Consider the following 282,389-nt stretch of genomic DNA (forward strand, 5'->3'; position numbering starts at 1 on the left):
ATCCACACCTTCACCCTCTGCCATCTTGGCTCTGACAGTGCTGCCAGTTACCCCCGACTCAAGGCACTGTCGATTACACATATGTTACATCTTCCCCTTTACAATAAATTCCTTATACACAAATTACTAAACATAATCATGAAGTCTGACTGGCTGTTTTACAGTTCGACCAGACCTGGTTACATACATATTTTTACTGCTGTTTGTTTCAGTCTCAGTTCCACTTTTTACAGAGTTTGGAGACTCTACTGACGTTTTGACATTACAAGGTTCATATGTTGGACACACTACAGATGTCTTGACATTACAAGGTTCATCATCTAAGACATTTTTAAAAATTGGAGCATTGTTAGATTTTCTTAAATGTACCTTATTTCTTCTAAGCAATTGATTGTTTTCATCTCTAACCATGTATGACCTTGGAGAATCATGACTTGCAACTACCTGACCTGGTACCCACACCTTATCCCTCTGAATTAAACAGTTTTCACCAGGCTTAAACTTAGGTCTTTCATGAGCTGACTTATTATAGTAACTCCTAGATTTATCCTGTTTTTCCTTTAGTACTTTTTTTACATTCAACTGTACTTCCGGATTTAATAATTCTTTATGAATAGGCAACCTAGTTCTTACTCTTCGACTCATCAACATCTGAGCTGGTGTTATATCTAAACCAGCTACAGGAGAATTCCTGTACTCTAGAAGAGCTAACAACACATCACTGTTTTCTTCATTACATTTTTTTAACAATGACTTAGTAATTCCTACAGCTTTCTCAGCAAGTCCATTTGATTGCGGATACCTGGGACTGCTGGTTATAAAATTAAAATCCCATTGTTTTGCAAATTTTTTACACTCTAATGATCCAAAAGGCATATTATCACCAACTACAACTTGTGGAATCCCATGAGTTACAAATATAGACTTCAGTTTAGCTATTATTTCTGTCGATGTTTTAGACTTTAGTGGCCTAATTTCCAACCACTTAGAGTAATAATCCATAACTACTAGATAAGATCTACCTCCATACTCACAAATATCTACCCCTAACCTTTCAAATGGCAATTCTGGAATAGTATGCGAGATTAATGGTTCTTTACAATTTGACCTCTGATATTTTTCACATACTCTACAATTTTGGACTAAATTTTGAATATCTGTAGCTAGCCCTGGCCAATATACCACTTTTCTTGCTTTCAGTTTAGTTTTAGCAATGCCAAAATGACCTTCATGCAGTAACATTAGAACCTTTTCTCTTAAGTTTAATGGTACAACTACTTTATGTCCCAAAAACACTAATCCACCTTCTACATGAATATCACTACGTAACTTGTAGTACACTTTTACTTCATCTGGCACATATTTCTTTTCCACTGGCCAACCATTTGTATGGTACTCAATTATTTTACAAAGAACTGGATCTTTTTTGGTGTGTTCACAAAATTCTTGTTTTCGTGATTCACTGATTTGCAAATGGTTGGTTACACTATGGACAACTTCTGTTAAGAATGGATCACTCTGTACTTTGTCCTTTATGAACGACCTAGACAACAAGTCTGCAATGTGCATATTTACACCTGGAATATACACCACATTCAGACTATACTTCAACAATCTCACCTTCATCCTTTGTAACCTATTTGACATAACATTTGCTACATATTTCTGCATTATCGAGACTAATGGCTTATGATCTGTATGAATTTCAGTTTGCCTACCATAAATGTAATAATGAAACTTTTCTACTGCAAACACAATTGCTAACATTTCTTTTTCTATTTGAGCATATGACTTTTCAGTCTCTGTTAGACTACGAGAAGCATACGCTACTGGTCTACCTTCTTGCAACAAGCAACACCCTAGCCCTTCACTAGAGGCATCGCACTGAATGACAACTTTCCTTTTGTCATTAAACACGGCTAGCACTGGAGTTGTAGACACCTTGTCTTTTAACTTCCGTAATGCTTGACTATGATGAGGTAACCACTGCCAATGAACTTTATCTTTAAGAAGTTCTCGTAGTGGAGCTGTTACAGTAGACATACCTGATATAAACTTACTTAAATAATTCACCATACCTAGAATTCTTTGTAATTCTTTCCTACCTCGGGGTTCCTCAATGCTGATAATGGCTTTGACTTGTTCTTGATCTGCCTTTACACCTTCTTTGCAAAACACATGACCCACATACTTCACTTCACTGACCTTGTACTGTACTTTTGCTGGATTGAATTTTATATTCAACTTTCTAGCTCTTTCTAACACTTGTTGCAATATTATATCATGCTCAGTCTCACTTTTTGCAGCGATTAACAAATCATCAAAGTATACACTTACACCTGAAATATCACCAAAATTCTTTTCATTGATTTTCTGAAAAACCTCCGGTGCTATTGACAAACCAAATGCCAATCTAGTAAACCTGTAGCACCCAAAAGGAGTATTGAAGGTACACAATTTACTTGAATCTTCATCTAACTCTACATGGTAAAATCCATCTTTCAAGTCAAGTACTGAATAAAGTGACTTGTTACTTAGCCTTGCACTTAACTCTTCCACTGTTGGTATTAACACAAAGTTTCTTTTAATGGCCTTATTCAAATCCTGAGGATCTAAACACAACCTTAGTGAGCCATTTGGTTTTTCAATAATTACTAAATTACTGACCCATGCTTGAGGATTCTCCTCTTTAACTATTATACCTTGTTTTTCCAACACTTCTAAGCTTTGTTTTAATTTAGGCCTCAATGTATGAGGCACTCTTCGTGGAGGCTTAGCAACTGGTTTTACATTTTCATCTATTTCTATTCTTAATTTACCTGAGCATTTACCTACTCCTTCAAAAACATCTTTATTACTTTCAATGAACTCAATTTTGTCACTTGCGGACACTGGATTAACCTGCACCCTTTTCACTAGATTTAGGCTGACACATGCATTTACACCTAATATTGGCTTACATTGCCTGAACTCATCTTTAATTATTACAAACTCTAACTCCATTTCAGACAATTGTGACGAACAGCTTAACTTTGCCACACCTAATGGATGAATTTTTGCACCTCCAAAGCTTTCTATGACCACCCTTGTTGGCCTTAGCTTGTCCTTACTTTTAATTTCACTCAATACCCTTAGTGGCATCACATTAACTTCAGCACCAGTATCTAGTTTGAACTGAATCTCCTCATTCTCTACCACTATTTTTTCTAACCACTCCTTCCGACCATCTTCTTTATTGTGGGTACTTGCACTTCCACTTGCTGCAAATACAGCAGTAACACTTAACACCTCACCACCACTGTCTGACGTGTCATCTTGCAATTCCACATTTTTTACTTGTTTCACTTTACACCCAACTGCAAAATGATTATACCCATTACACTTTTTACAACGCTTACCAAATGCTGGGCATGATGCTTTTTTATGCTTATAACCACACCTCTTGCACTGATATACTTCCTCTTCATTTTTCTTATTCCTGTTCGTCTTATTCTGGTACGACTTATGAGGATTTACCATACCTCTTACTGGACGAGTTTCTTCTTCCTTATGGGCTTTCACGACCATCACAGCATTCATACCTGGATTCCTATTCTGAATCGTGGTTGCTTGTTGCTTGCTTCTTTCTGCTGAACGTCCCATTTCCACAGCTTTTTCGAGTGACAAGTCTCCCTCTCGTAACATTCTTTCTTGTAGGCTTCTGTCATGAACACCCAAAACTATACGATCTCGGACCACGCTATCTGCTTGGTCACCAAAATTACACGACTTTACCAGTTTTTTGAGATCAGTTACAAAATTATCGAAGAACTCTCCTTCACTTTGTACACGAGAGTTGAAAACATACCTCTCCACCACAGTATTTTTTCTCGGATTTGCGTAATTTTCATATGCTAGCAAAACGTGTTCATAATTACTCTTGGACTCTTCCGACAAATTAAAAGTACTCAACAAGTCAACAGCCTCCTCACCTATTACATTAAGTAATATGGCAACTTTTACGTCACTAGACTTCGTGTTATGCCCTGCTGCTTTCATATATATTTCGAAGTTCTGTCGAAAGCGACGCCAGTTTTCACTTAGATTACCCGAAAGCTGCAATTCCTTAGGAATCTTGGCCGATTCCATGACGGCGAACAAAATTCACACGTAGGCACTCAACTCACTCGTTCTTCCGCCTGTCTGAAGCCCGAGTTTTATTTTCGGTTCGCAACATTTCCACACGACTGCGCCATGTCTCGTGGTCTTCTATCTCTTAAAAAGACTTCCCTTAGTCAACAACATACTTTATTATCACAAGCTGTCTACAAGCAACCGAGCTGCTCTCTCCTCGATCCACACCTTCACCCTCTGCCATCTTGGCTCTGACAGTGCTGCCAGTTACCCCCGACTCAAGGCACTGTCGATTACACATATGTTACAAATCTTTCAAAGAATGACAATCAATTCAAAACTACGTTGTTATCCTTGCTCACCTATTTGTTAACATTCAACAACAACTCGTGTTTCTTCTCCAATGAACAGTGGAAGGGTTTGATATTTTGTAAATTATGTCTACATTATATCTTTGGTCCTACTAAAGACGCCAAATTCACAAAATTGTTCTTAACTTCCTTTAAGCAAAGTAATATTTGTAAGTAACCCAAATATTAAATTATACATTTGGTATTTGAGCAATAAATTAAATAAATCATCAACTTCAGCTTCACAATATTCGTTGCCATAAACTTTCTTATGAATATCTTCTTTAGAAGCTACATAAACACAATCATCCACATGAGAAGATTCAAATGTCAAAGTTTTATAAGATCCAGCTACATAATGTAACGACCAAGTATTATTTGTGGAACTCTGAACAAAAGGAGCTGATACTTCCTTACCACTTGAATGGATTAGTTCAACAGTAGACATACGATAATTAATTATAGCCTTGTACTTCCACAAAAATGGTGCTCCCAAGATCAAATCAGCGTGTAATTGTTTAATGTTCTCGCAGGGCTCCCACTAGTAACATTATTTACTGAAGAACATTCTTGATTTAAACTAATGTCATTGCAATTCATTCCATTTCAGAAATTTCCACTGTTCCTTGCTGAAATCTCTGAGTTGGTGTTAATGGAGTCACCTCGCAATTCTGTATTGGTCGGACTTTGAAATCTTCTATTCCTGTTGTATCTAGGTGCATCTGTATTATTGCCATTACTAGCGTTCCTTTGAGTGTTTGTTCTTCGATTGTTATTATCAAAGTACAAACTTCGATCGTTACCTTGTCGCCTATAGCTCTCTTGGTTAGCTCCAGATTGCCTATAGTTGGTTATGGGATTCCTAGCAGCTGGTTGGCCCATAAGTCTCTCTGAAGCTACTGTTTGGGTAGATGAATCGCTGCATGACCTATTTTCCATAGACACTTGCCTTACAAAATGCCTAGATTTTTCGAACCTATTCGAGTTGTACTCCCCACTTATATAATCACCAGGTAATGACAAAGATTTGATTTTATCACTAGAATATAAGTCTATTGTCCTGAGTTTTTGTGTTAATTGTTCAAGGTTGGAAATTTCGTGACAACCCACATTCTTAGAAACTGTTTCTGGCAATTGCTTCAGAATTACTCTTATTATCTCAGCTTGTTTAGGCTTTTCTACAAGGTTGCAATAAGATGAATATACCTTCAATGCGTACGCTTCTAATGATAAACCAGAAGATGTGTTGTTTTTACGAGAACGCAAAACTGTCAGTTGGCTTTCTAACAAATCATTCGAAGCAAATTGTTCAAGAAACTTGCACACAAAATCATCATATGATGAGAAATTCCGTCTTTCACTATTGAACCAATACGCTGCAGTATTGTAGAAACATTTGTGAATAACTTGCAGGCGATATTGAGAAGATACACCAATCAAATTTAACATTGTTGTCAGCTGGTCTATAAACTCCCTAGCTGATTGTTTCGAGACGTCACCTCCAAAACGTGGTAACTGGCTTAGCTCATTTACACGAATAACTTTTCCCGGGCATTCTCCAAATGGGTTTCTTGCAGAAATATTTGTATTACATTCTGCACGCGCAGGTTTACAAAACTGATTTGATTCAAAATTTGGAGACTGAGAATTCTTAGAAGCAATGTTAATTGGAAATGTCATTTCTGGGAATGTAATTTTGATTACAAAACATCGGACTCATTGAAGTTGTAGCATTTGTATTACCAGCCACAGTATATAATGGCTTCTCACATGAAGGTGTATGCTGAAAACACATTTGTGAAATTGGATTATTTAAATAAGCTTTCGTTGTACAACACTGAGTTTCATTATGAAAACTGGCATTCAGAGGACTTCCATAACCATAATGGCTATTAGAACAAGGTTCATTGTAATGCACTCTATTTGTATTTTCCGAAAGTGCGAAGTCCCTATTGGCCAACGGATGTGTAGTGAAATGAGCAGGTGATTCGTCACGTGATGGAGGATCCCACAAATAAGATGTATTGGAAAGCCTGTAGGTAAAATCAGTTCCTAAAGAAGCGTTCTGACCTGATTTACGTTTAGTAATTACAGGTACATCAATATCAGATGAATCATAACCGGAAGAACCAACACCACGTTTGTCACTTCGAGCACTATCCCGAAATTTAACATTTCGTGATCTTCGATTTGAATTTGCGTTATTTGTTTGACAAGCCACATGCTCAGTTTGTTTACTATTTCCATCCTCTTCGCTCAGTTCTCGTCTTCCATTCAAAGTTTCGTTAGCAACACTGTTGCTGATGGCATTGCCTTGCTCCAAAGAAATAACCCTATCTCTAAGGTCATTTACCAAGGTTTCAGAGCTACATGTAGCAGTCTGAACTACCTTCATTCTATCTAATTCCGCATTTAATGTTTCAAACCTAACCTCATGTTGAGTAAATTTCTCCATAATTTCCTCATTGCAGACTTCCAACCTTGCCAACTTTCCGTCATGACTCTTCATTTGTTCTTGAATAACTGAAACTTCGACATGCATTGTACTAATACCTTCATCCAATTTACACCTCAACTCACTGCTAACATTTTGACAAGTTTGGGCAACATCTTGTAACGAATGTTCAATATGATCAAGCCGGCCGTTAAACCTAACATTATGCTGCTGTAATTAATTTCGAATGGCTTGAAACTTCTCTTCCAGATTTTCATTATTTTGTTGCAATTCCCTTTGTAACATTTCATTATTTTGTTGCAATTCCCTTTGTAACATTTCATTATTTTGTTGCATATCCTTTTGCAACTCCTTTTGCAACATTTCATTATTTTGTTGCATATCCTTTTGCAACTCCTTTTGCAACATTTCATTATTTTGTTGCAATTCACAGCGAATGTTCTGTTGCAACTTTTCTTGAAGATTTTCATTATTTTGCTGCAAACTTTTCGTAACCGTAACTTGAAATGCAGCAATAATCTTGTCCAAGTTTGGATTCACTGTACTTGTATAAGATTTTAACAAAAAAGGATCAAAATCTGGTTTACAAGATTTACAAAAATAGCTTTCATTTGAAGAACTAAATATTACCCAGTGCATTACAGTCAAACCTCTGCACTCCAAATGTTCCCATTTATTGCAGCTATTGCACTTCACAAGACGAGAATCTGCTTCAATGTTACTGCAACAAATAATATTCTTCATTGGGTCAGCATTTTCTTCAATAGTTTCATTTTCCCTGAAACTATCGACGACATCGGATCTTAAGAAAACTCCCGTTCTTAAGTTGTAAGAATGTTGTTTCCGATCCATTATTTAAAGTAATCAGAAGATAACTTCCACACTATATATTCACGAATCCTGGCTGAAGGTCGCCATAATTGTTGCTGTTAGTTTGTATTAGCAACTAAAACAAATATATTATTTGTTTTAAGAAAGAAAAATACTGAAATCTACTTACGAATTGGTATATTACACTATATCCCATAATACATAATTAGAACAGTAACAGTGATAATGAAATGTCTTTCTTCTTATCAAAGATTTTTATCATTAATGCAACTTAATTGTGAATGTTATAAAAATATGACAGTCACACAGTCAATGCCCCTGAAACTTGCAAGTATGAATATATTAAACTTTCTACAAATGAAGTCCTGACAAATGCTTATTTAATGTGATTCACACGTCCATCTACTGATACAATTAAAAAGCCAACGATAGACTTGAACATCTTGGAAACAAATATAACTATAATTAACAAATTTGGCGAATTCAAAGAATTTTCTACATGATGCTACATTTCTTTCTTTTACCCTTCATTTATCCGTTCTAGTAAAAATATTATTGAATTTTTTTTAGACAAATTTTATATTGAGAGCATCTTGGATGGAAGATATTCTCTTGATTACAACTTTATTTTACAAATACCGTGCGTCCATTTCGATCTGCAGCCGAGAGATCGGGAGAAGCGTGGCGGGCGGCACTGACGGAGATGCCGACATTTGCGGCCTGAAATGCCCGCTTATTTTTATGGACATATGCAGACATTTATATAAATATTGCAAAACGAGCACTAACCTGTGTTATAAGAGTATGGTTTTAATTTTAGTAGCTTAGTGACTGTATGTGCCGATGATTTTGACACGCCCACCTCTTGTGAAACACGGCGTAGAGGTTTGTTTGGAGAACGTTCTAACGCTGCACCAATATCATCGAGTTTTGCTTCGGTTACAATCCGTCGTTTTTGCTTATGTGTTTTAAAATTTAACGATACAGTTTCTCGTAATTTAAGGACAAGATATCTAACCGTATCTCTGTGTGGAGTTGAAACGCATGGGAATTTCTGTACAAATTACCTACACACGTCTCGACACGAGTTTGTTTTCACGTAGGTACGTGTCATACATAAAAAAATCTTTGTTCTAACGTGAATCTTGCGGCTGGCATTCCAATCGTCTTACTGACACGTCACACATACACACTACAATAACACAAACAAGTAACTGCAAGTAACCAAGAATAACACTCTTGCGCACAGTACGAAATTAACACGCTCTTGGTTTACATTGCTCGCCACTATATTTACAACTCTGTCTTCATCTAGTCGCGAAGGAACAAAAAACTCGAGCTCGGATATTTCGGATTGCGAGGAAGCTCACGAAAACCATTCACTTTTATCGGTTTCGTCTGCAGTGTAATCCTGATACAGTGTTGCACATTCGAAACCTCCAAACGATTCCCATCGCCACAAAACTCTTTCAAGGATATAAACTTAAGCAGGATGTTATTGATCAAAACCATGATTAAAATGCTTTTTTATCTGTGGCTCTTAACATCGTTTCTATAGCGTATTTATTTGTGTATATAAGAGCAGAACTTGGATGAATTACAGAAGAACTTTTGCGTGTTATAACACAGGTTAGTGATCGTTTTGCAATATTTATATAAATGTCTGCATATGTCTATAAAAATAAGCGGGCATTACAGGCCGCAAATGTCGGCTTCTCCGTCAGCGCCGCCCGCCACGCTTCTCCCGATCTCTCGGCTGCAGATCGAAATGGACGCACGGTATTTAGTGCACAATTTGATATTCCATACTTATTATCCAAAATTACTCCAAGGGCGCATCGTTATGCACTTAGAACTATCTGCTCTTCAATTTCTCCCATTTCTTATTATAAAAATAATGGATATTTGAATTTTCTATTATCTTAATACTCACAAGTACAATCACACATTTTTACTGTAGCATTCTATCAATACAAGTTTAAGAAATTGTTGTTTTACCTGTTTTTAATTACTAATTAACTTATTTTGAAAACTTAATACTTACATTAGTGCAAGATGAAATTTGCACCCAGTGAGTATCTGTGGAAATGAGGCCCAGCAGTAAGGTTTTCACACTCTATGTATTTTGATAGTTTCAAAAAATATCCGCACACCATCGTATTAATAGCTGTTACCCCATATGAATATATACTGGTTCGTACATATAGCTGCGCAGACTACAGTTCTTGCCAAGTAGAGAGGCATTTACAATTTCAAGTTGAAGCCGTCAGGGTTTTTTCATGATCAAGACACGATGTTAGTAGAAATTTAAGATGTAAGATAATATATGATCTGTATTTAGGCACATGTCTCCTGCGTGTTCAGATATGACTATGTACAAGTAAACTTACGAACGAAGATTATATTATACTAGTATATTTCCAAAACGTCACATATTTCAGTTTTCCTTCAAAATCACTATTATTAAACATAAAGTGCTGCCCGGAAACTCTATTGATTTGAAATAGCAATTTGACATTATAAACCACAAGAATTAGAATTATTTTTCATGAGATAATATCTTATCCCATTATCTTTCTAGCAATATAAGTAGGGCTTGGAAGTTGAGGAAAAATCTTTTTTTTTCCCTAGAGTCCGAAGATGAGGCCAAACATAATATATGTTCATTTTGGGTCATTGTAGGCCAGAAGAAGGTGGATTTTATTTGTCCTTTTTTGCTTTTTTCGGCGTTTTTTGGCGTATTGGTCCTTTTTTTAGCCTTTTTTAAGTCTTAACGGCTTTTTTTTTGCAACTTCACCTTCTTTCCACTACGGTTTCACTGCCCATTCTCAATTCGAATCATCATCAGTTCATCACTTCTTAAACATCCTTTCTGTAGTAAAAAAATAATGAATAAATAAATAAATAAATAAATAAATATATTCAAACCATCCCTGAAACGAGAGAAAAACATTTTTGGACGACTGAAGCAAGTAAGGTACAAGTTCCTTTAACCGTAACTTGTCTGGAAGGTCGCGTTGTAAGTGGCAACTTTTTCTTGTTTTGAAGCTTTCTGTTTCTTCGCACTGTGTGTTCCATACCACCCGAATTTTGTATTTTTTTATTCATTAAATATGTAATTAAAACTGAAGTTATTAATTAATTTGGATCACATTTAAACGTCCTTTTTTCCGTTATTAGGAGGTCATTTTTTAAAAAATATTTTTAGGTGTTTTTATAGGTCTTTTTTTGGTAATTTATAGATCTTCAACTTCCGAGCCCAAAATATAAGTATTCTTGTAAAGAATCATGCTGATATTTAATTTATAAGTAATTTCTATAGTTTCCTGAACAGTTATTGTAGAGTATTACAAGGAACAAGACGAGGAAGGAAGCAAATTACAAGAAATAAAACGATAAGACATCATTGTGCATTTAACCTTCTGTCTTTATATCTTACAATTTTAGCATAAAAGGCAGTCAAAGCTAACATATGAAAGAATTTGTAACAAAATGCAATACATACCGCACTTGATTTAAATCTCATATTTTCATATCGTTGCAGGTACAAAAAAATGACTGCACCGTGTACAAGAAGATTTGGAAGACATGCGTTTTTCTCACTTCTGGTGCTAAAGTGGTTTTCGAATGCACATCTCTCTGAATTGGATGAAAATCATCTGAAGAGTGACGTTCTTCAACTCCATGCACATTCTCTGATCTACTCACTGTCATATGAAACAGCAGCAACTAAGTTTATGTGTATGACATACACGAGCACGAATACCGATATTGTTAACACAATTCTATGGAAAGTACACACTACCCACATACCAATTCTGAAACGAATAAGGCAAAGTAAAACTACACACCAGAAAATTACCAACCATGCTAACAAAAACTGGAAAGAGAACTACCTGATCGACAAATGTGTTGCTTATATATTATTTGTAGAAGACAAAGAATCACTGAAGGAAATTTTGGCTGAAGAAAAGACTTTATCTCGTTGGAATGGACGAGTGAATTTTGTTGTGATTTGCACAACAAATATCTCAATTAAAGAACAGTGTCAATTGTCACAGATTGCTTGGGAATTTAAAATTCTCAACGTAGCAATTCTGTCTGTGGGAAGTAGTTGCGATCTGGACAATATGGACAGAAAACATACGCAATCCAACTCCACTAGACTGATAATCTACAATCCTTTTCGTGCAACATATCAGTGTATGATCCACCACAACTCAACTTCTAGACTAAATAACATATTTGAGGACAAATGCTCTAACTACTATGGCTATCCCATTGTTACAACTCACTTTACAATGTTACCTTACCTCCACACAGAAACTATAAACGGATCCGGTGTGAAATATTTTGGCATGAGTGGAAAATCCTTTGAAGCTATGGCCAAACACATGAACTTTACTCCTTATCATAAAATTCACTACGACGAAGTTAGTTATGGAAAACTTCTTCCAAATGGGTCGTGGGATGGTATAACAGGGGACATTGTGAGTGGAAAAGTAGATATGAGTGTGAATGCATTGTTTCATACGAAAGTATGGGGTGAAGTTGTCGATTTCACATCCACACTTGGAGTGGAGGAATTTTCTTTCGTGGTTCCAGTAATTGAACCTCCCCCAATATGGACTGCGATATTTATAGCATTCAGGAAACTTACTTGGTTGGCTACTCTTGTAACATTCCTTGTTTGTTGTGCTTTCGTATGGTTGTATGAAGAAGCTACGAAACGAATTAGTCTAGAAGACAGTGCCTCTAACCCTTTGCTCTATGTGTATACATTGTTTGTTACACAGGGTGTTACTGAACCGAGATCCACACTCATGCGGTTCGTTTTATCTTTGATGTTAATATTTGTTTTAATCATGAACAATTCATATCAAGCATCTTTCTTTAAAATGTTCAGTGTTCAACCTAAACCTACACAGATGGATACAATCAAGGCAGTTGATGAATCCCTGATGCATTCGATGGTTATAGTAGCAGCAACAAAAGAATATCTAAATAACCCAAATAATCCACACCTCTACAACATATACAAAAGAACAACAGTGTGTGAATATTCAAATCTCGCATTGTGTTTTGATCTGATGGTAAAGAGGAAGAACCTAGTAACTTGTCAAAGCAGAACAGGAATAGAATATGAATTTCGGACATTAAAGTATACCTCCCTTCACATTGTAAGGGATCCTATTAGTGTTTTCAAGTATTCCTTTCCCGTCGGAAAGGAATTTCCTTGTCTCTACAAGATGGATGACCTTGTAGACCATCTGGTGGCAGCAGGTCTTACTACAAAGTGGTACCAGGATGCTGTTTTTGCTTACAAACCTGAAGACAGTAATGAACCATCTCCTCTGTCGTTGTATCATCTTCAGGGATCATTTTATCTGCTGGTGGGAGGTTTAATTTTATCTAGCCTTGCAATTTGTTGTGAATACTGTTGTAAATATTGTAAATATTGCTGAGCAGATACCGATTCAGATGTATCGGTTGAACGTTTTCTGCCAATTCCATTGTTTTTGAGTTGCTAGAAGCATGGCCAAAAGTAACATTTGCCAGTTTTCAAAGGTTCGTTCACTCTTACTTCTGATAGGTTGGAAGATCAGCACAAGTTCTGCATTCTGGGAAGCAGATGATTGACAAGATGAAAGGCTTGTAAAAGGGAAATCTGCACTCAAACTTCTCGAAGGCATGTACACATGTACCTGTTAAAGGCTGTGCGGAAATTAGGGAAATTCACTTTCAATTCCTGCTCGCATACACGTGGGGTAAGAAAGGTGGACGTTTTTAAAACCAGTATTACAATCATGCTGGGCTGTTTCTGGGCCAGATGATGACAGGAGTTATTCAGACGTATGAATATCGAGAATACGGACTTCGTTTTGTTATATCTACATCTGAGTGGGAGGGGGAGGGTTGTGGTTTAAATTTCTTCCCATATCTGCCGATACCGCAGTGAGTTGTTTATATTGCAACTGACAGAGAATATGGGAGAGCAGGACATAAAGAGAACCGGGCAATGAGCGTTATTTTAGCTATTCTCCCTTTTCCAACAATCCAAACGATAAGAATAAAGATTGTTTATATGAAATTGAAGAAGAGGCACACCCCTTCAATTTTTGGTGTAACTACAACACTTTTAAGGCTTGCAACAATTCAAATCTACTTTCTTTGCATTCTCAGGGTCGAGAGAGAAGTTCACACACACAAAAGTATATGAAATGTCACATGCTACATGAAAATAATTGGGAGTTTTTTTTAATGTCATTAGAGGAATGCGATGTGATGAGTTAGTATGACTCGGTAACTAGCCTTTGGTATCTTAAAATAAAATTATACAAGTATCGGTATCGGCATCGGTATCGGTGAGAATAGGTGAGAGTATCGGCATCGGTATCGTTTTAAAGCAGTATCAGGCGTAATAGTAAATATTTGGACTCATTTAAACAAAAATAGTAAGTTATTATGTAAGTGTATATCTCTTGGATACATGATTCTTTATCAAACTGTGTTTATTTTTTATTTTATTGTTCAACATTTGCATTTCGCCTTGTTTCACACGTGCATAGGTGTAAGTAGTTGCTGAAAATGTCTTTGGTTTTAGATTTCAGTTGCATATGTTCGTTATATTATTGCATGCCTCACATGCGATCATTCCAAATAGTCTTAAATTTACGAGGAAATTCATTATCTGCCTGAACAAATTTACCAAAATGTAAAAAAGTGTAAGTAACAACATGTTTCTAATTAGTGAAAAAAAGTTCTGAAATATGGAGTGCTTTACGAAAATCAAGTGTTTATCATACAGGTTTAAATCTCACAGAGGCAGAAGGAAGAGTAGTTGTAAACATGTGTTGAAACATTTAATGTAGTTTCAATTGTTGCTTTCTCAATTCACAATGTGGCCGAAGCGTACAAAAAAGTTTTATTAAGAGTTTGTGCAGGCATTGTCGATTATAGATGTACTGGAACTTAATAAGTGTTGTATGTTGAATATAAAGATTCATTGAGTAGAAAATATGTATCAAATTGAATGTTTTAAGCATTACATTTAAGGCTCACGCTCACTTAACTTCAGATACCTTGTATGTATCGTAACTTGTGATACGAGTCACAGTCTATGAAATCACGATGTCAAAGTGAGGGCACAAACGTGGAAGAAAGCCTTTGAAAGAAGAATAAGTGGGTTTTTTTATCTTTGAATAAAGAACAAAGGAAGAGACTAATGAACTAATGAATGGTGCAGAAAAGTGAACGTTACAAAGATCAATATAAACGTGACTATGGCGAAGAATGAGGCGTGTGAAATGTACAGAGAGAGAAATTAGGCAGTACTGGAAATAATTGGTGAAAGAAAAACAGTGCTAGAAATGATCAGGAAAAGGAAAAGAAATCGTCTGGGACGGCGGCCTAGAAGGAAGAGTTTACCAGAAGATGTGTGGAAAGGATTCTTCGCGCGTAAAGACCAAGACAGGAAAGCCTAGACAATGCAGTGAAAAACCTGGGCAATGAACAGGGGAGAATTAATGAATGGATAAAATAAAGTTGCACACACATATATAGGCTGTAAAGCTAGAATTGCGGAAGATTCGAAAAAAAAATATGGTCATTTTTGTAACTAAAATACTGACACGGGTTTCTGCTGTTTATGATTGGTTACTCGGGACTACCGTTGGTGACCAGCGCTAAAGTGCGCTGGTTATATTATCATTTCTCGGTGACAAAACCAGAGTAAAGTGATACAATGTTAGGGAGATGGGTGCCACAAGTGAAACCGGCCAACATGACAGAAAGAAGTGAAATGTGAGATGTGCATCCACTAATTCTTAGTGCAGCTCTTTCTAAGGAATATGCGACAGGAAACAGCAAGAGATTTTACAGGTGATCACTAGTGGTAGGATTTCGAAAGCACAATAAAATACCAGATAATGCTCTATAAAAATGCAATAATGCCCTAAAAACTACTAAAATGCTGTAAAATTTTAAAAATGCTCTTTCACAACAAATGGACTTGACCTTTTCCCGTCCTACACCATTCATGCATTGCAATGCACTACTAACAGATGCCCCATCAGATGCACCATGCAAACCATTATTTAAAGAACTACAAATAGTGCTAGTTACATGAAATTCTAACACTCATGAACATTTTCCAAAATACATACGCAGTAAATAGAAACTGCAACATCTACAATACAAGGGGAAATAACCACTTACATATAGAGGTGCACAATACTAAATTCTAACAAAATGAGGTAACATATAGTGGGATACGCTTATTTAACATGCTTCCAAATACATTCAAAGACAAAAATTCATTGCCAACATGCAAGTTACATCTAAAAAGGTTCCTAAAGTATCGTTGATTTTAAACAGTACATGAGTACATCGACACCGTTAGTGGCAGGAATAATAATAACATAAAATGAAAATGTCCTAGCATGAGCTATTTATTCTTTATTTCCTCTTTCTAACTTTGATTGTAGTTTCCTTCCATTTATCTAGATGTTAAGATAGGTGACTATTGATGCTCAATATGTATATGTCATTATAGATGAAGGAAACACTGATTATAGAAAAAAAAAACATGTCCAAATTGTGACATGTTATGTTATATACTACACAATATTTCTATACTATCATTATTGTTATTATTATATTCTATAATTCTGGTTTTATACATGTAAGCTACTTGTATATGTGTACAATATGACAATTTTAAACTTTTGTGAAATGTGATTGGATGCTAATAAATAAATAAATAAATCAGGCATACGTAGATTATCAAAGCAAAGTGACTGCCGATTGTCTCTTAACAAAGGCTTCAACATTGTTAAACATCCTTGAGAATACTTTGAAGTAAACTCTCAATAGCATGCAATTCCCCTGCTAGTTCTCCAGTACAAGGTTTTCTTCAGAAAAAAGAACATTGAAAAGATAGTCAAAATCAGTCTTAAAAGTTACTTTCTCATTTTAAGACAACTTTGAAGAGTATGCTGTAAATTCTAGAGTGTAAAATAAATGACATGTAACAGTGTTTCTAATCGAATATTTCAGTCACAGAACATACTGAAATATGTTTTGTTAATGAAAGGACAAGCTATTCGCAACTTGTAGTCACTCACCAGTCTTTTGTCAACCGCCATGTATGAAATTTATTTCTGTGTTGGGAATTGCGTATGGTTTGTCTGTTTAGCTGTAGCAGCAAAATATCATTATTACAGGTATTCTTGTGAAAGTAGTTCATGATCTATCTATCTTCTAATATATAAAAACGGATTTATGTGTGTTTGTTCCAGCATAACTCTCGAATGCCTGGATCGATTTCAACCAAACTTGGAACACGTATCACTTGCAATCTCGAAAGAAATACTGTGGGGGTAAGACACCCCTGGAATTTCAATTCGTCCAGTGTGTGCGGATTATTTTTGTATACCTTAGTCTTCAATACCTCCCACAGAAAGAAATCACACGTCGAAAGGTCCAGTGATCTCGGAGGCCACAGGCCCTTTGATACTGTCCTCCCCCCCCCCCCACCGAACACTTCACGCACTTCACTCAAACTCTGGTTTGGTGTATGCGCTGTTGCACCATCTTGTTGGGAAAAGGCGTAATCTTGTTCTTCCTCACTTACCTGCTCTACAAATTGATAAAACAGTTGTTGCAGATAACGATCTGAGCACATAATGTCAGTAAAGAAGAATGGACCGACTATCCTGCGTTCCGACACAGCACACCAAACACCTATCTTCTGATCATGAAGGGGGATTTCAAATGTTGATCTGGGGTTAATATCGGTCCAATTCTGGCTATTACCATAGCCAGAAAGGTGGAACCATGCTTCATCAGACATGAAATACAGCAAAGAATCAATTTCACCAGATGCAAGGATTTCCTGTAGCCATGGACAGTACTTAACATTCTTCTTTGTAGCTAATCAGCGGTGAAAACTTGAAGCGAGGGTGGGGGAACACAAAACAAACCTCAGGCTGGGATACTTTGAAAGATCCAAATTAGCGACCCACGCCTGGGAAAACAGCTACAGAATAAAATGGGATAAAACACAGATAATAAACAGGGAAGAAAATGGCTACAGCAGAAAATTAAAGGAAGCATCGCATCTGACAACAACAACAGAACCGATCAGCCAACCCAGCCTAGAGATCAGACCAATATGGACATCATTAGTCAGAAACTTTTTCAAAAAACAATAGATGGCAGCACTACTACCCACAGAACACAACATAAAAACTAAAAAATGGTGAACAAATTGTACAAAAATACAAACTACAAAAATCATAAACAAAAACGGGACTAGGGTACACAATTCCGGTTAGTTCATTGAACTTCCCGGCCTAATTATTGCCTATTTTTGTGAAAGCAGGAAAAGGTTTATTATCCATTTTGCCTTGACTCATCTCATTCAACAGGTCGCTAGGTGCCGTGGCTTGCCGCGAGTTGATAGCTTCCTGGAGATGAGGCCTTGCTCGAAAAGGAAAAGGTTTATTATCCATTTTGGTTTATAAGCAGTTCGATCAGTGATCGGTTAGTTCGTATGAACTTTCCAGCCTGATCATTACCAGTGCGTAGTTAGAGATCGGTTAGTTAATTGAAATCTCCAGTTATTGCCTATTTTTGTGGGAGTAGAAAAAGTTTTATTATCCATTTTGCCTTGACTCTTGGTGTCTGGATGTTCGTGTGGACCTGGGAAGGGAGGAAGTGTTGACCTCAGAAATGTCGTTTGGATGGATTTGTGCTCACTCGGGTAAGTTGTGAATTTCTAGTGATGCCTAGCGTATTTATATTTTTATATTTGATAGTGAGTAATACGCACTTCCTTATTATGTTGTGACGTCAAAGTCACCGTTGCTTGTCTAAATGGGAGGCCGCACCAGGGGCAGCAAAGGTACAGATAAAGAAGCTTCCCTGTGAGAGAACTTTCTAAAGTCTAGATAATCTTCCATTCATATTGGGGGTTAGGCGTAGAGCTGACAACTCTGCACTGTAAAAATATTAGGGTCGTTCAAGGTTGACCGGGATTTTCGTACGTAAAATATAGCCGGATCATGATGAAACTTGCGGGTGACGTAATGTATTCCTTCGCGAGTAACTAGCGCCCGGCATGACGTATTTCGCGCATACGCAGCAGTTGCAGCAAATATGGCGGCAAAAAGTGTGGCTGTGGCTGTGGAGCAGCGGTGTGTAATCAAATTTCTCGTGAAGGAGAAAGTGAAACCAGCTGACATTTCCAGACGATTGCAAGCACAGTATGGTGAACAAACGATGTCGCGGACAAGAGTGTACGAATGGTGTGAGCAGTTTCGCGAAGGACGGGAGCTGGTGACAAATGAAGCGCATGGACACATTCGCCCGACTGCAGTCACACCAGTGAATATCGCACGTGTTGAGCAAATGATTCTTGAGAACCGGCGAGTAACAGTGCGGGATATTGCTGCCGAGGTGAATATCAGTGTCGGGAGTGTTGAGACAATCATTCACGACCATTTACGCTTCCGCAAAATCTGTGCAAGGTGGGTTCCCCGCCAGCTGACATTCGATCAGAAGTGGACACGCAGGACGGTCTGTGAACAGCTTCTGAATCGGTTTCTAGCAGAAGGTGATGAATTGTTGCAATCCATCATCACGTGTGATGAAACATGGTTGCACAATTCAACCCCAGAGACCAAAAGACGTAGCATGGAGTGGCGGCATAAAGGTTCCCCGCCCCCCAAGAAAAGCAAAACGCAGCCGTCCGCTGGAAAGATCATGGCAAGTGTCTTCTGGGACATGAAGGGCGTTATCCATGTAGATTTTCTGGACAAAGGGAGCACGATTAATGCCCAGTATTACTCCACATTGTTGAGTGGTGCTGTACGAAAGTCCATTCGCAAGAAAAGACCTGGGATGTTGTCTGGAAATGTCATTCTTCTAAATGACAATGCCCGCCCTCACACGGCCAATGTGACAACAACAACTCTGGCCGACATGCGCTCGGAAGTTCTGCCCCATCCCCCCTACAGTCCGGATTTAGCCCCCAGTGATTATCATTTGTTTGCACCCCTTAAAGACCATCTGGGAGGGAAGAAATTCACGACAGACGAAGCACTGCGGAGCGATGTCCTCCAGTGGCTACGACAACAACCAAGTTCTTTCTACGGCAAAGGAATTCGGGAGCTGCCAGAACGATGGCAACGGTGCCTCAGCGCGCACGGAGAATACTTTGAAAAATTGACATAGTTTGGTGTTTCTTCTGCTACCTATTTCCTCTGCAGAAATAAAAGTCCCGGTCAACCTTGAACGACCCTTGTACATGTCAAGAAACAGCAATATGAGGCCATGGATGTTCCCAAGGTAAAATATTCCGGAGGTAAAATAGTCCCCCATTCAGATCTCCGGGCGGGGACTACTTTGGGAGGTCCCTGGACTAAGGATAAGGTCTACATTAGTAATATGGATATTAAATTAGGCACCTGGAATGTTCTGAGCCTTTACAGGCCTGGGGCATTTCAGTGTACAGTTAATGAGATAATTAAGTATAAATTAGATGTAGTAGCTGTCCAGGAAGTTAGGTGGCCAGCAGAAGGGAATTGTAAAATTAAAAATTATACTTTTTTTCTATGGTGGTACTGAAAATCGTAATTTTGGAACAGGATTTTTCATAAATAATAGAATTATCTTGGATAGGATATCATGTGCAGTTTTACAGGGTAGGTTGCGTAAAATTATATTAATAAACATACATGCACCAACGGAAGATAAAGATGATAATACTAAAGATGATTTTTATGCAGAGTTAGAACAGGTCTTTGATAAATTTTCTCAGTATGATTTGAAAATTCTGTTAGGTGACTGTAATGCACAGATTGGCAAAGAAGAGACATTTAAACCCACGATTGGTAAAGAAAGTCTTCATGAATTAGGTAATGATAATGGTATAAGATTGATTACTTTTGCAACCTCAAAGAATTTAATTGTGAAAAGTACCATTTTTAAACATAAAGATATCCATAAATATACCTGGTCTTCTCATTGATAAGAGAAGGCATACTAATATAATTGACGTTCGTACACATAGAGGTGCTGACTGTGCCAAAGACCATTATTTAGTAATTGCTAAATTAAGAGAAAGACTCGCAGTGATAAATCATAAGCAACAAAATCTAAAAGTTATAAAATTTAATACGGAAACTTTGCTGATGAATTAATTAAGAAAGATTACCAAATTAAACTGTCAAATAGATTTGATGTTTTGCAGGATTTAAATGATGATGAAAATATAAATGATACAGACGTAAATAAGAATTGGGAGCACATACGTAATGCATTAGAATCAGCAGCTAAAGAAAGTATAGGATACCATAAACCGAGAACAAGTAAGCCATTGTTTGATAATGAATGTCATAATCTAATAGAAATAAGAAATCAGGCTAGACTTAGGTGGTTAAATAACTCTGATGATACAAATCTAAGCAATTATAATAGAATAAAGCGAGAAGTTAACCACACGTTTAGAAGTAAAAAAAATAGATTACTTGGAAAGCAAAATTAACGTAATTGAAACAAACAGCAAAAACAAAAATATCAGAGATTTATATAAAGGTGTAAATGAGTTTAGAAAGGGGTGGCAACCTAAAGTAAACTTGATAAAAGATAAAGATGGTGATTTGCTAGCTGACCCAAGCGATATTCTAAATAGATGGAAGAACTACTTTAATGACCTTTTAAATGTTCATGTAGGAGATAAATCAGAAGTAAATGAAGTACACACAGCAGAACCTTTAGTTCCAGAACCTAACTTGACTGAAGTTAAAGATGCTATTAAAAGGCTAAAGAATAACAAAGCACCTGGCATTGATTTATTACTAGCTGAGTTAATTAAATATGGTGGAAATTCATTAATATGTCAAATTCATAAATTAATTTGTTTAATATGGAATAAAGAAGAAATCCCTCAAGAGTGGAAAGAATCCATAATTGTTCCAATGTTTAGAAAAGGTGATAAAATGAACTGCAATAATTACCGTGGAATTTCTCTACTCTCTACAACATATAAAATATTATCTAACATTCTTTAAGCAAGACTAACCCCATATGCTAATGAAATTATAGGTGATTATCAATGTGGATTTTAACGTAACAGATCAACTACAGATCAAATTTTTCACATCAGACAGGCACTTGAGAAAAAGTGGGAATACGAGTATAATAAAAATGTCCATCAGATGTTCATTGATTTGGTCAAAAGAGATAAATTATATAATATATTAGTCGAGTTTGGAATACCCAACAAGCTTCATAGTATGATTATAGTATGCACCAGTGAAACAGAAAGTAAAATTCGTGTGAGTATTAAGGTGTCTGACAAATTTACATTTCATGATGGGTTAAAACAAGGAGATGCATTATCTTCATTGCTCTTTAATTTTGCCTTAGAATATGCTGTTAGGAAGGTGTAAAAGAAACTAAAGAAGGACTAAAATTAAATGGTGTGACTCAGTTGTTAGCATATGCAGATGATGTAGACTTACTGGGGGATGATGTGAATACAATTAAGAATAATGCTAAAATATTTTTCAAAACTGCTAAAGAGATAGGTTTGGAAGTTAACAAAGAGAAAACTAAATATATGCTTACAGGCCGAAACCAAATGTTAGGTAATAATCAAAATCTAATTATTGATAACAACTCGTTTGAACCAGTTTCCAAATTCAAATACTTAGGAGTAATATTAACAAATGAAAATTATATTAAAGAAAAAATGAAAAGTAGGCTTAATTTAGGAAATGCATGTTACTTCTCTCTTCATAAACTTTTGTCTTCTCGTTTAATATCTAAGAAACTAAAAGTTAAAATATACAAAACAGTAATTTTGCCTGTAGTATTATATGGGTGTGAAACTTGGTCTCTTACATTGAAAGAGGAACATAAATTGAGAGTATTTGAAAATAAGATCCCTAGGAAAATATTTGGACCTAAAAGGGATGAAGAGGCAGGTGAATGGAGAGAGTTACATAATTTTGAACTACCTAATTTGTATTCATGTCCAGATATTATTTGAATAATTAAATCAAGAAGACTTAGGTGGGCCGGCCATGTGGCACGAATGGGAGAGAAAAGAGGAGTTTACAGGATTCTTGTTGGAAAACCTGATGGTAAGAGACCTGTAGGAAGGTCAAGACGAAGATGGCTAGAGAGTTAGTTAGTTAGTTTTAATATTGTCCCAGTATGCCATAGAATGTGTGTATGAATGAACGATAGAGTGAAAGAGGGCATGATGTACTGTTTATTTATCTGTGTTTTAATATATGTGTATATTCTGAACCACCGTAGTACTATGTCACGTCATTTCAGGTGCTTGAAAACAAATCCTCCTAGGTTTATTCTTGGTAACTCCGACTGTAGGCACTTATTCTGACCGTTTTATAATTCAGATAATGGTTTAATTAGAGTGACAGGTGTGTCACGGTAAGCGATTCTGTGTTATTTTGTTGTTTAATTTTGCATTGAAATAGTAGTCTCACAAATTTCTGTACCTTGCTTCAGCATTTCATAATTTTCAAATATTCATATCAAATTCCATATTCCAGTGTTTGAAAAATAAAGAGGTAACAGGCACTTTTTGCACAGTAAGGCTAATCGGGACTGGACTTACAGTTTAAAGTGGGATTCGAACTACTATGTGCGTGCACTAGGTTTCGAACCCGGGACACAATGATTACAAGGCGCTACGTCATCGAGAAGGCCCTCACACAGTGGTTCGGATCCCACTTTAAACTGTAGGTGAAGTCCCGATTACCCTATCTACGCACAAAGTAGACTCAAATCAACAATTCAAGGATATTATTTGGAAGTTTCTGACTAATTTCATATTTACCCATGCGAGGCTTATTACAATTTTATTGAAATTAGTTTTAATTTTTGATTTTAAATGCACTGAAGAAATGATCATTCTAATGTATATTATTTATTTATTTATTTACTTAAAGTTTCAGATACAGTACTGAAATATCATTTTATACTGAAACTGTAGCAACAAGAAATAAATAAAAACAACAACAACAAAACAAGACATAACAAGATGGCAGATGGAAAAAAAGAAATTGTTACACGTACATTCTTAGCCATTGTCGGAAACTGTGTTCTGACAAGAAAATATCAATATTTACAGGTAGATTATTACATAAGTGGGGGAGCCTATAGTATAGAGACCACTGTAGGGGAGAGCCTTGTAGCGGGAATGTGAAAGAGCTTTACGTTGCGGGTTGGCCATGCTGGTACTCGTAGATGAAATTGGTTGACTAGGAGTTCGGTTTTAATTTTGCTATTAATGATTTTATGCAAAAAGATCATGTCTGCTAGTTTGCGAAGAATGTGGGTTACTGGATATTCAAAATAGACATAATATCTGTTTTATGGAGGTGTCTGAGAAAAGATATTCTATGGTGAGGAAAAAGCTGAGGACAGAATCAATCCTGGATAGATAAGTCTTAGAAGCCATAGACCAGATGGGAGAGCAGTTCATGCATGTTATCTATAATTTATCATTCAAGTTGAGTAACGTGAACCTACAAATAATTATTTAAACGAATAGCCCAGCCAGTATGATGACAGCAAATATCACATTACTCAACTTTGATGTCGCATTTCTTGCCTCAGTTTCGTTAGAGACTTATACCAGAAAAATTCGTAATTATTTTAAACAATGTTGATAATAACTTGGGTCTTCTTCTCTTTGCATAATTAAGTTGTATATTCATAGCGTTTCTCTGTGCACACAATGCATCTTTCTACCCGCGGAGATATCAATAACCCCTTTGATATGGTTGCATGTGGCTGATTATTCCATCTGTTTGATGTTCTTTTGTTTACCGTGGTAACGGAGTTGAACTGAGGCCTAGCTTCAAAGAAAATCCTACGTCTTATTATTTTTAACTTCTGGATGATCGAGAAATTGGCTAGATCAAATTGGCGTCTTTGTTTCATCTCTCCTAGACACCGTAGTCATCACGGTTAACTAAAATTACAGCACATGTCGTAAAGGACGAAGATTACCAGGTATGAGGGACTAATTTTTATATGGTAAGAGCATTAGTATCCCCAGAGCCGGTCCTACGGAGTGTAACTCGGACACTCGTCCAAGGGCCCGAGTTTCAAGGAGGCTTATTACGAGTATAGAAGACCCTGGTGCTTCGAATTAAGCAACTAATATAGTTTTTCTGTATTCATGGAAGGTTATATTAAAAATTTATAGGTAGGTGTTGTTTGATATTGAAAGGATCCTGCTTTGTAATTAAATACATGAATGAACGTCGTATCAGTGGCGTATCAAAAATGTAAAGAAACAGTATTTTAGAAACATTTATTAGCTTCCCATAATTCTTGATTTTAAGCTTCAAGATGTTTTGCTTATTTTGTTGCTCTTAAGTAATAATGCCAAGCTCTAAAGGAATTGTTTATTATTTGTAATAATATTATATTATGATTACATAGGACACCTGCACTTGAGACTAAGGATCAAAAATCTATAACACAATTAAGCCTTGTTTCCATTATAACCAAAAACTCAATATGCTGACCAAGGCAGAATTCTGCCTTGGTCAGCATATTGAGTTCAAGAGAATCTATGATTTTTTCAGCCCCATGATTTTTTTTTTGTATATAGTCCATGTAGGCTATATTGTATGTCCCAGACCTCGCACCCACCTGGGACCGGTCCAGAGATTTGCCCAGAATATTCAATCTTGAACTGTAAAGACGAATTTAGAGGCGTAAATCCTCTCTGAGCGTATATGGAAAATTTTAAGAAAGAAGACAAACTTCTGAAGAAGTAGCAAAATTATCCCTGAGATTGCAATACTGTCATAAAAATATCTAACGCCATAATATAGATTTATTAGTGCTTATACTGGTACACAAATACATTATACATTGAGTCATACTTTGTTTGCAGAAAGTATATATTTCAGTTGTCATTCATTTCCCTGTTTCCATAGTGGTATACAACTGTTAAATTGAAGTAATTGTTAACAATGAAATATTTTCCTTTCCTACCACATAAAAACGAACTGATTTACGTGTTAAACTAGTATTTGAGGTCCAAAGCGATTTACATTTATGCCACTCATATAAACTGGTCAATAGAGCATTTTATTGCATAATTATGTCCATTCCCAGGCACTCTATCAGAATCAATACTGAACAATGGGAGTCCTGGTTATTCCCGCCCAGTCAATCCTACCGTGTCGTCTTATCGGTTCAATCGCGCCGTGAGAGATGTCAGGATTTACTTAACTGGGTTTCCTGATTAAAATTGAGAAGTTACATCCAATCCAGAACCAAACCGGCTGTGCACACGTGTGTTTATGAGATTGTACTTGTTTCTAAGGGATTTGCACATGATATCTTACTTTGGCAAATGAATAGTTCAGATCCTGTAAGACGACAAGAAAGTAGTGTTGACGAGAGACGGTTAGGAATATGTAAATGAAACAACGCATGGGAAGTCGTCCCTTATTGAAGGCCGACTGGACAGGAACAAGAGTTGGAACAAAGATGGTTGGATAATTTGAGTAAGCAATTTCTTTATGCACGAGAGCTGTTCAATAAAGAATGATCATTATTATTTCTTTTACAACATACCTTTACACGTCCTCAAAATTTTGATGATTCATCTCAAAATAGTGTCCATTGGATGCGATGCCCTTGTCCCAACGTTCTTGCCATTCTTCAAAGACACGCTAGATACTGTTTATTGATAGGTCCTTCAGAATCGCTTCCGCAGCCTTCATTACTGCTTCTGATGTAAAATGTTCTCAAGATGGAGTTTCTTCAAATTGGGGAAAAGAAGAAGTCACATATGGGGCTAAGTCTGGCCTATAGGGAGGATGAAAAACACGCTTGACACCGTTTTTCGTGAGATCTTCAATATTTGGTATGTGCATCCGTGCATTATCATGGTGCAGCATACAGCCTGTTGCACCTAGATGTGGCCTCTGTGTGTGTTTGATATGGGCTTACAACATTTCAGTTCACCTTTACAGTATTGTCCAGTTAGAGTTGTGTGTGAAGGTGCGGCATTGTAATAACCCATACCTAGAATATCAAAAATCTTTGCCAACAGAAGAAGCCAATTTTGCTTTCTTTGGTGTTTGTGGTGCCGAAATGTTTATACAGTTTGCCCTCAGAAAAAAATGACGTATCCAAGTTTCATATGCAGCGATTACCTTTGAAAGAAACCCCTCGTCTTCCTGTAACACCATCTTCAACTGCGAGCAAAACCTGCACGCGAACGTTGTGTTGTTTGAGTATGAACGGTCTTGGAACACACCGTGCACAAAAATGTCTCATGTGTAATTTTTCTGTTACCAACGTGTGGATGACGCCCAATGAAATTTTCATTATTTCTGATAGTGTTCTTAACTTTAATCAATGATCTTCTCTCACAATGACCAAAGCGGAGTTGATGTTTCCTCCCATAAGAGGACTGATCCGAGCTCACGTTCCACCATTATTTGAAATTTTCTGTCTCCGCGTTATAAACATTTAACATCACCTTCGAGATGTGATATAGGGAAGAACATGCTCTTAGTAGGCCTCCTGTAGCATTGCATAGGCCTTAGCTGACGATTTGTTCAGCCGAAAGACACATTAAGCTAACAATATAACAAAAATTGAACATTAGATAAATCATTTTTAAAAAATAATGATCATTCTTTATTGAACAGGCCACGTAAATTATTTGACCTGTTCGAGAATATGTGTTACAATGCAAATATTGTGTCTACAATCTACAAGTAGGGACGTCGGAAGCTTCGTCTCTTACGGAAATCGTACCTGCATGCACTTCATATCGACGTGGGTAGTACCAATACAGGAACTAACCTACTATCTGATCAAAAATTATAGATATTCGAGTTTGGACTAATTGAAAATTACACGTACATAAAAACGAGTTACATCAAAATTTAGCTTATTCAATTCTGCGATAATGTTTGGTAACCATTCTTTTCCAAGTAAGCCTTCGATTTTTTGTGGTCGTGAAAACACGAGAAGTGCCGGTTTTTTGTTTGTTTTTCAAACAACTGCTTTCTTTGAAATTCTATAAATAATGTTCTATAACGTTGTGGTCCAATCCTGATGAAATTTAGATTCGGTGCAGGTAGAAAGGTTTAATATACTGTTCTCAATTTTTAGTTTTTTCTGACAGGCCAAATAATGCTCTTATCAGTTTGGTGAAACAACTTTTTCATTTTCACTTTTGCATTTATCCTACAAATACTATTGAAGCTTTTTACAGCTGTTTTTAAAACTCGTTACATTATCATTGTCAAGTCACATTACGAGATCCATTTTAGGCTGATTTATATTCAAAGGAGTGTTGATTGAAGGTGGCAACACAGCACTGGTGACAGCCCGCAGTTTCCACGGTTCAACGGACGTCACAGTATCGACAGCACGAGTGGTGTTGCCACATTTAACGAACATCTTTACTACGTTGATTAAAAATCTGTAAAATCAGTTTCGCATTGTGAATTGACAATGATAATGGGTTTTAAAAACAGCTGCAACGACCTTCAAAACAGGACCAAGATCGTATTTGTAGGACTACCAAATACGAAGAAAACCAATCAAGTAAACGCTCACAATTGCCACGGCCTGATTGAACCGATAAGAAACCGCGGTGTGATTGGCTCGGCATGAATAACACGACACCGAAATGAAACAAACCGACTGGCTAACAAGGGTATTTACTTCCATTTATAGTACCATCATTGTCTTGACCAAAACAGAATGTTAAGGATTCCATTGTACCAGTTACATTCTACTTGCTTCCTGTAACAAGCAATGAACTGGGAATGACATTTTATTCTGACATTTCAGCTAATTCGACAGACAAAACACGGCAGATAACATGAATTCTCTTGCATTTCCTGAATTTTACGATTCTAATAAGACCAGCCAAGGATGCAAATGTGACCTTATGCGACGTTGCGTCCGTCTGTCTGGTAACTGAGAAACTATAGAATCTATAGGCCTACCAGATAACAGCTCGAAACAACAAAAATCAAGATGAATAAATGCTCTCGGGCTATAGACAGGTTTATTCCTGAATTAACCTGGTCGATAGCCCGAGAGAATTTATTCACCATTCGTCGCCAGGAAAGCTTCAAGACTCACAACAAAAATCAACTCGATCAACTGTGAGAGGTATCAATCGATCATTCCATGTCTCGGAACATTCTACAAACGAAGTCCTAGTAAATTTCGATTTAACGTTACAAACTATTTTGATGAACACGTCCATCTACTGGAACAAGCAAAGTCAGCAATCGAATAATTTCTATGATTCAACATCTCGGAAACAATTAGAAGTATAAATAGGAAATTTGGCGAATTGAAAGAACTGTGAATTTTATACATGACCCATCTTCTTCTCCCCTTCATTTGTTTCTTCTAGTAAAAAAATATTATTGTATTAGCGCATCCAGAAAGTATGTTTCTCTGGGATCACTGTGAGCGATATCCGGGATGTACGATGGATGATCAAACACCTCCCAACCGAACCTGTTCAGAAGGGCTGCATATGCGGCTTCGCATTGTCGTGCAGAAGATCACCCCGGCAGTGAACTTACCGCGTCGCTTATTCTGAATGGCTCGTCGCAATGTTCCCAGTGTTTCACAGTAACGGCGAGCGTTCACAGTCTCACCTCTGGGCAGAAACTCGATGAGCAGAATGCCTTGTCTGTCCCAGAACACCATGCCCATCATTTTTCGCGCCGCCACAGTCTGTTTGAACTTCGTCCTGCATGGAGATCCGCTGTGACGCTAATGCATGGACTGCTGCTTGCTTTCTGGGGTGCTGTATCCCTGTGATGATCCGGTTGAGAAAATCGTCGTCATCATGGTAACGCTGCAGAAATGTCACCGCCGTGCCAATGCGTTTTCCTTTGCGTTCGGGCGTCAGTTGTTTCGGCACCCACCGGGCACACAATTTCCGGAACAAGAGGCGTTTGGTAACAATGTCGTGCAACAACGACCGAGAAATCTGTGGGAAATGGCTGCTGAGTTCCGTGATCGTGACGCGACTATCCTCCAATATGCGCTGCTGCACCTGCTCCACAAGCTCGTCCATAACGGCCGATGGCCGCCCACTGCGCTAGTCGTCATGAACATTTTGCCGGCCTTTAGTAAATATCCTGCACCAACGACGCACCACCTGCATGCTCATGACGTCTGGCCCATACACCTGGCACAGCTGACGATGATTTTCGATCGTTTGTATGTTTTGTGCGTTCGAGAACTTGATCACCGAACGAACCTCGCACGCTGCAGGAGATGGAATAAGAGCCGCCATGTTTCATCGCTGCCGCTGACGCTACTGAGGACTTTCGGGAGGCGTCTTCTAGGACATTCACTAGCCAGAGCATGTGCCTCTCACGCATGCGCGAAACCGGTTTCAATACACATGGCCTGCCACCTGTGGGCGAGTGGGAAACTTACTTTCTGGATGCGCCTAATAATTTGTTTGATAAATTTCAAACTGAGAGCCTCTTGAATAGAAGAAATACTCGTGATTACAATTTTGACAATTTGTGCAATCACTTCGGTCTTCGAGCTATCTGCTCTGCAATTTCTGCCATTTCTTACAATAGAAATAATAGATACCTTAAATTTCTTTTGACACATTACGCACCAGTTATTTTTACTGTATCATTCCATCAATACACGTTCTACAAACTTGTTTTTAACTGATTTTAATTAATAATTAACTTATTTTTCAAGATTTAATACGAATTGGTGCAATTTCCAGATTTTATTGTGAAAGATGAAATTTAAACCGAGTGAGAATCGGTGAAATGATTAAACCTTTTGACAGGCATAAGAGGACAAGCAGTAAGGATTTCACACTCTATGTATTTGGAAATTTAAAAAAAATATATCCGCACAACATTATAGTTGTTAATCCGTAAAAATATATACTGTTTCGTACAACAGTTGCTGCAAAGTACAAAGAAATTTACAATTACAAGTTGAGGGCACTCAATTTTTTTCATGGTTAACATGTGATGTTACTAGAAATTTAAGAATTAAGATAATATGTGATCTATATTTAGGTATACGTCTTCAGATGTAATCCTGCACGAAAATTTTTGCGAACAAAGATTATGTTTTCAAAAGGTCACTTGTTTTGTTTTCCCCACAAAATCACTATCATTAAACACATAAAATGCTAACCAGGAACTCTATTGATTGGAAACTACAAATTGAAATGCTAAACGACAAGAGTGAGAATTATTTTCCATGAGATGATTTCTTATTCCTTTATCTCTCTAGCAATATAATTGCGCACATATCCTTGTGGCATTACATCATGCAGTTTTCGTATAATAGGCGCTCAAAGTTAACATTTGAAAGCATTGTAACACAAAGTAATACATACCAAGTACATTTAAAACTTGTATTTTTATATCGTTGCAGGTACAGAAACTATGACTGCACTGTACAGAGGAATATTTGGAAGACTTGCAATTTTCTTGCTTTTAGTGCTAAAGTGGTTTTCGAATGGGCATCTCTATGGATTGGACGAGAATCACCTGAAGAGTGACGTGCTTCAACTTCATGCACATTCTTTAATCTACACATTGTCAAATCAAACAGCAACAACTAAGTTTATGTGTGTGACACGCATGAATACAAATGCCTATATTGTTAACAACATTCTTTCGAAAGTACACACTACACAAATACAAATTCTACATCGAATGCAGAGTAAAACTACATACCAGAAAATGGGGTATCATGAGAACAAATATCGGAAAGAGAACTACCTGATCGACAAATGTGTTGCTTATATATTATTGGTAGAAGACAAAGAATCAATAAAGGATATTTTGGTTGAAGAAAAGACTTTATCTCGTTGGAATGGGCGAGTGAAGTTTGTTGTGATTTGCACATCAAATATCTCAATTGAAGAACAGCGTCAAATGGCACGGATTGCTTGGGAATTTAAAATTCTCAACGTAGCAATTCTGTCTGTGGGAAGTAGTTGCGATCTGGACAATATGGACAGAAAACATCCGCAATCCAACTCCACTAGACTGATAATCTACAATCCTTTTCGTGCAACATATCAGTGTATGGTCCACCACAACTCAACTTCTAGAGTCAGTGATATATTTAAGGACATATGCTCCAACTATTATGGCTATCCAATTGTCACAACTCACTTTACAATGTTACCTTACCTCCACACAGAAACTATAAACGGATCCGGTGTGAAATATTTTGGCATGAGTGGAAAATCCTTTGAAACTATGGCCAAACACATGAACTTTACTCCTTATCATAGAATTCACTACGACGAAGTTAGCTATGGAAAACTTCTTCCAAATGGGTCGTGGGATGGTATAACAGGGGACGTTGTGAGTGGAAAAGTAGATATGAGTGTGAATGCATTGTTTCATACGAAGGTATGGGATGAAGTTGTCGATTTCACATCCACACTTGGAGTGGAGGAATTTTCTTTCGTGGTTCCAGTAATTGAACCTCCCCCAATATGGACTGCAATATTTATAGCATTCAGGAAGCTTACTTGGTTGGCTACTCTTGTGACATTCCTTGTTTGCTGTACTTTTGTATGGTTGTATGAAGAAGCTACGAAACGAATTAGTCTAGAAGACAGTGCCTCTAACCCTTTGCTCTATGTGTATACATTGTTTGTTACACAGGGTGTTACTGAACCGAGATCCACACTCATGCGGTTCGTTTTATCTTTGATGTTAATATTTGTTTTAATCATGAACAATTCATATCAAGCATCTTTCTTTAAAATGTTCAGTGTTCAACCTAAACCTACCCAGATGGATACAATCAAGGCAGTTGATGAATCCCTGATGCATTCGGTGGTTATAGTAGCAGCAACAAAAGAATATCTAAATAACCCAAATAATCCACACCTCTACAACATATACAAAAGAACAACAGTGTGTGAATATTCCAATATTCCTCTGTGTTTTGATTTACTCGTAAAGCGGAAGAACCTAGTAACATGTACAAGCAGAACAGGAATAGAATATGAATTTCGGACATTAAGGTATACCTCCCTTCACATCGTAAGGGATCCTATTAGTGTTTTCAAATATTCGTTTCCAGTAGCAAAGGAATTTCCTTGTCTCTACAAGATGGATGACCTTGTAGACCATCTCGTGGCAGCAGGTCTTACTAGAAAGTGGTATCAGGATGCTGTTTTTGCTTACAAACCTGAAGAGAGTAATGAACCATCTCCTCTGTCGTTGTATCATCTTCAAGGATCATTTTATCTACTGGTGGGAGGTTTGATTTTATCTAGCCTTGCAATTTGTTGTGAATACTGTTGTAAATATTGTAAATATTGCTGAGCAGATACCGATTCAGATGTATCGGTTGAACGTTTTCTGCCAATTCCATTGTTTTTGAGTTGCTAGAAGCATAGCCAAAAGTAACATTTGCCAGTTTTCAAAGGTTCGTTCACTCTTACTTGTGATAGGTAGGAAGTCCAGCACAAATTCTGCATTCTGAGAAGCAGATGATTGACAAGATGAAAGGCTTGGGAAAGGGAAATCTGCGCTCAAACTTCTCGAAGGCATGTACACATGTACCTGTTAAAGGCTGTGCGGAAATTAGGGAAATGTCACTTTCAATTCCTGCTCGCACACTCGTGGGGTAAGAAAGGTGGACGTTTTTAAATCCAGCATTACAATCATGCTGGACAGTTTCCGGGCTAGATGATGACAGGAGTTATTCAGACGTATGAAAATCGTGAATATGGACCTCATTTTGTTTTATCTACATCCGAGTGTGGGGGGAGGGAGGGTTGTGGTTTCAGTTTCTTCCCATATCTATTAGTCTATCTATCATATGATGGTATCGACCGATACCGCAGTGAGTTAGTTGTATATATTGCAACTGACAGAGAATATGGGATAGAAGGACATGAAGAGAACCGGGCAATGAGCGTTATTTTAGCTTTTCTCCCTTTCCCAACAATCCAAACGATAAGAATGAATAGTGTTTATATGAAATTGAAGAAGAGGCACAATACTTCAATTTTTTGGTGTAACTACAACAGTTTTAAGTCTTGCAACAATTCAAAATCTTCTATCTTTGCATCCTCTGTGTCTACAGAGAAGTTCACACACGCAAATAAAATACGAAATGTCACATGATACATGAGAATAATTGGGAGATATTAATGTTATTAAAGGAGTGCGATGTGATGAGTTAGTCTGACTCGGTAACTAGCCTTTGGTACTTTAAAATAAAATTATACAAGTATCGGTATCGGTATCGGCATCGGTATCGGTGAGAATTGGTGAGAGTATCGGCATCTGTATCATTTCAAAGTAGTATCAGGCGTAATTGTAAATATTTTCGACTCTTTTAAACAAAAATAGTAAGTTATTGTGGATTCTTTTGGATAAATGATTCTTTATCAAACTGTGTTTATTCTTCATTTTATTATTCAACATTTGCATTTTTTCGTGTTTCACACGTGAATGGGTGTAATCAGTAGCTGGTTGGAAAATGTGTTCGTTGTAGTTCTTGAATATGTTCGTTATATTTTTTCATGCCTCACATGCGATCATTCCAATTAATCTTAAATTTCCGAAGAAATTCATTATCTGCCTGAATTAATTTACCAAAATGTAAAAAAGTGTAAGTAGCAAAATATTTGTAATTAGTGAAGAAATGTGCTGAAATATGGAGTGCTTTACGAAATTCAAGTGTTTATCGTACAGGTTTAAATCTCACAAAGGCAGATGGAAGAGTAGTTGTAAACATGTGTCTAACATTTAAAGTAGTTTCAATTGTTGCTTTCTCAAATCACAATGTGGCTGAGGCGATAAAAAAGTTTATTAAGAGTTGGTGCAGGCATTGTTGTTTATCTATGTACTGGAACTTAATAAGTGTTGTATGTTGAATGTAAAGATTCATTGAGTAGAAAATATGTTACAAATTGAATGTTCTAAGCATTACATTTAAGGTTTAAACTTCAGATACTTTGGATGTATCGTAAGCTGTGACATGAGTCACAATCAATGAAATCACGATGTCAAAGTGAGGGCATCAACGTCCAAGGAAACCTTTCAAAGAAGAATAACTGTTTTCTACCTTTGAACAAAGGAAGAGACTAAATGCCGAAGGAAGCCTTTTAAAGAAGAATAAGTGTTTCTTTTACCTTTGAATGAAGAACAACAGAAGAGAGTAAACGCTGAAGCAAGCCTTTCAAAGAAGAATAAGTGTTTTTGAAATCTTTGAATAAAGAACAAGGGAAGAGACTAATGAAGAATTTCTTGTGAATGGGGCAGAAAAGTAGACGTTACAAAGATCTCTAGAAACGTGGCTATGGCGAAGAATGGAGCGTTTGAAATGTACAGAGAGAGAGAGTTAGAAATGAAACAGTACTTGAAATAATTGGTGAAAGAAAAACAATGATAGAAATGATCAGGAAAAGGAAAATAAATCTGCTGGGACGGAGGCCTAGAAGGAACAGTTTACCAGAAGTTATGTGGAGAGGATTCTACGCTGAAACGAAGTGTAAAGTCCAAGACAGGAAAGCCTAGACAATGCAGTGAAAAACCTGTGCAATGAACAGGGAAGAATTAATGAATGGATAAAATATAGTTGCACACACACATATATAGGCTGTAAAGATAGAATTGCGTGAAGATTCGAAAAAAATATGGTCATTTTTGTAACTAAAATACTGACACGGGTTTCTGCTGTTTATGATTGGTTACTCGGGACTACTGTTGGTGACCAGCGCTAGAGTGCGCTGGTAATATTATAATTTTTCGGTGTCTAAACCAGAGTAAAGTGATACAATATTAGGGAGATGAGTGCTGCAAGGGAAACCGGCCAACAAGACAGCAAATAGTAAAGTGTGAGATGTGCATCCATTAATTCTTAGTGCTGCTCTTTCTAAGGAATATGCAACAGGAAACAGCAATATATTTTAACGGTGATCACTAGGGGTAGGATTTTAAAAGCACAATAAAATACCAGATAATGCTTTATAAAAATGCAATAATGTCCTAAAAACTACAAAAGTACTCATAAAATTTTAAAAATGCTCCTTCACAACAAACGGACTTGACCTTTTCCCGTCCTACACCATTCATGCATTGCAATGCACTACTAACAAATGCCCCAACAGATGCAACATGTAAATCATTATTTAAAGAACTACAAGAACTACCTACACGAAATACTAACACTCATGAACATTTTCCAAAATACATACGCAGTAAATAGGAACTACCACATCTACAATACAAGGGGAAATAGCGGGGTGTAAGGGGTACCTTCCACGTAGGCGCCCAAAAGTCAACCTCACTTCCACGTAGTGCACCCCGGACTAAAGACTAACGAGGCTCTGGCGACTGGCACTATGGCCAGTATAATTTTGTGTGTGTTGTCCTGTTTTTTTGTCCTTGTGTGTGCTGAGTGCCCGTTTGCAGCCTCAGCTTTTAACAGAAGTCAGAACATTTTAAGATTTTTAGTTATGCAACGTTAGAGTTGTTCTTTGTAATGATAAGGGGCTGGCCCCCGTATAATGTGACGGGAGCAAAATAGCCTAAGTGCTGACGCTCCCAAAATTTTTAATTCAAATCAAATCAAAACAAGGGGAAATAACCACTTACGTACAGAGCTGCAAAAAGGGGGAACATAGATACGCTTACTTAACATGCTGCCAAATACATTGAAAGACATAAATTCGTTACCAGTATACAAGTTACATCTAAAAAGATTCTTAAAGGAACATAGTTTTAAACAGTACAAGAGTACATCGACACCGTAAGTGGAAGGAATAATAATAATAATGAAAATGTTTTAGCATCAGGTATTTATTTTTTATTTTCCTTTTTTACTTTGATTGTAGTTTCATTCCATATATATAGATGTTAAGATAGGTGACTATTGATGCTCAATATGTATATGTCATAATAGATGGAGCAAGCACTGACTATTGAAAGTTAAACTTTGCCAAATTGTCACAAAGTAAATAACAGTGAGCATGTATTAATTCCATCTCTTGTATTTTATCTTTTTATGTTATATACTACACAATATTAACTATTATTATTGTTATTATTATATATTTTACCTGTAGTATTATACATGTAAGCTGCTTGTACGTGCACAATATGACAATTCCAAACTTTTGTATAATGTGATTGGATGCTAATAAATAAATAAATAAATTAGGCATACGCAGGTTGTCAAAGCAAAGTGACTGCCGATTGTCTCTTGACAAAGGCTTGAACATTGTTAAACATCCTTATACTTACTATAATACTAGAAGAGAATACTTGAAGTAAACTCTCAACATCATGCAATTCCTCTTCTAGTTCTTCAATACAAAGTTTTCTGCAGAAAAAAATGGAAAAGATAGTCAAAATCAGTTTTAAAGCTACTTTCTCATGTTAAGACAACTTTGAAGAGTATGCTGTAAAGTCTAGAGCGTAAAATAAATGACAGTAGTAATGGCAGCATTATATTCCTACGCGTCAGCAAAAATTTGATGCGGCTGGTGTTATGTTACATCCGGTCGTAGCGGGCCACGAGTGGTTTTATTGTTGAGTCAGCAGAACGTGTCTGATCACCTTGAAGACATCGGAAGCGGTGGGGGGAGGGGGTCAATGGATTTGTCACGTTGTTTCTTGATGTATGCTAACCTAACACGTGTGTGTGTGTGTGTCTTTGGAGGAAATGCGCGCGCAACCATTGCGTATGATTCAAAGACATGAAGAAATGATTTAAAGATGGCGCCGAAGGTGTTGTACCCCGAAAGTTTAGCGGCTAAGGTTATTGCTCTGTAAAACAAGAGGCGTCGAGGGTTCGATTCCTGGTAGAGTCAATATTGATTGATTGATAGATTGAGTTAGTTTTTTAAGTCCGTTTTATGCACGGCAAAACTAATCAGGAGTGGACCTACAGTTGAAAAGTGGTGATTCGGACCACTATGTGCCTCCACCGAGTATCGAACCTGGGACCCCTTGATTACAAGGTGACGATGTCAATATTGAATGGTCTCGATTAGCCTGTGTGTAAATAAAGGCAACAAAATGGTTGAGTTCGAAAATCGAGTTGGGTTAGTGGTTAATGTTGTCACCTGGCAATGAAGAGGTCGCGGGTTCGATTCTCTAGGTAGTTAAATTAGGCCAATTGTTTAATCCCGCCATTATAGGTTCCGATTAGTCCATCTGTGCATAAATAGTGTTTGAATAAAATCAATATGGCGGCTTTGGGGTAGTGGTTATTGTTGTCGCCTGGTAATGAAGAGGTCGCGGGTTCGATTCTCTAGGTAGTTAAATGAGGCCAATTGTTTTGTCCCGCCATTATAGGTCCCGATTAGTCCATCTGTGCATAAATAGTATTTGAATAAAATCAATATGGCGGCCGCGTTTTGTGTTTAGCGGCGGCGGCGGCGGCGACCGGGGCGCGGCGCGGGGCGGGGCGGCGCGGCGCGGGTGTTTTTTATTCCGCGAGATGTTTCAACCAAGTGGTTGAGGGTTCGATTCCCAATGTTGGTGAAAATTGGATATTCAATTGTATTTGTTTAAAAGTTCCGATTAGCTTTTTTGTGCAGAAAGAGAAAATGAACTAATTGGAAATAGGATGTTTATGCTGTAATGAAAAGGTCCCGGGTTCGATTCACAATGTCAAATTGGCTGATAATGATGTTGTTTTTTTTTTTTTTAAAAAAAAAAAAGAAGTGTGTTGAGTCCCCATTAGTATTTAGGCAGGAACAGATATTAAAAATCAAAACAAAATGCCTTTTGATTACAACGCAAAGACTTTACCGCTAATGTATAAAGATAAATTAGAATCTGTTGTTTTGCCGTGTGGGGGCCCCAGTACCGATTAGCTTAAATGCATAAAGAGTAGGTAAAATAAGCAAGATGGCCGTCACTATTGTTTTGTGATCAAAGAGGAGTCACAGGTTCGATTCAATCAAAGGAGGCAAGATTCTATGTTTCAATTCCATGTAAAAGTCTAAAGTTATGTTTCGATTAACCTCAATGCATAAAGGGGAATTAAACAAAATCAAGCAAAATGGCGACAGATGTGATAAAAGAAAAATTGAATTAGTTTTTTATAGTGACAAGAAAAAATAGCGAATCATTGTTAGAAATAGAATGAAAATAAAGATACTTGCCTTTGCGTGTCCAGCGCTGTGCAGAAAAGCTCTCATGCTTTATCTCCGACAAGTCCACAATACACATTTTTTTATTGTATAGTTAATTATTAATGTTGTTATTAACACAGATTCTTACCAGTGTGAAGAAAAGCTCTCATGCTTTATCTCCGACAAATTCACAATACACACTTTTTCATTATATAGTTAATTATTAATGTTGTTATTAACACCGAGTTTTACCAGTGTGAAGAAAAGCTCTCATGCTTTATCTTCGACAAGTCCACAATACACACTTTTTCATTATATAGTTAATTATTAATGTTGTTATTAACGATTGTTACCAGTAAAAATATAAACCATGAGGATTTTTAAAAGGGTGATAAGTGAAAAAAGCCAAGACATATATTTTATCCCTGTTTATTACCAATATTTACAAAATTCAAAAGAGCCGCACACACACACACACACACACATACATATGTAAAATGTTTATATTGTGTCACCAGTTTATCAGCATGTTATTTAACAAGTTTTTATTCTTCAAGTTTGTTCACTCACCCACATAAGGAATTGTGTCACTATCATATCCATTTTCTGCTGCAACCACTGAATTAAAATGTTTCACTATTTTTTCCACAAGCATGTTCTCGCAAAAAACAAACACTTCTTTGGAAAGTCTTTTTCCGTCGATGTTTTGTATAGACAAAGGCTCAGGTTTTGTACATCCATGTAGATGGGAAAGCACAAACTTCTCCTTATTACATGCATGGACAGGGGAAATATCTGTGCAACCGAAACATTGTTCGCGAAGGTCGAGAATGCAAGATTCCACACAGTTTCCAAAATATGATTTCAGATACGGCGACACTGTTTCACACATAACTTTCGCATGCTCGATGCATACAAATATCTTCATAAAGTTCCGCCACGAACTTTCTGCGATGAACACTATCTCCAGGGAACCGTAAGCTGGTTTCTTCCTTATAATGATCTGACGGCGATTGTACAGTGTGGTTATCAGCAATTCATGTTGCTCACTTAGTGGGTAGGAAACACGAGGCTGCTCACCTGGAATAGCGATGTAATTGTCGATTACTGGAAACAATTCCTGAAGAGCGTGCCACTCCTGCAACTGTAGTTCAACACCGGCCGCCCCGCTTCTGTGTAGCCTGACCACAGGTTGGAAATCCAGATGAGAGGAAAGTCCGATTGAGATAACTTTTGTTTTCGAAGCATTCAAATAGTAGACGTGATCAAATAATATCGACTGGCGTATAAGACTAGTTACTTGTTTTTGTTCTTCATGTAAATGCTGATCGCTCTCTTTCTGAAGAACCCCCTTGAAATTAGTGTACGGTTGAAATCTTTTTTTCAGCGGCATCGAAATAGAGGATTCCATGACTAAGAACTGCGAGATACTGCATGTCGCAGCGTGCAGGTATACATTTGAAGAAATGCGTGGGTGTGTTTTTGAGACGCATGCGCGCGTAGCAAACCAAGCATGTGCTGGACAAAAAAGGTGGAGGGGGCGGGGCATTACAAAGATCAATGGTGAGAGAAAAATCAGCAGAATATCATAAACGTCATATTGAGGAAATATTGGATAGCAAATATTAATTAATTTAATTAAAGTATCAACCGCATTGTCGATCTGAAATTAGGTTTATAGACAGAGGGCAAAATGGAAAATATCGACGATGTTCTAGTATTGGATTGTTTCTGTATTTCCATCGGTATAATCCTCCACCACATTTGAAGCATACTGTTTTATCCTCTTTTTGAATGTAAAATAATCCTGCTTCGGACAGAGCTTCTACAAACGGGAATTCTTTTGATTGCCAGTTTCTGAAAGAGGACAATCTAGCATTGAAAGATCCCATCTCTGGATATTGCGTCATTGTTCTGTAAAGACACAAAACAAGATAAATATTATAAGTAAGCTGTTGTAAACTGTAACGCTACAAAATTATTAATATACTATTAGGACTATATGTAACTTGTATAAAATTTCAAACAGTATTTACTGTCAATATTTTCTAGTATACGTACCGAGTATTATAAATTTAATTTACGAGTCAGCAAATAAGTTGTTATAATATTGTCGTTTTTTATCGGTACTGGGAATAAAATTTGAAATTTATGCATGGGTTTACCAGAGGCTCTATGGAATAAATACAGAAAACAGTAATGCCCACAGTACACAGACCCGTAACTTTGTATCTGATGAGTGTTGTACGTATAGAATTTAGAGTTATTTTCCAAAAATCGCAAATGGTTATGCACATGTGGAGGTTTTCCGTAACTATCAAAAAATTCCCCCCGGGAGTTACTGTCTATGTAAATTGCTACCCAGTGCTTCCCGGGGCTATCTTTGGGATCTGTATTTACAATCAACGCTGCTGGTAGTTCCACATGTACAGGTAATTCATTAGCTGCGAAAACCCCAACATGATGATTGTCAAAGGCTCTATTTGATATTAACCCGTGAAGCAAATTTAAAGTTGACAGCATTGCTGGACACTAAATAGTAATATTGTGCAACTCACCTTTTTATACTTCAAAGTAGACGGTACACGTCACAGTAGATTCCAGAACCAATTTGATCTGGGCCACCAAGCTGTTTATCGTTGTTGAAACAATGGAGAGCTATCTAACACAACGCTGATGCTCGGAATATGTAGGCGGGGTTTACAAACGCGCATGCGTACAATGCTATCTGGCATTTGTTGTGCTGTTGTAAAATGAATTTTGTACTATAAGAAAATTGTCTGTATGTGTGTGTGTGTGTGTGTGTATATATATATATATATATATATATATATATATATATATATATACAGACACACACGCATATTTATTTATTGATGAAGTGTATATATATATATAATACAATACAATATAATATATATATATATATGTAATTTGAAGATACAACATATCAGTAAAATCTAAGAACTAGAAAAATATTCATAATATTCGACTTTTATATTATATGTAATTTAAAACATTCTTCACAGTTTGAGAAATGGAGTGCTTGTGGAAACACCCGTTCTCTGCAATATTGGCTGGTCCATCAGGATGTGGAAAGACATATTTTGTGAAGCATTTTCTCCAGTGTTTACCCCAAATGGTAAATGTAAAATTCAACAATATTTTGGTGTGCTACGGGGAATGGCAATCTGCATACAATGATTTCCCTGGTTTTGTACAATTTCGGGAAGGAATGCCTAATATTGACCAATTTGTGCCAAATTCTGGACCTCATCTTATTATTATCGATGATCAGATGAGGGAATGCGATCAAAGAGTCACAGATTTATTTACAAAAGGGTGTCATCATCGTGATATTAGTCTTTTCTTTATCACTCAAAATCTATTCCATCAGGGAAAAGGGAATAGGGATATATCTTTAAATAGTCATTATATTGTATGCTTCAAAAATCCAAGAGACAGAGCCCAAATTAATTATTTATCTAGACAAGTATACCCGGAGAATCCAAATTTTATAAAAGATGCATATTACAATGCCACCGCTGAACCCCATGGATATTTGCTGTTTGATCTGAAGCAGAACACTCCGGAAGAAGTACGTTTTCGGTCGCGGATATTTCCCGACGATGATATCAATTATGTATATATTCCTACAAAAAAAGCAAGCATAATCACTAGTCGTTTATTCTGTCATCATGGCTCCAAGAGTGAAACACGCTAAAGTGCTCCAAGTTTTGTCGGATGCTAAACCAGCTCTTCGCACAGCGATATTACAAGCTGCTGATTCTTCCTTAGTTAATTCAATCTGTGAGTGTTGTTACAATGTTCTAAAAGGGAATGTTCCTCTTTCAACACCTCAGAAAACAAGATTGAGCCGGTACAAGAAGGTGATACGTAATCTCTCTGCCAAAGGACACTCTACAAAGCAGAAGAAACAGATACTAGTGCAACACGGAGGATTTTTACCTGCGTTATTAGCCCCTTTAATAGGAGGTGTGTTATCAAGTTTATTTAAGTGAAAAAAAAAAATCTGAACATGGAGCATGCCAAAAAAATGGTTATAATACCTCAAGAATTTATGGATAACATGAGACATCCTGTTATGTCTGCACCGTCTACATCCTTATCGCAATTGGATCAGGATATGCAAGTAATTTTGAATCTCAAAGGTCTTTCGGATGATGAAAAATGGAATCGTTACAGTATTGTGCTCCAAAAATTTCTGTCTATTACTCGAAAACAAAGAGAACCTGTGTCGCTACCGATTACAGAATCTACTGAGAAGTTGACTGATATGAAAGAAGAAATTCTAGCTGCTACACCTAGCATGTATCGTAGAAAAGCCGAACTGTTGTATGAACGTCTTTTACATAATAGTAATATTGATTGGGATAAATATGGGGCAGTTTTTATTAACAATAATAAAATTGAAGGCTCAAATATTGTCGATCTAGTATCGGATATAATTCGACCACGAAAAACAAGCAATCCTGTTGGGTGGCAACTATTCAATAGAGCTCTGGCGTTATCTAATATTCCTCAAGAATATATAGGTAACCCCCGGAGACAGGAGTTTATTCAACAGATTGTTTTTGGCAACCCCGGACGCCATGTTCCGCTGTCCGGAGCTAACCAAGAAGAGGCACAAGAATTAACAGAAGCAGAAGAAGAAGAAGAAGAAAAGGAACCAATTTCTTTTGTATCATCATTTCCAGGGCACAAACGTAAACGTACTGTTCCAGTTTGGTCAAGATACAAACCATGAGCGAAAAAATATTGGAGAATATCTGGTACAATCCATCTCATCCAGCATCCTATTCTACAGCTTCAACACTATGGAAAGCTGTAAAAAAATCCATACCATTGTCAACAATCAAACATTGGTTGACAAAGCAAACTGCATACACTTTGCATAGACCTGTAAAGCGTCGATTTCCGAGAAACTTTTATTTTGTGCATAATATCGATGACCAATGGCAGGCTGACTTGAATGACATGCAGAGTTTGCGGAATCACAACAAAGGGTACAGATATATACTCACAGTTATCGATATTTTTAGCAGGCATGCTTGGGCTGTCCCTGTAAAAAATAAAACTGGTGTATGTATAAAAAAGGCTTTCCAGCAAATTTTCAAACAAAGCAAAAGAAAACCTTTGAAATTACAAACTGACAAAGGCCGTGAGTTTACCAACAGTATTGTGCAGGAATATCTCAAAAAACAAAATGTAATTTATTTTACAACAAAGAATCCTGATATTAAAGCTAGTATTGTTGAAAGATTCAACAGAACTTTAAAGGAACGCATGTGGAAGTATTTTACTAAGCAAAGAACCAGCTGTTATGTTAATGTACTCCCAAAGCTTTTGAAAGCTTATAATCATAAAATTCACTCGAGTATTAAAATGGCACCAGCAGATGTTACTCCTGAGAAGGTTTTGAAAGTATGGCACAATATGTATGACAAAAAACTCAAATCTGATTCATCTCCACTATTGTCATTGAAGATGCCTTTCAAAATAGGAGATACAGTGAGAATAACAAAAACCAAAAAACGCTTTGACAAAGGTTACATGGAAAATTGGACAAGAGAAATATTTGTGGTGGAACGTATTTTGAAAAGAAATCCTCAAGTGTATGAATTAAAAGATCTACAAGGACATAAAATCGATGGAACATTTTATACGGAAGAGTTGCAATTGGTCCGCTTACCGGATATGCATGAAATTGATAAAATCCTTGCGACCAAAGGTAAAGGAGCCAGTAAAAAAATGTTAGTTCATTGGAAAGGTTACTCCAGATTATTTGACAGTTGGATTAGCGCATCGTTTTTGGAGTCAAAAAAGAGAGAGAGAGGCATACATTTTTGTAGGTATTCTCATCAGTGGTACAAATAACCTTCATAACACATCATGAGAAAAGCAAACGCTTTCTACCTTACTTTGCCTAGTAACAGTTCCATGAAATATTTCCCAAGTAATACTCTAACTAATTACACCACAAAGCTTCAGAACCGTGTGGAGTTGGACACCAACAAATGGGAGATGGCATTGGTAGAAGTGCATTATCCTTATTCAATACTAAACATTACAAGATTTAACAACTATATTCAATATAAATCTATGGATGATGTCAAATGGAACGAACTTCGAATATCCGAAGGCTATTACGCATCTATAAACAGCATTGTTGCAGAAATCAATAAATATTCTGAAACATTAAATTTTAGTCTCCGAAATCATCCTGCGTACAAACATGTGACTGTTGATATATCTACCAAGCAGAGAAACATAAATGTACGATTGTCACCTCAACTGGCACGGATATTAGGTTTTAAACCGACCGATGATCTATCAGAAGTAAAAATTGGACGCTCGCCTCCAAATGTTGTGAGAGAAATTCCTTCCCAGATGTATATTTACACAGATATTGCGGAATCACATATGGTGGGAGATGCTGTCGCCCCTCTATTACGTATTATAAACATTAATCATATGGAAGATACTTTTGGAAGTGATGGTGTGCAAAATTTCGATTCACCACATTACATCCCAGTGCAGAAACATAATTTCGAACAAATAGAAATTGACTTAAGGGATAGCACTGGTGCACACATCCCATTCTCCTTCGGACTAGTGTGTTTGAAACTTCATTTTAGACGTTGTGGTGAAAAGCTCTGATTATGAATGACCCATATTTTCAATACTACCATCAACAAGCTGGATCTGGTGTAGGTAACATATATTACGGTGCTGCCTATCAAAAAGGACATGGCATTGGAAGTTTTCTTGGAGGACTTTTTCGGTCAGCTTTGCCTCTTATCAAAAAAGGAGCGAAAGCTGTAGGGAAAGAAATGTTAAAAACAGGGGTAAATGTGTTAGGTGATGTTGTAGACAAAACACCCCTAAAACAGTCACTACAATCCAGAATTTCGGATGCCAGATCAAATCTTAAAAGAAAAGCTGAAACAAAGCTCAAGGAAATGATTGGTTCAGGTTATCAGGGGCATAAACATTTCAAAAGGAATCACTCTGCTTCGGGACAGCGAACTGGAAGGATCGCTCAGAGAAAGAAGAGATCCAGTGCCAATACAAACACCAAGAAAACAACCAAACGCAACCGTAAGAAAATTCAAATAACATCAGATATTTTTGATTAGATATGGCGCTAATTAGGGAGAAATCATGTGAGTGTTTTAAAAGTGAATTGGATATTTTCTCGGTAAAACCTACTCAGACAAGCATCTTAGAACACCACACCATCGGATACAAACCTGTTAGTTCTCTGGCAGATAATGCCCCCACCGAGTTTGTAATACCTGGACATGGTGATGATTATATGGATTTAGCACACACAATGTTGAATATAGATGCCAGAATTGTAAAAGCGAATGGTCAGTTATTGCTACCCACAGATAAAACAATTGGACCTGTCAATGATTTTCTCAATGCAATGTTCAGCGAAGTACAAATCTACTTAAATAACAAACTCATCTCGTTTCCATCTCACATGCACCCATACAGGTCTTATTTTGAAAAAGCACTGAACTATGACATATCTGCAAAATCATCTCATCTCCAAAGTGCATTGTGGTACAAGGATACAGCAGGCGCTTTTGATAACGTTTCGGAAGACAACAAAGGCTTTACAAAACGTAACCAACTAACAAAACAGAGTAAAACATTTGATATGTTTGGTTACTTGCATTCTGATATTTTCAATCAAGAGAAATTTTTGATCAATGGGGTGGAAATGCGAATAAAACTGATTCCTTCGAAAAACACTTTCTGCTTGATGGGATTAGATGACAGTGAAGGCAAAGTGGAAATTCTGGATGCTACACTATATGTGAGAAAAGTATCGGTCAGTTCATCCATCAAACTTAGTCACAATCGCATATTGCAAAAACATACAGCAAAATACCCTCTAACAAGAGTACAACTTAAAGCTGTAACTATTCCAAAAGATATTGTTTCAAAAACAATTGACAATGTGATACTTGGACGTCTTCCGAAACGATTAGTTGTGGGGTTTGTTACCAACGATGCATTCAACGGCACACTGTCTACAAACCCATTCAATTTTCAACATTTCAATTACAACTTCTTTACTTTATATGTTGATGGAGTCCAAATTCCCGGCAAACCACTTCAACCAGACTTTGAAAACAACAAGTACATAACAGCATATCACACATTATTCTCTGGAACAGGGATACACTATATGGATGAAGGAAACAATATATCGCGTGAGGAATACCCCCAGGGATACGCATTACTTGTTTTCGATATAACACCAGACGCAGCTGCAAGTGCCATATCCCACTGCAGTCTTCAACGGCAAGGGGCTGTTAGCTTGGAAGTCCACTTCAAATCGGCTTTGGAATCTACTGTGACTTGTGTTATCTACTCTGAATTTGACGCTCTCATGGAAATTAATAATCAAAGAGATATTCATCTGGATTAATTGTATAACAAGGTGAGTTGCACAATATTACTATTTAGTGTCCAGCAATGCTGTCGACTTTAAATTTGCTTCACGGGTTAATATCAAATAGAGCCTTTGACAATCATCATGTTGGGGTTTTCGCAGCTAATGAATTACCTGTACATGTGGAACTACCAGCAGCGTTGATTGTAAATACAGATCCCAAAGATAGCCCCGGGAAGCACTGGGTAGCAATTTACATAGACAGTAACTCCCGGGGGGAATTTTTTGATAGTTACGGAAAACCTCCACATGTGCATAACCATTTGCGATTTTTGGAAAATAACTCTAAATTCTATACGTACAACACTCATCAGATACAAAGTTACGGGTCTGTGTACTGTGGGCATTACTGTTTTCTGTATTTATTCCATAGAGCCTCTGGTAAACCCATGCATAAATTTCAAATTTTATTCCCAGTACCGATAAAAAACGACAATATTATAACAACTTATTTGCTGACTCGTAAATTAAATTTATAATACTCGGTACGTATACTAGAAAATATTGACAGTAAATACTGTTTGAAATTTTATACAAGTTACATATAGTCCTAATAGTATATTAATAATTTTGTAGCGTTACAGTTTACAACAGCTTACTTATAATATTTATCTTGTTTTGTGTCTTTACAGAACAATGACGCAATATCCAGAGATGGGATCTTTCAATGCTAGATTGTCCTCTTTCAGAAACTGGCAATCAAAAGAATTCCCGTTTGTAGAAGCTCTGTCCGAAGCAGGATTATTTTACATTCAAAAAGAGGATAAAACAGTATGCTTCAAATGTGGTGGAGGATTATACCGATGGAAATACAGAAACAATCCAATACTAGAACATCGTCGATATTTTCCATTTTGCCCTCTGTCTATAAACCTAATTTCAGATCGACAATGCGGTTGATACTTTAATTAAATTAATTAATATTTGCTATCCAATATTTCCTCAATATGACGTTTATGATATTCTGCTGATTTTTCTCTCACCATTGATCTTTGTAATGCCCCGCCCCCTCCACCTTTTTTGTCCAGCACATGCTTGGTTTGCTACGCGCGCATGCGTCTCAAAAACACACCCACGCATTTCTTCAAATGTATACCTGCACGCTGCGACATGCAGTATCTCGCAGTTCTTAGTCATGGAATCCTCTATTTCGATGCCGCTGAAAAAAAGATTTCAACCGTACACTAATTTCAAGGGGGTTCTTCAGAAAGAGAGCGATCAGCATTTACATGAAGAACAAAAACAAGTAACTAGTCTTATACGCCAGTCGATATTATTTGATCACGTCTACTATTTGAATGCTTCGAAAACAAAAGTTATCTCAATCGGACTTTCCTCTCATCTGGATTTCCAACCTGTGGTCAGGCTACACAGAAGCGGGGCGGCCGGTGTTGAACTACAGTTGCAGGAGTGGCACGCTCTTCAGGAATTGTTTCCAGTAATCGACAATTACATCGCTATTCCAGGTGAGCAGCCTCGTGTTTCCTACCCACTAAGTGAGCAACATGAATTGCTGATAACCACACTGTACAATCGCCGTCAGATCATTATAAGGAAGAAACCAGCTTACGGTTCCCTGGAGATAGTGTTCATCGCAGAAAGTTCGTGGCGGAACTTTATGAAGATATTTGTATGCATCGAGCATGCGAAAGTTATGTGTGAAACAGTGTCGCCGTATCTGAAATCATATTTTGGAAACTGTGTGGAATCTTGCATTCTCGACCTTCGCGAACAATGTTTCGGTTGCACAGATATTTCCCCTGTCCATGCATGTAATAAGGAGAAGTTTGTGCTTTCCCATCTACATGGATGTACAAAACCTGAGCCTTTGTCTATACAAAACATCGACGGAAAAAGACTTTCCAAAGAAGTGTTTGTTTTTTGCGAGAACATGCTTGTGGAAAAAATAGTGAAACATTTTAATTCAGTGGTTGCAGCAGAAAATGGATATGATAGTGACACAATTCCTTATGTGGGTGAGTGAACAAACTTGAAGAATAAAAACTTGTTAAATAACATGCTGATAAACTGGTGACACAATATAAACATTTTACATATGTATGTGTGTGTGTGTGTGTGTGTGCGGCTCTTTTGAATTTTGTAAATATTGGTAATAAACAGGGATAAAATATATGTCTTGGCTTTTTTCACTTATCACCCTTTTAAAAATCCTCATGGTTTATATTTTTACTGGTAACAATCGTTAATAACAACATTAATAATTAACTATATAATGAAAAAGTGTGTATTGTGGACTTGTCGAAGATAAAGCATGAGAGCTTTTCTTCACACTGGTAAAACTCGGTGTTAATAACAACATTAATAATTAACTATATAATGAAAAAGTGTGTATTGTGAATTTGTCGGAGATAAAGCATGAGAGCTTTTCTTCACACTGGTAAGAATCTGTGTTAATAACAACATTAATAATTAACTATACAATAAAAAAATGTGTATTGTGGACTTGTCGGAGATAAAGCATGAGAGCTTTTCTGCACAGCGCTGGACACGCAAAGGCAAGTATCTTTATTTTCATTCTATTTCTAACAATGATTCGCTATTTTTTCTTGTCACTATAAAAAACTAATTCAATTTTTCTTTTATCACATCTGTCGCCATTTTGCTTGATTTTGTTTAATTCCTCTTTATGCATTGAGGTTAATCGAAACATAACTTTAGACTTTTACATGGAATTGAAACATAGAATCTTGCCTCCTTTGATTGAATCGAACCTGTGACTCCTCTTTGATCACAAAACAATAGTGACGGCCATCTTGCTTATTTTACCTACTCTTTATGCATTTAAGCTAATCGGTACTGGGGGCCCCACACGGCAAAACAACAGATTCTAATTTATCTTTATACATTAGCGGTAAAGTCTTTGCGTTGTAATCAAAAGGCATTTTGTTTTGATTTTTAATATCTGTTCCTGCCTAAATACTAATGGGGACTCAACACACTTCTTTTTTTTTTTTAAAAAAAAAAAAAAACAACATCATTATCAGCCAATTTGACATTGTGAATCGAACCCGGGACCTTTTCATTACAGCATAAACATCCTATTTCCAATTAGTTCATTTTCTCTTTCTGCACAAAAAAGCTAATCGGAACTTTTAAACAAATACAATTGAATATCCAATTTTCACCAACATTGGGAATCGAACCCTCAACCACTTGGTTGAAACATCTCGCGGAATAAAAAACACCCGCGCCGCGCCGCCCCGCCCCGCGCCGCGCCCCGGTCGCCGCCGCCGCCGCCGCTAAACACAAAACGCGGCCGCCATATTGATTTTATTCAAATACTATTTATGCACAGATGGACTAATCGGGACCTATAATGGCGGGACAAAACAATTGGCCTCATTTAACTACCTAGAGAATCGAACCCGCGACCTCTTCATTACCAGGCGACAACAATAACCACTACCCCAAAGCCGCCATATTGATTTTATTCAAACACTATTTATGCACAGATGGACTAATCGGAACCTATAATGGCGGGATTAAACAATTGGCCTAATTTAACTACCTAGAGAATCGAACCCGCGACCTCTTCATTGCCAGGTGACAACATTAACCACTAACCCAACTCGATTTTCGAACTCAACCATTTTGTTGCCTTTATTTACACACAGGCTAATCGAGACCATTCAATATTGACATCGTCACCTTGTAATCAAGGGGTCCCAGGTTCGATACTCGGTGGAGGCACATAGTGGTCCGAATCACCACTTTTCAACTGTAGGTCCACTCCTGATTAGTTTTGCCGTGCATAAAACGGACTTAAAAAACTAACTCAATCTATCAATCAATCAATATTGACTCTACCAGGAATCGAACCCTCGACGCCTCTTGTTTTACAGAGCAATAACCTTAGCCGCTAAACTTTCGGGGTACAACACCTTCGGCGCCATCTTTAAATCATTTCTTCATGTCTTTGAATCATACGCAATGGTTGCGCGCGCATTTCCTCCAAAGACACACACACACACACGTGTTAGGTTAGCATACATCAAGAAACAACGTGACAAATCCATTGACCCCCTCCCCCCACCGCTTCCGATGTCTTCAAGGTGATCAGACACGTTCTGCTGACTCAACAATAAAACCACTCGTGGCCCGCTACGACCGGATGTAACATAACACCAGCCGCATCAAATTTTTGCTGACGCGTAGGAATATAATGCTGCCATTACTACTATGACATATAACAGTGTTTCTATTCGAATATTTCAGTCACCGAACATACTGAAATGCTATTCGCAACTTGTAGTCACTTACCAGTTCTTTGTCATCCGCCATGGATGAAATTTATTTCTGTGTTGGGAATTGCGTATGGTTTGTCTGTTTAGCTATAGGAGAACAAAAACATTCTTACAGATATTCTTGTGAAGGTGGTTACCAGTAAACAATGTTATGTGGAGACTAAATTCTGTGAAAGGTGGAAAACTAAGTAAGAATGTTTTGTGAAAATGTATTTCCACTTGCAGTTACCTTGAAAACAATTATTCCATTTTAATGAGAAAATGCTGTGTAATTTTTGTATTTTACACAAATAACTGTTCAGCTTTCGGAAAATTCTCGTCTGTTTTCATCTGGGCCTATTTCAGGAATGGGCCTAATGCTGCAGCATCAATAGCACCCGCCTTAATCCGGCCCTGGACGCATTCATCAGCAATTTAAGCTAAGAGAGTACTGTTATTGTAAATGCGTAAGTACAATATTTTGAAGTTTTAACAGTAATAGCTACTTGAAGTATTTAAAAATAAGGCTATTTATATTTTTTCTTATTTATAGTGGAAAACATGGTCAAGATTTTTATAGGGAGTGGAAAGCAAGGGACCAGGATAGGGTGAAGATAAGTACCGTTTTGACTGGGACGGCCACGTTGATAATTAAAAAAAAAAAATCTCAATATGTCCTCTTTTATAAAAATCTACACCTTGGCTTGAAAACCAAATCAAAATTTGAGACATTTCTTGCTTAACAAAATGTCGATAAAATGTTTAAACTAAATGTGTTTTCTAGTTCAGAGGACGAAACAAAGCTGTTCGATCAATGGCAATTTGTAAGAGAAATTGCTGCACAACTCCAAAAAGACTGGAAAGAAAATAAAGGATAAATGGGTACAGATCTTAACTGAACCACATAAAGTATTACGTTCTTCTGAAGGCGGTGAAAATTATGTTACATCCAACCCTGTTGAGTGTAGGACTAACATCAAATGCAAGCCTTGCTGAACTTATATTATTTTTTTTATTATATATTTTGACCCCAAAATACCTGAAGGAAATCTGTTTAACCTCTCCTGAAAATCGCTAATCATAAAATTATTATTATTATTTTTAGTTAAAGAATGAATCACATAACTGAAACACTGTAAACAAACAAATAAGATGTGATCTGTCGTTATCATAAAAATAAGACCAGGATGGAAATAGGGATGGCAGAGTGAAAAGTAGGGAGGCATCAGAAATTCACCTTACCCGGGGGAAAATATTATCTTTAGACGCCCCTGCATAGCATATTCCATGGTGTATATCACAGATAGAACCTGCCTTAATTTTCCTAACATCTCTGCGTTACAAGCGCACATGTAATAGCTGTCGAGTGCGATGTAAACAATTTAAATTTTTAAGCCGAGACGAAAAACTTTTTCTACGAAATATTTACAGGTACAAATCAATCTTCCTGCATAAATACATACTTTATAGCGCATACAGTACACGTATGGATGAATAAATTAGGCTTACTTCAATAAATTAGTTGTATCAATTGTAAACACCAAGCCTATGGACAGGAATATATTAATATATGGGCGAAATGTGTAGTTTCAGTTTGTTTATTTGACATATCAAATTATATGGCCATTTCTTCTCATAAATTACATCTCTTGCTCTTTAAATTTAAATGAAAACCGTGAACTCGACGTGCCTTTCGTGCTGTATATAATTACGTATTATCTAATGCTTTCTACACTCATCGCGTCGCAATCGCAAATACTAACCCGAATGTTACAGGAAATGCTTCCATGCAGAGGCGTCTCCTGAACGCCTGCGGTGCATGCTGCGCATGCGTCAAATGTGAAAAAAGGACAGCTTGCTCTGCGACGACATTAATGAGCATTTCTACATGCTAATTTCTTCATATAGGAGAAGTATTTATTTTACACGAGAGCGCTCAACTAAGATTATATTACATTTCTTGGATCTGAAGTGACGCATGCGTCAATTGTGGTAAAAGAAATATTACTTTCATTCACTTCAGATCCAAGAAATGTAATATAAGCTTAGTTGAGCGCTCTCGTGTAAAATAAATACTTCTCCTATATGAAGAAATTAGAATGTAGAAATTCTCATGAATGTCGTCGCAGAGCAAGCTGTCTTTTCCCCCACAATTGAAGCATACGCAGCATGCACCACATGCGTTCAGGAGACGCCTCTGCTTCCATGTATATCAGTGTGCAAATTAATCTTACATTCGTGTCAATTAATGGTCCGGTCCTTAAAGATTTCCCTGCTGAAAAGTATGCAGTCTTGTGGATTAGAAGACACCATTCTGAAACTGACCAACCTCGTCGAGCCGAGACAACAGCAGGCTGTTCCCACTTAAGTTTTCAAGGCATAGTGCTGAAGTTTTACATGTATTGAAGTGTTCACAGGAAACTTGTATACCCTGTCCCACCTAACTCTGGAGCAGGCGAACGAAGACAAGCCTCTGCGCAAATAGTAACTCGAGACGGCTCCACCAATGAACACGTGAGAGGGAATGGGACTGCATGGGAGGGGAAGCGACTGCAGTTACCAGCCTTCGCAGCGGCGTGGGCTACTTCGCTCTGCCCATAAGATTTCCTCCCCTTCTCTGACGATATGAGCGGCCTTGCTCCAGAGTTAGCTGGGACATGGAATAGCTAGGAAATATAAATTAGGTAAAGTTTTCGGTGTTCGAAAGCTCTTTTTGTCTATGAGTTTGGGTTTCTTAGAATGCAAATACTGTATAGTGTTTATGAATTACGTGTAAATTAGTGCTGCAGCGAGAGGATTTCGCTCGAGCGCCAAATAGTTCGCACGGACGACGCTAGATAGCGTGCGTGGATCCTCAAATATAGATCACGAGGTGAAAGACTCAGTGAAATGGAAACTTAAGTAAACGTACTCAATATCTCCATGTTTAAATGTAGTTTACTCTATCTTACCAATGCACAGTGATATATGAAATTGATAGATGATTATGGGCTGTAACTACCAGGGTGGATTTTTACACATATATTTCTACGATTATTGTCACATTGAAATGATATTTGATTCTATACACTCGAGCGTGTGAGACTCGAACAAATATGATCGAGTCCAAGTGGTCCCATGCAGTACTCTAGTGTAAATATTATCATAAGATTTAATGACCTAGATTAGAACCAATGTTTGAAGTTACTCAGAATCGCAAGGCAAAGTTTATTTTACTGATTGGTAAATGAAACCTCCCAAAATGAAACCTCAAATACGCCACTGAATTGACACCCCCCGCCGCCTCATTCCGTAGCATTTATGCTAGCAAATATATTAAAGGTTAATGCTTCAGTCCAGAGCGTGTTTTAGACACAGTGCTTGACTCGTACATGAACCTTACGATCTGCTCAGTGACCCTGCAGTCTTATCAGCCTTTGACTCTTTTTATCTTTGGTTGGGATTAGTACGGTGCACATTCCAACACTATGAAGCCGTGCTTCGGGATCTTCTGTGTGGTGGTTCTAATTGCGAGTGTAGACTACGTACTTCCTTCAACAATTACAGGCGATTCGCCTATTGTGACGACTATCCAGGGCAGCTTAAAGGGGAAAGTTCTGACTTCACTGAGAGGAAGACCTTTCTTCGCTTACCAGGGAATTCCGTATGCAAGACCTCCCCTTGCACACTTGAGATTCAAGGTAGGAATAAATTTACTGTACTTACACATCAGCGTCGAGGCACTTTCTGACCTACACAAGAAACTTAAGAGGTTGATAAGAAGTTCATTAGACTAAACTACCGCAGTAGCAATGGATTTTCACATCAATAACCTAATTTAAAATACAGGGTGTCCATAAATTATTCACCCCATAACAGATCAAAATATTGGTTATTGGGGGTTATATGACCACATTGAAGTAAAATTGCTAATAATTAAGAGATTTATTGAAATAAGTTTCATATTGCAAAATGAAGATCAGTCTTTGAACTGTATCTGGTAGTACAAATGAGTAAAAATATATTTCTGTGCAGGAACAAAAAATGCAAAAACAAAAGTCTGCAAAAACCCCTGATATGAGCACACTGGGGGGGAATATGGGTAGTTATGCTTGATTGATACATTTAAGAACATATAGACGTAACAGTTAACAGGATTGCACTGAATGGATGCATATCATAAACATAGGCGTGAGCACGGGGGGAAGGGGCAAGGGGGCAGTTGCCCCTCCTAATAATCTCACTTAGAAATGTGTAGAGGAATCTTATTACCGTTATTAAACAATCTTATTATCATTTAAAAAAATAACGTTTTTTCAAAGCGTTGAAAGTTCCCAGCAACTACGACCGGTATATTTCCTATGTAATTGGACTCTCTCCCTTCGTGCTCCACCAAATTACTTCTTATAATGTCTCACGCATTTTATTCGTTGTATTACACCTATGTGGTCGCAGAATAACTTAGTCACACATTGGAAGCGAATAAGTTATATCCAGTTGTTTTGAGTCTGCTGTAAGAAATAGGGCCTGCGCTAGTCATTTTGCCGCTATTTTTCAACCCCCCCCCCCTCCCCGTCATTACGCAGCTACGGGAAATTAAAAATCAATATATTCCTAAGTAAAACATCAAACTATAAAATAAATAATGAGACTTGTTACGCTATTTCAATACTATTAAGCACAATAGGATATCTCGCTTCACCACAGTAAATCTTAAAGAAATGCGACACTAATTTTATATTATTATTATACTGTATTTTATGAAAGCTCTCTCTCTCTCTCTCTCTCTCTCTCTCTCTCTCTCTCTCTTAAACGTATCTTAAATGTAACAAGTATTAGGAAAGATATGAAGGCTTCACTTCATACGTTTACCGTTGTAGGTCTGTGATATATGATTCGATTTTTAAAAGAATTACATGTAATATTCCCAGATCTCCCGCGTGGGTGATCTGAGGTCTGAGTTCTTTCCTGCGTTGTTCCCGCATAAAGCGGTTCTGGGGCTTACCCAGCCTAAAAATAATAGGTACTTGGGAGCAACCCTGGGAGGTAAAGGCGGCCGGAGAGTGGTGCTGATCACATCACCTCCAAAATGGCCGAGATCGAGAATGTGTGTGGCCCTACCCCAACATCCTCTAAATGTGCCTTCATGACATAGTGCTACATGCACAGGGAACTTTACCTTTTGATGTAATATTCTTATTCGTATAATGCTATCTTGTATAAAATGGAAACAAGCGTATTTCAGACATGATTGACCGAAGATAGTCTTTATATTAGCCTTAATTTCCAAAAAGAAACTTTGTTCGCCACTTGTACGGTTACCGGCAAAGTTAATAAATTCGATGTTCTACACTGACATTAGGTGCAATTCATTATAGCCGAAAACACATTTAGTTCATCTTTTAATTTAGTAGCCTTCATGTATTAACATTCCGGCAAGTTTGCAACACTTTTCAGACAAAAGATCAGAGGGCATGTCTTTATGCTTACTAATATAAAATAAATTGAAAATTCACTATGATGTTTAAGCTGCTCAAATCTTCCTCTTATAGCTAAATTAATCGTCTAGGACCTGGTAATGAAAATGAACTTTGTACCGTTTTTGTGGATCTTCAACAGTTTCATCATACTGAAACTGCTTCTTCTTTCGATTTCGGAACTGTACAGTGTTGCCTATCTTTGGATCATCTAAGATCTAAATTCGATGCCAACTCTTTCTCATCAACCGGGACTCACAGGTCGCCTCCCCCCGACGTCTCCACGAGTGGAGGGAGGGAGGCTCTGCCAGGCTCGCAAGTGGTGTCTAAGAAACTGAAATTTTTCGTCACTCCTGCTTTTTTCAAAGCGCTGATATGTTTGCAAGAAATCATTTAACAGCAACTAATACATCCTGTGCCGGATCTACAAATGTTGCCACTCCCCCCCGCAAAATATTACCAAAGGTCCTCTCAACCTTTTTACCTTTACACACACACACGCTGTATATATATGTTGTTGCTGAGAGGTGTCAACTGTCATCATTTCACATTGCTAACGAGATTACTTAGATTACAAAGCTAACCGCCTATGAACAAATCGAATGTGGCGGTTTTAAGAGTTCACTGGATTTTTTTTCACGGTTAGTCTTTTAAATTACATATCAACTTTTCTAGAATGAAGTATGTGTAATTTGTATAAGCAAGCGTAAAAGAGGGCTTCTTAAAGTACTCGATGTTAGCAAACAATATGATTATATACTCGGTGCACAACCCTCCAAGTAACTCTGCCGGCGGCCATGCTTATGGGACCCATGAGGTGTAATATCCTTCAAGGTGGGTACCGGACAGAAAAAGGTTGAGAACCACTGGCTTAGGGGGAACCACATTGGTGTGTTCCAAGTAGACGCCCGCCATATTGGTGGCAGCCATATTGAATGCAACTCATTTTTTTAAAAATGGAAAGGGGTTGATGTGGTATATATTTGACACTGTTTTCTCACACCTGGAAAATGATACACTTGTTACAATCATGCAGTCGTAACTTCTACCTGATTAAAGATAGTTTGAAGAAACCTTCACCACTGCTTTTCTCGTGAAATCTAGCCTCATTTATTACACCCGGGCTGGGTGTCTAAGATCGGAATTTTTCTGGCTTTGTCCCCGCATAAAGCGGCTCTAGGGCCCACCCAGCCTTAAATCAAATGGTACCAAGTGGAATAAACGAGGCCGCAGCGTGGTGCTGATCACATCACCTCCAAGATGGCCGACATCGAAAATATGTGGGGTCCTACCCCCCATACCCTAAATGTGCCTTCATGGCACAGGGAACTTTACCTTTACCTGTATATATTGTATTCGTTTCTGTACCCCTGAGTAACTGAGTTTATTTTTACATATGCATATACGAACCCTCTACTATGTCAATTGTCAGAGACCCCCTAAATGCTTACTTGTCTCCGGGGACCCCCGCACTGCGGGGTTTTGCGGGTTGTAGATCTTTTACTGAATACATCGTAGAATAATGTTTTGAAGACATTTGCTCATTACATAACTTGGAGTAAAAAGTCATACCAGATAACTAGTGAGCAAAGGAATGTAAATCCACACAACTGGTTTGCAATACACTGAGCCTCACGTGCGACCATTTGCACAGTTTTATTGTCGCCAATTATTTGAAGGAGCTCATCATGTTTCACCGGAGTTAATGCATGGAATCTGCTTTCCCCCCTTGTGGCACTTATGTTTTTAAAGCAAGACTACTGATACGTTCCTTCAAAAGGATGGATTGTCATATATTAACTCGCAATTTATATATAATATAATATAACTTTCAAGTTTTCAATAAGCTTATTTTTTTCTTCTCTTCAAATTTTGCCGCCTTGAAAATTTGCCGCTCTGGGCGGTGGCACGGTTCGCCCCCCCCCCCTTCCACCGGCCCTGGTAAGAAATAATGTTCATATATAAATTAGTCTGAACCACAGAGAAAAAAATAGGTAAACGTGGAGGAGAACAAAGAACATTTGTGTCACGGAAGCTGGAAATTCTAAGAGAGTGATTTTCGGCGAGTCAGGACACATACTATATACGACCCTGTTTAGTACCCATAAATACAATGAAACAGTGAGATGGAATGAGGTTTCTCTGTCTCCGACTGAACTTTCTTCAAATATTTTGCCTCCCTAAATCAGAGGATCTGCGCACTCCTATGCAATAACATATTTCTTTACTGTGGCCCTTATTATTTTTATTCTGTCAGCATGTGAACAATTCTGAGTCGACAATACGTGTGCAAAGTTTTCATTGATTCCATATTGTTCGTAATTATCGCGAACCTGTCTGACCCTGGAATTGGCATCCCTCAATTGAAATTATAAAAAAAAGGGGGAAAAAATCTTATTATTTTTGTAGTCCATAAGTATGTGCCAGTTGGCAACTGAGTAAAAAATTCGAAAAAATAAGTGGAAAATGATTGATTGATTTGCTTTATTTTACTTCGCTTCTTGTGCCCCTTTTGGCTAATTTGCGAAGATGAGGATGAGTGATGATGTGATGAAGCTGATGAACGGACACTCACAAACATCCAAGTCCTAGCCGGAATTCGAACCCGGGACCACTGGCTTCGTAGCACGCTGTGCTAACCACTCCGCCACAGGGCCGGCTATTGGAAAATGGATGAATCATGTCCAAACTATATGTTTTGATATTGTTTCACTTAATTCAAGGAAAATCTCGTTCAAAATTCAATAAACTATTTTTAATTTGAGAGATCACACAATTTAATGTGTATGGTTTACATTTCACCCTAATGTTAGAAGATTATTATTGAACGTGTAAAAGTTAATATCAAAAATAGTATGAGTATTCATGTCATCATGAGATGTAAAAGTACAAAGAAAAACAATCCGGTAAATTGAATAAAAGATATAGTAATAATAATCATTATAATACAATAATAATAATAATAAACGGACAATAAAAATAATGGTAGTTTTTATTGGTTTAAAATAATGACTTTTTATATTTAAAATAATTAGTAGATATAAAATATAAGTCCACTATTATTTCGTTCAATATCCGATGGAGGCACAAAGTGGTTCGGATCCCACTTTAAGCTGTAGGTCAAGTCCCGATTAATTAATATCTGGAACCATATTTGATGTATACACGCCAAACTTCTGGAATTTGATCATATGCGTTATATCAAGAGTTTTTTGCAATTTCATTGAATTTGTAATTATGCGTTTCAAGTTTGCACGTTTCCATAAAACGCCAATTTTTGAAGCATGTAGTAAAATTATGCATTTGATTTTTTCTACAGAGGTACAAAAATAATCAAACTTCAAGTACAAAAAATCTTAAAATTATATGCACAGTCGATTATGAACTGTATGGTGTTAAGTTCCCCGTTCGTGAAAATTGGAAGAAAAACTACACTTTTCAGTGATTTTTTTATTATAGTAAGATAACAAAGTTAAGATTAAATTTCAGATAACGCTTATTAAAAAGTAGAGACTTGAAGCTTTCCAATAACGTATTTGAATTTTTTCCTCCCACGGAGTACAATTTTACAAGCGCTAATATAAACGAGGGCTCAATATTTTTGTCACGGATAGTAGTCTCGGTTGACCTTTCTGTGCCTAAAGTGGACTTAAAACTTCAAACTTGAAAACTTATCTTCTGCATTTCACTTTCATTTATCCTCTCCCCCTTCCCTCCTCTCTCTGTGTCTGTGTACGCACGAGATCGCGTGTCTCGCTTCTTTTTCTATACTTATCTGCTTCTCATCTTTCCTTTTCTCCGCATCTCTCTCTGTTTGACTCGTTAATTTTACGAGGTATTCCTTTTCCTCAATATCTTCTTCTTCTTCTTTCATCTCTCTTTTTTACTGTTTCCCTTAAAACACTTCTTTCTTATGATGACTTCATGCACAGAAAGGCTAATCGGGAACGGACCTACAGTTTAAAGTGAGTCACTATGTGCCTCCACCGGGTATCGAACACGGGACTTCTTGATTTGTTGGTGATCACGTTACCAACCATTCGATTCTGATCCCCTTGGAAAATTTTCTGCTGGCACCCATTTGCACACTCCTCTCGGTTCACGCACCCAAACAATTTTAATATGAAACAAAACACCAATTTGAAAAGCGGCGAGATTGCAAATAAAAATACTTATTATATGAGTTTCGATTCTGAAAGTCATCTTAGAAACCTTTGAGAGTTCAAAGTTTATATTTAACAGGATATGGAGAGCATTATTTTTTTGTTTTCCCTAACAAGTCCTTAATCATGCTGCTGATGCATAACCGACGAATAAAAACATTTTTGTAGAGTTACGATAACTTATCCAACAAGGATGTTGTTAAATGCAGCAACATGAGTGTTCAAAATGGGTATTTGGCAAACTTCCTATTCGTTCAGTGACCTCTTCGTACTTCTGTAACAAGAAGCTAAGATTGACTAGCAGCTACTGAAAGTGTTAAGGCATCAGGCAGTTCTATCTACGTAGAACTATATTTTGGAAAGTGTCTAAACCAAGTGTGTCACATAAGATTACTATGATGATGTTGATAAAGGGACGCGCCTCCGTGTAGTGCTAGCGTAGTTTCCTTGAATTCAAGGGGTCCCGGGTTCGATAAACCTACAGTTTAAAATGGGATCCGAATAACAATGTGCCTACACCGGAAGATTTAATAATTCAGCATTCGATAACCTGTCAAAATCACTCAAAACAAAGAAAACCGATCTACAATATCAATATTATTGTCGATTTGCAAAACATTTAGTAAAAACTTTCTACCTCGCTCAGCTGATAATAATGGACAAGGAGAATAACAACATTTGCATACACCAAATAAAGAAGCAAATCATACTACCACACTCAGAAAATCAATTGTAATCTATCTACCAGTTGTTTATTTTTAATGACCGACTGGCCGAAACAAAATAAAGCAAAGCTTTATAATTTCTTTTCCTTCCACCGTATCCATATTATTACTGCAGTCGTTGCACGCTTTGTAGCTAACTTCCTTTCCTTGCTTCACTCTGTCTACAATGCAAGACTCAGGATTCGCTTTCAGTTGCCCCCACTCCGCCACCCCCTCTTTCTTTACCCTGTCTTGTTCGCAACAAGGTGGGTGAGATGGCGAGGATACCATTGAAATTTCCCTCTTATAAAAGAAAGATTCCTCAATTTGCCATGGTGTAACACGTTCTCGAATGGAATGGGATTTCAGCACTACCATTTCAGCGCATGAAGGGATCCGGTTTTCTCTACTCAGACAGCGTCAGCTGGTGACACAAATCAAGTTATGTTCAAGAGCGCAGTGTAGCTAGCCAGAGACAGAGGTCTGATGAAGCGCAGGTGAAGTGGCGTGGGAACATTCTATGTTTTGAAGGAGATGATATTCAATGAATAAATATAATAAAAATATTTGCGTTGCAGATGCTTCTTTGGGTGTGCACGTGCGAATAGGCAGAAGCCGCTACTGGTTATAAGCTTCATCTCTACATGGAGATACATTGTTGCTGCGATGGAGTTTAGCAAAGTAAGAACAAGTTTCAATATGTTGCCTCAATTTTTTGTGCCTTGTGGTTCTCTCTTCACTTTTTATTTGTTAATTATTATTATTTGTTGTGCCTTTTGGATTCGATTGTTTTGACAGAGATAAGAGAATCGAACCCAGAACCTTCAGCATGTGAAACTGATACGTTATCACCGCGCCACCAGGACACATGAAAAACAGACTAGGGATGGCCATTTAAAAAAAATGTTTTTCTATTTTGAAACGAAATCTTTCGATTTTTCGTTTTTCTCTCTTCGAAAAAAAATCGTTTCTTCGTTTCGATTTTTTTTAGTTTTCCCCCTTTTCAGAAATTCTGGTTTTCGATAAATTTTCAGTTTTTCATTTCCAGCCTTTTTGTTTGTAGAAAAGTATTTCATTTATGTATATTTTTTTTTCTGTTTTACAAGTTTCTCCTCTTTTGTCTCGATTTTTTAATTATCCTTAATTTAACCTTTTCACACAAGGTTATTTGACTCCATGAACTTGTTTTCAAAATGTTAGTACACTGCCCTCCAGAAATTAAGCAACAACAAGAAAATGTGAGGTAAAAGAGAAAACAGTTGGAGAAAAGAGAAGAAGAGTGGTGGGCATGCTGAAAGAAAGCAACGAATGCGTTAGGGAAAACAGGTGAGTCATAAAGTGCAATCATCGTGCCCTCCCACGGATTTCTGGCGTACCAGGTATTTAAGTCGAAGACGTGCGTGCAAGGAAGAGGTATGTGTCTCTATCTGGAGAGTGCAGAGGTGAGTCAAGTGCGCGGAAAGAGTCGAATATGGCAACCAGGCACCATTTGGCTGATGAATTACGGTGGCGTGCCATCGGTAGACTAGAAGCAGGGCAGCGTCAGTTCGAAGTGGCCAGGTGGCTCAATGTCGATCGTTCAGTTGTCAGCAGGTTATGGAACAAGTTCCAGAGAACGCAAAATGCATCGCGGAGTTTCAGTGGAGGTCGACCGCGTGTGACATCGGTCAGGGATGACCGATATATCCGTTTGACAAGTCGGCGTAACAGGTCCGCAACAGCTACCCAAGTGCGTGCAGCGGCTATTGCTGCCACAGGACGGCCCATGTCAACGAGTACAGTACGCAGACTGCTACACGAGGGTGGGTTGTATGCCAGGAGACTAGTGTTGTGTATACCACTCACCCAGCGTCAGAAGACAGCCCGCTTACGTTGGGCACGAGAACATGTGAACTGGACACTGGACCAGTGGCGGTCTGTTCTCTTCACTGATGAGTCCAGGTTCTCACTGGACAGTGATTCGCAACGCCGATTGGTCTGGAGAGAGGCAGGAACTCGTTACCATCCCTCGAATGTTGTTGAAAGGGACAGATATGGTGGTGGAGGCGTGCTTGTATGGGGTGGCATTTCTATTGGTGGACGTATTGACCTCTATATCCTCCCACGTGGCACCATGACAGTTCAGCGCTATAGGGATGGGGTCCTTGCACGTTATGTGGAACCCTTCGCACGAGAACGAGGTCCAGGCTTCATTCTGCAGGACGATAATGCCCGTCCCCATAGGGCAGGACTAGTCGATCGGTTCTTGGACGAACACCATATTCAACGCATGGTGTGGCCATCCCATTCCCCGGACCTTAACCCCATTCAACACATGTGGGATGCTCTGGAGAGACGTCTCGCTGGCCTTGTGCCCCCTCCACAAACACTCCAAGACCTTCAACTGTCTCTCTCCCAACAATGGACCCTCATACCCAATGAGTTGGTGGACAACCTTATTGGCAGCATGCGGCGGCGTTGTGAGGCGTGCATTGCTGCGCGCGGTGATCATATCCCTTATTAGTGTCAGACAACGGTCACTTTCCGTCTCCAACGTTTACCACCTGTGATGCTCCATGCGTACATTTCATTTCTTTTGACCATGAGTGTACCTTGTTTTGTGTTTCTTCTGTTCTGTAAGGCGTGGGACACTTGTTTCCTTCGTTACAAATAAAATATGTACACCCTCCGGCCTTGTGTTTGATTCTATTGGATGATCGCCATTTGTTGCTTAATTTATGGAGAGCAGTGTATTAAAATGCGGTTCCTTTTGACAAAACCATTAATTTCTTCCTTTTCCATGCACTTGTTTTTCAGAAAGGGAATTACGTTGTTAGTACAAGAGCACATTTAAATGTCTGGTCATTTTGTTTAGCTAACCGGCATCCATCTTTACACTTCAGCTTGTTCAAACAAACATGCTTCTTTCTCTCTCTTTTTTGTGTGTACTGAATTGAACTGCGTACCGGAACAGAGCACACCAGCCCCCCCCCCCCCCCCTTGAACTATGGATTATCCAAATGTGAACCTATATAAACCTACGAAAATAACATTGATCCTTTTTTCCTTGAGATTTTACAAGAATTTCGATTTCTAGCATAAATTTAATGGGTTTGTTGTGGAGAGAGACAGACTCCAGAAGTATGCAGTCTGCAATATTGAATTTTAGTTTTATTGTTGTTGATTCGAGGCTACCAGAAGTACCTATTCATTCCCTGTCCCGACTATTTGCGATCTGTAATCTTGTTGGCAAGTCTCGTTTTTTGGTTTGCTTGTTTGTTTGTTCACTCACATTTAGAATTTTTTTTTCACTTTAATAACACTGATAAACAATGAAATACTCCTTTAAATAAAACTAAGTGATCTTTATGTATTCAGATGTGCTGATAACGAATATCGCACCCGTTTTCCTGTATCACCTAAAGTTTTTGCAGAACACCCACATTTTATAGTTTTATGGTTTCAGGTCTGCACACCCTGCTCCGCATACGGCTTAACGTTTGGTTCCTAGCAAATGGATAAGAACCTTTTAGCGACCTTGTGTGTTTATGACTGGCACTTAATATTTCGTGGAGGAAACATCTGGCAGTAGAGTAATTTCCTGTTTCTCTGTTAAAATTTGTTCTTTTGTGGGTTAGTCGAGTCTTAACTTCCTTTCCGATAACTTCGCGAGTAGCCGTATTTTATGTTTGTGTATGTTCGAGAAATTGTGAATGTAATATTGTGTATAGTGAAGTGAAGTGTAAGTTGTATTTTAACAAAACGATTAGAGCATTCATAATTGTTTTTTCAAAGAAATATATTATAACTCAATTAATGAGTTCGCCATGTCACGCAAATGTGTGAATAACCCGAACTTGTTTTGTTCTGTTTGCGGGGAATATACTCCGAAGTCACAGAGAAATACTATCACTCCTATAGTGGAAAAAAAGCATACGAGTTGTATTTTGGAAGTAAAGTAGATGAGGGAGAAAGCATGGCACCAGGTAAAATTTGTTGTAATTGTTCGCGAACTTTACGTGGTTTGTTTAATGGCACTCACAAATCAATGCCCTTCGGAAACCCTGTAATATGGACAGAACAGAAAGATCATACTACGGATTGTTACTTCTGTTTAACACACATAGTGGGATATAGTTCTAAATCAAAACATTCTATATTTTATCCTGATGTTCCTTCAGCCAAGAAACCTATGAGTCATGATTTTATACCAATTCCTAAGCCTCCTAAAGAATGGACAGTGGATGAAACAGTACCAAGCAGTGCTTCTCCAGATGACGAACCTGGACCCTCATATTCAAACACCGATCCAAATTTTCCTGATCCAAATATACCTCACTTTATTTCCCAATCCGAACTAAATGATCTAGTCAGAGACCTCAACCTTTCTAAAGTTCAAGCGGAATTATTAGGTTCTCGTCTCCGAGGGTGGAATTTATTACAAGATGGTGTTAAGTTGTCATATCGGAAACGCCAACAATCACTGACACATTTTTTTTCTGTTAGTAATGAGTCAACGTACTGCAATGATGTAGAAGGCCTTCTGCAAGAACTTGGAAGGAGTCACAACCCAAACGAGTGGAGACTTTTTAGATTCATCTAAGAATAGTTTAAAAGTAGTATTGTTGCATAATGGGAATATATACCCATCAGTACCCCTTGCCTAATCTTCCACCATGAAGGAAACGTATGAAAATATGGATACCATATTAAAAGTGATAAATTATGAAAAATATGGTTAGCAGATATGCGGAGACCTCAAAATTATTGGTATACTGTTAGGCATGCAGTCTGGGTTTACAAAATTTTGTTGCTTTTTTTTTCGAATGGGACAGCCGGGCAAAAGATAAACATTACAACATTGTGGATTGGCCCATACGGAAAAAACTTAATTCCTGGAGAGAAGAGTGTTAGGAATCACCCTCTACTTGAGAAAGACAAGATTTTGTTACCACCGTTGCATATAAAGTTAGGGCTGATGAAAAATTTTGTTAAGGCTTTGGATAAACACGGTGAGGGTTTTGGGTACTTGAGAAAAACATTTCCTAAACTCAGTGATAGTAAGTTAAAAGAAGGCATATTTATTGGGCCGCAAATCCGTGAGATCATTCATGATGACAACTTTTTGGAATTGCTAACAGAAAAAGAGAAATGCGCATGGTTAGCTTTCAGACAAGTATGCTGTAATTTTCTTGGAAATGTGAAATCTGACAACTACAAGGAACTTGTTAAGAACTTGTTGAAGTGTTATCAGCGCATGGGGTGCAATATGTCCTTGAAAATTCACTTTTTAAATTCGCATTTTGACTTTTTCCCCCCTAACTTGGGTGCGGTTAGTGACGAATGCGGCGAGAGATTTCACCAGGATATTTCTGTGATGGAGAAACGATATGCTGGAAAATCGGTACAGAACATATTAGCAGACTACTGTTGGAACCTCAAGGAAGAGGTTTCTGGTGGCAGTTACAAACGGCAGAGTTCAAGAGAGAAGTTTTGAAAATGTGAGTAAAAATGTGTTTTTTTTTCCTTTTTTTGCATGAAATTTCTTAATTGAACAGTCAAAATCGGTTCTATATATATATATATTTATTTTTTTTATTTTCATAGTTATTCACTTCAATATTAAAATCTTATTTCATGAGCAAACAAACAAAAATAATTTCAAATTTCGATGTATTATTACAAAGGGAATTAATTTTTTTTAAAAAAATAAAATATGAAAATCCAGGGAAAACGATAGGTGATACAGCATTTCTACTTTCAGATTTGGATTCAGCGGGGTCGAATTATAAATAATCACCTATTTTCGTTCAAAGGAGCGAAAAAAAGTTTGAATTTGTTCATCAGTGTAATCATTGCTAATACGTATTATTTAATTTATAAATATATAATTTTCCAAATATGTAGAATTACCTTGGCTGTTGTGCTATAAGAATGAAAATTAGAGGAAATTTGAAAACATTGTTAATTTATGAACACAGTACTATTCGAATCCTTCTGAGACTTGAATGCAAATAAGCACCAAGCTGTTTGCTGTATGACGGCCTTCGTCTGTTGCTATTTGTCGGGAGAGGAGGTCTACCGCGGAGTTTATTTTTCTCCCGTTACTTTAAACCAATTGGACCTCGCCGATGGCGCAGTGGTAGCGGTGTCGCTTTGTACCGGGTTCGATTCCCGGTGGAGGCACATAGTGGTTCTGATCCCACTTTAAACTGTAGGTCCAGTCCCAATCAGCCTTACTGTGCATAAAAAGTGGACTTAAACACCAACTCAAGCAATCAATCTATCATGTACAAAGACAAAGCTTATATGGAAGTAAACAACAACTCAACAAGTTTACATAGTGTATCTTATGGATGTTCAATGTGAGCACCTTTCGTGACACGACACATATCCATGTGGGCCCAATTCTTCCCAGACACGGGTCAGCATGTCTGGAGTGATAGATTGAACAGCTGCAAAAATACTGTTTCTCAAGTCTGTCAGGTAGCGGTGGTATACGTGCACTTTATCTTTCACATAGCCACACAAGAAGAAGTCGGAACGTGAGAGGTCAGACCGAAACCCCACAAATCAACAAATTCAATTACACAAAAGGACTTCTACAGGGAAGTCGCTATCTTGTAATACACCTACGAGTAACTGATGGGAAACAAATGATAAGCGCTCATGATAGAGAGCTTTCACAACCGTTCTTGTACATGTACGATGTAGACATTCACTTTCGTTTGTTGCAATGTACCAACTACTTGAAACCACAATAATCATTTTGGGACATCTTGTATCCCCATCCCTATGACAATGTGACTACAAAAGCTCCGCCAATGTAGAAATATTTTCAAATTTTCGTCGTCTTGTTAACCTGACTTTAGTATTTTGAAAATACTATTTTCCTTGTTTGTTGACCTGACCTGTCCAGGAATCTTCCTTTTCTTTTATTACACACAAATTATTGCATATTGCCGGTATTTAGAAGTACACACGTAGTACACACATTTCAAACTGTTTATTCGGCTAAGTCACCATTGAGCACAAATCGTATCGAAAGAACAATTCCGAAAGAGCATACATCTTATCCGACTGAAACATCATCTAAAGAGTGCAGCCAAATGGCTGTATATTACAATTTACTTCACGATATTCCGTCATGTGGCAGCGAAATGCAGTATTTACCTGAAAATGGAAGGTTCTGAAAACTCGACCTCAGAAAGGAAAACTTTGAAACTGAACTTTTCTTTCTTTTTTCGTTTTGCGAAAAAAATTCGATTTCCGTTTGGCGAAATTTTTTTCATACTTTCATTTTTCGATTTTGATTTCTTCGAAAAAAAAAAGTGGCCATCCCTAATCTTTACCTCTTGAGGTACGCTTGGAAAGCTTCCAATGAAGCGCTTTTTTCTCGGAAATAGTGGCTAGTGCGCGCTATAGTACCTGGCAAATCAATAACTAATAGATGCCTTACCACTACACCAAGTCTTGTCCCCAACTCAGCTTCCCAAGCCGTATCCTCTTCTGGTAAGAATAAGTTTCAATATCTCTTTTCCTGTTCATGTATTCTATTAAATTTGCTTATCTCTGATGACGCTAGATCTAATCGGGACTGGACCTACATATTATAGTAGGATAGGAAGCACTGTGTGTCTCCACCGGGGATCCCCTTATTACAAGGCGACACCATCGGGAGGATGCAGTGGCGCCAACAGTGCAAAAGGCTTAACCTGGCACGGCTCCCGCCAAAACCTTCTCTGTCGTCTGCAGGGCGTTGTTGCCACTGATTTCGGCGAAAGCGAGCAAACGTGGCGACAGGCCGGGCTGCGAGCAAGATGTCTCTGCTACCAGAACATTCACGTCCTTGACAACGTGGCAACAAAGGACACGAGAAGGCAGTGGCGAACCCTGGTAGGCAGAGGACAAAGCACGTGCTGTCTCCAAGGCTTCTGCCAATGGTTGGAAACACTCACGTGACGCCCGGGAAAGTTTGCTAGCAGGAGAAAATCTATGGTTTGGCGCGAACTGTGCCAGGTTAAACCTTTTACACTGTATATGAGCCTGTGGGGCTCGAGCCCATCTAACAATTTGCCTGTTATTCTATTTCAAGCGCTTAAAAGAAATATTTCGTCATAAAACAAAGAAATTTCACAACTTTATTACTGAGTGATATCAAAATACTTCATAAAACTTTATTACATTTACAATGTGGTACTTTTCGGTGTTCTACATTATTTACACTATCCGTAGTCGTATTAATTGGAAAGTAGGGGAGGAAAGCTATCACATTAACCAGAATCAGGATCGATAGGTTCTTAAAGCACGGTTCTTAAAGATCCAGAAATTCTCATGGATTCTATTGAGTTCCGTAACAGGACTGGAGACTCTCTTCTCGCTCAATTTAAATTCGGTCCAAGTTGCGTATTGTTTCATTGAAAAAAAAAGGTTCCTGGACCGTAATTAAATTGATCCGGATAAAAGGTTCCTGACCTGAATTGAAATACTTTGCAGATAAAAAGGTTCTATACGATCCAGAATCCATTTACGCTTGCTGATTTTCTTTCCTGGACCGGAATTGAATTTATTTAAAATTCCTGGACCTCTAACAACCCTAACTAAAAGTGATGAACAACGACAGATTTGTTATTATTTTCCGGGATTAGGCGTTCGAAAAACAGTTATCTGCGAAATAGGCGCTTACATCTAAAATAGGCAAAAACAGTCACTACAAAAGTAATGTTCTCACAAATGGTCTGCAACCGTTTTTAAACGTACAAGTCTAGATTGTTCGAGCAAATCCTCAGCCTACTTATTTCGCATATCATTTCATAAAATCATGAAACAAATTTCCCCCTTTAGTCCAACAAATGTTTCTCAAAAGTTGGCATCACTGCAGACACGAATTGATCGTAGCAAAACATATATTTTTTAAATATTCAGGACAGTAGGTAAATAAAATTACGGTTTTGTGATTAAAAGTTTATGCATTTTCTTTCGACTTGTGCGCTGTCCAAATATTGCTCATTATTGAAAATTCTCTTTCGGTTGGTGCGTGCAACGTACTCATGGAAAAAAGAATTTACTTGGTATATTACTTCAGTACATAACTGAGAAATTTTATACAATTCCACTTTAATTATTCTATTGTCATCTGGACAATCTCTCAGCACGCATATTTCGGATTCATACTTTCAAGGAAAGATAAACACAACAACCGTACAATTGAACTGTTCTAACATTTCACAATTTTGTTATGTTCGTGATCGTGATTGCTACGCAGTACACCGTTTACCAGCTTACTGGTTTCAGGCAGTTAAATATGGCAGCACTACGTTTGTGATTTTCTAAAATATCCTCATTTTCTTATAAACACATTCCATAGATAACCAGCATACTGACGTCTACGTTTCTGCTTAAAAAATTAAGAACTTAAATATGGCAACCCTGAATTTCTGTCATTTTGAACTTTCCCATTTCGTAATGTTCGCGGTAGCATAAATAACTATTAAATACCGATTGTTACTTCCTAACTTTAAATGTGAAAAACTTATATGACAAATCCCTTTATCCAGGGCGGATTTACCACTAGACTATTCTAGGCTTTATTCTATAGCGACTGCACAAAAATGAGACGTTGAAAAGTTTATGCATTTTCTTTCGACTTGTGCGCTGTCCAAATATTGCTCATTATTGAAAATTCTCTTGGAAGTGACGATAACCATCGATTATTAAAATTCATTATTATTGTTGTAATAGCAAAAGAAAACAACATGTCAAGCCCGTTTACTTGCCTATTTCATGAAAGAAGGTAGAAGAAAGGAGTTTCTAGCGTTTTTAAATAACTTCTTACATCATAACCTGTCATAACCTATTTCCAGTACTCTATTTTAACCAGAGTGCAAGTCTGTATGGCAGACTGCAAAGGAAGCCGCGCGAGGTCATGCAACAGTGCTCTAATATAAACAATTGTTCCTCGAAGAAACTAATGTAAACATTTTGAATGCCAACAATCGAACGTCAAGTGGAGCGATATTGTCGGTTGAAATAAGTTGAAGCAAAGTATGAAGTGAATTCCGTCGGTGATTACTTGAAAGTTATTCTTGAAAATAATTTAAGAGCACCTTTACAAAATCTTGACATTGTTCTTAGAATTTTCGTATTATACCATCAAAAGCCAGTGGAGAACGGTCCTTTTGTGTTCTGAAAAGGAAACTGCCCTCATAAATTCGAATAGTAGTCGTTCTAGTGTGGCATCCTTCACAACGAATGCTGATGTCCTGCAAGAAATAGAGTTTGAAGCTCTCATTCATCAGTTTGCTGCCATGAAAGACAGAAGAAGACAGTTTTAGACGAGTGTTCTCTTGTTAAATCTAAGTGTATTGTTTTATCGAAGTTCAATGAATTATTTTTAATTTAGATGTGTCTATATTTTAAAGTTTACAACAGAGTGTAATTAGTCAAAGTGAAGTACCATGATAACAAAACTGTTAATACTAATACTAATAATAATAATAATAATATTGATGTCAGCAGGGTCCATAACAAAGGATAGCCTCCGGGCCCAAACATTATAAATCCCTCCCCGGGTTTCGCCGCCACTGCTATTGCTGATGAGTTTTAACGTTATACGTATATTAACATTTTCCACCTCTAATGAAAATATCTGGGATTCAATTTTCAATGGTGGCACATTTTATTTTCAAAAATATCCAGTAACGGTTAGCCTTCTTGTGCTAAATTTAATTCTGTATTCTTTACTACTCTGGAAAGTGTCGTATGTGTGACGCTTATTGCGTTAATAGTCTGTATGGTTTATAAAACCTTGGAAGTTGTCAAGATGTTGTTAAAAACAGATTGTGTTTTGTCTTGTATAAATGGAGTTCATTATAGTTTGTTGAATGGAATTTTGTGATCAATTAAATATTGTTGAATTATGAGTGCTTATCATTGACAATATATTCGACACCTTGTGTAAGATCTGCATGTGTTCCAAATACACAACAGAAGTATTAAATGGCGACGAGAAAAATATTTAAGGGCGTAGTACAGATTTAGGTGAGTTTTGTCTATGATTAATTGGATTTAATCGTTGCTGTAGGCATCATGTCGTATGTGCCAGGATTTGACAAATATGATCCAGATGAAGGAACCATTAACTCTTATTTAGAAAGATATGATAATTATTGCCGAGTTTTTAACATATCTGAGGAAAGCAAAGTTCCTAGATTGATATCTGTAATTGGCCCCAAACCTTATGAAGTGTTACGCGAGTTGTTCTCTCCAATATTACCAGAGAAGAAATCGTTCAAGGAAATTTCTGATAGGCTCATTTCTTATTACAATCCAAGTAGTAATTATATAGTGCAACGCCTAAAACTAAGAAAATGTACACAATTGGATGTGGAGAAGGTTGAAGATTTTACAAGAAGGCTCCGAAAGATAGGTGAAGCATGTGGATATGGTGAGTTTTTACCTATTGCATTGTTTGACACGTTCGTGAGCGGTTTAAAGTCTGACGTTATTAGGAAGAAAATAATAGCAGAAAATATCATGGAATTCCAGAAAGCTTTTGAGTTAGCTAAACAAATGGAGAAACTCGAGTGTGATATGAAGGATTATTACCGTGAGGTGAACTTACAAGGCACAATGAATATTAAGTGCAAAGGCAATGGCAGAAGATTTCATGAAGCGAATAAGGTTTCACGTAAAAATGAGATTGATTCCAAATTTAGCAATCAGCAAAGTAATCTTTATGGTCAAGGTAATAATTCAAAATCATATAAATCAAAGTCCAAAGTGCAAGGGCATTATGAAGGAAGTTTTTGTTCGTTTTGTGGGAAGCAAGGCCATAATTATTTGAAATGTTATAAAAGGATTAACATTGAACGTAGAAAGTCCACAAATTATGAACTCAATAACAAATTTGTTGCTCATACAACTGAGTTAGAATCCGCACCTAACTCTGAAGCTAGTCCAACAAACACAGCTGCAAATCAAGATTTATTTATTGCCACTATTTTTACGCATTCTAATGATACTCAAATCAACTTTAATAGTAAAGTTGATAAAGAAGAAATCGTGGATCATGCATCCAAACTTCAATCATCACAACATGTGGTCAACGATTCGGAAAATGATATAAAAATGTGTACAAGGGAACTAGATTCCAACATTAACCAGCGTACGTATTTAATAGATATTAATGTACATGGTCATGAAGCCAAGTTTGAGATTGACACTGGATCCTATGCATCTGTAGCTAGTAAAGAATTTTATCAAAAGTTTCTGCATAATGTACAAATGTCTGAACCTAACTGTACATTGAAAGGTGCTGATAATAATGTGATACCTTTACTGGGAAAAGTTAATGTGAATGTTGCGTGGATAAATCAGTTCTATTGTCTAGATTTGTACATAATTAACTGTCATTTAGAATATCCGCTTTTAGGAAGAAGTTGGATTCAAATTATGATACCCAAGTTACATTGTGAGTTGACTGAAATTTGTGCAAGGGGAACTTGTTCTCCGCTGTCTGATATTATTGCACACAATATCACAGGAAATAATGCAATGAACTCTGATGTTCGTAATGTCAAGCATATATTAAATAAATGTGACAATTGTATAAAAACAAATAATGTACAAGGGATCGTTGATATTATAAAGGAAGAATTTCATTCTACATTTGATGGCGATTTAAGCTTGCCTATAAAAGATTTTAGAGCTGATATTCCATTAAAACCTGACGCAACTCCAATTTTTAAGAGATTTTACAATGTACCTTATGGAATTAAAGATAAAGTAAAATCAGAATTGGATAAATTGGTAGAAAATGGCATTTATGAAAAAGTCAATACTAGTGAATGGGCCAGTCCGATGGTTGTCATTAAAAAGAAAAATGGAGATTTACGCATTTGTTGTGATCTAAAAAGTACATTGAACAAATATGTAGAAAATGCTTCTTATCCCCTACCACTGTTAGAGGATATTTTCCAGAAAGTTAGAGGAAATGCCGTATTTGTTAGTTTGGATTTACAAAAAGCTTATTGGCAAATAGCTTTGAGTGAAAAAGCAAAAAGGTTGCTTGTAATGAACACACCATGGGGATTATTACAACACACAAGATTACCGTTTGGAGTTAAAATTTCGTCTCAAATATTTCAGAGAGTAATTGAACAGATATTGCAAGGTCTGCATTATGTAATTCCATATCAAGACGATATTCTAATTTGTGGATCTGGACTGAATGAAACGGTTAGCAGATGTATTGAGGTCATGCACAGGTTATCACAATATAACGTGAAGGTTAATTTGGAAAAGTGCAAGTTCTTTAAATCATCCATTCAATACTTAGGATATGAATTCTCTGCGGAAGGAATTAAACCTTGCCAGTGCAAGATTGAAGCATTGCTTAATTGTCCACGTCCGCATGACGTGAAGGAATTGAAGTCGTTTTTGGGAGGCATTAATTTTTTTCGAAGGTGCATTCCAAATATGGCTATACTGATTCCAGCCTTGTACAATTTATTAAAGAAGAATGTGCATTGGAATTGGAATGATGACTGTGAAAGTCAGTACAAAAAGGTTAAAGAAGCACTGAAGTCATCCGAAACTTTAACTCCATTTGATCCTAGCAAGGATACAGTAATCATATGTGACGCTTCGAGCTATGGACTAGGAGCTCAGATATGCCATAGAATTAATGGGGAATTGAAAACAATAGAATGTGCATCTACTACTCTTTCGCAACATGAAATGGCTTATCCTCATCATGAAAAGGAAGCTCTTTCAATTATATTTGCCGTGAAGAGATTTAGAAAATATATTTATGGAAAGCAATTTCAAATATGGACTGATTCACTGCCCGCCAGACAACTACTTCAATATGGAAAGACTATACCCATTATGGTTTCATCCAGGATTCAACGTTGGTGTTTGTTCTTGGCTAATTATGAATATGAAATTGTGTACAAGAAGAATGTTGAAGTAGCGGATCTGTTGTCGAGGTTGCCATTGCAAGGGGAAACAGTTGATATCGACGGGATTCAGTTTGTAAATGCAATCAAACTCACGGATCGTCTGAAAGATGTCTTCCGAACTTTGCAAGAACAAGATGTGATGTTGAAACAGGTCAAAAGGTACGTTATGGAAGGTTGGTCAGAATCTAAGATTAAGGATCCAAATATAGATGCAAGTGAATTCGAAGCGCTGAGAAGAAGAAGAAATGAACTACAATGTGAAGAAGATATATTGCTGTGGAGTTCTAGAGTTATTGTACCTAATTCAATGAGGCAGCAAGTTTTGGAGACAGCTCATGAGAATCACAATGGCATAGTAAAAATGAAGTTACTATTGCGTGAAAGATATTGGTGGCCTGGCATAGACAAATGTATTGAGGATCACGTAAAATCGTGTAACGTTTGTAATGCTGTAAAACCCGACACCAAAAAGAAAGAATACTATAATTGGAAGGAAGTAACTAAGCCGTGGGAGAGAGCACACATGGATTTCTTCTATTTTCAAGGAAAAGTGTTGCTTCTCGTTGTTGACGCATTTACTAAATGGCCAGAATGTGAGGTTGTATCTTCTACATCATTCAGGGATGTAAAAGGATTTATGTCGAGACTAAGTTCAAGGTATAACCAGACATACACCTTAGTTACGGATAATGGTCCTCCCTTCCAATCTGCAGAATTCAAGAAATATTGTGAAGATCAAGGGATTGCTTTAATGCATTCACCAGCTTATCATCCGGCTAGTAATGGACAAGCTGAGAGACACGTACAAATTATAAAAAGTGCTCTGAGATGTAAATTGTACGAAACTAGAAGAGATGACAAGCATTTTGATTTAAATAATGCTTTGCTAGATGTGCTACGTAGTATCCGAATGGCTCCAAACACCGTTAATTTGAAAACTCCTGCTGAAATGATGTATGCATTTGAGCAGAGACCGAAAGATGATATAGATCGAGTACAGAATATTCCTGATAAAAACAAACGTGAGGATACCAGAGGAGGTATCAAAGTTTGGGTGAAACTTGCCAACCGAGATTCCTGTGGTGCATCCTATGTGCAAGGTGAAGTTGTCCGGAGAGCAGGGACATATACTTGGTATATTATAGTTGGTAAAGATGTTAAGTTAGTGCATGGGAACCAAATAAAATGGAGAAATGTGATAGAAAATGAAAGAGGATATCATAATACTAGTGATGAAAATGGCGATAAGAATAATGACGCATCTTCAGAAGTCCACGAAGGAAGATATTTAGATGCGAATGATACGTTTAAGGATTACGAGAGAGGAGACAATCATGAAGTGGTGGAAGAAGCTGCAAGAGGTAACATAGATTTAGATAGACGTGAAGCAGCAGAGTCAAGAGTGTTAAGGAGAAGTCAGAGGCAAAGAAAACCACCTAACAGATTGGATTTGAGTGATTATGGTTAAAACAAGTAAAGACATTAAAACCAAAATTTTGCTAATGCAAAATTTCATCGACGCGGGGGAATGTCGTATGTGTGACGCTTATTGCGTTAATAGTCTGTATGGTTTATAAAACCTTGGAAGTTGTCAAGATGTTGTTAAAAACAGATTGTGTTTTGTCTTGTATAAATGGAGTTCATTATAGTTTGTTGAATGGAATTTTGTGATCAATTAAATATTGTTGAATTATGAGTGCTTATCATTGACAATATATTCGACACCTTGTGTAAGATCTGCATGTGTTCCAAATACACAACAGAAAGGTTATTATTTAAAGACTATTTTATGTTTCTGGAACTTTCTTGTTCGTTGGGTGGATATAACATCATCATCGCTTTGCATAATACTTAGTCCATGACTAAAGCTAGGAAGTTAATGACCTAAAAATGTAGAAAATGACTTACAGAATTATAGTCCGATTACTTTCAAAACATCTCCAGCTTGCTGTGCGAGTCCAGCAAGCGAGCCTACCAATTGTGTAGATCGTGAGCGGGAGAGTTAGTGGTAGGTGCTGGGTTGAGATTACGTCAGCGGCTCGCTTCTTGATTGGAGCCTTCGAACCTTTTGACTCGCTCCCAAGCTGCAAATGTAGAACACCCAGAGATGTTACGAAAGTAATCTCACTCTACCTCAACATTTTTAAAAGATACCTACAAATGTTAAAAAATGGCATAAGAGTTTTCTCTCTGAAAATTTAAACTTGATTTTTCATAAATTACAAGAGAGTAATTGAATAATTCGATAAAACCCGTTGTTTGGTGGTTTAAACCACTGAAGCAAAGGGATAAAAGCAATTAAGTGCTAATGTGGTTTTTTTTGTTTTTACTTCAAAGGTTACATTAAATACACCACAAGGTTTTTCTGTATGTCATTCACCTCCTTTCAGAGTATAGACTCTGTGGTATAGACCTTCCACCAGAGGCATCTCGTGAACGCATGCGGTGCATGCTGCGCATGCGTTAATTGTGGGAAAAAGGACAGCTTGCTCTGCGACGACATTCATGAGCATTTCTACATTCCAATTTCTTCATATAGGAGAAGTATTTATTTTACACGAGAGCGCTGAACTAAGCTTATATTACATTTCTTGGATCTGAAGTGACGGATGCATCAATTGTGGGAATATAATGATTACTTTCTTTCACATCAGATCTAAGAAATGTAATATAAGCTTAGTTCAGTGCTCTCGTGCAAAATAAATACTTCTCCTATATGAAGAAATTAGAATGTAGAAATTCTCATGAATGTCGTCGCAGAGCAAGCTGTCCTTTTCCCCACAATTGACGGATGCGTTCACGAGACGCCTCTGCCTTCCACGATACAGTAGTTCGCCAGCATATGGAAATACAGTTGTGTTTTGCGTAGGCTACATCAGATTATATATTTTTATATTGTGGCTAATTTTACTTTGAAACCATATATTGAAGCGATAATATCGGGTGTCCCACATAAAAGTGGTACGACTCACTGACTGCTTTTCATACTAATTGAATTGTTTTTCATATGTAAATACTGCAGAGTTTCAAGACATGTGTCATCATATAATTACATTTTCACATCTTATGTTAGGTTAGGTACACTTACTGTGTAAAACTGTCTGGTTTATAACAAATGCTGAAAGTGCCATCCACCAGCATCCAGGCATCGCTGCGCTTGCAGTACAATGTTCTGAGAAACACGTCGTAATTCTTCAGGGGAGATGTTATTTATCTCGTTTGTGATGTTCTCTTTCAGTTGGTCTATCGTATGAGGGTTATTAGAGTACACTTTTCCTTTCAGAGCTCCCCATAAATAAAAATCACAAGATGTTAAATCCGGCGATCGCGGAGGCCAAAGGTTTTTGCTGACAAGCCTGTTTTCGGGAAACACTTCACTTATACGGGTCATACTCTGGTTGGAGGTGTGGGCAGTGGCACCATCTTGTTGAAAGACGCCGTGTCTTTTTTCATTTTCTGTTAACTGTGCATAGAACGACTCAAATATCTGCAGATATCTTTCGCTGTTGATAGTCTCTTCAAAGAAAATTGGTCCGATAATGCGTGTTCCCGACACTGCACACCAAACGCCTATCTTCTCTGGGTGAAGAGGTTCCTCATGCACGACGTGTGGGTTATCCTGTGACCAAAATCTACAATTCTGTGAGTTGATGTAACCAGAAAGATGAAACCAAGCTTCATCTGTCATGAAGAAGAGCATAGGATCCAAGTAACCATCAGCAATCGAAGATAACATCCAGTTGCAATAAGCAACTCGTTTAGCTTTGTCTGGTTCTTTCAATTCATGCACTACGGTCACACGAAATGGTCGGAAATGGAGCTCTTTTAGTACACGAATTCTGTCCATTACCACCGGGGTCTTCACTGTGGGACGCTTCTTCTTCAAAACATTACTAACGGATCCTGTAGTCCTCCATTTGTTATACATCTTTTGAATTGCATTGGTTGTGGGAGGCTTCATACCGACGTATTTCGCCCCAAACATTTCTTTAGTCTCTTTAATGGACCCTGTCTTTATGTAAAATTCAACAATATCTATCCGGTGTTCAATTGCAAACTGCACCATTTCTCCTCAAACTTTTGCACAACAATCTCCGCAAACAATCACTTTTAACTGTCGAACGCAACTCAACAATTACGTGTGACTTCAAGTAATGCGATATTTCAATGTAGGCAACTACATTAATCTGATTCCACCCATTTATTTGTGAACGCCAGAATGAATGTTAGGCGTACCACTTTTAAGTGGGACACCCAGTAGAAGCCAGAAAGGGAACCTCAAAGTATTTTAGGTTTGCTGGAGGAAAAATAAATTTACCACAATTAATTATTTACTGCATTGCCAAACATTTCAGTTAAAAATAATATTGTACTTTTGCAATGGCCATATTTTCGATTCATGGCGAACTTGCTATAAGGACCATGTCAGGAATTTAAATATGTAAGTTATGCCAGCAATTGCATTTACAATTCAGGAGACAACAGACGAGGAGAAAAATAAACCTAAAAAATGAAGAAAAATGTACCGTCAAGCGGAGTAACTTCGTCATGAGACCGATAGATGTCGGTAGTAGTCACATGCTGGTGGAACAAAGGGAGTGTGAAGCCTCACACGTGCAGTTGTGGAGCGGACATCAAGGGAGGAAGTGTGTTGTGTGCAAGTGCATTGTGCTTTATCGCTGTTTGCAGCATTTTCTCGTGCACGATGCCAAGGACAGTTGGTGGTAGGAAATATCAAAACTATACCTCCGATCAGGTGCAGGAGGCTTTACGACTGATCGGATAGGGAAAAACGGAAAAACGGTCGCCAAAGCGTGACGATCTTACCTCTTCATGGGGGTAATTTTGACCTGCTAGGAACGTAAGCAGAGATGACGAAGTTACCCCATTTGCTGGGGTAACTTCGTCACGAAAATGGTGACGTATTTCCCCCTTAATATTTTGGAATTTCTTTGGTATTGCTTCAGAACATTTATAAAGGACAAAGTGTCACTCGCGTATAATTTTCGTGTTGTCACTCGCCACTGATTTTGCAGGGCACATTAGAATATGCCAAAATCTGTACGTAGTTTGACGGTTACAAAAATTGCAAAGATTACTGAAAAATTACCTTAAAAAAAAAGCCTAAAAATGGGGAAAATGCAAAATAAAAATGATGTTTTTTGGATCTTAATGAAGGGAAATGAAATGATCTAAGGTTTAGCATTGTTTTCGAGGCTGAGAAACAAAGATGATTTTTCATCAACTTCCGAGTTCTAGTCATGACTTATGGGGGAGCACGTGCTCCTGTGGCCCATCTAAATACGACAACGACCTCGACTGTACGAAAAATCATAGTTAGCTGTGAAACGGATACAAATTATTTCAAATTAAACTTCACCACATGTTACGGTGCTTAGATTAGTTCACATAAATCAAACTTAGTTTTCAACAATAGGTAATCGATCATGTAGTCATCGCAAGTTTAACAAACCCTCTTTTTTAACAGTAAGAAAGAAAACGATGGAAATTACGGGCAAAATCTGAAACGAAGATTTCTTGGCATTGGTTTGGAAAGATGTTTTTGCGAGTTGCAATGTCTGTTGCAAAGGTTGGTGAGGTTATACATGCAAGAAGTAAGTTGATAATGTCGAAGAAAATGCAATATTATCTTAGTATAATTAGTCATCACAGAAATGGCGATTGGGTGCCAGAGCTGTGGGGGCAAGGATAGATTACTTTCTCTTGCAGACAAGGCTTAACATTAAGAGGCCGTAGTGTGGGGGGAGGGGGGCTACTACCCCTACGCCCATCTAATCGCCACCACTGATGAATCACATAAGAAAATAATCCTAACGGTTGGCCGGACGATCATGTACGTATATACGAGTATGATTATTTTGATTTCTGTTAATTTGCGTCGCTTTTCTTACACTTTTGGCTTATCGCGACGATAACGGACATTCACAAATAACTCCCATGCCCAGGCCGGGAACCTAGGACCCCTGGTAACGTTAGGACTCTGTGCAAACCACTCTGCCACGAAGGTGCGAGTATATATTACTAGGTATATATTACAATGATTCACTCTAAATTTCGACAGTTAAAATTCCTGGTTCGAGTTTCGGTTTGGACACTGGTATTTTTTTCGTTAATTTCAACTTATAAAATTCATCAATTTACTTTAATCACCATTCATTCTAAAATTTAAAATTTAACTAAACATGGCAAGGGCGAAACACACACACACACACACATACACACACGCACACACACCCCACGCACCCCCCCCCCACACACATATATATATTTAAAATATGCTAAGAAGCTAAGATTGAGTCCGTAAAATATAGGGAATTCGTTCAGCTCTCTTTTCTTGTACATGTTCTGAAAGGAAGTTACTTAGCTAATACTGGTTGCTTATTTTTTTTTCAAAAATTGCTTACATATTCTCTTCATTTCATTAATGGATTCTTAGTACAGAGAGAATTTGCATTTCATATAAGTTATATTACCCTCATTAGTTAATTCTGAAAGGGGTCCCGGGTTCGATACCCGGTGGAGGCGCATAGTGGTTTGGATCCCACTTCACACTGTAGGACCAGTCCCGATTAGCCTTACTGTGCATAAAGTGGACTTAAAACACCAACTCAAACGAAACCAAGTTAATTCTGAAAAACAGTTTTTAATATATTTCTCGTTTCACATCTGTATTTTCTTGTCTAATGAACGTCATTTTCTACTAGGTTAAGTAATTTTCATTTTGATAAACATGTGAATTACATACACAAACACACACATGCACACAACACAGGGTTGGTTCGATACTGTTACGTACCCAATAGGACGAAGTAATGTGAATAGTTTGCCAAAGACGAATAGAGATGGCAGCACCAGGCGTGCAAGGTTAAGAATTGGCATAATATATGTGAATAATTTTATAAATAAGAACAAAGCAAATTGGAAAGATGAAAAACAATAGAATATATTATAAGAAGAAAAAGAATAAATATGAAAGAAGTAAATTAATATATATATTTTATAAATCAAATCAGTGATCACATGTAAGTTAATATGAAAATTAAGGAACTCAAAGCACTGATACAAGTTTGTGTCTTTGAACAGATATTGCATCTGTCTGATTGATTTACCATTTCCATAGGGGAAATTTTGTTTACATCAGTGGCGAGCGCGTTCTGATCGACGCCCCACAGCACTTTTTGGTTGCGCGGTTTAACCGTAGCACCTACTTGGATGCGCGTGTAATTCGTTTGCACCAAGTATACACTCTGTTGTACCTAGTTAGTGGTGGCGCGTTCCAATTGCAGCCCCGAGGGAGGATATTAGTATTATTCCCAAAGCTTAAAGGAAAAAGTTGGAAAAGTATAAAGGAATTCGTTAAATAGTCAAAACCTAAATTGAAATACAGAGGGAAGTTCACAAAGAAGACAAGAAGGAAGTCCCGATCCAGAACGTCCATCAAGAAGGAAGTCCCGATCCAGAACGTCCATTAAGAGGGAAGTCCAGATCCTCCATATTGAGAAGGAAGTCCAGATCCAGACCGTCCATTGAGAAGGAAGTCACGATCCAGATCTGCCCATTATGAAGGAAGTACAAATAAAAGAATATTGAGATGAAAATTGACTGTAAACAAGAAAATTATAGAAGAATGTAGCTTATCATGTAAAATTCTTACTCCATGTATCCTGTGTTTAAATAATATATTCGTTTAAACGTCTCCATTGGAAGGCATCCTGTCTGGTTTCGTTGTCTACAAAGAACCCTACCCTGTAGATAAGATAGCTGAGTTTCAAGATTAAGGTTTATGTACCTTTGCACCAAATGAAGGTAGCAATACCCGATGGAGGTACAAGTGGTTCGGATCCCACTTTAAATTGTAGGTCCAGTCCCGATTAGCCTTACTTTGCATAAAGTGGACTTAAAACACCAAATCAATCCATCAACACAGGTTGGCAATACTGACTATTTAATACTTTCATATCTCATTTGAAACTACATGGAAGGTATGCAATACACACATATACTGTATTGCATTAATCTTATTTCTTTCTATGATTACCAAGCAAAACAAATTCTAGCATTTATAGCATGTAATTGCTATAGCTATGATGCATTTGAGATGTCAGAAAAGTAAACCGTTATATACAAGAGGCTAATGTATGCATCTCTGAGCAGTTAGTTGTAATACAGGGTGTCCCATAATGATGGGACACATTTTAAATACAAATATCTGGAGTTGCAATAATAAGATTTACTACATGAAATACAGGATTTAGGCACACTACATTATGTTTTGAAAATTACGTCCTTCAGGTAGCCACCATCAAAACGAGAACATTCTTGGGCTCTGTCTTCAATCGCCAGCATGGTGCGGTGGAGCAATTTCCCTGCCGATTTCTTCCTTCAGTTTATCAGTTGTTCGGGGTTTGTTGGCGTATACTCTCTCCTTCAAGTAACCCCAAAGGAAGTAGTCTGCCGGTGTTAGATCTGGTGATCTTGCTGTCCAAATTGATGTTACCAAATCGTGAATTGAGGCGTTTCAGGTCTTGTCTCAGAATCCTGTCGACGCTGCTACGGGTAATATTCACTTCCTGAGACAATCGACGGGTAGACTTGTTTGGACTCTGTTGCATGGCGTTTGCAACACGTTGAATTGCCTCATGGGAACGAGACTGTAGAGGGCATCCAGGGGCTTTGTTTTTTTGTTGGCATTTCCGGTTTCCCGAAAGTTCCTCAGTGCACGAAGGGTCACTTTCCGGGATGGTGCATCGTGTTTATTGAAGTGTTGTCTGAATAGCCTTTGTACTGTGATGACAGAGTCTTCAGAAGTAAAGTACGCCTCTACAACGTACGCAATTTCCCTTGGGGTTCATGACATCATCAACGACTACACGCCTGCAACAAATAATACTCAAAATAAACTTACATGCATTGGCTTTCAAAAACAGTAACATACAAGTATAAAACATTACTCATGTCCTTGCAAATTACAAATAAAATGTGTCCCATCATTATGCATGTAACACTCGAAATTCTCGCATTCCATATTATACCCTGTGCATTCTGTCGGGGCGTGACCACCATCTTTGCCTACCATGCACGCTAGTGCCACGTGGCTGAAGTATCCCTTACATTATTTTTACTTATGTTACAACCAACTGCTCAGAGATACGTACAGTTAACCTCATGTATATTACGGTTTACTTTTTTGACATCTTAAACGAATCACCCTTGTAGTTCCTTCTGCACCAAATACGACGTACAAAGCCAAGTTTGAAGTTGTCGTCTTCTTGCCAAGATCAGTACCAGTCTCATTTGCGATTATCATTTCTTTACTACTCAAATCGCTAATTACTGTCATTGAAATTATCTCATACATTTTCCAGGGTGGGCAATGCTCCCTTGTCCCCCTAGAGACGTTCACGTTCACGGCCGATAGTAAGTCAGAACCTTGCATTCAAGCTTCAACCGTTCTAGAACTTATGCCTTATTAATCCTATTTCTTGTACAGAAGTTTACACTAATATACATAAGTTTTTTATTGTATCTTATGCATAATAAGTGTGTAATTTAGTTAAGTTATATGTATGAGTTTTGTTTCTCTATTCACAGCCACCCGAACCACCTGAACCATGGGAAGGTGTAAGAGATGCACAGAAGGAAGGATCTATCTGTCCACAACTGGACCTCATTCTTCGGAAATACGGTGGAGACGAAGACTGTCTTTTTCTCAATGTCTACACTCCGAAAGTAAGTGTTATTGATACACTAGGGAAGCAAGTATTAAGACTCATACGATAGTATGTCTTGGATGTATTAAAAGTGAATGTTAACATGCAGTAGGGCTACCAAAGAAAATTGCAGGAAGTGAAAATCAACAAGTTATATCTCGAGTGATACTCCACACACACATATACACACAAACCCCACGTACACTGACACACACACACGTTTAAAATTACACGTGTAACGTCATGACCTGTTTATGTATAATCGGAAGATATAATAGTTTAAAGGGTGTCGTCCTAATTACGAACACTTGTTGCCTGTACAGGAATAACTTCGAAGGATTGTGCCCTAATTGCGAACACTTGCTGCCTGTACAGCAATAACCTCGAAGGATTGTGCCCTAATTGCGAACATTTGCTGCATGTACAGGATTAACCTCGAAGGATTGTGCCCTAATTTTGAATACTTCCTGCATGTACAGGAATAACCTCGAAGAGATATGTCTTAATTCCGTACACTTGCTGCCTGTATAGGAATAACCTCAAAGAGATGTGTCCTAATTGCGAACGTATTTGTCTGCCTTGGGACCTGCGTCTATTTAACGAGTTTCTTTAAAGTGACTCAGTTCTATACTTGAGACTGGTCAGTGCCTTACGGGCCATCGTTGGAATGTAGAAAATTATACATGATAAAATCATCGTTGAAGTATATATAACTTAATAACTAAATAAGTTTCTTAAATGAAAATAAAATAGCTTTATCGTTTGTACAATTGAAGCATTCCACCGAATAACGCTGTATGGCACATTTCAGTGAATGCGAGAAAAACGGAAAAAACCTATAGTATGTTACTGGACTACAAGGAAAAAAAAATAAAACATTATCGAAGCACAGTATCACTGTTTGAGCAATATCCGACCTTATGAGTGGCCAGTTTGTAGCCTGTAGCCGCATGGCAGGCAACTAAAAATATATCCAGTGGAATAACGCTGTATGTGCAGAAGTACTATGGGGAAAACCAACACCAGCAGGTACGATAACAGTACCGAAATCTAATTGTATTTAAAAAAATGGATGTATTACACCAAAACATGCACTGAACTTATCGTCACATGACAAGTTACTCTGATGCCAGTGGCTCAACCAAGAGAAAGAAGAAATAGTTCGGTTACACCAAAACACACACTTCACCCATCTGCACATGGCAGGTCGATGTTAAACTGTCTGTATTCCTCGTCTACGTACTCCAGCATATTTTAACCATCAGGCGTTCTTCTTCTTCTTGAGTAGCAGCGGGCCACGGTGCAAGACAGGTAGGTTCTCTGGAACAGTGTGTATTTAGCCTGTAAAGAATGGCTACATGCTGATGTGACATAACATTATTTTTGTCTTTACATACTACAATCCAGTATCATACTACATATAAGACATTCATATTACCCAGTATTGTATAATACATGACAACAATCCAAATGCTGTACAAGCTGTGCTGCCAAAAGGCAAAGGTTTCATGTAACTTACCGTTTACTATACCTTACAGTTTTATAGTTTCATTTGGCCATACAGCGTTGTTCCACTTGCCTTCGTTGGCTGCCTCTTTGCCATCACATCCTTGCCTTTCTACTTGTGTATGCTTCCCCTGCATCCATTAACTTCTTCCTATTAACGCCCTTCCTTTCAGAAACGTTTATCTTGCGTTTTCTGCTTCTATTGATACGATGCACATCGCTAGCAGATAACGTTACTTCTCTGCGGTCCGGCATCTTGCTTGCACATACAGCGTTGTTCCACTCAGATACCAGTTTGCCAGCATACTCATGCCAACTCTTGGTCAATAGAGAAACGAGTCTTTCAATATATGTCCGTCATGTCCGGTACAGCATGATTCCACTGGTAACTCAGAATATTCCAAAATGTGCCATATAGCGTTATTCAGTGGAGTGCTTCAATTAGTAACTTTTACCTTAATTTCAAATTCAAATTTCAAAACATATTACACTGCTCTTATAAATTTAGGAATGTCACCAATCTTCCTTATACGTGTTAGTGCTTTCGTCCAATGAAACATATTTCTTCTTCGACTCTACACCTTCCATCCTAGGAATCATATCATTGGACTTTTTTTGCCGCAGCCTTTAAGCTTTAAAAGTCTTCCACTTTTGGATGTGGCCTACCTATCTCACGGTTGATTGTATGGTTCCATCCCTCCACTGCATTATGTGTCCGGTGCCTTCTGTTGAAGCATATATTTTTGCACTGAGGAATTTTCCAGCAATTAAAGTCTGATTACAGTGATAGACTGAAAGGTTGAAATGGCCTTGGAGAGCTTTGCAATGTAGAAGACCATGGTAAGTCAATCAGTTTTGCTACTGTCGCTAGTCAAGCCAGCGGTCTCTCTGGGTCACCACCCTTATTTGTTCTTCTTTTTTCTTTTTTTGTAATGAGGTCGTTGATTATTTCTGATTTTCATGTGTTCAGAATTAGGACGATTTAGGCGTTGTTCGCAATTAGGACACAGCCGTTTAAGAAGAAGTGGTGGGAGAGAAAGCGATGGATAGAGAAATAAAAAATGAGAGAGAGGGGGAGAGAAAAAGAGAGGGGGCCTCGTCTAGTTCGCTGCACTTTTTGATTCTCTTTGAACTCGCGAGTCTAGTTGGTTCCAAAGTGCATCAATGAGTCGTATAGTTCGTTGATTTGGTGTCATGTAGTGTATTTGAGTAGTGGGAAAGTATATAGGATGAGCGCAGAATTTTTCTTGTACTAAAATTAGGCTAAGATGCCTATAAAAGTTTATTGCTCAAGTGCCCCCCTCTATAAAATTTAAGATTTTTGTGCAATATTGCTGGGATGAAGAGGGAAGAGAAATGAAGACCCCCCAAAATTGATGTGGCAAAACCTGAATTTGCTAAAATTGCTGTTTATAAATTTGTTAAAAATAAGCATTTTCTCGACATTGTTTTAACTACACTAAAAACTAATCCAAGATACTTTTAAGAGTTTTTAATTATACAGTAGTACACTGTAAAATAATTTTAAATACTTATTCCAAATATTTTTGTACTATTATGTTAATATGTTGACTTGTAATATTCTGAATTAGGACTAGGCTTAATTGATATAACTAATACTAAGATAATGTATTGTGCAAAACTCTTCTAGAATTGCTCTGCTCGGGTTCGCGTGGCTATTCTTAATTTGTTGAGTCTCGCTGCTTGGCTTAGCGTGTGTTATGTTTTGTTGTTTGGGTTCGCGTGGCTAAGTCTTGCTGTTTGGTTTCGCGTGGCTAAGTCTCGCTGTTTGATAGATACTGCAATATACAAGATCGAAAACATAACACACGCTATTATGGTCACTGCCTTCCTATGCCTGTGGTGACTAATTCTCGAGGCCGGGTGCTTCTGGGGATCAATATTTATTCTACCTTCGCCCGACTCTGTGGCCGAGCGGTTAACACATCGCGCTGCGACGCTAAGAGTCCCGGGTTTGAATCCCAGTCAGGCTTGGTTGTTTGTGAATGTCTATTTATCAATTTCATCCTTTCATCACTTATTCTTATCTTCGCAAATTAGCCAAGAGGCACAAAACACGAAGTAAAATAAACCAAGCAACCAACCAATTATTCTACCTTCGCACAAGTGGCTTTAGTTAGACAATCTGTCATAGTTTTATTAAGTACTGAATTTTGGTTTGAACCCCAAGAAATTGTATATAATAAACCTAGGATAAAAAAATACTCACACACTAAATATATACACTAAGTACACAAAACATATTGCTAAATTTAATTGATATTTCATAATAAAGATAGAGTTTGAATTTAAACCCCAAGAAATCTTATATAATAATAAAAGAAATATTAACATATTAAGTATATAAAGCATATTATTAAACCCAAGAAATCTTATAACTAATAATAAAAATGCCAAATCAAAAATATTGTAAACAATGCAATAACAATATTTCTAGCTCTAATTGGGCTAGGCACCAAAGAAATTGTAATAAACATAAAAATACTTATTATATACAACCATCTACATCTTTATCTGGTCTAAAGAGGAAACTTGAAACATCTAATAATACTAGATCAGCAAAGCAGTTTCGCTATGCACCTATTCATAGTAGTTTTAATGGTCAACTAAGTGATTACTGTTTTATATCAGCTCCAAAATGTGATATTAAGAATTTTTTGAATAATATAAATTCTGATGTGCAGGATATTCTAAATAAACAAAATAGTTCTTATAAATTATCTTTTAAATTATTTACACAATATAAGAAAGCAAATGGAATAAAATGTACACACCCTCACATAACAGAAACTGTAGTTATATATTCAATTACAAATTTAGATAAAATAATAAGCAAGTTGATAGAGCAATTGAATATTAAACACTCTGAATTTGCAGCAAAAGAATCAGGATGGAGTTTATGTGGAAGTCCACACAAGTTATATATTAATATTTCTAAATTTAATCCACTACAAGGTTCGACATATCTGCCATTACCTGCCAATATTAAAAACAAAAAAGCCGTGGTTAACCTAAAAAATAATGATGAGAAATGTTTTCTGTGGTGTATTTTAGCTGCTTTGTTTCCAGTTTTAAGGGATCCACAGAGAATAAGTAATTATAAACAACATGAAAATGATTTTAATGATGCAATGGAGGGCTTAGAATATCCAATGTATGTTCAGAATATTGATAAATTTGAAAAAAGGCCAGAGATATCAATGGTAGACCATTATCTATTAATGTATTTATTTGTTCTACTGGTCGTGGCAATTGCCTGATAGAACCTCTCAGAATTAGTACACTTGATGATGAATCTGCTATTCCGATTGATTTACTCTTAATTGAGGGGGATGGCACATATCATTACACTCTAATACGCAATCTGGAAGCTTTAGTAAGAAAACAACTAGACAAATCTAAAACAATATTTAAGTTGTGCCGAAGATGTTTAACCGTATTTGATGGTAAAAAAATAGTAAATGGTGTTAGTGAAGTGAATACAGAAATTGCTAAAAACAAGTTAGTTGAACATTTAAAATATTGTGGGAATCATAAACCTGTTCATATGGTGATGCCTAACCAAAATGAAAATGCAAAATTCAAAAAATTTGAGGCCTTGTTGGAACACCCAGCATATATAGTATGTGATTTTGAATCAAACCTCAAACCTCTTGCATTCTGCAATCCAGATCCTGATGAATCTTCAAGTACATCATACCAGTTACACGAACCTTCTAGTTTTTATTATGTTGTTATACAGGATGGTGTGGTTAGTAAAGAATATTTATACATGGGACCAAATGCTATCAAAGAATTTGCACATAGAATAGAAAATGAGTGCCATGACATAGCATCTAATATTTTATTAAAATCAAGACCTATGTTGCCTTTAACAGAAGAACAAATTGAAAATTTCATTAATGCAGAAAAATGCCCGGTATGTGATTTTAAATTTTCAAATACAAATATCAAGGTGAAACACCATTCCCATACAAGTGGTAAATTTTTAATGGCACTGTGTAATAATTGTAATATTAAGATCCAGAGACCAAAATTTGTCCCGATATTTTGCCATGGTGCATCTAATTATGATTTTCATCACTTGATCAGGTACGAGGGGTTTGACAAGCAGAATTTAAATATTTTAGCAGAAAATGATGAGAAATATATATCTATTAGCAAGATAATTAAAGTTAATAGTGTTTCCATTCACTTAAGATTTCTTGATTCATATAGAATTCTGTCGGCTAGCTTGGCTACTCTGGCCAGTCAATTATCAGATGATCAATTTAAAATTACTTGTGACATGTTTCCAAATCAGGACCTGAAATTAATTAGGCGAAAAGGTGTATACCCATATGATTATGTTACTGATTTTTCTAAATTTGATGAGTGTTCTGTGCCACCACAAAAAGCATTTTATAGTAAACTCAGGGCATCCGAAATTACTGATGAAGATTATCACCATGCCAAGTTGATGTGGACCAACTTAAAATGCCAGACATTTGGTGATTATCATAATGCATATTTAAAACTTGATGTCACTCTTTTAGCCGATATACTTCAGGCATTTAGAAAATCTTCCATGAAAAATTATAAACTAGATCCAATTTATTTTTATAGTGCCCCAGGTCTAGCATGGTCTGCAATGTTTTTTAAAACTAAAATGGAATTAAATTTAATCCAAGATCAAGATATGTATCTATTTATGCAACAGTGTATAAGAGGAGGGATGGTGCAATGCTCTCAGAGATATGCCAGGGCTAATAACAAATATATTTCTAATTATGATCCAGAATTGCCATCAAATTATATACTTTATGTGGATGCCAATAATTTGTATGGTCACGCTATGATGGATAAATTGCCATATGTAGGACTTGAGTGGGTTGAAAATTTTAGTATTGGGGATCTTCAGGATTTTGATGACAGTCACTATGGTCTATTCTTAGAAGTTGATCTGATAATTCCTGAAAATTTACACAATAAGTTTTCTGATCTGCACCCAATTCCTGAGGTTAAGTGTTCACCTAATTCTAAACAAAAGAAATTGATGATGACTTTGGAATCAAAACAGGATTATGTAATATATTACAAAAACCTTCAGTTTTTGATGCGTCATGGTGTTAAAGCAATTAAGGTTGGGAAAGTTTTGAGGTTCAGGCACTCAAGATGGTTAAAACCATATATTGATACGAACACCGAGCTTCGAGCGTCTGCAGTAAGCCAATTTGATAAAACTTTGTTTAAATTAATGGTAAATTCAGTATATGGCAAAACAATAGAAAATGTTAGAAAGCATAGTGATGTTAAATTAGTTACCGACCCCAGCCGGAGCAAAAAATTAGTGGCAAAGCCGAATTTTAATTATAGAAGAATTTATGATGAGAATATGGCACTTTTTAATATGAAGAAAACAAAAATTAAGTTTGATAAACCTATTTATGTAGGGGCAGTGATATTAGAATTGGCAAAATTACATATGTTAAAACTTTATTATGATGTGTTGAAACCTTTTTATGGTGATTGTATAAAATTAATGTATATGGATACAGATAGTTTTATTCTTGATATTCAAACAGAAGATGTTTATAAAGATATATCACATCCTGAATTAATTAAATATTTTGATACCAGTGAACATTCAAAAATTCACCCCCACAACAAAAAGGTGCCTGGCAAGTTAAAAGATGAGACACTTGGCGATGTTATTGTAGGATTTGCTGGGTTAAGGGCCAAGATGTATAGTTTTAAAACATGTAGTGGTGGTGTTACTAAAAAAGCCAAGGGCGTTGGTAGAGTAATTGTAGATAAAGAGCTTGAATTTAAAGATTATGAAGATTGTCTTAAATCAGATAGGTTAATTAGAACATCCGAATGTAGAATCCAGAGTGTGGATCATTTGTTGACCACAAATATTGTAAGAAAAGTGGCTCTGGACCCACATGACGATAAGAGATGTATTTTATCATGTGGTATACATACTCTACCGTGGGGACATTGTGACTTGAGAAGTGGTAATCAATGCCCAATTACAGAGCATGATTTGAAATAAATAAAACATGCCAATGAATTTATTTGGATTTAAAAAAAAAACTATTATGGACCTGCCGACACCAGCACCCTCTCCTGATATAATATCTAAACTAACTGGTTTGCTAATTATTCATCTCAATAGCATACTTACAGATGTTGATGATAAAACAGGTAAAACATTATACATATTTAACAATAATTTAAACCATTACCAATTACCTATAGGTGGTCAATTACAATTTATTACAACTCCCGAGGGTGATGTCAAAATTTCAGTAGGGAGAAATATTTATAGAATTAAGCACTCGAACATGATTTCTGGTACTGTATATACCGTCTCTGCCGGTGATTGTTTATATATTGAGGTCCCGGGATATTATGACAAACTTATACCTTTTTTTATAGAATTAAGAATTAGATATTCAATAATAAATAACCCCTAAAATAAAATAAAAATAAAAATGCCTAATGATATATTTGGCCATACAAGACATGAAGATCACAGTGATGAGATTCTGATGCTTGATGTCAGAGTGAAAAAATTAAGAAGTGATTTACAAGTTTTACAAAGCACACTCAATGCCAGTCTTCAACTAGAAATTACAAATTTACAATCACAATGCATGGACCCTCTTCTTAAAATTGATTCAGAACTTAAATTATTGCTTCAAAAATATACTGATTTGGCAACATTGGATAATTTTCAAAATTTAGAGGAGGCTGTAGCGACTCTTCAAACCAAATTAAAAACTCAGAATACCAACTCTGAACAATTAAAAAAGCAACTAGAAGAGCAAATTGGTAGTGTCCAGACACAACTCCAAACAATTGTCAAAAGCATAAAATCACAAGAAGATTTTGATCTAGTAATTTCCACTCTAAAAGAACAAATTCAATCACTACAGATACCTAATCTGGACCCCTTGAACAATGCCATAGCCGAGGTTAAAGAAAAAATTGAGACACTTGAAAATTTTATGAACAACTTACCATCTTCTGATGCTCTAAGTGCTATAACTCGCAGTGTTGCCAACATCAAGCTGCAACTTGAAACATATGAAGATTTTGGTAAATTCAGAGTACCATAACCCACCTTGAAGGTACCATAGCAGCAGTGCAAAGTGATCTGACAAATGTACAAGAAACTCTAGAATCTCGCCTGCCTGGTATTGTAGATACCCGTGTCAGTGTCCAGCAACAAATCACCAAACTTGAAAACCTCAACACCGAATCTGAGCTATCTCATTTTCATCACTTGATCGATGATATCCAAACAAAACTTGAAATTTTACAACAATCGACACCTACTCAGGCAGACATAACCCTGCTACAAGATGCTATGCGTAATGTGGCTGACGCTAGTGAATTAAATAGTGTGAAATTAGCACTTGACTCTTTGCAGAATACTGTATCTAATTTACCTACATCTCAGGAACTTAAAAATATTAAAAGATCAATAAATCGAATACTAAAATCAGAAGATATCAAGAATATCCAAGCAGAAATCAAACAACTTACTCATACAGTGGCCACTCTTCCAACTAATCAACATATTAATGAACTGCATGCTTTATTTGAGGATATTAGAAGACAAGTCCATGATCTTACTGCCCAAAATTCTAAATTGGCAATTGTTGAAAATTTACAGCAAATTGTAGCAAACATCAAGCAACAACTAGGGACCATGGAATCCAACCAAACAAATACTCTGTCTGTTTTTGCCACCCAGCTTCAAGAAATTGTGCAACAATACAAAAAACTTGCTGTAGACATAAGAATAAAACCAGGCCACGATGAAATTGTTAGGACTATCAACGAGCATCTTGAATCTGTAACAAGTAGATTGCTTACAGCAGAAAGAGAAATAACTAGCCTAATCGAGAATCCTAAGCATACGGTAATTCTTGAATTAAACAGTATCCCTAATAATGAATATGATTCACCATTTACACCAGGTGGGAAACTGTATAAACTATCCCCTGCACAATTTTATTACCAGTTTTTTGTTGGAGGCACACTTAGACCAATCAAAATTAAATATTGGCTACAACCACAGGCACATCACTACCCTACCTTATCAATAACTAATGCTGAGAACAAACCAAAAATCACTAAAATAGAGTTAGAAGATTTTACAGATCCCAATACATTAGAAACATCTTATGTCGAAGATGATGGATCTCTGGAATTTAAAATACAAATAGGAGACAAATTATATTTAGAAAATCCTGTAGTATCTGCTGCTGAACACCCTATAGTTGCAATATTCTTATTTACATACCATGTCTAAACAAATTATTGTTGATGAATTACACAAACCAGCTAGACGTAACTATAAGCGACTGCCAGTGGTTACAAAAGGCATAGATGATTTATGGCAGTGTGACTTGGTGGAAATAGCAAGTGGACAGTTGAAAAACTTACACAAGGTCAACAAAGGATACAAGTATATACTTACTGTCATAGATACATTTTCAAAATTTGCCTGGGCATTGCCGCTAAAATCTAAAACTGGAAAATGTGTTACAGAAGCCTTCAGGACAATTATTAATGAGAGTGGAAGATCACCCCGCTATCTACAAACAGATAATGGCAAAGAATTCTATAATTTAGTGTTCCAACAATTTATTAAAAGCCATCAATAAAACATTACACGAGTTACAGTGATCTCAAAGCATCTATTGTAGAAAGATTCAACAGAACTTTAAAAAATCATATAGTAGTATAATTGGCTATAGGATAAGCACCACTTACAAGTGTAGGAAAGAAGAGGTTATTTTATTGAACAGCCCGATTTGCTTACACTTAAAACAATGCCAAGAGGGGCCTATACCCCAATTCTTCAGGTGTGATATGCTCTGATTTTTAAGAAATTCTGGATTCTAGTGTAGAAAGGATGAAGCCTCTCAGACAGATTTGCCTATACTTAAAACAATGCCAAGTTCCCATATGATCTTATTGTTTATAGTGTGTTTTTCTGTCAAAATCCCAGGAATCTTGAATTGATATAAAGCTCATAGCTACTGGGTTCTGAGACCCAGTGGAGTGTGGTGCATGGTTTTTATTGCCTTGTAATCGGGAGGCTCGGGTTTGAATTCTGGTAAAATGTGAAGCCTCCCCTGATGGCAAAATGTTAATATTGTTGTCTTGTAATCAGGAGGTTTTTGGGTTTGAGTCCTCATAAAATGTGAAGCCTCCCCTGATGGCAAAATGTTAAAATTGTTGTCTTGTAATCAGGAGGCTTTTGGGTTTGAGTCCTGATAAAATGTATAAGATTGAAATACATGTTGCAAAATAATATCTCCACACGTGAGATTTTGAGAATAATTATTGCTAGTTGATATACAACTGATAGCCCCCAGATCTGAAAACCTGGTAAAAAGTGTTTTACAACAGAGCAAAATTATTTTATATTGGGAATCACCAGAGCCTAGTTATTGCTGTTCTCTGGGTATAAAAATATCAGCTCAGCCACTAACTGCTGTTATAATTGTTTTGGCATATTGTCCATAGTTTTGTTTTTTTGGACCAGGAAATTTTATATAAACAAACAACAAAAATGCCAAATCAAAAATATTGCAATCAATGCAAAAAAAATATATCTAGTTCTAATTGGTCTAGGCACCGGCATATTTGTGAGCCTAGGAAATGCAGAAAGGCCACAAAAATATGTCCAAGATGCCATAAAATATTAAGCAAGGCATATTACAAATGGCACAAGTGTAATTCTTATGTACAGTCATCAACATTGCCCCCACAACCATCTACATCTGGTCTGAAAAGAAAGCATGAAGCACCTGTTAATGCTGGACCCGCAAAGCAGCCACGCTATGCACCACCTATCCATAGCAGTTTTAATAGCCAATTAAGAGATTATCGGTTTGTATCAGAGCCAAGATGTGGTATTAAGAATTTTTTGAACAGTGTAAATCCTGATGTGCAGGCAATTCTAAATGCACAAAATGGCTCTTATAAGCTGTCCCTCAAATTGTATACACAATATAAGAAACCAAATGGCACAAAATTTACACAGCCCCACATAACAGAAACTGTACCTGTATATTCAAATGCAAATTCAGACAAAATAATAAGCAGTTTGATAGATCAATTAAATATTAAACACTCTGAATTTGCTGGAAAAGAGTCTGGATGGAGCCTATGCGGTTCTCCACACAAGTTATATGTTAATATTTCTGAATTCAGCCCATTACAAGGATCTACATATTTGCCATTACCTGCCAATATTAAAAACAAAAAAGCCGTGGTTAATATTGAAAATAATGATGATAAATGCTTTTTGTGGTGTATTTTAGCTGCTTTGTTTCCAGTTTCAAGGAATCCTCAGAGAATAACTTATTACAAACAACATGAGCACGATTTTGATGAGGCAATGAAGGGCTTAGAATATCCAATGTCTGTTCAGAATACTGATAAATTTGAAGAAAAGGCCCGGGATATCAATGGCAAACAATTATCTATTAATGTATTTATTTGTTCCATTGGCCGTGGCAATTGCTTGATAGAACCTCTCAGAATCAGTATATTTGATGATGAATCTGCTGTTCCGATTGATCTGCTCCTAATTGAAGGGGATGGCACATATCATTACACTCTGATACATAATCTTGAAGCTTTAGTGAGAAAGCAAATAGACAAATCCAATACAATATTCAAGTTGTGCAGAAGATGTTTAAGTGTATTTGATGGCAGGAAAATGGTGAATGGGGTTCGGGAAGTGAATGCAGAAATTGCCAAAAACAAGTTAATTGAGCATCTGAAATATTGTGGCAATTATAAACCTGTTCATATGGTAATGCCTAATCCAAGAGAAAATGCAGAATTCAAAAAGTTTGAAGCCTTGTCGGAACACCCAGCATATATAGTCTGTGATTTTGAATCAAATCTCAAACCTCTTGCATTCTGTAGCCCAGACCCTGAGGAATCTTCAATTACACCATACCAGTTACATGAACCTTCTAGTTTTTATTATGTGGTTGTACAGGATGGTGTTGTTAGTAAAAAAGATTCATACATGGGACCAGATGCCATCAAAAAATTTGCACATAGAATAGAAAATTAGTGCCGTGACATAGCATCTAATGTTTTATTAAAATCAAAACCTATGTTGCCTTTAACAGAGAAACAAATTGAAGATTTCAACAATGCAGAAAAATGCCCTGTATGTAAATCTGAATTTTCAGATACAAAAATCAAGGTGAAACACCATTCTCATACAGATGGTAAATTCAAAATGCCCCTGTGTAATAGCTGTAATATTAAGATCCAGAGACCAAAATTTGTCCCCATATTTTGCCATGGAGCATCCAATTATGATTTCCATCATCTGATCAGATATGAGGGGTTTGACAAGCAGAATTTAAATATTTTAGCTGAAAATGATGAAAAATATATTGCTATTAGCAAAATAATTAAAGTTAATGGTGTTCCTATTCACATAAGATTTCTTGATTCCTACAGAATTTTATCTGCTAGCCTGGCTACATTGGCCACTCAATTATCTGATGATCAATTCAAAATCACATGTGCCTTGTTTCCAAATCAGGACCTGAAATTAATTAGGCGGAAGGGTGTATATCCATATGATTATGTTACAGATTTTTCTAAATTTGATGAGTGTGCTCTGCCACCAAAACAACAGTTTTACAGCAAAATCAGAGGATCTGGAATCACTGATGAAGATTATCACCATGCCCAGTTGATGTGGAACAATTTAAAATGCAAGACAATACAAGACTAAACATACAGTAATTCTTGAATTGTACAGCATCCCCAACAAAGAATATGATTCACCATTTACACCAGGAGGCAAAATATATATGCTGTCCCCTGCACAATTTTATTACCAGTTTTTTGTTGGGGGCAAATTGAGACCAATCAAGATCAAATATTGGCTTCAACCACAGGCACACCACTACCCTACCTTATCAGTAACAAATGCTGATAACAAAGTGAAAATCCTCCAATTCTACACTGGTGATTTTCACTTTGTAGGATTTTCAATTATGCCTGTTATTTCTTTTTCTGCTGTGAGCAATCTGCTTGTTACAGATTCAAGGTGCTCATTGATAGTCCTAACAACATCATCATGGCCTGGCTTGATTTTTATGTCCACAACAAGTTTCTTGTATTGTTGCACAATTTCTTGAAGCTGGGTGGCAAAAACAGACAGAGCATTTGCTTGATTGGATTCCATGGTCCCTAGCTGTTGCTTGATATTAGCTACAATTTGTTGCAAATTTTCAACAACTGCCAATTTTGAATTTTGAGCAGTAAGATCATGGACCTGTCTTCTGATATCCTCAAACAGGGCATGCAGTTCATTAATATGTTGATTTGTTGGTAGAGTGGCCACTGTCTGAGTGAGATGTTTGATCTCTGCCTGGATATTCTTGATATCTTCTGATTTCAATATGCGATTCACTGCCCTCTTTATATTTTTAAGTTCCTGTGATGTAGGCAGATTTGATACTGTATTTTGCAAAGATTCAAGTGCCAATTTCACATCATTTAATTCAGAAGCATGAGCCACATTTTGCATAGCATTTTGGAGCAGGGCTATATCTGCCTGAGAGGGTGTTGATTGTTGTAAAATTTCAAGTTTTGTTTGGATATCATCAATCAAGTGATGAAAATGGGATAGCTCAGATTTAGTGTTGAGGTTTTCAAGCTTTGTGATTTGTTGCTGGACACTGACAAGGGTATCTACAATCCCAGGCAGGCGAGATTCTAGTACATTTGTCAAATCACTTTGCACTGCTGCTATTGTACCTTCAAGATGGGTTATGGAACTTTGAATTTTTCCAAAATCTTCATATGTTTCAAGTTGCAGCTTAATATTTGCTACACTCCGAGTTATTGTATTCAAAGCATCAGAAGATGGCAAATTGTTCATAAAATTTTCAAGTGTCTCAATTTTTTCTTTAACCTCGGCTATGGCATTGTTCAGAGGGTCCAGATTAGGTATTTGGAGTGACTGAATCTGTTCTTTTAGAGTGGAAATCACTAGATCAAAATCTTCTTGTGATTTTATGCTTTTGACAATTGTTTGGAGCTGTGTCTGGACATTATTTATTTGCTCTTCCAATTGTTGTTTCAATTGCTCAGAATTGGTGGCCTGGGTCTTAAATTTGGCTTGAAGAGCTGCTACAGCTTCTTCTAAACTTTGAAAATTATCCAATGTGGCCAAATCAGTATATTTCTGAAGCAGCAATTTGAGTTCTGAGTCAATTTTAAGAAGAGGGTCCATGCATTGTGATTGTAAATTTGTAATTTCTAATTGAAGACTGGCATTGAGAGTGGTTTGTAAAGCTTGTAAATCACTTCTTAATTTCTTGACTCTGACATCAAGCATCAAAATCTCATTACTGTGATCTTCATGCCTTGTATGGCCAAATATATCATTAGGCATTTTTGTTTTAGCGGTTATTTATTATTAAATATCTGATTCTTAATTCTATAAAAAAGGGTATAAGCTTGTCATAGGATCCAGGGACTTCAATATATAAGCAGTCACCAGCAGAAACAGTATAAACAGTGCCAGAAATCATGTTTGAGTGCTTAATTCTGTAAATATTTCTCCCTACTGAAATTTTAACATCACCCTCAGGGGTTGTAATAAATTGCAATTGCCCACCTACAGGTAATTGGTAATGATTTAAATTATTGTTAAATATGTACAATGTTTTGCCTGTTTTATCATCAATATCTGTAAGTATGCTGTTCAGATGAATAATTAACAAGCCACTTAGTTTAGATATTATATCAGAAGAGGCTTGTGGTGTTGGCAGGTCCATAATACCTTGTCTTTTGAACCCAAATAAGTTCATAGGCATGTTTATTTATTTCAAATCATGCTCTGTGTTTGTGCATTGTTTCCCACTTTTCAAATCACAATGACCCCATGGTAAAGTATGTATGCCACATGATAAATGCATCTCTTATCATCATGTGGGTCCAGAGCCACTTTTCTTACAATATTTGTAGTCAATAAGTGATCTTCACTCTGAATTCTGGATTCTGATGTTCTGATTGTGCTACATGATTTGAGACAATTTTTATAATCTTCAAATTCAAGCTCTTTTTCCACAGTTACTCTGCCAATGCCCTTGGCTTTTTTGGCAACAACACCACTACATGTTTCAAAACTGTACATCTTGGCCCTTAACCCAGCAAATGCCACAATAACATCACCAAGTGTCTCATCTTTTAACTTGCCAGGCACCTTTTTGTTGTGGGGTTGAATTCTTGTATGTTCACTGGTATCAAAATATTCGAGCAATTCAGGCTGTGACATATCTTTATAAACATCTTCTGTTTGAATATCAAGAACAAAACTATCAGTGTCCATGTACATCAATTTTACATGATCCTTATAAAAAGGTTTCAACACATCATAATACAATTTTAACATGTGTAATTTGGCCAATTTCAATATCACAGCCCCTACATAAATAGGTTTATCAAACTTAATCTTTGTTTTTTTCATGTTGAAAAGTGCCATATTTTCATCATAAATTCTTCTATAATTGAAATTAGGCTTTGCAACCAATTTTTTGCTCAGGCTGGGGTCAGTAATTATTTTAACATCGGTATGTTTTCTGACATTTTCAATAGTTTTGCCATACACAGAATTGACCATCAATTTAAACAAGGCCTTATCAAATTGGCTTTTTGCAGATGTTCGAAGCTCTGTATTTGTATTAATGTATGGTTTCAACCATCTTGAGTGCCTGAACCTCAAAACTTTGCCAATTTTGATCACTTGGACACCATGATGCATCAGGAACTGGAGGTTCTTGTAATATATGACATAACCCTGTTTTGGCTCCAGTGTCATCATCAATTTCTTCTGTTTAGAGCCAGGTGAGCACTTAACCTCAGGAATTGGGGGCAGATCAGAAAATTTGTTGTGTAAATTATCTGGAATTGTCAGATCAACCTCTAAGAAGAGGCCATAGTTACTGTCATCAAAATCCTTAAGATCTTCAATATTAAAATCTTCAACCCATTCAAGCCCTGCATATGGCAATTTTTTCATCATGGCATAACCATACAGGCTGTTTGCATCCACATACAATATATAATTTGATTTCAGTGCTGGATCATAATCAGGAATATATTTGTTATTTGCTCTGGCATATCTCTGAGAGCATTGCACCATGCCCCCTCTTATACATTGTTCCATAAACAAATACATATCTTGTTCTTGAATAAGATCCAAATGCATGTTAGTGTTTAAAAACATTGCAGCCCATGCTAGGCCCGGGGCACTGTAGAAATATATTGGATCCAGTTCATAATTTTGCATGGAAGATTTTCTGAATGCCTGCAATATATCAGCTAAGAGGGTCACATCAAGTTTTAAATATGCCATGTGATAATCACCAAATGTCTTGCATTTTAAATTGTTCCACATCAACTGGGCATGGTGATAATCTTCATCAGTGATTCCAGATCCTCTGATTTTGCTGTAAAACTGTTGTTTTGGTGGCAGAGCACACTCATCAAATTTAGAAAAATCTGTAACATAATCATATGGGTATACACCCTTCCGCCTAATTAATTTCAGGTCCTGATTTGGAAACAAGGCACATGTGATTTTGAATTGATCATCAGATAATTGAGTGGCCAATGTAGCCAGGCTAGCAGATAAAATTCTGTAGGAATCAAGAAATCTTATGTGAATAGGAACACCATTAACTTTAATTATTTTGCTAATAGCAATATATTTTTCATCATTTTCAGCTAAAATATTTAAATTCTGCTTGTCAAACCCCTCATATCTGATCAGATGATGGAAATCATAATTGGATGCTCCATGGCAAAATATGGGGACAAATTTTGGTCTCTGGATCTTAATATTACAGCTATTACACAGGGGCATTTTGAATTTACCATCTGTATGAGAATGGTGTTTCACCTTGATTTTTGTATCTGAAAATTCAGATTTACATACAGGGCATTTTTCTGCATTGTTGAAATCTTCAATTTGTTTCTCTGTTAAAGGCAACATAGGTTTTGATTTTAATAAAACATTAGATGCTATGTCACGGCACTAATTTTCTATTCTATGTGCAAATTTTTTGATGGCATCTGGTCCCATGTATGAATCTTTTTTACTAACAACACCATCCTGTACAACCACATAATAAAAACTAGAAGGTTCATGTAACTGGTATGGTGTAATTGAAGATTCCTCAGGGTCTGGGCTACAGAATGCAAGAGGTTTGAGATTTGATTCAAAATCACAGACTATATATGCTGGGTGTTCCGACAAGGCTTCAAACTTTTTGAATTCTGCATTTTCTCTTGGATTAGGCATTACCATATGAACAGGTTTATAATTGCCACAATATTTCAGATGCTCAATTAACTTGTTTTTGGCAATTTCTGCATTCACTTCCCGAACCCCATTCACCATTTTCCTGCCATCAAATACACTTAAACATCTTCTGCACAACTTGAATATTGTATTGGATTTGTCTATTTGCTTTCTCACTAAAGCTTCAAGATTATGTATCAGAGTGTAATGATATGTGCCATCCCCTTCAATTAAGAGCAGATCAATCGGAACAGCAGATTCATCATCAAATATACTGATTCTGAGAGGTTCTATCAAGCAATTGCCACGGCCAGTGGAACAAATAAATACATTAATAGATAATTGTTTGCCATTGATATCCCGGGCCTTTTCTTCAAATTTATCAATATTCTGAACAGACATTGGATATTCTAAGCCCTTCATTGCCTCATCAAAATCGTGCTCATGTTGTTTGTAATAAGTTATTCTCTGAGGATTCCTTGAGACTGGAAACAAAGCAGCTAAAATACACCACAAAAAGCATTTATCATCATTATTTTCAATATTAACCACGGCTTTTTTGTTTTTAATATTGGCAGGTAATGGCAAATATGTAGATCCTTGTAATGGGCTGAATTCAGAAATATTAACATATAACTTGTGTGGAGAACCGCATAGGCTCCATCCAGACTCTTTTCCAGCAAATTCAGAGTGTTTAATATTTAATTGATCTATCAAACTGCTTATTATTTTGTCTGAATTTGCATTTGAATATACAGGTACAGTTTCTGTTATGTGGGGCTGTGTAAATTTTGTGCCATTTGGTTTCTTATATTGTGTATACAATTTGAGGGACAGCTTATAAGAGCCATTTTGTGCATTTAGAATTGCCTGCACATCAGGATTTACACTGTTCAAAAAATTCTTAATACCACATCTTGGCTCTGATACAAACCGATAATCTCTTAATTGGCTATTAAAACTGCTATGGATAGGTGGTGCATAGCGTGGCTGCTTTGCGGGTCCAGCATTAACAGGTGCTTCATGCTTTCTTTTCAGACCAGATGTAGATGGTTGTGGGGGCAATGTTGATGACTGTACATAAGAATTACACTTGTGCCATTTGTAATATGCCTTGCTTAATATTTTATGGCATCTTGGACATATTTTTGTGGCCTTTCTGCATTTCCTAGGCTCACAAATATGCCGGTGCCTAGACCAATTAGAACTAGATATATTTTTTTTGCATTGATTGCAATATTTTTGATTTGGCATTTTTGTTGTTTGTTTATATAAAATTTCCTGGTCCAAAAAAACAAAACTATGGACAATATGCCAAAACAATTATAACAGCAGTTAGTGGCTGAGCTGATATTTTTATACCCAGAGAACAGCAATAACTAGGCTCTGGTGATTCCCAATATAAAATAATTTTGCTCTGTTGTAAAACACTTTTTACCAGGTTTTCAGATCTGGGGGCTATCAGTTGTATATCAACTAGCAATAATTATTCTCAAAATCTCACGTGTGGAGATATTATTTTGCAACATGTATTTCAATCTTATACATTTTATCAGGACTCAAACCCAAAAGCCTCCTGATTACAAGACAACAATATTAACATTTTGCCATCAGGGGAGGCTTCACATTTTATGAGGACTCAAACCCAAAAACCTCCTGATTACAAGACAACAATATTAACATTTTGCCATCAGGGGAGGCTTCACATTTTACCAGAATTCAAACCCGAGCCTCCCGATTACAAGGCAATAACAACCATGCACCACACTCCACTGGGTCTCAGAACCCAGTAGCTAGGAGCTATATATCAATTCAAGATTCCTGGGATTTTGACAGAAAAACACACTATAAACAATAAGATCATATGGGAACTTGGCATTGTTTTAAGTATAGGCAAATCTGTCTGAGAGGCTTCATCCTTTCTACACTAGAATCCAGAATTTCTTAAAAATCAGAGCATATCACACCTGAAGAATTGGGGTATAGGCCCCTCTTGGCATTGTTTTAAGTGTAAGCAAATCGGGCTGTTCAATCAAATAACCTCTTCTTTCCTACACTTGTAAGTGGTGCTTATCCTATAGCCAATTATACTACTTCATATGTATAAACAATTTACCCTTCAAGGTAATTATAAATGGCTCAGTATCCTACCAGAACTTCTAGATAGATATAATAATTCAGTTCACACTACAATTAACATGAGACCTTCTGAAGTAACTTCATCTGATGAGCAAAAAATGATCAGTACTGTTTACTATCCTAGATACCAACCAACAACAAAAAAACCTAAATACAAAGTTGGTGATCAAGTAAGAATTAGCAAATATAAGTACTTATTTAAAAGAGGTTTTACAAGAAATTGGAGTACCGAATTATTTACAGTGGTTCAAGTTAAACCTGGGGCTCGTAATACATATATAATAAAAGATCATCGAGGAGAAATTCTCAAAGGCAGGTTTTATGAAGAAGAACTTAACAAAACTAGACAGCCGGACACATATCTTATAGAGAAAGTCATTCGCAAAAAAGGCAATAAAATACTGGTCAAATGGCTAGGACTTCCAGAACACAGTTGGATCGAGGCAGACAAAGTGATAATATAAACACCTGGGATGTTATAAAAAGACTACCAGATCCTGAACAGCAGACTAAGAGAAATGGCAATCTGTTGCCTGATAATATTAGATGTCTTATTGTTGGGCCATCGGCCTGTAGTAAAACTACACTAATGATTGATAATTTTTTATTGGTTAGACTGGAAAAACAGGCACTTGTATGTCTTTTCTAAGAGTTTACAACAATTAAAATACCAGCAGTTGATGAAGATATATGATGGACTGGATATAGCCACTTTTGAATCAGATGTTAAACCACTTCATGAATGTCTCGATAACTCTGTTGTTGTATTTGATGATATTATATTAGAAAACCAAAACAAGGTTAGAAATTTTTTTACACAGGGCCGACACAAAAACATAGATTGCTTCTACCTGGCACAAACTTTTTCTAAAATCCACTAGCAGTGGAGCAAAATACAACAATTTAATCAAACCCATATGGTCACAGATCAAGACAGGTAGTGGGATCAAACAGTACAACACCTTGCCTAAAGAATTTGTGTGGGTTGATGATGTCAGGAAACTTGTAGATAGATTGCTAGTCATAGCTGGGGAAGAAAATGCTGGTAATCACAATTTTTACAATGAAAAGGTTGGAATTATGGACATGATAAGCACCAAATTGTCTAATTTTATAGTTAATGACACTAAGGGCATTGGATATCTTATAAAAATTATTAATACTCTACCACCTAAATTTTGGAATATCTCCGAGGGTCGGGGGCTAGTTAATGACATCATAAACAAGTTGCCATTTGAACCACACATACCAGGCTATCAATATTGTGGTCCCGGTACCAAACTAGACCATCGACTAAACAGAGGTGACCCTGGTGTTAATCCCCTAGATGCTGCTTGTAAAGACCATGACATAGCATACAATACACATACCAATCTTGACAAGCGACATGTGGCAGACAAAAAATTAGAAGATGCTGCATTTGGTAGATTTGTAAGCAAAAATGCTTCTTTGGGTGAGAGAATAGCAGCATTGGGGACTACCATAGCTATGAACACTAAACAAAAACTGGGGTGGGGGTTGTAATATATTAAATAAATTAGATACAATTTAATTGAGGTAGTTAATCCCAAAATATGTATATAATAAACCCAAAAAATGAAGGCCAAAGGTGTTATGTATCAGATACCTTATGCAGGTCTTAAAAATCTTAAAACTATTGATAGTCTTCTAACCAAAAAACAGCGCAAAAAGAAAAGTTCTTGTCTTGCCAAGGGACATGGTATGAAATTATTACTTGTACCCCACAATTAAAAAAATTACAGCAATCTAGAAAAAAATCACATATAGGTGGATTCATATTTAGTATCCCAGCTATTTTAGCAGCATTGGGGGCCGTGGGGAGCTTGGCCGGGGGATCGGCTGCCATAGCAAAAACAGTAATAGATGCCAAGAAGAATAAGGCAGAATTAGATGAACAAAAGCGCCATAATTTGGCTATGGAAAAACAAGGCAAAGGTGTTAAGAAAGTTATGAATAAGTTAAAAAAAACAAGAGCCGCTTACCAACCAAGATATTGAAACTTTAATCAAACCACTGGGCATCAAAAATTTTAGAGGAGTATACATGTCCGATTCTTTACCAGAACAACCACTCAAAAAAGAGTGTGGCATAGTTAATTTGGATAAGTTCAAAAATCAGGGCACTCACTGGATTTGTTATCTTAAATATTTAAACAATGAGGCATTTGTGTTTGATTCATTTGGAGGTGTTCCACCTGAGAATTTAGTAAAATATCTAAAATCAACTAATCTTTATTATAATAATACCCGTATTCAAAATTTCAAAGATATTAATTGTGGACATTTGTGTTTATCTGTTCTTAAATATCTATCTCAAATAAATAAACCATCGATTGAAAATTTTCAAAAAGCCTTGTGGTATCTAAAACATCATGGGGGTATTCCATCTCACCAGCCAAAATTCAATATTGAAACTTAGATTACATGATGATATAGTTTATCCCAAAACAATAGCTCTATGGCATGTACTTGATACCTAATATTACACACCACAACAACAAAATTGCAGTTGGTGACCAAAAAATTGTCATCACTCCAGGGCAGTATAATTTGTCTACTTTAAATGCTCAGTTACCCAGAGGTATATTGTTAACTCAAAATTCTGTCACTCACAGAGTAGAAATTGTCTCTGCTACAGAAAAAGTAGATCTGGGTACTATAGGAGAACTATTGGGATTCGAAAACAACACAAAACTTGAACCAGCCATTAAACACACTGCTATTAATATACCTAAATTCTTAGCCATAGAAACTCTAAATATTCACTGTAATGTGGCCGAGGGTATGATCACCAAATCAAATGGTATTGGCACTCACAAACAAACTGGCATTATTGCAACATTTAAACCTAACTCTGAATTTATGGAACCGATCATCTACACTCCATCACCAACATTATATTTTCCTGTGTGCCATAATAGAATAGATTATATTGAGTTGATGGTCACTAATGAAAAAGAAGAATTAGTTGACTTTGCTGGAGCCACAACAACCGCTATCATAGAAATTAATATTTAAATAAAAATACATACAAAAAATAAATAAATAAATAAATAAATAAATAAAATGGAAAATATTGAGAGTTATGAGTTACAATCATTCCCTCCAAACCGGAGGACCTTTGCAAATTTAAATCAAGCCAACAAAGAGATTGAGGTTGACTTTGATGTAGGAGATGGATTTATACACCCTCACAGAGCAGACCTATATATTAAATTTGATGTTGTAAAACTCGATGGTACAGATTATCCGGCTAACTCAAATATAAGATTGGTAGACAATTTTGTGCCACATTTGTTCTCTGAAATTGAGATTAGAAAGCATGGTGTTGTTATAAACAGAGTAGATTACCCTGGTATTACTTCCACAGCATTGGCCACACTAAAATTATCCAAGACCGAGGCCTCATACTACAAAATAGGTGGATTTGAAGCTGGTGATAAAATAATATCTAAGAGTCACACAGTACTGTTTCCTATGCGCTTGTTGCCTGGATTCTTCTCAGATTACAAAGATATTATGTGGAAGGGTGGTTTAAGAATTACATTTAGAAGATCTGCCAATGATAATAATGCTTTGATGAGGTATAGTACATTAAATTCTACTGGGGCAGCGTTGCCTAATACCTTACCTGATGAAGGCAAATGCCTTATTCAGACTATGGAGCTAAGAATTCCAGTAGTTGAATATGAAGCTAGTTATGCTCTTAAATACAAAGCAGATATTCTAAAAGATCCACAGGTTCCTTTACAATTTTATACATATCAATGTGTACAGAAGCCCGCCACTGGTACCTATTATGAGTTTGATGCTACAAATTCATTCTCCAGTATACAATATGATATGCCAGATTTTGTGGTGGTACTGTTTCAGACTGGAAGACACAATAATCAAGAAAAAAATTCAAGTAAATTTGATAACTGCAACATCAAAAACATATATCTTAAAAATGGCAGAAATGAGGTGTTCCCTAGAGAAAGTTATAATTTAAACATGTCCAAGGATGATTTCCTCAAATTATATGAGGCATTTTCAGCTTACAAAAGGGTCACAATTGGGAATACTGAGATGTATTACTCACCAGATGAATTTAAAACACAGAGACCCATGTTTGTTATCAACACCTCAAAAAGAAAACAAGTTGTGGTTAATGACAGGACAAATATTAAAATTATCTGTGAATTCCATGATACACTTCCTGATGATACCATATGTAGTGTTATTCTTATAGGTGAAAAATCATATGTTTATGATGTAAGAAATGAGAGAGTCACAGAGCAATTCTAGAAGACTTTTGCACAATGCATTATCTTAGTATTAGATAAACAAGTTGAGCCTGGTCTTGAATTAAAATATTCAGAATATTACAAGTCAACATATTAACATAATAGTACAAAAATATTTGGAATAAGTATTTAAAATTATTTTACAGTGTACTACTGTATAATTAAAAACTCTTAAAAGTATCTTGGATTAGTTTTTAGTGTAGTTAAAACAATGTCGAGAAAATGCTTATTTTTAACAAATTTATAAACAGCAATTTTAGCAAATTCAGGTTTTGCCACATCAATTTTGTGGGGTCTTCATTTCTCTTCCCTCTTCATCCCAGCAATATTGCACAAAAATCTTAAATTTTATAGAGGGGGCACTTGAGCAATAAACTTTTATAGGCATCTTAGCCTAATTTTAGTACAAGAAAAATTCTGCGCTCATCCTATATACTTTCCCACTACTTATTTGGTATCTGAGCCATTTGCACTAAGTTCTGAAGCGATGTACAAGGTGGTATATGATCACGTGGTACGTATCAACCAATGAAATGAACGTTTAAATCAGCAGACAGACATTTGAATCTTCTGAACTCGAACAATGCTTTTCTTGTGTACAACATACTCGAGTGAACACAATTTCCTTGTACGAGCCTGGCATGGGATGTACCTACACTACACCTCGTGTCAATAGGTGCAGCGTACTAGAGAGCGTGTGTGCAATTAAATGTATGAAAGAAGCGATAGAGGAAGAGATATGACAGGTGCCCTCCAGCGCCTGTAATGATATAGTGGGAGTTAGGAGTGATCGCTCGCGATATTTAAACTGGAAAGCGGCTGCACGGCAATCACAACTTTAGACAATATTTGAAGCCTCACACTATATATTACAAGTTACAATTTGTGTCGCCCTTCTCGATCGACAGTGCAAGAGTCTACGAGCAATGCCGGCGAGATACGCGAGACAAAGCCCTGTAATACAATATACACACAAAATAGATATATATATATATATAAGCGTATGTATAAGGTCAAAAGGGTCCACCAACGAATGGCACATCGTGCTTTCTCCGTTGCGTTAATTTGTCCTCACAATTTTCTATAACACTAACTCTATTTGCCGACCGTGTCTACAATTGTCAAAATAGAACCTTGGATTTCAATCATCTCTTAGACTCGTGTCTTGCGTTTTATGCACGCGTTCGTTTGCTTACTACCATGTTCAAGTAAGGCAAAAGGTCAATTTGTATTTGTGAATTATCAACAAGACAACTATGTTAATCAATTACTATATGTATTTCATGAACACCAAAAAGCTCGTAAAAGAGTTAAAACAGAACAATCAGCGTAAGCCAAAAGCACTATTCACATGAATGACGTGAGAGCACGTCAAATTTACAAACACGTCCTGCGTGTACAATTAATTTACAACAGTTAACGAGCATCATTTAATCATGCGTAACAAAAGTGCATATGCGTATATTACTTAAATCCAATTAAACAATCCACATTAGACAATCAACAAATACTTCCCAATTATTTCCCAGGTATGTTAATTGCGGTGCAAGTATTCATTTAGAATATTACCCTGATTTACTTTACGGCATTATTTTTGTCATTCATTAACATTAACTCAATTCTCCCGATTCAAATGCTACCGAGGAAGGTGTAAAGGAGGGAAGGAACAAGCGTCCCGCATAAGGTGATATACGTTGCAGAGGATACGTAGATTTCTTTTTGTTCGTATGCAAGAAAATTTAACCAAAGTCTTAGTTCGTAAAATCGGAACGTCAAATGGGTGGAACGATTACATTACCACGTCGACCAAAATGCAATTCTTACGTTCGTGGATTCAAGGAAGTAAATGCGCACATGTTAAAAGTTCAATTTTTCGAACGCAATAAGTCTTTGGGCGACGGGAATATGATGTGAATCAAAATTCAAATTAATAAATCACCCAATTCACTCTTCGACAATTTTGAGGAACACTTCTTATCCTTATTTCACGTAGCAGGACTAATGCAAAAGATTAGTATAGACTTTACTTTTGATAAAGGGGGGGGGGGCAAAACGATCTGGAACGTTGGCACAATTATAAAGTTCTTGTAACACAGCAGAGAGTTTACGTAGTATATAACAGAAAAGTTCAGCCTCAAAAAGGTCCTGCAATGCCGCACTCCAATTACCGTAATTATTCCCTTAGATGCAGTCCATTTTCCGAGTGGCGAGCAATGAAGGCTTCCGTCTTCACAGGACTCAGGCTAGGTACGTCTCTCGCTGGCTTCTCGTGACCAAAGGGGGAGTGGTCGAGTTCCGTTTCAGTCAGTATCAGCTCCTCTGTTGCACTGTTTGCGGTTTTACGTCCAGCCCGTATATACCGAGTGCTCCGCGAGAGGCAGCACCGGTCGAGCAATCGAGGCCAGAGGCCTCTGATGGCCGAAAATTGTACTATATTTTACGTCAATTTTCACTTTTTGTAGGGTTTATAATATTGAATATTAAAAACGTTACACGCCTGAACCTTGTTTTGAACTTCGGCGGGGATAGTGCGCAAGATCTCTTTTTGTCGTTGCTCCTTTGTTATGTTCCTCTTGGAAATTTTGCACATCTCCTTGTAGGTAGTAGAGTTTACTCGTGCAAAGTCGTTGGGGTTTAGGGTTTTATTCTGAAACTCTGGTATGATATCTTGACTGAAATTCCGACATGTGAGTTTTTATGTTAGAGGTCCGCTCACGCAACTGCTGTTTTAGCTCCTTAATATCTTTAGTTTGGGGTTGATTCAATTCCAGTTCGTTTTGGAACTTGCCTACACTGATCTCCTCTCCCAGGCTTTCGATGGTCTCCAAATTAAATACGTATGTCTCAAGGAATGTTTTGAGTTTGATGTCGATTTGAGGATGGGATCTAGAGACTTTGACTGGAGTTTAGCTATCTCGGTTTGAAAGCTGGAACTTAGGAGGATTTCTTGGTTCTGTTCTCGAGTCTGATTAATTTTTAAATGTCAGAAGGATCAGCGTTGTGTCCTGTGTAATCTCAGTGTATCGTTTCGCATAATGAGAGTAGTGAAGGGTACATGCATATATACTCAGTGAGATACACTCATGATAGGATAAGTTGTGAAGAGCTCTACAGATATTAAGAATTGTTTATCTGAGTCAGCCATAGAAATACACATACCTGGGCCATAGTTCACAGTCGTCGCTGGATATGTGAGGCCGCTAATGCACCAGCAAAACCAACGCATCATCCTAGTCAAGGGGTGAGTCTGGTATCTTGGATGTTGTGAACACCAGACGTCTTCAATAATAATCTGTGGACCACATGAGATACAAGCTCTCAATTCGGATCATGATACTATCTATTTTGAGATTTCACAAGTGCTGCAAACGAGACTATCCTCGCCAAGATATACAGCAGACGTCACCTGGGATGCATAGTGCACCAATTCATGTAAACAGACTCCAGGCTGTGCAAAACAAAACCCCGAGAATCATCACTGCGGCAGATCGATACATACAAAAACATGGAAATACGCGACGCAATAGAAGAGGAATCTCTATTAGGTTTCATGCAAGAAAAATAAGATGAAGTTTTGGGCGTTTCTAACGCATTATTCCAATCCAACCATCAATAAAATAGAACTGATGCACCTTCGACACCGTACCTACAAACTTCCCAGGATAGATGACCAGTGATCAGGGGCAAAGTGAAGCAGCGTTATCTTGGGTCAGTCAGTGTCCGGAAGTGAAAGGCAACCAATCAGAACTCAATATAGAAAATGTGGAAAATTTGCACAAGCCTATCAGGAATCAGCATTACTGTTTTTTCCAAGGGAAGCAGCGTTCTTCTGAAAGACTACTTCGATGGGTGACAGTCGTACATATAAGCTGTCTTATGATGCAGGAATTTGTCATTATGAAATGTCAATCAATCCGACATGATGGGGCATCGAATGGGCTACATGCCGCGACAGTTGCGGAGAAGACATAAGACATATTGAAGAAGAGTCCCGACCTACCAGCACAACTAAGGGACAATTATGAGTCAGGGACCAAGCAAGGACTAAAACTCATTTATTTACGTACAAGAACCTGCGAAGACCCCAGTTCAGTTCCGGTTCGCTTCATAGTCATTATAGAGGCAGTCTCCGGCATTAAGATCATCGACTATAGTGCCTATTAAATCCATTGTATTATATTTTGCTTTGATTGTAGCGTTAGTATTAGTGTTTCTAATTAAAGTATCCACATGAAATTTTTAGTACTAATTACATTCATTGGCATTAAAAAAAGAACACAGTTTCTTCCCTCTTAAGAGGGTGATATTCTTAAAACAGAAATTTGGTAATTTGAAAAACATTTAGAGCTTGGTGGGCGCTGCTTCCTGCAAAAATCTAAGGATTAATGATGGAGATGAGTATGCATTTATATGCATCACTGGGTGCGGAAACTCGAGATTTTCCAACAGCGAGCGTGAGAAAAAATATCAAAATTTTCCCATGGTCATATCTCGTGGGACCTTCCTGCAATGGTAGTGGAAAAATACCGTAAAAAATATCTACGGTCGTATCTACGCAGTGGAGGGAGGGAGACTCACCAAAAGACGATTCATAACCACACCCAGGCACGTAACCAGGGGGAGGGCTGAGGGGATCTGAAGCCCACCCCCCCCGAAATCCTACAAATATCTAATTTATCCCTTTCGGCGCGGATAACGTATATATACGTTCTTCGTTTTGAGTGCTTAAGAAAATTCTTGCTTGTTTCTATGTGCTTCGGCGATTGTTTCGCTGCAAAGACTGGATATTTTAGTACATAACTTGACCGGTAGGTGTAGCACAAGTGTGGTTTCTTTGTTTTTCTTACATGTTTACGAGTGACGCCTGTTCTGTGCTTTTTGTTGAGTTCGCACAATGGCCGACAATGCTTTCTCAGGTTTTTCTCGGCGGATATATGTGTAAAAATGTAATTTGATCAATAAAAACCTAAGATATTCTGCAAAAGAGACATCTAGTGTGATTTTAATTAAAACAAAAACAGCTAAAACTAATCAGCCGTAGTGTATGCAACCTAATGGCGCCCAATAAGGACTGAACCCATTCACATATACACCACCTTTCACAATATACATCAAATATCTAGACACTTATATTAGACATCAGAAACTTCATACATTATGGTACCACTATTTACAAACATAATATGTTGACAATTTACACTATTTACCCTTCTGAAATTTCACAAATCATTTACCTAAGTACTAGTTCCTCTGTGCCTCAAAGGATGCTTTGAAGACTATCACACGAAAGTGAACTTCTGTTGATTTCACGTTATGAAGACTCCAAAAACTATAACGTAGCATATGTTTGGATGTCATAGTGAACTGAACTCCTCATTTTTTCGTACCACACATTAGTTTTTATGATGAGCTGATTTTTACATTTCTTACTCATATTGTAATTGTCTTTGGTTTGCAACAATGACGAAATTATAAAATAATAATAATAATAATAATAATAATCCTTTGCACAACAGCCCATGAAGGGCCTAGGCATACCTACCGACTGCCGGTCTCCCTCCCACGCTTTCCTTCGTCACCTCTAAGCGTGGACATCTTCAACCAGTATTGGAATAGCCGGGGGGTCAGCCCGACGTATCCCCAGCCGTTATAGTAGGTTTTCTTGACCGGATTACGCTCACTCACTCGGAGCTCCCCAATTTCCTCACGATGGTGGGTTGCCACCGGCCCTATACGTAGGACGAATAAATTCCGACCAGAGCCGGATTCGAACCTACGCCGTCCCGCAGCAAACGATCTCAAGACGAGTGAACGCCTTAACCCGTTCGGCTACGGAGGAGGACTTATAAAATTATACCACATAAAAATATAAAGAAATGCCTTATTTGGATGAATATGTGTCATTGGTTGAATATTTTTTTTAAAATAAATGATAACGAAAATTTTTAGAATTTTTTGTTATTATGAGATGCAACGCTGATGCTTGAAGAAAATGTCATACTCTTTTGTAAATTATTTTGTATTCAAACACAAAATTGAGGGTCTGAAGATATATTTGTATGCCAATGGTAACTTTATTTCTTGTATTCTTCATTCCATCTTTCTTTTCCCATACGAATGCTACATTTACTATTTCTCGTGATGTTGAAAACGCATGACGTGTCCGATGTCAATGTAATCGTACCTAATAGTAAATAGTAATTTATAAATAATAAATAAAAATGTTACCTTACTGCAATGAATATCCATAATCCACTGGATACTTGGAAAAGTAGAGAGATATGTAGGAACATATTTTAAAAATATATTTTGGGATGGCAACACTGACGTTTGAGGAAATATACATAACGTTTCTGTACGATAACTTCTATCCCTTAGTATTTTGAATCAGTGTGCAAAATTTCATGTCTATATAGCAAATAGTAACAGCAATTAATTTTTTACAAAAGGGTCAAAAATCATACGTTGACTGTGAACTTTCCGATTATATCCATACGCGCAGAAAGTAATTAATTTTACTTCCTTAGCAGGATTATACATCATGTAGATGGCGGCTGCTGATAAAGGATGAGCCCCTCCCGAAATAAAATCCTGCTACGGCCCTGACCACGCCTCTTACACTACTTCTAAAACATAACTTCAAGCATTAATTTGAGAACGTATATACATTACAGTTACCGAAGGCAGGTGAACCTGTTTCGTACGATGTGCTGTTCTGGATCCATGGCGGAGGTTTTGCAGGAGGATCAGGAAATACGGATTTCTACGGACCAGAGCACTTCATGGACAAAGACGTTGTTTTGATAACCTTCAACTACAGAGTTGGAGCTCTAGGTAAGTAGTTCTTGTTTCAAGTGAGGGTGCTAGATATTAAAAGTGTTATCTATTAACTCCAAATATATTATATAGAAATTGAAAAACCATTACCACACTGTACGAGATCATAATACAAAATTAGTTCCTTCGCTGTACTAGGCATTGCATTGTATAAAAAATGATATAATCAAAATGTTGAAAGGAGTATAAAAATAAGTAGTAGTAAAATAAGAAGTGCTCCACTGCGCTTTGCACCACGCCATGAAGGAGTATAGGGAGAAAAGAGAAAGAATTAGAAAAATGAACAAACTAAACCCGAAAAATTTAATATTTCAAACATGATAACAATAGGCATGAAGAAAGGTCGGATTTCATTATACTATGTGTATACAGTGGAACCCCGATTTTACTTTCCCGGATTTTACATTTTAACAGCATTTTAAATGTTTCATTTGGTCCTTAAAAAACGTAAAATCGAGGTTTCACTGTATTACGTATATACGATGTGGTGTGTGTTATTATCCAAATCCGGAACACACAAGCCTAGCCAGGTTCAAGCTAAATTACCATGTAATATTCAAATATTTCGTTATTTAGGATTCCTGAGCACTGGTGACGAGGCATCGCCAGGAAACTACGGGATGAAGGACCAAGTCTTGGCCCTGAAGTGGGTGCACCAGAACATCGAGGCTTTCGGCGGGAACCCTCACAGCGTCACGGTGTTTGGGGAAAGCGCGGGAAGTGCATCTGTTCACTACCATATACTCTCACCTCTGAGTAAAGGTAAGTCTAAAAGCAAGTGGATTCAGATGTATGTGCATGCTTGGGTGTTGAAACCTCTACGTTGGATTAACATGTCCTTTTGGTGTACAATTCATTAATGTACAGTCATCTGCTTTCAACATACAGAAGGCCCGTCTAGTTCGTTACATTTTTTCACACCAGGTCTAGTGGAGGTGCATCTCAGTGTCAGGTTGGTGCAAGGAAATTACATTCAACCAAGTACACTCTATACATAAGAATAGCAGTGTAGATTCATCAAATGGCCGTCTGCTACTTTCAACGTACGATTCTTTGGATAACACACATCACGTGACCACACACCACACCGCTCCAGAACATAGCAAACGGTGTAGACAGCAAATACACTACGTCACACCAAATAGACAAAGTAGACTTTGTTTGTTCCACTTTGTAACCTAACTAGACACGTGCTTTGCAAAGAGAGTCAAAAAGCACAGCAAAAATAGTGTGTACCCTCTTTGACCGTTCTAACAGAGAAACTATTAAAGATGACCTGACTGGACTTTTCGTATTTCAGGCTGCAGTATCTAGGTTGAGTGTGTGAGAGCTCAAGCAGGCATTCTGTTGTTTTTAGTTCCATCACAGCCCGCCAGGCTGTAGGCATTAGTGTACACAAAATGGCAGAGATGAGCAATGTTTATTTCGAGCAACGTAAGGAGTGTCAGATATCCACTCACATCTCTCTTAAAACGCCGTTATATTTCTACCTGTGGGGAACTGTAATGAACATTGTGTAAGCAACGGACACTGGATGACATGTGATACTCTATTGAGACTAGCTGTGCTTCAATTCCCGCGGAAACTATATCAACTGTTTGTCGATCTGTTCAGAGTTGCAGACGATGTATTGCTGCCAATGGCGATCATTTTGAAAGGTATGCGACACGAAAAAAGTTCATGCTTGCTGCTATTAGTGTTTCTGTCATTAAGACAGGGGCGGCGCGGGTGGACAAAAGCCCACCCAAAAATTCTTCTGCACAAGCGATTGCCCACCTGGAAAAAATCAAGAAGTGTTAACAAGTATTTTTTTAAAAATACAAATGCTCCAATAAAAATATATTATTGTCTTGGCACCGTGCATATTCGATACTATAAAAACTCACAAATTATTATACTGTAAGAAGTTTCGCTGCCATTGGATTTACGTTAGTTTACCGAATGAGGTGGAGAAAATCGTAGCAAAGTATGGTGGCAGAGTATACCTATTATTTCCGATTATAAAAAGCTAACATTATATTTCAAATAGTTTTGCTGCTAAGCTGCTTTCCTCCATGAACCGCGAGCCTTTCCCCTCTCCTGCGAACAATGCTATTTGCACACATGTAAATACTTCTTTAACCTTCGGTATCCCTTGCATTTGTAAAGAATTCCTTCCATATTTTTCATAATTCTTGTATGATTAAACATTTCACTCTAATCTGGCATCCAAATGTCAACCTTTCTTCTGGACTGCATTTTCCAGACTAACAAGTCTCTGGCGTGATTAGATTTTTGTTATATATATCGTCGCTTTTCTGTCACTTTTGGCTAATCGCGATGATAAGGATATGTGATGATATGATGAAAGTGACGAAGGGACACTCACGCGTGTTAACTCCGCTAACGAGGCTCTGGCGTCAGGTCTTTTGGGATTGTCCATTCATCCATTTCATTATCGCAATTCATACTCATCTTCGCGATTAGCTAAAAGTGGAAGAATAGCGAAGTTAAATAAAACCAATCAATAATCTAATCTGCTTCGTTTGGCTAATAAAATATATGTTAAATTCATTCTTAATTTAAAGGGATAAGACAAAATATCAACTGTACAAAGAGAAGTACACAGTGACCAGTTGACGGGCATAGACTGGGAAGGGACACTTAAATGAGAGAAATAGGGAGATTTTATCAAGAAAGATAGGAATGAATGCCAAGCTGCTTTACAACAGGTGACAACACCGAGTCCCTTCGCTACTATTTTTCTTCTAGATTGGAGTGGATAGAGAGAATTTTGATCACACGATTTGGGGAACGGATCACCCGCGTGCACTCATGTGTGTGTGTGTGAAAGCGAGATGGGAGGGAGGAGAGAATACATGTTCGTGAAACTCATAAACTTTTTTATCTACACACACTAATTTATCAGTATTTGGCTCCTGCCCACCCGGCCAAATTTTTCTGGCGCCGCATTAACCTTCAAAGAGTGTAAACACTCTCTTGGGCATAACGTCTGCCATTTGTAAATATTTTAGTGTAAACTATTAACTACTAAACGCACGCTATCTACCATGAGCACTAGAAGTTCTAGAACTACAAACTTTACAGGACATAAGACTGTTACGTCTCTACCAGGAATAACCCTTCGCTCCTAACGTCGTGAACAAAATACTTTGATAAGCTTAAGTCATTGTAAAATAAACTCTAGATTTTTTGTATATCCACTCACAACGTTTTTAGAAGCTTAACAGACCATGATCAAAACTCCGCATCAGTATTTTTCTCGACTTATTTTCAATTTGTTAACTTGTTTCCATGGATATTGCCAGACTGTCGATAAGTTGATTATTAGTAAATCTCGTTGCTACTTCGACATCTACAGGGTACGTACTCTATCTAATTATCGGTCTGATACTGCTTGTCTGTGGCATACTAGTCAGTAGACAAAATGAAAAGAAAGAACGAACTGAAAATTCCAAAGGTAAGTACTTTAATGTAATGTTCAGGGCATTAGAAGACTTACTCAGTAATAGTTAAATGCTTGAAAAATAGCTGCATGAGCCCGCTATCTCGGAAAGGTGGCCCACTTAGTTGCTTAGAAAATGTTGCTTGTGCTCAAGAAAACATTTGTTCATGTTTATTCACGTTTCTACAATATATTAGAGAAAATTGTTAGTCTCAAACTTTTGATCGTTCACACACACTCCATGGCGGAGTGTTTAGCACAGCCCCCGGGTTCGAATCCCGACCTGTGCATGGGTAGTCTCTCTAAGTGTACCTTCATTGATTTCAACACTCATTCGTATATTCGCGATGAGACAAAAGTGTCAGAAAAGAAAATTAAGATAAAATAATCAGCCATGGGCCACCTTATAGGAACTAAATTGTGGACCACATTTTAAAACAAAAATAGGTTGCTTTGACATACAAAACATTTTTACAATGCAAATATATGATCAAGAATATAATCATATGAGCTTTCAAAATATGTATAATACAAAACATTCGTTAACTTCAAGGATGTACACACAAACACATTTCTTACTCACCTGAAAATAACAACGACGACCAATGTGCTCGCTCCTCAACACAAGAACTTATATAAAAATGGCTGCTGGCAGCTCCAGACAGTCGGTTTTCTGTATTGTGCACCTGATGGGGACTGGGGCTGTGTTGGGAACACGGGCTACATTTGGCTCACCTACCATACTAATACGAGAATAAGAAAATGTGGAATACATTTACTTACTTCTTTCTTAGCCATTACGAGCAATATCGAGAAATCAGTCAAGGTCCTTGGTTTCTTGTAAGGATGTTGTGGGTAGGAAATCACTATTTGACGTTTCCATGTTGACAGGACAACAACGCCAAACTATATTGTCTCATCTTGTTTATTTAATTGTTTACCTTCAACAGTATAACCTGCTCTTAACCAATGGGGGCAAAAGAGGTCGGCGACTGACCTTTTAGAACAGTTGTTCAAAAACTCAGATATTTTATCAATTTTTTGATAATTTCTGGTATTTATTGTGAAAGGTTCTCGTGACTATTGGAAAAACTGAAGTTATTGTTGACAAAGTAGGTAATTCGCGAGCCTTATGTAGAGCACTGTACTATACTCTGTCCAGGGAATCTTTGGAGTTAGCGAACGAAAGCAAGTCTCTGCGCTAGTAGTGATTCGAGAGGGCTCCACCAATGAACACGTGAGGGGGAGTGGGATTGCGTGGAGGTGAGAGAGCTACTGCAGATACCAGCCTTTGCAGCAGCGTGCACTGCTTCGCTCCGCCCATTCGCTTTCTCCCCTCCTGTACCTTTATGCGCGGCCTTGCTCCAGTGATTCCCGGGATAAAGTATAGTCGTTCCTGAATCGAATACTGGCGTATGAATTTCCGACAACATAGTTAATTTCCATAGAATGGTGATGAGAAGCACATCTATTTCAAGATATTGTCTGTACGGATAATCCAAATGACGGGCATATCTTATTCTACAGTCGAATCGATGGAATGTTTCACTAACTGGTCGACTTTCCATATTCCCTCCGAACACGAAGGTTTCTTTTTGAGTCTAGACGTGGCAACGGTGTTCCTTGGGAGTTCTTCTTTTACTAGAGTTGACGAGCTGTATCTTTGCGGGTGAACCCTGCCCAAGCCTGGCTGCGCAGTAGCAAGGGGGAGGAGCTACCGGCTGCGCGCCATTATCCTTGTGTTCTGTACCACCCAAAGGGCGAGTAGGTGGCAACTACATAAACGTATCTCTCTCACACTTCGCTTTTTGTGCCACTTTTGGCTAATTTGCGAAGATTTTTTTTTTATTTGATTTTTTGTTTTAACCTTTAGAGTGCCGAGCGGGTTTTCGAAAGTAACCTCTCTCTGGCCGCCTCCTTTGGGCGCGATTTTTAAATTTTACACTTATTTCAGAATAACGTTATATCTCGGAGACTATTTGAGCAATCTACTTCAGGTAACTTTTGTTTTGCAGCTAGAACATCAGGGCATGCAACCGTGCAGGAATCAAAACGCCAAAGCCAATAAGAGGGGTTGGGTGGGCCGTGGCCCCCAAATTTCAATGAAAAATATCATAAAAATGGGGAGTTTTTTCACATATTCGATAATGTAATGCACCCAGGAACATGCAATGAGGTTGAGAAGGACCATTCTTTGAAAATAAGGCTAGAGTTTGCCTCCCCTTCCCAAAATAGCGGGGAAAGAGGGGCAAACTCCCCATTTTTATGATTTTTTCATTGAAAGTTGGGGGCCGCGGCCCACCCAATCCCTCTTCTTGGCTTTGGCGTTTTGATTTCTGCACGGTTGAATGCCTGATATTTTGGCGGCAAAACAAAAGTTACCCGAAGTAGATTGGTCAAATAGTCTACGAGTTATAACATTTTTTATCAAATAAGTGCACAAATTTAAAATTCGCGCCGGCTTCCATACCTAACTTTGGAGTCGGGGGGAGGGAGGAGGGTCCAGGGTGGGTGGGTTTTCTTCCACATGCCATTTCAAAGTTTTATCTGAACATTTGTCAGCGTTTACAACCTCGCATACAAGTGTGAAGGCCCTAAAAGCACATGGATTGTTTAATTAGCACGATGGTCCATGAGTGTGCCATGAGGCGACTCGGGCTATATTGTGGATGGAACACTCATAGACCATTGGGAAAGTAAAGGTTAAATCCACTTTATGCACGGTAAGGTTAATCGGGACTGGACCTACAGTTTAAAGTGGGATCCGACCACTTGTGCCTCCAAAGAAATGCCTGAAAAGCTATGAAAGCCAACAAAAGTACAAATTGAGTCTTCTTGCAGTACAACAAATTTAGCTAATATTGAAATTAAATTAGCCTAACATTAATTGGATCTTTCTGCATGGAATTTTCATATATTTTCTAGGCCTCTTCCACCGAGCCATTTCACAGAGTGGAACTGCTCTCAACTTCTGGGCCTTTTCTAGCAAAGCGAAATCCAGGCATTTGGCATTCAAGCTGGGAGAGGTGTTGGGCTGCAAGACAGAAAACTCTGAAGAGCTCGTAAGCTGCTTGAGGGACATCGACGATTTTACCAAGTTTGCGATAGAAGTCCCCAAATTAAAGGTATCGTTCACTTTCAATCATTGGAGTCAATGTTTTTCACTTTCATTTACCAACTCTTTATCCGGGCAAGAACAGTAATGGAGCAAAATTTTTCTGGGTAACACTTTACTATACCGGAGACGGATTTCTTCAAATTTACAGGAGAAAGTACGTACTTATGCAAATCATTTTCTGTAGCGTTGTTGATGTTCGGGAATGTAGTTTTGATCCATTTTAATGCGAATGCATTTGGTTTTCTACGAAAATCTATTTCAGACGCGCTATTGCTGCTGCCGCCATTTGCTTTCTGCACGAGAGCATAATACGCTCTCGTATTGTCCGTATATGCTAAATTGAACGAAAGGTGTGCTAATGGAACCTAACCTAACAGGCCTAACCTAACCTAGTAGGCATACCTCGTCCCCGTGATGGTTCGTGGGGCTATCGTGAATTTTTGGGCTAACGTCAATGGTTTTTGGGGCTACCCGTGGATGGTTTGTGGGAAATAAGGAACAACAGTAAGTACTCGTTAATGTAAGACATAGACATTATTTTCATTAGAAATTCATTATTTCACCTAAAGAAATGTTCCGCAATGCAGAATAGTACGTTAGCAATGTAAAAAAATGCGAAATAAATCATTGATAGGTGTCTCCGGTATAGAAAAGTAGTACCTTTTTCTGAATTGTCAATCACATTATTATGAACATTGGGCCACGCAATTCAATAGTATAATAATAGTGTTATCGCTTCTTTAATTTCTATTTTGGGTCACTTTTGTATTCTAATTCCGTCTTTTACCTATTCATGTAATAATAACAATAACAAAAGTAATTTACATGCAATTATTTTAATAATAATAATTATTATTATTATTATAATTATTTATTATTGCAGGAATGGCTGTCAGACTTCTTCTTCCCGTTCGTACCAACGACTGATGACGTAATGCCAGAAGGAAACGCCTTCCTACCACTCCCACCAATGGAAATGATCGCTAAAGGAGACTACAATGCAGTGCCTTGGATTGTTGGGGTTAATTCACACGAAGGACTGTTTACATCCACTCGTAGGTACACCAGACAATATCACAATACATATATTGACAATATCACCATACACCAGAAAGACACTAATTTTAGAATTCTTAAAGAATTTAGCATATTTACAATTATCAGAAATGGTTATATTTATTTATTTAAGTAATTGAACGCAACAGTTACCAGTTCCCAGAGTTGAGAAGTAACTCTGATTATTTCGGTACCATCTCTGGCAGTTCTGCATTTGCAGGTTGGGAGCGAGTCAGAACTCCCGATTCCTCCAATCAACAAGCGTGCCGCTGACGTCATCTCAACCCAGCACCTATCGCTAACCATCTTACTCAGGCTCTACACTGTTCATAGGCTCGTTAGCTAGATTCGCGCGGTCGACTGGACAAGTGTTGTGTTTGTGGGAGGGGTGTATTGTGTGTGTGTGGGGGGGGGGGGAGGTTGTATAAAAATATTGAAAGACGATTTTCTTCTCTACTACTAGCAATTTGATAAGACTGTATACTACATTACATAATATATTCTGTATAATACGATATTTACTATATTTTAAGTTTGCCATGTTTGCTGCTTCTCTATGTTATGCTCGACTAAGAACTGTTGATAAAACTGTTGAAGGAATAAAAATTAACAGATACTGATAACAGGGTTAACATTTGACTTATAAATTTTCATATCATTTCGCTAAACTCTCCAGCGGGGAGGCGAATAACAATATTTTACCATTGTAGGATATACCATGAAAGATTTGTGTTCTATTTTATATGTCTGAGAACCATTAGACAAAATATATGTATATTCTGTAAAAGAACATCCCCCCGGACAATTAGCTACTTTCGTTGCCTACAAATTTTCTTTAATAAGCATAAAACTATTTGTCCTTAGCATCTCCTCTCCTTATTAAAATATATGGATGAAAAATCTTGCACACACACACACACACACACACACTCACACACACAGAGAGAGAGAGAGAGAGAGAGAGAGAGAGAGAGAGAGAGAGAGATAGAAAATGAAATTTGGAGCCCCAATTTCGTCTTAATCCGGCCCTGCTACTGCCTGCGAAGTGTGATGGTCATCCCTGGGACGATTCGAAATTATGACACTATTTGCTTTAGTTTACTAGTAGAGTTAAGATTGATTACTAGAATCTTCTAATTTATTTATTATAAGGAGATACTTTTGTTGTACTATTAATGAATGAATGATTGAAATTGTCTTATGGCAACCACTCTACCTTCAGTTTCTTTTTTAGAAACAACTCTAAATCTCTCAAATCTTGTGACCCAAGAATAATGATAATAATAATAATAATATCGTCTTTATTGAGAGGCCGTGTTTCGGCCTCGCGGGCCGTTCTTACAACAAACCCTTAAAAAAAATATTACAATTGACACTTTACACTTCTTGAAAATTATTGTTGCAGTAGAAAGAATAAAAATAAAAAAATAAAAATAAAACTTTCGTACTTATAATGTAAACAATTAATGTACTGAAGGTACAGAGTTAAATCTAAAACCACAAATAGAATACAATTATTACAGCTAAAACTAAAACCAATACCTCATTCCCATTCATTACAGAAAAGACAAATCCAGACACTATTGTTTGGACAGTAGATGCTTCTTTAGGTTTATTTTGTGTGTTGCAGGGTGGAGCTCCCCTGAGGTCAGTGGTGGGAGGAGTTCATTCCATTCTTTTATTGCGGTGACTATGAAAGAATTTCCATAGAATGTTGTTCTGTGTACAGGAATCGTGAAGTGTGTTTTTTGACGAAGGTTAATTTGTTTTCCTTTCTTCCTGTACGGAGCAATTTGATCATATAAATATCTTGGTTCCTTATTGTTCAGGATACTGTACAATAACGACAATGCCAAAAATTTTCTCCTATTCTTAACGTTTAACCAATTAAGTTCCTGTAAGTACGGGAATTGCTGATTTTGGATTTTTGAACTTCCATTAATCCGACATGCCAGAAGCTTTTGGTGGGGTTAAACCGCCCTCCTGTAAATATTCTCACCATCAGTAGACAACTAGTTTCATTGACATCAATATTATAATTCGTACAGAATTTATCTGGATATTAATGTACACCTATACCCTGTCCCAGTCATCTCTGGAACAAGACCTCACATAGCGGCAGAGAAGGGGGGAAATCGAGTGGCAGAGCGAAGCAGTACACGCTGCTGCGAAGGCTGGTAACTGCAGTAACTTCCCCCTCAATGCAATCCCATTCCCCCTCACGTCTTCATTGGTTCGCCCCACTACTTGCGCAGAGAGTGGTTCTCCTTCGCCTGCTTCAGAGATACTGGGGACAGACTGTAATTTGTTTTGGTTTTAGCAAGCGTGTGTTAATTCATCACAATAAGAGTTACTTTTAACGAATACAAATGTAACATAATATGAGGCTTTATAAGGATATAGCACGAAGATAACAGGAGTAACTTTCTTCTTCCTTATAGAAATCGTCCTGCATCCACTGATGTTTCAACAGTTCAGAGAGAAGTTCGACAAAATAGCTCCTGTGCATATGGGCTACAAGGACACTAGCCCCGAGGAATCGCGGGAGATCACGAGAAAGTTAAGAGAATTCTACTTTGGCAACAAACCTGTCAGTCAGAAGACTTTCAGCTCTATGGTGAATGTAAGTTTCCATTGTCTCATAATAATAATAATATTTATTTAAGTGATGAGCACGATTTGACAACCAGATACATTACAATGTCAAAAATAGGTGATACAAAATTATAAAATTGAGTATATAATTATAAATTAATACAATGGATCCTACAATATTATACATCATCATAAGTTCATATTGTAGCTCTCCACAAGTTCAGCTACCAAACCTCTGGTTTTATTGAGATATTCCTCTGGGAATATCTGGGTATTTTATAAGATATATTATTCAAAAAGTATTCACTATCTATTTGGAAAGATAAAATCTGTTCAAAATGTATCCTGTTCAGTAATTCTTATTAAACTTCGTGCATAATAACCTGATTAAAAGTTTTTGAACAGATTCAACTTTTTGAAAGCAATTTTTGCCTGTCAGAAACCATAATTCATTAACATATTCAAGAATAGGACGAATTGTTGTTTTGTACAGGTATTTTATGGCACTTTCTTTATAAAAATCTTTCCATGAAGAAAATAATAACCAAGCATCTTCTTTGCCCTTTAGCAAATTTCTGAAATGTGCTCATCAAATATAAGAGACGAGTCTATTAACATTCCAAAATATTTATGTCCTCCCCGATGGCGCAGTAGTAGCGTCGTTGCTTTGTAATGAAGGGGTGCCAGGTTCGATACCCGTTGGAGGCGCATAGTAGCTCGGATCAAACTTTAAACTGTAGGTCCAGTCGCGATTAGCCTTAATGTGCATAAAGTGGATTTAAAACACTCAATCAATCAAAACCCAAATATTTATGGCTATCGAACTCTAGGATTTCATTTCGATAGTTGGTGAGTTTTGTTTTAAGTCCATTTTATGCACAGTAAAGCTAATCGGGACTGTACTACAGTTTAGAGTGGGATCCGAACCACTACGTGCCTCCGTCGGGTATCGAACCTGGGACCCCTTGATAACAAAGCGACGACGTTACCAATACGCCATCGCCGGACCCTGTGGCCGAGTGGTTAACACATCGCGCTGCGACGCCAAAGGTCCCTTTGTTTCTGAATGTCCATTCATCAATTTCATGATTTCATCACTCATCTTCATCTTCGCAAATTAGCGAAGAGGCACAAAACGCGACGTAAGACAAACTAAATCAATCAATCAAACCAAATACGCCATCGAGGAGGCCCCTTATTTTGATAAATGTAATAGTTAGAAACTATATTATGAATGAACTTTCTTAGTACGTACATCTTAAAATTTTATACTCTTTCAAGTAAATTTTCATTTTCATTAATCTTACACTAATATATTAAGGCCAACCTGAAGTTGAACGACATCATTATTTATTAAAATACTCTTAAATTTTCTTATATTATGTGCATATAGCAAACATGTGCTAGATTTAAAACATAAAGTAACATCATTGATAAAGACAGCAAATAGAATTGGGCCAAGTGGTGGCCCTTGAGGTACTCCACAAAAATATTTATTTACTAGAGGAAACAGTTTCCCCAATTTTAACAGAAAAAGTTCTATTTTCTAGAAAGTTGAAAAACCATTTGAGATATTTAATGATAATAATAATAATAATAATAATTTTCTAGAATTAATTCTAAGCATATATGTAATTTTTCACATTTTGGAATATCATAGCGGCTTTTTCAAAAGGAGAGAGAATTCGAAAACATATGCCCTGGCGTCAGCCAAAGGTCCAGCCAGCCTTAAAAATAGGACATTTTATTGCTGATAGTATCATTATTTTTGTTTCCTATTTCAAATTGTCCCAAATGGATAGCCGTGTCCTCTGATTACAGGTAGGGGGCCAAAAGCATTGACAGAAGTGTAGGGGAAAGAAAACCTATATTCCGTGTCACTTTGATTGATGGATTGAATCGACTTACTGTGTTTTACTTCGCTTTTCTGTCTCTTTTGGCTAATCGCGAATATGAGGATGAATGGTGATATGATGAAATGGGTTAGAGGATAATCACAAACATGTAGTCCTCACAGATGATTATACTGGCTGTGAGCCCAGACGCCTGAGTCTCGCTAGCCCTCAAAATGCAGTCCAGGGTGTATTACGAGGAAGGGAGGTTGACATTCGTGTGTCTTCGAAAAGGGTCTTACGCCATCTCTTACACCCCTCCATATAACAGTTTTAGAGGGAGATTATTTCCATAACATCTTTGGCTGTTATGCATTTGAAGCTTCTGAACGAGTCACAACTCTCGAAGCAGCCAATCAACGAAGCGAGCCGCTGACGTCATCTCAACCCAGAACCTATCGCTAAGCCCCTTGCTCTGGTTCTACACGCCCACTAGGCTCGCTAGACAGACTCGCGCAGTCCGCTGGAGATGTTCCGAAAGTAAATCGACTCTGCAAACTCTTTATCGATGCTTACAAAGCAGGTGGTATCTGTAGTGATTTACGTGTGATATGGAAGTGAGACTCATTTACTCCAAATAATTGAAAGTCGAAGTTAAACAAAATCCACGACTCTTCTTAAATTCAAAGCTTCACTACGGACGCGCTTGTATAGTTTCTATTTAAATCCACTTATGCACAGAAAGATTAATTGGGACAGGACCTACAGTTTAAAGTTGGATCCGAACCACCGTGTGTGCCTTCACCAGGTTTCGAACTCTAGACAGCCTTGATTTGACTTAATTTTTGTTATTTAGCGACCCATTTATGCCACTTTTGAAAAATCGCAACGATGAAGGTGAGTGATGATATGATGATGATGAGTTACGGGTTTTGGTTTCTGAAGTTCCATTAATACAACATGTGAGATGTTTCGGGGGGGGGGGGGGTTGAATCCTACAAACCCCCCTCTAAATACGGCCATGATGTTTCGCCCCCAATCGGAGCTTCGAACGGATTCCAGAAGGCTGAGTAAATACATTTTAATTCTAACCACCCAATATTAGTGCCATTAAATCTTCCTTACAGACTCTTTGCCAAAAAAGAATGTCTGGTTAATACTTATTGTCATTACCAGTGTGCGAATTAAGCTCTTTGCTTTGGAGGTATCCCCCCCATTTGCATATTTGCGATTTCATTTCTAGGGGTAGGTTTTTGGGGTATGGCAATTGGTAGATGTTATCAGTTAGTAAACAAAATTAGTGCCTTAGAATAGTTTACACGTAATTTAGAAACACTTAGTATATTTAAATTCTAAGAAAAAGCATACACAAAAAAGAATTATACTGCGAAAACAAGCTACTGCCCTTTCAACTCAATGACGGTGTACGGCGAAATGGAATCTACCTCCAATGATTAAATCCAACGAAATCAAATTCATTTGCCATAGCTTTTCGTCGTTAACTTAACAATGGACGGAGTGACGGCGTTAGTGTGGGACCTCTTTGTAAAACCTCTGCACCAGACGACAATGTAAGCAGTAAACAATGGGCTACTTAAAAATAGAACTTCAGATGCGAAGTAGGATGCACGAATGATATTCTAGTGGAGTTTTTTCCCCCCAGTTAAAATGATATATCCTTTGAATTCCATTTTCTTTGAGGGGGACAAAAACATCCCATGCAGGGATTAAAGCAAATGTGTGTGGGAAGGGGGGGGGGGGGCGAATCCCCGGCATCACTTCCCGTTAATTCCCAAACTGCATATTAGTGATCGTGAATCATGACCAGTGATGTGCCGTAGACTATAAGTTTACGTCTACATGCGTTGTCTACACGTAATCTACGCGTAGATTACATTGGGTTGTAGTTTACATAGACTACGTAGACAATCTAAAGTACATTAAAATTAATTTTCAAGGGTTTAATGAAAGGAAAGTGAAATTTTCAACTATACTGGTTCCTAACGAAATGAAAAAAATCCTATTTAAAACAAAATTTCTCTTCTCTTCTATTATCAACTATGGAGGAAGATAAATAGTATGCAAAAAACAACAGATGGCAGTCGTGAGGCAAGAGTGATATTTTCCCCATAAAACACTAGAATATTTCCTGTGTTAGGTTCCTTCCTAGGTGTGAAATTGTTCGAATTTGGAAGAAAAAGTATGAAAAGTTCGCCTCACACATCAGCAACTGATACGTGGTATAATTTTGTTTTACTTCCACGGCGCAAGATATCACCTTTCGCCACGTTGTTTACATAGATTACGTAATCTACGTGTATAAAGTAGTCTACGTGTAGATTGTAGACTATCGTTGTTTACGCGTAGACGCACATCACTGATCATGACATCACCTCATACCAAGTAGATATATTCAGTTCATATTTGTCTTTTATCACCAACTGAGAAAAAATTATACATAGTAATGCTATTGTGAAACTGATTTGTTTACCTTGGTACTATTTCGGCATGTTTATTTCATTTTATCTTTTTTGTGTCTTGCTAGTCTACTGTTCTACTATTGTTTCTTTCCGGTTTCAAATGTCTTCTGCTGTATGGGAAACTTCAATAAATAAAAACTTAAAATCAGTGGCGACGATTACGGGGGCGAGGGGAGTCCAGTTGCCCCCCTCCACTTTTTGCCTCCGCACAATGCTAAACCTTATCTAAGAAGGTAAAGTAAACTGTCCTTGCCCCCCCTAGTTTTGGAACCCAATACCCGCTACTGCTTAACATTCTATGTGCCTTTCATTTTGATGAACAAATGGCAATATTTTATTTCATAATGGAATATTAATGTGCGTGCTTCCTTCCGGCACTCGCGCTGTTGTACAAAGTACAACAATGTATAATTTTTAAAAGTAAAGTGAAATGCTTGGTCACCAACAATGGATTCCACCAACGTATTTGTTTGTTGGTCCTTCCTCATAGTTACTGCTAAATATGCGGTTTTATTAGTCAGATTGAGATCAGGTCACATACGTTTAAATCACCATTTATATAAAATTAATTTAGTAAATTCACCTATGTGCAAGTGCAATCTAGATCAGGAAGATGCTCATCATGTTATATTTCAATGTCCACTTTATACCACTCAAAGGGAGATGTTATTCAAGAATCTAATAAAAAAGGAATACCTCTTCCATCTTCTTTATGCTGTTTAATATCGTCACCAGATGCAACAATTGTATTTATCATTTGTAGATTTTTTCATGATATTAATATAGACATATGAAAATTGTAAATATTCAAAATGTGTAACTTGATATAGTCACCAGATATAACAATTGTATTTATTATCAATTTTAAATTTGTATGATAATGATGTAGATAAATTATGCATAAGAAAACTGTATATATTCAAAATTTGTAATTTGTGTAACAGTGTCATGCATGACATATATTTAGGACACTTGGTGTAGAGCTGGTATAACAGCTAAAACCAATAAAGTATGAATGAATGAATGAATGCAAGAGAAGAATGAAACAGTGAATGTTTCTCTCTTGTACTTTTTACAACGCGTGAGTACTCTCATGTTCTTTTTTCAATTCCAGCCCCATATTTTGATTCACCTTTTCATTTTATTCAATGAATACTAGTATTCATGATTGATAGAATTAGTGTAAAAAGCATTAATAAATATTAAGAGAATAAAGAAACTACTTTTTTGAAGATTTACAATTGTATGACTGAAAATAGTGAGTTTTGTAAAAAATACAACGCGCGAATACTCATGTGACAGAAATAAGTGCGAATGCCGGAAGGCTAATTTATTAGTGTTTGTCTTCTACTGTCTCATTTCAGATGGAGTCAGATAACAAGTTCTTGGAGGGCGTATATAGAACTGTCAAGGCGCACTTAGTTTCCAGTTCAACTCCAATATTCTTCTACGAACTCTCTTACATTGGGCGATTTGGATTTATGTCCCAGTTAGATCAAAAGAATTTGAATGGTAAGATAATCGGAGGAAAGTTAATTTTATTTCAAATATTACCTGTTTGCATTAGACATGTGCCTGCAAGCTGAATTCTCACAATTCAATGCCAATATTTAAACAATTGTATCTAAATGTTTGTGATGAAACATTACGCCAGAAATTTGCACTGCAACAATCATTGGTAGTATACATATACAGGGTGATTCAAAAGTCTCTTGACATTTTCCTTATGTGGTTAAGGAATGGTTTTGAGGATGGGATAAAAGACACTGTTGTTTTCCAGCAAGATGATGCACCGCCCCATTTCGCCAGAATCGTTCGGCGCTACCTCACTGACACCTTCCCGATAGGTGGATGGCCATGGCTCACCAAGACTTTGAGCGGCTCGCTCTCAGACTTAACCCCCCCCCCCAGACTTTTTTGTCCTGGGTTTCATTAAGTCTAGGGTGTACCAAGTAAAGATCAACGCCATGAGCAACTGACACACCGAATAGCTGCTGTTACTGGGGAACACATATAAGAAATGTACATTTAAATGTACTCGATGACATGGGTTAGGTGACAGAACATCCTCAGGCTGAACCTCGCCCACTCAAATAAATAAGGAATTTGAAGGATCACGCCAGCTATTTTGGAACATGTGTTCCGGTCTACGGACCTAGACCTACAGGGCCACCACATTGAAATGTACTGAGCTTGTCTTCTATTCTAGAGTACTTTTTAGCATTACTGTCAATTTTGACTATTAAATGATTTCTGATTAAAATGTCAAGGTACATTTGAATCACCCTGTACTTATATGTGCATATGTTCGATAAATCTGAAATTCACGTACAGACATAGACACTTCTGGCTTGCAACTACTCCTTTCATTCTGAATGGTAGACCTGTCGTTACAATCGAGAAGTATTCGTAACAGTACATTTGAAGAGAATTTACTCGTGTGTACAGGGGTCCCGGGTTCGAATCCTGGCTTGGGCATGGGTATTCTTTATGGGTGTCCTTTCATCAATTTCATCATATCATCTCATCCTCATCTTCGAGATTAGCCAAAAATGGCAGACAAGCTAACTTAAATAAACCGAATCAATCAATCAATCAATATTTCATGTTTCACTAATAACACATCACTGAGGTCTCAATCCAAAAAAACTTTGTAAGTTTTCCCACACTTTGCCATACATTTGGCTCCTCTATATTAAAAACTTCAGAAGGCAAAAATAAATATATGTAATTTGGGAGGGAATTTGTAGACCATCTGTACATTAACATTAACAATAGAAACATTCCACATCTTTTCATTACTTCTTTTTAGGTGTAAGTCACGCCGATGATTTACTGTATCTCTTCCGAAACTCCATGATGAAAACTGAAATTGGGGTGAACGACCCTGAAATGATAACTGTCGATCGAATGGTCAGTATGTGGACTGACTTTGCCAAATACGGGTGAGTTTGTTTTAAACACTTTCTAATATAGTGTTAAAATTCACACTGCTGTCTTCATATTCCTTACATTGCCACTTGCTTTATGGGATTCATAACTTAAGCAACGATTTGTATATATATATATATATATATATATATATATATATATATATATATATATATATATATATATATATATATATATAGATAGATAGATAGATATACAAATATATAATATACGAATCGTTTGTGTTACTGTTTATTAAAGTATCTTGGCAATTATATTGTTTTAGTGAAAGAAGTGATATTTCCCAACTGGAAGATGTGGTTCCACATTATTATTATTATGTTAACATCCATGTGAAATTCTAGCAAGGCTGGCAATATTATTATTATTATTATTTATTATCTCAATAGGGTTACAATTAAGCCATACAACATTTCATTTAGAACAATATTAATACAAATAATGACTTCATGCCCTATGTGGTAACAAATATACAAAAGCTAAATCTAAGGAAAATGAGATGAATTTACATGAGTATACAGTATAAAGTGTTCTATAGTAGCAATGAAATAAAGAAAGTTTGAGAGTTATACACATTTAGAAGAAAGGAAAATATAAGGGTGTGTGGGTTTGGGTATAAGTGTGTATGAAATTATATATAATATGTATATAATATATAATTATATAATATATAATTATAATATTATATATATATATATATATATATATATATATATATATATATATATAAAATTAACAAGCAAGTGTTAAATCAGTTACCATTATTTCTAAAGTAAAATCCGTAAAGAGTATGTCTAAACAATCAACTTAACATTGATACAAGAACTGTTCGCATGGGAATGACGTCAGCGAAGGAATAACAACTTTCTGTGTAGTAGGTGTAACCTTCTCACACTAAATTCTTCCAAAATTCATTGTTTTTTTTTTATTTGGCCGTGTCTAGAAGTGATACGGCTGATAAGAATGATTAATTTCTATTATGCATAATCAACACTGAATATGAAATTAATATTTGTAGAAATGTTGTTTGCATTTCAACACTTTCAAAATGAAGTAAGGAAACAATTGAAATAATTTTCTACACAGAAGCAAAATTATTGTGCAGGAATATATTTTATTTCTAAAGTGAAGCTTGTAGTTTACTACACTTCATTGGGATTACTAAAAATATTTTCCTTTAATTGTGGCCAACTAACTCTTGAATTGTAACCATAGTGCAAATAATTTCGGTGGGGGGTTCAACGAGTACAAATTAACCATTTTGGTTAAGTAAAATCACCATATTACTTGTTCTGTCCGCTTGTTCATAAAAAATTCTCTGTTTTATTCTTCTAAATTACGTAATTCCACACACCAGATGGGACTGCAGATCAAATATCTGTAATTTTCTGATAGTTTAGGAATTTCTGCGATAAGAAACTGCATTGGGACTGTCAAATCTGTTATATTTTTTCCCCCTCGAGTCTTCGCAAGAAAATTTGGTTTTTTGAATCGCAGTGCAAGAAAACCAGGGAAACACCTTAAAATTTTCAAGTTGTTTGACACAAGATGAACAGAAAAGTATCAATACTAAGTAGCGTGACTTGTGAAATTGTATTCACTAATAGTAGAAACTTTACTATTAGAAGAGAAATGTTTCAGCAAGCTCTTTAGTTTCTTCACTGTGTAACCTGTGGGGAGTTTGAAATATCTCCACTTGTTCTAACCAAATTGTTGTCATGCAGTGCAAGATTATGTTGGGCACCTCAAAAGGTTGACTGTGAACAAGACAGTATTCAAATAGAGATGTTTTAAAAAAAGAGAGTGTTCTGAGAACTTTAATGAAAGTCATTTCAAAGTAGAGAAACTACTTAGGGTCTATGATGAAGGAATGATGAGTCCTAGAACACCCAGCCGTCAAATCTGAGGGAACAGTGCATCAGCTGAGCACAAAAGAATATTACAAGGTAAACCTTCGTTGTCCATTTTTGGACCATTTTGTAGTAGAATTGAACTCACGTTTCTCTGTACATAGTCAACACATTGCAAAATTGCAACAACTTATTCCAAAAATGCGAAGTGGCTATCCCTCATTCATTGGAACAGTGTGTCAAAATGTTGGATGGCCTGGTGGATTTTGATAGCCTGATCATACCTAGGTCTGCTATACGTCCCGGAATGATATCATTTGCCCTGGTATCCCGAATAGTTTCTTCGGGATGCACAAATGTCCTGGAATCGGGTGGGATAGAAGAAATTATTAAGACTATATTTTCTGAACTTTATTTATATTTGAATGCGTAATATTAAATAGCTTATTTTACTAAACAATCTAACTGTACATTGAAGCGCTCCCTCTCGATAATACAAGAGTTATCGAGTTAGAAGAAGATGCTGCAAAGATATTTGACTTCACGATAGCGCCGCAGTCTGCTAGCAGCACTGAATTTCAGTTGCAAATTCCTTCCATTGCATAGTAAGCTGTTTACTGTAAACAGTCAATGCTTGGGTGCCCGCACTGTTCAGTCCGCAGTTCTCGAATTAAGTTTCGACATTGTGAGATAGCAGCATAGTTCATTATGGCACCGAAAAGGAATTGCAAAATTAATGATATACTTCGAAGTGGATTTCTGTTTTTTTTTTTTTTAAGAAGTGTAAAGAATATGATAATGGATATGTACATACACACAACTTTGTCAGGCCCAGCACCCTCACCCCCCCCCCCTCCCGCACCCCAACAAGCTTCCGGTGAGCAGTGTCCCGGATTTTCACTTATGAAATATAGCAACCCTAATCATACCAAAATTTGAACCTTACGTGAACTATATGTACGGCCATGTACGAGGGACATCCAGAAAGAAAGAACGTTTTGGTGTAAAACACAAACGACAGATCATGTGTGCAAAAATATTATGGTTCAGAAACTACATACCTTACTTTACCTTTCAATATATTCACCATACCCATTCATTCACTTATCATACCGTGATACCAGTTCGTTTTTACCATCATTGTATTCGGTTGCCGCCAATGTATTCAACCATGGAGTGACAGTGTCTTTGAGTTCATCAGCCGCGGGTTGGCCTCTGCGATGGCGCAGTGGTTAGCGTCGTCATCTTGTAATCAAGGGGGTTCCGGGTTCGATACCCTGTGGAGACACACAGTGGTTCGGATCCCACTTTAAATTGTAGATCAAGTCCCAATTAGCCTTACTGTGCATGTAGTGGACTTAAAACACCAACTCAATGAATGAATCAATCAATCATCAGCCGTGGCAAAGTTATTTCCGGTAAGAAGGAACATTCGACTGTGGCACACAGCACACTCCACCTACAGCCCTTAGTTTGAGCCAAGCAGCGATATGGTGCAGACGTACGTGTTCGGTACAAGTTGGGTATCGAGCTGCGAGTCCTGAACTTGTGCGACAACATTGAGAATCCTGCCAAGTGTGAGGTGCGGGCTGTGATAAGGTTTCTGTATGCGAGAATGTCAGTGAAATTTATAAGCAATTGAAGCAATTGCACAAGCAGTAACCACTATTCTACTATGTTAAAACAAATTGAGCCGAGAGAGTTGTGAACACGTTTCTGTGCATATGAGCAATATTTGGAAGGGTGCCTGCTGTCTGGCGACTACACAGGTTCTTGTGGGAAGACAGTGCAGTGTGAGGGATTGATTATTTCCATTTGTTATTGGTTATTTACCGCATAAGCGTAACTAGCGGGAGGTTCAGGGGCCCTGGCCATCTACTCGGCTCCCTCTACATTCTGAAGACAGAGAGGGGCCCGAGCAAAGATTAGGGATTCAAACTCAAAAGACGAATGCAGATATTTATTTATTTATTATAGGAGTTCATACTGATGACATCCGCATTTAATGCATTATTACAGCAGTTACAAAGAACACACAGCATACAATTACAAGTTGACAGAAATACACACAAATAGATAAAACATTCAATTAAAGGTAATTTCGAACATAGATAACGAAACTCAAACCAACATACAAATAATGAAATACTAAGAAGACAAACATTGAATACTAATAAAAGAGAGATAAACAACCAATATATTTACGTAGAATAATTATCCATTTGTATGATCCACTTGAAGAATAATAATTAGAAATCTGCGAAATGAAATCCTACTCAAATCTTTGTATAACTTGAGAGCACTCCTCTCGCCTCGAAGAAATTCTCCGGTTATAGAACAAAGTGTATCCGTTTGGGACAAAGCAGAGCTTGAATCCGCATTCGGCATTCTTCCTCATGGGTCCCAGTCGCCTCTGTCTATTCATGAAGTGAGCAGTTTTCGGTTCGCGGAATATTTCGCAAATCCTGCTCACTTTCTTCGGTCTTTGTCGACTGATCTCTCTTTAGTGATCCCAGGAGACAAAATGGTCATCGACCATACGATTGATTGATCGATTAATTTGGTGTTTTAGTTCACTTTATGCACAGCAAGGCTAATCGGGACTAGACCTACATTTTAAAGTAGGCCCGAACCACTGTGCCATGTGTCTCCACCGAGTATCGAACCCGGGATCCCTTGATTACAAGGCGACGACGCTACCTCTGCGCAATCGGGGAGGCTATTGACCATAGGAAAAGATGCACGTGGGTCATATATAGTTTTTAAAGTTTCAAGTACCTGAGCTAATGTATACTTTCCTTTTTAAATTTAGAATTGTTCATAGGACACAATTATTATCGAGAGTAAAACAGTCTGCATTCGAGAACGTACTTTTCGGTATCAGGGAACGCGAGGGAATCATTTTGTTGCATTAGTTTGCAATGAAGAACATTTATCGCAAGCGAATGGATAATATTCAATATGACGTCAGCGGCGCAGAGCATGATGGGAAATCTGGCCAAAACTGCATGTGGTCCGGCTGGTCTGGCACTCAGTCCGGCAAGCCATAGCAAGCGTGAAGCGAAGCAAATGCTACGTGCATGAAAATAACCCGATATTTAACATTTTCAATTGTATTATTGTATATTTTCAAATGAAGTTTCCTTTTGGTGTTTGTTGTGTGTGTGTGTGCCATTGTTTATGTATTAATTGTGAGAGAACATCATACCTTCATACAGTTTCTTCGGTGGTTAGGATGGCGTGATTTTTCCAACGCGGGGTGAAATATGAATCGTATTTTAAGGCAAGTATGTTTATGGCTAGCGTTATATGACGTATGCTACTCTTTACATCCGCATGCTTTGCAACGCGTGTGGTTGCTGTACGATCTCTAATAATGTTCACAGAAAATTTGAAATATTATCAATCAGCGGATGAGTTCGCAGTGTGCGTATATTTGTATACACTTCTCAGCATATCTTCTATGCCTGTTTCAATACACATACGATAAGTGATAATGATACGTTACGGCCTTAAAAATTATAGTACACAATTTTGTACTTGGGAACATTTCTATAAATTATCATTTTCACTAGACTAAGTTCTTTTTCAATTCACCTTAATTTTTTTTAACTTCCCTCCACTGGGAATCGAATTTTGGATCCTTCGATTACAAGGAGATAGCATTAGCCACTGCACTATCGGATAGGCCCGATTCATTCCATCAGAAGCAAGCTCCATAGTCCTGTAATTTCTTTCGTACGTTACGTAACTATATATAACGTTGCTTTGTGGCAAATAGCATCTTTTTAGACACTCTGGTCATTGTTACGAGTGATAGCAAAATATGAAAGACCGTACATTTGGCATGTAATCATTATATTTGTACCTTGAATCACTGCCACAAAATCTGTAAGCGCACTGCTCATCATACGTGTTTTCAACACACCCCAAAACGTTTCCCGGAATCATGGCGGTGGGCGTGTTTTTGCGCAATGAATTGTAGAGGAAGTTATTCGCTGAATGTCATCAATTCACGCTGTATTGAAGGTTATCGACCGATTTCGAAACAATGCAGTGGTAGGTTTTACTTGTCTAATTTGTTTTAAGATTTTATCTGTGGTAAAGGCTAGTGGAAAATAATCAACTTCCCTCGTAGAAAAAGTGAAGGGGAGTTGCATCACAATCTCCTTAGTTCCTCAGTTTCTAGACGTCGAACTGAGATGTCAGCACTTACTCTCATGTCCATGGACGATTTATTGTTAGTTGGGGAACAGTGAATCGACTGTTCGTTCAAAGATATGTAAATTTGCGAGGGGTGAGAAACACCATCCTACAGCTTTTGATGCAACATACCGTCGAACGTAAGGCGCACATTAAATATTGCTTCAGCTTTTTAGAAAAAAAAATGCTATCAATTTCAGGCGCACATATATACATAATACATATACTTTATTAGAATAATACCGTACTTTTACACTTACATTATTGTTAAATTTTAGATTCACAATACTGCTATTGCCATTAACATTTACGTTTACCATTTGAACAATATCAGCACATTACAACATATTACGCAAATAACGTGGTATATTTATACATATATATTCCAATCAAAGGCGCGCCTACATTTTGAACATTAAAAACCCGAAAAAGAGTGGGCCTTGGATTCGAACAAATACGGTATTAATTCGCACCAAACGTTCTAATTTTTTTTTATGTACAAGTTATGTACAGACAGGCTAATCAGATAGGCTTTATTCTCACAGGTCAATTGGTAGTGAACCAAGCCGTAGGACGTTCATGGCTTAAGACCAGCTTTACAGTGAAGCATTCCATGTAACATTTCGGTTAGCATTTGCGATTACAGTGTATAATATATACAGCACTAAAGGTTCGTCGAGTTATACCATCTATGGTGAGTGTACGCTGTTTGCAATTGAAACAACTAAAATATTCTTCCATACGTGTCCAGTAAACGTTGTAAAGTATGTATTTAAGCAGAGCCATTCTTTTCTACCTGAAACCATTTAATACGAAACGTTATTCCTCTCGGTTAAATAGTTATCGTCTTTTTAAAAAGTGAAGTGTACATTGTTTACATCTCACGCGGCCGCCATTATATCTACACACGTGACCTAGAGCTCGCTACTGATTGGTTATGCTACGGATATAGGACCGATCCTATCTTTGAGAAATGCCATGAAATATGCCATGGCACCTGAAATGCCATAAAATTTCTCACTTTACACGGTAGCATTTTGATCATGGCATAAATGTTAAGGAAAATGCTTTCGTCTAAAGCAGGCTTAAGATGTTTAATATTATTAGAAAGTCTAAGGCTTGATTCAGATCTACGCTCAAGCAACTCTCAAGTCATTCTTACCTAACGCTCCGCTCACGGTCAGGGGGTATCCACACTAGCGGTCAAGCTTCGCCCCGGTCAAGGTACGATCAACGTGTCTGGTGTTGGTTTCTTCACCGAGTACACAGATTTTTTCGTATAAAAGCCTGCCAATTGTGCTGATTGCAATGTTTAAGAGATTTTCAACGACGGACTTGGCTGTTGCAGCACTGGCGTTAATTAGAAGAAAATGACAAAGAAGAAAAAGAATTGCGAAAGCAGTGATTCATTGACTTGGTTGATTTACTTCGCTTTGACAGTTTTGACTAATCGTGAGAATGAGAATGAGTGGTAATACGATTAAATTGATGAAGGAACATCACAATGAACGTCCATGCCCAGGCTGGGATTCCAACCTGGTGTCGTAGAACGCTGTGCTAACCACTCGGACAGGAGGTCGGCTATTGTAAATATAACGTTGTTTATTGATGTTATACTTTTGGTTTGAAATCGGCAAACGTTTATTTGCAACTACAATGTGCAAAACTGTAAATGTTAACAATGGTAACACTACTATGTCGGTCTAGTTTCCACATGAAAAATTTCGGGCTCATTGTTTTATATCGACATTGTTGACCATTTCTTTTCCGACACAACACGTGACAAATATAGAGCAGGTTGTAAGCTAGTTTCAAGTACCCGATTGTTGCACACATTGTGTAAAACGTGGCCTTCCTGGACTTAATATATATATATATATATATATATATATATATATATAGGGAGTAATTTTGTATCGTTTTCCGTAGGGATGTGCCGAAGCCGATTACAGATGTATGAAAATCGGCAGAAATTGACATATCGGCATCGGTATCGGAATCGGCAAAAATCCGATATTTAAACCAGTACAGATTATACTAGTTTTACCTTCTAACAAGTTTTATATTCTACTTTTGTAAGATTTATTCAAAATTTGGTTATGATTCGTCATTATTGTAGAGTTTTTGTAATACAATTATTGCAAACTCTCATTCAGAGGATCAACCTAACTATAAATCGGAAATAAAAAGAGTACATTGCTGAACCAGGATCTGCATCAGTATTCAATGATTGAGTGTTCAGTGTTGCTGAACAGATTTGCGATAAGAGAAGAAGTAGGTTACTTCCTGAAGTGCTTCCAAATCTCGTATTTCTGAAGATGAATCAAAGAACTGCTTGTGTACTGATGTTAAATCTCTAGGTTCACATAACCTATTGTAGATGCAAATGTACATTCGCATCTCTTGAGAATATATATGTATATACATATGATATGCAATAGAAATGTACACAGCGAATTTATTTTTGTCATGCAGAAAATAACATCCCATTTCTGTTTAATAATCTTATGTATCGGAATCGGTTAAATATTGGCATCGGTATCGGTTCCAAACATTATCGGTGAGTACATCGGCATCGGTAAATTTTCAGCTTCGTCACTTCCCTAGTTTTCCGTAAACGAAGAACAAGTTCGTTGTTAATCTTGATTCGGGGATAGATATCAAGAATGATTATCCCCTTGGCACAGTATCGACCACCACCTCATTTCCTTTTGCACACACAAAAATGACAATTTGATTGTCCGGGAAAATATGACTGCCAATAGGTTAGCTTTTCGATTTAAGGATTTTAATTGATGTAACGGGTTGAAAAAAAGGAGTTACAACTAGTGTTTATGGATCATATTTGTGGTTAGTCCCCTATTTATTTATTTTTCATTTGCTAATGTAATTTGGTTGTTTCGGTCAGGTTGTTTTTCTTCTTAAATTTATTTTACTCAGGCTCATGAAATCGCATATTTCGACCGATGTTTTACAAGCAGAATTGCGAGGAAAATATTGTGGGATTTTTTTTGGTCAATCAATCAATTTTATCATTACTCGCCTTTTTCTGTGCTTCAATAGGTAGAGCACAACACACATATCTTTGCCGTTGCGTAGATACCAATTTTCGTTTCGTGTTCCTCTCTCTTAGCATCACGTGTTCTACACTGCTCGCCAACCTTCGCGATTGTTGCCATATTGTCATTCCATTCCTGGACACACTCGCTCAAACATCATTGAAAACAATTGAATAGCGCTCCAGCTCGCGGTTCACACCGTTCGGCAGGGACGGTAATGTGGCAATACAGCACGGCGTAGTGGTTGCTTCTTTTATGCAGTGCATGTTCATTGGCTAGCTAGTAACTAGTGTTGCCAACTGTAATAATGAAGCACTATTTCTGTCACGGAAGGAGAAAGGCAGTTAAAGTGAAAGTGAGTTTTGTTGGATTGGAAGCACCATATTTTTATTTTATACTAAGTATTTGACCGGTTTGACGTTGTGTGCGTGTATTGCGTGTGTGTATGTGAAAGTGTGTGTTTGTTAATGAACGTTAATTCCATAATGGCTCCAGTTCTGTCAAAGTTGAAATAAAAAATCTTGCATAGCCAAGCTGGGGAAATTCTAAGCAACGTGCACGAGTTCATGAAGGAGGAAGCCAGTCAAGGTGTTAGCATCCCAATAAGGCATTTTGGCAAGAGAGCAGCGGCTGCGTCTGGAGTTCCTGAACGAACAATCAGGGCTATCATGAACGAAAGACGCCCGCCCCTGTGGCCGAGTGGTTAGCACATCGCCCTGCGACGCCAAAGGTCCCGGGTTCGAATCCCGGTCGGGCTTGGTTGTTTGTGAATGTCCATTCATCATTTCATCACTCATCCCCATCTTCGCAAATTAGCCTAGAGGCACAAAACAATCAATCAATCAATCAAATGAACGAAAGACAATCTCTTGAGATGTCAGAAGGCCCCTCCACATTATTCCACACTCCCGGGAAAGAACGACAGAGACCAGTGACCAAATCGTCGGTGAACGCTTAAGGTTTAATTCACAAATTGTTCATATTTCATAATTTTGGAATTGTTCAAAATACATAAATTATGTGGTTCCAACAGCATTTCAACTCTCGGCTCCGGCACGTGTTCTTGTAGAAATTGCATAGAGGAGGCTGTCATTTTTGCTGCTTAATGCGATGCATATTGTTTTCTGTGTTAAAATTGACATGTTTTGATCGGTGACCAAGTTCATAGCAGGGCCGGCGGAAGGGGAGGGCGAACCGTGCCACCGCCCAGAGTGGTAAATTTTCAGGGCGGCAAAATTTGAAGAGAAGAAAAAAATAAGCGTATTGAAAACTGTGGTCGAACGAGATATTCTTTTGCGCTTAATAGTATTGAAATAGCATAAGAAGTCTCATTATTTATTTTATATTTTGATGTTTTACTTAGGAATATATTGATTTTTAATTTTCCGTTCCTGCGTAATGACGGGGGGGGGGGTTCGAAATGGAGCGGCATCTGCCGCCACCGCCCAGGGAGGCAAAATGACTAGCGCCGGCCCTGGTTCATAGCAAAAGAAAAAGCCGCGCAGCTTATGGTCTAATGGCAGTATATGTACTTGTTATTGTTGTGGAAGCCGGCATCGTTTGCAAATGTACAACAAAGGCAACCGACTGTCGCCGATCACAGAGAGGAAATAATAATACTGCTTGAGGATGAGTGTTGTGGTCCAATTGTCGCGGTTTAAGACGTTGGCATGTTATTATCTGCCGTTGCAGTTCCGTACCAGTGTATACGGGTTTTGGGAGTGAACAGTTAGAACGCCACCAGTGCATTAATGTAATGAAAATATATATATATATTTTGTTTGAAATCACTCAAATAAGGAATCGTATGAAGACCTCTTCTATACAGCATTTTTGGTAATATTTGTTCATATTTTGCGAATTTTTAGTCCATATGTATGTAGCTACATACAAAGCCACTTGTTAGTACATATTAATCCTAGTCCTGGTATAATGCATGACGTTTAAAACTCAACGTTAGATAGACCTGAATTCTCTAATTTTTTTGTTGTACGTAACAGCTGTACATCGGCGCACTACAGCGATTTTTCTATCTGCTCGTTTAGCAACACTGCTTCTTGCGTTGTGTCGCGCATCGCACGGCAGAAATATCTGTGTTGGACTATATTTGCCTTCTGACGGCTCATCTTCTACGCACAAAACTGGGTTACGTATGCTCTGCAACGTGGGCTGAAGACTGCTACCGAACCTTATCAGACGTTCACATCAACGATTGAGCTTCGCCCCCTCATGTAAATTCATATATTTGACCGGAATTAGGGGGGAGGGTGATCCGAGCATTACTGGAGCGCAGGCTTAAGTATGCAGACATGGGTTGAACAGCAATAATTTAATTTTAAATTGTTATATCATTGTCGTCGTGGTAACTTGTTGTTTGTTGATATTGTTCGCTCGCAATATCGTAACAATGTATGTTACAATGCAAATAGATAAATACATGTTATATAAAAAATATGTATATGTACACACACACATCTACACATATCTACGGGTAAAAATATGTAATATAATCTTGGGGTACTTCTCTCACACTGTGTACATTCAAATTAATTTCTAAACCCGCAAATGTCAATATGCTCATTATTAATTTAGGTACGTACTTCTAATTACTTAAACTGTTGTATGGTACTTTAAAAAATCCAACTCTCCTTTATCATATCAGCTCCCTTTTCACCTATCATTATAGTGGCAGCCTGAGTATTTCCTCTTACAACCACAGGCATTATGGATGCATCAATCACTCTTAAGTTGCGCACCCCGTGCACTCTTAGCTTGCTATCAACAACAGCACTCTTATCTGAGACAGGCCCCATTTTGCATGTACCCACCGTGTGGCATGATGTTCCGGAATACTGCCTCAATATGCAAATCCAATATTCATCTGATCCGAATTCGTATTGTGTGCACCCTGGCATTGCAGTGGTATTCAACTTTGCACCGACTGATCTCATGGCGGTAGTGTTTATGAACTTCTCCGTGTATCTGATCGAAGCTAGTAGAAGCTTAATGTCATCGGGGTGCGACAGGTATTTGGGATCAATTAGGGGATATTCGAAAGGATTCTTGCTCTTTAGTTGAATGATCCCAATGCTTTTTGCAACGAGATTAATTTGTTGAATCTGTATCCCTTCGTTTGTGTCGCTAGTCTCGGTGTTTACTCCCGGACCCATTTTGTAGTTGCTGTCCTGACCATTTACTAGAGCGAAAAACAACTGAATATCTGGAACGTCTGACGGACCTGTCTCGTCCAAGACCTTAGCAAACAGATGTACCTGAGGCAATCCTCTTCCTGCGAGAGGACCTTGTCTTGATTCTTGATATGTCCTGTAATTTTCCTCCGTTTCCACTTCAATTTTCGGAAGATCGGTCATCACCTGAACACCTTTCATAAGACAAAATTGATCTTGTAGATTGTGACCCACTTTCAAATCTTTCAAAACAGGAATGTCCATTTCCTTAAGATGCTCTTTCGGGCCAATACCTGAAAGCATAAGCAACTGAGGAGAGTTGATCACACCAGCTGACAGTATTATCTCCCTCCTTGCGTATATCCTGTGAGTTGTGTTATATCTCATGAACTCTACGCCGTTAGCTATGTTAGTTCCGAATCTAAAAAGAACTTTCATCGCATACGAACATTTGGCAATGTGTAGGTTAGGTCTACACCTGACCCTATGGAGAAAAGATCTGGACGTACTGTACCGGGAGCCATTGTACTGTGTAGCCTGTTCGTTCATAATCCCTATCTGGTACTCCCCGTTAAGATCCCTCTCAGGTAAGCCTAATTCGTTTCCTGCTGCTATCAAAGTATCAACCAGCGGGTGTTTGTATGGAAACCTCTGGACTGGGATGTAGCCTCCTGTACCGTGATACCCTCTTTCGGCGAATTCTGGATCCTTATTGTCCTCAGACTTCTTGAAATACGGCAACACTTCCTTGTAGCTCCATCCGGGATTCCCCATCCTGGCCCAGTCGTCGAAATCCATCCTGTTCCCCCTCAGATACGTCATTCCGTTGATGGTGGAGGTCCCACCAAGGGATTTACCTTTAGGTAACCCGCATCTTCTTCCAGCGCTTGCCAAACACGCCTCCTTCTGCGGGACCGTCTTGTACTGCCAATCGAAAGGGGTTCCCCACAGCACGTCGCTTATCGCTGGGATATTGGAGTCAGGTCTTGCGTCTCCTCCTGCTTCTATTAACAGCACCGACCAGCCCCTGACCTCGGAAAGTCTGGCAGCAACCACAGACCCAGCGGTTCCTCCGCCGACAACAATGAAGTCATATTCCGCCAGCAGGTCGCGTTGGTTGTTGGGATATCCCTCTTTGTTGCCACGCAAGCACTCTTGCCTGAATGCTAGATTCAGGGCTGTCATGAAAGATAGGAACGTCGCTGGGCAGCTGTTGAAGTCTTGGCAGTATGTTGGAGGAACTTCATCCAGAGGAGGTGTAGGCGATGCACATTCTGAAACGAAAAATTAGGGTGTAAATACTTTTTCTTATTCCTAAGAGGAATTCTATTTATATACAGGGTTTTCCTAAAGTCCTTTGCACATTTAAATTCACTATAACTTTGTAACGAAAGAGATATTTCAGTGAATTAAAGTTTGTACTGCACAGCAGTCTTTAAAGTTTTGCCTGACAATACTGCACGTTGACAGGATCACGTGACTACGAGCGATCAGGTAAACTCCAAGATTGAGTCGATTCAGGAGAGGTCAGTGTGTTTTGTGGTATGCAGAGCTGTAATCGTGTGTATTGGTGCTCGAATTTCAACTTATAAGAGGGATAACCCAGGATTGAATGTGTGGTGCGCTGTGTCGACGAATCACCTAATCGGGCCTTTCTTCTTAGAGGACGGTCTCGTGACGGACGATACCGACCTCAACACTGCAGACGTTCTTCCTTCCCCATCTGATTGCACTTGGAATCAAGGATCATATGCACTTCCAGCAAGACGGGGTTCCTCCCCATTTCGCTCTTGCAGTTAGAAACTTCCTGGATCAAGAATTCGGAGCCAGGTGGATTGGCCGCAGAGTACCCACATCATAGTCCGCAATATCGCCAGGACTGACTCCGTGTGACTTTTGGCTGCGCGAATATGTCAAGATGGAAGTGTACGCGGAAAAGCCAAGAGATCTGGATGACCTGAAAGCAAAGATATCTGCAGTCATCGTGGGCCATTTCGGATGAGCAATGCCGTAAAGCCATTCTAGGTTTCAGGACGAGATTGCCGCAATGCATAGGCGTGAATTGTGCCCTGTTGGAGGTTTGGCGATGATGACGACAGATATGCATTGTTGTCAAGTAGAAGTTTAAAGAATTCTGTGAAGTACAAACTTAATTTCACTGAAATATCTCTGTTCGTTACAACGTTATAGCGAATTTAAATGTGGGAAGGATTTTGAAAACCTTGTGTATACACATTCCTTTTGATTATCTAAGATTCTGCCACTTCTAAATATTTTTTTTTATTTCCCCAGCAACACACGTCTTTAAACCTGTACCTTTCCTAGACAAGATCAGGAAGACAAAATCCTTGACCATCATTACCAGTTTCCAAAGTTGATTGATTGATTTTGTTTATTTTAGTTTCTCTGCCTTCTCTGGCTAATCGCTAAGATGAAGACGAGTGATGATATGATGAAATTGATGAAGGAACGCGCACAAAGAACACCCATGCCCACGCTAGGATTCTAATCCGTGACACCTGCCGCACTTTCCTTAGGGTCCATCTGTTTATAATATTTCTCAAGGTTCGCGTGTGGAAATACTGTAACGTACTATTTGTGAGTTTTCCCTCTTCACCGTGATCTTCCAGCTCTGATGATTGAAAACGGCTCTCGCCTGATGGGATCCCTCTTATCTTCAACTACACTTATAACACTGAGACAAACCCCCTAGATTCAGTTAAATGCAAAAATATACTTTATGTAACGTGGAAGCATTTGGATTTTTAAAAATCATAACGCATCGCCTGAATATTAAAGATATTGCGAAGTTTATTCCATTTTTACAAAATAAGTAGTATTGACTTCTAGCTAGTACGTTAGTAGTAGGTAAATCCACTGCTTATTTATGCAAGCACGTTATGCCAGATTGCCGGAACGATAGTCCCGTACTACCTGCTTTCTGCAAAGGGGTTCCCCAGGGACCGACCTTTCAGTGGTGGTACCTCACGGATTATCGTTGTTGTGGGTCTTAGCCAAGGGAAGAGCATATCAATTATCTCCGCTGGTTTCTTCCAGTTCCAACCTGCCCTTTCATCCCTAACAGTCTTTCACAAATGAGCAAACCGAAAGGAGAGGTTATGGGAGTCAGAATTCCCCCCGCGCCATCATATTATACAGCAAATTAATTTTTTCCACGATTTCATACTGAGAAATTTATCATCCTTGGATGGTTTCCAAATAACAGGAATCACTGTTTGGAATGGCACAGCAGCATCTATCAGTCGTTGTACCCTTCTGTAGGACTTTCAATTCATCCCCTGCTTGCTTTTTTTGTTCTGGCAGACTAATGTTTATCATTTGGTAAAAAGCCCCCATAGAAAATCACTGGGTGCACCTATGGCAGGACAATAGCCGGGATTCCGATTTAGGTGAGGCCCTACTATCTATTTTTTTTAAAAATGCAATGTTTTAAATAAGATTGTCCCGGGGATATAATACTTAAATACGAACCACAAATATAAAGTCAGTTTGTACAGCAATTCTGACAACTATATTCACAAATTACAACATTATTCAGAATGTCATGGACACCAAACTCACATAGTAGAAAATGTACGATTTTCAAGAATTCCTTACAAGAATATATGCCCACTGTGGCGATATTTTCGAGAAACGATAGAAAGATTCACGTAAACTGTAACATTTGCATTACTTCTGAATCTAATCAGCATACAATTATGTTTAGCATGTAATTTCATCCTAGGTCGATGGCTGGTATGGTCTGAGGGAGTGTACAGATGAAAATATGTGCACTCTGTAAATACTGAGGAACACCATTTAGTATGACATCTACCAAGATTACCAACAAATTTTACCTCCACATCCTTAGCCGCATAACCCCTGGTAAATGCAGCAGACGAATGAGTGTGAGGGAGTGATATTAGCTAAGAGAGCACTGGTGTCATAAAAATAACCTCTCGCTAAAAAAAGCTCAATTACAGAATGCCGGATGGATTAATGGAAAACCACCTAGGCATACGAGAAGAAACCACAAAGATATAATCTGTGTAGGAACATGCAATATTATGACTATGCTAAATCCTGGAAAAATACAGGAAATAGATGATCAAACCCTAGAAACAAAATTACAGATAATTGCATTACAAGAACTAAGATGGAAAGGACAAGGAGAAATCAAAAAATATAAATACTCTGTGCTTTGGAGTGGTAAACAAACTACAGGACAACATGGAACAGGATTCCTAGTAAAGATAGAAATGGTAAAGCATGTATTCGGATTTGAACCGTGCAGTGAGAGAATTTCCAAACTTCGAGTGAAAGAAAGGTTTTGTAATGTAACTTTTATAAATGTGTATGCTCCGACAGAGGAGAAAGAAGATGACATTAAGTAAAGATTTTATGAAAAGCTGCAAAGAGTGCAAAACAAAACTCAGAGATATGATCTCATAGTCCTGTTGGAAGATTGTAATCCAAAGATAGGAAAAGAGGATGCATTAAGTGAAGTAACAGGTAAACGTACATTACACGAGACATCCAATAACAATAGAGAATAAGTATGTAACCATGCTCTCGCATGTGTACACGGTACATAAAGATATACCCAAAGGTACCTGGGTGTTCCCAGATGGAAGAACCATCAACCAAATGAACCACATTCTAGTAAATGAATTGAAAAAAGAAACGATACAGAACGTAAGAACTATGAGAGGCCTGAATTGTGATTCAGACCATTATTTGGTCAAGTTAGTAATTAAACAAAAATTAACAACTTTACAAAAAAGGAATCCAGGATAACACATAAAATGGAAGAGAAGTATCGTATACACAGTAAAGTAATTGTGAAACAACTGAGTCAAAATTTAGAAACTTTTATCGCCACTAAGGTATAAATGAAGATTGAAAAAAAGCCGTTCTGAAAACAGCAATTGATGTAACACAAACGCAAGATCATAAACCAAGGAATGAATGGTTGGATAATTATAATTAATGTAAAATGATAATATGTCAGAAAATGATGCAAGACAAAGATGTCTACAAAGACAAACTATAGCAAACTGAGAGGAGTATGAGAATAAAAGGAGAGTTGCTAACAATGTGTGCAGAAACAAGAAAAAATGGCTAAATAACAAAATTTTTCAACGCTGTGAAATCGCATGTAGGGAACTATACTGATGCAAATACAGCATGTAAAGACGCATCTGGAGAATTATTGCTGAAAAGGAAAAAGTAGTACTCCGTTGGAAAGAGTATTTTCAGGATTTACTAAATTGTGAGAACTTTCTCTATGAAGATCAATTTATGAGACACCAGAGGAAGACACTGAAATAACTGTTCCAATATTTGATGAGGTAAATAAAATCATAAAATCCTTGAAAATGAATAGGTCACTCGATTCAAATAATATCCCAGCGGAACTAATAAGTCATGGAGGACAGACACATGCTAAGGAACAAAATTGGCAAGCTGATACTCAGCACACTGGATAAATAAGAATTGTCACAGAAATTGGTTACATGGTATCATATGCCCAATTTTTTTTTTAAAAAAAGAGACATCTTGCAGTGCAGTAACTACAGAACATATACGCTTCTAAATGTCACATACAAAATATTTGCAATTTTTTAACAAAATAGAATCTCTGAAATTAAATTATGTGAATAGTAAGTCTGATTTAGACCAAACAGGTCCACAATTATTTATATTACGTCAAATAAATAAAAAAATAAAAAATGTTCTGAACATAATATCGAACCGCATAATATATTTATCGATTTTATGCAAGTATTTGACTCAGTAAATAGAAATGTAATTACTACATGCTTGAAGAAATGTAATGTCTCGCATAAACTAATAAGAGAAATAAATTTAACCTTACAAAATACTACAGACAGAGTACAGAAATTACGATCTGAGTGAGAAGTTTGCGATCAACAGACGAGTAAAACAAGGAGATCTATTATCAGCAATTTTATTTCGCATAGTCATGGAAGTAACATTTCAGAAGCTGGAAATTTGAGGCAACATTTTAAGAAGGTTAAGACCAGGGACCTGTAACGTAACCCAACTTGTAACGCTGTCAAGTTACGAACGGAACTATCGATATGCGTTACAATGGCATTGGCGTTCCACACAGTACCGGACAGATTGGACCTACCTACAACCTGGGTAAATTAGGCGTACCGTTACTCAACGACCCATTCGCTTCAGGTACTGAGTGGAACGGGTCTCGGATGGAACGGGTACGATCGTACCCGTACATACTGTACCTGAACGGTGGCTACCGGGTACGAAATGGAATCACAAGTTGGTAACCGGTACTGAAGCACTATGACCAGCGCTTGTTATTAAAATACCGGTACGTGGATAGAAATGGATGAAGCGGGTAACATTTGTAACAGGAACTTACAGTACGTATCATAACAGTTTACTGTCAATGAACATTCCACAGCAGCAAATGGAATACCGATAAATATACACTTCTTTGTTTAAAAATTATTATAATAACTTTAGAAAAAAGTAATTCGTGATCTTTCTGGATATTATTTATCCGAAAAATATGTATAAATACTATCTAGTTTATCTTTCATTAATTTGTTAATAATGGTATCACCTATGCAAAAATTTCGAAGACCGTCACTCTGGCAAACTATTAACAATAGAAACAATTAGTTTTAACAAGCTCATGTATAATATACTAATTACAACGACCTGCGCAGAAGGTCGATATTCGTCATTCAGCCAACCTGTTACTAGGAGGCATGTGCAGTAGACCCCATTACTTTTAAAATAGGTAGGGAAGTGAAATTGAGTTTGACGGTAGATTATGCTAATTAGAGCACGGCAAATCAACATGATTGTGGAAAAACGGAAGTTGATGGATGCCATATTGAAAAATGTTACTTCTTAAGATAGAGACGTGAAATTCGGTTTGACGGTAGCTTATGGGAATTAGAGCACGATAAATCAACATGATTGTGGAAAACCGGAAGTTGATGAACGCCATATTGAAAAATGTTACTTTTTAAGATAGAGAAGTGAAACTCCGTTCGACGGTAGATAATGCTAATTAAAGCATGGCAAATCAACATGAAAGTGAAAAACCGGAAGTTGATGGACCCCATATTGAAAAAAAATACCTTTTAAGATATAGAAGTGAAATTCAGTTTGATGGTAGCTTATTCTAATTAGAACATGAAAAATCAACATGATTGTGGAAAACCGGAATTTGATGGACGCCATATTGAAAAATGTTACTTTTTAAGATAGAGAAGTGAAACTCGGCTTATGCTAATTAAAGAATGGCAAATCAACATGATTGTGAAAATCCGGAAGTTGATGGACGCCATATTGAAAAGTGTCACTTTTTAAGATAGAGAAGTGAAACTCGGTTCGACGGTAGCTTATGCTAATTAGAGTATGGCAAATCAACATGATTGTGGAAAACCGGAAGTTGATGGACGCCATATTGAAAAATGTTACCTCTTAAGATAGAGAAGCGAAATTCGGTTTGGTGGTAGATCTTGCTAATTAGTGCATGTTAAATCAACATGATTGTGGAAAACCGGAAGTTGATGGACGCCATATTGAAAAATGTTACCTCTTAAGATATAGAAGTGAAGTAGTGGGATTGACTGTATTACTGGCGCGATAAATGATGAGCCCCCCTCAAGCAGATTTGCTTACACTTAAAACAAGCTCAACATGAGCATATGAGCTTTTTGCTCAAGTGTGGAACCCTGTCTAATCCAGGATTTTTGTAAAAATGCCCTCAGGAATTTCCTGAGAAATGATGAGCCCCCTCAGATTGATTTGCCCATACTTACAAAAGTTGCATCAGCCAGATTTTTGTCCATAAACTTGTCAAAAATTGATATTTTTTTGGCCACACCAGAAATTAAGCCAAAAAGCTATATACACACACACACACACCCATATACACACATATTTACTTCCAGTTTAAGTTCAATTGGGCACCAGGCTCAACTTACATATCCAATATTAAAACAATGCAATATGCAGAGACCCTCTAGAATTGCTCCGTGACTCTCTCATTTTTTATATTATATGTTTGCATGTTTCAAGTAATTCTCCTCTGTGTCAGTGTGTACAATTCCCGAGACGGTAGTATTGATTTTTGCTTTGCATGTTTCTCTTCTGCGCCGGTGCTTACAGAAATTCCTGAGTATGGAAGCTTTGCGTGCAAACAAAAAAATTGCATCAGCCAGTATTGTGAGAGTGGCTGAGGAGAACAGATGTGTTTTTACAGTGCTTCTCATACTTACAGGCCTGTTTGATTTAATATGAATATTAAATATATATTGAACAATATTTTGCCTGATATTTGTTACATCTAGCTTGTTTGTTGTAATCCACTCTTATTTAGGGTCAGGCCTATATCTGTCCCAGCTTGTTATACAAAAATCAATATATAACACTCAGTGCTGGGTCATTGCCATTCTAGACATGCATGTCTGTGCAGGTATTTGCGGAAGGTCAGTGTGAATGAATATTTATTCTCTTTTTCCACTTGTGGGCTATTGGCTTTACAACCTGTCATAAGATAAGCCTAGAATTTTGATTTGAACCCCAGGAAATTTTATATAAATACCAAAGCCAAAAATATTAACACACACACACACATACACATATACACACACACACAAAGCACAGTGCTGAACCCAACTGATATTTTTATCCAGCATAGAGTTTTGAATTGAAGCCCAGGAAATATATATAATAAACCAACAACAAAAATGCCGAATCAAAAATATTGCAATCAGTGTAATAAGAATATATCCAGCCCCAATTGGGCCAGACACCAAAGGAATTGTAACCCAGACAAATACAGAACCCCCACAAAAATATGCCCCAAATGCAATAGAAAATATAGCATGGAATATTTCACATATAAACATAAAGGTACTTGCTCTGCACAGTCATCAACATTGCTCCCAGAACCATCTACATCTGGTCTGAAAAGGAAGCATGAAGCACCTGTTAATGCTGGACCTGCAAAGCAGCTATGCTATGCACCCATCCATAGCAGTTTTAATGGCCAATTAAGAGATTATCGGCTTGTATCAGAGCCAAGATGTGGCATTAACAATTTTTTGAACAGTGTAAATCCTGATCTGCAGGCAATTCTAAATGCACAAAATGGCTCTTATAAGCGGTCCCTCAAATTGTTTACACAATATAAGAAACCAAATGGCACAAAATTTACACAGCCCCACATAACAAAAACTGTACCTGTATATTCAAATGCAAATTCAGACACAATAATAAGCAGGTTGATAGATCAATTGAATATTAAACACTCTGAATTTGCAGCAAAAGAGTCTGGATGGAGCCTATGCGGCTCTCCACACAAGTTATATGTTAATATTTCTGAATTCAGCCCATTACAAGGATCTACATATTTGCCATTACCTGCCAATATTAAAAACAAACAAGCTGTGGTTAATATTGAAAATAATGATGAGAAATGCTTTTTGTGGTGTATTTTAGCTGCTTTGTATCCAGTTTTAAGGGATCCAGAAAGAATAAGTTATTACAAACAACATGTACACTTTTTTGACGATGCAATGGAGGGTTTGGAATATCCAATGTCTGTTCAGAATATTGATACATTTGAAAAAAAAAAAGGCCCGGGATATTAATGGCAAACAATTATCTATTAATGTATTTATTTGTTCCACTGGCCGTGACAATTGCTTGATAGAACCTCTCAGAATCAGTACAATTGATGATGATTCTGCTGTCCCGATTGATCTGCTCTTAATTGAAGAGGATGGCAAATATCATTACACTCTGATACATAATCTTGAAGCTTTAGTGAGAACACAACTAGACAAATCCAATATAATATTCAAGTTGTGCAGAAGATGCTTAACTGTATTTTATGGTCAAAAAATGGTGAAGGGGGTTCGTGAAGAGAGTGCAGAAATTGCAAAAAACAAGTTAATTGAGCATCTGAAATACTGTGGCAAGTATAAACCTGTTCATATGGTAATGCCAATGCCAAGTGAAAATGCAGAATTCAAAAAGTTTGAAGCCTTGTTGGAACACCCAAAATATATAATCTGTGATTTTGAATCAAACCTCAAACCTCTTGAATTCTGCAATCCAGATCCTGAAGAATCTTCAATTACACCATACCAGCTACATGAACCTTCCAGCTTTTATTATGTGGTTGTACAGGATGGTGTTGTTAGTAAAGAATATTCATACATGGGAGCAGATGCCATCAAAAAATTTGCACATAAAATAGAAAATGAGTGTCGTGACATAGCATCTAACATCTTATTAAAATCAAAACCCATGTTGCCTTTAACAGAGAAACAGATTGAAGATTTCAACAATGCAGAAAAATGCCCGGTATGTGATTCTGAATTTTCAGATACAAAAATCAAGGTGAAACACCATTCTCATACAGATGGTAAATTCAAAATGGCCCTGTGTAATAGCTGTAATATTAAGATCAAGAGACCAAAATTTGTCCCCATATTTTGCCATGGAGAATCCAATTATGATTTTCATCATCTGATCAGATATGAGGGGTTTGACAAGCAGAATTTGAACATTTTAGCTGAAAATGATGAAAAATATATATCTATTAGCAAAATAATTAAAGTTAATGGTGTTCCTATTCACATAAGATTTCTTGATTCTTACAGAATTTTATCTGCTAGCCTGGCCACACTGGCCACTCAATTATCTGATGATCAATTCAAAATCACATGTGCTTTGTTTCCAAATCAGGACCTGAAATTAATTAGGCGGAAGGGTGTATATCCATATGATTATGTTACAGATTTTTCTAAATTTGATGAGTGTTCCCTGCCACCACAAGAAGAGTTTTACAGCAACATCAGAGGATCTGGAATCACTGATGATGATTATCACCATGCCCAATTGATGTGGAACAATTTAAAATGCCAGACATTTGGTGATTATCACATGGCATATTTGAAACTTGATGTGACCCTCTTAGCTGATATATTGCAGGCATTCAGAAAATCTTCCATGCAAAATTATAGACTGGACCCAGTGTATTTTTACAGTGCGCCGGGCCTAGCATGGTCTGCAATGTTTTTAAACACTAAAAAGCAATTGGATCTGATCCAAGATCAAGATATGTATCTGTTTATGGAGCAATGTATAAGAGGGGGGATGGTGCAATGTTCTCAGAGATATGCCAGAGCAAATAACAAATATATGCCTGATTATGATCCAGCACGGCCATCAAATTATATACTGTATGTGGATGCAAACAGCCTGTATGGTTATGCCATGATGGATAAACTGCCATATGCAGGGCTTGAATGGGTTGAAGATTTCAATATTGAAGATCTTAATAATTTTGATGACAGTAATTATGGCCTATTCTTAGAGGTTGATCTGACAATTCCCGATGATTTACACAACAAATTTTCTGATCTGCCCCCAATTCCTGAGGTTCAGTGCTCACCTGGCTCTAAACAGAAGAAGCTCATGATGACACTGGAGCCAAAACAGGGCTATGTCATATATTACAAAAACCTCCAGTTCCTGATGCATCATGGTGTCCAAGTGACCAAACTTGGCAAAGTTTTGAGGTTCAGGCACTCAGAATGGTTGAAATCATATATTGATACAAACACGGAGCTTCGAACATCTGCAAAAAGCCAATTTGATAAATCTTTGTTTAAATTGATGGTCAATTCTGTATATGGCAAAACAATTGAAAATGTCAGAAAACATACCGATGTTAAAATAATTACTGACCCCAGCCTGAGCAAAAAATTGGTTGCAAAGCCTAATTTCAATTATAGAAGAATTTATGATGAAAATATGGCACTTTTCAACATGAAAAAAACAAAGATTAAGTTTGATAAACCTATTTATGTAGGGGCTACAATATTGGAATTGGCCAAATCACATATGTTAATATTGTATTATGATGTGTTGAAACCTTTTTATAAGGATTGTGTAAAATTGATGTACATGGACACGGATAGTTTTGTTCTTGATATTAAAACAGAAGATGTTTATAAAGATATGTCACAGCCTGAATTGTTTCAATACTTTGATACCAGTGAACATACAGAGATTCAACACCACAACAAAAAGGTGCCCTGCAAGTTAAAAGATGAGACACTTGGTGATGTTATTGTGGCATTTGCTGGGTTAAGTGCCAAGATGTACAGTTTTAAAACATGTAGTGGTGTTGCTGCCAAAAAGGCCAAGGGCATTGGCAAAGTAACTGTGGAAAAAGAGCTTGAATTTGAAGATTATAAAAATTGCCTCAAATCCCAGAGTTTAATCAGAACATCAGAATCCAGAATTCAGAGTGTGGATCACTTATTGACTTCAAATGTAAGAAAAGTGGCTCTGGACCCACATGATGATAAGAGATGTATTTTATCATGTGGCATACATACTTTACCATGGGGTCATTGTGATTTGAAAAATGGGGATCAATGCCCAATTACAGAGCATGATTTGAAATAAATAAACATGCCTATGAACTTATTTGGGTTTAAAAAACAAGGTATTATGGACCTGCCAACACCACAAGCCTCTTCTGATATACAGTCTATACTGTCTAAACTAAGTGGCTTGTTAATTATTCATCTGAACAGCATACTTACAGATATTGATGATGAAACAGGCAAAAAATTGTACATATTTAACAATAATTTAAATCATTACCAATTACCTGTTGGTGGGCAATTACAATTTATTACAACCCCTGAGGGCAATGTCAAGATTTCAATAGGGAGAAATATTTACAGAATTAAGCACTCAAACATGATTTCTGGCATTGTTTATACTGTTTCTGCTGGTGACTGCTTATATATTGAGGTCCCTGGATCATATGATAAGCTTATACCCTTTTTTATAGAATTAAGAATCAGATACTCTATAATAAATAACCACTAAACAAAATGCCTAATGATATTTTTGGCCATACAAGACATGAAGATCACAGTGATGAGATTTTGATGCTTGATGTCAGAGTCAAGAAATTAAGAAGTGATTTACAAGCTTTACAAACCACACTCAATGCCAGCCTTCAATTAGAAATTACAAATTTGCAATCACAATGCATGGACCCTCTCCTTAAAATTGATTCTGAACTCAAATTGTTGCTTCAGAAATATACTGATTTGGCCACATTGGATAATTTTCAAAGTTTAGAAGAGGCTGTAGCAGCTCTTCAAGCCAAATTTAAGACCCAGGCCACCAATTCTGAGCAATTGAAACAACAATTGGAAGAGCAGATAAATAATGTCCAGGCACAGCTCCAAACAATTGTCAAAAGCATAAAATCACAAGAAGATTTTGATCTAGTGATTTCCACTCTAAAAGAACAGATTCAGTCACTCCAAATACCTAATCTGGACCCTCGGAACAATGCCATAGCCGAGGTTAAAGAAAAAATTGAGACACTTGAAAATTTTATGAACAATTTGCCATCTTCTGATGCTTTGAATGCAATAACTCGGAGTGTAGCAAATATTAAGCTGCAACTTGAAACATATGAAGATTTTGGAAAAATTCAAAGCACCATAACTCATCTTGAAGGTACAATAGCAGCAGTGCTAAGTGATTTGGCAAATGTACTAGAATCCCGATTGCCTGGGATTGTAGATACACTTGTCAGTGTCCAGCACCAAATCACAAAGCTTGAAAACCTCAACACTGAATCTGAACTATCTCATTTTCATCACTTGATCGATGATATCCAAACAAAACTTGAAATTTTACAACAATCCACACCCTCTCAGGCAGATATAGCCCTGCTCCAAAATGCTATGCAAAATGTGGCTGATGCTTCTGAATTAAACAATGTGAAATTGGCACTTGAATTTTTGCAAAATACAGTATCAAATCTGCCTACATCACAGGAACTTAAAAATATTAAGAGAGCTGTGAATAGGATATTGAAATCAGAAGATATCAAGAATATCCAGGCAGAGATCAAACATCTCACTCAGACAGTGGCCACTCTTCCAACTAATCAACATATTAATGAATTGCATGCCCTGTTTGAGGATATCAGAAGACAGATCCATGATCTTACAGCTCAAAATTCAAAATTGGCAGTTGTTGAAAATTTGCAACAAATTGTAGCTAATATCAAGCAACAGCTAGGAACCATGGAATCCAATCAAGCAAATGCTCTGTCTGTTTTTGCCACCCAGCTCCAATAAATTGTGCAACAATACAAAAAACTTGTTGTGGACATAAAAATCAAGCCAGGCCATGATGATGTTGTTAGGACCATCAATGAGCATCTTGAATCTGTAACAAGCAGATTGCTCACAGCAGAAAAGGAAATAACAGGCATAATTGAAAATCCTAAACATACAGTAATTCTTGAATTGTACAGCATCCCCAACAAAGAATATGATTCTCCATTTACACCAGGAGGCAAAATATATATGCTGTCCCCTGCACAATTTTATTACCAATTTTTTGTTGGGGCACATTGAGACCAATCAAGATCAAATATTGGCTTCAGCCACAGGCACACCACTACCCCACCTTATCAATAACAAATGCTGATAACAAAGTGAAAATCACCAGTGTAGAATTGGAGGATTTTACAGATCCCAATACATTGGAAACAGCCTATACTGAAGATGATGGCTCTCTGGAATTTAAAATACAAATAGGGGATAAATTATATTTAGAAAATCCTGCAGTCTCAGCTGCTGAACACCCTATAGTTGCAATATTCTTGTTTACATATTATGTCTAGACAAATTATTGTTGATGAATTACACAGACAAGCCCGACATAATTTTAAGAGACTCCCAGTAGTCACAAAGGGCATAGATGATTTATGGCAAAGCGACTTGATTGAAATGGCGAGTGGACAGTTGAAAAACTTAGACAAAATCAACAAGGGCTACAAGTATCTACTCACTGTAATAGATACATTTTCAAAATTTGCCGGGCTGTGCCACTCAAATCCAAGACTGGAAAATGTGTTACAGAAGCCATCAGAACAATCATCAATCAGAGTGGAAGATCACCGCGCTATTTGCAAACAGATAATGGCAAAGAATTTTATAATTCAGTGTTTCAACAATTTATTAAAATCCAGGCAATACAACATTATTCGAGTTACAGTGACCTCAAGGCCTCAATTGTAGAGAGATTCAACAGAACCTTAAAAAATCTTATGTATAAACAATTTACACTTCAAGGTAATTATAAATGGATTAATATTCTTCCAGAACTTCTACATAAATATAACAATTCAGTCCATTCCACAATCAACATGAAACCCTCTGAAGTAACTTCATCTGATGAGCAAAAATTGATCAGCACTGTTTATTATCCTAGATATCAGCCAACAATAAGAAAGGCCAAATACAAGGTGGGGGATCAAGTAAGAATCAGCAAATATAAGCACTTATTCAAAAGAGGCTTTACAAGAAACTGGAGCACTGAATTATTTACAGTGGTTCAAGTTAAACCCGGGACCCTTAACACATATATAATAAAGGATCACCGAGGAGAAATTCTCAAAGGCCGGTTCTATGAACAAGAGCTCAGCAAAACTAAACAGCCTGACACATATCTCATAGAAAAAATTATCCGCAAAAAAGGCAACAAGTTACTTGTCAAATGGCTGGGACTCCCAGAACACAGCTGGATCGATGCAAACAAAATAATAATATGAACACCTGGGATGTTATAAAGAGGCTGCCAGAACCTGAACAGCAGAATAAGAGAAATGGCAAATTGCTGCCTGAAAATATTAGGTGTCTTATTGTTGGGCCATCTGCTTGTGGTAAAACTACACTAATGGTTGATAATTTTTTATTGGCACCCAACTGGTTAGACTGGAAAAACAGGCACTTGTATATCTTCTCTAAGAGCTTGGAACAATTAAAATATCAGCAGCTGATGAAGCTATATGATGGATTGGATATTGCCACTTTTGAACCAGATGTTAAGCCACTCCATGAATGTCTCGATAATTCTGTTGTTGTGTTTGATGACATTATACTGGATAATCAAAACAAGGTTAGAAATTTCTTTACACAGGGCCGGCACAAAAATATTGATTGTTTCTACCTGGCACAGACTTTTTCAAAAATACCGAAGCAACTGATCCGAGACAACAGCAATTTTATATGTGTGTTTCATCAAGACCATACCAACCTCAAACACATACATGATGAATATGTAGGTGGGGACCTGAGCTACAATGATTTTTCTAAGTTTTGCAGCAGGTGCTGGAACCAGGACAGTTATGGGTTTGTCACAATTGATATGACAAGAACACCCAATAGTGGCAAATACAGAAATAAAATCAACAATTTTCTAGACATTGAAACATATAATAAACATGAAAAGGCCAATAATTGATGATCTTAAATTAAGAGATTATCTTGTAAAAAGATTTAAGGGATGGAAATCAGAGAACCGTGGAATTTATGAAAAACACAAACAAACAGAACAGCCTGTAATTGATGCTATTAATAATTTAGGTAAAAATATCAAAACTGTTACAGAGCAAAATCAAAATTTGATCACAGAGCTTGTACCTGTAGCTGCAAGGAACATATTAGATTATCCATTCACCCCACTTTCCAGTATTCATACACCTAGTCCTATTGCTCCTAGAAGAATTGAAGCTACTCAGGATCCTATTGAATTGGGTCTTCTTGCTCAAAAATATTTAACCACACCTAAAGACAATAAAGATGAGGTGTTTGGCTTATATGCTGACACAGAGCTTGATGGCAGCATCATACATAGAATTGGCAATTTCAGAGTAACATTTATGGGAGATGATATAATTGTTTATTCAGAATCTCGTCTCGGAGAAAAAGGTGCTTTTGTTAAATATGCCGGCACACCTGGATTGTGGGAACTGATGACTAGGAAAAGGCCTGGCAGCTATACAGATCAAGATTATGAATATTACAAAGAAATATTAATAAAATCAGATGCTCTATACCAGAACAATGATCCCACACAAAAAAGAGTCAAGTCGAGCAGTGGGGCAAAATACAATAATTTAATCAAGCCCATATGGTCACAAATCAAGACTGGCAGTGGAATCAAACAATACAACACCCTGCCTAAAGAATTTGTGTGGGTTGATGATGTCAGGAAACTTGTAGATAGGTTATTGGTGATAGCTGGGGAGGAAAATGCTGGGAACAACAATTTTTACAATGAAAAGGTTGGAATTATGGACATGATAAGCACAAAATTGTCTAATTTTATAGTGAATGACACTAAAGGGATTGGATATCTCATAAAAATTATTAATAATCTACCACCTAAATTTTGGAATATTTCTGAGGGTCGGGGCCTTGTTAATGATATTATAAACAAGCTGCCATTTGAACTACACATTCCAGGCTATCAATATTGTGGTCCAGGCACAAAACTGGATCATAGATTAAACAGAGGGGATCCTGGTGTTAATCCTTTAGATGCTGCTTGTAGAGACCATGACATAGCATACAACACACATTCTGATCTTGACAAAAGACATGTTGCAGACAAGAAATTAGAAGAGGCTGCATTTGGCAGATTTGTAAGCAAAGATGATTCTTTGAGTGAAAAAATAGCAGCATTGGGTACCACCATAGCTATGAGCACCAAACAAAAATTGGGGTGGGGGTTGTGAATATCGTAACGCAACTCCCAAGCTGCGTTTGGGATCGAACCAAGAACCTCTAGATTTAATTGGGTGATGTAGCTATTCCTCATTCATCTCTTAGATGGTTATCACTCGCTTGGCCTAAATGTGATAAATGCAAGAGGTTACCTTTTAAAGGAATGGCGATAGAAATTAGCTTAGATTAAATATGGGTTTTATACTCTCCATGACTGAACCGATATGGATTGGTTAAGGAAAGGATATCACTTGCCTTACAAATATATGGAGATTGTTCCTAGCTTGTCCTCTCAACTATCACTTGTCTCTTGTCACACACCATCGTCCAATAATCGTTCCCCACTTCGTTCCTTTCTCACAATCCGTAGACCTTACTCTCTCTCGTATTCTCGCCAACTGATCACACCTCCTGACAATTCCAACACTCATGCCACATACGCCTTCCAAGTCAATCACCCGACCTTTGCCTGATTACTTATTCAGCATTCCTTTCTCTGATACCTGCTATGCTAAGACTTTATACTTCTTACCCAATACCTTGGGTACGATACGCTCCTCTACCCCCTAAAGAAAATCTTTTGATTTTCACCTAAGATGAAAGATTTAAAGTTGTATTCCATATCGATCCTTTCTATGGAGATTTTTTTTATTATAAAATATAGTGTACTAAAAATATTGTAATAACATACCATTACCCAGAATATATGTAAATGGAATAATATAGGTCCTGAAAATATAGATATATCACAAGTCTCGATAGAAAAAAGAGAAAAAAAAATACATGTCTGCGTAAAGCATATAAAAGGTAATCACTGGCACGTGAGTTTGTTATGCTAACTTGACAATCTGCTCGTGCGCGTATTCATTGAGAGGCTTACGCTACACATCTGAGTTCCAATACTACATGATGACGTAGCGAAGTCCGTGCATAAGCATGCAACACTCTGACACCACGTGAGAAAATTATAAAAGCATTGTTCCACAAGAATGGATCTTGTCAAAATTTATGTCTCAATGAGGCACTAGCGAAGTAGTATGTAATTGATCCTGTAAACACTGACACTGCACAACACTATTAAATATTTTGAAGTTAATATTTACAAAATCAGCAACTTTTGTGATACTCATCCGAGTTACACTTGCACACATATGTTATATTATCGATGTAAATTTCACCGTCTCTTACTTTAGTGTATCACGTAATTATCGCTGTCGTTTTTATTTATAATATATGTCAACTATCAAAGTAAATATTTAATTAGAAAACTTGAAGTTAATCAAAATATATACACTGTATCAATAACTGTCCTTGAATAATAATATATGTACATGAATTTATGTATTTGAAAATAAGAATATAATAGTGTTCGATAGATAAAATCACAGCACTAACATTTGTCCATAAAATAATCCTTGAGTTATCCTGATTCTCACAAAGAGTTCAAGTAAAATACCATAATTTTACTCTTGTTATCATCACTTAATAGTCTCTGCGTATAGCAATGAAGTTTCTTCTTGAACCAAACCACGTATATATATGTATACAGTCAATTCCTTGTGGCCGTGAAAAATGTTTTTCACTTTGATGCATTAACTTTGTAGCTACAAATATTGTCATTGATGAAAAACGTACAGTAGAGAACTGCATTGTTAATGTGAAGTATTTAGTTGTATGTAAATATTCCTCCAAATCGATGTATGTATTATCAGCGTTGAATGTCAGGTCTCACTACTACTTGACTTCAGTAGGAGTTAATTAGAATAGAATGAAGGAGATCCGTGTTAATCGATTTGGTGCTTATCAACTGATTTCGCTGAACTGCGTAATTAAAACTGATGAAAGGTCTAATTGTAATTCATGTTTCCACGTGTCGAAAAATTAAAAGAAAAATCTCAGGAATAAAAATCTTGAGAAATTCTTAAGAAAGTTCGTAGATCAAAATAATTTATCTGCGTCCTTCAGGTGTAAATCGTGTTGATTTCTTATTTCTCCAAGGTTTTAGCTGGTGACCATCTCTAGACGTTGACATCTGTGAAAAAGTTGAACTGAGGACTGTTAACATGGTTTCATAATATTGTTAAAATGTTCATTTCACCGTTAAAATTTGAATTATCTGTGAGGCAATTCAGGTAGGTTTTGGAAAGGAAATTTACTTCATATACCGAACAGGCATTTCCTCCTGATCGTTAGTGTAATGTTGTTCGTGAGAGAACTTAATATGTCGGTATGTGTAGAGGTTTTGTTGAGACAAGGGCGCCTCTAAGTCACCCTTATTTTAAGAAAGTAGTACTTGTAAATATTACAAGTATGAAAAATCTTGTAGTTGAGGGTTGTTACATTTTAGGAAATGGAATTTGAAAAGGAGTACCGGTTCAGTCATAACATTTACTCTTACTATAAATTACCCAAATTCTGATGAATGCCATCCTTTACACACCAAATATAATTACAATCCGGAGAAAATAAATAAATAAATAAATATAACTACTAATAATTACTAAAAGCAAATTGAACTTTACATATGAATTGAATGTAATATTGTAAATACTCTTGAAGATGTTATGAGTGTATACTGTATACTACTGCGAAATTTAAATTATAATTGGTTTCTGAATATATATGAACGCTTAAATTGACTGAAAATATCTATAAATAACAATTGAATGAAATGAAATACTTCAAATATTACCTAAAAAAATAATGTGTCGAATGATCGTCCTTCTGTTAGTATAATATTGTTAAAAATAACGTCATTAATAAAGAATAATTGTAAAATACACAACTTGCTTATACTGTCCATGACAATTGGAATACGTAAAATAATATTCTAAAAATCCGAAATTTCGTTGTCCATTATAGACTCTTTCTCCCCTAATGATATTGTTATCGGTCTAAGAATATTAAAAATATATATATAATTGTGTATACAAAAAAATATGGAGACAAAAAAAATGAAAATTGACAATTGGTAGTGTTCAACTAAATATATATATATAATCACCTAAAAATAAATGACATAAGAATGAAAACTTAATTGCAATTTATATTCCAAATGTTGCCAGATGAAGAAATATCGTTCTGAACGGACATAAGGTTGAATGTTCTTTTGTATCCTTGAAGTCGATAGCCTGAGTTGAAAGAATGCTCTGTCGGCAGTTTATTCAGTTCGCCGGCTAATGTGGAATGTGAGATATCTGCTGTTTAATTTGCAACGTGTTGGTTACTACATGTCAAAAGAGAATTTTGCTCCTGCCGATGTAGGTAGATATCGTTGCCGCAAGAAACGAATAGAATGCCTAACTTGCATATTTCTTCAGTTGTTCTGTCTTTCTGAATGTAACTCAAGTTTCCCCATTGCTTAAAGAGGAAGGACATTTCCGTTGTACCCTGGTTGAACTTTATCCTTTTGCTGACGACATATAATTTATCATGAAGACGTTCGAAGCTGATTTTCGATATCGTTTTCAGAATGTGAAATACATGTGAGGGAAATTTTAAGTGGGAATTTTACAAGATGGGAAATTTCTACAATGCGGAAAAAAAATTTAGGAAGTACTCTAAGTAACTTGATTATAACATTCAATAAACTAATTGAGTCGTATTTGGAATGAAATATCTCAAATTACATGGATCAATGTAACTTATATGTAACTGTCGTAATTCATCTCATGACTGTGTCGTTAAATTGTTAATAAAATGTGACAAGTGGCTGCTGATAACTCATGATCGTAGCTGTAACTTCTCCTATGCTCTTAATAGACTGATTAATCTTCGTATTAGATTTCAAATCTAGCTTTTATGTAAAGTTATGTAAGAAAGATATACAAAATAATTAAATCTCAATGTAAAATGCGTATAATTGTAAAGGTAATCTTAATATTTATATTATTTCCATGTGATGCATTTTGTTTGAACTTTATAATTATCTAAGCACCAAAATATTCACTATTCTCTTCGTATTATTATTATCTATATTATAATTATTATTATCGCAGTACTTATTTAGTTATTATTGATCTGTAGTTCGTTTAATTGAATAATTTACTGGCTGTATGCCTAGTCAGCTCTTATTATAACTGTTCTCTTTATTTAACGTTATTTAAATCTTATAAAACTCATAATCTCATATTTCTGTCATTTATTTAATTATTAAAATTATAAATGTAATTAACTTAAATTTAAGAATTGAAATATTAAAATGTGCAATTGTTTAAAACCCTATTTTGACTAACCACGCTGAATCATAGAGAATTTTAATTCTCATTTTCCTTACCGAATGTGTTTAACACATTTTATTCATAAAAAATACTAAAGTCTATTATTGACTTACACTATTTATCTTTTGTAGTTCACAAAAGATTATTTCCATCAGTTCTCTGCAGGCCTACAAAAATCTGAGGAAAATTCCTTGCGCGCAATTTATATTCATCACCATTCCCTTTGTTCACTATCCGTGAATACAATAATATTAATTATTATTATTATTGCGCGTTACTGTACTTGTTGTTCATTATTATGAAACCTCGATGTCTACGTGTTATAACTAATGATTTTAGTGTGGTAATAACTAGTTTTACACTGCCGTGCAATTATTAAGGGCTAAACAATAATATTTCACATAATTTTAGTGTTTGTTCGTTTAAAAAAAAATATTTGCAAGATGTAACATTTATTTAGTGCATCAGAGTACTGAAAAGGAAGTTACGTACAGGGTAAAAGGTATGTTCTCACTCATTCACTCCTGACTGTTCCTGTTCTTCAGTCTCATCATCACCATTTACATTCTCATCGCCGCTACCGTGTTCCGAAGCGTAGTATTTCTTCAATCTCTGGACCGAAATTGAGTCCACGACTGTCTGTCCTCGTTTTGTCTTATATTCCACTTTGTAAACATTGGGATTTTCTTTTGCTATAATTTTACAAGGTCCTTTATATACTCCCGAAAAGCATTTAGCGGTGTGTACACGATGACTACCATCGTATACTAGAACCAATTCTCCTGGCGTAAATTCAATGGACTGATGACGTTTATCGTAGTACTTTTTTGCTTGTCGGTGGCGTTTCTGTAGAGACTCATAAGCTGCTGCTCGTGCTTTTTCGAGAATCTTGAATCTCATCTCGTTGTTTACATTCACACTGGGCGTTAAATGTAGTCCGCTCTCCCAGACTAATCTAGGCGTAAATCCATGAAGAAGAAAAAATGGACTGTTCTTCAAATTCTCCTGGTAATTAACATTGTACGACCACACGGCCGATTGCAAGTATAAAAGCCAGTCTGTGTGTTTTGAGTTCACGAAGTTTTTCATAAGTCCCTGTAAAATAGCATGTGATCGTTCCAATAAGCCAATTAAATTGTGATTAGCTGCTGGTGCGAATTTAAGTTGGATTCCACATTTCTCCGATAGTTCTTTAAATAAACTAGCTGTGAATGAAGTACCTCTGTCCGTATCTATACGAGATGGACATCCAAAGCGTAGAATTACATTTTCAAAAAGGAAGTTAGCTGCTGTCTCACTTGAAGTATCTGCTACTGATTGAGCAATTAAAAATCGAGTACCATGATCGATTGCACTTAGTATATATTTATGGCGGAGCAAACCACTTGGTGGATACGGTCCGCTAAAATCTAAAGCGATTCTATCGAATGGTTTCTGTGAGTTGAACGTTAAAAGTTCTCCATATGGCGCTCCTTTTATGCGCTTATTCTGCTGACAAATTACACACTCCTTGACCATTTTCTGAATATGGTTCTTCATGAATGGAAAGTAAATCCTATCCAACGCATTTTTGTATGTTTTAGTGAAGCCATAATGCGCTCCTCCAGCTGGTAAACTATGCAATGTCTCAATGACAGTGTTGCGAAGTGACTTTGGTATGCATAATAATTTTTTAGTCGTAGCCCCCAGTTTATGTTGTCTGTAAAGAAGTCCATTTTCCATAACGTAATAGCAAGCTTGCCTCTGCAGGGAGGGGTTGGGTGGGTTGTTGCCCCCCTCGTCTTCTTTTCCTTCCAAAATATTGATGATATTTCCAAAAAAAGAATCCTCTCGTTGGTGTATAGCAACATCAATTGTCTCATCTAACAATAACAATGTACGTGGCTCTGGAAGCTCCTCGTCTTCATCCTTTGGATCATGTTCTGTTTCTCTGCTGATAGCATCCGCCATATTTTGTGTAGTTTTACAGTGAATTGGCGTAAAATCGAACTCGGCCATCAACGTGTACCATCTAAATAATTTGTTTGAAAGTTGCGTTGAGGAGCGAATGAATGTGATTGCTTGGTTGTCGGTAAATAATTCGAAATGTCTCCCAAGTAAAAAGAATCTGAATGACTTAAATGCGTATATGATTGCCAACAATTCTTGCTCGATGGTTGAAAGTCGAGTTTCGTGGTCTTTTAAAACTCTACTGCAATAGGAAATAGGCTGAAAATCACCGTTCGCATTCGGTTGTAAAATCACCGCGCCAATAGCCTTACTGCTTGCATCCGTATATACCCTTACTTCTTTTGATGGATCATATGCCATTAATACAGGAGCTGTAAGTAAAGCCTCTTTCAACCTCTCAAACGCAGTTTGCTGTTCTTCCCCCCAGAGAAATTTCTTCTTTTTCCTATCAATTTTTGCAAGGGAAGTGCCATCTCGGAATATGATTTTAAAAACTTCCTGACATAAGATGTTAATCCGAGAAATGTGCGAACTTGTTTCACAGTTGTCGGTGTCTTATATTTCTTGATAGAATCAATAATTTTGAAATTTTATGTCCTAAAGCAATAACCTCAGTGTAGCCGAAGTGACATTTTTCTATTGCAAGTTTCAATCCCGCAGCCTGTAAACATTGTAACATTTTCTCCAGAGTTACGAGCATTTCGTCAAAGGTATTTCCGAAGCAAAATAGATCGTCCACATAATGCGCAAAGTGATTGGGATCTAAATTTGAGCACGCTAGGTGAATGCAACGAGTCATTGCACTTGATGAACTGACGTGGCCCTGTGGCACGACGTTCATTTGATACTGTGACATTCCTGGTATTGTAAATGCTGTATATTTCTTACTGTCCTCGGTGAGAGGAATATTAAAGAATCCGCTCTTCAAGTCTGCCGTACAGTAATATTTCTTGCCCCCCATATTGTATAATATTTCATTGATGTTATTCACACCCAGAGCGTCAAATACAGACGAAACATTCAATCTGCGATAATCCTGGCATAATCTATAACCCCCCTTAGCCTTCTTTACAAGGATAACTGGAGAGTTAAAGGGTGATTTTGTAGGAGAAATAACACCTTGCTTTAATAAAGTCTCAATCTGATCTTTAATTTCATCACGAAGGTGGACTGGAATCGGGTAGGATTTTAAGTGAAATTCTGTATCATCTTTTAGTTGAATTCTATGTTTATAATTCGTGGCTCTACCTATATCATCCTTTGACCACGCAAAAACATGTGGATATTTCATTAAAACAGCCAAAAGTTGCTCCTTTTGCTGGGGTTCTAAATTCGGATTCACATCAAACCGACTAGGGTCCGCCCGTGCGTCACTGACGTTCCCTAACTCTTCCGTCGCAAAAACCTGTGCCTGTTCACCAATTTCATCCTTATTCTCATCATTATTGTTACTCATGATTGGCCTATCCCATGTTTCAGCTTTCCCGATAATAGTGCCTTTCTTAATTGTAACATTATAATTTAAAGGATTTGTGATCCAAATGAGATTCGAATCCGGATTAATAATTGCTCTGGCAACCATCTATCCCGTTTTCTCTTGAAACTGTAGGTCCGGTTCCAAGAGTGTCCTATCTTTGTCATATGAATTAGCCAATTTCAATGGAATGCACAAATGTGTCCTGGGTTTCACTTTTATCTTTTTAGCAGCTACAAATTCTGGTTGCAAAACATGATGTAACAAATGGGTAACTTTGATTGACACGTCAAAGGCTTTCTTATTCTCATTTTTAATTTGGTTTCTAGGAGGTGTGCCAAATCTATGCAATGTAAGCTTATTTTCCTCAAAATCTAACTTAGCCTTTTGTCCCTTCAAGAAATCATTTCCTAATATAGTAATTTGATTAAAATCCTTAACAATTCTAAATGTGACCCCTCTAATCGCAGTATTTATATTAAATCGCTTGGCATTGACTGGTATGTTCTTATCTCCCGTTACCGAAATTTGACTTCCACTATCCAGGATGAACTGTCGAATTTCCCCATCTACTTTCACATTGATGTAAATCAAATCTTCAGAAGGAAAAGTAGAGACCGTTAGTGTTTTCCCCGTAGGCCTTGCACCTAGGTCCCCGTCATATGCAGGTCTTACTCGTTTAAAATTGCTTCTGTTATTACGAAAAGTAGAGTGATTTGCATTAACAGCCTGATTAGTATGGTTATTTGGATCTTCGCGTCCCTGTTGTTGCTCCAAAAATGTTCGCGGCGATGAAGATGAAAAATGCGAACGCTGAAATCGAGGGTTACCGCCATTGCGGCATCGCCCCCTATGCGAGCTTTGCGACTGTGTGTCGAGATTATTATTGTGGTTGTTATGCCAAGTATTTCTATTCTGATCTCTATGATTACTATTATGATAATAGGTTCTTCTATTGTTTCTGTCTCTATGTTCATATTCTCTAACTGGATATGAGAATGTTGACTCAGTGAATGAATGTTTTTTCCGATGATCTGCAAGTGCATTTACTTTAGCCTCAAGATTCTGAAATTGCGAAACTAAATCTGACTCATGAGACTGGAGTCCCGTGTTCGACTGTAATTGATCAAGGTCTTGTTTCAGTGCATTTAATCTTTCCTCGATCTCCCGATTAGCCTGAGAATAATTTATGTCAACATGACCATTGACCGTGCGCTGCAATGTGATAGCTTGCTGAGTCGGCATGTAGGCTCGACTCGATTCAGAACACGACAGAGCTTTCATTGTCTCACATTCAGTTTCTAGAATTTTACGTTTTTGCACAAGATATTTGAATTGTTCAACATTTTTCAGGTCTCGTAACATTTCATGCACTGAATCATATTCCCTGTTATAAACTTCTTTCATAAAGTTAGGTTGTAAACCACCGCTTATTTGCTTCATTTGCTCACTAATGTCCATGGCAGGATCTAATTTTAATAACAATAACTGTTTTTCTCTCACATACTTTGAAACAGGTTCATTTTCCTGATGGAAGCGTAATCTGATTTGTTCTTCTAATTGAAAAGTGTCCCCCGGTTCCGTAAATTCTTCCACAATTTTAGTTTTTAAAGTTACAAAATCTATATCCTGTGCTTCCTGAGTTAGACCCCAAGTATTGAACCATTCCAATGCTGAATCAGCCAAAAATGCCGGTAGCATTTGCCTTTTCTTTGAGTCATTCCACTCATTAAGAATAGCTAAACTTTCAAATTTGTCAATGAATTTTAATACATCCTCGTGAATGTTACCTTGAAACTGGATAGTTTCGAGAATGTTGGGGTGGATAAATCTAGATTGCGCCATGATTCTATGATTAGCCTATGCGCAGGAAAAATGCTTGATTAGCTTAAAATTAGCACTAAGTTGCTTGTTTACATTTCTCATCCCCCCGTGGCTTTGACAGGACATTATCAGCAATTCAATTGTTTACTCTCCCGGAAATTTGATAAGTTAGGTTCAACAATCGCGTAACAGAGTGACGACAGTACCGAACACATCTTTAAAATATTTAACCAACCTTTATGCAACATCCTAATGTTAATTCTCATCTTTTCACAAGCCAATCGCCGAATAACCTAGTTAAAACTCTACTCTTATTTATTTCCGTAGCATATTGCTAGGCCTACCTTTTGCTTTCTTTTCTTGATCTTTGGTAACAATTGATAATTAACACAACGTGAAGCGCTAACAAGTGAAAATTCCGGCGCCATATCGCACATACGTAATTTGAAAAGCTAGAAGGCTCTATTATTTTCATCATATTTCGGGATGAAATAGATGAAAATCGCAGTATTTCACGTACTGTATCGCATTTGCAAAAAAATGGATGAGAAGCCCTAAGCAGCCTCCACCACGTAACGCAATTTGGGGTGGGGTTCAATTCTAAATAAGTTAACAATTTATTTTCATTCCTGTAAGAAATGAAAAGGCCCACGTATCTCCACCACGTAACGCAACTCCCAAGCTGCGTTTGGGATCGAACCAAGAACCTCTAGATTTAATTGGGTGATGTAGCTATTCCTCATTCATCTCTTAGATGGTTATCACTCGCTTGGCCTAAATGTGATAAATGCAAGAGGTTACCTTTTAAAGGAATGGCGATAGAAATTAGCTTAGATTAAATATGGGTTTTATACTCTCCATGACTGAACCGATATGGATTGGTTAAGGAAAGGATATCACTTGCCTTACAAATATATGGAGATTGTTCCTAGCTTGTCCTCTCAACTATCACTTGTCTCTTGTCACACACCATCGTCCAATAATCGTTCCCCACTTCGTTCCTTTCTCACAATCCGTAGACCTTACTCTCTCTCGTATTCTCGCCAACTGATCACACCTCCTGACAATTCCAACACTCATGCCACATACGCCTTCCAAGTCAATCACCCGACCTTTGCCTGATTACTTATTCAGCATTCCTTTCTCTGATACCTGCTATGCTAAGACTTTATACTTCTTACCCAATACCTTGGGTACGATACGATATGTATATAATAAACCTACAATGAAGGCCAAGGGTGTTATGTATCAAATACCTTATGCAGGTCTTAAATCTCTTGGGCCTATTGACAGTCTTTTAACCAAAAAGCAGCGCAAGAAAAAAAATTCTTGTATTGCAAAGGGGCATGGTATGAAATTGTTGCTTAGTACCCCCCAATTAAAAAAATTACAGCAATCAAGAAAAAAATCACATGTGGGGGGATTTATATTTACCATCCCTGCCATCTTAGCTGCTCTCGGGGCTGTTGGGAGCTTGGCCGGGGGATCAGCCGCCATAGCAAAAACAGTAATAGATGCCAAGAAAAATAGGGCAGAATTAGATGAATTGAAGCGCCATAACCTGGCCATTGAGAAACAAGGCAAAGGTGTTAAAAGAGCCATGAATAAGTTTAAAAAAACAAGAGCCGCTTACAAACCAAGATATTGAAGCTTTAATCAAGCCACTGGGCATCAAACATTTTAGAGGTGTGTACATGTCTGATTCTTTACCAGAACAACCACTCAACAAAGAGTGTGGCATTGTTAATTTAGATGAGTACAAAAATCAAGGCACTCACTGGATCTGTTATCTTAAATATTTAAAAAATGAGGCATTTGTATTTGATTCATTTGGAGGTGTTCCACCTGAAAATTTAATAAAATATCTAAAATCACCTAATCTTTATTACAATAATGCCCGTGTTCAAAACTTCAAAGATGTTAATTGCGGACATTTGTGTTTATCTGTTCTTAGATACATGTCTCAAATAAATAAACCATCAATTGAAGATTTTCAAAAAGCCTTGTGGTATCTGAAACATCATGGGGGTATTTCATCTCACCAGCCAAAATTCAATATTGAAACTCAAATTGCATGATGACATAGTGTATCCCAAAACAATAGCTCTCAGGGCATTTTATGGCATGTACCTGATCCCTAATATTACACACCACAACAACACAATTGCAGTTGGGGATGAAAAAATTGTCATCACTCCAGGGCAATATAATCTATCCACTCTAAATGCTCAATTACCCAGAGGTGTAGTGTTAAGTCAAAATTCTGTCACTCACAGAGTAGAGATTGTATCTGCCACAGAAACAGTGGATCTGGGTACTATAGGAGAGCTGTTAGGATTTGAGAACAACACAAAACTTGAACCAGGCATCAAACACACTGCTATGAATATACCTAAATTCTTAGCCATAGAGACTCTAAATATTCACTGTAATGTGGCTGAGGGTATGATCACCAAATCAAATGGCATAGGCACTCACAAACAAACAGGCATCATTGCAACATTCAAACCTAATTCTGAATTTATGGAGCCCATTATCTACAATCCATCCCCAACATTATATTTTCCTGTGTGTCATAATAGAATAGATAATATTGAATTGATGGTCACTAATGAAAAAGAAGAATTAGTTGATTTTGCTGGAGCCACAACAACTGCAATCATAGAGATTAACATTTAAATAAAAATACATACAAGAAGAAAATGGAAAATATTGAGAGTTATGAGCTACAATCATTCCCTCCAAACAGGAGGACATTTGCAAATTTAAATCAACCCAACACAGAGATTGAGGTTGATCTTGATGTAGGGGATGGATTTATACACCCTCACAGAGCAGATTTATACATCAAATTTGATGTTGTAAAGCTCGATGGTACAGATTATCCGGCAAATACTAATATAAGATTGGTAGATAATTTTGTGCCACATTTATTCTCTGAAATTGAGATCAGAAAGCATGGTGTTGTTATAAACAGAGTGGATTATCCCGGCATTACCTCCACAGCATTGGCCACATTAAAATTATCCAAAACCGAGGCTTCTTACTACAAAATAGGTGGATTTGAGGCTGGTGATAAGATATTATCTAAAAACCACACTGTGCTGTTCCCTATGCGCCTTTTGCCTGGATTCTTCTCAGATTACAAAGATATTATGTGGAAGGGTGGTTTAAGAATCACATTTAGAAGAGCTGCAAATGATAACAATGCTTTGATGAGGTACAGCACATTAAACTCTACAGGGGAAGCTCTGCCTAATACCCTACCAGATGCAGGCAAATGCATTATTCAGACTATGGAGTTAAGAATCCCTGTTGTTGAATATGAGGCCAGTTATGCTCTTAAATACAAAGCAGATATTTTAAAAAATCCACAAATTTCTCTACAATTTTATACATATCAATGCGTACAGAAGCCCGCAACTGGTTCTTATTATGAATTTGATGCCACAAATTCATTCTCCAGCATACAATACGACATGCCTGATTTTGTAGTGGTATTGTTTCAGACTGGGAGACACAATAATCAGGAAAAAAATTCAAGCAAATTTGATAACTGCAACATCAAGAACATATATCTTAAAAATGGCAGAAATGAGGTCTTTCCTAGAGAAAATTATAATTTAGACATGTCCAAGAATGATTTCCTGAAATTATATGAGGCATTTTCGGCATTCAAGAGGGTCACTACTGGCAATACTGACATGTACTACACACCAGATGAATTCAAGGCACAGAGACCCATGTTTGTAATCAACACTTCAAAAAGGAAACAAGTTGTGGTGAATGACAGGACAAACATTAAAATTATCTGTGAATTCCATGAGGCATTACCTGATGACACCATATGTAGTGTTATTCTCATAGGAGAAAAATCATATGTTTATGATGTAAGAAATGAGAGAGTCACGGAGCAATTCTAGAGGGTCTCTGCATATTGCATTGTTTTAATATTAAATAAACAAATTGAACCTGGTATCCAATTGAATTTCTGGTGTGGCCAAAAAAATATCAATTTTTGACAAATTTATGGACAAAAATCTGGCTGATGCAACTTTTGTAAGTATGGGCAAATCAATCTGAGGGGGCTCATCATTTCTCAGGAAATTGCTGAGGGCATTTTTACAAAAATCCTGGATTAAACAGGGTTCCACACTTGAGCAAAAAGCTCATATGCTCATGTTGAGCTTGTTTTAAGTGTAAGCAAATCTGCTTGAGGGGGGCTCATCATTTATCGCGCCAGTAATACAGTCAATCCCACTACTAAGTGAAACTCGGTTTGACGTTAGCTTATGCTAATTAGAGTATGGCAAATCAACATGATTGTGGAAAACCGGAAGTTGATGGACGCCATATTGAAAAACGTTACTTCTTAAGATAGAGAAGTGAAATTCGATTTGGTGGTAGATCTTGCTAATTAGTGCATGTAAAATCAACATGATTGTGGAAAACCGGAGGTTGATGGACGCCATATTGAAAAGTGTTACCTCTTAAGATAGAGAAGTGAAATTCCGTTTGGTTGTAGATCTTGCTAATTAGTGCATGTTAAATCAACATGATTGTGGAAAACCGGAAGTTGATGGACGCCATATTGAAAAATGTTACTTCTTAAGATAGAGAAGTGAAATTCGGTTTGACGGTAGCTTATGCTAATTAAAGAATGGCAAATCAACATGATTGTGGAAAACCGGAGGTTGATGGACGCCATATTGGAAAGTGTTACTTCTTAAGATAGAGACGTGAAATTCGGTTCGACGGTAGATAATGCTAATTAAAGCATGGCAAATCAACATGATTGTGGAAAACCGGAAGTTGATGGACGCCATATTGAAAAAAATTACCTTTTAAGATATAGAAGTGAAATTCAGTTTGATGGTAGCTTATTCTAATTAGAACATGAAAAATCAACATGATTGTGGAAAACCGGAATTTGATGGACGCCATATTGAAAAATGTTACTTTTTAAGATAGAGAAGTGAAATTCGATTTGGTGGTAGATCTTGCTAATTAGTGTATGTTAAATCAACATGATTGTGGAAAACCGGAAGTTGATGGACGCCATATTGAAAAACGTTACTTCTTAAGATAGAGAAGTGAAATTCAGTTTGATGGTAGCTTATTCTAATTAGAACATGAAAAATCAACATGATTGTGGAAAACCGGTTTTGATGGACGCCATATTGAAAAATGTTACTTTTTAAGATAGAGAAGTGAAACTCGGTTCGACGGTAGCTTATGCTAATTAAAGAATGGCAAATCAACATGATTGTGAAAATCCGGAAGTTGATGGACGCCATAGTGAAAAGTGTTACTTTGTAAGATAGAGAAGTGAAACTCGGTTCGACGGTAGCTTATGCTAATTAGAGTATGGCAAATCAACATGATTGTGGAAAACCGGAAGTTGATGGACGCCATATTGAAAAATGTTACCTCTTAAGATAGAGAAGTGAAATTCAGTTTGATGGTAGATCTTGCTAATTAGTGCATGTTAAATGAACATGATTGTGGAAAACCGGAGGTTGTTGGACGCCATATTGAAAAGTGTTACCTCTTAAGATAGAGAAGTGAAATTCCGTTTGGTTGTAGATCTTGCTAATTAGTGCATGTTAAATCAACATGATTGTGGAAAACCGGAAGTTGATGGACGCCATATTGAAAAATGTTACTTCTTAAGGTAGAGAAGTGAAATTCGGTTTGACGGTAGCTTATGCTAATTAAAGAATGGCAAATCAACATGGTTGTGGAAAACCGGAGGTTGATGGACGCCATATTGGAAAGTGTTACTTCTTAAGATAGAGACGTGAAATTCGGTTCAACGGTAGATAATGCTAATTAAAGCATTGCAAATCAACATGATTGTGGAAAACCGGAAGTTGATGGACGCCATATTGAAAAATGTTACCTCTTAAGATAGAGAAGAAAATATTTGAATGCGAATTTTAGTCAAAAAATATATATAAATCATTCGAATAAACCTACCTGATGAAATAATCTTATTTATTACTTCCGTGTCTTCTTTAACATTCCAATAATATGTGTGTGTGTGTGTGTGTGTGTGTGTGTGTTTGTGTGTGTGTGTGTGTGTGCTGTGTGGAAATTTTAGAGAAAAAACGCATGCTCCACCAGGTCTGAAACACACCGTAGCATTAATCTACTAACTCATCTACCGAGAAGAGCTATAACCTTATATTTTTTAAAAGATTTAAACCCTGGTAGAAGATTTAACGTCTTATTTAATTATTGACAGAGATGAAAAGTTCGATTAGGGTAAGCTTCTTGGTACAAGCGCGCAGCCTACCGTGCATTTCCTTTAGCCTTAACATATATGTAATCCATATGTGCTTACCCCTCGTTAGTATAAGGCTGTTTCATTTTCACTACAGCAGCACAACTGACATTCCTCAGACAAGTGACAACTCTGTTAAGCTATCTGTCCTGTACAGGACGTATGGTTTCTTCTTAACGTCCCATATCTGCAGTGTTCGGATTTAAACAAAGAAACCTCGGAGTGTGTAAGGAGACAACCGTTCGAAGTGGATCGTCAAGTCATACATGTGCCAATATGGAATGCATGTGCAAGGGCAAAATCTAAGTTTATTCATTATTTTCTGTAATAAGTCTTCAATTAGCGTAAGCATCATGCTAACATATGGTTTATAAATGTGAAAGAAAGTGCTCGTTAAGCCGCCGGATAACAACGATCTCGCCACCTAACTTTTTGATTCGAGTCCAAACTTGACATATCCCTTCTTCAATTTCATGTAATCATCAGCCTTCCTAATTACATAAAATAATCAGTCACGTGTTCTTGCAAGTGATTTACATATTCGCACTTCAAATAGTCAAAACTCGTGTCGTTAATTCATTGGAACAAATATCATCAGTAGTATAGAAAATTATTTATTTTATGTTGTAACTCCAATAATTGACTTATGATAATGCCCACTTTGTGACACACAAGTAAGCACCAAATTTTTAACACGTCACAAAGCATTGAATTGTAACTTGAACTTCTCGATTGGAACGAGTAAAAGTGAGAGATTAGATGTAAAATATATATATGTCAATTTGTACATGTAGGGCTACTATTATCAATCAATGTAAAAGTGCTTTAGTTGACGAAGTGCCGGGTTAGAGTCCCGGGTTTGACATAGGTGTTCTATGTGAGTGTCAATTCACATTCATGAATTTCATCTAATCATCACTCATCATCGTCGACGCGATTGGTAAAAGTTGCAGAAATTTATAATTAATTTAATTCATATTTATTTTTAATAAATAAAGACTAAATCGACACTCAAAAGTATTTCTTTTTCAATATGGCGTCCATGAACTTCCGGTTTTCCACAATCATGTTGATTTGCCATACTCTAATTAGCATAAGCTAACGTCAAACCGAGTTTCACTTCTCTATCTTAAGAGGTAACATTTTTCAATATGGCGTCCATCAACTTCCGGTTTTCCACAATCATGTTGATTTAACATGTACTAATTAGCAAGATCTACCACCAAACCGAATTTCACTTCTCTATCTTAAGAGGTAACATTTTTCAATATGGCGTTCATTAACTTTCCCTTTTTTCCACATGTATTAGTTGGTAATATTCTAATTACATAAACTATCATCATGTCGAACTCTCCCTCTCTTGCTCGAAAAGATTTTTTTTTAATATGTTGGCATCACCTTGCACGCTAATATTACGTGTATTGGTTATATAAAAGTAGCATTATTAATAACAAATCTCACGATTCCATATTTATTTATATATATATATTGCCTACAACCTCCATTAATATTAGTTATTATCAATTTTTCAAGAATTCAACAATGAAAGTTTTAAAATTAAGAGTTACGTGACATATATTTTCTGATCCATTCAATACCCATTTGATTTGTTGAAAATAGGTTTTGTTACAATTGTACCCGATCCCAAAGTTTCAGGTATACCCATCATGAATTTGTACTGGTATGATTCTAAGGAGAGGTACGTACCGTAACGGAACCGGCATTCAGAGAAGGAACAAGTTCCATGCTTTCTGGTACGGGTATTTGAACGTTCCACTCTGTGTACCCAAAGCTGTCGTCCCCGAAGCACTCTCGGGTACGAACGGAACGGTATAGCAGAAGCGTTACTGTTCGCCTTACCAAGAGGTTCTGGTATTTTCCTTGGAACGGTCCACGGCACCTGGGCCGGTACGCGGTACCCGGTACGGAAATAACGCGGAACTGTGACAAATACCAATGAATTGCGTTACGTTACAGGTCCCTGGTTAAGACAGATCTGTGCATACGCAGATGACGTTGTAATTACTGCAAGAACTAAGCAATCAGTGGTTAACTCACTTGTTAAATTAAAGCAACAGGCAATGAAATATTGATTAAGAGTGAATGAAAATAAGACAAAATATATGAGGTGTACAAGAAGAAATATCAACGAACATAAAGCAAGTATAGATACAGGTCCAGTCATTAAATACCTCGGGTCAATAGTAAATGGAAATAATTTATTTGAAGAAGAAATCAAAGGAAGCATTGCAGCTGGAGACAGATCATATTATGGAAATAAAAGTATATTCCAATCTAACCTAGTTTTCAGGAAAACAAAATTAAAATTGTATCAATACATAATAAGACCTGTTGTTACATAAGGCTGCGAAACCTGGGTAGCCTACTCAAGGAAGATATAATTCTGAAACTGATTTTATTTGAAAGAAAGATATTAAGGAAAATATATGGCCCAACAAGACAGTCTAATGGACTATGGCGAATAAAAACAAACGAAGAACTTGATTTTTTAATAAAATATAAGAATATAGGAAGATTTGTCAAAGCTCAAAGATTGAGTTAGTTGGGTCCCATGGAAAGAATGCCCGAAGAAAGAATTGTAAAGCAAATTTACAACTGGAAACCTTTTGGTACAAGATCGCAAGGAAGGCCCAAGACCAGATGGATAGACGACGTTAGAAGTGAAATAAGGTGCATAAAGATCCAAAACTAGAAGAAAGGTGTGTTGTTGAATAGAGAAGAATGGAAGAATGTAATTGAGCAGGCCAAAGCAAAAGTTTCAAAAACTGCGGGGGCACTGTCCCCTACGCTCCCTAATCTACTCCACTGCTAAAGGACAATTGTTAAACTATCTATATCCAAGGATTTTGACGGTTCACCTCATTCAAAATAGTACACTGTAAAACAAATTTTACAATGTCTTACACAAACGAAAACGAAAAGACTGTACCATGGGACAGAAAGTTGTCTCATGGGACATAATATGTAACTGCACCATACAGCTTCTTGAATTCTGTCCCAACCATTAAAACTTTCCAACTCTTCTTTAAGAATATTTTAAATTTTAACTTACCCATAACCAGCTTGTCTTGTACGCTACAACAATGTATGAAAACTTCCAGCTATTTGAGTGACTTGTGACAGTTAATTAGAAATATTATCAGTTAGATTGCTAAATTCTGTAAACAGTTGTTTTGTGTGTGTCAGCAGTTACGCGTAATTATTTCCTCAAAAGTTTTTAAAGAAAATGAGTTTGTGATAACATTATTGGTGCCGAGGAAGTTTTCAGTCGTTATTTCCTAGTATCCTTCAAAACAAAAGCATTGTCGTTTATCGTGGCACGCGGATCGGAAGTTTCAACAAGGTTACTCTTTCATGGAAATTTGTAAAGAATACACCGTTTGCCAAAAATCACGATCGGGTACTATATATAGTGTAAAAGTATTATTCGCAAGCGAAATTGACGTAAAAAGTTGTGGAATGAGGGTAGTGTTCAGTGTGCGAATCAACGAGGGGATATTTTTATCATTGCCAGGGATGTTTTTACGCCCTCAAAGAAAATTAAATTGAAAGCATATAGTATACCATTTCTTAAATATGTAACAAACACAATTGAAAGATCATTCGCGTCCATTAATGACCCAGGCATCAATGATTTCACTGCCGAAAAGGATGCAGCCTTGTGGATTAAAGAATGACACCATTCTGAAACTGACCAGCCTCACAGAGCCGAAACAACAGCAGGCTCAGGCTCTAAGTTTTCACGGCATAGTGCTGATCTTTTATAAATACAGTAAAACCTTGTTAATTCGGACCCCGATAAGCTGGACTTCGCGTAATCCGGACAGGCAAAAGGCTCAAAAAAAAAGCAGAATGCAAGGTTTTAAATGTGGCTATAGCGTATGTACAGTACAATTGCTTTACATTTTACTATACTGTATAGTGTATTAGGCCTATGGCCTTTAAATACACAATAATAAACGTGTTTTGTTGTTATAAACTGTTTCTACTGTTGTTTTAGGTTATTTCAGTTAATCCGGACTTTCGTTAAACCGGTCAACTTATCCCCCCTATTAGTCCGGATTAACGAGGTTTTACTGTATTAAACTTTAGGTAGATTAGATTGACATTAAGTTTGAACTTGGAAATATAAATTTGGACAAGTTTTCGGTGTTACTAGTTCGATAGCTCTTGAGTTTTGGGTTTTCTTAGAATGTTAATATACAGTGCGTTCGTTTTGTCTCTGGGCAGAGATAGCGCGTGAACAATTTTGAGCAACTCTTATAACACAGGTTAGTACTCGTTATGCAATATAAATATAATTGTTTACATGCTAAAGTTATGTGCGTAAGTAAGCGAGACAGAGGCGAGGCGTCCGGTCATTGGGAGATGAGGCGATGACGCAGCAGAATATTAAAAAAATTGCATTTTAAAATTGTTAGAGAAGAACTAAAAAAAAATTATCAGGATATTCGCATATTTGTGCGAAATAAGCCAAGCGACAGTATGAAACAGCTCGAAATACGGAAGAGATTCGCTAAAGTTTAGCGCATCGAAATGAGGGCCCGGTACTACCCCGCGCACCGATCCCTCCCGCCAAGTTTCCTGCTCAAGGCAATGATGTTGGACAGCTCACCTCATCGCAGAATGGTGCGAATCTCTCTGGTCTCTGCCGGTGCCGAGAACAGTCGAACTCTTCCGAACTCTTCAGAACCTACGACATGGTCCAACAATCTCTACTCCCCCACTCTTGAAGGTCTGGCTCATAACAGGCCTTTTTTCAGCCCCTATCCCCATGTTTACAGCCACACGGCAGTATATCTCTGGAGTCATCAAGGTTCTTCCGAGTGCCCAGTGGCGTGCTCTAGGTGAGAGTCATAATCCCTGCTTAAGCTCAATATAAAAATAAGATCGTTAAAGGTAGAAAAAAATGGAAAAATGAGGAATGATTACTACAAAAAAAAGTACACGTAATCTTCCCTTTCGAAAATCCTGGGTACGCCAATGCGAATGTATGTTATTTCCACTTGTTAAAAGGAAAAACATATATTGAACGATATAATAATATTTAATAATTCTCATCGTATTGGATACAATAATGCATTTTGTGGTCGTAAGATCTGTGGTATGAGCTTTTACATTGAATTAGCAATGACCTTTGCGTTTATTGCAGAGGAATATTGTCGCCTTTCCCTGACGTTTGGCAAATCTTGCGATGACTACGTGAAGATGTCCAGCTTCGCCACTGAAGCGAGATGTTTCGGGACGAAAATGCCGGCATATGCGGAATGTCACGCACTATCTTGGCCCAGAGCCAAAACGAACACACTGTACTAAGTGTTTCCAAATTACGTGCAAATGATATCATAAAATCTAATGATCCAGGTTAGAGCCAATGTTCTAAGGTACTTTGAACCGCAAGGCAATCGTTAATTTACTGACTAGTAACATATACATATCTGCACAAAAAGAAACGCACCCCTGAAATGAAATTCCTAATACGCCACTGAGTGGCAAAGCAGAAAACTTAATTCGAACAGTGGCAGTGTTTATCTTGCCCACATTCGTTGTGTGGTAATAATTCGACTGTTTTCTGATAGAGGTCAGTCAATTCCAATACTGTGATTCGGAGAAAGGTTTTCCGATAGAGGTCCGTCCGAACGCTGCAGTTGCGAGCCACGTTGTGGGAGCATGCGTTACTCATGCGTTTTGTTTCCTGCCTTGTATCTCCGAGGTGACAATTATTTTGTGTTTAATAAACAAGGGCGGATGCAAGTTGATTCTCTATTGAGGAATGTATGTCCTCCCCGATGGCGCAGTGGTAGCGTCGTCGCCTTGTAATCAAGGGGTCCCGGGTTCGAATCCCGGTGGAGGCACATAGTGGTTCGGATCCTACTTTAAACTGTAGGTCCAGTCCCGATTAGCCTTACTGTGCATAAAGTGGACTTAAATCAACAATCCAATCCAATCTAGAGGAATGTCTAGTTGTTAGCGTATGGGTGAAAAAGGCTTCTAGATCCAGAAAACTTAAATTTTGACTCCAAATTCAACTTTTTAGGCAAACGGGATGGAGCCAGTTATGTAAATAGGTCATTATGAAAAATGCGCCCAAAATATGTTGCACCAAGACCAAGATGCTACCCAAGTTTTTCTGTAACTCTTGTGGGTCTGAGACACGAATCAGCATAGGGCTTAAAAATATCTGTGGACGAATAGCCTTGATCCTGGACAATGTAGAATGGTGATCCTCAATTTTGGAGGGACATTTTGCAAGGACAGTTTACCTCCAAGATGGCCGACAGAAAATATGTGGGGCTGTACCATTTTATCTTTTTATCTTTTTTTATATTTTGCTTTGTATTTTGTAATATTGTAATTCTGTAGTTTTGTATTATTGTAATTTTTTAAATGTATATTTAATCTTTATTATAAATGTTTTTAAAATGATCCTTTGTAATTGGAACTATTGGTTCTGTTAAGCATCTTTTCCTAAATAAATAAATAAATACCCTAAATGCGTCTTCATGGCACGGAGCTATATGCACAGGGAACTTTACTTTCACCTGTAGCCTGTATATTGTACTCGTTTCTGTAACCCTGAGTCGTTTATCTTTTACATATGCATATACGAACCCTCTACTATGTCAATGGCTGAGGGCCCCATAAAGGATTACTTGTCTCCCCCCTCCCCCGCACTGCGGGGTTTTGCGGCTTGTAGATCCGGCAGTGAATCAGCATCTATTATTATGAAAAAGTCATGAAAAAGAACCTTCTACGTTAAAGTTAATTGTAAGAGAACCAACGTGAACAATGGTTGCCAAATTTCCTAGTAATTGTAGGAATTTCTTCCAGGTTATTGAAATATTCGGGTGGAAGTTTTATATTTTCAGAGGGGATTGATTCCCCCCGGGCCTCCCCATGAATGCATCACTGCTTCAAATATTAACGACTCTTATTTCCTGATAAAAACATACTGATTTGGTGGTGGTGGTGGGGAGCGGGGTTGATCTGAAAAGTAATGGCGCATACTCAACTCTTAAGTTAGGTTTACCTACAGCAGCAGACTCTGTCGCGTAATAAGCTTCATGCACAAGCACTGTGGGACTTATGTAAACATACTTGTTTTTTCAACCGATGTTACATTGCAGGCTGCAAGAGAAATAAAGATTAATGGAACCACAAATTGAAGATACATCTCTACTTGTATCAGGTACAACTGTGGCCACTTGCTTGATGTGGTCTCAGTTTTCATTCGGTCGCAAACGGCACACTCCCTTTAGTCGTTCGCAGAGAACATTAATAATGTATTCAGCTTTCACGATGTGATACAGAAAGGAACGCATGGTGCGTGTGTGCAAACACCATTCTTTCCCTCCTTTTCTCATCCACCTGCGTGATATTTGTTGAGAACGTGTATCTATTATATTGGTGGTTTATGTCTATGGGGGTAACACTCCTGAATTAGAAAATGATTTAGAGACCTTTTTGTTACAAAGTTGTTTCGCCTTTCTGCTCGCCACGTACAGCAAGAGGTTTTGCTACGAAGTGTGCTTAAATATACTAGGCTCATTCGGAAAGTAAAGAACGATTCGCTACATGTTTTGACACATACGTTTACCTACTTCCCCGCATAGAGTGCATTTCGAAATTCATAACGAAACGCACGTATCGAATGAAAGTAACTGGCCTCGTGAACCTGGAGAAAGTAGTTGTTATTAAGACTTTAGGAACGACATCGACTCTGTTTTGTTTGGAATAGTTACGAATGACGGACCATGGATTTGATGATATATTAGCGAAAATATAATGTGCTGCAGATGTCAGTGTTAATAACAATGAACTACCAAAAGAAGAAAATCGGCAGCTACATTGAAGTTTGCTCTTAAAATATAACACTAAAATCTATACCTCTAACACTACCACAAATAATATATAAGTTGTTCATCTCTGTACACCCACATTTCGAACAACTTTTAAGTACATTCTATTTTTTAAAAAAAATCTTAACAATTTTCATCATTAACGTGAATACCTACTTGTTCAATATTACACTTGCACGTGACCACATGTTTCAGATGCTTTGCTCACCTGCCTGCATGTCCACATTACTACATACATAAATCACCGAAAATGTCTGTCCTTGCACAAACTGTTAGTAATTTTGCTTCGAGATTTTAAAAATAACGTAACAAGAATGTATATTTTGCCAGAAAATGTCCAGCTCTGGTTTACTAATCTATGATAAAAAAGACTGCAATACTTGCTCAAAGAACTAGCATGCTGCATAGTTTCCTTTTTATTTCCAATTACTTGTACATTGCAATTTATACACTTATACTTCACACACGTTTCACTCGTACTCTTCATCCTAAAGTCGGCCTTAGACGAAAGCATTTCCTTTAACATTTTTGCTAGCATAAATGCTACGTAAATGCTTCCAAAAATCTTTCCACGAAAGAATTTTATGGAACATTACGGTTAGCTGTTTCCATTACAAAGTACAATACATACAACACGAAAGGCACGTAGAGTTACACCGTCAATGCTGTGTGCACGGTGTTTAGAATTGAAAAAGCTAAAATATTCTTCAATAAAATTGACAACGCTGTTCCGCCGGTTTCAAAATCAAGCAACAAAATATGGCGCAAATTGAGAAATTCATGTTTTTTTTTTTAAAAAAAAAAACAAGGGAATCTGCATAAAATGTCTTGATTTCCTTTATTTTACTTCTCTGATTGTGCTACTTTTGCCTAATTTGCGAAGATGATGATGAGTGATGATATGATGAAATTCATGAATGGACACTCACAAACATCCATGCTCAGGCAGGGATTCGAACCCGGGACCCCTGGCGTCGTAGCGCGATGTGCTAATCACTCCGCCACGGGTGTCGGCAAAATGTTTTTCTTTTTCCAAATGTGTACAGTAGATTGACATTACGATGTAAGAGGAAAACATACTTTAACTATAGGAATGGACATTTGTCGTTAATTAACTGGAACTAAGTAGAAGACGCAATGCCAACTTACATATGTGTACAGTAGTTTGACCTTATTTTATTTACTAGCTTTTCGGAATGATACTAGAAACTAAATATTTAAGTGATGGAAGATCTAACACAATGGCTTTAAAGTTTTAAAGGTAAGATGTAAACGTAGTTGAGGATGCGATAAACCACCATGGGCGAGTATTACAGTCAGAGTGTAAAATTAATCTTACGTACAGTCACGGTTACTTCTGGTCTGTAATGATCCCATTGAAAGTTAATGGTGATGTTACAACCCAGAAGTGTCCGTGACTGTACATAATATTTCTGTACAGCGTCTTCATTTTAGCAGTCTATGACATAATTTACCATGACAATACATTGTAATTACAATGTGCAAATATTTGTTTCGTGTATATATACAGGGTGTTGCAAAATACCTGTTACAACGCTTGGGAAGGGATTCGACAAGTAAAAACAAGGAAAAAATGCCATGTGAAAATATGTCGAAATCGGCACCGTTTTCGAGTGACAGGCGTGCGAAAATCGCCTCACACTATGTTTAAAGCACAATAACTCAAGAAGCAAGAAAGATATCAATGTCGGATTAAAATAATACAAAGAAAGTCGTACCTAACGAATACAATGGTGCAGCAATTGAGGCCCAGTGTAAATTGCGCAAGGGGACTGTCAAAGAAAGTGGGGAATCCCCTGATGGAAAATACACACACACAAAAATGTTCATAAATGTTACAATAACAAGAGATGTCTGTCAAAAGGTACAATGTTCTTAAACTCATCAATAACTTCATTTACATCAATAGACTAAGCTCTTTCCTGTTCCACAAATAGCAAGAGCAGGGCTTCCAATCTACCCTGCATCTGAGTTGCTCTTAATTTAGTTTTAACTTGGGTAAGCTTGGAGAAAGCTCTCTCACACGTGGAGCTTGTGACAGGTATAGAAGAAAATCGCTGTAGTACACAGTAGAATGCAGTAAATACCTTAGTTCTCCAATGACATAAAAAAATCGAAAATCTATAGGCACTCGTTTCATCAGCGATAACGCACACGTTTGTACCCAGTAATGACATTTTCAACTTCTTACAAACTGCCGCTTATTTTCCCTCTTATTGAAATATCTGTCTTTAATTCTCTTTGATAAAGCAGCCCATTAGGGTGTGCCTAGGCACACCCGGCACACCCCGTAGCTACGCCTATGCTGTTGATATATCTTCTTCCGTGTTCATTTACGAAGCATCTGTAACAATTGCACCTTCCTTCTTTTGCTCAGGTTGTGGTGTTTACAGAGAGAAGTGTATGATTCGTATCGGGAATATATGCCTGTTTCTTTGTAAGTGGCATACCTTACGAATTTAAACTGTAGCATTTCTATTTTATGCGAGTACTTTTTGTCCTGAGGAGCCCATATTTCTGCTGAGTATTCTACTTTGCTTCGGACTAAGGCGTTAAATATTATTTTCATTATTTCTTTGTTTATAAACTCTTTACTCATTCTAATTGCGTACCCTAGGTTTCTGTGTGCCTCATTTACGACCCTTTCAATATGTGTTGCAAGCGATAGTTTTGAATAAAATGTAACTCCTAGATCTTTCATCTCGTTAACCCTTTTATTTTTGTGTTATTTTATTTTGTAATTGAATTCTATTTGCTTTCTGCTGAGCGAGTATGTCATTTCGCTGCATTTTCCTATATTTAGATTAAGATAATTTATTCTGCACCATTTCGTTACTGTATTGATTTCATTTTGTAACGATTTGCAGTCATCAATATTACAAATAGCCTTACCGAATTTTAAGTCATCCGCGTATAAGAGTGAATGAGTCACACAGGTACTTTGGTAAGTCATTGATTAAAATTAAAAACAACAGAGGTCCAAAATTCGAGCCCTGGGGGACTCCTGAGAAAACTGCGAACTCTTTTTTTTAAATTCCTTTATAAGATACATTCTGCTTACGTTTTTTTTTAGATAAGAAGCAAATAAATGTAGTGCTGGTTTGAAGAGGTCGTAACACGAGAGTTTACTCAACATAATTTCGTGGTTTACTCTATCGAAGGCCTTGAATATATCTGTATAGATGACGTCTACCTGCTTTCTTTATTCTAGACTAGTTGCAACGAAATGACTTAGGAGATTTAGGTTCGTAACAGTGTATCTCCCCGGGACGAAACCGTGTTGCTTTGTAGATATTACTGGGGTATGTGTGACAACAATCTTTGATAAATAAGACATTCGAAAACTTCTCAAACAATAAAGCTATGGGCCTATGCTCTTCAATGTTACCGGTGCCACTATTTTTGGGTACGGGACGCACTGTAGATGTTTTCCATTTCCTGGGAAATACAGACGTAGCTAGGGAAAGGTTTGAATATTTTCATTAAGGGTAGGGCTAATAAGCTTGCACAACCTTTTAACACGTAGGGAAGGCCACCTGCTGGAATGTTATAGAAAAAACAACTTTCTAATAATCTTGTGTCTGGAGGGGAGAGTATCACGTCACAAATTTTCACAAATCACATTTGAAAATTTTCACAATATTATAATACTGGGCTAAACTCCAACAGTTTTCCATATATATATATATATATATATATATATATATCTGCACATAATGAAATTCCTTTTTCTGCTGATTTAGATATGTTAACTGATTATATATAATTTGAGGTCGCTGATTCCAAATATGTAGTCAGAAAAAGTGTATCACGTCACAAGTTTTCACAAATCACATTTGAAAATTTTCACAATATTATAACACTGGACTAAACTCCAACAATTTTCCATATAGATATCTGCACATAATGAAATTATAGGACTATACATAGGTGGCGTAGCTGATAACAGGTATTAAGTTGCATTGTTTCACAAATCACATTTCAAAATTTTCAGATAATTATATCCGGCTACATTCCAACATCACTTGCAAAGATAATGCGACGTAGTCAGATGTCCATGCAGAGTATCACGTCACGTTGCTTAACAAACATACGTTTCTATTTTCTCAATAGGGAGTTCTTAATGGACAAAAAGTTTAGGCGATTCCGGAAAATTGATGAATTTGTTTCACGAGCACATAAAGTCAACTCCTGATGCCTGTACTTATGCTAAATTTAACATACACCACAGAATAGCACAACATGCATACCTACTTAGGCAAAAATTTTCGTTTCTTTGATTTTCTGGAGTAGGTGGCCTCAGGAATGTCCCGCTGCAAGCACCAGCAATAGTCGGCCATCATGTTTCATTCCATCTCCCCTGATATCGGTGCTCCATGGTTTATATGTCTTGGTGGAAGCGTTCGCCCTGTTATTCACTTACGGCACCAAGGTTGGATGGAAATACATCTAAGTGGCTGTGCAGGAAGTGAAGCTTGACACTCATATTTACTCCTAACTTTTGAAACGTTACCAACAAATTTTCAACTAGAACCTCGTAGTTGTGCGCCCTGAAGTTTCCAAGAAAGTTTGTAATGACATCAGAAAAGGCCCACCATGCATCTTTCTCTGTGCGGTTCTTTCTTTGTAAGAATTCTTCATCTTTCATTAGCATCCTTATCTGAGGACCATCAAAAATACCTGCTTTTACTTTCTCATGCGTCAATGCAGGAAATTTTGAGCAAATGTTTTTAAAGCAAGCCCCATTCTTATCCAGAGCTTTTACTTACTGCTTCATTAATCCCAACTTAATGTGCAGTGGAGGAAGTAACACTTTCTTAGGATCAAAAAGCGGCTTGTTCTGGATGTTTATCGCCCCGACTTCAAAGCTTTTCCTGGCAGGCCACAGTCTTCGTACCCAATGTTCGTTCCTTGCACGACTGTCCCATAAACACAAAAAGCATGGATATTTCGTGAAACCTGCTTGTTGACCAAGTAACATTGAAATGACCTTGAGATCTCCGCACAGAAGCCAACTGTCATTTGCATACTTTATCTTTCGAAGCAGTTCTTTCATTGTTTCGTAGCTTTCCTTCAAATGTACAGAGTGGCCAACAGGAATGGATGCTAACTTATTGCCATTATGCAGCAACACACACTTAAACTCCTCTTCGAGCTATCAATAAAATGCCTCCATTCTTCTGCATTATACGTACATACCATAGCTTCAATTAGTTCCTTCACATCTGTACATTATAGGCAAGTTCTTCGTCCCTTTGAAAATATCTTAATAGATGCCTCTCTCTGTACTGATACATGAAGGTTGTTCCAGACGCTAACATATTTCTTTTCTTTAGTCTACACAGGTCCTGCATACTTTTTGAGGTGTCCTGGATTTATCTTGGTCACCCAATTTAATTCGGAAATATGCACTATATGCTTTCCTTACAAAGTCAGTAATATTTGTCCTTTTATTTTGGAGTTAACAATTTTCGAATAACTGATTGAAATAATATTCCATGTGCTGCCATCTTGTGACCTCTTTACGGACTACGTTGTTTCATTGCTCTAAATATACATCCCTAATATTAGATACTTTTCTATTTTCCTTCGAAACCTGACGTGAAAGAAAAAACTGATTTCGGTTTTGGATTTACCACCCTCGAATTACTAAAGAACAACCATCAGCCTCCAGTCAGTAAAATGAACGTAGACCAGTGTAATGTGTGATTAATACAGGTGTTGCACATTTTTTAAATTTTTATGAGATGGTGCCAATTCACCGATTCACGAGAAAATGGGATACACACAGACAGTAAGAAAACCTGGATAATAGATGTTAATAACAGGCATATTAAAATGTTCAGTAATGTCAGTGGAATGTATGTGGTTCCTTAGCGTCACACAGTTCATCGAATGTATAATAGGTACATATTTGGAAATTGTAAGGCGCATTCCATTCTGGATATTATCTCTTGAATTGTATTCGGACTTGGTCACCACCATGGCTAAAAATTCAGATTCTTACAGGTAGGAAGCCACAGAAGGAAGCAGAATGTGCAAGGCTTCCTTACTTAACCCTGGATGCTCATTCATCACAGAACTCCAAAATTCAGGTAGTGTTGCAGAAACATAGTCTTCACTGTTGATTTGGTCTCATTTTGTTTATTTTTCTTTCCTTTTCTGTCACTTTGGGCTATTCGGGAAGATGAGGATGAATGGATGAAGGGGCAATCACAAACGCATAAGAACAGCACGCAGCACAAACCCCATGAGTCCATACGTCAGAGACTCACCAGTCTGCAAAATGCAGTCCAGGGAGTACTACAGGAAGGAGAGCCTCACAGTTTGAATACCACTGTTTCAATCAATAACTTTGCGACAAAGACTCATGCTATGATATTGTTGTACTAATGCCAAAACCATAAATGTGAAAATTTTGACTTTCTCACCCAGTGCAGTTTCTGACAACTTTTCGTTGATAGATTCCCATGCTAACTAATATGCAGGGTTGTTCAAGGTCCAGGAAAACATAAGTTCTAATGGGTTCTATTGGGTTACGCAACAGGACAGCAAGCGTTCTTTCTCGCACAATTTAAATTCGATGCAAGTTGCGTATTATTTCATTTCAATACGGAACTTGTACCGTATTTAAATTGATCCTGAGTCATGGTTCCTGGACCGTATTTAAATTTATCTGGAAAAAAACTTCCTGGACCGAATTGAATTACTTTACAGATGAAACGGTTCCTTATGGTCCAAAACCCATTTACGTTTGCTGATTTTCACTCCTGGACCGGAATCGAATTTATTTAAAATTACTGTACCTTATACCTTATATGACCTAATTAATAGCCATAAGTAGCTACATATCTTATCAATGAACACATTTATCGAAATGTAAAACCTGTTTTCTTCACCAGGACATTGAATATTAAAATACCTTTATATCAAACGTAAGATGTGATAATATATCAAGAAAGGACAGTATTCCAATAAAGGAAGACTTTCATTACAAATGAACAAGGCAACGAACTGATAAAAAAATATCAAGGAAGTTGAATCACCTTAAGCTTTGTCTCCTAACGTTTGCTTGAGGTTCAAGGTGACACGCTTCGACATTGTGAACAACATGCCCTGACCAATCACAACTAACAACTGAGGGAAGATAAGAAGACTTTCACAAATCATTTGGTAGTGGGGGAGGGTGTTCAAGGACAAACAACTGCAGTCCATAACAGGTAACTGTAGACTAGGCGAACGAGAACAAGTCTCTGCGCAAGTAGTGACGCGAGACGGCTCCACCAATGAACAGTGAGAGAAAAGAGATTGCGTAATGGGCGACGGGAGTTACCCGATTTCCCTGCTTCCCTCTGGAAGCGTTGCAAACTTTTGAAAGCGACAATACCATACGCACATGGCAAACGGACTGTATTTTTGTTTCCAGGTCCGTACGATTGGTTTAAGACTTTCTTGTGGAAATAATAGGGATAAAACAGAAAGTGCAAATTTTGACAAGCCGTGCATTTAGCGTACGGACGAAGGTCTGGACCGTACGTCCGTACATGTACGGTCAGGACCGTACGGTTGGCAACACTGCGCTTTCACCACTCGATTTCCCCTTCCTCCTCTGCCGTTATGCGGCCCTGCTCCACAGTTAGCTGGGACAAGGTTTACGCACAAGAGGTACAGGAGAGGGTTTAAGCTGCGTACTGAAACTTTCTCTTCCCTACGGCTGTCTCTGGATAACTGTCTTTGAAACATCCAAATAAAAGGTTGGCAAATTCGAATTACATATGAGTTTTTAACATTGGTTTCAATAGGAACGTCTATTCGAATTACCGAATAATTCAAGTTCGAATTCTTCAGAATCCGCTTTCTAAGGTAAGATCGGAGTATTTGATTAACTAAATTATAATAATAGAAAATGCTTAACAGTTTTCTGTAATACGATATGTTTTTCAGGAATCCCACACCGGAGAACGCCTCAGTAGCAGTAGCGTGGGACCCAGTGACGTCAGAAGAAATCCAGTATTTGGTGATCGGATCGGATCTGGAGATGAAGGAGGGATTCTATCCCGAGAGGATGAAATTCTGGGAGACCTTCCACGAGTTCCACTCTGCACACACCTTCAAGGACGAACTCTGAAACTTCATTTCTAATCAATGCTATACAGGGTGTCCAGAAAAGAATGTACCTTTTCAAAAAAATATATTCTCAGCCTCATTAGGTGGTATGATCATGCTCTCCACAACCAAAGGAAGAAAATCTCTCAAAGTTTTGTTAAAGTAAGTTACAGGTTTACAAGTATACTTTCAGCCAACCGTGGCGGAGTGGTTGTTCCTGTATGTTCACACTGAAGATCGAGTGAAGTACCTTGCCTGGTTCAATGAGTGTCTGCACAAGTTGCACCTTGTAAGCCTTCAGTTGCAAACGCTTCGGAAGCATATCTCATATCGTAGCGTGGGGAAGTCCACTCTTAGACCGAATTTCTGAGACTGCGCTGTGAACTCCTACCTCCACCTAACATGTTGGGCGACCAGTGCTCACAGACATCGTTTTCGCATATTCTACAGCACAAAACCCTTTTGTTGTTTGGTCAGCACCATTTTGCACAAACAATTTGAATGCGTACGGTGTGTATTTCAAGTGAAACGTCTGCAGTCTAGTAGCAATCATTGCATGACTCTCTGCAAAATGGTTACTTCGAGGGAAAGAGAAAAAATAGGTATACAATCTTTTCCGAACACCCTGTGTATAACTTCGAAGAAAAACACAAATAGATCCTTTTTAACTATTCGCAGAACTTAACTCTTTTGCAAATTAATGTAAATATATTGTGATAAATAAAACTAACGTTTCACAGTGGATAATGTAATGTGAATACTTCAAAACAAAGTTGATTGATTTGCAATTTATATTATGGTATGATTTCTACAGTAGAAATTTCATATTGCATCAGTGTATTTATATAAACACATTAGCTACCAATTTATATGTCACACAAGTGCCCGAAGCGTATTAAGCGTCGGACTCACAATATCGTCACCGATGGTACGAGGTTCGAGTCCGGGCGTGCCGTGTGAGTATCGCCGGCTCGGTAACCGAGTGCGTTAAGCGGTTGAAGCTTGACCTCGCCACAGAAGCGGCACACCCTCGACTACAGCTCTACCTTGCACTCGAGTGAAAGTGCTTCCATTGTGCACTCAGACGTTATGGCCGGATACACACCCAGGTTTTGAAATTAAAATCCATAGTGTCATTTGTACACCTAAAATACTTTTCGTTGCTGATTTTCACTCAAGTTCCATAAAGTAATTAAGAAACGAAAAATCATGCTTGATGTTACCAACGGTTCATTGCTATGGACTAGGGATGGACAAAAATATTCGGACTCTGGATTCCGGAAAATTTATAATCCGGATTCGGAAACTTTACTATCCGCACTTTCGTTTGAAGGAGAATCAAATATGTCATTTCCACTCATCAAAAACACCGCTTCGATTTGAAGTTGTAGTGCTCCTGTGGTGATCAGTACCTTTCACTAATTGATGCAAATGACTGTGACTGAGGTGAAATTATATGTGTGAAATATTTAGGCAAGCGTCATTTTCCAGGCGGCTGCGTGCTCCCAACCCACCTTGCGGAAGCACAAGGATAGAGGCCTGATATATTGGTTCACCTCAGGCAAAGGCAGGCGTACGTTGCATGTTGCAATCTGCTTTCTTTTATGGTTTCAGGAACGAATCGAGGTGTGTAATTATGCACGCCATAAGTAGCGGGGAATATTGGATTATGTATTCGTTCCATAACCACATTTTCAAAATCAATACATGCAGGGGAAGAACCTGGCTCGAGGGAGTACACTGAGGGTAGTGGTATGTCGATATATGGTCTGGTGGAGAATATAAATCCTCAAATATATTTAAAATTATTAATCAAGAGCAAACAAAGTACTGAGAAGCGGGAGGGTCATGAATATAGTTCTTCATGTTGCATGTGCATTAGTAGATTTTCGTGAAATGTAGAAATGTTTCTACGGTTATTTGTATTTAATAATGATTACAGATCGGTTAAGTGATTGATTGGTTTATTTCATTTCGCATCTTATTTCAAAATAAAATCATTAGGAAAATGTTTGGACCTAAAAAGTATGAGGAGACAGGCAGGCTCGTATCAGGTTTTTTTTCTTTCTTGTGTGTGAAAAAATAGTGTGACGAAAATTTAAGGAGAGAAATCATTATCTAGGTAAGACGGGGAATGTTCTGGAACCATGTTATTGATAATATCACGTATCCAAGGTGGGGATCAAGGGGGGCAAGCCCCCCAGGTAAATGTTGCAGTTTATACTAGATAAATTAGTTTTTTTGGCTTCTTGAATAATGTGACGAAAATTTAAGGAGAGAAATCGTTAACTAGGCAAGACAGATATTTTTCTAACCCTGTTATTGATAATAGCACGTATACAAGGTGGGGATCAAGGGGTAGAGCCTCTTCAGGGAAATCTTTCAGTTTACACTAGTTAAAATAGGTGTTTGGCTTCTTGAATAATGTGACGATAATTTAAGGAGAGTAATTATCGAGGCAAGACGGATAATGTTCTATAACACTTTTATTAATAATATTGCACGTAAACGTTTCGTTGTGTAAAGATTTGTCATCATTTGGAAGCTGCACAACAAAGCTAGTGCCATGAGCAGGACGATTCATTGTATTATTTATTCTCTGGAAGGCGCTAGAGGGAACGTTCTTGAATAGGAGATGGAGTCGAACTACTGGTAATATTAACGAAATGTTTTATCTGCGAAACATTCTATACTATAGTGAAGATACCCGGCTTCAATTTCCCGGTTGATCTGTACAACAGAATCGGTTAGTAATTCGAAAATGAAGAGGACTAAAGTTCAAATCACAAACCCTGAGACCTTCTGTAAACAAAACCACCTGCATGCAGAAAGCATTGCAAACTCATAGAAGTAAAATAATCCACACGAAAATCCAGCGTTGTTACAGGATTCATTACGTAAGGTAAAACAATGGCCAATTTGTAGTATGGGATACGCTGCCGCAAATGACGTCTCACTTTAAACCCAATGCTCTTTCTTTTTTTACTTATTGCTTCACCTTTATGGTTAACTTTTTGCACCAGTAATCATTTCCCATAAATTTGGCTTCTTTCTTGCATGTGAATTGAATATATTTTACTTGCATTTTTTTTAGACAAAATGATATAACATGGTAATGTATATTTCTAAGGATGATATAGATAGGAGTGTATTTGAAATTTGTTTGTAGATTTTTATGTAAATTGTCTTATGTAAATAAAATATATAATGGGCATAAACAGCCATATGCATTGCTGTAAGTTGATGATGATGATCAAAACAAGGCAAAAAGTTCGTAAATTTATTGCGGTTGGAAACTTTGACAAGGATCATAATAACGATTTTTGTTCCGCCAAATATAGTGCACTTCGTAAAATAACTTGGTGACATGGCAAGGCAAGATAAGTGTGAACATTTTCTAGTAATATGCATTGTAACTTTCAATGAGCTTAGAGATTTGTGTACATAATGATATTTTATAACATTGGTTAATTTCTAAAAATAATCATGTGAACAGCAAGGAAGTAGTGCAATTTAGTAATATTGCCTGATTTATCCTTAGAAAAATAACATGTCGAGTTCTATGCGTGCGGGAAAGTCTCCCTGTTCTCCGAGCTTGTTTTCAAAACACCAGCAAGGACAGCCTTTGAAAAGGGGTGAGAAACAGATTGTACTCAATATTTATGTAATGTTCTGTCAGTGGTATCCTGAGAAACCAGTAAATGAAGTGGTTAAGTTCGTATCCCAGTGCAGTGGTGTATCAATGTCTGCAGTTTTAAGGGTTATGAAAGAGAGAATGACCGGGAGAGTAACAATGTATGTGGCTGCATATTCGTCTGATGTTTTGAGAATGGGTTCTCACATTCAGAGGCTCTTATATAAAATGAATAGGTGCGGCGAACTATGAGTGTAACAGCAAATGATTTGCGGTAATGAATCAGCTGATGCGGAGTGATACATCAAATCGGTGAGACCGTTTGTTTACAGAAGGTCTCAGGGTTGGTGATTTACACTTTAGTGACACAATTTCCCGTAAAGTATCGAAGTCTACTTCTAGTTCCAGTTTGGGTCAAAAGTTGAAGACATTGATGACTGTAGAACTCTCGGACCCTAAGTGTTACGTTTAGGTCGTTCGCCGGCTTAAACTGCTTGGCTGCAAGAGGATGTGTGTATGAAGAATGGAATAAATTACGCTCATTTCTCCTTACCAATATTTAATAGAATCGCACTAGGGGGGGGGGGAGAGATCACGCACGAGCCTGCAAGATATCTAAACACTGACAATGATAAAACCCAAAGTGTCACCACTGTACCTGATTCTTCGCGGTTCCTCGGCTGAGTCACGACGTGGCGCTCTATCGGCCCATCGAAGGTGTCCTCAGTGGGTTCGCCCAAACCTTTTAAATGGACCGACTTAACACTGTCACTCGCAACACACTTCGCGCTTCGCTCCCTCGGTCCAGACTCCCCCGGCGACCTCTCGTCACCCGGGGACTGCTGTCGTTTTTGATTACACAGCATTTTATTTCCGGCTCGTGACATAAGTGTAGTGCTAGTTCAGGGCATGAGCCGAAGAGATCGAAGGTCTCTAAAGTGAATATTTCAGCAGTACCGGATATTGGGGCGGTTTATTAAGACATAAACAAGTTGCACAGATCAACTGTAATTTTATTTGTGCCCGGGCCAAATTTCGTGTATGCAGTCCGAGACTTTCATGGGATAAAAGGACTTTTATTTAGCCAACTGGGTTCGACACACACTCGAACACTTAACTATCACAAAGGGATAGCCGAAAATTTTATGAATCTCGAGAAGAGAAACTAAGAAAATGTTGCATATGTAGACATTTTAGGCGGAAATTGTAGGCTCTACCAGGACCCGAACTAGGGTCTCTGGTTTACCGTGCCATTGTTTCACTGGCATATCCAAGATTTTCGAAAGGGGAGGAGGGGTACGTATACTTCTTTCGGTAGTCAGTCCTCATTTTGCCATTTTTTTCTGCCTTTGACATTTCTTTTTTTAGGAATACTGGGCCAAAGGGTGGTTATGAGACCCACTAACACTCTCTTGGGCACGCCACTGGAGATAAATGAGTGAGCATTTTATCATATAGCGAGACGAAACTTTAGATATGTTGTGAACGGAAGGGTTTTCAGTGTCCATTAATTATTTCGCGATCCAGCTGTGTTCGAGAAGATTTCCTTTGTTTCGTGTCGATATATGAAAAGACTTCTGAAGCTGTGACAGAGACAATTTTGAAGACTTGCGAGTGCTTAGCTTAGGCCGGGATATGAAAAATTTGGTGGGTTTCGGCTTTGATAAGATCTGAAGGAAGATACAGCTGTGGTGTTCATGCTCGAATCAGAGAGAAAAACTCAGTGAACTGTCTGCGTCCACTTCGCAGCCCACAGTTTTAATTTTGCGTTGTCGAGTGGATTATACATCCCGTGCTTGTGTAACAGCTTCATAAAAACACCCAAAGACACCATAGATGTTTTGATGTGTGATGAGAACAGAAACGGACAAACGCGCTCTAATAAAAATGGCAGCCTTAAACGGTGGCTACGATTTAAGGGACACTTGCTCCCCATTTTTTGCCTGCGCACTATAGCCTCTTAATGCTAAGCCTTGTCTACCAAGAGAAAGTAAACTTTCCTTGCCCCACATTTTGGCACCAAAAGGCCACCACCAGCATTTATCATACACTTGTGAGGTTCTATCTCTACCCCTTAAAAATATGTTGTTCACACCCCCCCCCCCCCAACAAAGGAATTTCTTAATACGTGCCTGGGGATAGGTGACTGGAGGTGGTTACATAATTTAGAACTGCACAATTTGCATTCATGTCCAGATATTATTAGAATAATGAAATTACGAAGAATTAGTTGGGCAGGCCACATGACACGAATGGGAGAGGGAAGAAGAGTTTCTTGTTGGGAAGCCTGATGGTAAGAAACCTGTGGGAAATCAAGACGAATATGGACGGATAATGTTGACTTGGACCTAAAGGAAATCGGTAAGGATGGAAAAGATTTGATTGATCTTGTTCAGGATAGGGGCAGAGCTAAGGCTTGTGTTGCTGCAGTCATAAACCTTCGGGTTTAGGAATTCTAGATAGTTACTTAGATAGATTTCTGCAACTTTAGGCTAATCGCAAAGATGAGGATGGATGGCGATAATACGAAAGATGAAATGACAATTACAAACACACTGAAAGGACACTGCTTGTGAGTTCAGACGCCAGAGCCTCGTTACTCTGCAGTACAGAAAGGGATAAGTTGAGAATTCATTTCCTCAGGCAAACGCGCTTTGTGTCCACCAGTAAACTTTGTTGCCTTGTAACCAAGAGGCAACGGATTCGATTTCTGGTGTCGACTTGTTCAAGTATCTAGTAAATCACTGAATTTGTGCTAAACACAATTTTGTAATATTATGCTGAAATTGAAAATGAGTCATGGGCCATTTGAAAGACAACGTGACAGAAACTCACGTAACTACTATGAGTACGTCTGTCGGACCGCTCGACGAAAATAAAATTCAATAAGAGCGGTCTAAGAGACAGTCCATTGAAAACATTGACTTAGGCTATGAATAAAATACACTACCAGTTAATATAAGAAAAACATTTCATCATTCATCTTAATTCTGTCATCATGGATGATGGACATTACAGTTACTAACCTTGTCGCTTCGTAATCAATTAGCCAGGGTTAGAACAGGCGTTCCTAAACTTTTTCGTTCCAAGGCGCCCGTCGTGTTTCAAGATTTTTCCGCGGCAGCCAAGTCAGAATGTAAGCCTTTGTAATACTTGCAACGCTCAGTTAGTGTGGTTAGGTAGCTTGCCTTAACTTAAAAGAAAATAAACACATATTTCAAAACAGAGACATTTTATATGTAAAAAGTACTAAATTAGCACACGTTGGGAACTACTGGCAGAACAGAATCGGTTGCTTAGATTTCAATTTAAATCGTAAGTCTTGTAGGATGAGAGAAAATGAATTTAAGACAAACTGACATTCACATCTTCTTACTCACACTTATTTCTTACTTTGTATTATATCACAAATACTAAAAAGTAGGAAAGCTAAAAGAAATGCAATTATATAATGGAGCCAGTGCGTCAATTGGGGTACGTGGGGGCAGTTGCACACACTATTTTTTGCCCCCGCATTGTATCTTAATGCTAAGCCTTGTCTACGAAGAAAAACTAAACTATCCTTCCTCCCCCCCACCCCGCAGTTTTGGCACCCGATTGCCGTTACTAAATGGAGCTATCTTGATTGATTTGCTTTATTTTACTTCGCTTTTCTGCTACCAATCGCGAAGATGAGAATGAGTGATGATCTGATGAAATTGATGAAGGGAGAGTTACAAAGAACACCGATGGTCAGGCTGGGATTTGATCTCAAGATCCTTGGGGTCGTTGCGATCTATGCTAACCACTCCACCACGGTCGGCTGATGGTGCTTCTAAATGAGATACAAGATTCAATATACTCTAAATGAAAAAATGTTATGCAACATATTTCTTTATGCTTTTTGATCAATTATTAACAATTTTCTTCTTAAATATTAATTATAAAAAGATGTTAATAAGCAGGGACGGCGCCAGGGGTGGGCACGGGTGGGCAAGCGCCCACCCAAAAATTCCTGTGCCCACCCGATTGCCCACCTAATCAAATTCAGTAAGTACATATACTTGGAGATATATGAATAATTCGATAAATAAGTGTATTCTGGTGTTCATAACATGTATATTTTACTTGTGAATATTATCTATGCTAGAAATATTCACATATTATCAACCCATAAAAAGCCAATTTTGTCATTAGAAAGTGAAAGTAAATACTAGAACTATTGAAACAAAAACTGTGATCACATGAATACTTCCATGATTAAGAGCAGTTAGTAGGCTTAGGAGGCTCAAAATTATGCAGGGTATGATCAAGATTAGATCAGAACTTAGATCGAACTTGTGGACTGCAGCTCCGGGCCTCCACATACGTATATAAATCCCGGCCTGGGTATGGTTAAAATAATCTTCAAATAAACAAATACAATCATCATCTTAGCGTTATTTCCTCTGGCAACACAATACATTCTTTTCACTTTTTAATTATTATTATTAGAATAATTTAATCAAGAAGACTTAGATGGGCAGGCCATGTGACACGAATGGCAGAGGAAAAAAAATAGTTTACAGGATTCTTGTTGGGAAACCTGATGGTAAGAGACCAGTAGGAAGGCCAAGATGAGGATGGAGGGATAACGTTGAGATGGACCTAAAATAAATCGGCAAGGATCGAAAAGATTGGATTGATCTTGGCCCGAATAGGGACAGATGGAAGGCTTCTGTTGCTGAAGCCATAAACCTTCGGGTTTAATTATGCTAGAGAGTATAATATAGTTTTAATTAGCTCTGCATTAAAATTCCAGAAGTGTTCTTTTTTATTTCATTACAATTTTTATATACTTATCTTCAAATATCAGTATGGTATGCGAAATATCAACCTTATATTCATTTTACTAATAAGAAGGAGTCACAACAACCACTACAATACTGCAGTGAATAAATTTTAATAAACCAGTTATGTATGGAAAAAGCTACAGAATTATTCAATTGCTAATGAGTGGCTTATCCTATTTAGAAATCCTCGTTCCATACATAAATTTTGCCACATGAATCAGCCGAAAATGTCAGCAGAATCTGATGCAGCTGAAGTATCCAGAAGACGATTTTATTAGTTTGTTTTTAAATCCACTTTTATGCTCAGATAGGCTAATCAGGACTAAACCTACAGTTTAACGTGGAACCAGTGTGCATTGGCTTTCACCTGAGTCGAACACAGAACGTCTTCATTATAATGCGACAGCGTTATGCCTTTGGGGAAAAATATACAGAAAGAACTCGCACCAAACGTGGCATTTTATCACCACAGAAGATGCGTCCATTTTAGGAGGGTGATTGCCTGAGACAAATATTTGAGACTTTCGGAAAACAACATCATTGTTCACGGAATTAGCTGCCTTGACTTGATCCACTAATGAAACGCTGTGCAATTGAAACTATCATCTCAACTTTCTAAGGCCTCCCCGATGGCGCAGTGGTAGCGTCGTCGCCTTGTAATCCAGGGGTTCCCGGTTCGATACCCGGTGGAAGCACAAGTGGTTCGGATCCCACTTTAAACTGTAGGTCCAGTCCCGATTAGCCTTACTGTGCATAAAGTGGACTTAAAATACTAAATCAATCAATCAAATCAACTTTGTAAGAGGTATGAACTAATGCAACTCCATTTTTGGAAGAGTAAGTTGTGGTTCATTTGTTATATTTAACCTTTAAACAGCCGAGCCGGTTTTCGAAAGTAACCCCTCTATCGCCGCGTCTTTTGCGCGTGATTTTTAAATGTTTACACTTATTTCAGAAAAACGTTATATCTCAGAGACTATTTGAGCAATCTACTTCGGACAACTTTTGTTTGAAAACAAAAACATCGGAGCACGCGACTGTGTACAATTCAGAAAGCCCAAGTGAGAAAAACGGGGTTGGGAGGGGCCAAGTCCCCAAATTTCAATGAAAAAAATCTGGCGTTCGCCCCCCTCTTCTCCCGTTATTTTAAAAAAAAGGGTGCAAACTTTTGCATTGTTTTCAAAGAGTAGACCTTTTGCAACAAAGGGAAACTTGTTTCAAGTTCTAGTTCTCATACAAGCTGAAATATGACGCAATATGTACAATTTGCATTTTGGCTAAAAATAGTTAATTTGCATATTAGAGAAAGGGGAGGGGTGGGTTTTCTTCCACATGACATTTCAATGTCTTGTCTCAACATCTGTCAGAGTTTACCACCTCACATACAAGTATGAAGGTCATAAAAGCACGTGGATGTTGTAATCGGCACCATGGGTCATATATGACCCATTGGCTGTTTAAAGGTTAAAGTCATTTTTCTGCTAATTTTGATAATGACGACGCTAAGGTTCAATGGTGATTAGATTAAAGTTACGAAGGGGCGAAAACAAACACAAGCTGACACTCAAAATACAAACCCTCATAAATTATTACTTTGACAGTGGTTCCAAGCACCAGGGACTCGTTGCCTGAAAGAATCAAGTTTCCAGGGTGTGCTGCACAGGATAGAGGTTAACATTCAGTGTGTTCGAAATGGTCACGCCATGTAACCCAAGTATTATGAAAAATAGATGAATTATTACTGCACGGTGATCAAATTCGATGAATTCCTTGTGTCCTAAATCATTTTGTTACCTCAAAAAATATGTTCATGTAACCAACCATACGTGTATTGCTTCTCACGCATTAGTAACATGACAGTTCAGAAAATGAATAGCAACTTAGCTAATAATCTCTTCAATTCTGAACAGATTTTTCGAACATACCTGTTTGTGAGTGATATTCTGTCAAAATAGCCTTTCATTAGCCTAGGAATACTTAATGGACAATGAACAAAGAATTTGATTTCCGTGTGTTTTTTAAATAATTTGTAATAAGACGTTCATTTTAATCCAAACATTCAGTGGCAGCGATTAGGAGGACCGGGAAGTGGGGGTTGCAGTTCCCCAGCCACATTTTGCCACTTTTTGCCCCCGCACTATGGCCTTTTTATGCTAAGCCTTTTCTACCAAGAAAAAGAATATTGTCTTTGCCCCTCAAATGTTGGCACCCAATCGCCGCTACTACAAACATTCAGATAGATTTCTCAGTTGTACAAACCTTGTAAGCTAAGAAAAGTGACCCCCAAGGAGTAAGAAAACTCTTTCAGTCAAAAACTCATACGATGAAAATACTATGCTCATGAACATGCATTTAAATTACGAGAAACTTCACGATTGTCTACCATCGCACTTTCTATCATTCTCGCCGAATACACAAAATCAAGTATGTGCCTTGTATTTGCAAAACAAGCTTAAACCTAATTCACATTTATTTCACTGTATTAACATGCATGAAAGAATGTGATTAGAATGTATGACTGGTGTATGGCTGCGCATGTGTAAACACTTCCTTTGTGTCCAACAGAGACAACACAAAAGGAAATGGAACAAGATGCGAGAATAGATTAGAAAAGAATAAAGAGGAAAACAAGAAAAGGAAAGGGAAAAGAAGTAAGAGGAAAATCGGGAGTGTAAGAGAGAGGGGGATACATACGTCTTACATATACATATATACTATATATGGTCTTACTTACTTTATACTGCCCACCCTAATCTATCAATAAGGAGCTTCTGCCCACCCGGTCGAAAATTTCTGGCGCCGCCCTTGTTAATAAGAAACCAAAGCCTACGGACTTCTTAACATATTTGAGTGCAATGTTTTCTTCCTTTGAATAAGGCAGCAGATATTCAGAATGGTCCTACTGTTAGAAATTTCGTACACAGCAACCTGTTTTATAAAGAAAGTGATTTGTGTTTTAATTCTGAAGGTTCTTCTACATAAGGTTGGAGATTTGAATCAAGGTGATGACACACTTAGCCAAAACGCAGTGAATAACCGTGCTTTAAAGTCAAATGTCGTGACCTAGTTTCCAGAATCTACGACAGTGACACAGGCGGGAGAGAGACAAAGCTGCCCTTGAAAACAAGTGACTGTGTTTCGAAGCTGCAAAGCAAGCAGAGGTGTGAAGCGAACAAATATATTCGCCCACATTGTTTGCCGTTTCTTCACAAGCACAGATGATTATCTACTTCAAGGTTCCTCTCTCTCTCTCTCTCTCTCTCTCTCTCTCTCTCTCACACACACACACACAAACAGACATAAAATGTGTTACTAACTTTTCAAATGCACATCGAAAATAAAAGGCAGAATTCACACCGAAGAGACATGCAACACGCGACACGAGACACGTGTCGCTTGGAAGCGAACCCTCAGTAATCAATACATTGTGACATTGTGTACTCTGATAGAATAAATAAAACTTTACAATCAAAAATTCAAAAATGCCAAAATGCGTGCATGCGTTTCATATTTTGCATCCCGAGCCGTGAACATATTTTACCTTCCATAAATAATAAGAATATCCTCAATATGTACCGTAGGCGACTACTGCATACATATTGCCTTATACATAAAATTATTACATCTGGCAAGCCGTCGTATCTGGCAGACATGTTGATCCCTCGCACCAGTATTCACAGCCACCATACAAGAAATAATTTCAAATTTAACCTTCCACTCTGCAACACACAGGCATATCAGTCGTCGTTTTCATATTTTGCTGCAAAAATATGGAGTGCCCTACCTAAGACCATGTCGAGCATATCTAAAATAGAATCTTTCCGAAATGAAGTAAAGAATTTTCTTTTGGCAGAGCGGAGATTGTGTTCAAATACTATGATGTAACTTGTATGTTTATGTTATGTATTTTGTCAACACCTTTTTTTTTTATTTATTTTTTTATTCATTTTATTTTATTTTTATGTTGTTGTCTTTTCACAATTTTTGTATCATTTTATTCATACATTTATTACAAATACTTTATCAATAGATTTTGTAACAAAATCATACAGTTTATTGTACACTGTATTAATACTGTAATAACATATGTATAAGAAATGTACATTTAAATGTAATCGATGACACGGGTTAGGTGGCAGAACAGCCTCAGGCTGAACCTCGCCCACGCAAATAAAGAATTTGAATTTGAATTTGAATTTGAACCTTTCGAACCGAAGAGACACGACAAGATGCACTTGTCGCATGTCGCTTACGTGTCTCTCGGACTGTGCCGTTTTCTCAATACCGTGCATCGTGTCGCTTCAGTTTCTTGTTCGCGCATGCGCAGTGAATGCTTCACTCCAACGAGCTATATTTAGACTCTGTGGAAGATAGCCCAGCCGGGATCATATTTTAACATCTAATTTGCTGATATAATAAAGTATCGATATGTACAATGTTTAACAATGTTTTAAGATTTAAACACAACGTTCTCTTCACTTTATTGAGTTCTTGGATGCAGTTATCGGCTGTAATTTGTCTTCAACATGGAGCAAAGAGGCTGTGTTTTTGCCAATTACGACGGGACTGCTTTAATTTGAAAAAGCCAGCGTATGGAGGCACTTTAATCCAAAATAGATCAGTGAACACGGTAAAGTACTCTAGTGTATTATGTCTCAACTGTCGGGCCGTGATCCGATACCGTGCCCGGGTTTCGTTTTTTTAGTCCATTTTATTTACAAATATACTTATCAGGACTGGACCTACAATTTAAAGTGACCCGCGCCACTATGTGCCTCTACTGGTTATAGAACCCCGGGTCACTTAATTACAAGGAAACTACGTTACCACTTCGTCATCCATATTTTTATATTTGTCTATTTGTCACTAATCCTACACACGTAATAAAACTATTATTACTCTTTATGATTATGCTAGAATTTATTTATCAACATTTAATTTCATGGTTACATGTTAATTCATGCATAACATGTTAAATACTGTAAAGATTTATGACGAGAATTTGTTAGTTAATAAAGGCATTGACATAACAAAATAATACCGGGACATGGTCTCACGAAGCTGTTTTTCTGGCGTTGAGGTATTCGTTCTATTCAGGCTGGAAAGTCTGGCGTATACAGTTTGAGGTCAGTGCATATTATTTCTGTTTTCTCATGCACAACATGCCTCTCCCGAGTTTCAATAATTTGCACAAATTTTACAATGCGATTTAGAGGTAACAATGTCTCGTTACGTTTTTTTTTCGGGAGACTAAACAATTATTAATGCAATTATATCGGTACCATCACGCAAACTGAGCAAATAAACAAATGTCATGTGCATCTGGTCTCTTCGGTGTGAAACTCTCACGTCTTGTGTCGCATGTCGCGTGTCGCGTGCCTCTTCGGTGTGAATTCTTCCTTAAAGTCGTACCCAATGATTGCAATAGTCTTCTTGAATCTCGTCGGAAGTAAAAAAAAGATGATGTTGCACAATATGAATCCATTTTTTACTGTGTGCGAATGCTTTCTTATTGGGAATTATGACATGATCTGGGGGATGTACCATTGGGGCATGAGTGGGCATCCCTGATCTTATTATATAGCCCTCAAAATATCAAGCAATTATAGAGATATATTTTGATAGACACTACCGTTTTGAATAAGTACGAATTCAAACACAAAATTAACAACACATTTTATGGACATAGTGGGTGACTTTTGAGAGTCAGTTATTAAAGCATGCGATCATTCTCTTCGAGAGAAGGTAATGAATTCGCCACTACAATACATTCATCTAACATGAAACTAATAACTTTCTACGTTTTTGTTTAAGACAGACTAACTTGTGATGTATCACATACGTAATTTCATACGTTTAGGCCTACTTACGTTATTGAGTTGATGGATTCTGATCACTGAAATGCTTCTGAACTAAAATTAAACTTGGGTACCCTAGCTAAAAAAATGACATAACTGACGTGCAGAGTCTGTTGTCATAGCGAGCCTACGAAGTCATTCATTGTTAGAAGTCAAAATGAACAGGACAACAATTGTTGGCCAAAACATACATCTCCTGAAATAGGAGTAGGGTAGTTTGGGGCGAATAGGGCCATCAGATGAATAGGGCCACTCACAACATAAATCAATGTAACATTTTATAGAAGTGAGGAGGCGAAACCGAAACATTACTCCCCTCCAGACTATTAGTAATGTTTGTGTATATATATATCGTCCTGTTTTTGTACCTTGTTACATTTGTACTTGGTGCAGAGTCTGAAGAAGACCTTGCTAGAAGGTTGAAACGTTACGTTTAGTTTATGTTTTATAATAAAATAAATTACTGCCTTGGTCAGCATATTGAGTGTTTGATGAGGTAATTTTATACGGACAGATTTTATAGTTTAGAAACACATGTATTGTATGTTCGCAATCTAAAGATGCACAGCACATTGCTGTTTACTGATGTATAACTTGAACACTGAAGGTTGACTTTTTTCTGGCATTGCTCTTTAGTAATATTCACTATCCTTCAGTGAAATTTGTTTTTCTTTCTGTCAACAATAGTAATTCTGACTTCAGTCATCTCGTATGATGGTTAGGACCAAGTGCTCTGTTGGTAGTGTGACATCGGCTAAAATTGTTATTTTGTGCAAAGTGATAGCCTTAGTCACTGGTTACTCAATGTTGCCTCTAATGTAACATAAAATTGCTTCATGGGGTCTCCCCTATGGCGCAGTGGTATCGTCGTAACCTTGTAATCAAGGGGTCCCGGGTTCGATTCCCGGTGGAGGCACAGTGGTCCGGATCCCACTTTAAACTGTAGGTCCAGTCTCAATTAGCCTTACTGTGCATAAAGTGGAGTTAAAGCACTAATTCAATCAATAAAATTGCCTCATGGTTTCAATGTAAATTGCGGAAGTCGGTATTCGCCAATAAAATGTAAAAGATATGTAATATTGTAAAACTTCGTGAATACCTTTCATCACATTAAAATATGTATTTCATTTATTTCATTATTCATCTGGTTAGAAAATGTATTTTTACTTCAGGTCTGCAGTACCACACACGTTTCCTTTCGTGACCCTCTGAAACGATTCTAGCTTTTGAGGATTAAATTGAATGAATGAATTGGTTTATTTTACTTTGCGTTTATGCGTTTATGCCACTTTGGGCTAATTGCGAAGAATTCTGGATTATATATTAGATCTATGTTGTTAATACAGGGTGTCCGAGATAGAGATATAAAAAAAAATAACTGCTCATAATGAGAAAACTACTCCTTATATTGTCTCTTAGTGAAGCTTATTCGATAGACCATCGATCCCAGATTTCAGTAGTCCACTTGTACAGTCAACGAACTTAGTAATAAGGGGTATTTTATACAGCGTATATAGATACAATTGTAGGTTGAATTGTATATTCTGCAAATATGCTGTGTAAAGAAACAAACTGCCGGACTACTAAGTGAGGTGAGTGTACGATCAATCGTGCAGTTGCGCAGAAACTGCCTGGCCACCGAGATCCCCAGATTTCAAAAACCATCAAGCTTTCTTGCATGGGGCTTCATTAAAGATGTATAGAAGAGGAAAGTTCACAGCTTTGGTGATTTGAGACAGCGCATCGTTGCCCTAATAACGTCTCAAATGCTGTTCAATGCTTGGCACGAGCTTTGAGTATCATTTGGATATTTGTCGAGGTACACGTGGTGCCCACATTGAGGTGCACCAGCATACATAAGAACATTCTGAGTTACTTTGCGCAAAACCGAGACATGAAAGTTAATAAACTTTACAGGTGCTAAAATACATGTGTGAATTTTTCTTATACATGTAGCCTGGACACCCTGTATTATATTAATAGGGTTACCAGATCGCTGTAAGGGAAATGTAGGACATTCTGTCCCAAAATGTAGGACATTAAGTCAAAATGTAGGACACAAAACATTCTCAATAAATAATACATATTTTTATAGAACAAGTTAGAAAATAGTTGAAAAATGACACTTTTCAGTTTTAAAAAATGAATTCTTAATGAATTTTTAAATGCAAAATTTCAAAAGTTGCAATCATACTAAACAATGCACTTCTTACTACATGATTTAAGTGGTACTTTTCAGAGGAGACAATTTTTATCAAAATTTCAGGTGTAGTCAAACTATATTTATGTTAGAGTAGACAGTTAGACTCTTACAAATTATAGGGACCAGTACCAAACATTTTACAGACTTTATGAAAAAATAATTTCTCTCGTGAGTCTGTTCTGCTGATGGTAATGAAAGTACTCTCTCAACATTTGAATTATGACCTGTAATGAAAAACAAATATATAGCAATTACCGTAATTTAAAATGGTTTCATCTTGGGTAGTTTTTAGTTCAATAACAGGGTGTCTATCAAAATAACACATCCAGAATTCTTTACTTTTGCTGGACTTTTCTAGACTTTTTTTTCGTCTTTCTTAACGTTTATTTATTCAAACCCTACTTAAGTAAAGTTGGAAATTAGTAATTAAGAAAATAAATATTTATTTAATGGAAACCCCTACCAAAGGACCAGTTAAGATAAAAACTGAAGCTGAATTTAAGAAGAGAATTAGATCTACTTTCTCGTATTAATGCATCCTGACCTGTGTTTGGCAGACAAGCGAGGCTTTGGCGTCTGGACTCACAGACAGTATAATCTTATGTGTGGCTTGTATCGGTTGTCCCTATATGTTTGTGACTATCCATTCATCCATCTTATCTTACCATCATTCATCCTCATCTTCGTGGTTAACCAAAGGGACAGACAAAAGTGAAGTAAAATAAACTAAATCAACCAATCAGTCATTATGATAGCAAAAATTCTTGACCACAAGAATAATGTATTGCCCTTTTATTGACTTCTTGACCTATTTGTTGATTTCTTGACTTCCATGACTTTTTTGACTGGCAGTTCTCTAGGTATACCCCTGCTTTACAATATTCAAAATATGTAGAATACTGAATAAGAATTGGCAACACCTTGTTCCATCAGTATAAACCCTAAGGCAAGAAATTCTGCTCAGACATTTAACAGTGACGTTATCAGAAAGTGGTCCCAAAACTTTGTTCATTAATTGCTTCCGTTTTCCCGTTTGTTTAATAGCAGGTAAAACTTTTTTTATTTTTGGGCAATGATTGCAGCAAAATAAATTTCACTATTGAGTTTGGAAGCGCAGTCCATAGACTTGTAACTTGCATGATTTTTCTCTGTAACATATTTTCGTAATAACTATCATTTATGATATTTTCCAAATTCCTCCCGGACACCGGACATAAAGCTAAAATGTAGGACATGTCCGGGAAAAACCAGACGTCTGGTAACCCTAACTTTGTTGTATCTCAAGAAAATAATATGTGGACTAATTTCTGTGCTACCAATTGCTGAAACGAGAGCACAAATTGAAAATGAGGTAGTTCTGTGAATCAATACTGGAAACAATGATCCATATAACATATTGCCGTAATACGTTCCTAAAAAATTGACACTATAATACTTTGATCGTGAGACTATATTATTTTTATAAAATAGCAGTATGATTTTTTTCCAGCGTCACAAAACTAGTGTTAATGTTCAGCTAACATGCGATTTCATCATTGTATTGAATCCACTCAGAAAAGTATATTCAGACCATGTGTCTGGAGATGAGTTTTGAAAGTGCACAAGTGCTCAATTCTTCTATACATACGACAGTGATTGTTCATTCTTGCAAGGGAAAAATTATGAGGTTCCTTACTCAACTTCTTAATACTTCAACCTTCATCTGTCAGGGCGTTCAACATCCTTTCTTACGGAACATAGGATGACCTTTCCATTGCATATTGTACAAGTGTAAAGTTGTCCATACAAAATTAAACATTTCACAAAACTTATACTTCGAGTGACATCAGAACATACGTCACTCTTCCCTTGAAAGTTATTGTATTCAAGGTTCTCGTTTGTTACTTCACGAAAGGTTGTAAACGGGCCTTGTTACAAATGTCAACGTGAACGCTGATGATGCAGGAGGACAGACCACCGGAACTTCCGGTAAAACTAAATGTCAGTTTGTTTACATTAGTGTTATTGCAACATTTAACATTTTAAAATAAAGTAATCGTTGAAATTAATAAAGTAAAATGTTCATTAACGCCTTCTGATGGTAAATAGGGGTGTGCGGTATCCCGAAAAGTCGGGACCGGGACCGGTAAAAGAAAATCCCGTCCCTGTCACGACTTCGGGAAATGACGTCCCGACTTTTAGGGATCCCGAGCAGTCGGGAAATACCAAATGGTCATTATAAGAAGTCGTTAATTCTCGACGTGTTTTGTATTGCAAATGTCCAGATCTTATCGGAAATTGTTAGTTTTTGTACCAGAAATGCAAAAACAATCACGTAGTGAAAATGAGGTGATTTCGAGATTTCCAGAGCTTCGGGAACTTTGGAACATTTCCCGTCCTGAAAATTTAATGACTTTGTCGGGAAATTGCGAATTTTTCACGTCCCGAAAATCGGGATTTTAAAACTTTCCCGTTCCGACTCACAAAATTCTGTCCCGTCACACCCTTAATGGAAAAATATGTTTTCCATCAGTGATGCAGGAACGATGTGGTGTAGACGGGTACATTGTACTCCCCAACAAAGAGAGGAGCACAAGACAAGTAATGTTCAGTGGGTGTGTGTGTGTGCGTGTGTGCGTGTGTGTGTGTGTCAAACTGACACAGGTGAACGAACACGATAATAGAAGCAAAAAAGTCTCGGTAAATATGGGTCTGCAAAAAGCCGTTTTCGAGATAATCGCGAATGTGTGGTTAAAAGCCACCACTGACTTCATTGTTTGTAAACGTCGTCCTAGTTGGTAAAATACTAATAAAAGATTGACTTAGATGTTTTTGCCTATCAGTATGATGTATTGAGCATAAAGAAAATGAAAAGTAATTGGAGATCTCATTGGTTTTATTGAACATTCTACTTACTTTAACAAAAGTTAGTATGTTACAATTACTATACACTCGTACCTCTTAAAGGAGGTGTTCAAAGTGTCGTCATTGCATCTGGATACAATACTATACGCGATTCCGCATTGAGTTTCGAATTCTTTCGAACACCCCGGTTCATTTCGGAAATGGTCACAAGCATGTACAATTCTCTGTACTGATTGTATCCCTCCTGTTTGATTACAACGCCACCTCTCGGAAATGTTCTGTTTTGTAAACAAAGAGCAAACCTCGGAACGCGCAAGGAGTAAAGTACTCGGTGTTTGCAAAATGCAATCAGTGACAGCTTCTAACCACACATTATTAGCATTTTACCAACTAGGACGACGTTTACAAACAACGAAGTCAGTGGCGGCATTCGCGATTATCTCGAACACGGCTCGTTTTCAGAGCCATGTTTACAGAGACTTTTGCTTCTATTATCGTGTACATTCACCTGTGCCAGTTTGTGCAATTACATTTGAGACACTCTGTGTGTGTGTTTATATCATAGGCGTAGCTACGGGGTGTGCCGGGTGTGCCTAGGCACACCCTAATGGGCTGCTATATCAAAGAGAATTAAATACAGATATTTAAATAAGAGCGGCAGTTTGTAAGAAGTTGAAAATGTCATTACTTGGTACAAACGTATGCATAATCGCTGATGAAACGGGTGTCTATAGATTTTCAATTTTTTGATGTCATTGAAGAAAGAACATATTTACTGCATTCTACTCTGTACAGCAGCGCCATTCTTCAATACCTGTCACAAGCTGCACATGTGAGAGAGCTTTCTCCAAGCTTACCCAAGTTAAAATTAAATTAAGAGCAACTCAGAAGCAGGATAGATTGGAAGCCCTGGTCTTGCTATTTGTGGATCAGGAAAAAACTTCGTCTATTGATGTAAATGAAGTTATTGATGAGTTTAAGAACATTGTACCTTTTGACAGACGTCTCTTGTTATAGATGACGTGTATTTTGATGTATTTGTTTGTAACATTTATGAACATTTTGTGTGTGTGTAATTTCTATGCAATTTGATTTTTTCTACTACATATATTCATAAATTTTCAACACTGTCCTTTAATGAATTTTTCAAACATCAGTGCAGTTAAAGATCCAAGTGATTGTGTTGCAAAATATGCTACTAAAAATGTACTCTCACCGGGGCTTTTTGCTACATGACCTATGTTTGACACTTAGTCCGGAGACCGAAGTCCCCTTCCTAGGTGTCGGGCCCAGCTAACGGTTTTGATTCCAGGGTACGTGTGACCGGATCGGTTTTTACCCCCGACGAATAGCCGACTCGTGCATAAAGTGACGTTGAATAATAATAATAATAATAATCAATGTTAGCCCGCAGAAATGCTTTGCTGACTTAACGTTGAACTAAAATATAAATACCAATAGTTATGAGGATTAGTATACTATTTGTATGAACACAAATCATAGTCAAATCATAAATAACAAAAATGTATATTATATAACACACAAAAATAGACAGATTACACAACCCCTCACTATCATTCAAGCATTCACACACTCTCTCATACCGCAGGGGAATAATTACATTAACATAAATACATTGGCCCTTTTTTAGACACCATGCAATATTTAGTTTTTTTCTTATGAATATTAAACTGCGCCCGAAGACGTTAATTGGCTTAGAATTAAAGATACTAAACTTTCATCTGCGCGTGCTCATTACATTCTGCCAACGGACATGACACGTAAACTTTTTATTCTTGCAATTTACCAAAACATTTAAACAATTATTGTTTAAATTATTACTAATGCGCCTTGGAACTTCAGTAACATTAGGCAGGGCACGCAACTCGTGCAACATAGATATCAACTGCAAGGCATACATGTTTACAGAAAAAATGAAGACACTTATGTATGAATATATATTAAAAATAGCACGCAGTTAATTTACTTCCCCACTGTTACAAACAGTATTTGTTTTTTTGTTTCTTTTTTGTGATTGTGTATGAATTTGTATGCTTGGGTTTCTTCCATGGTTCTGTGTAGCTTATAAGAGCCAATAAGGTTTGAACTTTCAGCCCTCCCCCATGCGACGCGGGAGGAAGTATAAATATGGCCTGTGTCAGAGGACAGGGAGGAGTGTGTTTTTGAACTGGATAGCAGAAGGGAGAGCGATCTTCGGGCTCCAGTGGCCTCCCTTGAGAAAAAGCATCCCGAGGCAGTTCTGCCGATGCTCAGCTTTCCACTTGGCAGTTCTGCCGTGGGGCTCACATTAGAGGAATGTAAATAATGTAACTAGGAGAATTATTGGAAGAATCCGAGCCTTGTTTTGTTGAATTGTAAATAAATGTATAAAGCCCATTTCTGCGAGTTTTCAGCAATCACCCTGCAACGTTAATTCAGTAAGTTCTTGCCTGTGATTGATTCTTTGGTTCCGAGCGCTCTGGTGAGGAACGGGATGGGAACCCAGGACTAACGAGCCTATTTAGTTGTTTATTTGGGTTTTTCCTGCCAGAAGCGGCCCGGTAAGGGTGGAGTGTTGCGGAACAGAGAATTATTGGGGGCTCGTCCTTGGATCTTTTGTGTGAAAGGACACAGGCAAAGAAAGGGAAACGGTTGCTGTAAAAGGGTCGAAATGTTGACAAGGGCTCAATCTGCGTTGTCGTCCGTTAATGGGGAAACGAGTTCGACGCCAACAATGGGTACAGAAAATAATGCTACAATAACAAACAGGCCGAGGATTCTTCCAGACGACATTAGAGTACAGTTACCGACTTTTAATGGGGAAACAAAAGGGATGGAAGTTTATAGCTTTTTGGATGAACTGGATGCATACAGGGATCTTTTGGGCATAAATGAAGAGGAATTATTGCTTTATCATCTTCCGTTAGCGTTGAAAGGAGAGGCGAAGGAATTCTTTCATTTTGCAAGCCCGTTTGAAGGATATGTGCAATTCAGGGATTTGTTGCTCAAGAATTTTCATGGGTTGGATTACGAACGAGAATTAGAGCGATTCTTGGATTCTCGCTTTCAGCTAAAGAACGAGTCATTGGCAGTCTATATTCGCAAGATAGATAGATGGTTCGAGAGGGCAAAATCCACCGCTACAGTCGAAGAGAAGGTTAATTTTATTCGGCGTAAATGTAACCCTGTGTATCGTGAGAAATTAAGATGTGAGAATTTCAACAGCATGAAAGAGCTTCACGAGTATGCTTTGAATCTACAGGGAGAGATGTTGGAAAACGCTACGTTTCGTCAGTATGGGACAGAACAGGAAATCATTAACTTTGCCTTGAGAGGCGCCACACCTCAGTCCGAGGGACTGGTGGCCGTTAGAGGGGCGAGTAGCGCCGCGGGCGAGGATCTATTACATGTTCTCGATCCTGGGAAATATTCTAGGTTAGGGAAGGAACCCCCTGCTGTTTCGAGGGAGACAAAAGCGACTGACCACCCAAGAATGTCTGGCAAAGAACGCAAGTGTTACGTTTGTCAATCAACTGCACATCTGGCACGTTTTCACAAAGTTGCAAAGAAACATAATGTTTCAGAGTCAAAAGAACGTAATGGACAGGGCGTGACAGTGAGACGCGCCTGTAATTCGACAATAAAGATGTCAAATAGTAAAATTCAGGAACCTTTCGTTTTTGGAGAGATAAATGGAATTCAGATCCATATGTATATGGATACCGGCGCTAATATATCCTGCATGAGTTTGTCTTTATTTCGGAAATTGGAAGGAAGGGGGGCGAAATTACGTCATAGCAAGCTGAATGTACAGTTAGCTGAAGGGAAAACAACAACTGTCGGACATGTCTTTTTTAATGTTACTTTCTATGGTCAACGGGTCCGAGAAAAATTCTTTGTTTTGGAGAATCCCCAGAATGACCTGATCGCCGGTAGAAGTTTTATGGCGAGGGCGAAGATTTTAATTGCACCCGCGTTGAACGGTTGGGCTTTTCTGAATGAAAGGGACGATATTATTCCTTTTGACGCAATTTGGAAGAAAGAGAAGAAAACTAGTAACCTCCTGTCTTCCACTGTCATTCACGTAGAAGAGAACCGCGACAAAGAAGTGTTGCAAACCCCCAGAACCGGAAAAGTGAGGAAAAAGAAAAGGTTATCGGCGAGGAAAGAAAAAGAAAAAGCAGATTATATTCCGATTAGCGACCTGAAGGATGTGAATGAGAAATTCAGTAAGTTCCAGGAAAAAAGGAAGAGAAAGAAGCCTACTTGCCTGGTAAGAGAGAACTCTGGTTCGAGTCCCGGTACTTCGGCTGCGCGGGAAACGGAACAAGAGAAAGTAACCTTAGTGGACATTAAGGAGGATGTAATGTCACTTGCTACTTCGGATGATGATGGACGGAACAGCGAAGATAAAGAATTGTATTGCTCTGTTTTCTTTAAACGTCTTTTGAGAGACAACCCTGACACCGCTTCTGTTGAACTACTTGGTGATGTAACACCTGAGCCTCGTGGCGAAATCAACAGTTGCACTCAATCAGCAATAGAACCTAATGCAAAGAAGTTGGAAGTAAATGAAATAACAACCGGCAATATCAACTTGGAAGATAAGCGATTATGGGCAAGAGAGCAACAGAAGGACCCATATTTATCTTTGTTAATTGCGTGCCTTAAGGGAGAGGAAGTTCAATTGGATGAGAAATTGAACAGGAAAGTTTTCGATTTTCATCTGAGCACTTCTTACTTGGATGAAGATGGGATTCTCTACCGAAACATAGAAGAAGGGAAGGGGATGTTTCCCGTGTTTGGACAGCAGCAAAAGATTTGGACACCGGATTCCTTGAAACCGGAAGTGCTGCGAATATCCCATGACGAAGTTCACGCCGCACATCCAGGGGCAGCTAAGACACTGTTCAAGATTTTGGAACAGTTTACGTGGAAAAATGTTTACTCTGATGTTAGAGATTACTGCAGATCATGCCTCACCTGTTTGAGATACAATCCAGATTCTTGTAAAAAGATGGGATTCATGAGAAGTCGCAATCAGCCACGCCCAGGAGTGAAATTGTACGGAGATTTGTTTGGACCATTTCCGACCAGTTCTAAGGGGCGTTATCGCTACGTATTTCTCATTGAAGATTCTTTTACGAGACACATATTCTTAGAACCATTGACAACAGTGACTTCTAGGACAATTTCCAATGCATTATTGAAATATTGTCATCTTTACGGTTTTCCATCGATGTTTACCAGTGACAATCGAGGTGTGTTTCGTAGCCGCCTGTTTCGCCAAGTACTGAGAACCATCAACTGCAAACCCGTGTACATTAATCCATACCGCCCACTAGCAGATCTTGCAGAAGCAGCAATTGAGACAGTAAAGAGAGCGATAGCCAAGTTCTGCACAGAACACAGCAAGTGGTCAGAAAACTTGGATTCGATCGCATTAGCAGTGAACAACCAGGTGAAAAGATGCCCGAAGCGTGACGTACGGTTTCTGGTGGAAACGAAAGGCGACGGAAAGAACGGTCAGCTGACCCAGAGCCACCCCATGAAGTTTCGGGGGAAACAGCTGGGTAGACCATAACAAACCAGTCTTTTCTCCTTTGCCGATCCCTTACAAAATAGTTTCTTTAAAGGGACAGTTTTAATTGAAATCTCCATTAGTTAAAAGTTTATTTTTATTCGGAGGCATATTTACTCGCGAGTGTTTGCACTTTCCGTAGTAATTAAGCAGAGAAGTGCCGCGAATTCACGTGCTGGATATTACTCCTACCCTAGGAGTGGATGGGAAGAGGTTCGATCCCAGAACCTCACAAGAAGGAAGCAGCCTGGAAGAGGACGTCCTTGCCATGGATGTCAATCTGCTCACACCTGGAAATGGACTTCACGACGATGAATTAGGATGTCACCGGTTCCAGAGATCACAGGATGCAGTGAGGAACATTCGGAGAGACTTATTCCGGAAAGTGTAAAGTCAGTGAAGTGAAGTGAAGTGGACGGTGTTAGTGTTTTTTTTTCTTTCAGGCAAACCTCACCAGGACATTGGACACTCAGACTTACCTGGGGTAAACCCTTTTTTTTCGGTGAGGGGAGTATAATACTGTTACAAACAGTATTTGTTTTTTTGTTTCTTTTTTGTGATTGTGTATGAATTTGTATGCTTGGGTTTCTTCCATGGTTCTGTGTAGCTTATAAGAGCCAATAAGGTTTGAACTTTCAGCCCTCCCCCATGCGACGCGGGAGGAAGTATAAATATGGCCTGTGTCAGAGGACAGGGAGGAGTGTGTTTTTGAACTGGATAGCAGAAGGGAGAGCGATCTTCGGGCTCCAGTGGCCTCCCTTGAGAAAAAGCATCCCGAGGCAGTTCTGCCGATGCTCAGCTTTCCACTTGGCAGTTCTGCCGTGGGGCTCACATTAGAGGAATGTAAATAATGTAACTAGGAGAATTATTGGAAGAATCCGAGCCTTGTTTTGTTGAATTGTAAATAAATGTATAAAGCCCATTTCTGCGAGTTTTCAGCAATCACCCTGCAACGTTAATTCAGTAAGTTCTTGCCTGTGATTGATTCTTTGGTTCCGAGCGCTCTGGTGAGGAACGGGATGGGAACCCAGGACTAACGAGCCTATTTAGTTGTTTATTTGGGTTTTTCCTGCCAGAAGCGGCCCGGTAAGGGTGGAGTGTTGCGGAACACCACTTAGCAAACTTGAGGGATGATTTCTGCAACAGATACACGATTTATGCAGTTTTAATCAAATATTACCGAGTAAAGCATATAAGGTGACATAAACAAAAAATATTACTCAACAGTTCGACGCAGAGCGTGGAAAAACAACAGTATGCTGTGAATCGATCTTCCTAATTAGCAATTGTTTTGAAATTTAGATTATGTTGGCAAGAAATAATTATAATCAATGCCTTCGCGACTTTTAACTTTAAATACTGGCATCCTTTCGTCCGACGGCCGATTTTTGGAGTCTTGGGTAGATGATCACTCACACATATAGAAAATTAACAGTAGTATACTATACCATCTCGACGTTCTAGACGTTTCAGCGACGTTTACCGTAGTCCTCTAAACGGCGGCGTGACGATAACCCGCGGTCCTCTTTGCGACACTAACACTTCCCCACGCTACTTCTTTGTAGCGGCACTTCGCAATCTTCTTTGACACACCTTCCTTCACGCTTCAAACATCACGGCGATCATCCTGTCGGCCTCGTAATGGAGCGATTAATTGCTTCGCATCGTCTCTCTCTCTCTCTTTCTGGGGAGACGGCGAAAAATGGGCGAAGTTCCTTTACCGGGGGTACTCGTGGATTCTCGCTGCTAATCTCTCGCGGGACGTCGGCGTCGTCTCAAGACGCAGTAGGTGTCGCTTCATTATCTCAATCTTCTCTTCTAGACGGTAGATCTAAGTGTGGGCTGGTGTCGCTTCATCTTCCAATTTCTCTCTCTCTCTCCGTAGAATTCTCGTCGGGCGTCGGCGTCTCGACTGGCGGCTCTCGGCGGTATCATTTCATGGCTTCTAATCGGGCTGTGGGCGTCGTTTGTGGCGATGTGTCGTTTGTGGCTTTTGTAGCGCTTGTGGCGGCGTTTTAGTAGTGTGGCGTCGCGACGCTGAGCGATGATCTGCTGCGTTGTCGGCTTCATGCAGGCAGGCTAGGAAGACCCGTAGCCCTCCTTCTCTTGATTTTTAGCCCGCCATAGTGGTATTAATGTTCCTCGTCACAAAACGAATAACTCGAATCCAGTGCACAGGTCACTAATTAACACTGCGTATTCGTATAACTAGTCACTGTCACTCACTCACGCAGGATAAAATACACGGCGCGGTAGAAAAAAGACAAAGTCCCGAATCTTTACTCCGACTGTCGCAGGGGTGTTGTCGGTTCGAAAACTGGCGGTAGACTGTAGGTGTTTGTTCGTTCTGCCACTATATAAAGACAGCTTGAAACTTCGAATACAACGGACTGACTTTTAGGCGCGGGAATCTGAAGTTACGACGTTGGTGGTCAAGCGTCCATTTTTTGCCTGGTCCAGCTTCTTCAAGCACACGTGTTGCGTTAAAATGGGGTGAAAAGAATAGTTCTACCCTCATCCGGTACGTAACATGTTCCTCCAGTAATTGGCCTCCCAAGTTGACTTTTCGTCGCCAAATGCACAAAAGTCGCTCAAAAACAGTGAAAGATTTATCACAGCATATTGTTAGTCCCGAGCTCCTACGACCGAAAGGGGGAAAAGTTAACAAAAGCAGAGAAACACAAAAGGTTCAGAAACGTGGTGTTTTTCTACCGAAGCTTCACGAGGATACGAAGGTTACAGAAAATATATAAAATAACGAAAACCTAGGATATAGAATAATAATAAAAAGTAGGTGACAAAAACTGACTGTCATAGTACAAGACCTCATTTTTTCTTTGTGCACACCCAAATATAAAGTTCTAGCTACGCCTATGGTTTATATATATATATATATATATATATATATATATATATATATATATATATATATATATAGAGAGAGAGAGAGAGAGAGAGAGAGGGAGTTAATAATGTAAATTAATTTACTGTGTAGCCTTGTGCAAAATAGGATGATCAAGAAAGCGATGAATATGCTCAATGCATCATACTGATAGGCAAAAACATCTAAGTCACGTTCTCCATCAATCGAATGGCTGGCCTTCACAACAACGCTCCATGATGATTAGGCCTCTCCTTCTGTTCTACTCTTCATGGCAAATGGATGCCCACCCACACGCCACTCGCATCGTTTAACTTTTTTGCTACCGTTTCATCATTCGTCCGAAGCAATTTTCCCCGCTTCCGTCGCTCTGAACAGTGTTGCCAACCTGCATCCCCTGTAAAAGAACTAAGTTGCACTTTAAATGGAGCTAGACTTTCCAAGGCTCTAATAAAAAAAAAAGTAGCTGGGGAGGCAGGAGGGGGCTGACACAGTGCCTCTAAATATCACGTAAAATGCATATTCACGATACAAGTTCATTGCATTATCAATTCCTTCTTGGTCTATGGGGGAGTTGGTGGGGGGGGGGGCAGTGACTGCGCCATAGGGCGCAGCTTAATTTTTCAATACTTGCATTTGCATTTGTATCTACACGCATTGCTGGTTCTAAGTGGGAGGATGACCTGGAGCCACTGTACGAATTAAGCTTCTTGCTTTGGAGGAGGTCCTCTCAGTGGCGTATTTGTGCCTTCATTTGGGAGGTAGCCTCCCCGATGGCGTCGTCGCCTTGTAATCATGTGGTTGAACTTGTCATACCACGACTTAATGCTCACGACATCGGGCGGCATCTTTCCATACGTTGTTTGAAAGTTCCTCTGCACTGTTATTGGTGACCAGGTCTCGTGATACCAGAGGACACACTGATCTTTTTCCTGATTTGTGAACATTTCCGGTTTTCTGGGCACTGACATTGCTACACTACAGCCACGTTACTCAAACCTGCAACATAAAACTTAATTAGTTTTCCAACATTTTGGCACCACTTTCATATCTCTACCTTGCATATAGCGGATATGAATAAAGTTTGTAATCAGGGAAAGACTTGTGAGACACCCGGTATCATACAGAAGTATTTTCATCCTTTGCATTCCCGAAATCATAAAAAAGTTACTCGTTGCTTTGCTCCTCACGTTCCTTGAGGTTAGGATGGTGTCGTGCGATGAGCGCACATACGTACATCGAATGCACAAAGGAAATTTCGTGCATCGAGCGCACGCATGGATTGCATAAATCTGTTGAAACTGTTTAGAACAGGTTTTGAATATGCCGTCTTAGGAAACAAAAAGTCTCTGTCTTTCCATTATCCAGTGATATGTGGAATATAAGGAATCTTGTCCGGTCGGAAAGTCACAGCATCTCTTCATTGAAAGAAATTTCGGAACTGTCGGCCGGATTTTGCGCAGTTCCCAATTCATATCCCCCGTTGAACAGTTTACCAAACTCTTGCTTGCAGATGGCGTTGACTGGCGTCGAATGGTTCTCTCTGCCTCCTTTCCTGCAATTATAAGAGGGACATTCCGAAAGTAAGTTTCGTCATTTTTTTTCACAGTGAAACTGTATTACAGAGTGAGAAAACACATAGCCAAAACAAAAGACAATCTTTCTTGAATTCACGACGGGAGGAGCGAGAGCGCATGCGCAGAGTACCGAAGAATAGAGATAAGAAGCAGACCGACGTGCCTGAGCTCATTCGAGTGCAAACCAGTAAGGCAGAAAGACGTGTGCTGGAAACGTGGTCACAAATAGAAGTGACCACGCTATTGCCACACACTAAGCAAACTGAAGACCGCCATTCGACGTAAGAGACCAGGGCTCTTGGGTAGAGGGGTTTTGTTCTTGGACGACAATGCAAGACCCCACACAGCAAGGGTCACTGCAGAACACATTCGTCGTCTGGGATGGGAGAGATTGAATCACCCGGCCTACAGCCCCGATCTTGCCCCATCAGGCTCCCACCTTTTTCCTGCGTTGAAGTCAGCACTATCGGGACGTCACTTCGGAAGCAACGAAGAGGTGCAACAGACTGTGAAGAACTTCCTTAAATCGCTGGGCACCGATTGTTACCAGGAGGGTTTCTTGAAATTGATTTCACGGTACGACAAATGTATCAATGTCGGTGGCGACTATGTGGGAAAATAGCCAACAGATTGTATTTTGTTATGACATTGTGTTACCCTGCCCCGTGTCAGGGCAACAGTGTTTTTTCCTTATTTAAATATTTTATTAATATATATATATGTGTGTTTAGTGTAAATCAATTTATTATGTATTTTTAGGTTCGTATTATTCCATGTATAAATACCATGTAGCTATGTTCTTTCTTCGTGTTTCGAACGTTCAAAAGAAAGGCGGGCAGTTTAGCTGTTATAGATTAAAAATTTGGAAAGAAGGGCGGTTGGCAACAGACGCCAAAAAAACGTATATAAACTCCCAGATGAGAGTGGGGGAGGTCGGCTGTTGGAACTGAGACTTGGAAGGGAGAGGCTGTTTTTGCTTCGGTCAGCTAGGACCGGAGGACAGGTCTCCCGAAACGGATGCTGTAAGAGATTGGATTGCCGGGCAAGCTAGTGCCTTGGTGTCCAGTTTACAGGTAAAAAAGGTAGTTTGTACTGGATGTTATTTTGAAGTAATTACGGTGCGCCGGGCAGCCTAGTGCCTTGTCACCGTAGAGGTTGAGAAATGTACACGTCGGGCGACCTCGCGCCTGTTAAGACGTTTTCTTGGAGTAACGCGAGTCTGCCTTGTGACAAGCGTACTCCAGATGTAATTCATGAAATGTAAAGCATCCAGGTACAAAATAGAGATTCCAACATCAAAATTAGAGTTTTGGCCCGATAATTAGAGAAATGGATACGACATGTATATACTTCAAATTTTACGTTAATTAAACTTATAGAAAATATCCAAAATTTCCGTTTATAATTTCACAAATGCTGGACAAGGTAATTTATCCCCTATAGCAATAAAGTTTCGCAAAGGTTACCCGTTGTCTCTTGTAGTTAATTATATAATTATGTTGACTTGTAGCAACCCACGTGCATTGTCGTACAAAGAAAGATACCCCTAGACAAATCTGAGCCGAGTACGAAGTGTACCGAACCTCGAGTGCGGAGGTAAAGTGTGGGGGGCCAGGCTAGTAACAATTGTATTCTTCTCTTTGTAATAAAGCTTCCCCGTGAAAAAAATGACGAAACTTACTTTCGAAACGTCCCTCGTACTTGACTTTTTTTACTTTCGACTCAGCAACGTTTGGCACACATTGATGAGGTGTCGATTCCAAAACATCGTCCAAAACTACATAAAAACAAATCGGTCTGAACCACGACTTTCTCACTACAAATAATTTGCAAATAACGAACCCACTTTACAAATTTCAATCTCCTCCTTGTCTGCACCCTGGATATGCTAGACTCAGTTATGTGACCTTCTCACGTGCGTCCGATAAACGGCTTCTCTTCTGTGTGCTCTCCAAATACCGTGCTCTCGACGCGTTCATTAGAGGTGTGAGGGAAAGTCAGTACTGGAATCATCAAGAAACATTTCCAGCCCCGATCCCAAATTCGAAAAACGATTTCCAGACCAGTCGGAAAATTCAAAATGATAGTATTGAAAATGGCGAAGTCTTGATGCGATATGAATGTCTTCTTTGGAAATTAAATTTAAAAAAAAATATGTAGAATAGTAGTGCCGCCGCCAAGTCACGCCTATGATTGACAGTATAATACTAAGAGATCTATATTTGGAGTAAATTTACCCTAGGGGAGCTAAAAAGCTCATTGGAGCATTTCGAAATTTTAGGAGCCAAACGAGATCTAGCTCTAAAAAACTTAAGTTGGCAACAGTGGCCCTGAAGCTGCCGTTAAAGATCACATCCAAGTCCTTACTTTCTCTTGCGAGAGAGGATGGGAATCAGAAGTCAGCAGGTCAAGCACTTGGCAATAAGAACAGCATGATGAGGAAGAAGTGTGTAATTAGTTCTTGCACTTGAACAAAAGAAGGAAGAAGTTTGTAAGAACACTCTGACATTGCAACGTTAACAATGAATAGAACTTAGATTTAATCATACTTATATCCTTTCACTCATTGGCCGTCTGTAGGTGTCCATGGAAACACGAGCAAGGTTTTTCTTGCACTTGCAGCATAAGATGATAAACAAAGAAGATGACTTACATCGGAAGAGATCGCGTAATGTTTCAACTTTCCTTTCTCAAGTGCAGCACATTACTGTATATACTTCCGTAGTTTTTCTTAAAATTTAAAAGTTGCAACACCTGTGATACAAGTTACTGAACTTCAAGGAGGTTGAATACCCACATCGTACCTAGTTTATTTGTTTTATTTTTATTTTATTTTATTTGTTTTGCGGTTCAAAACATTTTAAGTGAGGAGAGAGCGAGAGAAAGTACATCTACCCATATTTGTTTGTGTTATACTACAAGTCAGGCCCGCACCCAAGTGGGTATGGGGCCATGTCCCCCCTCGAGCTATGAAATATTTTACCGTAGACCTATAAAAATAACATTGATGGTTTTTCAAATTTTGCAAGAATTTCTATTTTGTCGTTTCACACACAAATAATGAGTTATTCCTGGAGAGAGGCAGTTTCCAGAAGTCTGCAGTCTGAAATATTTGGAAATTTTAGTTTTGTAACAATTGGTGCAAGACTACCAGATCCAAATTTTGACAGGACAGTCCATTCTATTTAATCCATGCCGCGACATCTTTCGTCTCTGCTCGGACACTACTTGCTATAAAGGAAGGCTCTTGCACCACTATAGACAGTGTAGTGGTTATGTAGGACATTCTGTAGAATACTGTGTACATTGTTAAGATTGTTTTGAATTTTTTTATGAGTCAAAAACAGTTGTTTGACACTGGAAAAACAAATAGGAACCTCCTGATTATTGAATGGTTTCTTCGATTACAATGTCATTAATGTTTCACATTAATTTTCACATAAGGAAATTTTGTGTACTTTTTACATTATGGAACAAAGGTTCCTTAATAACTGAAATACAAAACCAACCACACAAGGAGGGGGCATTTAGCACCTTAACAGCACTGTCTGTTTTTCCCTTTTGTTACCACTCAGCAGAAGGATAAAAATATATTTTTCTTTCTCCAACATCAAGGTTTTTCTCCAACTAATGTATAATGTAAATAAAAAAATCCACTTCACAGCAGAAATTGTACTAGACATTTTGGTCAAAAATTTGCCAGAAGTTCTTTCAATTTTTCCAATACATTTGAGAAATTAATTACAATATTATTTACGACATTCAATCAATCGGAATTTTTTTTACTTCAATTTTTCTTCTCTTCTAATTGTAATTGTTTTGAACATAAATACACAGTGGTGTGACCGTACAACACTGACAAATTTCACAGTGTGTACAGGACATCAAAGCGAACAAATTCGGCGCTGTGAGCCCTTTGAAATTGGCATTATTCTTTTATTGATTCATTTGGTGTTTTAAGTCTATTTTATGCACAGTAAGGCTATTCGGGACTGGACCTACAGTTTAAAGTTGCATCCAAATCACTTTGGGCCTCCACCGGGTATCGAATCCGAGACCCCGTGAATGCAAAGGGCGCCATAGGGGAGGTACTGGCATTTTTCTATCCTATATGTTTGTAACCCTATTTCCACTGGCATTTATTTTTCCTGTCGTATAAGATTCTAAAAGTGAATATACGCATTGGAAACAGGGACACTGCCAGGGTTAAGTCACTTATCTTAACCGTTCCCTTCAGATAATTCATTAAATGGTTCCCACTGAACTTACATTCCTGGAGTACCTGGAGAAGTCAGGGAAACCAGGCTAGGAGTGAGAAAGTCATTGACAAGACAGCAACTTTTTTAAAAGCTTTCAAAACCTGGAAAAGTCAGGGGAATTTAAGATTTTTGCTTCCCAGGATTTTTAACTGAAAACACATTCGTTTTTTAATCGCAAAAAATCTTCTATTGGACGTTCTTTTATTTTATTTTAAAATTATTTTCGAAAATGTTCAATAAACTTGATTAATTTGTAACAACCACGATATTGTTAATTGACTGAAAAATTGTGATGGCAAATTGCAAGATATGGGAATAAGAGTAAGTACTGATTAACAAAAAAAACTACAAGATAAATAAATAAGTGATTTGCATTGCTTGATTCCGCCACAATAAAATGAAGTCAATAATTGCCCGATGTAGAGAATAAGCTAATTTTTAAACATGGAAGCCACCCCCCCTAGTTTAGTTATTACAATGTTTAAAGGTGGGAAGGAGAATAATCTAAAACATACGTTTGATGTTTATTTTGTCAGCATCGTTTCTCTAGGATAACACACATAACTATACCGTTACTGTCGTTTGCTCACATAGCATTTTGTTCATACACTTATATTTCCACACCACAGATGAACTACAACCAGCACCTGGCTGACTTTCTCATTCCATGCTTACAAACAAATGAACAAGCCAGAAAGAGTGCATTGTAGTTTACTGCATGCTGCGTGCTCGATTGCTCATTTAATTGATGTTTCGAACTGCACTAGATGACGTCACATCCGACAAAACCATGCTTCAGGCCACTGTTTTTGTACCTTTCGGACACAGCCTGAGAAGCATGACGGCAGGTTGAACCCTGGTTCGATAATAAGACAGTAATCCAAAGCGACTCGGTGATTGGAGGTCAGTGGCTATTCCATCTGTTTCACGGCACACAAATCGTGATCAATGCTTTCAGTTTCTCGCCTTTCGTTCCCCCAATGATGCTCATCTCCCAAAATAAACGGTACGAAGCCTTCGACTAATGCTTAGTAATGTGCATCTAAAGAAGTATGGCCAAGCTGTTGATCAGGGAGCATGTAGATATTGCAGATTGGGTAGAAGGTTCAAGGATGTCTCTAAATGCCATTTCTAACATTTATATGACACAATGAACACTGAAACAAAGTGCATCGTAAATAGGAGATGCACAAGAGGTTCTTACTTGCGGGAACCTTGGCATTTCTCAACAATGGTCTAATAAAGAGGGGTGCTCGGATCTCCCTGTAGAAAATTGCGTTCTAATTACAACAATTAGCCACTCGTTGAATACAAAGGCATGTCTAAGAAAATATTTAGTTAAGGGTTTTGACCGATTTGTGTATGTGTGTGAGGGTCTGTTTGTATGTGTATGTATCATAGGCGCCGACTCCATGGGGCTTGGGGGGGCTTGAGCCCCCCCCCCCCCAATGTTAACGATGTGGGGGCAGAGCCCCCCAAATAATTTTTCTTAAGAAGATCTAATGTATTATTTTGCTTCTCTTGTAAAGTTTACTCTGAATTGTGCCACATGAACTTAACTTTAAATACAAATTTGAAATGTTCTAGACCATCAATTTGGGTGGGCTGAGACCACTAAACCATCAACTTTGGGGGGGCTATGACCAGAGACAGCAAAACACATGACTTATTACTATATACTAAGTATCTAATTATGAGTATTGTTAAAATTTTTACTAAAAAGAGTTTCAAAAGACGATGTGCATGAACTAGGGTAGTGGATGGGACGTTTGGGCTACAAATGGCTCTAACATGACATTCAGAACGAGATCTGTTTTGCGCTCCGTGGTAGCAGATATTAAAAGTATGGAATATTTTGCTATTATGGTTGACGAAACTTGTGACATATCCATCCGTGGACAATTAACATTCTGCATTAGAACTGTGAATAAAAAAATTGATATTTTTGAGGAATTCATGGGCTTTTATGAGATTCCGAACACTGAGACCAAAACTTAAAAAAGGGAGAGAGTGAGTCATTCATTCATTTATTTCAGTGATCAGAGCCCCCCCAATAATTTTGACAAGTCGGCGCCCCTGGTATGTATACATCTTCCCCAATCTCAAATCAAGTAAACCAAATTATTTTTCACTTGCTTTGCATGAAAGCCTGTGCACTGTTCGAACTATAGTTATTTATCGTATTTAAAGTTTAAGTAAGTTTTCATTTCAACACAGTGTAGTAACATTTATACAAAGAAAATACTTTAAAAAATGATGTTACAAATGGACTAACTCACCTTAATTAACTTTTGTACCATAAATTTCAACTCTTTTCTTTCATCTGGGTATTGATTGAATAAAATAGCCGGATGTCGGACACACATGCTACTGCCTCCTGACACGACCAATGTTGCCAGTACCCCTCGTAATTTGAAAAAACAACAAAACATACTTCTTCATAAATATGTCCTATCTACACTTACAGATTTCCTATCGATGTCGTTTGCAGAATGACTTAAATTATCTATATTCTATACAGAATTGTCAATTGCGAAATCCGCTGCAACACTCTCCTTCAGGAATTTCACTTTCGAGTGCCTATGCGCACAACACGTAACACAAACGTATTTTACACAGAAAAACCCAGACTGGAAATTCAAAAAAGATTGTTTTGCAGAGTTCATACGCTATACAGAGTATGCCTTTCGGTCTTTCATTAGAAAAACAATGTTTGTAAATAATATAATGCATAATAATGCCGTCTTGACTTACTTTTGTTAATATTTTTGTGTTATTTTTCTTTTTTTTTCTTTTCACTGTTGAAAATTTCAGAGTAAAATGGTCATTTGTGCTGTATTTGGAATTTTCTCAATAAATAAATACATTTCACCGATAGTTCGTACTCCCCCGAGGCAATTTGAAGTACTTCCTGAGTTGAGAAGACGTTTCACTGTAATATCCAACTGGTAAAGACCAGTTCCTGAGATGCCACTGCCTTCATTGGAATATCCGTGCTTCCTGAGTTGGGAAATCATGAATCGGGAATAAATCCACCAGCCATGACCTGACTGAGTATGAAGTTAACTTACAGCAAATATTATGATTATGCATATTTTTATATTACTGCAATAACACAATGTTTTGACACCGACTATAAACATAGGACAATAACTTCTGTAGAGAGTGTGGGAATGCCTTGATCACCCGTTCACACCAGCGCATGACTCATCTTCCAATCCTTCCCTGGAGGCCGGTGCTTCCACAAACGTTCCAATGCTTATTCCTGCCCACGCGAGGATCTGCAGACAAAGGTGAGCGGATGGTGGCTGCTCTTCACAAGGTCACGTTTCTCTCAATGACCGGTCCTTGGATACGAATTATTACAGTGAAAGGCAGGAGGACTGGGGTTGGAATCCAAATGAATCGATTCAAGTCCTGACGTAATTTTCAATGAAACCGGAAGCGATTCAAGAAAATGAATGCTACTGCAGGACAGTCGTTCAAAAGCCCGATTGAGGTCTAAACTTAGGCCCCCTGGCAGGCCCGTAGCCAGGAATTCTTTGTAGGGAGGGGGGGGGGGGCGAAGCCAATACTAGAGGGGGCAAATTTTTAAAATATTGTGTCGCATTGGCATATATAGCAGGGTACACAGAGGCACTTGCCCCTCCACCAAAATAGATAAGTAACAGAAAAGGGATGATATCTTGAAACTGCAACGAACTAAAAAAAAACTTCGAGCAACATCAAATAGTAATATTTCAATAATGACTTCTCCAGAATATAAAGTTTAAGGGAGCCCTTTAAAAGTCATGCTTCATAATGATTCCCTCTAGTTTCCAGTATGCAAGATTTTTACGCACAAAGGAATCTAACGTGAATCCAACAACACCATTGTGTTGTGTTATGCAAGAAAAAAATCGAAGTAATTAAATAATAATGGTGATGAATTGTGTAAAAATTTGTAATACATTTTTTGTACTTGCTAAAACATTAAAACATGGTCCCTTAGTCCACCACGGACTCTATTTCCTTCAAAGGGGAGACTCTTGCATTACTACAGACAATGTTTGCCTACTGGTTACGTTGACCATTTTGCAAAATATTGTGTGAATTGTATTATATTATAGTTGAAATACATGTTTTGACACCTGACAAACAAATAGGAATCCCTTGATTGATCAATGACTTCTTGGATTACAGTGCCATCATTAATATTTCATATTAAGTTTCATAGAGATAAATTGATTTAGTAGGGCGCAAATAAATTTACGGGGCGCCATGGCATTCTGTTTAACATTTTTTTCATATAGATCGTTTCACTACCAGGGCCGACTCCCGTCGCCCCATAGCTATGGCTATGAACTTGGACCATGAGAATAGCAGAGACTCCGAGCGAAGCGAGCAAGAAAATTTTACAAAATGTATTTTTATTTGTATGAAATTTTAAATCGAGGGGAGGGCAATTGCCCCTCTGTTACCCTTGCAAGTGCAATTGGCCGTCTGGAAGAAGAATGCAAGGAACACGTAAAAACTAATTTCATCATAAGTATCCAAATGTCCTGCTATTCTTAGATTCTCCAAGTCTTGTTTTTTTTACAGTACTTCAATGTTTGCTTCCCCTAGAATGTATTTCCGTCCAAGGTCCCGGGAGTGGGGGGACAATGCTCCCACCCCCAGTGGTTGCGGCACTGTTTATGAGTGTCTCTTCATCAATTTCACGTCATCATTCATTGTTGCGATTAGCTAGAAGTGGCAGAAAAGCAACGCTAAGTGACAAAAATCAAATATCCATTCCCTCTCTCTACGACATGAATCACTATTACCAAAAGGTAGACTTGGGAAACAAAAATTTAAGCAGTTCCAAGTTCTACCCAAGAAAAAACATCGGAACACATTAGGCACCTGTAATACAAGACTACTCAAAATGTCACAACTGTTCTAGATACTGAAAATTGCGAAATCATTTCCCGAAGTCTGGATCTGGAAGGGAATTTTCCCCCCAATCCTGATACGACATTATACGGAATCCTATACACCCTAATAAATCACAATATCAATTTAGTGTCTTTGTTATGTTGCTAGTGTAACACATGATATAATTATAAAGATTAGTGAGAATTCCAGGTAGGAATGTGTTCTGTATTTTCACAGGGGCGCAAAGCATGCTCTCAGGAGAGCAGTTGCCCCCCTGCCCCCCTCTAGCTACGGGCCTGCCCACTGGGCTGGAAGGGGCATTTGGGGGAGGGGATAATTCAATATTAACTTGGTAATTACATAGGCTACGCCTGGGTGGGAGTAGGGTGCTACGCGATACATGATGTAAAAATCTAGAGAAACTACCATTAAAAATTCTGAGACTCTAGGACTCCTGCGTAGCAGGGTGGTTAGCCGGCTCGCTTTTGGTGTGAGCGGTCCAGTGTTCGATTGTCGGTGGGAGCTCTCAGTGATTCGGCGTTAAGCCAGCGTCGTGAGGACAATTGGGAAGCTAAGAAGTAGCAGGCTTACGTATCAAAAGGTAGGAAACAGCGGCAATGGGACTCGACCACCCGTCACCCAATTAAAAAGCAAAAGCAGCTCTCGCAAGCCCTGGCTCTTAGAGAGCTGTTGCGCCACGAAATGTTTATTTATTTATACAGGGCCTACTAATCAGTTCTTGATTGATTTGTTGTTTTAAGTCCACTTTATGCGCAGAAAGGCTAATAGGGACTGGACCTACAGTTTAAAGTGGAATCCGAACCACTGTGCCATGTGCCTCCACCGGGTATCGAACCCGGGACCCCTTGATTACAAGGCGGCGACGTTACCACTACGCCATCGGGAAGGCTCTACTAATCAGTTCTGCAGGGGCCACCAAAACTAGTGTAGCGTCATCGCTTCTGCTAGAGTGTGTACACTATTCGTACATTGACATTATCGACATGTAGAACATGTAGACATCCAGAACCGAAGAGCCAACTTTTGTTAAACTCTTTTTTTCTTCGTGTCCATTGACAGTCTGGAAAAGTATAATATTTAAGAATTTTATTTTGTGTTGTTCGTTGTGATAAAATGCCATCGCTTTTCATATTAGTTAGCCATGGTTTTGGGGGGCAGCTGCCCCTACCCGCTAAATTCGCCAATGATTTTAGTGTTCGTTGATTCGTTGCTTTTCACCTGCAAGTTCAGATGGTGTCTAGTGTAAACAGAGTAAAATTATATACCTGCACGTGAAATGAACAGCCACCTCCATGGACCCTTTCTACAGACAATCAGATGACAATGTCTCTTCCACGTAGTACAACACCCTTGACTGCTAAAGAGGCTCTGGCGCCTGAACCTGCAGCCAGTATAATCCTCTGTTTATGATTGCTCTTTAATATATCTCATCGTATCACTATTCATCCTCATCTTCGCGCTTAGCCAAGAAGTGGCAGAAAAGCGAAGAAAAATATACTGAATAAATCACTCATAGACATCCACAGACTGCATCTGGGATCATTTTCTGTTTAATTTTATTTGTCCTGTCACATTTCTTTATTTCTCTTTCCCTCTCTTTGCTTCATTTATTTTGTTTCTCTGTTTCCCGTCTTTCTTTCTCTTTTCTCTCTTTCTATTTCGTCTACTTCTTTCCCTCTCTCTCCCTCTCTCACCCTGTGTATGTCTGGATTTTTAAACTCCCTCTTACAGTTTTTTCTTTATCGCATCTGTCGTAGACTCCAGCACAGATATTTCTGCCGTGCGATGCGCGACACAACTCAAGAAGCAGTGTTGCTAATGGAGCAGATAGAAAAATCGCTGCAGTGCGCCGATGCACAGATGTTACGTACAACAAGAAAATTAGAGAATTCAGGTCTATCTAACGTTGAGTTTTAAACGTCATGCATTATACCAGGACTAGGATTAATATGTACTAATAAGTGGCTTTGTATGTAGCTACATACATATGGACTAAAAATTTGCAAAATATGAACTAACACATACGTAAAATTACCAAAAATGCTGCAAAGAAGACTTCTTCATACGATTCCTTATTTGAGTGATTTCAAACAAAATAAAAAAAATATATTATTTTTCATTGCATTAATGCACTGGTGGCGTTCTAACTGTTCACTCCCAAAACCCGTATACACTGGTACGGAACTGCAACGGCAGATAATAGCATGCCAACGTGTTAAACAGCGACAATTGGACCACAACACTCCTCCTCAAGCAGTATTATTATTTCCTCTCTGTGATCGGCGACAGTCGGTTCCCTTTGTTGTACATTTGCAAACGATGCCGGCTACCACAAAAATAACAAGTACATATACTGCCACTAGACGATAAGCTGCGCGGATGTTTCTTTTGCTATGAATCAGGGCCGGCGCTAGTCATTTTGCCTCCCTGGGTGGTGGCGGCAGATGCCGCTCCATTTCGAACCTTCTTGATTTCCCTCTCTCTCGCTGTAACTTATTTTATATCTGTACTTTTCTCCATAACTTCTTCGCTTTTGATCCCCTTGAGAGAATTTCTGGCCATAGCCATGCTGTCTTGGTATTTTAAAACAAACTACATTTCGATGTCCATAGTTGACATAATTATTCAATACCAGAAGAAAATTATCCTGAAGGAGAAAAGTAACTCAGAAATATTTAACCTCCGTTACGAATTCTGTGAGCAAGGTGACTGCTTTCTGCAGTTTCACTCCATAGCCGACAATGAAAGTCTTTATTAACCAGTGTTTGACACATTTAGTTGAACAAAATATATTAGTTTAATGAACGAACCCTGCGAATCTCATGCATAAGCACATACCCGAGTTTAATACAGCATGTTGAGCACACCTTGATTACCAAGCCAACTTCTAAGACTTTATTGTAAGTTGGAATCACTGGTTTCGTTTGAAGTCAAAACTTGCCTTCCCACGCATGCGAGTTGCCAGATATTCTTTCTTTTTAAGGGAAGGGGGGGGGGTCAGGTGATGCAAATAGTAATAATAATGCTAGTTTGTTACTATAAAATAATAGCTATCAACCAAATTTTATCGCTATTTTTATTATTATTATTATATCGTAGATCCACGAAATGAGTAAATATCCAGCACAACTGTTTTTTGTTATTTTTTTTTACATTTTACACAGTTAGTTGTACCAAAATGCATAGCTATTGCATTTCGTTAGTAACTTATATATACCTCGATAAAACAAAAAAAAACTTTACAAGTTAGTAGGAAAATTTAGTCATAGTGTTTGTTGCGTTTCCTCTTACATAAAAGTCTAATTTTTGGAATATTTAAAACTGTAAAACCATTTATTTTTTTGTGTAAATGGCAGAAGATTAAATTATACTGGCTTCTGCATTTTATTCTGTTTTTCAGATTTAAATTATTTCTTTACTTAGTTATCTGTTCAACAAAAAACTGACTAAAAAAAGTAACAAGTTTTTGTAACTTGGAATGAACTATGGGGGAGAGCGTCGGACTTGTTCGAGCCCCCTCCCGACGCCCATGTTCTCAGGTTGAATGGATGACCCCCAGGGTCCCACACAATTGAATCGTTCCCATTAGCAGAAACAGGAAGCGATAGCTCTGGATTCGTGTCTAGATACTTCAAATGGACGCAATCTCTTTTAATCTGCTAAAGGCTACAAATGCGAGTGAAAGTAACACGAGAGGTTACGGGTTTGAACTTTCGATATACCTTTCATTTCATGCATAATTTCTTCCAGAAGTCTGCGAATTATCCTTTCCTTCCCGTCGTCCCTCGCGCCAATCTAGTTTCCGTCTTCAAAATGGACGCGTTAATATTTTCCTGTTCCTTCACTCAAAGGCTTCCTGCTGTTGGAAGTTAAATGCTTCAAAAAGAAACTGAAGAAAAGCGAGAGAAATTGCATGAAAAAGGTAAAAAGAATCGCAGACATGAAATCGTGCAGTTCCGGAACAATTTTCCTTTCAGACCATCCTCCACTTACAAGCATCGTTACACGAGAGTGTTGACCCCTTGTTTTGTGTTTTAGACTCTGAAAACACTATGAAAAATGTTATAAATAAACCATACAATTTTTCATTTAAATCACTATTAATACAAATAGTAAAAAAAACATATAAAAAGATACTTTTACGGGTTAAGTTTTATTGACACTAAACATTATTATCTTGCACTTTGGCATACCAAAGAGATTTTTCGCTAACATTTCTACATTAAATGCCTATTATTTTGCCACATTGTCAATCAAGTTACCTACACTTAGTACCGTAAAGTGGGGCGACTTCGGACAGTTTTTGGACGTTTTGTACCGTAATATTCACAATTATACTTGTATCTGCACAAAATGTAATAATTATATGTATCAGAGTTTAAGATACAATCACGAAGTGTTAAAACTATAGCCCATCCAAAAATACATTTTAAAAATAAATTTTTATTTTGTTCGAAGTCACCTCTCAATGTGGGCTTCGGACACATTGTGTTTTTCATATAGTCCGATGTATGTTGCATGTATGAGGTGTCTTCGGATCTATTTTATGAATTTTTTAAGTAAACAATGTTTTGAACAGTGTAGTTTTACATGAACTACACTTTTTTACATCTTAACACACACTGTAGTACTTGATTTTACATCAATGTTTACATAAAATGATACAAACAGAAAAAGTACAACTATTACAATTGGACATTCTTTTAGTTTACTTTTTTCATGCACTGAGCACATTTATACTGCTTGTTAGGAAATTTGGCACATTTGTCATGTGCTCATCTGTTGCAACTATGACATTGACATTGGACCCAATCTTCTCCGCTCTTGATTGTTGACCACAGTCTTCCACAATGAAGGCACTCGGTGTCATCAGAATCACTGGTTTCAGACAATTCTTCTGCTGACGACAATTCTATAGTGTCTGGATTCTCTGAATCCTGTTGTGATGAAGACTGAAAGCTACACGTAACACTTTTACCGGGTTCGATATTGATACGTTTTCCTCGTCTCTGGGACTCTGGAGCCTTGACACTTCGAACATCTCGAAGCATTTCGACAAATGTATCAGTCCAGCGTTGTTCATTCTCTGTGAGACCGGATTGAAATCTGGAACCCTCTTTAAACCTTGCTGCCGATCAAATGGGAAAATGCCAGCTGCGGAAAAACCATACCGTACATTCCGTCCTGAAGTAGCTTCAACTGCATTGAGAGTCTTGTTGATAACTTTTGGGAACTCAGACTTAGGAAGGCATCCACGATGACATTTTTTTCAATTCTTCTAGGTTTCTCCTCCATGCCCCTTTTAAAGGTCTGAAAAAAACAATGTCAAGCGGTTGACACAGGTGGGTTGCATTCGGTGGAAGTAGTATGAACTTCACTTCCAATTCATTGCACTTCTGGATGACATCATGGGAGACGTGACTGGACAAATCATCTCCAATTTGAACTTTTGGACCATTTAGACGGTTTAAATAAGGTACACACAAATTGAAGAACCAGTCCTCAAACACTGTCATATCAAACCATCCTGACTTGGTACTATTATATCGGGGTCCATCAGGACCGTTTTCTTTCCACGTCTGGTACACATACGTAAGTTGCCTTATACACCACGTAAGGCGGTAAAAGAGACCCATCCGCGGCTGCTGCTATCATGACAGATGTGCTAGCTTTTGATGTATCTCTTATAACTTCTGGATGTTTGCAGCCTCTCTTTGCGATCACCTTTGATTTCCCCGGATCATCTGAAAAGTTTGTCGTAGTTGATTATATTGGTTGCTGCTTGTTGAGTGCGTAGTGATCTACAGCTGCGCGGAACCGTTTTATATTTTCCCCAAATCTGTTTGTAAGCTCCTGGTGGCGAGAAAGAAAAAGTCTGCACCATTCGCTACCGGGGCAATTGTTTTTGAAACGTTTTTCTATCTTGCCTCTTCTGTTCAGGTACCCTGTACAATAAGCTTAACATCAGCAATGCGAAATGGAAAGCCCCATTCAGCGCACTTAAGGAGGCCATCTACTAATTTTTCTTCTTCTCCGTTTTTCAAACACTTTTGTCCTCCATGAGAGCCTACATGTTTCTTATTTAATTTGTCAGAAAGCGTGCTGTTTGGTACCTGGTACACATTTGATGCGAATGCTCATCCTTTGTGATGAAACAGCACGAAGGGCCTTTTCTAAATTTCCGTTCGTATAGTTTTGGTACGAACGGCATCCTAACTTCTTTTTATATGCCCTTGTCATGTTTGAAGTCACCTCACAATACACTGAAATTCACTACAAACGAACCTAAAATAGAAACAATACACTGTTATGATCCCACAAAGTATGCTTCAAGTAATTATATAAATTAAGATAGTATTTCGTTACTCATAAGCATAGGCGTAGCTAGAACTTTATATTTGGGTGTGCACAAAGAAAAAAATGAGGTCTTGTATCTTTTTAATAGCATATTTTGCAACCCAATCACTTGGCTCTTTAACTGCACTGATGTTTGTAAAGGAATATAAATTCACTAAATGACAGTGTTGAAAATTTCTGAATATATGTAGTAGAAAAAAATCAAATTGCATAGAAATTACACACACACAAAATGTTCAAAAATGTTACAAACAAATACATCAAAATACACGTCATCTATAACAAGAGACGTCTGTCAAAAGGTACAATGTTCTTAAACTCATCAATAACTTCATTTACATCAATAGACGAAGCTTTTTCCTGTTCCACAAATAGTAAGAGCAGGGCTTCCAATCTATCCTGCTTCTGAGTTGCTCTCAATTTAGTTTTAACTTGGGTAAGCTTGGAGAAAGCTCTCTCACATGTGCAGCTTGTGACAGGTATAGAAGAAAGGCGCTGCAGTACAGAGTAGAATGCAGTAAATAACTTCTTTCTCCAATGACATCAAAATATCGAAAAACTATAGACACTCGTTTCATCAGCGATAATGCACACGTTGTACCAAGTAATGACATTTTCAACTTCTTACAAACTGCCGCACACCCGACACACCCCGTAGCTACGCCTATGCTCATAAGGTGCTAATGTCAAGCACACACGTCTGCACAATGAGGTTTTACAGGAGCCAATCCAAAGTTGGCAAGCCGACTGGCTACAATAATGTGTTATTTCTCCGCTGATCACAAGATATTTGACCTTGAACCCATTATAATGCAATTGTAAGAAGGTTAGCTCAGATTATTTCCCATTGTTGCGTTTCGGTGGCGGCCTACGTCTGACCCTCAACAATGGAATGTTTTACGTATGCACGTGTCAGAAGTCACCGCTCATGTCCGAAGTCACCCCACTTTACGGTATTGTAGGAATTAACAGCCCCGTATTTTGGCACCATTGGCAGGATTGTTGCTTGGTGCTCTTCTTCTCTCTCCGCACTGCGCAAAATTGACATTTTATGTGAGTCCTTCGATATTTTCTGGTTATACCATGGTTTGTGTTATTTACAGCCTACAAATTTTGAAATGGGGAAACAAAGAACAACTTATTTAAAACTAATTATAATTATATAATTATATTACTATGTATTTTTATGATTATAACAATAATAATACTAATAATATTTAAAGATTTGTAATTTGCATTTCTGATCTTTAAGAAAATCAGCATATTTAAGAATATTTCAGTTGTCTTAGTGTCTGAGGAACATATATGGAAATATATTATTACTACTACTCCGAGAAAAAGAAAATCCTGCAGTGTGTTACCAGAATATAAACTTACAAGTAAAGGACAATGAAAATATTAAGAATAATAAGTTGAGTAGGGTAAGTTTGTAACTTCGTATCAACCTGATAAATCGAAAAGGATTTATAATACATATCTTTTCGTGTGGTGGTGGAACGGAGAACATCATGTTGAGAGTTTAATGGTCACATCTATTTTCACGTAGTGACCCCCCCCCCCCCACAGGAAGTATCTAGGGGTCACATTATCACTTGAAAGTCTTCAACGGGAACAAGAATCTAGTTACACCTTGCATGTCTTCTTTCTCACCTCTGTCAAGTGTAAATTTCTCCGTCGTAAATTCTGACTTCGTTGTCTTAATGAAAAGAAACAAAGCTTTGAATTGCGTATGGCGAAGCTCTGAATATGGCGCCCTAGGCTAGAGCCCCCGCTAGCCCAACCTTCGCTACGGGCCTAGGGATTGAGAAAAAGGCGAACACTGAATTGCTTCCGTTTCTGATTTTTCAATATTGTTCATGGCCCTTTTCACTGTTTTCAACGGAAATCTTCAGCTTTCTTCAGATGATGCAAGTCGCGTGTCAATTAGGCACAGGAAAGGCGAGGTAGCCACAGCTTCCTTCTTCCCTCAGCAGAATGTCATCTGCATAACGAGGCATTACTACACTGAAAGGAAAAATAAGGTCCCATCGCTTGGAGGCATGTTGCAACGATGACTTGCACTAAAGAAATCTGTCGGAATGAATAAGATTTCCAAACAAATAAGATTTTCAACACTTTCATGCAGAAATTCTCATTCTATGAGTCTTAAGCTTGGGAATTTGTAATGATGTTTTCTCCTTTCTCTCATGACGTGAACTGACAGTTACTGGAAGTGGATTTTAAAGCGGTTGAACATTATGATCATTAAGAATGAACAAAACACAGAGTGATTGTTGGAAATTGTATTCTGCAGCCAGCATCAATGTTTAACCGTGCTGCAATTAGTCACAGACTCGCAATGCTATAATTTGATTTTGCGTGGATGAAATATTTTTTTTACTAGTTGGATTGCACAGGCATGCTTCCTCAAAGGAAAGTACCAGTTCCTCGTTTAGCATGGAGGGTGGGGAAGGGGTAAACAAAGAATAGTATTTCTTGTTGTTCCTCACCAAGAAGAGGATATTGTCAAAGTTGAGAATGCCAGGTCAGTGATTCTCAAACAGGTGTTCTACAGCCAAAGGCACAGACTAATATAGGGTTGGTCAGAAAAAAACTGATGATTTTTTAAATGACATGAGACAGTACATAAAAAGAGTTTGTCTTTATTCATGTGCTAACCTTACAGCCATATGTATGCCATACTTATACATAAAAAAGATGATTTACTTAACATTATACCCTGTCTCAGATCTCTGGGGCAAGGCCGCGCATTGCGTCAGGGAAGGGGAGGAAACGAGTGGACAGAGCGAAGCAGTACACGCTGTTGCGAAGGCTGGTAACTGCAGTCACTTCCCCCCCCTTAACGTGTTCATTGGTGGAGCCGTCTCGCGTCACTACTTGCGCAGACTTGTTTTCGTTCGCCTACTCCAGAGATAGCTGGAACAGGGTATAAGTGCGGGAAATAACATCTTGCCCATTTTGGTCCACACGTTGATTAATTGATTTTCGAAACTTGTAATCACTTTTTACAGCATGTTTCCCAGCATGGCAGCTACCTCACGTTGAATCGCTGTCTTTATTCAGGTAGGGAACGCGAGCAAGCCATCATAAAAGACATAACTGTGTTATATCATTTTAAAAATCATCAGGTTTTTCTGCCCAATCCTATAATAGGCAGATCGTCCATCATGGGCGTGCGGAGTGGTGGTGCATTACTATTCTTCGTGAGTGTTTCTTCATCAATTTCATCAAGCCATCATACATCCTGATCTTCGTGATTAGCCAAATGTGGCAAATGTGGTAAAATAAACCAAATCACTCAATTTACGCAGAAAGGTCAAACTCAACCTTGAAAGACTTTCATGTTTTATTCATTTTTTACCATCACTCACAAGCACCAAATCTGGAGACTGATTCAGTTCATTATCTATAATACTGTATTATCAGTTAATGTGAAAACGTGAACGATTGTTTCTGGAGATAGTACACACTTCAAGATAGATAACAGAATAGACTGTGCGCCAGAAGCTCTCACCAAATAATCAAGATCGACACATTTCTCTTGAAAATTACAACGTGTTAACGGTAAGTAAAACAAATTAAATGTTAGTTGAAATTAGTAAATGTGTCGTAATTAACTATCATATTAGAAATTCTGGTCATTACAATTGGAACAAACTGGGTTCTTCACTGTGTCAATATAAATTGAATTTGTTTGTTTGAATTGTTGTCTTAAGGGTGGCCGCGGTGGCTCAGTCGGTAACGCGTCTGACTACCATGCTCAAGGTCCCGGGTTCGATCCCCGGCCGGTTCAAATCCGGGAACTTTTCTAACGGTGGAAGCGGCCCCGGCGCCCACCCAGCGTCGAATAACATGGGTACCTGGGGGAAACCCTGGGGGGTAAAGGCGGTTAGGGGCGTGATGCTGATCACATCACCCCCACTCACGACCGGATCAAGAAAGTGTGGGGCGTTACCCCCACACCCCCTATACGCCTTCATGGCGTGGTGCTATGCACAGGGGAACACTTTACCTTTTTTTTTTTAATTGTTGTCTTAAGTCCGCTTTAAGCACAGATAGGCTAATCGGGGCTGGATCTAATTTAAAGTTGGGTTCGGACCACTTTGCCTCCACCTGGTATCGAACCCGGGACCTCTAGATTACAAGGCGACGACGTTTACACTGAACCGTCGGGAAGTCCTATGTCGATATAAGTATAGAGATTGATAAAGTCATTATCTCACTACAAGTTACTCAGAACAAAATTGTAACTGGGACCACAAGTGCCCAATATTATGTAATAGCGTAGAGGAAGAAGTAGTTTTCACAAGCAGGAGGAACGGTATACTATGTTGAAATAAAGAGGTTGTGTAAGTATTGAGGACCTTTCGACCTTGAACTCAATATTGGACAGATGTTTTACAATACAATAGCTTTAATATATACGTATATAATTATGTATGAAGCGCTGTGAGAAGAGAAAAAGCACTGGGATATATGCAAAAAAAAAAGAAAAAAATATTAAAAAACGATATGTTGTATGTACACTTCTCCAAAAGTTATCTGGCCGTCCTGAAATATTTTAAGTCCTGAAATCGTTAAGGTGCCAATATAGCTCTTGAACACCAGCAGCGAGTAGCCAACTTAACGGCTTCCTATACTAGTCAAGAAACGCAATTGGCGAAAGATTACATTATTTTACTTATAACATTAGAACTATTACAACATTTTAACATAGAACAAAGCGGAAAACTTACGTATGAAGAATGTTTGTTGAAACTGGAAACAGAGAAACATTTGTGAGGTCGGAAACACTGTATTTTTGTCGACCGCCTGGAAGAAATTGCCAAGTCCGGATAGAGAGAGAGAGAGAGAGAGAGAGAGGTAATATTACTAATAGTTTAGATTTAGCTTCGCAATATAGAATAGAATAGAATAGAATAAAATAGAATGGTCTTTATCTAAGCAGGCGTGTTTTGGCCTCATGAGCCGTTCTTACAACCAACCGTTGTCAAAGATACAATCTTCTACGTATATATAAAAATGAATGTATGTGTGTATGTATGTAAATCTGTATGTGTGTATTTTTGTTCCGGCATAACTCTCGAACGCCTGGAGCGATTTCAACCAAACTTGGAACACATATCACTTGCAATCTCGAAAGAAATACTGTGACATGTAAACATAATCGAAAACCACTGATTTTAGTGTGGAATCCATAGTCTCCGGAGTCTCTAAGATGAATAGTGACACTCCTAATGCAGTTCCACTTCAAGTTCATCACCTTTCGGGATGGGGTGTGAGAGGGGGTGAAAATTAAAATGTAAAAAATGACCAAGATTTGTGTCGAATCCATAGTTTTTGGAGTCGCTAAGCTAATTGGTGACATTCACGATGACCAAACTTGGTACACACATGACTTACAATGTGGAAAGAAATACTGTAGGGGTTAGACACCCCTGGCACCCCTAGGGGTGGGGGTGAGAAGAGGTTGACACGTAAAAATAATCGAAAACGACCAATATTAGTGTGGAATCCATAGCTTTCTGGGTTGCTAAGATGAATAGTGACTCTCCTAATGCCGTTAAACTCCAAGACAGCCCTGGCATCACTGGGGGCGGGGGTTGGAAGTTGGTGACATGTAGAAATAATCGAAAACGACCGATATTAGTGTGGAATCCATAGTTTTCTGGGTCGCTAAGATCCCTGGGAGATATAGTTAAGGCCCTGGGAGATATGACTGTACACTGGAGCGCAATAGTCTAATGTAGATAGGACGAGTACTTGCATAAGGTGATCTGTAACATTAGCGTCCAGAGTATGTTTTAAATGATACAAAGATTTGAGTTTCCCCCATACAGTTTTTCACAACAAATTCGACTTGTGCCTCCCAATTTAAGTGTCTATCGAACACAATCCCCAAGTTTTTGCTTTGGAAAGGGAAAGATTAATAACGGACACAAGGGCTTCTAAGCAAGAGGGCATGCGATATTGTAAAACAGTTGGGTTTATGCCATCATAACCGCACGCTTTTGATTTAATTTTGTTAAAAAATTTTACGTACTTGTTCGCTACTTACTGGGTAAAAAAGAACGTGTCATTGTTGGGTTGCTGGAGATAAGTATTAATTTCATCAATCACCGTTGCATTGCTATCTGAGGGTACACTCGGGTTAACAAAGAACTCGTCTACCACATTCGGCCGAAATGTATCTGAGGAGAGCGCATTACTCATTATATTTGGTAAAAGTACCTGGCTTCTGAGGTTAGACCATAAATTTTTAGGATTTTTTTAATTCATATTTACCGTTTTGGTATAGTGTTTAAATTTTGAGTTTCGGACTGCTTTTTTGGCCCTGTTTCTGAAGTATTTATACGATAGGAGAGCGTCTGGGTCTCCTGTATTTACATATCTCAGATGAAAGTAGTCGCGCAACTTCCAGAATTCCCTTACTCGATTTGAAATCCAGGGGGCGGGAGGTTTGGTTACATGAATTTTTCGCTGGGGGCGTGCTTATCTATTAACCTGATAATGTTTTCATTCAAGGCCTCCACCGCTGCATCTACGTTGTCGTTTCTTTCGATTTTACACCATTCCACATTTTCCGCGTCTTTACGAAACTTGTCCATGTACATGCTTTTGAAATTTGTAATTTTGATAATTTTTTAAAATTGTTTTGGTGCGTACAGGTCAAATATAGAGTATATTATATGGTGATCTGTAATTCCTGGTAACTTGCTCTGCCCAATTTTCTTTACAATTAAATATTGTGAACAAACAATTAAATCAATTAACGACTTTGACGTCGCTGTCACTCTGGTTGGTTTGGTAATTAATTGTTTCCCGTGAACTTTTTTGATTATACTCTGGAGGAGTCGAGTGCTGCTTTCGGTTTTTCTTAACATGTTGATATTCCAGTCGCCTAACGCAATGAAGTAATCGTAATTTAAGTATAGGTGTTGGAGGATATCTGCTACGTGACTGATGTGAGTATAGCTGACATTTGGGGGTTTATATGCTACCATAATTCAATTTTTTTCAATATCGATAGTTAATTCGATTACAAGGGACTCTACGCCGATATCATTATTTACGAACCCGTCTAAAAATTTCAATTTAAGCGAATTAGATATGTAAAAGCACACACCACCTCTAGATTTGTTTAATCTATCTTGTCGAACTAATGTGTAATTTTCGATGTCTACTAATATTATTACTAATATTCGGTTTTAACCAGCCTTCTGTAATGGCTATCAGATGAAAGTTTAAGTCCGATATTATTTGTTTAAATTCGTCTATGGAGTTGAGTAAACCTTGAATATTTAGATGACATAATTTAAAGCCATTTTCAGATCTATTTATTTCAACTTCGAGCTGTTCCTTTATGTTGTAATTACTGTGGCGGATATTAATGGGCAACTCTTCAAAGTAACTGGAGTGAATTCTGAATTGGAGTGGTGTTACTGCACCATTGACTACATTGGTGGGGTCATTTACATTTATCGTTTTCTCCACTGTTGGTCATGAAGTATATATTATGTTCCGAGTGTGAATTGCATAGGGCAATAACAATGAAAATGTGCATACGCATAACACTTAATTAAACAAAACAGGTGCTAGTTATCACAGTGACTTATTATTACAACCAACTGTTTTAAAAATGTGAAAAATAAATGAAAACATAAATAAAAAATAAGAATAAATACGTAAAAATTAATATAAAAATTTGAATACTGACACAAAAATTAAAAAAAGAGAAAAATGAAAATATTTGTTGATTAACCAAAAATGGGAGAAATATAGATTTTTGAGCTTGCCGATATATTCTGGCGTGAGTTAGAATACTAGCTGAGGGTTGTTTACATTTAACAGCCTATTATGTGACAGGTTGTTGCCCTCCTTTCGCGACCATTGAGGAATGCAGAGATGCTTGCATGCTTTGTATGGTTCGGCACGGAATGCACTCCCCTCCCCTTATCTACACGTTTCGTACTTTGGGCTAAGTTATAGAGTAATTAGTAAAGTCCTCGTTCGTCAGCATTATTCTTCCAAAAAATAAGATGTTCCGGGTCCAAATCTAAACCCCTGCAGTGTTTTCTTTCTAGTATGGCAATGATGATATCGTATTAGTTGTGCATGAACTGCAGTAATTAAGTGAGATAATTTTGATTCAGAATGTTTGTAAAATTAATTAAACGTGGAGTTTGATTAATGTTTTGATTTGCTCAGTTTCTTCAATTTTTTCACACTGACGTTTCAAGATGTGGTGTTAAGAGATGAGATATATTTCACACCCTACTGCGACTGACGGACTTAAAAGATGAACTTTAAGCAATTCTGGTATACTATGTAAAAAGTTGTAAAATAACTTCAAAATATTTGCACAATACCTATTCTTGAATAGAATACTACTGGTATTATTCACTCTAAGTAATTCTACTTTATTATGTGCTTATAAATTAATATAAACTTCCATCATTACTAATGAAAAGTATTGTTTGAGCTCGTCACTGCATATCCAAAATTCTTGTCAGAATCCAACAGAAAGTGCATGGTCAAACAAGGAATATCTAGACAACACTGAAAACAAATCACACTATAGCCCGCTTTAGACGAAATCATTCTCCTTAACATTTTTCTTAATATTTATTCCATGACCAAAATGCTAACGTGTAAAGTGAAAATTTTCATTTCAGATGCCATGGCATATGTCATGGCATTTCTCAAGGATAGAACACGTCCTATTTCCGTAGCATTTTTCGTAGCATACCCAATCAGAAGCGACCTCTAGGTCACGAGTGCAGTTGTAATGGCGGCCGAGTGAGATGTAAACAATGTATCACTTCACATTTTTAAAAGCCGATAACTATTCAACCGAGAGGTATAACGTTTCGTGCAAAACGTTATTAGGTACAAATCAATGGCGCTGCTTAAATACATACTTTACAACGTTTACTGTACATGTATGGAAGAATATTTTAGTTGTTTCAAATGTAAACACTGTGTACTCAGCATAGATGGTGTAACTCGACGTGTCTTTCATGCTGTATACATTATACATCGTAATCGCAAAAGCTAGCCGAAAAGTTACATGAAATGTTTGAGTGTAAAGTACTCTCTGTTATAAGATTTTTTAGAAGCATTTACATAGCATTTATGCTAGCAAAAATGTTAAAGGAAACGCTTTCGTCTAAAGCCGGCCTAAGATTCACGCAAATGCTCTAGAAGGAATTCTAAGGACATTAAATTTTTCAGATTTTGGAATATTAGAGCGGTTTTTCAAAAGGAGAGGAAAATTCGAAAAATATCTTGCTGTCGTTGGTCAAAGGTCTAGCCTAGCCTTGAAAGTTACAGTTCACTTAAGTGGCACTATATCTTTCCACACTTTCGAAGCCCTCAATTTGAAATTTCAGTCTTTTTGCCAGGAAAATTGAATAATATTATTTACTTTCTATTTTTCAGAGAACAATTTCTTAACAAGACAATGAAAGTTTTGTCAGCTCTTCTGCCAATATTCTGCATCGCCTCGGTCTTCGGGTTGAATCAAGAGGCCCTGGTCAAAAGTAAGATCAAATTCCGTTCTCTAATTATTACAAAATGAGTTGGAAAATTTGGAAAAAGGCTCGCAAAATTATTGGGAACCGCATTAGTTTTTTCTTTACAGTCATAGTTGATACGACCTTGGGGGTAACTACTTGACTATACTATTTATACCACGGCTACAGAAATCTTAATCTCAGGGGATAGTTTCTTTATTCGAGAATTCCAAATAAGAAAGCGTTTTATAGCCAAGAGGATATAGTTAAATGCGGATCTATATTCTGAAAACTGTACACAATACAGATAAAATATATAGCGAAGCTTGTATATACATTGAAATATATATATATATATATATATATACACTATGTTGATTCCAAATTTATATTCTTCTTATATAGAAAAAAAGAAGAAGAAGCCCTTTCCCCAAAATTAGGTGAAAAGAAGAAGATTTCCTTTCAATTATATATATATATATATATATATATATATATAATTGAAAGGAAATCTTCTTCTTTTTTTCCTTCTATTTTGCGAAAAGGCTTCTTCTTTTCTTCCTTCTATTTTGGGAAAAGGCTTGTTCTTCCTTTCTATCGTTGATTAGTGAAAAGACTTCTCCTTCTTTTCTTTCTTCTAATTTATTTTCTTTCCTTTTAAAGCGTAATCATATATCTGCTCGCTTTCCCCGTTTCTTGCATTATACAGCAACACAAGCTATTCTTATAGAAATAATAGGGGCGTCTAAACTGACAGTAGCGCCACCTCCTATGTAACGACCAAAAGGGGAATAGCCCAGGATCGCTAACAGCAAGCGCTGCCTATGGCCCAGTGCGTCCAATAAGGAGCTCAACCGTAAGTGCTTCGGGACGTCTAATTTGACACAGCGCCACCGAGGGACGGACAACCATAAAAGCTGACGATGTTCTCCTCATCAGAGGTATTAAATCAAATTTTGATCACTAGGATCAAAGAGGATAAATTTCTGAATTCATTTGCTCACTTATTAACTTTCCTAATTGTTTCATATACGAGCATATTCTTAATTATCTTAATTGAATTGAATTGAATTGAATTGAATTGAAAAGTCTTTTTATTTACTACAGAGCGAGATTCAGCCTTGAGCTGCTCTACCACCTAACTCTGGTGAATAAAAGTTACAATACATACATTTATAATACTGAATAATACTGAAATCAAATACCATAACATGAATGAAGTGACATAAATGAAAAATAATAAAATTATAAGAGAATACAATGACAGATACATTAACACACACACACACACACACACACACACACATACACACGTGTACATACGCAATTTCCAGATCGATACTAAAATAGCATGCACACAGGTTGAAATATTCGTTGTGTCAGATAAGTGTTTGCAAAATACATGGTTTTACTTTACTTGATTCCTGTTGCTTAGCCGTACGAGCTAATGCTCAATTGTTGTCTTTGCAATAAAAATAATACAACTTGTTCTTTGAAGTTTTTGGGTGTTGTAGCAAAAGAAACATAATCGGGGAGAGCATTCCAAACCTTTGCAGACCAGAGGGAGAAGGAGCCTTCGAAACTGACAGCAGAGTGGCGGGGAATGTTGATTTTTCGCCGCCCTCTAGTATTGTATGGATGTATGGAATTTCTAAATGCCAGTTTCTCGTGGAGATAGCTAGGTGTTTGCAATTTTAATACTTTATATATTGTAGAACACTGATGCAGGAGGCGTCGTCTAGACATGTTAAGGATTTTGTATGTATTGAGCAAGGGTAGGATGTGGTGATTTCTCCTGATCAAGAGAGCGTAACGAATGCAAGAATTCTGTATTTTTTGTATTCTGTTCGATATTTTACGTTGTAAATTCGTGCCGTACACCACATCACAGTAATCGAAAATAGGATATATTAGAGTTTCGATGAGATATAATTTCGTTTCTTTAGTGAAAAAGTCTCTCCTCCTGTAGAGTGATCTCATTATTGTTAGTGCTTTTGTGCATTGCGCTGAGATATGCCCTGCCCAGGAAAATTTGGGATCAAAAGTAAGGCCTAGATTTTTAACGGTTGGTGCATAAATTATGTTTTGGTTTTTAATTTTGATGTTAATTGTATCATAATTCACTTTTTCAAGATAATAGTTAGAGCCTAAAATTGTGTATACGCATTTATTCTGGTTAATTGCGAGCCCATTTGCAGTGAGCCACTTGTTAAGGGTATGTAGATCATTGTTTAGATTATCTATCTTGTTTAACAAATCCGATGGTGATGACGATATCATCAACTGCGTATCATCCGCGTAACAATGTATATTACAATGGCTGATGGTCTTTGATATATCAGCGACGTATAAGGTGTATAAAAGGGGGGCCAGAATGGAACCTTGCGGGACTCCTCCATTTAATGTTATCGGTGATGATCCGGGTCGGCAGGGTAAAAAACCCTTTGTCTTCTTTCGTGTACATATGATTGGAACCAGTTTATTACAGGCTTCGAAAAACTGTAGTATTTCATTTTTGCTAGGAGAAGGTTATGATTGACAAGATCGAAAGCTTTAGAAAGGTCTAATAATACTAGTATAGTTAGTTTTTTATCGTTAATCGAACGTAAAATATTGTCCGTGACAGATAATAATGCCGTGATTGTACTATGAGAAGTACGGAAACCTGATTGAGAATCAGGTAAGATTTTATATTTTGCAATGTACTCTTTTAATTGTATAGATACTATCTTTTCTGTGACTTTTGAAAATATTGATAGAACGCTGATTGGTCTTAAATCGCTTAGACAGGTTAACGTCTGCTTTTTGGGGAGCGGAATAACTCGAGCTTCTTTCCATGCATTTAGAAATTGGCTGGTTTTCAGAGAAAAATTTATGGTATGCCTGAGTGCCGTGCGTATGAAGGGAAGGGCCAGTTTAAGCATTTTGCACGTAATGTTGTCCACTCCTGCAGCATTTGATGGAATACTGTAGGCTACACTGCCTTTTCAACCTCAGAATCTTGAACCTGGCGAAAGGATAATTCTTTTGCATCGTTTTGAAAGCAGTTCTCTAAGAAATAGTTGCACTCCTTTGCAATAATGGCATTGTCTCTAAGAACACTGTCGTAGACATTTGCAAAATGTTTATCAATTTCAAAGGGACTGCTCAGGTGAGGCGGAAGTTCTCCCGCGTTGCGTTTGCTACCGATACCAATTGTTTTCAGGCTATTCCACATATTCTTTGAATTTCTCTTATTGTTATTTACAATATTCACTCCTTCTATAATTTTTATACTCTTCCTTTATGTATTTTGCATTTACTATAATATATATAATCACTCATCTCCGCTCTTAGTTTCTACAATAAACTCAACTCTTCTTCATATGGCCAGGGTCCCGGGTTCGAATCCCGGTCGGGCTTGCTTGTTTGTGAATGTCCATTCATCAATTTCATCATTTCATCACTCATCCCCATCTTCGCAAATTAGTCAAGAGGCACAAAACGCGAAGTAAAATAAACTAAATCAATCAATCAATCAATCAATCTTCATATGGCGCGCTGCCACCTATCGTCGCTCTCGTGAAACATTTCTTCCTTGCATTTCTCATTGTGTCGTCGGAACTGGCACGTGACATAGTCCGCTTCTTCTCTTTCATTTATGCACCTAATCGTGTCAACTCTAGTATTGCGTTTCCACCATTTACAGTCCAATTCCCTCATTCCATCCTATTTGCAACCAATCTTTTCATTTCGCTCGTTGTCATTCCTCCTTCCTATTCTAGTCAATATCTTCATTTCTCCCCGCATCTTCTTCTACTGTGTCTCTGTCTTCTGTCTTCAGGCAATCACATTTCTCTCATTGTGTTCGCTGTGTTCACAATATTTCCGAAGTCTTAACATTCCATTGTCGTATTTATTTCATATTTTTTTCTCTTGTCCTTTTAATATAACTTGGTCTTCGTAATGTAGCAGTCTGCACATTATTCTGTGCGTTTTTCCAGAGATAGTTTACTGGTCTAGTTCTAACTATGGGCGTCCGGAAGGGGTGGGAAGAGGAGGGCGTGGCTCCCCTGGAAATTGAATGTCAACCAAAAATTATATATTTCACACATATAATTTAATTTTAGCCACAATAATATGTGTTAATTATTGCATGAACACCATAAATTCGAATTTAAGCAATGCTTTCTTTTAGGGAACAACACTATTTTTTGGGAAAAATGTGCCTTCTTTGCCTCCTTGCCCCTCCCTGGAAAAAATCCTGCTGACCTCCATGGTTCTAATACCAACTTCCGAGATTTTCTGATAGGTGAGGACTATTGATAGGGTCAATCAATAGTCCTCATTGGCCATCTATATAGATAAGTCACTTAACTATGAACTGCAGGTTCACGAAGTACTTCTTCTACTTTAATTAATCACACTTGTATAATATGAATTCTAAAAGAAAATGATTTCACAGTTTTCGCACACACAAGTTGTTACTACAAAAATAAAGGGGGCAACCCCAGATAAATATCCTCCTTCACCCGCGTACATCAGGAGGTATGCTCTATTGTCCCGCTGTCTTAAATTATACCCGAACGTCAGTTGCACAAAATATTTACCGGATTCCCCCGTTTATCTTTGTTCTTCATTCTTTATTTGTATTTCTTTTACATATAGGTATGATTCAAAAAATGGGCCAATGATTATTCGGAGACCAGAATATACATTGGTTTACATTGTCACGTGCCAGTTCCGACGACACAATGAGAAATGCAAGGAAGAAATGTTTCCCGAGATCGACGATAGATGGCAGCACGCTATATAAAGAAGAGAAGAGTTCATTGTAGAAACTAGGAGCGGAGAAGAGCGATTATATATATTATAGTAAATGAGAAATATATAAAGGAAGAGTATAAAAATTATAGAAGGAGTGAATAAAATATTGTATATAGCCAATTAAGATAATTAAGAATATGCTCGTATATGAAACCATTAGGAAAGTTAATAAGTGAGCAAATGAATTCAGAAATGTATCTCCTTTTGATCCTAGTGATCAAAATTTGATTTAATACCTCTGACGAGGAGAACATCGTCAGTTTTTGTGTTGTCCGTCCCTCGGTGGCGCTGTGTTCAATTAGACGCCCCGAAGCACTTACGGTTGCGCTTCTTATTAGACGCACTGGGCCATAGGCAGCGCTTGCTGTTAGCGATCCTGGGCTATTCCCCTTTTGGTCGTTACATAGGAGGTGGCGCTACTGTCAGTTTAGTCGCCCCTAATCTTTCTATAAGTATAGCTTGTATCGTTTGCCAAAGAAACGGGGAAAGCGAGCGCATATATGTAATAAATAAGATTACGCTTTAAAAGGAAAGACAATAAATTAGAAGAAAGAAAAGAAGAATAAGCCTTCTCAAAAATTAGAAAGAAGAAAAGAAGATGAAGCCTTTTCCTAAATAGAAAGAAGAAAAGAAGAAGAAGTCTTTTCCAAAAATAGAAGAAAGAAAAGAAGAATATGCCTTCTCAAAAATTAGAAAGAAGAAGAAGCCTTTTCCTAAATAGAAAGAAGAAGAAGTCTTTTCCAAAAATAGAACAAAGAAAAGAAGAATAAGCCTTCTCCAAAATTAGAAAGAAGAAAAGAAGATGAAGCCTTTTCCTAAATAGAAAGAAGAAAAGAAGAAGAAGTCTTTTCCAAAAATAGAAAGAAGAAGAAGCCTTTTCCCAGATCAAAGATAGGAAGGAATAAAAGCCTTTTCCCAGAAATTACGAGAAGAAAGAAGAAGATTTCCTTTCAAAGAAGAATATAACCGACGTAAATTTGGAATCAGCATATATATATATTTCAATGTATATACAAGCTTCGCTATATATTTTCTCTGTATTGTGTATAGTTTCCAGAATATAGATCCGCATTTAACTATATCCTCTTGGCTATAAAACGCTTTCTTATTTGGAATTCTCGAATAAAGAACCTATCCCCTGAGATTAAGATATCTGTAGCCTTGGTAAATAACATTTAAGTACGTACCCCCAGGGTCGTAGCAACATATAATAGTGTTAGTATGGTTAACTGTTATTGCATTAGATCTACAATTATTGATTTTAGGATCTTAAAGTTAGAGAGAAACGTTAGTAATCGAAAGGTTCATACCAGTGTAAAGTGTATGAAATGGTATAAAAGCATTATTAGGTTAGGGATTCAAAGTCGACAAAGTTACTAATGGGGCGTGGAAGGAAGTTTAAAAGCCTCATTTTGTTGTTAATTTTTATGTGTTAAAAGTTTTTCATCACCATGAATTAGTAACTTTGTCAACTTTGAATCCCTAACCTAATAATGCTTTTATACCATTTCATACACTTTACACTGGTATTAACCTTTCGATTACTAACGTGTCTCTCTAACTTTAAGATTCTAAAATCAATACTTGTAGATCTAAGGCAATCAGTACAAGAAGGACCTTCTGGAGACCAGAGGCTCAAGTTGTTACTGGTGTAACGTTTGATTTGTAGTTGATATTTGATCTGTAGCTAACAATGATAAGGTGGTGCAATTTGACCATTTCAGAGATTGGGAGCAGAGTAATTGAGTATGAGCCAGGACATCTTGCGGGACGCTACATTTATCACACAGAAACCAGAGTGTGGGACGATGCACTGGTTATTTGTGCCCTGCAAGGAGCACATTTAGCTGTCATCAATTCAGCGGAAGAAGAAGCCGGGATTCTCAACATTATTACGAACTACGGTGCCACTACAAATTTTGTACATATTGGATTTCACGACAGGAACATGGAGGGCGTCTACGAGACGATTCTAGGTGAGATTTTGATAATACATTCTGTATCGGGAATCTGTAGAGCAATTCTAGTGTGATTTAAAAGTCCTGCAGGATTCAAAAACCTCTAACTATAAACATGATAGGCTCATTGCAACTAAATATTGTTTGTTACACAGAGGCAGGGTGCGAAATCTTGGGGGGATGAGGGAGATTTCGATACAACAAACAAAAGATAAGCAATTACCTTTAATTTAAAATATACTGAATTAAGAATAATATCGAAAACAGACACAAATTAGTGTAGTTGTCAATGTTCAATGCTTTTTATCTCAAGAGAAGATTAACAAATCTACATCAATGCGTACAATAAAAGTAAAAGAAGAATGTTTTCCCCCTTCGTCACTTTCATCCAATCACCATTGAACCCCATTGTAGCCATTAGCCAAAATTAGCAGAAAAGTGACTTCACATAGAACAAATCAGTCAAATCAGCAACAACTTACTCTTCTCGTAAAAGTGGAGTTTCATTAGTTCATACCAGTTCGAAAGTTGAGGTGGTAGTTTCAATTTCATATTGTTTCACTGTTAGATCAAGGCAGTTAACTCCGTGAACAATAACGTTGTTTTCCGAAAGAATCAAATATTTGTCTCTGGCAACAAGGACGTATTTATGGGGGGTAAAGGGGGTCCGGACCCCCCCGAAATATTTATCAAGTAATAAAATTAAATAATGAAAAATATATTCGTTTAGCCGTTGTTGTATAATTTCCTCTGATCTTATTGGAAGACAAGGATTATATTGGAATCATAGGACTTTGGAGTGCACGAAGGACTTATATAAGGGGGAATCCAGGGGTCCGGACCCCCCAATGACTCACCAAGTAGTAAAAATAAGTAATGAAAATATTAGAATTTGTTGCATAATCGATGGTTATTAATTTTCTATGAACGTTTTACAAGCCAAGGATTATATTGGGATCATACGGCTTTGAATGACATTACAAAGAAGATTTATACACTACTACTCAATATGCATAAAATATTAATCAGAAACTTACTTTTCTCCAACTACATGTAACATCATTTTTGTTATTCGATAAATATTAATTATTCATCTATTTGGCATTAATTTCATTTGCCAGGGCACTTGTTTTTATGTAAATTATTTCGATCTTGACTACAGGTAAGTTACGTAATGAATATTCACTCTTATAACTCTATTCTTATGCAGTCTTTTTACCTAATCGTGTAATAATAATATAATATTAATTTATATATTGTAATTAGTATTAATTTGATTTATAATTATTTTAAAATTATTCATGAGACACTTAGTTCGGATCCCCTGAAACATATTTCTAGATACGTGCCTGTCTGCCAATACACCCTCTTAAATGAACGCATCTATTATGGTAATAATATAACAAGTTCCCTGTGAGTTCTTTCTGTATATTTTTTTCTCCAATGGCATAACGTTGTCACCTTATAATGAAGAGGTTCTGGTTTCTACTGCCCCCTCCCCTGGTGGAAGCACAATGCACACTGGTTCGGACTCTACTTTAAACTGTAGTTTTAGTCCCGATTAGCCTATCGGAGCATAAAATTCGACTTACAAAAACAAATAAACAAAAGTTTGTTATGGATACTTCGTGACATACCTTTTCTTCTTTACTTCATCTGCATGTACAGATTCTGTTGACCTTTTCGGCTCTGATGTTTCTAAAGTTTAAACCATTCTCATCGTGATTGGTTAGTTTTCTGACACCCTCAAAACAAAGCTGTCCTTCCAACCCCTTCTTCTTTTAATTCTTCGTAAGTTAACCACAAGAAAAACCGCATGATTACGCAACTCATAGGCAAAATTTATGTGTGAAGTAGAATTTCTAAATAGAATTAGCCACCCATTATCAATTCAATAATTATGTTGCTTTTTCCTAACCCACATAACTGTTACATCAAATACCTCGGTATTGTAGTGGTTATTGTGATTGCTTCTTATTAGTATTTATTAGTAGAACGAATAAAAGTTGTTATTTTGTACACCATGTATATATTTGAAAATGTATAATTTAAAATATATGTAAAATAAAAAGATAAATATAAAAATTGTAATGAAATAATGAAAGAAACACTTCTGGAATTTCAATGTAGAACTAATTAAAAAGTCGAAATAATTTATTGTGTTGCTGGAGGAAATAACAATGAGGTTTTTATTTGTTTATTTAGAGATTATTTTAATCACACGCAGGCCGGGGTTTTTATATGTGAAGACCCGGAGCTTACAACATTAACACCCCACCCCAATCCCCTCCACAGTTTGAGTTATAACTTTTCGCCAAGCTACATGAGGTGGTTAGTTATACGTATTTCTACATTTTTTCATCACATCCGAAGCACCTAGTATTTTCTTTATGTGGTACTTTTCAAAGCAGTGTTTTCCCCAGTGAAGGCCTGGAGCTCTCAAGTTCACCCTAAATCCTGACCTCATTTTAACCATACGCCTCCTAAGCCCACTAGCTGCTTCTAATCATAGAACTATTCAATTGGTCAGAGTTTTCTTGTTTCACGATCTCTAGTAATTCCTTTCGCTTTCTACCGTAATGACAAAGTTAAATCAGCTTTTTATGGAATGATGATATGTGAACATTTCTAGTATAGATACTATTCATTAGTAAAATATACATGTATTGAACATCACAATACCCTTCTTTATTGCAACATTCACATATCTCTAAGTACACTGCTCCACAAAACTTAAGCAACACCAAGGGATTATGAGAGCAAGTAGAGTATTAGAGAATATTGTTAATCTTGAGAATAACATTACAATAAAATATGCCTTTTCAAATCATCGTCCCAAGTTTATTTAAGCTTTGTCACTCTACACTGGCGTACGCAGAGAGGGGTTGATGAGGCTTTAGCCCCATCCGATATTGAAAAAAAAAACATTTTGTGATCATATGTTACCAATTTCCGTGGAGAATATGGCCCGGAGTTCCTATTTATGGATGATAATGTGAACCGGGTCCCGAGCACGTATTGTGTCCGATATTACACGTATTGAATGGCCTAAATACTCACCGGAGCTCAATCTTATCGAGCATGTTTGGGATGCACTTGATAAGGGCTAATGAACACCAATAAAGTACAGATGCAACATTAATCGAAAATGACCAGCAACATTGCAAAATTGTACACAGAGTGAACCCTGCTTTTGTGTTTGTTTCCTTCTCTTCCCTTGGTGTTCCGTAAGTTTTGCGGACAGTGTATATGTAATTAGTGAATTTGATTGGGTGGACAATCGGGTGGGCACAAGAATTTTTGGATGGGCGCTTGCCCACCCGTGCCCACCCCTGTCGCCCCAACCTACGTCTATATTTCAAGTTGTAGATACACTTTTAGAATCTGTAATTAGTATTCATGCAATATTTCCTTTTCTTAACCTGTGCCATTTTGTTTTTATCAAATATATGTCAAATAAGCCCTTTCCTTGTAACACCTGTTTCGAATTAGGTATGTTCTGGTATTAGTATCAAATGTTTGAATGTTTACCTTTCGCATTTTGATATCCTTTTTCGACAACCCCTTAACAGTAATAGATTCATTGATGTGTCTTATTTTACTTTGCTTTCTGTGCCACATTTGGCTAATTTGCGAAGATTGGGATGAGTGATGATGTGATGAAATTGATGAATGGACACATCGCGCTACGATGCCAGGGGTCCCGGGTTCGAATCCATGTTGACACTCACAAACATCCATGCCCATGTTAAAGAACGTTCATATTTCTATACTTCGCAGGCTATCTCATATTTAATCCTATATTTAGTTAAACTAAAAAGAACTCAATTTAAGTGCAACATCAAATTACATTTCCGTTATTGTCATAAAGTTATTTCTTATTGATATTTGCTTATATTATTCATGTTTGTTCTAGGAGACGATGTGTACTCTATCTACAATTCATGGATGGAAGCAGAACCTGACGATAACCACAACAACGAAGACTGTGGCACTATCAACAGTGAAGCAAAATTAAACGACGGTAACTGCGCCGTAGCACGTCCGTTTTTGTGCGAATTGTATGAAAACGAAAGCATGTAAACTTGAAAGCATATGGAATTCAAGCTGGCGGGCGGGAGATACTAACACAGACATTCGTGATTTAAATCAAACGTGCTGTTGGAGCGGATGTAACAATAATAATAATAATAACAATTCCTTTATTTAGCGCGCGAGGTTCAGCCATAGGCTGCTCCACCACCTAACCCTTGTAATTTGCTACATAAGAAAATATAAGTATATATAATATAATATATGAATACGGATGGAAAGCTTGGTTACACTAAAGATAAATAAAGAATATTACATTACCTACAATTACGAATATTCTCATTACAGTAATATTAGTCATAAGATAATATAAATGTGAAAGAAACTAAAATAAAAAAAATAAGAAAAAATACAAATCCGGGAACTTTTCTAACGATGGAAGCGGCCCCTGCGCCCACCCAGCGTCGAATAACATGGGTACCTGGGGGGAAACCCTGGGGGGTAAAGGCGGTCAGGGGCGTGATGCTGATCACATCACCCCCACTCACGACCGGATCAAGAAAGTGTGGGGCGTTACCCCCACACCCCCTATACGACTTCATGGCGTGGTGCTATGCACAGGGGAGCACTTTACTTTTTTACAAATGTAAAAAGAAAAAGATATAAATGTGAATGTTAACATTAGGTTGCCTTTAAGTAAATAATAATAATAATAATAATAATAATAATAATTTGAAGATAGTAATAAAATTCCAATAGTTACAGCTATAGAACATGAGTGTTTTGTCGTTTGTTGAGTGCCAGTTCACTTGTAGTATGTGCTACTGTTCACAACGCTACGTGGTGGATATTTCCTTGAAAACGACAAATACAATTGGCCTCAAACAGGGCGGCTGTGCGCAACTTGACGCCACATGAAATCTACCTATTACTTTTGTTCATAAAATCATAATAATAACGTATATAGGAGGCAAGATGTATGTGGTGGGTCTATTAGCCCCTCTCCTTGGAATGTGTTTCGAAATGACACTCTTGCCTGTAACATTGTACAATTGGCTGGTAATTCTTGTAATTATTATAATTACTGTATAACTGCACTATATAAACAAAAACCATTGATATATTTTCTTTAGTGAATGACAACAAATGTGTCTGATACTCATGCAATAACTGGTTCTTATTTTTTTTTTATTAATGACGGTAATTTTTGTAACTATTATAATTATTTGGGGTTCCAACTGAGAGCTCCTTTCTCTACTGAATTCCCTTTCCTCGGATTGTAACCATACATTCGCAATTATTTTGCAAACAGTTCGTTTGTGACCCCAAGTTTTCTGATATTTTTTGCTTCTACTATCGTGTACTTTTCACCGTTTCAGTTGTACTTCTGGTACACACACCCTGTCTAACCTTTCTTCGCGTCATCGTCGCATCAGCTCACCATTTAACGAAACCAATGATAGCGGCGCGAATCTTTCGACACAGAAGATTAAATTTTGAAAGTCCATACTTCGCACCACTTTAGTAAATTTTCTCAAGTGCACACCGGAAAACAATTAGCTCAATGTTCAGGAAGAAATTATACAGAAGGTCGTTTCACGTCCATGGTAACAAAGTTAGAACCCACCTCACCTTAAGAAAAACTGTGACGCCACGAGCGGTGGTGCTCCACGTGATACCCCTGTCTTGCAGCAATGGCCCTGCAGCGGAGTTTCCATTGGAGGAGACTGCGTTGAAGAACACATTGGTCCAAACGATCATATTCCTCCTGACAAGCTTTCCAAAGACTCTCAATTGTGCGGGGCCGTCTGCTTCCCAAGGCTCGTTTCAACAACGGAAACCCACAAAAATCCATGGGCGAGGCATCGGGGGATTTCACAGGGATGTCTGTAAAGGGGATTGCATGAATGCCCGTTTCACGTGCCATCCGATCCATGTATGCCTGCGTGGACTTTGCCGTATGACTGGAAGCCTTGTCCTGGTGGATGACAACACGAGATGTGTCGCTGCCATAGAGAGAAGGAATATCATGTCTGTAAAGTGGCTCCAAAATATTCGTCTGGTAATAGGCTGCATTTATTTTAGCCTTTTTTTCCCACTCTGCGCAGTGGAAGTTTGCCGTTATGGCAGTAACCACCAACAACCATGAACCCGCGTGGAAAACTTTCAGCACATTCACGTACCCACTCAGATCGACCTCTTGCATCACGTGGACGATAGTAGATGGCCCTTTTTTTACCACATCCCGACAGATACAGCCATGCTTCATCCAGGGACACCACATACTTCCAGCGGACCCCTGCCAGATGGCGTTCGTAGAGCTTCCGACTGTTGGTCTTCCTCTCCTGCACATGTGAAGCACGCAACTTATGAACTTGAGCCTTGTGCTTCCGCACAATTTGTAAATCTTGGGCTATGATGCGATTGACAGTTGCAGGGAAACATTGCACTGCCTGTGCAATCACTCTTTGCGTTGCAGGGTTTTCACATCGCACCAAGGATCTCACTTTCCGCACAACATCGGAGGAACGCTTGGGCTTCCGATATGTCCGAGGCCCACTTTGACTGGTTCCAGCAAGAGGTACGGTGCAAGCTTTATGGCGATTCAACACTGCATTGATGCCCTTCTTTGGCACATGGAATGCTTTCATGTGGCACTGTTTAATTATCTGGCTATAACTATAACCAACGTCGGAAAGGGCACAGATGTACCCCTCCCAAAAGACTGGAATTTTTGGTGCCATATAAACACTCACTCACACACCAACCATCGTCTTTGCAAGTCAACACACAGTACTTTCGTCCTACTGGCTCTGGCTGCTCTGTGCTGTGCATACGTGCTGCTCCATGGTGATCGAAATCGTTACCATCAACGTGAAACAACCTTCTGTATGTGCATCTATTTGAACTATCAAATTGTAACGTATAATTACTAGAATTTCGTGAATCGTAATCTTGAATCAAAGATAGTTTGGCAATAGATGATTTTTAGGTACACTTACGGACACTTCTGGATGGTAACTCCATTAAGTTTCAGTATGATCACTACAACTCAGAATTGTCCGTGACTGTACAATTTTTCCTTTAAAGAGACCTTCACACAAATGTCGCCACCCACTCTTCTTGCAAAAAAAGGAAGGAAAAATAGCACAAAATTTGCGACGATTAAGTAGTGAAATACAGCAGTACCTGTTCAACTTATTTGTTAGTCTTCCTGTGTCATTTTTTAAAGTTTCAAGTTTAACTTTTGTTTTTAAGTCCACGTTTTCTACAGAAAGGCCAATTAAAACTGGACCTATAGTTAGAAGTGGGATAGGAACCACTATGTGTCTCCACCGGCTATCGAACCCGTGATTACTTAATTACAAGACGACAACGCTTGTACAGCAACATTTTTTAATAAAGAAAACCCCCTGAGCGGTAGTTTCTAACGTCATTCAATTTCTCAGCATTTCACATGTCATTTTTTAAAATTCTCTTTGAGTTACCCACTTAATGAAAAACACAGGAAGAGGCAAACTAAAATCTGCCCACTAACCTTGCAGAATTGAGATATTTAAGTAAATTGACGCAGTGGAAGTTGATAGTTTTATATATTTAAGCTATAATTTGTAAAAATCCGAGTCACAGAAAACGTAAGGGTTGATCCGATAATATTTTTATTTTAAAAATAAGCCTGGAGGAGTTCAGAATACAGAAGTTGGGAAATAACAACATAAACGTAAATAACATAGTATAAAACAAATAACAGAAAACGTCGCACATCATAATAAACAACTTATTGTTAAAATTACCTGAAACACAACAATGATGTTTCTTGCATAACAATGAGAAAATCTTCAAGTTTTATTTTCATGCACAAGACTTTTGTAAACACGGTCATTGTGGCGCTGGTGTAGTGTTAAAGAAAATGGCGACTTTCACATATCCAGAAAAAAAGCAGGCTGTCTGAAAGTTCTATGAAACACAGTTTTAACGACTGAACAGCGATGCTTCTGTACTACCTACAAGAAGCCAGCGGCAAGAAGAAAATCAGTTTACCAGTGCAGTGGAACAAATCTTTCCTTGAAACTGGTTGATTGAATGCGAAGAAACTCATAGGAAGACCACCTAACCTTTGAAAATGTTGATCGCGTGCGGGAAGCTTTCCAACGTAGTCCACAAAAATCAAAAAGGATTACTTGCTTCCCTACCTCTTCTGGTTGGTATTTGAGTGAGAATTGAGTGATGTTTCTAATTCTACAATGTGGAGAGTGTTACGCAGGGGCGTAGCGAAACTCATGGGGGCCCCGGGGCAGATTACTCAAGTGGGGGCCCCCAGTAAGTGCTATTATAGGACTGGTTCTACGAATACAAAAAAAAGGAAGTCTAGCATATGGGCTGGTGAATAAATTTAATTCTCTTGATGATGATTAAAGATGCGTTTATTTGTTTCTGACAAACGCTGGAGACTAACAATAAGAGCTTGTACAAAATAGGGTAGAGCGGGGCTACTCCGCCCACGGGGCTTTTCCGCCAGAAATAAGAGGACAGTGTTACTGCGCAAACGCTATGCGCAGCGGAGACCTCGCCCCGCTTTCAGTCGGAAGCATGGTGCATGTGCGACAACATCCATTGTTTGGTTCCTGCTATCTGATTCCTGTTTCAAGAAAACCAGGAGAATATATTGGTGAGGTACGTGATGTTCATTGTGTTGCTACCCTTCATAAAAACATGCTGCATATTTCTTTGAAGCTAATATATATATATATATTCTCGTGAAAATCATTCTCTTGGTAAAATGTACGTTAGTGTATATCCATGCACAAGAGATGGCGCGTATCTTTATGTACAGTCCTCACACGGCGCTCGATTACAAATTTCTGTATTTGTGGCTATTCCGCCCGCGAAAAGAGGGGCTGTTTCCGCCCATATGCAAAGTCAAAGTTTTTTTTATATTAATAATGTTATTAGTTCATATAACTAAATACAGTGTTTCGTTCTTGCATTTCAGATGGTATGGACGTACAAACGTAAAGGTCCGGGCAAAAAATGGACGGAGGAAGATATGAATCTAGCCATTTCCAGTGTACTAAATGGTCATCTAAGTATGATAGGAGCAGCAGGTCTTTTTCAGAGTGCCTTATTCAACACTGAAGGATCGTGTTCATTTACATAAACGTCAGGAAACATTAGGAGAAAAAGTAGTGTCTACATCAGTTGGCCACCCCACAGTTTTCAGTTTGGAGGAAGAGAAGGAATTTGTTTCCAGGTTAAAGAACTTGGCTGCAAGAGGTTTTGGGTGCACATCGGACCAGATACGAAGGGCAACATATGTATATGCCACTATGAAGAATATAAACCATCCTTGGAGTAGTGAATCAAAATCTGCTGGCAGGGATTGGTTTACAGGGATTATGAAGAGAAATAGTGACATCTCGCCTATTAGGCCTACTAAACAGCGTCGAGGGAATAGTGAGTCAAGTGACGAGGTACTTCCAATCCAACTCGAAGACCTTGACGAGGAAGATGCACCATGTGGATTCTGTGGAGTGATGTATTATTCTACGAAATGAACATCAAAGGGTAACTGGATAAAGTGTGAAAAATGTGGAACATGGTTTCACGATGTGTGTGTTGGTGCTGTTGGCAGGAACAACTTGATTTGTGGCAAATGTTAGAAATACTAATCATGAAACATTTTGAGCGAAATAGCCCCATGTACTGGGCGTAATAGCCCCGCTCATTTTGAGATTTTCAATTTTTGCATCACTTTATGTTTTGTTTATACGAAGCCGTAGTTTGTAAGATATTTTTAAAAGTAGTATTTGTATGTTTGAAGGGAATAATGTGTGTTTTGCTCTTTGATCTTTACAAGAACTCAATTTTTTATTTCTTTTATAATGCCTTATATTTGAATTTTCTGTGAAATGCAATACATCCTTTAATCATTATCAAATTAAGATTAATGATTAAATACAATGCTTAAACTATTGTTTAATTGTTTATCATTGACAATAATAACTCAAGATTTAGAGGATTTCTTCCTTGATTTTTGTCTACAAAGGCATCGATTTATTTGTTAAAATTGATTTTTTGGCTCTGTCATTTTGAAATAAAGGTAAAGCCAGACCACTAAAGTGTTCTGACTCATATTACTATGCAAATAGATTTTTCATAATTTTCAATTTAGAAAACGAACTCTGCCTTTGATACTGTAACAGGGACAATAAGGGACATGATACAAGCCGCGCGTATATCAAGATAACTGGAAGCTGTTGTAACACAATGAGATCAGCTTTTTCACATCATTCATGTTCTTATCTTGTGTTTGATAGAACTTAACATTTGGAATAAAGGTTGTAAATATTTTTGCAAGTCTTTTGAGGTTTGTTAAGAATCTCAGTGTCTACAAAATTTAACAAAATGAAGGTTGTAGAGTCCAGCACAGATATTTCTGCCGTGCGATGCGCAATACAACTCAAGAAGCAGTGTTGCTAATGGAGCAGACAGAAGAAAATCGCTGCAGTGCGCCGATGCACAGCTGTTACGTACAACAAGAAAATTAGAGAATTCAGGTCTATCTAACGTTGAGTTTTAAACGTCATGCATTATACCAGGACTAGGATTAATATGTATTAATAAGTGGCTTTGTATGTAGCTACATACATATGGACTAAACATTTGCAAAGTATGAACTAACACATACGTAAAATGACTAAAAATGCTGCAAAGAAGACTTCTTCATACGATTCCTTATTTGAGTGATTTCGAACAAAATAATAAAAAAAAACATTATTTTTCATTGCATTAATGCACTATTGGCGTTCTAACTGTTCACTCCCAAAACCCGTATACACTGGTACGGAACTGCAACGGCATAATAGCATGCCAACGTGTTAAACCGCGACAATTGGACCACAACACTCCTTCTCAAGCAGTATTATTATTTCCTCTCTGTGATCGGCGACAGGGTTGCCTTTGTTGTACATTTACAAACAATGCCGGTTTCTACAACAATAACAAGAACATATACTGCCACTAGACGATAAGCTGCGCGGATTTTTCTTTTGCTATGAACCAGGGCCGGCGCTAGTCATTTTGCCTCCCTGGGTGGTGGCGGCAGATGCCGCTCCATTTCGAACCCTCCCCCCCCCCCCCCTGTTACGCAACAACGGGAAATTGAAAATCAATATATTCCTAAGTAAAACATCAAAATATAAAATAAATAATGAGACTTCTTATGCTATTTCAATACTATTAAGCGCTAAAGAATATCTCGCTCGACCACAGTTTTCAATAGGCTTATTTTTTTCTTCACTTCAAATTTTGCCGCTCTGGGCGGTGGCACGGTTCGCCCTCCCCTTCCGCCGGCCCTGCTATGAACTTGGTCACCCATCAAAGCATGGCAATTTTAACACAGAAAACAATATGCATCGCATTAAGCAGCAAAAATGACAGCCTCCTCTATGCAATTTCTACAAGAACACGTGTTGGAACCAAGAGTTGAAATGCTGTTCGAGCCACATAATTTATTTATTTTGAACAATTCCACAATTATGAAATATGAACAATTTGTGAATTAAACCTGTTGAAATATGTAAAATTAAGTATATTTTCCTTAAATATGTAAAAGTAAGTATTTATTAAAGTTAGAAATATGGAAAATATTGACAATAAAATGTACCTTAAATCACTACAAACATTACTATTCGCAATGATATCACAAAATTTCAGCGATATTTCGTCAAACTAAAAGTATGTATTTACCTATAAATCCTAGCCCTGATTATAACCAGTAGATAACATTGAACACAGCTATGAGTTCGGTAAATTGTCTACAGTTCAGAAGCACCCGCACACAACGTCAAACCGGTCAAATACTTAGTATAAAATAAAAATATGGTGCTTCCAATCCAACAAAACTCACCGTCACTTTACCTGCCTTTCCCCTTCCGTGACAGAAATAGTACTTCATTATTACAGTTGGCAACACTAGTTAGTAGCTACCCAATGAACATGCACTGCATAAAAGAAGCAACCACTACGCCGTGCTATATTGCCACATTACCGTCCCTGCCGAACGGTGGGAACCGCGAGCTGGAGCGCTATTCAATTGTTTTCAATTATGTTTGCGCGAGTGTTCAGTAATGGAATGACAATATGGCAACAATAGCGAAGGTTGGTGACCAGGGTAGAACACGTGATGCTAAGAGAGAGAGGGAGACGAAACGAAAATTGGTATCTACGCAACGGCAAAGACATGTGTGTTGTACTCTATGTGCCTATAACTACTTTCATGCCATTAAAACGATTGTGTCTATCACCTGGTAAAATATTGTTAGTTTGAGCCAGCTCTCTCGGTTGGTAAGTCTTTCGTCCTGAGAACCCCTGATTCTTTTTCAGATAGCTCACTTGAAATCCTCCATTTGACACACACACTTCGTTTCTTCTTTAAGTGACTCAAATGATCCCCAAAGCTCAGTCATTTGCAAGAGAGCTTTATCTAAGACATGATATGCAACCATAATACCAAGAAATTCTGATTGTAATGAATTAGAAGTAGTGGTGGCGATTACGGTCCCACTTTTTTTTTTGTATATTTTGCCCCCTCACTAGGCCACTTACTTAATCTCCTAATGCTGGGCCTTGTCTGTAAAGAGAAAAGTAACCTGTTCTTGCTTCTTCAGTTTTGGCACCCATTCGCCAATGTTTAGAAATGATATTTGTCTGCTACTTTACAATAAGCAGTCAATAATAAAATGAAACGGAAAGATTCAATCTTCCCCTTAAGGGAGAAGAAGAATCCACCCACCCCGCACGCCTGGGGAGCGACACAGGAAGAACATGAGACGGATGGAACGGTGTTAGGAGGAACAGCAGTGTTAAGTAAATGATCTCAGCTCGATCCCAAGGGAGGACCAAAAAATGCTAAAGAAACAAATTTAAAAAAATAAATAAAAAAAAATAAAAAAATATCCCAAAACAAGAAACTGACATCCCGGGAGCTTCCCTTCTGGAGATTTTTAATTTACTTAAGAAAGCTTATCTGATCAAATTAGATCAAATAAATGAATCACCGCTGGAAGCCAGTGGACTCCCTGGGAGTTGAGCTCGGGACTGGGATTAGAATTACAATTTAAGATTATAATTTAACAACATCTAATATATGTATGTTCATTGCGTTCAATTAACTTACACAAGTTGTACGCTTAGCATGGTTAAACATATTCTATTTTTCTTATGTAATATATTAATGTTTATATTTCTTGTACTTTAAACATATATAATTTTAACAGGTGAAGGTAATAAAGGGATATTTTTAGTTTCATAAACATTAATCACTCCCGTTACATTGATTAAATAATTAAATAATAATGTAATAAAACAAAAAGTTATGACCCCTGGTAGTGAGACGGGCGTGATAGGATGCCATTTTATAATGTAGAGAAGCAACGACAATAAAGCATCGTTCTTCACACGGACATTGCTCCTTGTCCGTCGTGATCCCTTGTCCCCTCCCTGGAATGCAGACGCTGCACTCTTGCATGGACGTGTGCCAGATCAGCAGTTGTGCACGCGGCGGTAACGACCCTAAAGAATTCAAATACAAATACAAATATCACACTCCAAAATTTTAATTTTATCTCTTCTTTCTAATTAATGAATAGCAATCAGTGTGGGCGCAGGATGCGGCCTTTCTTTGGGCTCCCTGCTCTGGTATGCCAGACTGGGGTTCTGGAATTGTGAGTTGGGTTCTGTGGGTTTGATGAGGAAAATAATCTTGTACATCAAACCGCTCTGGAATGCTGGAACGGAATCTTCTGCGACTCCAATATTATGCATGCTTGTCTCACTGCCAGGGAAACGTTATCGAGAATGTTATTGAAGATGTTAATGATGTTGTTAAAATAATATTATTAATATTGTTATGTAATGTAATGTCATGTCATCTGTTCTGGATTCCAGAACAGAAATAATATCACATAAAGTATTGTATACACCAATTATATCATGTATATATTCCTTGTATAACATTACAATTTATTATTATTATACCTATTTTAAAATGCAAATAGTAATAAATAGAGGAAATAAAGTCGGGGGAACCGTCAAATTCGGAGGAACTGACGTCCTGCGGCGCGATTCACGAACTGTTAGTAGTCCGATATGTAGTCTAATATGTAGGCACGTCAGGCTTGTGGTCAAATTTGTAGTCATTTCCTGAATTTGCGATTCTTGAAACTGTCTACAGCGGTCTACAGGCTACAGTCGACTACATATCGGGCTACAGTTGTAGACAGTTCTTGTAGGACCCTTTTTAACCCTCCTAGAGCGGGCTACAGCGAACTACATTCGTCATATTCTGTGTTTGTGTATGACATCCAACTTCAAAGAAGAAAATAGAGAGCTACCAAAATGGCCCATAATCTGTGTTTTCACGTTTTCGAAAAGCAGAAGGAAATGACAGTGGGCATTTGCGTGTACTTAAAACACATCTTAGAGATATCGGAAATCCTTTTTCTGTTTCGAAAATATCTTCATAGTAATTTGTCACTGAACAGGAGGTGCCGGATTGATCAAAATTGTGGAACCTCATTTTCCCAACAAAAGGATTGTTTCTCTCAACCTCCTGTAATCCAAGTTAGTAATAATAATAATTATCCATATCTTGCACTAATTTATATGAAAATACACTTCCACGAGCAGATTAAGTTTGGTAGGCATAATTTGTTAGCACCTCTTTGCAGGCATTCCTGCTCGTGCACAATACATTTCAAAACATAATTTATCTTGTAATTAATACTTTGTGCAACTTTTAACTGTGCTAATTAGTTTCTCCAAGTTTCTAACTTACTCCCACAATCATTTCCAGTTTTGTAAACACTTCCTAATACTCCTATAAAATTTGTGAAAAATCATGAAACATTCGGAACTGTTACCTAGGATTTCATGCGATTTAAAAACAGCAATTTCATCTTCTACAGACCATAAATAATAACCACTCATTTTGAATCTTATGCATCCCATAAGCAATGCCAAAATCGTAATTATACGGAAGTCAAGCCCCAACAGTATGCAGTTTGGTTTTGTACGAACGTGCTTGCAGGCAGACGGATGAGAAGCAGCAGCACAAACTTAAGTGAAAAAAAATGTGCATAGGTTATCGATGGCTGTAACAGGACAAAAGTAAATAGTGAAAACATTTCTGAAAAGAAATGAAAACTCTTGATGGGCTACTTAAGGTTGCTAAATCATACAAACGCATGCATCGAAAATGTTCACAGTACACACACCACTTATCATAGCAGCCTATATTTTTGCCAGTTATGTACAATCGTTGTGATGATGTTTTTATTATTGTTATTTATCCATGCCATTCCATTCACCTTCTCAATTGCCAGCGATGTGGTTAGCACATCGTGCTATGATGCTAGGGGTCCCGGGTTCGAATCCTGACCTGGGCATGGCTGTTTCTGAGTGTCCATCCATCAATTCATCATATCATCCCTCATTCCCATCTTCGCAAATTAGCCAAAAGTGAAGCAAAATAAAGCAAATCAAATCAAATCAACCTAACCGTCTCAATTGTTAACATGTGCTTCAATGAAGTCCCATGAGAGCTATTTTTCTTCTTTGTGCAGTGCTCAAGATTTGTGTGAAATATAGTTTTACATAAATTTATTAAGCATTTACTTAATTTATAAATAAAATTCACAGCACAATAATTATGCATTTATTATGAAATAATTTTTGGCATGAGTTTACAATACCGGACCACTCTCCAATTTCTATAAAATTTCGCCTACTTACTAATTTCGGTGTCCTGATGACGTATCTGTAGTTCATATTTGGCGGTCACTTGTTAAAAATGTACATTTACGTGTACAACTTGTAAAATAACCTGCGATTTACCACGGTGATTGTCCATACACAGCAATTCGGAACCATCTTTCTTTCGCAATTAATTAGCTAATGGTTTTCCTTTACGCACAACAATCTTGTTGACGACAGACGAGGAATGCCTATGAGGTTAGGTTAGGCCTGTTAGGTTAGGTTCCATTAGCATAAATACAAAGAAAAATTAATATTTTAGCTAAGAGAACTATACCTTATCTTGCCTGTTGATTTCTTCATGTTGGGAAAACGGCGTCTTCCGTGGAGCTATTGTTCTTATGGTAGGGTATAGTTTATTTCATTTTTTTCTCGATTTCCATACTTGACCGCCAATTATTACATGCAGATTCGTGATTAGGAGTTCACAATTAGTGAGTAGGCGAAATTTCATAGAAATTGGAGAATGATCCGGTATTGTAAACTCGTTCCTAATTTTTATAATGATCATGCATTAGTACAAATTGTTGAAACATACGTCATTTAAAAATTAGATGTGGATAAAAATTGTACTTTACAGCAGGTTTTATTTACACATTGTATACTTAGGACATAGTGTAGATAGAGCACGTTGTATACTTAGGGCATAGTGTAGATAGAGCACATATTATCTGCTAGAACAAAACAGTACACTGTACTGACACAAACACATGTAAACATTTAGAGTTTGTTGTGACGATTATGTGTTCATTACCATGTGCAAACTATATATATATTTTTTATTTTTCTCAGGTTCCAAGTTCATTCTGGCTTCCCTGGGATCCAGACTCAGGAGCATTAATGCAAGGCACGGTATGGGATTTGTGCTTGGGAAGTGTATTGTACATAAACTTCTCAGTTCAAATCCTGTATCAGCCAGCATAAAACATCTTTCGATGCATATGAAATATTAGGGATATCACTATTATAAACAAGAAGCACTATATTTCCTCTATTGGCAACCCCTCAGCACATTCATGTTTAATTATGTAACACTACTTATCTTTTAACGGTTAAAAAATTGTGGTAGCAATTATTGTAAAACAACATAACTTTCAAAATAGTTAATACATGAGAGGAAATATTTTCCTGTAGTTTACGGTTATTACAAGCATAAGAAAACAGTTTTTCTTTGTGACGTTTCAGGAGAACACACGCTCCTTTCATCAGACATTTATTTTCATTTTGACTAAAGATACAGTTATAACAATGGTTAGTAATTTTTTAAGGGCCTCCCCGATGGCGCAGTGGTAGCGTCGTCGCCTTGTAGTCAAGGGGTCCCGGGTTCGATTCCCGGTGGAGGCACATGGCACAGTGGTTCGGATCCCACTTTAAACCGTAGGTCCAGTCCCGATTAGCCTTACTGTGCATAAAGTGGACTTAAAACACCAACTCAAACCAAAATAATTTTTTAAACAATGAGAGGAAATTGCATTAGAACATGATTTTTTTCAAATTAATTTGGTGCACCAAAGCATTCTAGTGTAAATAGGTAAAGAGGTTAGTGTAACAGTTCGTTATATCGGAGACACATTAAAATTGGATATTTTGTGTTTCGCATGGTTCGTACTTACCAATTGTGTATTGTGAAACAGAGTTCAAGGTGCCATTATGCTTTGTACACAAAAACAAACACAATTTTTCATATAGAGAGTAGTTTTTATTATTCCTTTTTTCGCTTCCGTAGCACACAATATGGTCGGCAGAGGTTGACTACTGTTGTAGGTATGCAGTGTTTCCAACCTTCTTTACCGAAAAATACCTACTATCGTGTTCGTCACGTGTGCAAATTGTACATTATGCATGGGTAGCTGACGGATAGCCCCACAAACCATTTCTGATAAGGTTAGGTTAGGCAAGCATAGTTAAAAAAAGGGGGGTTGGAAACTGACAGGGGGTTACATCATCAAATGTATGTAGCATCCAGTTCACGTAGCGAAAGCAATGGCACTTGTGCGTCGCTGAGATGTTTCTCTTGAAAAATACATGATTTCCGAGTCAAATAGATTCCAGGATGAAAGAAAATACCTCGATGAACGTTGTAAGTAGTTTCTTCTGTAAAAATGAAGAAATGTGTCTCCGATATAACGAACTGTTATCGAGGTTAGCAAAGTTTGCTATGATGCCAGGAGTTAAGGGTTCAAATCCTTCCCAGGACATGGATGTTATTGTGAGTGTCCTTTCGTCAATTTAAACATGTCATTCCTCATCCCCATCTTCATGATTAGCCAAAAGTAGCAGAAGACCAATGCAATAAATAAATCAATAAATAGGTTAAAAAAATATGTGAACAGAGCATTTTTATTTTAAATCTATAATCCCATATGGTTGGTTCTTTCATTATTGTGTGATTTTAGGTATGACTTGAGAAGACCGGACCCCTCTCCGATTTTCTTCATATTTGACATACTCACTAATTGAGGCCTCCTAAACACGAATCTGAAGTTAAAATTTGTCGGTCACGTCTAGAAATTGCGAACCATTGACGCTAGCCTCACGAACCATTGGCACGTGATTAGGTTAGGCAAACATAGTTAAAATTTGGTGTCGTGGTAGTATCAGGATCTAGAAATTGGAAATAATTGCGAACCATTGGTGCATGGTTAGGTTAGGCAAACATAGTTAAAATTTGGTGTCGTGGTAGTATCAGGAATATATATATTTGTTTGTGAAACAAAAAAAATTCTCGAAAATCGACAGTTTCCATTCCGAAAACTAACGTCTTATTTTCGCTTATTTTGCAATTTCTAGACGTTTCCGACAAATTTTAACTTCAGATTCGTGATTAGGAGGCCTCAATTAGTGAGTATGCCAAATGGGAAGAAAATCGGAGAGGGGTCCGGTCATCTCAAGTCGTTCCGTGATTTCTAATCCAAATTGTTACAAATGTCAACATTTCTTTTTTGTTATCAACAGGAATGCAAGGTATATTCTGGAGTGTATCAAATTGTGATGTGTGTAACTTTTAAGAATTTCTTGACATTCTGATTGAATGAAATTTCTGTAAATTTGAGGTGTAAGCAAATGTGATGTGAGTGGTTGTCTTATACATAGATATTACATAAGCAGCTAACAGCAGCTTGGTGTTACATGCTAAAAACACCAAACCTACTAGCATATGCATCTGATAGCAAAAACAAACATCTGAAAAGGTTAGGCTGGTTAAGTTTGATTTATTTCTGATCTCGGATGCAGGTGTGAGTAGGTTAGGTACGTCACGGTTTGGTGCTTTTACCATACTCCAAGTTGCTGTCACTAGCTGCTTATAGATAATGCAAATGTATGTTGTTGTTTTTTTGCCAGGTGGTGGCAGTACTAGTCCATCTTCTTGGCAACAAACAATGAATGACTGTCTGCTGAGAATTCCATACAGTATAACATGGGACATGAAAATCGTCCTTAAAGAAAAAAGAAGTAACATGTAGGCCTATCTTTTATGTTTCCGTAGTATGTGCATTCAGTCAGAAATCAAATTCATATGTACAAATGTAGCATGTAACATGACAATATTTTATTCATCAATCAAAAGTTTGGCCAAGTTCAAGGCATGAACAATTTTTGAGCGCAAAAACATTCAAAAGTTTGTTCTAATAATTAGTGACATTTGTAATCCGTAAACCTTGAACTTAATTTTCGCTAGTGATTCCAATTGTTCAGATTCTACTTTACTAGGTTCGATACTCAGTGGAGGTACATAGTGGCCCGATTAGCTGGGAATTTCTATTTACAACTGTTATCAATTGTACTCTACTGTTTTCTTGGAAATCTACTGAAACTGAATGGTTTTCTACCAAACACCTACAGTAGATCTAATGTACAGCAAAGAGAAAAAATAATAGGCAAATAGTTCATATCATTTCATTTTTTTCATTCCACATCATATGTTGCTTTAAAGAATGGAATTCTGTTGAAGTGAAGCACATATTGTCCTCCACTTTTTTTACATTTTCATTTAAATTTCACATTGTGTAGAACAGACCAAATAAAAACTGTTATGGACAACTCGCCTACCATTTCTTTAACATATTGGCTGTAAATATAAATTGTCATTCCTCATGATAAAAGATTTGTTTTCATATCTGCTTGAAAATCTACACACAGTAGATGTTTCAAAACACCTGTTGATGTACTGAAAACAGTACAGAAGAGACACTAAAAGTGTAAATCATTTCTTTAGTATTATTCTTAATGTGTATGTAATGTGCTTAGCATAAGATGATGGCTGCTCAGCAGGGCTATTTGTGCATAAAGTTGAGTAAAGAGAAACAGTTCGTACGAAACTGGCAACGTTAATCTTAATGGATTTGAACAGGTTAAGAAAACGTAGACGTTCCTGCTACGAATAATGGCAAAGCATGAAAAATCAGCTGCCCGATCCTGTGGCCGAGTGGTTAGCACATCGTGCTGCGACGCCAAGGGTCCCAGGTTCGAATCCCGGTCGGGCTTGGTTGTTTGTGAATGTCCATTCATCTATTTCATAACTCATCCCATCTTCGCAAATTAGCCAAGAGGCACAAAACGCGAAGTAAAATAAACTGGTACTACTTTACTATACCGGAGACACCTATCAATGTTTTATTTCGCAATTTTTTACATTGCTAACGTACTATTCTGCATTGCGGAACATTTCTTTAGGTGAAATAATGAATTTCTAACGAAAATAATGTCTATTTCTTACAATAACGAGTCCTTACTGTTGTTCCTTATTTCCCACAAACTTTCATTGGCAGCCCCAAAAATTCACGATAGCCTCACGAACCATCACGGGGACGAGGTATGCCTACTAGGTTAGGTTCCATTAGCACTCCTTTCGTTCAATTTAGCATATACGGAAAATACGAGAGCGTATTGTGCTCTCGTGCAGAAAGCAAATGGCGGCAGCAGCAATAGCACGTCGGAAATAGATTTTCGTAGAAAACCACATGCTTTCGCATTAAAATGGATCAAAACTACATTCCCGAACATCAACAACGCTACAGAAAATGATTTGCGTAAGTACTTTCTCCTGTAAATTTGAAGAAATCCGTCTCCGGTATAGTAAAGTGTTACCAATAAACTAAATCAATCAATCATGAAAAATCAGCTGGCTTTACATTTTGCATCATTCAATTGCAACACATAAGAAAAATAGTATTCCTTAGTTCTGCCGCATATGTTTCAACAGTGACATACAGTAGAAGGTAAGGTAAAACATAGCATCTGTTATTAAATTTCGTGTATTTACACACAATTGCTTTAATTCAACGAGTATTTTCACTTTATACAAATTACTTTGCGGTTACGCGTACATTACGATTACTTCGCAGTTTTAACAAACTAAACTAGTTTTCTGTGCATTCTTCTCTCGGAATCTCGAAGTACGACATGCATCGATAATGTCAAGGAAATAGCACAACAATCGATTAAAATATCGATTATTTCCAAAGATATTGCTTAGTTTCGCCAAGTTCACCACTTTCCTTGTAGCCGTGCGCTGTAGACAATTAAAGATGTAGTCGATTCTTAGTAGACGGTTTCGTGAATCGCACTTTACTACATCTTTTACTACTAAAAACTACTACTTCGTTGTAGACTCGATTTTGTAGTCATTTTCGTGAATCGCCCTGCTGGTATATTTTTAGGAACCAGGACAATAAGACCATACCCTCGAATGTAGGCGGGAGGAGCCGGGCTTACTTCGGGGGTTCCCCCCTTATTACATGTATTGAATAGTTGTATATTTGTGTATGATTGTTGCTTATAGTTGATAATTGTCTAAATTATATGATAATGCAAATTCAGTATGTAATGTAATAATGTAATAAAGGGAATTATTATTATTATCTTCCCCTTAAGGCCAAGAGCCTCGTATCTTTCATTTGACTTCCTGCTTATTAATATTATAAAATATAAGATAAACTTTAAAAACATACACAGTTTCTTATCTTCCTGGACATCGTGTTGAATTTGGCGTTTTGAGAGCTGGGTTTGGTTTATTTCCTGTTCAAGATTTTAACTCTTTCCATCGCAGAATGCTCTTTCCAAAACAATTAAACACATTCTGAACTGTTTTAATAAAACTGTTGTGTGTGCAGTGTTTCCAACTTCACAAGAATTTCTCTGATTCTAATTTTTACATGTCGAATCGTAAGTATTTTCTAAAATTACTCCTCGAACTTAAACTTTATTTTCCGCTTTGTTCACGTATTAATATGTTAGGAGAATATAGTTTCTGACATGACACTACAGTGTTCCTAGCCTAGTAGAGTGACCTGCATTAAAGTTGGCTACTCTCTGCTGGTGATCAAGAGCTATGTTGTCAAATTAATTTTCTGGACTTAGATATCTTTCAGGGCGGTTCGATAACATTTGGTGAAGTGAATATACACTGATTTTCCAGCCAACGTTGAAATCCTAGCTTTTCATAATTTTACCCCGCTAGCATTGTTTGCTTAAAATAGTGGGAAATTATGGCAGAATTGCTTCAGACGTGCACCTATACGAAATCATTAGCATTGGGCCTCACACGTCACTGTTATCTGCCTGCAGTGGGCCAATGCAACAAAAAGTCTACAAATTCATATCAATCTTCCGGCCTTTCGCGGCCCCTTTACCTCGGAGGCCCCCGGCTGTCCCAGCCTAGTTACGCCCCTGATGTTACGGAAGAAATTTGTGGAAGGAACCCGAATTTCGATGGGGTGTGCTTCGCATAACTGGTGGAAGCCACATTGAACATTTGTAGACATTATTGTAGACAGTTGTATAAACTTGAAGTATTACTGATTGATACATAACACATATCATTGTTGTATTTCATTAATTCAGTCAAAGTAAATTCTAAAAGTTGTTTATTCTATTATGATACACCCGGTATTAACATAACAAAGAAACGTCATGAAATAACTCTTAGCACCATAAATACATGTGACAGTAGAGGTAGCTCTATACGAGGGCCACTATTTATATTTTGAGCCTTAGCAACACTGATTGAAGTTAGGCGCGATTTGACGTTTGCACGGAATCGTCTGGCATTATTGACCATAACGTACTTCAAATGTTTTGTCAATAGCTTCATTTGTGTTGTTTATGTTGCCTTGCAGATTGCGCGACAGCAATAAAATGGAATTAACTCGGAACATTTTCGTGCGATGATATTTTACGATTTTCGACGTGGATTATCAAGACAAGAGTGCATCGATCAACTTACTTCCACATTTGGCGATGAAGCCCCATCCTTAGCCACTGTGAAACGCTGGAATAACGAATTTAATCGTGGCCGCCATTCGCTCACCGACGAGATTCGCGAAGGTCGTCCAAAATCAGTTGTTGTTCAAGAAAACATTGATGCTGTGCAAAACCTAATACTGCAAGATCGTCATGTGACATACTGTGAGATTGAGGCAACCATAGGCATTAGTTCCACCAGCATTTATAAAATATTACATGATCATTTAGCTGTGAGAAAGGTATGTTCTCGTTGGATCCCACACAATTTGACAAAAACTCATAAAGACGCTCGCGTCAATTGGTGCAAACAAATGCTCAATAAATACAATCGTGGTGCTTCAAAAGACGTATATAAGATTGTAACAGGTGACGAATCATGGATATATGCATATGAGGCGGAACGTAAACAGCAGTCGACTGTATGGGTGTTTCAAGATGAACCCAATCCAAGAAAAGTTGTTCGCGCTCGAAGCACATCGAAACAAATGGTCGCCTGTTTTTTCGGGAAAACTGGTCATGTGGCAACTGTGCCTTTAGAGGAACGTAGAACGGTCAACTCTGAATGGTACACAACAATTTGTTTGCCAGAGGTCTTCGGTCAAATACGGAAAACAAACAAACGCCGTCCGATCATTCTTCATCAAGACAATGCCAGCTGTCACACATCTCGTCTAACAACCGACTTTATGAACAGTCAAAAAATCGAATTGATTTGTCATCCGCCGCACAGTTCTGATTTGGCACCCAATGACTTCTTCTTGTTCCCGAATGTCAAGAATAAATTGCGTGGACAACGATTTTCGTCGGCGGAAGACGCCGTTGATGCGTTCAAAAACCATATTATGGAGGTGTCTCAAGAAGATTGGAAAAACTGCTTTGACAAATGGTTCGAACGAATGCAAAAGTATGCACCAGTAATTGTATGTGGTTTGTTAAAAAAGGATCGAAGTATGTTTGTATACACACACACAAACACATCGTAAAACACAGAGATTAAAATGTGGCGTGAAATAGATCATGATAGATATATCCTACATAAAAGAAGGGTTTGTTTTCTCAAGCTCCACAAGGTTTTACGAATTACAGGTACCTAATCTAATCAATCAAAAAGATATTATGATATGTTTTAAAATTCTGTTGTTTTTTTTGGAATTATCAAGACGAAAACAAGTGTTTATTTCCGAAAGGTTTTTGAACATCAGCTAGATAAGATACACAGGATATTTTAAGTCTCATGTTGGTTATTTGAGAGTTTCATTGATACATGTTCCCCATTTGTAGCGCCCATGAACGATTTAACTGATAATGCATGGAAAAAAGTGGCTCTTTTGTCTGAATTATGTTGCTGTAAAACAATCGCGTTGAACTCCGAACTGTCACAAATCGCTGTATGTGAAAGATAGTTTCCAAGATAGTTCAATTGAAAGTGTGTGTTGGGGAAGGGGGAGTATTGACCCTTTGTTCTAGTTTGATAAGACTAGAAACCCTGCTTGAGATGCTCATGCAGAATGATGAACCTAAAGACATTTTTCTGAAGAACTGCAAATTAGAGTAGAGCAAATTTAATGGTAAACTTCTCATAGACTTATTAATTAACACAAGAAATCCGACAGTTATCCTGGAACAAATTTAATATTTCATTTTAACTTTTTTAACTGCAACACGAAGAATGGCTGAAATACTACTGAATATATTAAGGGAAGTATGGAGAACTAAGACTATACCAGAAGAGTGGAAAAGGAACATAATTGTGCCAGTAAACAAGAAAAGGAGTAATAAGGAATGTGATAATTATAGAGCAGTATATCTATCATCAGTGGTATATAAGATGTATACGAATATATTGGAAAGGAGGCTGAGAAAAATCATAGAGTAAAAACTTGAAGAGGAACAAGCTGGATTTAGACCTGGGAGACAGACTCAACATCACATTTTTATATTAAGAACAATGATGGGGAAAATGCTGGACAAAAATAAAAGAATATACTTAGCATTTCTAGACTTGAAAGCGGCATTTGACTCGGTACCTAGAAAATATTTATGGGAGGCATTAGAAAGTAAGGAAGTACCTAAGGAACTTATTAAAGCAATAAGAAGT

General features: G+C 37.6%; 2 protein-coding genes and 1 pseudogene across 2 annotated transcripts; 2 read left to right on the plus strand and 1 right to left on the minus strand.

The window, feature by feature from the left end:
- The first annotated feature begins 55,108 nt into the window (after nucleotides 1–55,108).
- Nucleotides 55,109–199,140, plus strand: LOC145977724 (juvenile hormone esterase-like). Its single transcript, XM_083109964.1, has 10 exons — nucleotides 55,109–55,335; nucleotides 85,534–85,671; nucleotides 116,659–116,818; nucleotides 117,398–117,583; nucleotides 123,192–123,391; nucleotides 124,268–124,439; nucleotides 126,882–127,063; nucleotides 132,712–132,859; nucleotides 134,160–134,292; nucleotides 195,838–199,140. The coding sequence occupies exons 1-10, from the start codon at nucleotides 55,123–55,125 to the stop codon at nucleotides 196,019–196,021; spliced, it is 1,716 nt and encodes a 571-aa protein (XP_082966090.1). The 5' UTR covers nucleotides 55,109–55,122; the 3' UTR covers nucleotides 196,022–199,140.
- Nucleotides 146,042–148,582, minus strand: LOC145977821 (glucose dehydrogenase [FAD, quinone] pseudogene; annotated as a pseudogene).
- A 45,236-nt stretch (nucleotides 199,141–244,376) lies between the features above and the next one.
- LOC146005383 (hemolymph lipopolysaccharide-binding protein-like) lies at nucleotides 244,377–261,850 on the plus strand. Its single transcript, XM_083144607.1, has 4 exons — nucleotides 244,377–244,485; nucleotides 250,363–250,463; nucleotides 256,967–257,218; nucleotides 261,117–261,850. Exons 2-4 carry the CDS (start codon nucleotides 250,385–250,387, stop codon nucleotides 261,281–261,283), a joined length of 498 nt encoding a protein of 165 aa, XP_083000733.1. The 5' UTR covers nucleotides 244,377–244,485; nucleotides 250,363–250,384; the 3' UTR covers nucleotides 261,284–261,850.
- The last annotated feature ends 20,539 nt before the right edge of the window (nucleotides 261,851–282,389 follow it).

This window comes from Lepisma saccharinum, chromosome 23 (genome assembly GCF_977018435.1).
Source record: "Lepisma saccharinum chromosome 23, izLepSacc3.1, whole genome shotgun sequence".
In the NCBI taxonomy this organism is placed as follows: Eukaryota; Metazoa; Arthropoda; class Insecta; order Zygentoma; family Lepismatidae; genus Lepisma; species Lepisma saccharinum.

What these genes read in the sequence shown, in the direction of transcription:
- LOC146005383 (XM_083144607.1), top strand. Translation starts at nt 250,385, where the DNA reads ATGAAAGTTTTGTCAGCTCTTCTGCCAATATTCTGCATCGCCTCGGTC. An exon ending in TCAAGAGGCCCTGGTCAAAA is followed by an intron (nt 250,464 to 256,966) that starts GTAAGATCAAAT and finishes TGACCATTTCAG; the next exon opens with AGATTGGGAGCAGAGTAATT. An exon ending in CGTCTACGAGACGATTCTAG is followed by an intron (nt 257,219 to 261,116) that starts GTGAGATTTTGA and finishes TGTTTGTTCTAG; the next exon opens with GAGACGATGTGTACTCTATC.
- LOC145977724 (XM_083109964.1), top strand. Translation starts at nt 55,123, where the DNA reads ATGAAGCCGTGCTTCGGGATCTTCTGTGTGGTGGTTCTAATTGCGAGT. An exon ending in TCAATGTCTACACTCCGAAA is followed by an intron (nt 85,672 to 116,658) that starts GTAAGTGTTATT and finishes TATACATTACAG; the next exon opens with TTACCGAAGGCAGGTGAACC. An exon ending in CTTTCAGCTCTATGGTGAAT is followed by an intron (nt 127,064 to 132,711) that starts GTAAGTTTCCAT and finishes GTCTCATTTCAG; the next exon opens with ATGGAGTCAGATAACAAGTT.